This window comes from Cryptomeria japonica, chromosome 11 (genome assembly GCF_030272615.1).
Source record: "Cryptomeria japonica chromosome 11, Sugi_1.0, whole genome shotgun sequence".
Lineage (NCBI taxonomy): Eukaryota > Viridiplantae > Streptophyta > Pinopsida > Cupressales > Cupressaceae > Cryptomeria > Cryptomeria japonica.
Window position 1 is genome coordinate 452,588,045 of NC_081415.1, and position 288,358 is coordinate 452,876,402.

At 37.1% G+C, this 288,358-nt stretch overlaps 1 protein-coding gene and 1 non-coding gene across 5 annotated transcripts; both read left to right on the forward strand.

Moving 5' to 3' along the window:
* Positions 1-7,801: 7,801 nt before the first annotated feature.
* On the forward strand, positions 7,802-143,158 carry LOC131041402 (CBL-interacting protein kinase 8). 4 transcript variants are annotated; one of them, XM_057974470.2, is made up of 15 exons: positions 7,802-8,347; positions 13,612-13,674; positions 13,816-13,887; positions 68,555-68,662; positions 68,776-68,856; positions 68,977-69,030; positions 85,896-86,021; positions 86,410-86,499; positions 86,627-86,749; positions 87,247-87,366; positions 119,803-119,919; positions 120,249-120,305; positions 142,265-142,339; positions 142,483-142,563; positions 142,944-143,158. In XM_057974470.2, exons 1-14 carry the CDS (start codon positions 8,174-8,176, stop codon positions 142,555-142,557), a joined length of 1,335 nt encoding a protein of 444 aa, XP_057830453.2. In that variant the 5' UTR covers positions 7,802-8,173; the 3' UTR covers positions 142,558-142,563; positions 142,944-143,158. The 4 variants fall into 4 exon arrangements, 3 of the variants coding, with proteins under 3 accessions (XP_057830453.2, XP_057830452.2, XP_057830454.2); XM_057974469.2 differs by having other exon boundaries at positions 7,804-8,347; positions 142,483-143,158; XM_057974471.2 differs by lacking the exons at positions 7,802-8,347; positions 13,612-13,674; positions 13,816-13,887; ... (1 more) ...; positions 68,776-68,856; positions 68,977-69,030 and adding exons at positions 71,507-72,001; positions 72,119-72,206 and having other exon boundaries at positions 142,483-143,158.
* On the forward strand, positions 138,762-138,832 carry TRNAA-AGC (transfer RNA alanine (anticodon AGC)). Its single transcript has one exon. It is a non-coding gene; the product is annotated as a tRNA-Ala (tRNA).
* Positions 143,159-288,358: the final 145,200 nt, after the last annotated feature.

Sequence of the window (288,358 nt, forward strand, 5' to 3'; positions counted from 1 at the left end):
TCTCAACTTATTTACTCTTGAGATCTAAGGGCATGTATTGGATGTTATTCCAGATCTTTGGAGAGGATGCTGAAAAGAATATACCAACCCATTATATGTTAATGATTGCACAAATTCTAAACCCCGCCCTAGCTGTAACATTTGATTATGCCTCATACCTTGTTGATGCAATTCATAAATGGCTAGTAGGTATCAAGAATGGTAAGGTGGATAGGCCATTTGGATGGTATTCCATGTTAATGCACATGTTCTTGTTCAAAGGTGCTGATTATTTTTCAAAGGAAATGGACCTGATCAAGATAAAGGATAAAGAGGAAATGCCAGTGCAATTGTGGAGTACTATTCTATCTTGGGATAGAGAGGATACAAGTTATCTAAAATTTGATAGATGCTTTGCATCTAAAATTGGGATTCTTCTATGCAAAGAAAACCCTAGAATTCCTAAGGCTCTTTTGGAGTTTATCAGACCAAAGGAGTTTGTAGAGGATATCAAGATTGTTCACAATTGGGGAGACATATATTTGTACCCTGTGTCTTCTGTTTTTAGAGTGTTTGGATTTAGAGGCACCCCCTATTTACTACCCTATCAGGTCCCATTGAAGATAGGGATTGCAGAAGTCCTGAGACAAATTGGGGGAGTACAAGAAGCAGAGTTAACCAATAGAGGTAAAGGGACTATTTTCCCAACTATTACCATGGCTCACCATTTTGTGATCACTAAGGGTGGATGGAATTTTTTTGAAGAATTCTTCAAGCCATATAGGCTATCTACTGTAGTGTCAAGATGTGCAGATCTCGAGGATTTTTTCAATGGCATGTTCAGAAAAAGAGCAGTGTGCAGAGGTAGGCCACATCAATTTCAATTCCCAGAAGATTTGATTAGAAATGAGTTTAGCCTAGATGAGTAGGAATTGAGGAAGGAGAAGTGGGTTGCATATAAGAAAGCCCTTGATTTTATACATCAATTTGACACTAGCTATGATCCTCTCTCTAGCTTCAACCCATTTGAGGAGAAAATAAAGTTCCCGATTCTTTATTTTCAAGACCTCATGTAGACTTTAAAAGAAAAGAGGGAGGCCATAATGTAAAATGATCCTGATAAGGCTAAGATGATATTGGCTAAGCTTGCCTTTGCTAGAGATATCCCACCTGGTGACTATGTAATGCACAAAAGGTCAAAGTACACTGTGATGATGCCAGTGACAGGTGAGCCTTCCACCTCAAAAGGGAAGAGGAAAATTGAAGATGTCATTAACATTCAGGATTCCCCTAAGAGTTAAAAAGTGGGAAAGGAAATTGAAACTGATGAGCCTCAATATTCTCCATCTCAGTCTCCTATCCACATTGGAGATGAACAAGTTGTGGCTGAACAATTATTGCAGCTAGGGAGTCTCGGTGAGATTGCCTATACCTACGAGGAGACCCAAGAGGGGATGCCTGAAGAGCCACCTACTGCTGAAATGGATTTGATTGATGGTGAGTTAAAGGACCAAGAAATGGACCTTACTGTTAAGCAAGCTAGTGAAGAATTCCTCGCTGATAGCAATTTTGTCACATCAGAAGTCTTTATGCAGTTTGTATGGAAGCAAAACATGGAGCAATTCAGAGTCAGATGTGAACAGAGGAAAAGTGAACAACCTCTCAAAAATACAACTCAGGTAGAAGAAGAAATAAAGCAAGAAATGATGGAAGAATTCAAAACAATCACCCCTAAGATAGGAAGAGAGATGGTAACAAAGGTTGGTGTGTTGATTCTCCCTGAATGGGATATAGCTGATGCCTTAGTGCTTGATGCAGTGAGGAAAGAAACAAAGCCTATGGAAGGAGTGACATTCAGCAAGGATAATGCTGCTCTTGTCATGTGGTCCCTAAAAAGAGATGAAAATAGAAAGAAAAGGGATACCTTAGATTCTAGCCTCTTAGGAGGCATGATAGTCAAAAGAGTCCAAGACACAGGGGTAGTGGAAGCTGCTAGCACAGTACTAAAGACAACAAAGTTTAATTTGGCAGTAGCAGAGAGAGAGGCACAAGAAAAGGCTAATCTCCAGTTGAAGTTGGAGACTGTTTTAAAAGCTTACAATGATGTAAAGAAGGAATAGCCAACAGAGACAACATAATAGCTAGACTCCAGAGTCAATTGGCAGGTCAACACCATCCAGGTGAGTCTTCTACACTAATGATAGCCTCCTCTCTAGCAAGGCCCCCTCCCACTAGTCCCATCATTGAATACCCCCCTTCTCCTATGCCTTCCAGTTTCCAATTACCTGAAAATGTCTAATATGAGTTGGAAAAGTTGAAACAAGCTCAAACCTTGTATGCAAACAAATATGAGGAGAAGGTAAAAGCCACCATTTTGAAGTTTGCTGACTCAGTCAAAACCTCCAATGTGTACACAAATATGAAGAGGATTCTTGAGATTTTGATCAAATTCAAAGAAGAAGAAGCCACTTTGGAACCAATCCCGAATAAGTGGGTACCTAGAGGTAAGGAGTTAGAGCTCATGTGTTCCTCCCATGCAGATGCAGAAGAGAATGACAATCTTAGGTCCCCATGTGAGTTTGTAAAAGAGATGAATATTCTTTCAGTGGAAGGAATAGGTATAAAAAGAAAAGCCCAACTTTATAGAAAAGAATATTCAGATCATAAATTTGAAATATTTCCAGGAGGTTTCATTGGTCCTGTTCAGCTAAAGGAAGAGAAGACTTGGTTAAAGGAGGTGGACCACAATTTGTCCTTAAGGATCAATTAGATTATTAGTACTGATGACACATCCTTATTTGTCTAAACAATTGAGGAAATTGAAAAAGTGAAATCTCATTATGGTTTCATAGAAACAGAGATTGGGCATGTACGAGTCACTTGGAAGTGGCTAGAAGATATGAAACAGAAGGTTGCTAGTTTTACTTGGCCTAGTGATGATGTGTATCAGGAGTGGAAATATAAGCATATGGGACAGAAAGAAGATGCTCGAGAGCAGTTACAAGAGGGTGCAATGAAACAACAAGCAGAAGAAGCCGCAAATGCTGAAAAGGACCTATAACCGCTTCTTGGAAAAGGTTGTTGTTTGTAACAAACTTTCTTTTGAAAGGTTCGAAGCTTGTATGCATCCATGATATTATAAATGGATACCAGGACCTTCTAAAAAAACGATCGCAAGAATTTGTAAGAAAACTCTGTAGAAATATATCTGGGATTTTCTAGTCTTATGGAGAATACTCTGAGTTTTGTAATATTTTCTCAAAATTAATAGCAAATATACAGACTATCAACTTTCGAGCCTAAATTTTGTGTTGTCTTCTGGTCTACTTGCAAATATTTACTGTTTTCAAATATGAGTAATCTAGGGTTATTCATTTGAGGATTGGATTGTAAGGCAGTCTTAATAGAGGCGTTTCTTAGCTTTTCTCTCCAGGAGGGAAATTAAATACGCATGAAGCATTTCTATCAGTGAATTCCTTGTGGGAGATTTTGAATTTGATGAATGCAGTCTAGTTTCATAAGGATAAACTCTTATGTATGTCAGGCATATGTGGGGTTTTATAGAAGCCGAGGTGATGGGATGTGTGGAGATATTTGATTGTGGGAGTATTGTTTAAACTTTAGATGACTCTGTGGCCTGGATAAGGCACTGGTATCAATTGTGGTTATCTTTTACATATCTTGTAGGTCAATACTGAACATGATTATAAGCTTTCTTTCTTTGTTTCAGTTGGTTTTGAGGCGATAGGATTCATTGGTTTTCAGACTGGTTTACTATGGATCTGTCTTTTAAAAGTGTGAAGTCAATTCACATAAGGTATACCCACTTGAACTTTGGATAAGTTCGAAGTGTAGAAGGTTGTAAAACCTTGTCATATGTTGCTCTGAAGTTTCCTTCTCTTTGATCTCTCTTCTCCAGACACAGTTTATCATTTTATTATAAGGGTTTTTAAGGGGAATCAGATTTTGAGAACAACAAGTCCTCCACTCTTTTTTTGATAAATCCAAAATTTCATTGAATTCTCTGTCGATGATGAGGAGATCCTTGCTTTTTTCCCTAAATCTATGTTGGATTGACTCCCAAAGCCCAACCTTTTCCTCTATTTTTGTGGGCCCATAAACATTAATCAAAGGAAAAATTGTATTTATCCCCTTTCATCTTACTGTACACACTATCCAACCATATTCCTCCATCTTCATTGTGACATCCAAGGAATTGGAGTTCCATATAATCCAAATCCCTCCCAAATTGGCATGAGCATTCACAAATGCCCCCTCCCATCTTTGACAATATTTCACAACTTTATGATCTTCCTCTTGGCTGAACTTTATCTCTTGAAGCATAACTATATTTTCCACAATCTTATCCAAATGGCGCTTAAGCATGCGTCACTTGTTAGGGGCCGAGAGACCCCTAACATTCCACATGAGGATTTTCATTACTGTCCAAGGGAGGCCTTTGCTCCCTCGTATTTCCTCAAAAATGTCGTCGCGTTTGTCAACCCCTTTTCCCTAGCTTCTTCTTCTCTTTTTTGCTTGTTTGTTTTCCTACCCCTACTTTCTTTTCTCTTCCCAACACCTGAGCCATAGATTGACTAATGCATCTTGGGTCCAAAACAACCAATTCGTCACCTGTGATCCCCTCATCTTCTGTTTCCCATTCTTCTTCGTTGTCCTTTCCCTTGTCTTTTAGTAAATCATCTCTTCTTTTTCCTTGTTATTCATTATTTTCCCTCGGGAACAAAGGAGAGAAGGGTGGGACTATGTCATCTTCCATGACCCAATTCCCATCATTCGTTGGTGGATCCATAGTCTCTCTCTTGTTTTTCATTTTTCATATCTAGAATTGTTCTGGAGTTTTCCTTAGGGTTTGAGTTTTTCGGAATCCACTTCTCCATTATTTTCAAGGCAACCTTACAACTACTGATCTTATGATCCCCAAGACTGCTTCTTAGGCAATTTTTTTCTTCTTCTTGTAAAGTGGAAAATTGGGAGCTTTAGCCAATTCTCCACGGGGAAAGGAGGGTTCACTAAGCTCAATTTTCACTTGGGAAAACTTTACAGTCAAAAGAGGGGTTGAATCTACTAGATCCAATCCTAAATGATGCAAGAACTGAATACCAAGTAGATTGGTTGAAATTGGAATGCAATTGACCCTCTTTTGTAAGTTGAATAGATAAAGTGTTGGAATTGAAGACAAAATAGGCGGAAACAGTGAGCTACAGATTCGGGATTCAGTTGTGCACTTGGATCTGAGAAGTTTGAGATGATTCGGAGCTTCTCTGCGAAATTTGCCAAAAGTAGTCGGGACCATGTGCAGGGACCGGGGCGCCCACCACCTTGGTCCTCTGAACTTTTCGCGCATCGAAAAGGGTTTTTCCGTCTCTGCAAATAAAGCTTAATTCCAGAAGAACGACTACACATTTGTTTCCTACACACAAAAAAAGAAGGGGAAAAGGGTCGGAAATACCCGGTTGGAATCAACCTTGAATGAAATATTGCAAATGCTTGAAATAAATAATGTAAAGGTATACCTCAGATCTGCAATGAATGATGACGATACTTTGCTTCTTGAATGTAATCACATATGTTGTATGAAATGGCATGAACATGGAAAAACCCTAACACACACACATGCTTGCAAATGAATGATGTAAAGTTGCTCCACAATAGTTGAATGAGAATGGTTGATGTAGACTTGATGAATGGTTGAGAAGACTTCACATAACCTACACTTTCACTTCATAAGAGGCTCCTCCCAAATCAATTGATCTTAGATCTTCAAATGAGGAAAGGAAGACTATATGTAGGAGACCCTAACTTTGTTTTGAGTCATAGGCCGACCTAGAAATAATATTTCTCACCAATCTCTTGGATTTGAATAGTAAAATACCGCCAAAACATGCTTACGAAATTCGGGGAGAAAAAGTCGGGACCATGTTGCTACCAACATGGTTCGAACACACGGTTCGAACACATGGTCCGGACACACGGTTCGACCAACTTTTCGCCAAATTTTTGGGGAAGCAAGATATTATGATTTTAAAGCAAATTCCAGGAGTGTGTGGGAATTTGAGATGTCTAGATATGCGAAATTGGGTCTTGAAGGTCGAAATAGGACATAATTAGGGCTTTTGATGAGTTAATTAATTGGAAGAATATAAAGGGGCACACTCAGGGTAAGGGCCCAATTTTATGATGTGTGGAAAGAGAAGGCTTTAGATTAATTAAATGCCTAAAGGGAATTTAAATAATGCTCCCACTTATGCCTCCTATGTCCAAATGAGAGGGGAAGACCTCCTTACATCCTTGCCCATCGTCAATGTTAACTTTTTGACATAGGTCGACATGAAGGGGTAACTCCCACTCAAATTTTGGATGGGGCTAAGGGCTCAAAATGAGTCCCAATTAGGGAGGACCGAGGCATGGCGCCTTGGTCTTGGTGAGGACCAAGGCATGAATTGGGCCAAGGTTAAGGGCCTATGCAAGGTGCAAGATGGAAAAATAAAGTTTGGTTGCATGAGGGAGGCATAAACAAGTCCCGATCAAGCATGCAGATGAGCACACTAAGGTGAGGGCCCCAAATGCGATCAAAATTGCAAAGGATGCAATTTTAGGACGCTACACTTCTTCAATCTCTACTTTTTGAATCCAGTGTCTACTATTAACTAGAGACGAAATTCCTTGGGAATTTGTCTGACAACTGCAACCTTAATACTTGAATATAGATATGAATCGACATTCACCAAGTCTGCATCTAATTCCATAATAGTCCCCAATGATCTACCAATTTTTTCCAGACATTCCTCTGACCAACATTTAGGAGTAGATTATATAACCAAATCCATGGTGGATATTCATATGGGTCGAAGGTTAAAGGGTTAAAATTTGGAAACCACTTTTGCATGTATAGCGGATGTCCATCCATTTCCATAATCCTTCCTGCAAAACCTTCTTCCTTTCTTCTTGAGAGGCAAAATAACAATAAATAACCCTTTTGGCATAAAGCTTGTGATGACTTCTGTTTTCTAGGAATCCATGATCTAGGCACTAATTTTCGCCCTCTCATTTCTTGGTCCAATACATCTACATATTATTGCCAATTCCTCTAAGAATTCCAGATCCAGATAGGTTTCATTTTATAAATCAATGGTTTGTAGGCCAACGTGCTTTGAAATCGAACAACCCTTTACACTTTTTGGTTCGCTGCCTCCTCTAGGTTTCTCCGCTTCTTTGCATTCTTCTGTGCTCGTATTTTGCTCTTGCACATTTGCTCCCTCTACTGCCTTTGCTTGATCCATTTTCTCTAATAATTTGCTATAGTGAAAAAAACTCTGTTAAATATAGAATAACATTATTGTCTTCACTTATAATTGTGATTAATTTATAAACATTTTAATCTTATATATAATTCTTATTTATACAAAATTCTAAAACCTTCAAATTTAGATCCTACACATATATTGATATAAAAATATTAAATATCTTTTTGAAAACTTACCATTCTTTAAAGACTTCGAAAATTTAATAATATGTAAATTTTAATTAAACTATCATCTCCCAACCTAACAATCAACATAATAGAATATAATATAATAAAAAAAGACTTTTTAACATTGAGAAAGCCAAAAATAACTCTTTGGTATTGAAGACCTATAACAACATAATAGAATATAAAAAACGCTTTTCAACATCCACAAAGCCAATATATATATATAGGCAGGGCGCGGATGGGGCCAATGTATTTATATATGTTGTTGGCGAACCACTTCTTTATCTGCTTTTCACAATAATACACCCTTAAATTCCTTTATTGACTTGCTGTGTGGGATCCACTGCACCGGCTCTCAACTTCTTGCGTTGAAAATACAAATCTGCGCCACACGTACGGCGTTCTCCGTTCTTTCAGATTATAACGTAATTCCAACATTTATTCTTGTCTGAAGCTGCACATGCTAATCCGTCTGGTTGGCTTTTTATGTATTGAAAATTACAAACGCTTCCGACCACTTGTAAGGCTTTGTAGGGATCGAACTCATGAACATCGGCGGGAAAATGTACTCTATACACAACGTGTTCAATCATTGTTGAAGGAATATAAATTTGAGAACAAATCTCTCTGGATCGGTTTGAGTCGTGCATTTGATCAGTTGTGAGCTAAGGATTGGTAGCTTTTGCTTGATTTGAAGTGAACATGAAGGCGAAGAAGGCCGTGCTGCACAAGGTAGGAAAATATGAGATTGGAAGGACTATTGGCGAAGGTACTTTCGCTAAGGTTAAATTTGCTCAGAACATGGAGAGTGGAGAAAGCGTGGCCCTCAAGGTTCTCGACAAGGCAGCCATTTTGAGGCACAAGATGGTCGATCAGGCAAATAATTTTCCTTTCCTGCTTACGTTTTCTTGAAAACTCAGTAAGGAACTCCTTTGTTTTTCTATGCTGTACTGACCACAACAGTCATAGAGCTTCTTTTAATTTTCATGTAAATTAAGCCTTTTTCAATCCCATTGAAATGAATGTTCTGTGTCAAAATGAATCTTAGCCTCCGCTTGAGTGGGGTTCATAAATAAATATAATAAAGTGAAATGAATGCAAGGGGTCTTGCAATGAAACCTAAAATGCTTAGAAACTAAAATGGAATGTATAATTCTAGGAGGAAGCATTGTATGTCCGTCAAACCTTCGCTACCACCAAAGGAAGATGAACCTTTAGGGGTTGAGAATAAGCTAATAATTTGTGATTGATGTTGTAACCCAAGACACAGGTAAGAGAGACTAGAAGGCTCTCGTTACAAAATGGAATAAATCCACAATGTTCACAATGAGAGTGAGAGGATTGGGATTCCCTAATATCAGTGTGCAAATTGTGAACGCTTGCCCTGTATGTGAGTGGTTAGGCAATATCAAAAGAACACACCAATTTTAATGTATTTGATATTTTTAAAAGGAGGCAGCAATTGTAATATCCCCTACTCTAATTGCCTCAAATTAAGCCCCACAAACGCAAATTCAGGAGATTAGGGTTAAGGGAATTACTTGTAATAATTATCTTTCCAAATACTTCTTGACTTTTAAGCCCTGCAATCATCACATATAAAACACAAGTGCATATATCGATACAAATTAAGCTGCCAATGCTCTCAATTAGAACATGTAAATCAATATTCTGCTTAAGCTATAATCATATTAAATCTATTCTAGGTTTGGGATAGGACATGATAAGAGTGACCCAGCCAAACCTTACTAAGCCCAAGAGCGGAACATTGACCCTCTTGGCTTTGGTGGCAGATCTTAGGCCCCATCCAAGGTGGCCTGCTTAGCAGGATGCTGGTCTTACTTTCCTATCCATGCCTTATCTTTTGTGTTGCTACCAGCTTATCAAGGAAGGTCCGGTAGGGGGGAATGTAGTGGAATTCTCAGCTTAACTGAACTAAGCCCAAGAGCAGAACATTGACCCTCTTGGCCTTGATGGCAGAACTTAGGCATCCAACAAGGTGGCCTACTTAGTTGGCAGCCTTAACCCTCTTCCTACACCCCTCGTCCTTCCCTCCATGATGAGTTTGAATATGTAATATCCAGGCACTAATCTTAAATTAGAATGGGCACTAGATTCTATTCATATGAAATTGATATGCATAATACATGGTAAGTGAGAAAATACATGAGAGGCCAATATAATATTTTCATTATAGTTCTGTCAATGACTAAGTTATACACTGTTAGAATGCTGAAATTATAACAAATTGATCAACCTTATTATTTGTATTTATTCCTTCTTTATGGTACAAGACTATGGTTGTACTTGTGATTGATTATAATTATTAAATTGTTTGAATGAGAGATTCGATATATTTCAGTCATAAAATATTGAGAGCGAATTATATCATACCAGTCCCTGAATACCTTCGTTGCAGTTTCTTGATTTCTGAGTGCTGTGTTGATCTCCAGCCCATTCCTTTCTTTTTCTTAATCCCCATGGATACCATCAAAAACAAGGATGTTACTGCCTGTGACTTAATAACAGTTCTGATTATGATCTGATCGATGGTGATCTCACTAGATGCTTTTGATTCCTTCCCTTTATATCTCTCAATGTGAGGGAGAGGTCACACCTCTTCATCATGTATGCTCTTTGGCAAGAGACACACCCTTTCACCATTAGCACCCTTTGAAAGAGTGCAACTCTTCATTATTTCTGCTCTTTGAAAGGGACACAACCTTTCATAATCAGATCTGCACTTCTGATTTCCAAATTATCCCCCTCTCAAATGAGGTTCTCTTCTCCCTTTTATATCTCTTCTACACTAAGCCCAAGAGTGGATGTCTGCCAGAGCCCTCTTTGCTTGCTTAGCGGCTTGTACCTACTTTCCCCATCAACGTCTCATCTCCCTAAAGACAAGTGCCATCTCGCAGAGTTGAGCGGAGGTCGTAAGGCTGTTCCTTGGCTCCTCTATGTAAGTGCCCTTTTGCCCTATGAGCCATTATGGTCAACTCTAGGACGGCCTACTTACGTAGTCCTCTTATACCTCTTTTGCTTACACCCCCAGCCCTTCCTACAAGGTGGGTTTCAGACAATCAAGCATATCTTATATTCTACCATATACACTCAAACATTATATATATATATATGTGAGAAGGAAAGTGCTTAGGATGGCAGATTTGATATGATATCAGTCTGCAGTACTATGTCTGTTCTGAAGATGAATCCTTTGATGTATATGTGTTCAACTTCTGGAGTCCAGCCTAGGCTTATGTGCCCTTCTTCTGAATGCTTCGATCTTCCCTGGGTAAAGGTAATTGCTTGCTGACTGTCCTTTGATCTGATTCGTATTTCAGAGAGTGGATGAGGATACGAATGACTGTCCTCGCTGCTGTTCAATTTCATAGACATTTAGTCATCATTCCAATTTATTGATACAATGCGCCATGGCTGTATATCTGAGAGTCTGATTCCTTATATCAGATCTGTTCTCTTGATCGATGATGATTGCTTGATCTTCTTTAATAGCTACAGATTATATATCTGATGCCTTCTCCGTAAATACAAATCTCAGTTATGTATATCCTGGAGTGGAGGCGAAGGGTATCCATCCTTTGCAATGTCATCTTTCATATGGAGGTTTCTTTTCCAATCGCTGCTCTTAATCTTCTTTTTAATTGCTGCCTTACCATTAGTTAAAGCGCTGCATCATATACCTAATTGCTTGTCTTTTATTGATTATATTAATCGCTGCCTTTTACTTGTGTGATCGTTACCTTAAAGTACTATTATTTATGTCTTATGCAATTTTATTCTTTAACTCTATTTGTTTTTATGTTTGTTTAATTTTTTATAATATATATTAATCATTTAACAAACAAATCACTGATCAATCAAGTGTCTTTTATTTATTCCTGTTTTCTCATTGCTTGAAGATGGGTAGGAGTTTGTTAATAGGTAGGGACATGACAAAAAAAAGGCTTGACAGGGATGAACTTAAAATTGCTGATACGGGAATATAGCACTAGAATGTACTGGACTGCAAGTTGCAGTCATACATAGAAGCTTTCACTGGACTGCAATCATATTTATCAGTTCTCGCATAGAGGCTTTTGTCCATCATATATGAGTTCAACCACATATAACTCAGTGTCAGCTGATTCATTCAAACTTAAATGTCAAACAATAGACATTTGTTCACAATGTAGTAAATCACTTTTCATTCTCAACCAGGCCCATCCAGATTGCAGATATTACTCAAAGTTGGTAAAATAATAGATTAAGTAGAAAATTCTGAATAAACTAAATTCCTTCTTTGAATACCTTGTATAGGTGTTGAAAAATGACAATACATAAAAAGCTCTTTTGTTATTCTGGATCCTTTGCATAACCATATTAAGTTTCCATAAAGACAGAGACATTGAAGCAGGAACACAACTATCATACCATAGATGCAGATATTGCTTCTGTATTTATCAAGGAATTCTAATGGATTTGAAAAATCCTTGGAGCTACATTTGCTAGCTTGTTGATACTTCTGGTTAGTCTTTTCTTGCAACAGTTGTAAAAACTTTCTATTAATAGCTTATGGAGTTATTTGCTCATTTTCATATTATTTAAAAATGTTTGGTCATGGGAGCATTTTTTTAAGTTTTGAATTGCATTTAATTGTAATTACCTCTGAACTGACGAGATCTTACATGTAAATTCTAGTTCTCTTCATTTTTTTGATTTATGTACATGTTTTGAATGGATTAAGACATTAGTTTTCTTCTTGACTACTTGATCATGTTTTTTAAATGATAAATCCTGCACCCTTTGCAGATTATTTGTAACTTATTTCTTTACAAGTTTGCATAAGCATAAGCTTAGTAATACTAATCTTTGCCAAATACTTTTGAGGGTATGCACTATTTTTTACATCTTTCAAAGTTTTATGTATTTTTTGGGTTTTCAGGTTACACATGAAGTATTAACTATGAATGGATTTACATTTGATTTTGTTAAGCAGGTTTTACATTTTGAAATGCATTGTAACCTGATAAGCAATTTACTTTGTTAAGAGATCTGTGCTCTAAAAGACATGTAGCCAACATAGGGATAACCTTTTGAAGTATGAACCTTATGCATAGGGTATGGCTATGCCTTGCGACAAGTTTTGTTTTCATTATCCTATCAAGTTCTCTACAAACACCCTCCTTGGCCTTGTAGAGGCAGAAGAGTAGAAGACTTTCCCACTCTTGTCAGCTGGTCAAAACCACTTGCAATTTGAACATGAATCCAATGTGATTACATAGCCTGATATTGTTCCTCAAGGTTAGTTATCAAAGTTTGTCTTCTAGAGTTGTAGGATGCAGTTTTGAGCTCAACACCTTAAGTGAAAGTTAGTTTTCCATAGAAAACCCTTTAGCTTTAGGTGGTTATGGATGAGTGAATAATGACTGAAAGATTTAGTCTTCCATAGGAAACCCTTCAGCTTTAGGTGCTTATGAATTAGTGAATAATGACTGAAATCTGCTGTTTTGGTTGTTTTTGTGTTGTTTGTATGTTGGCATGCCAGCTTCAATTTTTTGATTTCATGTTTTTAAACCACTCCAAAACAATCTCTCAGATGCAATTTGGTGATGAAGATGGTTTATGCCACCTTCTCATTGCTAAGCACCACCAATTTTCGGTCAAAAATAAAATTTAAGCCCTCCTGAAATTATGTTATGGAGACGTTGTCTAGATCACATGCCAAAAGTTGTATTTAAAATATAGTAGTATAATACCTTTGACCTCCTCCAAGGCTTATGGCAAATTGCTCTCATTCAATATCTTTTATCCTTTAAGGCTTAGGTAAGATTTGTTTGTGTCGTCCTTATCTACATTATATTGTTCCAAATAGCATGACAAGTTACTTCTGTGTCCTTTTAAAGGTGAAAACCCTCTTATTGCACATTTTGATATATTTGGCATGGATGTTTTGGTTAGTTGACTATGTATTTAGGGTCTTGTTGTTTATATCATTTTCTATGGAGTTAAGTTGTTAATATAAATTTGTACATGCTTTTTGTTGATGAATGCCTTTGCTTTGTGTGAAAATTGTTGTGTCTGTATTTCAAGCTTAAGATACAGATTAATATTCTTGAATTTTACTGTATTGATTTTTCCAGATTAAAAGAGAAATATGTGTCATGAAGCTTGTTAGACACCCTAATATTGTTCGTCTGCATGAGGTACACACTACGATTACCTTTCCTAGTTGGTTTTAGATTTATGTGGTACTTCTTTAGCAATTATATGTGTTTTGATTATGGTAGGCATGCATTATTTTCCAGATGTTTGTCCTGTTGGAATAACAAGAGGTTTACATACAGGTTTTGGCAAGTCGGACAAAGATTTATATTATTCTGGAGTTTGTTACTGGAGGTGAATTATTTGATAAAATTGTAAGGATTTGAAAAATAATGGATTGTACCTTCATTCAAATTTACATTTAGTATTTCTTTAAGGATGGACGCTCAAAATTCAACTGTTCCAAGCAAAATTTTCTTGTGTATTTTGAACATGTTGAATAGCCTTGAGGGATATTTTGTATTCTTTTCATTTTCTCCTTACAATTGCTACAAGTATCAGTTTTCTTTCTGACATTGACATTAAACATGGCTCTTCAAAGTGTGTTCATGATTATCTTTGTTTGTTAGCCTTTGGCAATTTACATGTAGAATGGGAGCAAGATTGTTGACATTCTAGGGGAACTGACATGGAATATGTAAATATTTGTAGAAACTACATAGCTTTAGCCCTTGCTTTTACAAATCTGCAATTGTATGAAGTGCATGGTATTTACTTTTAAACATTAAACTTATATTTCTCTAGGTGGGACTCATCTAAAAATTCATCTTATGTTTCTCATTGATATATCTTCCTAAAAAATGCCACTCTTTTGTATCTTTTGATCATTTTGCATCATCAACCAGAGAAAACATTGCCATCTAAGGATGCTATTAGCTTATATGACCAATATTTTGGCCAAAGTACAAGCTTTAGTTCTAGATTTTGAATTAGCTCTTAACACTGGCTGAATAGATTGGTTTTAAAAACCACAGTTGGTCTTATTAAAGGTGACACTCCACGCAATTAATGACATGCAGAGTGAACTCTGTAATATGAAAAGGATGTTATTCATAACATTTAAATTGTATTTAGGAGAGCCAATATGGTAGTAGATGAGCTGGCAAACTATGGGCTTCGGATACACAAGGTCAATGTTTCTTACTAAAGGTCAGATCATTGTAATTGGAATTGACTTGGACTATGGATTACTGATTTGCAAAGTCAACTTGAACAGATCAAACTTGGCATTTGGAAAACCGTATAACATAGAGAATTTAATACACAAAAAATTCCCTGTTATTTTTGATCTCACAAAGCTTTAGTTTCAAAGACTTCCAAATTATAAGCAATTTCAGGCTGACATATTTCCTAAATATTTGAATTTAATTAATGCAGTTGAACATGAAGGCACTACTATTTATTTTATAGTATAAGTTCCAAAGACAGAATATATGCTAAAGTATTGATGGATTATGACGTTTTAGGCTATCAAAGCATTATGATCTTATGCAAGGATCACTTAATAATGATTATTTTTTTCTATTGAGAGTAGTGTACTGTTGATGTGTCTTTTGTACATGACCAAACATAGAATAAAATACCTAAAGGTACCTTATCCTCTCTTGAACAAAGTTTCCTGACTGCTGAAGATTTCGCCGAAGGATCAATCGAGGCAACTCCAAGGTTCTTGTATGTAGGTTCTCTACGTGTGGATGAGCTTCTCGTGGTATGATGTGATTTTGCTGGAATCACAAGGGGACTTACGTTTGACTGCCTGAACGTCTGATTTGCTTTGCATATTGCTGGAACGTGAGATTTTATTGGCCGTTGATTTTGAAAAAAAAAGGAAAAAGGAGAAAGGTTGAAACGGGATCTATTTCTAATACTAAGAATGTAAGAGCAATGAATGACCTTTGATGAAATTCTAACTAAGTCTTGCTTTGACATCCCAGGACCATTTCCACAAGGTTAGTGCGATCTTCTGAGGAAAGCTTTATGATGTTTAGATCACCACTACAGACATGGACACCATCAGGCTGATGCATATCAATGAAGAAGCGACAATTGAAGTTAAGCTTAAGCTAAATGATTCCAGTTGACTACACAAGGCAAGTCTGCAATCAACAAACTGCTAGTAGTATGGATATACAAATTTCACCATCGATCATACACATTTCTTCCACTCATCTAATAACATGAAATCAAATTTGAGAAGTATAGAGACCATGCAAATTGTTGAATTGACCCATAGAGTTCACCATTTCTTCAATGAAGTTTACAAGTCTTTTACAACAACATCTTGGCAACAATCTTTGCCTTCTCTTTCTATTTTACTCTAACTATTTCCTACTCTCTGACTATTCACTACTATCTATTCTCTATCAACCAACCTTAACTATTAACTTTTACAAATGAGGAGATAGGGCTTATATAGAGAAACCCTTTACAAATAGATGCTCTGATTGATTTAGAATCAATGGCTAGGATTACAAGATAGAAACCCTAATTAGGGTTTGTTACAACAAACTTCCTCTAGCCAATGAGAAAATTACATTCCAAGGGTGAGGACCAATAGGAAGCAGGGGTAGGTGCCTCAAAGTTTGTGCCGCCTCCGGTAAATTAGGTACATTGAATCTGGACACACTAAGGTGGACCAATTCGACTGGAGGAGTGATGACTGGGATGCCACCTTGTCTGACACTTGTAACTTGGTTGATGTTCAATTTGATGATGCTGAGAAGCCAACTTTAATTAACTCCTCTGAAACTATCTGCTTCTTCAATGGACCCTTGCTTTGACCTCCTTTGTCTTTGATGTGCTGGATGGATGGTGTACCTTCCCTTGAAATGTTGGCATCACCTTTCTTTGTCATCTTATGGTTCTTTAGTGTGGCGAAGTGAAAGGCATTGGAGATAGCTGGCAATTCCTTGAACACCTTGAGTCTTCCCTTTTGCCTGTGGAACGTCCTTGACGATGATGGACTGGAATAGGTCGTCCTTGATGATGCTGGACTGGAAGTGGTCGTCCTTGCCCCGGCCTGGTTTTCTCCATCTGCAAAATAAACCAAGAGGTGATTAAGTACATATGACATGTTCATTTCAACAAAGCATTTTCCACCTTAAATCATCAACAAGAAGACTTCAAAATAAAGTTCGCTCAAAATCCTTCCCAGGGACAGGCCCTATGAGAATTTTGCCCTGGACCCTTTGGAAGGCTCAAGAGCGAAATTTGCTATTTTGCCCAATTTAGACCTCTTTTCAACATTATCTCACAATTAGCTCTTCGCCTGGCCCAAACAAGGTGAAAAATAGGAGTTTCAAAAGATTTCGCCTTGGACCCTCTAGAAGGGTCAGGAGCGAAATTCTTGACTAAGCTCAAATTCCATCATTCTCCACTCCAAAATGCCTCCAAGACAAGCACATGCTAGCCTTCTCTCCACCAAGGCTTAGGAATTCATACCTTGACCTTCATCATGGGCAAACTAGGTGATTTTGGGAATTTCGCTCTGGACCCTTTGGAAGGGTCAGGAGCAAAATTCAAGTTTTAGGTCTCAATTCCTCATCTTCTTCACTTCAATTCATCTTGCAGGGCAAAGTAACATCATTTCAACCTCAACCATGCCTTAGGACTCAAAGTCCTGACTTGACACAAGGAGGAAATAGGTAGTTTGAGGAATTTCGCTCTGGACCCTTTGGAAGGGTCAGGAGCGAAATTCATGTTTTGCTTGTCTTCTCCTACCTAGCTCCATTCTTTTCACTTTGTTTCCTCTAGACTCCTTCATTTGAATCCATTTCTCAACTTGGCAACATCTACTTAATCCTCATAAGCCTTGAAAAGGAAAATTCGCTCAAAAACCTAGCCAAGGACAAGACCTATCTAGAATTTCGCTCTGGACCCTTTGGAAGGGTCAGGAGCGAATTTCATGTTTAAGCTCAAAGTTTGCATTTTTGGTGATCAAGAGTCTTTCCAAGGCAATCCAAAGAACTTTTCTCACTTAGGCCTAGGCCTGACTTCACACAAATTTTGGAGAAAAAGATGGTTTTAGGGTTTTTCACTCTGGACCCTTTGGAAGGGCCAGGAGCGAAAATCTTGTTTTAAGCCTATTCCTCCATCCTTTCAACCTCAATCAAGTCCAAAAGGCAAGAAAACATTTTTTCACACTCACCCAAGCTATAAAAACCCAAAGTTTGACTTATCTTGCAAGGAAAGTAGGTGATTGTAGAATTTTTGCTCTGGACCCTTTGGAAGGGTCAGGAGCGAAAATCTTAGTTTTGCTCAATTCCTTCAAATTCATGGATCACTAGCAACTTGAAGTCATTCCTAAGGACTTCTCTCATCACAATTCCTTCAAATTCATGGATCACTAGCAACTTGAAGTCTAGTGCAATTTTGCCCTGTGGACCCTTTGGAAGGGTCAGGAGCGAATTTCCATTTCTAGGACAAAATCTCCACCTTTCATCGCTTTCAAACATTCCCAAAGGCAAAAAAATGTGCATTCTTCCTTTCAACATGCCTTGGATATTAAAATTTGATCAATCAAGGAAGAAAATGAGGGCTAGGTAGATTTTCGCTCTGGACCCTTTGGAAGGGTCAGGAGCGAAAATCTTGGTTTAGGCTTGATCACTCATCTTTTCAATCCCAATCTTGATTGCAAGGCCAAAATCCATCACTCTTCACCCAAGGAACAAGGTTTGAAGCCCAAGCATGGAAGCAAATGAGGTTAATAAAGAATTTCGCTCTGGACCCTTTGGAAAGGTCAGGAGCGAAATTCATGATCTAGGCAAAATATTCATCTTTCAAAGCATCCAACTACCTTTCAAGGCAAGAACATACGAATTCACCCTCCAACATGCCAACGCCTAGCCAAAACAAGGAAGAAAATAAGAGCTATAAGGATTTTCGCACTGGACCCTTTGGAAGGGTCAGGAGCGAAAATCATGTTTTGAGCTTGATTATTGATTCTTCCAACTCCGATCCTCTTTGGGAGGCAAACATAAACCATTCTTCTTGCATCTCCACCAAGGTCTTGATCTTGTCTAAGGGGAAAATGAGTGTTTTCAAGAATTTCGCTCTGGACCCTTTGGAAGGGTCAGGAGCGAAATTCAATTTTTAGGCTAAAATCCTCCATTTCTGTCATGTCCCCTTTCTAGAGTGGACATCGGAGACGGAGGAGTTGGCCTATAATTGGAGTCTCGTAGGCTAGCAGAGGTTGATTGGGACTCATTCAGTGCATATAGTGATTGGATTTTGGCTTTACAGGCAGTTTGGAGCCAGTTTGGAGCAGTTCCTAGATTTTAGGGGGTATCCCTAAATTTTAGGAGGTCATGACAGTTGCCAGTCGTGAGGTTATTCATGACCTTTTAGATGGTTTCAGTTTCAAAGAGATTGGGCTTGTTTCCTAAATTTTAGGAACATCCCTAGATTTTAGGGATGAGACTACCAGTGAATCCTTGATTTCCGACTTCAGTCACAGACAGGTGACAGGATGATTTTAGGGTTTGTAATGTCAGTTGGGCATTTTGTGGCTATTTGGGTTATATTTTTAATATTTCCTAAGTTAGCGTTTAATAATTAAATAAGGCTAAGTTGTTAGCCATTTTGGAGTAATAAGGGGATTTTTGGTCTCATCTGGATGCGCATCCTATTGTGTGATAGCTCGTTGGAAAGATCTTGAAATTCTTTAAATCTTTCTCTTTGGTCTCAGGGCAATTCAGTGAGCGGATTTCTGTCTATGGGGAAAAAGGTCATTTTCTAGTAACATGACCACTTTAAAATAAGAAATTATAACATTTCCACTAGACCACGCCACTTGGAGACAATTAGGGTTCGATTTGCAATTGAGAGGGGTTATAAGGGGACAGGAGCTTCATTCTATGATTATCTTTTACACATTTTACATCTTGGATTTGAGATTTGGCTCTGGAAGAGCTTTTCAGCATCTGGGACGCCAACCCCAATGCCTTGCCTGTTTGGGACGTAGCCCCCAATACAGTGGTTTGGATTTGTTTGCAGCTATTAGCATCTTGGAGATTGTACGGCATTCTTTCTGGAGGTTCAGCAATTCTGACAGAGTTCAGCGTGGGGTTTGGGGTTTCTAACCAGTTGGGTGTACTTGGCAACCATACGGCTGTACCTGGCAGCCACTTTCCTTCCCACGTGCAGCACTTGGAGGGCTGGAATCTTGCCACAACTTCATTCCTAGTTATGTTACTCTTTCAACATCCAGGTTGGAATTATTCCTGATTGTAATCTTCCTGAAATTATTGGAAATCTTCATCTGGTCAAATATTTGATTTTATATTCAGAAATCTGCCTTGAATCGAATTTGTTTTGGCTGTATATGAACTTCATTTTCAGTACTTTGTTCATGTACTTGTACTTCATTATTTACTTGTTGAAAAATCATCAAAATACAAAAAGAATTCAACCCTTCTGCAACTTCTGTCTATTTCTGAAAGAAAATAATAATAAGCAGGAAAAATCAATTTAAATAAATAAAAATTACAGCAGATTGGTAAAAGAGATCCATCAGGGATCTTTCAGTGGTATCAGAGCTTTGATCTTGCCAGCCTGTTGGGTGAAGATCAAGAGTTCTAATTCAGATTTGAGTTTAGTTTGGTTGAAAATCAAATTGGACATCATGACAGGGTTGTTTAGAAATAAACAAGCAGGAAAAGAATTTGAACAAACACCTTCAAGGAGTTCCAGACAGTCTAAGGGTACAACTCCTTCAACAAGTACAAGGAGAAGGTCTCCTGCCAAGACATTCAATGATATAGTTATGAACAACTATGATAAGTATTGCTCTCTTCCTAAAAAGATACGTGACCACCTTTCCTTCACACAATTCATGGGTGTACCAGTTGAAGATGACTTGATGTTTTCAAGTCCACGTCATCAACCAAGAACAAAACAAGAGTCAATTGAGAGCAAGGGAAGCAAAGGAAGAGGAGCAGATATGATGTTTACCAGTGAGATTGGTAGGAAACTATTTGAAGATTTTGAGAGACATGTAGATCCAATTGGTGCCTCTTTGGTTGGTTACAACGTTGTCCCATCATTTTTGGTGGAAGATGTGAAGGAAGAGTTTGTAACTTCAAGCAATACACAAGACATTCATGAGAGGTTTGATGAGTTTTCAGATTGCCCAAAGACTGATTTTGAATCAGCAATTGATGAAGAACATGAGGTTGAAATGGACAGCATAAGTTTGGATTCATTTGTCACACTACTTCCTCTTCTCAATTGGGAAGACCATGAGGAAAGTCGAAATTTAATGGTGTGTAGTGAATCCAAAGATTTGTCACCACAGTATGATCATAATTCTGAAGTCCATAACAGCAGTGACATAACTTATCTCCCTCAAGATATGACAGCCTTTGGTCATGAAGAGAATAGAGATTTGCATTCTACATTTGCGGGTGCTTATGGTACAAGCATGGGTTATGCTGATGCAAATAATACAACTCACCATAAGTCTGATTTTGTGTACTTTGGGGCAGCTGATATAAAACATTGCCAAAAGTTGAACGAAGATTGGTTGCATAGAGCTGCCCAAGCAAAAACGCTTGCTGCCCAAGCAAGACACCACCTCCAAAGAGTCAAAGAGCGTCACAATCGGTTAGATGATGCAAGGATACAAAGAGAATCATCCATTAGATCTTTATTTCTTCCAAGGGAAGAAAAGGACAGCGAAGATATATTGAATGGAAATAGAAATCAGTTTGATTTTCTGAGTTTGATCAGCAATTTTCCTTCATGTAATGAGTCAAATTTGAAACCTTGCATTGAGAACATTCAAGTTGGGAAGACTAGGTGTGAAGTTTATGAGTTGTTAGGTGGCATTCATAGTGGACCAGCCACTGAAGGTTTATCCATGTTGCAGAACAAAAACATCTACTATTCATTTGTGGACTTGTCACCTCTTTCATATGATAGGGCAGCGATGTACTTATTAATTGGTGACTCAGTTTTCTTAGATGTGATAGTGGGCTATGAAGATCAGCGTGTAAGAGACTATATTTGGTGCATGGCTAAACAATATATTTATTTGGCATCCTCCAATGAAGACATACTAACTTGTGGAGAAATTGGGCAAGTTGCAGCCGCTGATCAAAGGTTTTGGAGAGGTTTCCATCACACTTTGCTTGTTGGAAATTGTCTTATTGATGGGTCCATTTCAACATTGAAGATTGGTGGTATTTATGGTTTCACAGTGGCTATAGAGAGACACGGTATCGACGATGCCTCTTACTATCATTGTCTCTTCATGACAGATGGATGTGGATTTAGTTTTATTTGGGATCCAGGTGTTGATTCATTTGATACAGCGTCTTATAGGGATTATAGTATGTTGCTCCAGATATTAAGATTATATGGCACTTATATCAGAGGAGAGCAGCAGGAGCAGTTTATGTCCTACGGGTGGTTTGTGTGGGATCATGGTATAGACATGTGTAGTACCTTCCTTTCGTGGATCCTACATGGGTTGCTTCACTTCAGATGTATAGATGTAGTCGTGGGTGTACAATGGTTGTTGACACTTGGACGGTATGTTTGGAATATCACGAGGATGGAGCTGGAGTTTACCCACTATCCATCTCAGTTTTTCGAGCAGAGTGGGACGACAGTTGATCCACAGGTTGATTGTCATCAGATAGCTGGCGTGGATGAGTTATGTGATGTTACTCCTAGTGAGTACTTTGAGCCAGTTGATGTGGCAATTTCACCTGATTCTCTAGACAGGGTGATTGTTTCATTGCTAGTTGGTGATTACATATTTTTAGATGCCAGCTTGGACAGTGATGATTTTAGTCAGTATTATATATTGTCTAGTGAGTTGGCATTAGATCTTCCGGCACATCAGCAGCAGTGTGTGGCAGTTGTGTGTCACTTGTGTCAGATGGGGTCAGATCACAGAGGGTCTTCCATGGATTGGCATTCATTGGATATTATGACGGATGTTATGCATGTTGGAGATCACAGACACACTAGTGGTCTTGGCATTTATGGATATTTGATCTATGGAGATGATATAGTTTTCCATTGCTCACTTGAGGTATTCAGCGGGAGCTATGCTTCGCTCTGGGACCCAGACAGTGTTGATTTGATAGCACAGGTGCTTCAGCATTTTGAGGAGCCATTCCAAACCGGGGCATTGCATGTTGTTTATATCAGAGATGAGCAGCAGTTACATGCAATGATTTGTTTACATCTTATTTGGGATGGTGGAGGATTGGTGTTTCAGTTGCTTGTGGGCAAGCAACTCCCAGAGGGGAGGCTTGTCATGTCCCCTTTCTAGAGTGGACATCGGAGACGGAGGAGTTGGCCTATAATTGGAGTCTCGTAGGCTAGCAGAGGTTGATTGGGACTCATTCAGTGCATATAGTGATTGGATTTTGGCTTTACAGGCAGTTTGGAGCCAGTTTGGAGCAGTTCCTAGATTTTAGGGGGTATCCCTAAATTTTAGGAGGTCATGACAGTTGCCAGTCGTGAGGTTATTCATGACCTTTTAGATGGTTTCAGTTTCAAAGAGATTGGGCTTGTTTCCTAAATTTTAGGAACATCCCTAGATTTTAGGGATGAGACTACCAGTGAATCCTTGATTTCCGACTTCAGTCACAGACAGGTGACAGGATGATTTTAGGGTTTGTAATGTCAGTTGGGCATTTTGTGGCTATTTGGGTTATATTTTTAATATTTCCTAAGTTAGCGTTTAATAATTAAATAAGGCTAAGTTGTTAGCCATTTTGGAGTAATAAGGGGATTTTTGGTCTCATCTGGATGCGCATCCTATTGTGTGATAGCTCGTTGGAAAGATCTTGAAATTCTTTAAATCTTTCTCTTTGGTCTCAGGGCAATTCAGTGAGCGGATTTCTGTCTATGGGGAAAAAGGTCATTTTCTAGTAACATGACCACTTTAAAATAAGAAATTATAACATTTCCACTAGACCACGCCACTTGGAGACAATTAGGGTTCGATTTGCAATTGAGAGGGGTTATAAGGGGACAGGAGCTTCATTCTATGATTATCTTTTACACATTTTACATCTTGGATTTGAGATTTGGCTCTGGAAGAGCTTTTCAGCATCTGGGACGCCAACCCCAATGCCTTGCCTGTTTGGGACGTAGCCCCCAATACAGTGGTTTGGATTTGTTTGCAGCTATTAGCATCTTGGAGATTGTACGGCATTCTTTCTGGAGGTTCAGCAATTCTGACAGAGTTCAGCGTGGGGTTTGGGGTTTCTAACCAGTTGGGTGTACTTGGCAACCATACGGCTGTACCTGGCAGCCACTTTCCTTCCCACGTGCAGCACTTGGAGGGCTGGAATCTTGCCACAACTTCATTCCTAGTTATGTTACTCTTTCAGCATCCAGGTTGGAATTATTCCTGATTGTAATCTTCCTGAAATTATTGGAAATCTTCATCTGGTCAAATATTTGATTTTATATTCAGAAATCTGCCTTGAATCGAATTTGTTTTGGCTGTATATGAACTTCATTTTCAGTACTTTGTTCATGTACTTGTACTTCATTATTTACTTGTTGAAAAATCATCAAAATACAAAAAGAATTCAACCCTTCTGCAACTTCTGTCTATTTCTGAAAGAAAATAATAATAAGCAGGAAAAATCAATTTAAATAAATAAAAATTACAGCAGATTGGTAAAAGAGAAAAATTCATGGGTGTACCAGTTGAAGATGACTTGATGTTTTCAAGTCCACGTCATCAACCAAGAACAAAACAAGAGTCAATTGAGAGCAAGGGAAGCAAAGGAAGAGGAGCAGATATGATGTTTACCAGTGAGATTGGTAGGAAACTATTTGAAGATTTTGAGAGACATGTAGATCCAATGGGTGCCTCTTTGGTTGGTTACAACGCTGTCCCATCATTTTTGGTGGAAGATGTGAAGGAAGAGTTTGTAACTTCAAGCAATACACAAGACATTCATGAGAGGTTTGATGAGTTTTCAGATTGCCCAAAGACTGATTTTGAATCAGCAATTGATGAAGAACATGAGGTTGAAATGGACAGCGTAAGTTTGGATTCATTTGTCACACTACTTCCTCTTCTAAATTGGGAAGACCATGAGGAAAGTCGAAATTTAATGGTGTGTAGTGAATCCAAAGATTTGTCACCACAGTATGATCATAATTCTGAAGTCCATAACAGCAGTGACATAACTTATCTCCCTCAAGACATGACAATTTCCTCCACCTCTAGTCATTCCCTTGGGCAAAAAACATGTCAAACACTTCCATACATGCCTTAGAGACCAACACTTAGCCAAAATTAGGAAGGAAATGAGGGTTATGAGGATTTTCGCCAAAATTAGGAAGGAAATGAGGGTTATGAGGATTTTCGCTCTGGACCCTTTGGAAGGGTCAGGAGCGAAAATCTTGATTTATCCAATTCTATCTCAAACTTGATCAATTTCAATGTCCTTTCAAACTCTATTCATCATTTTAGGCAAGATAGAAGGTCAAATGTAAGATTTCGCTTTGGACCCTTTGGAAGGGTCAGGAGCGAAATTCTTCCTCTAGGCTAATTTCCATCACTTTGTAGTCTTAAACCTCCTCTCCAAGGCAAACATGCATCCAAGTCTCCTCAACTATGCCTCAAAAATCCAAAACTTGGCCATATGAAAGAGCAAAATAGAGGAAAAGGTGAATTTCGCTCTGGACCCTTTGGAAGGGTTAGGAGCGAAATTCATGCTTTAGACAAAATCCACACTTTCAAACATCTCAAATCACTTCCTAAGGCAAGAATATGTCAATTTTCCCTTACCATGCCCAAGGAATCAAGGTTTCCAGTGCAAACAAGGAGAAAAAAGGTGTCTAGGGAGAATTTCGCTCTGGACCCTTTGGAAGGGTCAGGAGCGAAATTCACATTTAGGCTCAAATCTTGATTTCATTTCTCACATTTCTTCATCCAAACAAGTGTTTTGCCCTCAATAATGCCTGGGAATGAGTTAGTTCTAAGTTTGGGTCAAACTAGAATGTCTTATGGAGAATTTCTCTCTAGACCCTTTGGAAGGGTCAGGAGCGAAATTCACCTTGGACCCTTTGGAAGGGTCAGGAGCGAATTTTGACATTTTGGTTTCTCCGTCAGGATTCATGTATGGAATATAACATTTGAGTATAAGTGACATTTCCTTATATCTTTCTTCTTTCTTATACTTTAAGTTATATTCCATATATACTGTCAGGATGTTTGAGAGTGGTTTCGGACCTCCAGGTGTTATAATGCAAAATCTAGTTTTTGGAGGATTATTCAGTTTTCCAGACTTAGTCAAATTTCAGGATTAGGACATTCCAGACTTAGCCAAATTTCAGGGCATTTGAAGATCAGGATGACATTCCAGACTTCATCACTCACCAACTTGACCTAGCTTAGACCTTCAAGGATGATACTCACTCACCAAACAAGACACAATTAGCAACAAGAGCAAAATCAATCCCTAAGGAAGGCTCTCAAAGAAACCCTAATTCCGGGGCCCTGTGGACTCACCCTAGCTCAAGCAGACCTTGTCATCCTAGTAATCCCTCTGGCAACACTCAAAATGCAAAGGCTAACAGACAAACCCTAAAAACCTAGAAAGCAAACCCCAGAAAGCAAAAAAGTAGGGGTCCCCATTTGCAATGGGGCGATGTGGTCACAACATGAACCAAATCAAAATACATTAATAGGAGCAGCTGCTCCAATAATTTTCTGACGATTACACTAGAGGATATTAACAAAAAAAGTAGTACAAGACTAGATATCTAAACCCATAGACCAATAATATTATTGCTGCATTCTGCTTGGTCACACTCAAATGTGCCCAGTGGAGGCACAATCAGGTTTGGGTCTGTCTCCATTGGCTAAAATTGGAAGTCCACCTTCTTACTTTTGTCTATCTCTTTAGGATCAGGCTTCTTGATCTTCTTATCCTCTAGGAACTTGTTCAGCAATGCAAGCTCTTCTTTATTCAAATTGTTTCTTCTATGTGGGAAGAAGTGAGCAGATTGTATTTCAGATTTGTAAGCTATAGTAATGCCTTCTTGCAATAGAATCATGAAGCGGTCTTAAGATGTTTCCATGGCAGCTGAGACCTGCAACATTATATAGAAGAAAGTGAGTTCACTATAGAACTCTGTAAGATACCTTCTTTTGCCCTGGAAGACCTCATCATTCATTTTATTCCACAAAAACCAGAAAATCTGATTGGAAAGAATTAGCAAAAATTTGTTCAACTCAAAATTGAATACATCAACATAACCTGCTAGGATCTCGTTGTGACCTATTTCACACATCGCCCCATTGCGAATGGAGATCCCCAGTTATTTGCTTTTTTTAGGGTTTTGTCTAAGCATTGCAATTTCATAAGTCTTTGTTTTCGAGAGTTTAGAGTTAGAGTTTTTCCAAGAGTCACCCCGAGCCAAATAGAGAAATCATGCCTTGATGAGTGTCTAAACATCACCAAAGCACTCAGAAGGCACGAACGACGAAGATCACAATTGCTTTGAGTCAATTCTGACACCTTCCTATTTTTTAGGAATTCTGCTTTTTTTGATTTTTGGCACTTTGGGCCCAATCCGGGAAGCAACTTTTTTTGGCTTGCCTTTTGCTTTTTTGCTTTTTGCTTTTTTAAAGTAGATTTAGGGTTTGGTCCCTTTGGTCATGACATCAGTGCCCATGTCTTCAAAATCGAAAAGTTATCTCTTCAGAATCAAAAAATTATATCTCTAAGTGTAAAAAGCAGAGAAAAAGCTCTAGGCTAGGGTTTGTTCCAGAAGATCAAAATATGGCAGATCAAAAGATGGCAGATCAAAGGGAAAGATGGTTTGGAAGAATGGCAAGACATTGGCAAAGTTTGCCCAAGAGGTAGCAAGGTCAAAATCGCCCAAAGTTTGGACATGGCCAATGAAAGGTAAAGTCCGGCCACTCCAATGGCAAGACAAGTATGAAGTCCACCCAGCAAGGGGGTTGGCAGACGGAAGGCCAAGTCCGCCTACACTAAGCAAAGATGGCATAAGGTTCTTAAACTCCGCCCAGCTCAAAGACATGTCAGGTGAAGGTTGAAGTCCGCCTTGAAAGACATGGAGAGGACTGTCCAAACAATGGCAAAGCCCGCCTAGGTTAAGGGGGCTAAAATCAAATTGTCTAAAGAACATCAAAGTCCGCCCCCCTAAGGAAGTTCCAAACAACCTTGAAGTCTGCCTAGTCCAAGGAAGAGCAAAGTCCGCCAAGCATGAAAGGAAATGGCCAATCAAGGGTAAAGTCCGCCTTGGCTAGGTAGCTTCAAAGTCCGCCCAAGGTGAAGTGATGTCCAAACTAAGCCAAAGTCCACCTAGGCCAAGATGGCAAGGGAAAAGCATAATGAAGTCTGCCTAAAACATGGCATGAGGACGTATGAAGTTCGCCCAAGGGATGTCCAAGGAAGATCAAAGTCCGCCCAAAGGAGACAGGGATGTCAAACCAAGCCTAAAGTCCGCCAAGGAAGAGGTAGGAAGATTGTCTAATGAACCTCCAAGTCTGCCATGCCAAACAAAAGTGAAGTCCGACCAGCTAGTAAAGTTCGCCTTGGAGGAATGGCAAGACCAAAGCAAAGTCCACCCTTGCACATGCCAATGAAGCCTCAAGTCCGCCATGCCTAAGTATGGGTAAAGTCCACCCAAGAGGAAGTTAGATGTGTCCAACGCAAGTTAAAGTCCGACCTGCACGTGAAGAGGATGTCTAAACTATCTCCAAGTTCGCCTAAGACATAAAGGCATGGCCAACAAGTCTTAAAGTTCGCCAAAGGTTAGAAAGATGCTATGGCAAAACGAGTTCCAAGTCCGCTCAAGGAAGGAAAGATTAAAGGCAAGACTAGTCTAAACATATCCAAAGTCCGCCTTGGCTAGATAGAGGTTAAAGTTTACCTTGGCCTAGGACTTTCCAAGTCTGCCCAGCCATGTAAGGAGGTTTGAAGGTAGTAAATTCCATCTAGATAGAATGGCATAAAGATGACCAACTTGCCATGACAAAGAAGGTAAAATGGCTAGAGGAATAACAATTTTGACAAAGAAGCACATGAAATCAACCATAGAAGGGTCAATCGATTGAACGGGCAGGAAAATAAAGCTTGACACTTAGAATATTTTTAAATTGTTTCCAACACTTAGAATTATTTTCGAAGGGAAAATAATTTCAATACTTGAAAGATTTTCAAAAAAATCCAATTTTCAAACACTTAGAAAAATTGTGGAAATTGAGAGAATCATCTAGAAGCTTCCATGGCAAATCCGCCTTGGATGAAGAATAAAAATTTCCATTTTGAAGGAGATAAAGCAAGGCCAAGTTCGATGAACCTAAGGAGAAAACATAAAAACAAGAAAACAAAAAACACTTAAAGCTTCTAAAATTGAACTTCTCAATTCTATATCAACTCAACCTGTCACTTCAAAATTCATTATCAAGTTCAAAGGTTGAAGTTCGATTGCGGAGGGTGAAAGATAGGTTTTGAAGGTGAATTTACAAGGTGAATTCTGGAAGACGAAGACAAATTTCTGAGTTGAAGAGAAATTTCTAAGTGTTGGAAGAAAGAAACAAGGTGCTTTTTCTGAATTTAAGACAAAATTTTCAGAATTTGAGACAAATTTTCATCAAAATCAGTCAAAGAAAATCTCGAAGGCTCAAGAAATTCATATTCTTGACTGATTTCTTCTGTCTAAAACATTTATTTCTCAAAATTTACTAAGTAAGTACTTGGACATATTCTTACACTTTGAGTCTGATTTTTTCACAAATATTTAGCCTTTTGATAGGCTGAAAGTGAAATTTTCGAGTAAAAAAGGACCAAAATCAGAGTTAGAATCTTCGATTTTCTTGAAAAATAATGTGAAATTTTTTATGTCTTTTGCAGGTTGATGACTACCAAAGGAGCACCTTCCAGGAAAGCTCAGATGAAGTTCGCCAGTAAAGGGTTGCAGCCGAAGTCGAAGATCAATTCTAAATGGAAGAATGTCACAGACATCCTCGGGCACACAGATTTCAAAGAATTCAGATAGAGGATGTATGGGCTAGATGGATATTTGCCAACACCTATTGCTCACCGGATGATGAGAAATGGCATCGTCCAGACAATTGGATTTCCACCAGCCATGGAATGTGCAGAATTGATGGTTGAATGTGCTATTCACTACAACGCACAAGAAAGAGAGATCATTGCACTTGATGGAAGAGTTTTAGCTCATCTTGGAGAGTTAGCCATTCAGGAAGCGTTTGGAATACCAAATTACAACAGAACTTCATATAAAACCAAAGAAGACACTCAAGAACTTTATGATGGCCAGCCTGACCTCTGTGCAACAAATATCAACAAGTAATGGTTAGAAAAGCCTAGGGCTTCCCTCAAGAAATTGCCAAAGAAGCCACTGCGCACAGACTTCAAAGAAGAATATGGTGACATCGTCCTACTGCTGAACAGAGTAATGGGCAGCCCTCAAGGTGCACCATTCGAAACATGGATGTATTACTTCATCGATGAAATCACCTTAGGAGTTAAAATGTTCAATTTGTCCCGAATAATCAATGATAATCTAGATGAACAACTGAAGAACTTAGAAAGGACAAAATCATTTTACATGATCTCCTACATTGTCTACTTGTTGGCTAGAAACTATAGATATACAAGATTGATTTGCAAGGGCATAGTAGGTAATGGAGAGAACAAGTTCAAGTCCTATGACTGTTACCTGCAGTTGCAGCTTAGTGAAAAGAACCTTCAAGCGGGTAAATGATGCATTCCTGATGTATATCACAAGGACATTACAAGGAGGAACTCATTAGAGGCTTTCTCATGAAGCCAAGAGTTTGATCAGCAAGTATGGATCTTGGTTTATCCAATTTCCAAAATTCACATACATAAGAGTTCAAGGTTTTACTGGTTGTCCTTACCGACTTCCAATCTATCCTACCAACAGAATGGTCTTGCTTGAGGTCCTTAGACAATTGGAGACATATCAGGGCTTCCAAAGAGCAAATCAGAAGGGCGCTATTTCCTTTCCTTTCTTCATTGGAAATATGCTAGAGTCTTGCCCAACGACACAAGCAACTGAGAGTGCCAAGCTTGAGATGCAATGGTACCCTTTCACATTCTATCGGTCTAGAGCTGATTATGACCCCCACAACAATATTGGAACAGTAAATGGAGAAAGGTACAAAAATAGAGTAGACCTGAAAGGTTTTTGGGCAAATGCTACTGATGAGTTTTGTTAAGGAAATTGGATCAGAAGATACTAATATATAAATATATTATGTATAGTTGATATTCGCTGATCAATGCAATTGCCGTTGTTATTGATTGATTGACCAACGAAGATCAACTATATATAAGTTGAATCGATGTAAATGTCAACAATCACGTCTTTTGAATACCGACTATTTCCTAACAAAGGACATAATAATAATATAGTCGCTGTTTTATAACCTGTCGGCATTAACTAATTGTAATAGGACTGTCACGATAGTTATCGTGACTGTTATACATGAACAGTCACGATAATACCGTGACTGTTTATGTATAACAATCACGATAGTATCGTGATACATAGTTAACTTATGAATTGTAGATTATACCATTCGATTAATATTTAGTGTTTTATATATATTATGATATATATATATATATATATATATATATATATATATATATATATATATATATATATATATATATATATATATATATATATATATATATATATATATATATATATATAACATAATTAATGATTGATATATTATATTAGTATATATATACTATAACTCATTATATATATATATATATATATATAATAGTTTTACGTCATTTTCGTAAACACGAACGAACATATTTTAACACTCCCTCTTGAGAGAGAGTTTACCAAGTTTGTAGAATTTTCACATCAAAATATATGACTCAATTCAAAATGTCATATCATGATAATTTATCACTTATAACAATATACATATTTGAGATGTCCGGACCAATCCGGCTCAACCCCTTTCGGGAGTCTATCTTAAATAATTGTTAAACAAGTGATGATTTTGGTAACAAGATGTCCGGACCAATCCGGCTCAACCCCTTTCGGGAGTCTATCTTGAGACCTGGTTTCTATTGTCAGGATCGTCACCCTGAAATAGAAACGATAAACAGAAGATCGTCATCTTCGCACAAGTTTGAAATATTTCAAAAATTATATATATATATTTATGAATGAAATGTACATTAATAGTTCATATTTTGATCAAACCAATTTTGTTCCTGAAGAATTCTATCTTCACCCTTGCAAGGGATTTAGTGAAGATATCAGCATTTTGTTCCTCAGTGCTGATGTAGACTAGTTTAATAATTTTTCTGTCTACCATATCTCTCACATAGTGATATGGAATCTCTATGTGCTTTGACCGATTGTGAAAAACAGGATTTACAGAGAGCTTGATGCAACTCTGATTATCACAATGAATAATGGTAGGTAATAGAGGTTTACCAAATAAGTCAAAAAGTAATTTTCTTAACCATACTGCTTCTCTAGCTCCCATAGATGCAGCCATGTATTCTGCTTCTGTCGAACTCTGAGCTACAGCTGATTGCTTCCGACTAAACCAAGATATTACTGCGGAACCCAAACTGAAACAAACTCCTGTGGTACTCTTCCGATCAGTGGTACTTCCTGCCCAATCTGAGTCTGAATAACCTTGAAGTTGAATTTCAGTCTTGTCATATTTTAGTCCAAGATCACTTGTTCCTTTTAAATATCTCAAGATGTGTTTAGCTGCCACTAGATGAATCTGTTTTGGTTCACACATGAAGTGACTTAGTACATTTGTGGCATAGCAAATGTCAGGACGTGTATTCACCAGATACATGAGGGATCCAATTATCTGTCTGAAGAGTGTCACATCTGCAGGTTCTGAGTTTTCTGCTTCATCCTTTAATTTCTTAAGATTTGTCTCCATAGGAGTAGCAAGAGGTTTACAATCTGCCATACCAAATCTGTTCAGAATATCAGAAATATATTTCTTTTGACTGAGGAGAATATGATCTTTGTTTTGAATAATTTCAAGACCTAGAAAGTAGTGTAGTAGGCCCATATCCTTCGTATCAAATTCAGCTACTAGGTCCTTTTTACATTTATCTATTAGATTGTCTTCTCCTGTAATGAGTAAGTCATCAACATAGAGAACAAGGATTATCATGTCTCCTTTTTCAATTTTGAAGTATATATTAAGATCTGCAATATTTTTAGAGTACCCCAATTTGCTCAAATATTGATCTATTCTTTCATACCATGCTCTGGGAGCTTGTTTGAGTCCATAGAGTGCTTTCTTTAACTTGCATACGAATTTATTTTTGTCATGAGTGAGAAATCCTTCTGGTTGTTCAATGTGGACTTCTTCCTCAATCTTACCATTTAGGAATGCAGTTTTGACATCCATTTGATGTACTTTCCATCCTTTAGAGGCTGCAATTGCAAGTATGGATCTGACAGATGTGTAACGAGCTACTGGAGCGAATGTTTCCTCATAGTCAATGCCTCTTTCTGTGAAAATCCTCTAGCAACAAATCGGGCTTTATGTTTATCAATACTGCCATCTGGAGCATACTTGATTTTGAATAGCCATTTTGATGATACAACTGACTTATGTTTAGGTCTAGGGACAATATCCCATACATCATTTTTCATGATGGACTGATATTCTTCAACCATTGCTTCTCTCCAGGCTTGTTTTGATAATGCTTTCTCAACACTAACCGGTTCTGATTCTGATAGTTCAGTTAGAAGTGCAGTGTAACATTTTTGCGTTCTAGTTCTTTTGTTTTCTCTGGAGATTTGTGCTGGTTCCATATTGTTTTCTTCAAGCATTTTCCTAGCCCATAATGGTCTCTTTTTGTTGTTTGCATTTTCTACACAAGAAGGTTCAGGATCAAGGATTGCGTTTTCGTTATTTGATAGTGTTGAATTCATATTTGAATTGTTATTCTCGCTTTCTTCCTCAAGTGATAAATCTTTCTCAAGATCAAACAAACTGTTGTCTTCATTATTAGTGGATGAGAAGTTTTCTTCAAATTTGACATCTCTGCTTATTTCTACTGATTTTTGATTAGGGATATAGATTCGATATCCTTTAGAGTCTTCACTGTAGCCTAGAAAAATACCTTTCTTACCAGAAGGTTCTAATTTGGTTCTTTTCTCTTTTGGTACATGTATATATACTGGACATCCAAATACTCTTAAATGACTGAGATCAAGTTTAACTCCTGTAAATACTTCTTCTGGTGTGGTATTTTCAAGTATTGCATGTGGACATCTGTTTTGAATATAAACTGCAGTGTTGGCAGCTTCTGCCCAGTATGATATATGAATATTATGATCATGCATCATAGCTTTTGCTGCTTCAATGATGGTTCTGTTCTTCCTTTCTGCTACTCCATTCTGTTGAGGGTTATAAGGTACAGTATACTCCCTCTTAATCCCAACAGATTTACAATAGTTTTTGAAGTTGTCAGATGTGAATTCCCCACCATTGTCTGACCTAAGAGTTTTGATTTTCTTATTGGTTTGATTTTCTACCAATGCTTTGAATTCTTGAAATTTGGCTAATACTTCACTTGACTCTTTAAGTTTTAAAAAATATATCCATGTTTTCCTTGAATAGTCATCCACAAAGATTAGATAATATAGGGCACCTGAAAAAGAAGGAGTGGACATGGGGCCACACATATCAGTGTGAATGAGTTCTAAAACACTATTCGTCTTGTGTTCACTTGTTGGAAAAGATCCTTTAATGTTCTTTCCTAATGCACATCCCTTACAAATGCTCAAGTGTTCAGATTTTAGAGAGGGTACCCCAGAGGTGATTTTATGCAAAGTAGGAAGAGCACTATATCCAATGTGTCCTAGTCTTTTGTGCCAAATTTCATTATTCTGTTGAACATTGTGATTTAGGGCTACTTTTTGTTCATTACATAGTTTGTATAAGCTTCCATCTCTGGACCCTATGTGCATTGCATTTTTGATGTTTGTGTTTTTGGTCCAGATAAGAACTTTTTCTTCATTAAATGTTACCCTATATCCTTGATCAGCTAACCCTGATATTGAGATTAGGTTTCTCTTTATTCCGGGCACATACAATACTTCTTTTAACTGTAGAGTGACTCCATCTCTTATCTGTATCAAACAGGTCCCAATTCCTTTTACCGGATAAGTGGAGTTGTCACCAATGGTTACTTCTTCTGTAGAGTTTCCAGAAAGGGTTTCGAACTGATCTCTGAATCCAGTGATATGTCTTGATGCACCGCTATCTATTATCCAAGTATTTTTATTGGAATTTAATTCACTTGCTAAGGCTAGATAAAAAAGAGAATTTTCTGTTCCTTTAGTTTCTGCTAAGGCTGCTTGAATTTTCTGTTTTTCTGGACAGTATTTGTGAATATGTCCAAATTTGTCACATTTATGACATTTTATTTTGGAGAGATCCCTTTTGAAGTGATGTTTTCCATTACTTGAATTGTTGAATTTTCTCTTCTTTTTCTGAGAAGTTTTAGTATGAAGGGCTTGTACTTCATTTTCATTTTTCGACCCTATTCCTCTGGATGCTAATCTCGATTCTTCTTGAGTACAATCGTTCTTTAATTGTTCGAACCTAGGTAAAGGTGGTCTTGTACTTATGCACTGAATGAAGGTTTCCCAAGAGATGGGTAAACCCTTTAGGGCGATAAGTGTAAGTTCAGTATCTTCTATAGTATTTCCAATACAGAGAAGTTGATCTCTTATTTCAGATATCCTTAGGAAATAGGAGGTGATTGTTTCCCCTTTGTTCATTTTCATGTTGAGAAGTTGACTCTTCAATGTTAAGATTCTACTGGCATTGTTTATCTCGAATGTGTCTTGAATGATTTTAAACATTTCAAAGGCACTGGTAATTCTCGATATGCTCGGGAGGATAGAATCTTTCACTGAATCTATAATCAATTTCCTGGCTTTGTTGTTTCTCCTTTTCCATGTAGTTTTCTCAGTTTCTTCTTCCGGCATTTTCATATCCTTCTCAATATATTCCTCTAGTTCAAGTTCCATTAGAAGAGAAGTAAGTCTTGTCCTCCAAGATACAAAGTTTGAAGGACCTTCTAATCTATCTTCCATTCTCATACAGTGAGCCATAATTTAATTTATAATTTAAAATATTCTCAGCTATATGTTAGGTTTTATATATATATTATCTTCTTTATATTCCTTTCTGCTCTGATACCATGTTAAGGAAATTGGATCAGAAGATACTAATATATAAATATATTATGTATAGTTGATATTCGCTGATCAATGCAATTGCCGTTGTTATTGATTGATTGACCAACGAAGATCAACTATATATAAGTTGAATCGATGTAAATGTCAACAGTCACGTCTTTTGAATACTGACTATTTCCTAACAAACGACATAATAATAATATAGTCGCTGTTTTATAACCTGTCGGCATTAACCTGTCGGCATTAACTAATTGTAATAGGACTGTCACGATAGTTATCGTGACTGTTATACATGAACAGTCACGATAATACCGTGACTGTTTATGTATAACAATCACGATAGTATCGTGATACATAGTTAACTTATGAATTGTAGATTATACCATTCGATTAATATTTAGTGTTTTATATATATTATGATATATATATATATATATATAACATAATTAATGATTGATATATTATATTAGTATATATATACTATAACTCATTATATATATATATATATAATAGTTTTACGTCATTTTCGTAAACACGAACGAACATATTTTAACAAGTTTGACATCAGGAAAAGACTATGGTCTAGACTACTAGTAAGCTTGATCAAAACAACTGAACTTTTTCATGTGCCGGATCAGTTGGAAGATGACGGAGAATACACTCAGCCTCGCTTTGATGAGAGTGTACCTCTTCCTCCTGTGAGATGGTCTGAACTAGAGCACACAGATTTGGCTACCCTAATGCGGCCAGTGGTCAAGTATTTGAAGTGGTGGGTCGATCAACAGGTTCATGGGCTAAGATGAAAGAATATAACCTTGACTTATAACCTGATGGGTGAAATAGAAGCATATTCTTCAAATGTAAAAGCATCTCAAAATGCCAAACCCATCGAAAGCACTAACTCTAGGAAAAAGAAGAAAGAATTTGGAAGCTCTTCAAGGACAAAGGGCAAGACAGTTATAAATGGAGGACTTGCTTAGAAGAAGCAAAGGGAGGAACCATCTCGTTTTGCCGCATCTGGGAATAGAAATAATGTATTAACTATTGATGAGTCATTGGCTGAGATAAAGATTCCTTCTCCAATCCATGGGGAAAATGTAGAGTCAATCCAGCAGGAAGATGAAGAACCTCCATCTCCTACAGGCACAAAAATATTGGAGGCAGATAATGAAATGGATATTCGGGGCAATATATTTCAGGAGGGAATGATTTTCGCTCTTCGTGGAGGCCAGAATATGCCATGTGAAGAGAATGATCAGGAGGAAGAAGGCATTGAGTAATCTATGATTCCTGATTGGCTGAAAGAAAGACTGAAAATAAAAACACCTGTGGAAGTTCAAGAAGAAGAAGATGACATGAGCGATTTCTTGGCCAGATTGGGTGAGGTTGCTGCTAAGAAGCCTGCCAGGAAGTTTTCCACAATTCAAAGAGATGAGATAGGCTGTTGAACAGTTCAGATTGCTGTACCAAAAGTGAACAAGTCAAAAGAAGATATAACTCATCAAGAGTATGAAATTACCACCTTTGACTTGGGACCAACTACCAAAGGTCAAGAGGTGGAAGACTTAGACAATTCAGTCGCTTCCATGAAGGCAAGGATAGATAAGGAGGTAAGAAAGAAAAGAGAATATAAGAAAGAAATTGAGCGTCTAAAGGAATACATTCAACACCTAACCAAGCCACTTAACCAAGCCGATGCAGTATTTCCTCTACTTTTGAATCCTTCACAAGGAGCAACTAAAAATCTCGAGGAAAAGGCGACAGCTAGAGAAGTAAAGAGTGGATGGCAAGCAAAAGAGAAGAAGCAACCACGTTCATGAATAAATTGATGTTGATATATGGATAGACCTCCTTCTTGCTTTTCAGAATTGCAAATATGGCAGAAGCATGGGTTGACCTCCAGGATATTCAGGACAAAATTATCCCATGCCTTACAGTGTTGAAAGACATGCATAAGCAAGAGCTGATTGATACTGCCTATGATTTCAATGCATGGCATTGGGGATTAGTTGCACACAATGAACAACTGGAGAAAGTAAAGGCTGAAAGTGTAGTCCGAGGAGCAGATGAAAGAAATATGGAGTAAAATTCTCCTTGTAATTGCTGATTTGCTTGAAAAAGAAACCATCCACGAAAGTGATATGTGGCTGGAAAATATCAAGCTCAAAACTCAGGAGATTTTCTTCAGCGTCACAAGACCAATCTTGAAGAAAAATTTGACCAAGGCATTGTTGACGTGTATTTTGTACACTATCAAACACAGAATAAAATACCCAAGGGTACCTTATCCTCTCTTGAGTAAAGCCTTTGATTGCTGAAGATATCGCGAAAAAGGATCAATCAGGATGACTCCAAGGTTCTTCGTTGTAGGATCTCTACGTGTGGATAAGCTCTCTGTGGTATGATGTGATTTGCTGGAATCACAAGGGGACTTACATTTGATGATTGAACTTCTGATTTGCTTTGAATATCGCTGGAACATAGGCTCTTACTAGCTTTGACTTGAAAAAAGGAAAAAAGACGAGGGCGAGGAAATGATCTAATCCTAACACTAAGAATGTAAGAGCAATGAATGATCTTTGATGGAATTCTAACTAAGTCTTGTTTTGACATCACAGGAACATCTCCACAAGGTTAGTGCGATCTTCGAAGGAAAGCTTTATGATGTTCAAATCATCACTGCCGGCATAGACACCATCAGGTCGATGCATATCAATGAAGAAGCGACAATTGAAGTTAAGCTTAAGCTGAATGATTCTAGTTGACTACACAAGGCAAATTTGCAATCAACAAACTGCTAGTAGTATGGATATATGAATTCCACCATCAATCAAGCACATTTCTTCCACTCATCTAATAACACGAAATCAAATACGAGAAGTATAGAAACCATGCAAATTGTCGAATCGACCCATAAATTTCACCATTTCTTCAATGAAGTTACAAGTCTTTTACAACAACATCTTGGCAACAATCTTTGCCTTCTCTCTCTACTCTACTCTAATTGCTATTCTAATCACCTTCTAACTACTCTCTATCTGTCTTCTAATTGCTTCCAACTATATCCTAACTGCCTTTACAAAATGAAATGCCAGGGCTTATATAGTGCCCTCAATACAATTCAATGGCTTAGATCAATTCGAGATCAATGGCCAAGATTCAACAATGAAAACCCTAATTAGGGTTTGTTACAACCATTACATAACATTTAATGCTTGACCAATGATAAAATTGTATTGCTTGGACACATGTCCTCTCTAGAAAATTCCACCAATGGATAGCTAGGGTAGGTACATCGAAGTTTGTGCCACCTTCCATGAGTTAGGTACATTGAATCTGGAAATGCTGAGGTGGACCACACTGACTGGAGAAGTGATGACTAGGATGCCACCTCGTGTGACACTTGTAACTTGGTAAATATTCAACTTGATGTTGTTGAGAAGCTAGCTTTAATTAATTCATCTGGAACTTTCTGCTTCTTCAACGAACCCTTGTTCTAACTCCTTTTGTCCTTGATTTGCAGGATGATTGATGTACCCCGCCCTGGAATGCTGGATTGGAAGAGGTCGCCCTTATCTTGATGATGCTGGATCGAAGAAGGTTGTCCTTGTTGATGCTAGACTGGAGGAGGTCGCCCTTGTCCTTGCTTGATCTTCTTGGAGGAGACCGTCCTTGATTTGGCTTGATTTTCCTTGAGGAGAGCCTTCCGACTTGTAGATCTTTCGAGCTTGGGAGTCGCCATCTTGATACCTACACAACATTTCACAATTAATAATATATCTTGAAGTGTAGAAATTAGGATTCAAAAGGAAGATTTAAGATTTTAATTAGGAAACTTCATGATAAATCTTGAGTTATCATTTCCTAATTAACCATGTAATTTTCAAAAACTTGAAGTTCAAAAATCAAAATTTCAACATTGGGACAAGGATGATCACGCCATACCTCCACTTGAGAATTAATTCTAAGAAATGATGCAAAAATAGGAGAATTTGCTAGGCGAAAGATAGATCGAAGTCCTCCCTTTAGCAAAATGTACTTCCTCTAGTCTTCACAAGCATCAATTCCACCACCTCTAGCCTCCAACAAAATTCGCTCCAACTAGACCAGTTTTTGCACTTCTTTCTTGCTCTTCCAAATCGCACTTGAAGTAATGAATGAATGATTGATTAAAATTGCTCAAAACACCCCTACTATATAGGCGCTTACCACTTCATTTTCCACAGGCCGACTTGGTAAAATAGAACCCAAAATAAACAAAAATTAATAAAAGAAGAAGGCCGACTTGATAAATAAAGACAAAATAATGTCTTGTGCGCTCAACTTGTAAATTTTTTAATTTCACAAAAATTAATTTTAAATGCCTTTATAATAGAAATTCGATTTTTTGAGGCCCAAAATTAATTTATTAAATGCCAATTTAATTAATTTTTTCAAATATTCCAAAGTTAGCAATTTGGCATCTAATGCGATTTGGAGGATATTAACGCCCAAGCATGGTAAAAAATAACGAATGTCAATAACCTCGCTCTGGTCCCTTGGAGAGGGACAGGAGCGCTCTTGCATTTTAAACCTTGTATTCCTTGCTTTCACGTTCAAAACCTCATCCTTGGCATCCAAAATGGCCTTGTTATTTGGAACTTTGAGTTTAATTCACTTGATCTTTAGAAGGAGTGTGCCTTAGGACATTTTTGCCCTGGTCCCTTGGTGAGGGACAGGAGCGATTTTCTACTTTTGTCCTTGATCTTTATCTTTTAAATTGCCAATTCATGTTGTGGGGTAAGCAATGATCCCCATTGTTCATTCTATGCATGCTTAACTCGTTTCCTCAAGGCAAAATAGGCTCTCCCAAGATTTTCGCCCTGGTCCTCCAGTGAAGGACAGGAGCAATTTTTGCATTTGAGCCTAGGATTGTCAATTTTTGGAAGCAATTCCTTGTTCACCATTTTTAAAAAGGCATTTCTCATCTTGCACCACCTTGCCTTGACGTGATTTTGGAGGGAAATTGTTGATTTTATAAACATCGCCCTAGTCCTTTGGTGAAGGACAGGAGCGTTCTTTAATTCATTGTACAAACTCTTGATCACATCAACCTCCAATTACCTTCAAAGCATAAAACATCATTCCCCACTCCTTCTTGAGTCTTGGAAACAAAAAAAATAGCATTTCAAAATGTTAGGCAAATAGGCATATGTGGGGATTTCGCCCTGGTCCCTTGGTGAGGGACAGGAGCGCTTTAGCCAATGGTCATCGAAATTTGTGGTCCTTGCAACTCCATTCCACCCTGAAGCACTTTAAGTATCATTCCAAACTTGTACCTTAGGTTGGATTCGTCCCAATTTGGAGAAAAGAGATAGTCTTTTAGGTTTTTCGCCCTGGTCCCCTGGAGAGGGACAGGAGCGATTTTGCAATTATGAGCTTACCTGTGCTTTGCTAGCCTTTGAAATTACCTTCAATGGACCAACCACGCCCTCTTTCATTCATTTCAAACACGAAACTTGCCTTACCTTTGCAAGAAATTTGCCCTTTTAGAAAATCGCTCTGGTCCCTTGGAGAGGGACAGGAGCGATTATTGTCTTTTGGGTTGATTCCCTCCTTTGTGGTCCACTCAAGTTATATTCAACGGACAAAACACGCCTCCCTTGACCTCTTCAAATCGTAAAATCACTTTAATCTTGCAAGGATAATGCAAATTTTGAAATTCAAGCTCCGGTCCTTCAGTGAGGGACAGGAGCGAATTTTGCCCTCTAGGCCAAATCTTTTCACTTTTCATCTCGAAATTCCTTTGTTAGGGAAGATTTCACCTTACTTCATGCTATGAATAAAAGTTAATGTCCAAAAAAAGGTCTAAAATTGTGCATATAAAAAAAAGCGCTCTGGTCCTTCAGTGAGGGACAGGAGCACTTTTGACCTTCTAGGCAAAAACTTCATCATTTCATTGTTTTTAATCAAATCTGGATGCTCTATCACGTTCATTTCGTCCTCCACCATGCCTTTGATGTTCCAATTTGACCAAACAAGGTCAGGAATGACTCAAATAAGCCTTTTCGCCCTGGACCCTTGGAGATGGACAGGAGCGCTTTGCCTTGGTCCCTTGGAGAGGGACAAGAGCGAAATTCGCTTTGGATCCTCAGTGAAGGACAGGAGCGAAATTTGACTTTTTGAACTCTCTATCAGGATAATTTTTTTGGAATATGACATTTAAGTATAAGATGTCACTTATACTTTAAGTTATATTCCATATATACTTTCAGGATGTTTGAGAGTGATTTCAGACCTCCAGGAGTTATATTGCAAAATCTAGTTTTTTGAGGTTTTTTAGTTTCCAGACTTAGTCAAATTTCAGGATCAGGACATTTTCGAATCAACGTCCATTTTCTGTTCTCTTGACTGGCCTATTGTTCTCTGGTCCGTCCTGCCTTCCGGTTGCCGACAATAACTCTTTGTTCTCTGGTCTGGGTTCCCTCCCTTGTTTTTGGCTCGGTTTTCCGGCAAGAAAGTTTGGCCCTCCCTCCCGGACCAGCCCAACGGAATTTAGCTTTGGTACTGTTGTGACGTTTTCACACATCGCCCCATTGCAAATGGGGACCCATGTTTTTTTGCTCGTTTTGCTCGTTTTCGCTTTGCTTTTTTAGGGTTTTGTTAGTTTGTTAGTTGTCTGGATTTAGGGCCAAACCTTAGGGTTTTAAATTTTGCCTTTTCAAGCCAAAATCCAGTTGTTTTTTGAGAGCTTTTGAGCTTCTTTTCTAGAATGCAAATTTTGAATGCAATGAATTCGCCAGAATGGTCTAATTTTCAATTGGAATGTTGATGCAGAGCTTAAATTTGTCTAAGTGTGACAGTCAATGTGAATTTTTGTCCGATTGAATATTTTGACCAAATTTTGACTTTTTTGATTTTTGATCCTGGGCATTGGAATTGATTTGTTTTCGCCTTGTGAAGTGTTAAAATGTGTAAAATCATGATATTTTGGCCTGTAGGAGCAAAATCGCTCCTGTCCCTCAGTGAAGGACGGGAGCTCGTTTTCAAATATCTTACTATTCCTGCAGGGTCAAGATGAATTACGAATTGGAAGTAATGGTGAAATATGTCGTTTTTCTTGCAATTTGCATGGTTTCTTGTTGAGTCTTCAATCTTAGATGGTAGATAATTAGATGAATGGAGGAAATGTGCTTGATTGATGGTGAAATTCGTATATCCATACTACTAGCAGTTTGTTGATTGCAGACTTGCCTTGCGTAGTCAACTGGAATCGTTCAGCCTAAGCTCAATTTCAATTTGTCGCCTCTTCATTGATATGCATCAACTTGGATGGTATCTATGCCTGCGGTGATGATTTGAACATCATAAAGCTTCCCATAGAAGATCGCACTAGTCTTGTGTAGATGTTCCATTGATGTCAAAACAAGACCTAGTTAGAATTTCATCAAAAATCAAGTCATTGCTCCTACATTCTTAGTATTAGGATTAGATCCTCTCTTCGCCCTTATCCTTTTTCCATTTTTTTAATCTAAGTTAGTAAGAGTCTGTGTCCAGCAAAGCAGATCGGAAGTTCAATCATCACATGTAAGTCCCCTTGTGATCCCAGCAAATCACATCATACCACTGGAGCTTGTCCACACGTGGAGACCCCACTAAAAGAACCTTGGAGTCCATCTAACTGATCCTTTTTGCAGATCTTCAGCAGTTAGAGACTATTTTCTCAAGAGAGGATAAGATGCCTTTAGGTATTTTATTCTGTGTATGATTGTGTATAAAATACACGTCAACAGAATTGGCGCTAGAAGGAGGGCTTGATCGCGATGAATGCCTAACACCTGAAAATCCAGATTCTATCAATTCATAATTTACAAAGAGCAATCTTAAGGACCTTTTCACCCTCCTCCCGCGCACAACAGAATTGGCGCTAGAGGGAGGGGAGAGCATTTGAAAGACCGATCTTGTCAAGTCACATCGCATTTGAAGAAAGTTTCAAGAGCCTTTTACCCTCGTCCACGCTCGACAAGATTGAATAGGAGTGCCTGACAGCGAACACGAACTCTTGAATCCAAGGAAGATCAGTGGAAAGCTTTTTCTCAAACACTCGAAGGAAGGTGATCATTGGATCATCAGTTGGACTTGCGCAAGAAGAAATCAAGCTGGAACCAGTTGAACGTTCAAGTTGAATCCGAGATATTCAAGATCTCTCTTATTCTAGAAAATCCAAAAAAAGTGAAAAATAGAAAATCCAAAAAAAAGTGAAAATAGAAAATCCAAAAAAATCAAAATATCAAAAAATCAAAAAGAAAGATTTCTCAATGGAGCGGCAACAGTTTCACGAGGAGCAACAAGTTGATTTTCCTGAACTTTGGTGGAGGTTAGATACACAACTTTATCCACGCAGATTGTCCGAGTTTGCAAGACCAGGGCAGTGTCGAGTTCACGAGACAGAGGAACATGATGAAATGCATTGCTTGAAGTACTTATCAAGGATGGAATCGGCAGCACAGGGAAAAATCTTCTTTTGGGATGTCCCTAGGCCAGAAACGGAAGAAGGCAATTTCAGTGTCCCAGAAACTAAAGATCCTCTTCTAAGCTTCATGTGGATGATCGAGAGTCAACTCATTTTGGATGGTGAAATGCATTTGGAGAACATATTGCTACCATTGTGGTGTAGAATTCACAACTCACCTCACTCTGAATTTACTTGCTCAGTATGTGAAATGGCTATCAATCAAGTCAGAAACCAGTTTGGAATGCCAACTTTGTCCGAGGAAGAGTGTACTATGAACAAATCTTGGGGTGCACATCTCGCAGCCGAATTCAGGAGAACCTATGAAAAGGACATTACTCCAACATCTGAATGTGAGAAGGATCAAGTGTACGTTGACGATACCAATGCACCTGATGATCAATGTATTACAATGGATAGCCTGCCATGCCTTGCACCTGAAAAGGAATACTATGAAACAAAAGTTGAAGAATCAGTTGAGAATATTCAAGCAGTGATAAAGGAAGATCCAGGAGTTGAACAAGCAATTAAAGAGGATGACTCATTCCTTGAAGAATTCTCACTTATGCTACAAAAGGAGATCCTTGAAATTGAATTGCAAGAGTTTTCGAATGGCCTCATTGAAGAAGACAATCAAGTTGACATATTGAACAAAGAGATACAAATCATCATAAGTGAGCCCAGATATGAAGAACAATTCAAAGGGGCGCTTGAAGATTTCATCCCCATTATGCTATTTGAGGAAGCATTGAAAGATCTTATAGAGGAAACGCAAATGGAATCACTGTCAAATTTTTTTTTAGATAAGCAAGTTACTGTGAATGATATGATCCATCATCAGCTCCGACCCCCTGAGACTATGCATGAAGGAGAAAGGCCACCTGAGATTATCTTTGATCCACTAGAGGAGATGTTTGAAGCTCAATCCATCAAGGAGACTCTCATTTTTGAGGATATGCTTACAAAATTTCATGAAGATGCCTGGTTTATGCAAGATATCTCAGTGAAAACAGAGAATCTTGAGCTATTCGAAGGGGCGCTGAGCTTGTTTCAAGAGGAATTTCCTAGTCAAGATCAACATGTTGTGAATGCTCGTGGAATGATTCATCATCAATGGCGACCTCCTGAAGCAGTTGGTGACCTTGCTTGCAACAATGCAGGGCCGTCTGAGCCTGAAACATGCCAGGTTGTTTCTTTCCTTAGTCCCAGCTTTGAAAGTTATTATGATTTTGATTATGGGGATTTTGGGAAAACAACTTGTATCTGGATTGATCATGGTCCTAACGAATTACCTCAGTTGATCATTTTGAGTGACAACTTGCCTGAGTATGAGAGATGCATGGTGAGAGTTTGCCTTTCTGTATTCAAGGATGAATTTGCTAGGTTGAGAACCATCACGTTTGCCATGCTCCTGTTGCACAACCTGAGAAATCATGTAAAGTCATGTATATATTTTGCTTCTTTGAGTCGTGTCGAGTCTAGGACTCTTGTATATAGGTTTAGAGTAGGTTTTCTTTTCGTGTTTTTAGGTTAGAGGTCTTTTGAGCCTTGTTCTTGATTTGCCTTGAGTCATTTGACTCATGATCTAGTGTGGCTCAGGAGGTTTAGTTGTTTGCTTTTGGTGTGCGTTTTAGTTTAGTTTGCTTTGGGTCGGTTTGTCGGTCGGTTTGCTTTAGTTTAGGTGTCTTGAGTGGGAGTCTCCATCTTGTAAGGGGGCGTTTGTGTTGTTGCCCGCACACTAGCAATATCCCGGATCTTATGTTAGACTCATTTCTTAGATATCTATTCATGAAGTGTTTGGAATCCGAGGTTGTTCCTCTTCAGCTTTATCATCTGATTAGGACCTGTATTTGACTTGGAAGGGAATCATTTTCTGTGTCTGGATGCCGACATCTGTTGATTACTATATCTTCACACATTAATAGACTCCGAGTCATTATGGTTTTCAGGCAAAGCTGTGATTGGTGAAAAATCTAAAATCTGGCTTCAGCGCCACCGCAATCCTCAAACCCTAGTAAGCTTCACTGCTTATGAGCCAAAGGAATTGACGGAGAGAAAAAGCAATATCAAAATGAGAAAAATGAGAAAAAAGAGAAAATGAAAGAGAAAAATGAAGAGAAAAATGAAATGAAATGAAATATCAAAATTGGCTAAAGGGAATATACGAGTAACTCCATCGGGGCTATAGACGCCTGGCTGGCAATGGAGCAATGTTCGTGAGCTTGCGGCGATAACCTCGTCGGGACTATGGACGTCTGACTGGCAGCGAGGCTCTATCCAGGATGCTTTTGAAGTTTAGATAAACTACGTAGCTAATCACAGGGGAACCTGAAAGTCATAGTTGTCTTGTCGAGAGGAATAAATACACTTGCACACACTTGGGTAATCAAAGACTAAGTGTCTAGATTTGGTTAAAGATTCTCCTTCTACTTTGAGTGCATTTTCTAATCTCTTGATGAGCTAGGTTGAATTTTCCAGAGGTTCTAGGTGTCGATTGAGTCTTTATCTCTGAAATGTTTTTCAACATTTATTCAAGGTGGCGCTAGATGTTGTGACGTTTTCACACATCGCCCCATTGCAAATGGGGACCCATGTTTTTTTGCTCGTTTTGCTCGTTTTCGCTTTGCTTTTTTAGGGTTTTGTTAGTTTGTTAGTTGTCTGGATTTAGGGCCAAACCTTAGGGTTTTAAATTTTGCCTTTTCAAGCCAAAATCCAGTTGTTTTTTGAGAGCTTTTGAGCTTCTTTTCTAGAATGCAAATTTTGAATGCAATGAATTCGCCAGAATGGTCTAATTTTCAATTGGAATGTTGATGCAGAGCTTAAATTTGTCTAAGTGTGACAGTCAATGTGAATTTTTGTCCGATTGAATATTTTGACCAAATTTTGACTTTTTTGATTTTTGATCCTGGGCATTGGAATTGATTTGTTTTCGCCTTGTGAAGTGTTAAAATGTGTAAAATCATGATATTTTGGCCTGTAGGAGCAAAATCGCTCCTGTCCCTCAGTGAAGGACGGGAGCTCGTTTTCAAATATCTTACTATTCCTGCAGGGTCAAGATGAATTACGAATTGGAAGTAATGGTGAAATATGTCGTTTTTCTTGCAATTTGCATGGTTTCTTGTTGAGTCTTCAATCTTAGATGGTAGATAATTAGATGAATGGAGGAAATGTGCTTGATTGATGGTGAAATTCGTATATCCATACTACTAGCAGTTTGTTGATTGCAGACTTGCCTTGCGTAGTCAACTGGAATCGTTCAGCCTAAGCTCAATTTCAATTTGTCGCCTCTTCATTGATATGCATCAACTTGGATGGTATCTATGCCTGCGGTGATGATTTGAACATCATAAAGCTTCCCATAGAAGATCGCACTAGTCTTGTGTAGATGTTCCATTGATGTCAAAACAAGACCTAGTTAGAATTTCATCAAAAATCAAGTCATTGCTCCTACATTCTTAGTATTAGGATTAGATCCTCTCTTCGCCCTTATCCTTTTTCCATTTTTTTAATCTAAGTTAGTAAGAGTCTGTGTCCAGCAAAGCAGATCGGAAGTTCAATCATCACATGTAAGTCCCCTTGTGATCCCAGCAAATCACATCATACCACTGGAGCTTGTCCACACGTGGAGACCCCACTAAAAGAACCTTGGAGTCCATCTAACTGATCCTTTTTGCAGATCTTCAGCAGTTAGAGACTATTTTCTCAAGAGAGGATAAGATGCCTTTAGGTATTTTATTCTGTGTATGATTGTGTATAAAATACACGTCAACAGGTACCAGGGATAAAAACTTAGTCAAATTTCAGGATCAGGACATTCCAGACTTAGCCAAATTTCAGGATCAGGACTTTCAGACTTAGCCAAATTTTCAGGATCAGGACTTCACTCCAGCAGGACCTGCTATCCTATTGATCTCCCCGACAACACTCAAAAATGCAAAAGCCAACTGACAAAACCCTAAAAGACCTAAAAAAAACAAACCCTAAAAAGCAAAAAATAGGGGTCCCCATTTGCAATGGGATGATGTGTGAAAATGTCACAACAGGCATCAGAATTCTTATCCATCCGAGATGCCTTCCAAAAACAAGAGCTGGAATGGGAGATTGCATTTGCTGCTTGTGCAGACAACTTGGACGGATGGGAATACATGATCAATATGCTGCCACATGTCTCCATGGAAGAGGTCAACTCAGTTGTGTCCAGATTCATTGAACACACTGCTAATCAATAGGATAAGGATGTGCCTTCCTAGGAAATAGCTATCCACACCACTTGTCTCGAATGCACTTGTCTTTGGTTTTATTTGGGAAACTCTATCTAGGGTTGTGTCGTCTTGATCTCAGCCGTTGATTTTAGATTGATCTCGACCTTTCATTCATTTTTCAGAAACTCTATATAAACGCTCATTCTCTCATTTCATTGTTGTGGAGAGATTTACAAAATTGTTGCTTAGAGCTACTTGAATAATAAAAAGTTCATTTTTCATATTTGCCTTGAAATCTTATTGTTATTAAGTGGTTGCATGGTTGCATATCTTTCTTCAACAATATAATAGATTTGCTTTTAAAGTTGTTAAATGAATGAAGGATTTGATAGTTTAGATTGGTGAAACTTTGCTCATACTTTCTTTGGATGGATGATTCTCGTTCAATGTGTAAAGTTAGCCTGAGCTTATGATGTGGATGCTTTAACTTTTACTTCGAGTAAATGTTCGATTGATGGTATTATTCATGAGTATAAAAATCTTAAGCACAACCTTAGAAGATTGCACTCACTTTGCGTAGTTGTCCAAGTGTGGCGAAACAAAGAGTCGTTATTGGTTTCACCCAGTCTTTACCGTCTCTTGAGTTCATAGGAATAGCTAAGAAGTAGTATAGAACTTCTGAACCTTTACCCTTTTTATCCTTTTTTGAGGAAGTTAAATCTAAAAAAAAAAAAAAGGGAGAGAATTCATTGCTATATTCATCTAAGTCCTAGCTTGTGAATGATATTGGTCAAGCGTAAGTCCCCTTGTATCTCAACATACATAACCAAGGTAGCTACCCAACATAAAGTCGCCCGTTCGTACATATAGACCTTGGAGCTGCCTTGTGGTTTTTATCGCAATCTTGGCACACGTAGTGATTTTGTTTAGGGGAGGATAGGGTATCCTTGGATATTTTATTCTAATGTTCAGTATATGATAAAATGTACACCAACATATCTCTTGCCAAGGAAAACCAATTTTGTCATTCCAATTAACAGGGTGCCCAGCAAATAAGGACCATGGACTAATGACATATTTACAATAAAAAAACAAATGCTCAAAAGTTTCAAAAACATTACACAAATCACAATTTCTACTTTGAAAACCAATATCATGCATGACTTGACCTACAACAAGCTTCTTCAAAACAAAAAGTCAACGAAAACAAGCAAGCTTGGGCTCAATAGAGTTATGCCATATGTGGGACAATATATAGGACCAATGGGTATCAAATGAATTAAGGTTCCGTTGTGATGTATTCACACATCACCCCATTGCAAATGGGGACCCCCACTTTTTTCTCCTTCTAGGGTAGTAGTTTGGGCCTTTTGCTTGTAACCTTTGCATTGGAGAGGTATAGTTGGTCAAGAAGCCAGGAGTCAGGTGAATAGCCCTTTTTGTGAGGTGTGAAATGAAATAATGTGAGATGAGGAGTCAAGTCAAGAGCTTGATAGAGAAGCCCCTTAGGCCAAGCCTAGTCGACTATGCAGATGCTTTCTTGATCCTTCAAGTGACCCAATTACACTTCAATGAAAGGTGAGACTTGGGAGCAAAATTTGACTAAGTATGCTAAAATTTCCTTTGCTCCAGTCTAGGAGCGAATTTTGCTTACATTGCTCCCCTTTAGGAGCGAAATCCCTCTCAGGCCTTCCAAATCATCTAAAATTGCTTCTAGCCATCATGAGATGTCTTGGTTTGAGCAATACTGGATCAGAGAAACCTAAAATTGGCTAAGTACAAGGTCATTTCCATTGCTCCTCTCCAGGAGCGAAATCTACTTCCTTTGCTCCTTGGTTAGAGCGAAATCTTCTTCTATTGCCTTCATATTGGAGTGAAGTGAATCTCTTGAGCACATTTGAAGAAGTTGAGTGAGTTAAAATGCCTTTGACACCATTTTGATCATAGAAGAGGTGAAGTTCATCATGATTTTGGCTAAGGAATGGAGGGAAGATGACAAATTTGGGTCACTTCCATTGCTCTCCTTTGAGAGTGAATTTCCCTTCCATTGCTATTGAAGTGGAGCGAAATCACATTCAAGGTAGGCATTGAGGTTCTTTGGTACATAGAGACTGAAACCCAAGGCATGATGTGATAAGACCAAGCTAGAGGATGAATTTGAAGATCATTTCCTTTACTCCCAAATTGGAGCGAAATCCTCTTCCTTCGCCCCAAGTTGAGAGCAAGATTCCTCCTAAGAAAGTGAGTGTAAGTGAGCGGAAGTGAGTTAAGTGTCAACTTGGAGACTACTTCCTTTGCTCCTCTTTTGGAGCGATTTTTACTTCCTTTGCTCCTCTTTTGGAGCGATTTTTACTTCCTTAGCCTGAGTCTAGGAACGAAATTGCTTATAGAGCCTTCCTCTAAGTTGATTTGATGCCTCCACTTGCATAGATGATAAATTTCTCAAGCTTGAGTTGATGAAAGGCAAAATTTGAACAAGTGTGAGAGAATTTCCTTTGCTCCCTGATTGGAGCGAAGTTTGCTTTCTTTGCTCTTGCTTGAGATCGAAATTGATTCTAGAGCCTCCTTTGGGATCAACTTGACATGTTTTCTTATATGGATGGCTAAAAGACTAAAGGTTTGAGTCAGTGAAATGAAGGAAAGTGAATGATATTGAGCCAAGTGTCCAACTTGCAAGTACTTCCTTTGCCCCTTGATTGGAGCAAAATTCACTTCCTTTGCTCCAGTCTAGGAGTGAATTTCACTTCAATTGCTCCAATCTTAGAGCGAAATCAACTTCAAGACATTTGGTGGAAGAAATTTGACAAAGGTTGCATATGAAGAGATAAATTGATAAAGGGAGAGCAAGAATTTGGTTAAGTGTAACAAAATTTCTTTTGCTCTTCTCTAGGAGCGAATTCTTGTTCCTTTGCCTCCCTTTGAGAGCGAAAAGCTCTTCCTTTGCTCATGAACAGGAGCAAAGTTGATTCCAAGGCTCTTCTTGAGGTTATTTTGAGCTATTTTCACCCATGGATGACTAGAACCTAGAATTTGTATTGATGGAATGGAGAGAGAGGTTGAAATTTTGGCTAAGTATCTAAGAATTTCCATTGCTCCTTGTTAGGAGCAAAAACTACTTCGTTTGCTCCTTGAGAGGAGAGAAATCACCTGCCATTGCTCCTTCATGAGAGCGAATTCACTTCTAAGGCACTAATTGATGGTTTTTGTACAAGGAGACTAAAAAACTCAAGGAATGAATGAGGTACAAGAGATCAATTGATGAAGAGGTGATAGAATGATACCGAACTTCCTTTGCTCCTCATTAGGAGCGAACTTGGTCCCCATTACTCCAACTTCCATTGCCTACCCTTAGGAGCGAACTCCTTTTATCAAACCTGCAACACATAGAAAATCAAAGACTATGTCAAATTAAGAGGGTGTATAAAGGTTATATATCATATTTGTTTATTTTGCATGAATAACTAATGAAAAGGATGGAGATGCGGATTGGAAGCAACATAAAAACACAACACGAAGGGAAAGCTTCATTAGCAAACACAAAAGAATCAAGGAAGAGAAGACTTCAAGATATTCAAAAGATTTCATAAAAAAGAGAAGTCATACAATCACTTCAAGGCAGTTATGACATCAAGGGTTCATTCCAAGGCAGTATCAAGATCCAAAACTAAGAGGAAGTCAACATCTACACCTTGCACCTCCATGATTGAGACATTCAAGAGGATAGTTTTAGAAGAGTTAATCAAAGTTAGAAGATCATCATCATCACTGCTGAAGTTGGGAAATGTTGAGTATCAAGAGATATTACTAAATACTCATTCATGATGATCTACCTGTTAAAGATGTAGCCTCATTCGGATTGAAGCAAGCAATATATTATAAGTAAACTAATACCTACATATATATATATATATATATGTTTGAATGGAAATACACACACATATATATATCATTTCAATTAATCACATACATATATATATTGAATGAAAGATTGCAGACTACCTTACGACAGATCAATGATTGTTGTATTATCCGATGACCATCAAAGACATGTTCGATATCACTATCGCCGAATAGTTATTGTTTAACAGGATAGTATCAAGCAAGATAAATATATCGGTGCATAACTAATATGCGGTGAAGTGTTATGGTTATGTAGGGTCATGACCCTACGTGGCATAAAGCCACGTAGGGGTCATGCCCCTACGTAGACATAACCCTTCACCAACATACATAACCAATGATATCAATGCTTGCTGTGCAAGATAATCAATAACCATGGCAATCATATGATACATCAAGCAGTCGATAATCAATCTATTCATCAATTATTATTTGACAGAATCAAATATACATATCAGCGATCACCGTGAAAGTCTGTCCTTACTATATAGCATTATTCTTATTGTATTCTTAGATCAAATCTGAGATTATCTTTAAGAAAGAATATCTGAAGACCGTGATAAAATCTGAAAGTAAATATCAGATATACATTGAGATTAAAGACTATTGTTTTTCTCTATCACTGATCTATATTCCTTAACACTACCCAGTCTACAAGTGCAAGTTGAGTTGTCATCCTAGTCACCACTCACCAATCAAAGGATTTCCACATTAGCTTGTCCGAATTCAATGAACCAAGCTCATCCATGGGGGCACAAACTCCAATGTACCTACTCATTAGGGTTTCATTGTAAAATCTTGGCCATTGATGGGGTTTGATCCAGGCTATTCATTGTAATGAGCTCTCTATATAAAGCTCAAGCTCTTCATTTGTAAAGGTTAATAGAATAGTAATAGAATAGAAGAATAGAGAATAGTTCAATAGCAGATAACAATTAGAGTAGAAGTTAGATTAGGAGAAGGCAAAGATTGTTGCCAAAATCTTGTTGTAAAGAGCATATGATTTCATTGAAGTTATGGTGAATTAATGTGTTATTTCAACAAGTCGCATGGTCTCTACTTTTCAATTCATTTGCTTTCATGTTGATTAGATTGAATGGAGGAATTTTTTGAATGCATTTGCGTGGAATCCGTTTAGTCCATACCACTAGCCTCTTGCTGATTGTAAGTGTGCCTTGTGTGGTCAATTGGAATGATACGAGCTTAATTTCAAATTGTTATATATCCATTGTTTATGTATTAACTTGACTGATAATCAATGTTTGATGATAATGATTTGAACATCTTTGAATTGCACCTTAGAAGATTGCACTGAGCTTGTGTCAAATTGTTTAGTTTGATGGTGAAACCTCGCCCAGTAGGATTCCATTGAATCATTCACTCTTCTCTTGCATTCTTAGGAGTAGCATAGTCTTCCGAAACCCTACATCTTTTGCTCTTTCTTTATTCTCCAAGCAAGTAGTCAGGATCAAGTTCCAGTGATTCAAGCATTCAACAATTCAACGTAAGTCCCCTCGTGATTCCAGCATAATCACATCAAACAAACGAGCTTATCCACACGTCGTGACCCTACATTGAAGAACCTTGGAGTTATCTCAAGTGATCCTTATGCGAATCTTCAACATTTGAGTAGCTTTGTTCAAGAGAGGATAAGATACTTTTGGGTATTTTATTTTGTGTTCACATGTGCATAAAAAAACACATCAACAGGTTCCAGTTATGATTAAGCCAATATATAACCTCCCCTGGGCCAGTCAACATCATGTATATCCTATCCATAGTTATGTCTTGCAATTTAGAACCATCTTTCCACCTCACTTGTTTGAGGAAGTCTGTCTCTGTTAGGAGTTTATTGGTAATCATAGAATGTGTTTTTTTGTGTATCCAGTATGGAGATCCTGGACTGCAACTGTTCCCAAGTACTCACTCTTCCATTAGCAATCACACATTGCGATCTAGAAATCCCCATTGAACGCCACCTGTGTCTAGAACAGCCTTGTGAGAGAGCATGAGGTTTACCATTGATTGTAACATTACACCACAGAGATCTATAAGGAGCACAATATGGGGGAGAAAGGCCCAAGGTCTCCCCATTTATAATTAGAGATCTCACTTTTGACCATGCCTTCCATAGAGAGGTAAACACAGCAGAGCCAAAGGCTCTAACCTCAAAGTGACCAAAATAGATATCATGCAAATGGATAGGTCCCTAGTATCTGCCTGTCTTTGGTTTGGAAAGGGCCAAATTACTCCTTACCAAGACTTTCCAGGGCTCATCACCTTCAATGGCCTTAAAGATCCATTTCACAGCTAAGGCAAGCCCCTGTAGTTTAAGGTCTTTTAAGCCAAGCCGCCCCTTTTGGCAAACAGCACCAACCCCAGTTAACACAATGTCTTTTCTCGCCCCCTTTACCATCAAACCACAAAAAGTCCCTCATGATTTTTTGAAGCTTTTTAAAGTGGCAATTAGAAATTAGCCATGCAGAGGAATGATAAACAACACGTGATTTAATAACTTCTAAACTACTTGACTCTGCCTGCTAGAGAAAGCAAATAGGTTTGCCATTTTATATGCTTTTTTTCAAATTTTTGAAAAATGCATTCCTACATATTTTTGAGAGGGGAAAATAGAGAATGGAATTCCCAAGTATCTAATTACTTATGTTGGCCAGCTCATTGCCAACCCTTTAGGGATAGCCAAGAATGTGGTTCCTCATCCCAACCAATCACTGGGGACTTATGTGGAGCAATTTTAGACCCTGAGGCAGTACAAAACACTTCAAGTCTCTGCATAGTATTAGTGAAATTGCCCTCATCAAGTTCAATGAACAGTGCAGTATCATTTGCAAACTGTGCATTGACAAGAAGATCATCATTGGGAAGCCTTAAACCTTTGACAGGAGGAGACAACAGGTTTGTTTTCAGGACATAGTGTAAAGCATCTGCTGCAATCACAAATAGGGCAGGGGCAATTGGGCATCCTTGTCTAATTGATCTCTATAGGAATATGGGGTCTGTGAGCTCCCCATTAACATCAATCTGAGTGGACGTATCTGTCAAAAGAATATTGACCCATCTGTAGAATTTGGGACGAAAGCCAAAGGCCCTTAACACATCCAAAACAAAAGGCTATTCAATTCTGTCATAGGCATTCTCAAAATCAAGCAAGATCATTGCAACATTTTCATTATCCTTGTTTGCCCAGTTCATTCCTTCCCAACTAGTGATCAAATTTTCTAATATGTATCTCCCATTTATTAACCCTGTTTGTGTGACAAAAACAAATTTGCCTAGAATCTCTGTCAACCTTCTAGCAAGAGTTTTTGCTAATATTTTATATGAAACATTTTGGAGTGTAATTGGCCTTCAATTTCTAACTTGAGATTTGTCACCCTCCTCAGGTATTAACTTTATGATTCCCCTGTTCATCTCATATCCCATAGAGTTATGAAGGAAAGCATCATTAAATACCTCCAAGAGTTCCTTGCCAATCCAATCAATGTTGGCCTTATAAAATTCTGCTGTCAGACCATTTGCTCCTGCTGCTTTCCCATTAGCCAGAGATGTAATGGTATTACAGATCTCCTCCATAGATAGATCATTTTCAAGGTTCTTTATATCATTGGGAGATACCTTTTTAGGAATAATCTCAATACAAAACTCTCTGGCATCATTGGCCTTGGAGTAGTCCTCTGAAGTAAACAGATTTCAAAACAATGTGTGGAAGGCTTGTTTCATGACTGCAGGGTCTTTTGAAACCTCCCCATTAAAGTCAATAGGACCAATTGCATCTTTATTTTGCTTGTATGTAATCAGATTAAAGAAATACTTTGAACCTCTATCTCCTTCTTTTAGCCAGTTCATTCTAGATTTGACTTTTTGTCCTTGGAACTTATAGTTTTGAATCTTCCTAAGGATTGCCCTTGTTTTGATTAACATAGTCTCTACATGAATGTTTAGGCTTGAATACTGTATTTGGCTCTCAATTATTAGAAGTTTGTGATGAAGAAGAGGTTCAATCTTATTTCTGTCTTTTGAAAATCTTCTTTCCAACGATACCAAACAGATTCCTCTAGACTGAGGTCAAACTCTCTCACTTTTTAATAGGGCTGAGGTTACAGATCACAATTTTAGACAATAAAGAAGCAGTTCTAATAGCTCCCAAACAATCCTGATCATTAAGCAGGGAAGAGTTCAGTTTAAAAAGAGAGGGGTGAGGGTGAGAGGCCAAGGATGGAGAAAGGTCTACACATATGGAGGTTTCAATGGGAGAGTGATCACACATGGAAGTGGGGTGAACTGAAACTAGAGCACTATCATTATTGCCAGTGAAAGAGATGTGTTCTTTGTTTCCATAAAACCTGTCCAGCGTAGAGTAGACCCCTAGTCCATGGACTGATTGTTGCACCAAGTATACCAAATAGAGGAGGAGGCAGTCCTTCACCTTTCAAGGGGATCGACCAGATTGAGAGATCTCTTCACCCTGGACTAGAAGAACAATTCATCACCTTTCCAAATGGAGTCTCTGCCTCCCTTCTTATCATGTTTATTTTCAATCTTATTGAAGTCCCCAGTACACAGCCATGGAACTCTTGGGAGGTTGTCCACCATCCAATTCCACAAAGTAGTTCTGTCTCTATAATCATTGGAGGTATACAATGAGCGTATGCCAAGAGATTTAGAAACATCATTTGGCACAACCCACACGAGTCTGTTCAAAGTATTATATTTTATTTGATACTCAGTGGCAACCTTTTAATATTGTATTGGCCATACCATTGTTGGTTTAGCCATACCACTTTATGCTGTTGTTATTACTGGCTGTACCGATATAAATTATTGCAATACCTTATTGAAGGCAGTTGTATCATTTTTGTTGCATATATCATTGCTTGAGAACGGATGATGTAAATTTTTGAGGATATTATATTGGGAACTTTGTCTGCTATACACATCCAAAAGGGGGGCATGACTTATTACTTCGGAAATATTTGATAGAAGCTTCTGTACCATGACTTGTGGCAACTATAGCCTATTCAAAACGGTTAAGTTTATATTGAGCTGCCACCCTACTCTCCTCCTATAGTGGCTGTACCAACATGCTATGTTCCAAATATCATTTGCTGAATTTATATGTAGCTTACAGCCCCTTAATACCATGGTTATTTCTGTTGGAGTTTATCAGTAAATATTGCCCCTTAATGCCATGGTTATTTCTGTTCAAGTTTATTAGTAAATATCATTTCAATATTTTGTTTTCATTTTGGAAGAGCTTTGAGATGTTGTCAAATACAAAAATGATAAATGATTAATGAAGTTCAATAGTGCTGTACTGCATTCCATATTTATTTCAGTTTACATAAACCAGAGAATACAAAAAAATCACAAAATCCGTAAAATATTAGAAAAGGGGTCATTACATCTATTTCCATGCCAAGTGCTTACAAAGGCAACATAACCACAATCAAATTTAGTAGTGTAGCCAAAATTAAAAACCTCCACCAGATTTGGCAAAATCCACCAAATTTAGATAACTTGCTAAAAGCTTTTCTACATGTAGAGACCTTTGCTAAACCTAGAGAAGTTGCCATATGTCGAGGAAATTGCTAAATTCATGGAATTGTCAAGTTCGGTAACTGCTACCTGTTGTGACCTTTTTCACACATCGCCCCTTTGCAAATGGGGACCCTCTCTTTTCCTGCTTTCTAGGGTTTTTGTTAGCGTCCTGTGACCTTTTGCTGCAGTTTCACCAAGCCTTGTCCAGTTCAGGGCATTCCAGGCCTTGACAATTGAAAGTTAGTTTTTGCAAGTTATGTGATTTTGAAGTGTGAACACCACCAGAGTGCTTAGAGAGGCCAAAGGACGAAGATCGCAATTGATTTGGACGAATTTGGACAACTTTCTATTTTTAGAAAGTTTGCTTTTTTGCTTTTTCCTATTTTTTAGGAAGTTTCGTTTTTGGCCTTTTTAGCCCGATCCCTGGTGTGGCTATTTTTAGAAAATTTTTCCTATTTTTTAGGGATGTCTGCTTTTTGCTTTTTCGGGATGCAAACCTAGGGTTTACACTTGTACTACCGACCAGCTTCGACCGGAACTCGAAAAATCCAAGTTTCGACCTAAAAAGCTGAATCCCTAGATTTTAGGCTTTTTGCTTTTTCCGGGATGCAAACCTAGGGTTTACACTTGTACTACTGACCAACTATGACCGGAACTTGAAAATTCCAAGTTTTGACCTAAAAAAGCTGAATCCCTAGATTTTAGGCTTTTTGCTTTTTCCGGGATGCAAACCTAGGGTTTACACTTGTACTATTGACCAGCTTCGACCGGAACTTGAAAATTCCAAGTTTCGATCTAAAAAGCTAAATCCCTAGATTTTAGGCTTTTTGCTGCTTCAGATGATCCACCTAAGCATGGATTTCAAATTTCAAGTTAATCCGGTTAAATTAGATTAAACTGTGAAATTTTGAAATTTCTTTGAAAATTATGCTAAGTTTGGCTAACAAAGGTTTTTGAAATATTTTTGCAGGTTCAAACCCCACCACGATGCAAGAGAGGCCATGAAGGAGCCTTGCCTGAAGTCCGCCATGCCTTAGAAGGCTGTGTGGGTGCTCACCGTGAAGTCCGCCATGTTTTGGGAGGTCACCTGGGTGCTCACCTCAAAGTCCGCCATGCCTTTGGGGGTCACATGGGTGCCAAGCCAGAAGTCCGCCATGTGCTGAAGAGGCCATGATGGCCAGCACCACCAAAGTCCGCCCAAGCAAGAGGAGGAGCACTCTCCCAAGTCCGCCAAAGTTTGGGCGGTCACATGGGTGCTAAGCCCAAAGTCCGCCATGAGTTTGGAGGCCATGGGTGTCATAGCCAAAGTCCACCAAGATGATGGAGGCCTTGAAGGTGCCTACTCCAAAGTCCGCCCCACCTAGAGAGGCCATGGAGCAGTCAACACCAAAGTCCGTCAAGGTAAAGGATGCCTTAGGAGAGTCTGGAAGAGGGACCTTCCAAGTCCGCCCCATGCCTTAGCCAAATAATATCAACAATGGGGGTCATGATGGAGCCCTCTCCCAAGTCCGCCAAAGTAAGAGAGCAAGGTAGGAGGTGCCAAGTTTAAAATCCGCCAAGGTTGGAGGCTAAGGAGGAGGAGTGACCAAAGTCCGCCCAAGCATGTGGGAGCACTCTCCAAAGTCCGCCCAATGAGGAGAAGCGCTAGAAGTCCGCCCGAGAGGAGGGATGCCTAAAGTCCGCCCTAGGAGGTGTCTCCAAAGTCCGCTCAAGGTGGGAGTGTAGCCTAAAGTCCGCCCAAGCAAGAAGAGGGGCCATGAAGGAGCTAACGCCAAAGTCCGCCCAAGGAGGAGCACTCTCCCAAGTCCGCCAAAGTTTGGGGGGTCACATGGGTGCTAAGTCCAAAGTCCGCCATGAGTTTGGAGGCCATGGGTGTCATAGCCAAAGTCCGCAAGGATGATGGAAACCTTGAAGGTGCCTACTCCAAAGTCCGCCCAAGCTTGCCAAGGGTAGGGAGCAACCTCCAAAGTCCGCCATACCTAGGAGAGATGCCTAAAGTCCGCCATACTTCAAGGAGGGTCCTGAGGAGAGGTCACCAAAGTCCGCCCAAGGTGGGAGAGAGATGACCAAAGTCCACCATACCTTGGAGAGGTATCCAAAGTCCGCCAAAATTTGAAGATGGAGATAAAATTCGAAAAATCAACCTACACATGGAAGGTCAAACAAAGTCAACATGATGTCACAAAATCCACAGAGATTTCAAAATTAAATCCAAAATGAAGAAATATCTAAATAAAAAAAAAATCCTCAAAATAAATCCAAAATGGAAAGTTTTTTTGAGAATATTGAGGGAATATTAAAAAATTATTGAGATATTAATTCAAAATAGAAAGTTTTTTTTGAAAGGGAATATTGGAGGATTGATGAATATCTTCAAACTTAAATCAAAATGGAAAGTTTTTTTTTTAGAATTAGAAGTATGAGTTGGATGATTTTAGGGGTTTTGCTTAAGCCTTGTCTACAAATACTTCATTATCAAATTCATTATTACACCAAGAAGTTCAAAATTACTAAGGAGAGCTTAGCAAAGTATGTCAGTTTGAAGATCATCTGGAGGAAATTCTAGATATTGCTGGAAGTGGGATAATAATTTTGGCAGAAGGCTTACAGATTTCTGGAGAAAGGCATCTTTTCTGAATTTTCTCAATATTTTGGAGAAAAGTCTAGCCTTACTCCTATCCAAGTCAGAGGTGAAATTAAAATTGTGAATTTTCTGAATATTTTCCATAATTTAATAAATGATTTTTTCGAAAATTTTGGAGAAAGAAAATAATTTTTTTTTTTTGGCTAAGTATGAATTTTTTTTGAAAATTTTAACACTTGATGGTGACTTCAACCGACCTCAAGGCTGAGGGTTTGGAGGTGAAAATTCAATTTTTGTGGCTAAGTATGAGAGTGAAAAATGGAAAATTTTCAAACACTTAGCCATTTCGCGGCCCCGTCATTTTTTTTCGAAATTTTGCAGGAATTTTCTAACTTAAAGTTTTCATCATTCATCTATAGGTCTTAAGCACCATGAAGTTCCAGGTAGATAAAGATGCTCCTCCAGAGTCGAGGATGACTTCCAAGTGGAAGAACATCAGCGACACCAACCTCGGACACATCAATCTGAGGGAGTTTAAGAAGCGAATGTTTGGTCTGGACAACCTTGTGCCTACCACCAATGCGCGAAAAATGATGAAGAGTGGTATCGTGCACGCTGCCGGCTTCCTCCCCACCATGCAGTGCAATGAACTAGTAGTTGAATGTGCCAAACACTACAACCCCATCAGTAAGGATATTGTTGCACCTGATGGAAGAGTGTTGGCGAATGTTAGCGATGAGGCCATCAGAGAGGCCTTCAGGATCCCTGAGTACCACAACGCAGTATATATGACCAAGGACGAAGCTGACAGTCTGTACTACGATCACCTGGAAGAATATGATGCCATAGTTAATCATTCCTGGCTAGACAAGCCGAGGAAGGGCGCCTCCAAACTCCAGAGACAGAGCCTAGTGCGAGCATACTTCAAGGAGGACATTGGGGACATGATTGTCTTGCTCAATAGAATAATAGGAAATCCTCAGGGAGCTCCATTGGAACTCTGGATGTATTATTTCATTAATGAAATAATCAATGGAGTAAAAATGATAGACTGGGCCTGTATGATCAGCGACAACCTAGTCAGCCAGCTAAGGAATCTGGAGGCGAATAGGACTTTCTTCATGAGTTCTTACTTGTTCTATTCTTTAGCCAGGACCTACAGGTACAAAGGTCTCACTTGTAGAGAAGTTGGGAACAAGGAGAACCAATTTCCGGTATATGATTGCTATCCCCAGCTCCATATGGAGGAGAAGTTCCATTTCAAAAGGGTGAATGATACCTTCTCGATGCACATTACCCGGACCCTTCAAGGTGGCCTGCACCAGGGGCTCTCTCAAGAGTCTATGGACTTCATCGGTTGGTTCGGGTGTTGGTACATCCAATATCCAAAGTTCACTTACCTCCGAATTCAGAGATTCTCTGGGCCTCCATACAAGCTTCCAGCTTACCCTACCAACTGAGTGGTGTTGCTCGAGGTTGTGAGACAATTGGAGGAGTATATAGTGATTCAAAGGGATAAGCAGAAGAAGGCAGGGACATCCTCACTTACAATTTGGGCTGGAAACATGTCCATCATCACAGGCTGCAACTACTGCTGAGAAAGAACTGGCTTGGTATCCCTTCTACCAATACAAGGCAAGAAAAGATTTCGATCCATTCCATAGGATAAAGAAGATCGAAGGGACAACGTTTGAGCACAGACTGGATCTGGAAGACTACTGGGCTAATGCAGCTGATAGTTTCGAGATCCGGAAGAGGTTCTGGTCAAGAATTCCTTTAAGTATGGTGAGAGCAACGAAAGTGTTCAAAGTTGCCGATCAGGTGGAAGAAAGCCTAGAACTTCAGCAACCGGGTTTTGAGAGGATGAAGAATGAACCTTTAGTCTTGATAGATTGGACAGAGGGAGAAAAATCAGATCTAGCAGACCTCATGAGGTCGGTGGTTGAGTACTCAAGGTGGTGGGCGTCTGAAAAGACAAAACAGTTGAAGGCTAGAGGCGTGGTTCTAACTTATGAATTAATGGGAGTAGATGATACTCTGCCCATCCATCCTTGTACCTCCGCCGGTGATGCTCGGAATCCAGAAAGTGTTGGATCTTGAAAGAGAAAGGAGTTGGGTGGAAGCTCCACAAAGGTCACAGGGAAAAGGGCTCTAGGTGAGAGAAGAGAATCCAGCGAAAGTCACTCCATCCTAAGTGCTGCTTCCATTGCGCCTGATCAAAGTACAATTGGGGAGCAAGAGATGAACATTTATGTGATTGATGATGAAGTAAGAGTGCTTTCCCAGCTAGTTGAGGAAGTGGTGGAGAAGGTCTTCCGAACTCCAGACAGGGGGCAAATTGAAGCCCCTACAATCTTCTTGGATGGCATACCAGCGAACCCCAGGAGAAGCAGATGATGAGTTTGATCGGAACACTGTAGAACAATCAACCATTCCTGATTGGCTGAGAGCAAGGATAAAGGCCAAGGTTCCCAAGGATGCCCACTCAACCGAGGAGGTTATCGCAACATTCCTGGAGAAGGTGAATGAACCCGCTATAGCTAAACCGCCCAAACCAGCCAGGAAGTTCTCCCTGATTCAGAGAGACAGTGCCAGATTCAGGACAGTCCAGATAGTAGTGCCCAAAGAAGGGAAGACTAGAGACAATGTCACCGCAGATGATTACAAGATTACCACCATAGAGATGGGTAAGCCTACCCAGGACTAGGAGATCCAATATTTTGATGACTCCTGCAACGTTCTAAAGACGAGGCTAGCTCATGAAAAAGAAAAGAGGAAGAAAGTGGAAGAAGAGAACCAGCAGTGGAAGAAGTATGTTCTCCATCTTACCAGCCCGCTCAACCATGAAGTCCCGGCTACTCCACCACAGCCTCTTCAGCAGGGATCCATGAAGGACTATGATGATATGAAGGGATCATACACTCAAGAAAAGGAGTGGATTTCAGACGCTGTGATACGTGCTGACACCCTGGTAGAAAACTTAGTATCAACACATGAGGCAACTTCTTTGTTGATCGATCGTATCCAGGATCTAGCATCCAATTGGGAAGAAGTGGATGAAATTCAGAATGAAATACTCCCTCACCTGAAGGTTATCCGAGGCATGTCAAAGAAGAGCTTAGTGGATGCAGGCATCATACAGACAGGAGACAGGTATGACTTCGGCACGTGGTACTATGCTTTGGTCACTCGGATTGAGGTTTTGAAGAAATCCGAGACCAAGTGTTTTGAGACAGAGGCAAAGGTTAGAGAGATCTTGGGCAAGGTATTCCGTGTGGTGTCAGAGATCTGGCAGAAGGAAAGCCTAAGGGAGAAGCATTTACAAGCAGAAAACCTGAGAGCCAGGATTCAGGCAAGCTTCTTCCGAGATTCAGGGATGATTAACAAAGGCGATTTTTCAAAGATTGCAAACTTCCTCTCCATCGATGACAACTTCCTCACCCAAGCAGTGGAGTGGGAAGGCATCCTTGCCACATGCATCGACGATGTGGATCTCATCGACTTCTAGATTGGCGGTTTGCCAAGTGTCACCATGGAGGAGGCCAAGCTCGTGGTGTCCAGATACGTTGAATCTCTGAAAGAGGAAAGTGGCCACTCACCTCAGTAAAATTAGTAGCTGCGCCACTTGTCACTCTTTCATTTGCTTGAACTGATAGTATTTCGGGAAACCCTAATTAGGGTTTAGGACTTTCAATCTTGGCCCTTGATCACTGTTTGATCTCGGCCATTCATTTATTTTTGAGAAACTATATAAGGTTGCCTCCTCTCATTTGAAAAGGGTGAGGTTTTTGATGTATTGTTGCTTAAGGTCATTTCCAGATAATATATTGCATGTGCGTTGCTTTGTAATCTCTATTATTTGAATGATTTGCATGGTTTCAATTGCCTCAACACTTAGTTAGAAATAATTTAGATTTGCTTTCATTGTTGTTAATTTGAATGAAGGATTTGATAAGTATCAATTGATGGTGTATTTCCGCTCATACTTTTGGTAATTGGATGATTTCCATTCTACCGTGCAAAGTTAGTCTGAGCCCATCCCCTGTGCATCCCAACATCTCGATCATAAGCACAACCCATTGAAGATTGCACCGGCCTTGTGTAGTTGTCCCTAGTGTGGCGAAGCAAGGTTTGGTTTCTCGAAAGCACCTAGTTGATACCGTCTCCAAAATTCGTAGGATTAGATTAGTCTTCCTGAACCCTATCTCCCTTTTTCCATTTCTTTTGAAAGTCTAAATCCCAAAAAATTCCCCCCCCAAAAAGAAGAAGAGCCTAAAATTGCTAAATCCATCTAAGTCCAGCAGTTCAAGATACTTGTCAAACGTAAGCCCCCCTTGAAATTTCAGCATACACTACCCAAGAAGCTATTCCACGAAAGTCGCTTGTTCGCACATATAGACCTTGGAATCAGTAGTGATTTTTCAGGAGAGGATAGAACACCTTCGGGTATCCTATCCTAATGTTTGGTAGATGATAAAACAGACACCAACACTACCAAATTTAGGGAAACTTGTAAATAAAAAGAGATTGGTAGGGAGTGGTGACAAATTTGTTTGAAGGACTTGATAGTATATGCCATGTAGGTAGCCCATAGCTGTGTAGAGAGGGTCTATGATAGCAAGTGGCCATGTAGGCCTGCAATTCCATAGGCTGTGGATTGTTTGAAGGGCTTCAACAAGTCTTGAGGCCATGCGGGCATCGTATTCAGGGGTCTTGCGACCTCCAAAATCCTATGGATGTGATGATAGGGGTCTATGACTTTAGTGAGGCTGCAAACTAAAAAAAGGCCTGTCAATGTAAGTTTGCCAACCAATCTAAAGGCAATGATAGTGTACAAAAAGGCCATTGTTCTCAAAACAATGGGCGACGGAAATAGAAGGGGGGCTTGCACCAAATGGTGACATCGAACAAAATAAATTCTTCTTGCACATATTAGTATGAGGGCCGTAGGGGTACAATATAGTATGCCTACCCCAAAGTACTTCAAACTACTTTATAAAATTTTATTAAAATATTTGCCCTCTTATCAAAAACAAATTTTTGATAACTCTGTGTGAATAGATGATGTTTGTTGTGCAAGCATAAATCCTCTTACAAAGATGCAAACATAGTACACTTGCATAGAGAGTACAATCCATTTGATTTTGGTCTGTCTGCTTGCGGCCTATATTTTATTGTCTCCAGTTAGCTCACTCTGAATTTGACAAATTTTTGTCACCTAGAGTGTAACAACCACCCCCCTTTTTTCTTTGAAAAATTGTCAATAAGAAGAATATAATAGAAACTTACTAACATAGATTATACTTTTGTCATTAAAATCTAATATATATTTAACAGAGTTGTTTAAGAGCTGATACAATGGCATTGAATTAATGCACTACCTATGTTTGTCTACCATACCAAATCCAACTCCAATAAGAATGGTAATGATTTACCTTGCTCAGATGAACCAAGTGAGGCATTGCAGGTCTGTAAAAGACATATGAACACACTGCAATGTACAGAACAGCTTGAAAGTAGTGTCCAGCTAATGCACCCACAATGTAGCCAAGACAACAATCAAGATCGTAAGCTGATATAACTCTTCCATCATCACGTCATTGACTCCCAAGCATTCTAACACTGTCAAACATGTTGCAGGTCTGGAAGAACCCAACAACAGTCCAATTAGCAACTCTACTGATATATATGGCCCCAATAATCTCCTCCAAATCACCCCCAAAACACCACAGAACTGTCCTAATTTCTTCTCAGGAACCTTGGCGCCACATATCATCAAGTAAGGACACCCAGATCACAGTATAAGCTGATAGAAGAACTGTAGCAGGTCTGATTCATCAATATTTGCTGTTAAAGAAAATTGCAGGTAATGGACCCTTTTTTTGGCTTCAGTCACGTACAGAACATAAATTTGGGCAGTAGAGGCAGGGGAAACTCTGAAATCAATTCTTATCTCCTTCAAAAAGTGTTTGTCCAACCTGAAATTGGTTGCAATGGTTGCCAAGTTGCTAGATGTTACCTTTGGCCAGGAGAAAATCCTTAAAACTCAGGCGGCCAGACCTCAGAAACTCACACCAGGTGCCATAAGCTTGTCTTTTGATGGTACGGTTCCCTTCACAAATTAATACCTGTAGCCAACCTTCAAAATCCACTCATAAACGTGTCATCTAGACTCAAGGCGAATGTCTCTAACCAAGTCTGCTATTTGCGGCCTATGGTAACAAACCCATGAGCAAGCAATGGAAGTACTGCCTTGCTAGGGCTTCAGAAACAATTATTGTCGTATGGCCAGCATTGGGAAAACCTGTATCATCTTCAAACACCCCCAAAAAAAACCTCTGCAATGACCCTCAAAATACCAACCCAAAAATTCTGCTTTCAAAATACATTGAACATTTTCATTTAGTTTTACTTTCTTGAAATCCCAAATTCCAAACTCTTTAAAAGCAATGTGATTCTTGTGTGAAATCACTCTAACAGCTAGGGAGGATCTTTCACCACCGAAACTAATAATTTGATGAGGATTTTTGTCCTCTAACAATCCTTGGAAGAACTCACTGTTCACTTCGACATCATCTTGTCATGTGTGCATTCTTCAATAATCCAAATGAAAGCCAAAATCCCCCTTATATAGAGTTGAGGGAAAAAGAACAATTTTAAATTAAAAAATATTCATTTTCCCTCTAATAGCCTTTTTGGATATTTTAAAAACAACTTATGACCAAGTGCCCCTTTTTCCTAGGCATCCACTTGGGGGGACATAATGCCACTTTATTAAAAATTAAAACATTAAAGTAAATATTATAACGTTAACTTTATAACTTTAGTGTAATAGTTTAAATAATCCCAAACACATTACAGGAAGCACCACCAAGGCATCAAAAACTGAAACTTATCATGCCAAGAAGTGCCTGATGTAGAAGAATGATACTAGGTGCCAAAATGGGGACTTTCTAAAAATAGCCGTGTCCAAGAATTGTGTAGAACAACCCAGAAGGCCAAAAATGCTACAAAGCGTGTCGCAACAAACTAGAGCATCAACTAATCACCACAGGAAGCCAAGAAAAACCTAAATCGATCTCTCCAAGAAATTTGGAGTTCTCTCAGCTCACTTGGAAACTTAACGAAAAATCCCGGAAACTGGCCAACACTCACAAAACAACTTGGCATAAAAAATGGGGACATTACATCAACACAACGACATAGTTGGTTTCAAACTAGGAAGCACCAAAAGCTGATATCTCCACCAAAGTTTCAATCTTGAAACCCTTGATCCTTGGTGGATAGGAACAAGCTCCAAATCACCTTGGGGCTTTGATACCATGTAAGATTCAGTGAGAATCCAATCAGATGAGCCAAGATCTAGGTTAGAGGGGAAAAGTTAAAAAGCTACAAGAAAACAAACAAATGATGTAATATGTGAATAACAACTATTACAATATATAGAATATGAAAAGATACAATACAAAGTCTACAGGCCATGATTTTAACTCACAATCACTCCGAATGAGGAGATGAGTTAACTTAGTCTAATTGAGGGTAACAGTTCGAACTGCCAATTAGTGGATTGGTTAACTCAATATGAGTATGATAGAAGTGGCCTTGACCAAATAGAGGTGGCACTTGACTACCATTCAAGGTGAACATGTCATTATTTGCTACCTAGATGAGAATAAATAAATATTCTTAATATCCTAAGTAAGCTTATTAGTAGGTTCAATATCACACCAACACCTTTTCACTCTTCTTGACCCCTTTTCCACATTATTTGATCAACATATTGTTTGCTTATGGTCCAGAAATCAGAAATGATTAAATATTACAAATGTTAAAGTTATGGCACTTTAATTGGTTTGTACTTGCTTTGGTTTTATCAGGCATGGGTATCTTCTGTCCTACCTAGCTATACCATCTATTTGTAGACTGACTTACCTCTGTTGACCAAATTGTTTCTTTTGATACAATCACATTGCCTTTTGTTTTACTGACAGCCATCTTTATTGCTATTACAGGTCCATCAACAACGACTTAGTGAAAATGAATCACGGACATATTTCCAGCAACTTATTGATGCCATTGATTATTGTCATAGTAAGGGTGTTTACCATAGGGATTTGAAGGTGCTTAACATTTTCATACTGCAAGTAAATGTGTCTGATGTTACATTTTTAATTAATTATGCCTTAACAGCTCATGAAAATATTCATGGCGCAATTTGGAGTTTGTTTTGCAGCCTGAAAATCTTCTCTTGGATTCTCAAGGAAACCTGAAAATCTCAGATTTTGGATTAAGTGCTTTGCCTCAACAACTGAGGGTGATTTTTTTTTTCTAGTGTCATCTGCAAGTTCAAAAGGCTCAATCTGGCTTAGTTTAGAGTTTACATGGTTGGATTTTGGGGAGGAATTCTCATCCTTGATCACACTGACACATGCAGGAAGATGGACTCTTGCACACTACCTGTGGAACACCAAATTATGTGGCACCAGAGGTATTGCTCTTTCATCTTGACTATCTGTCAAATAACCCTTGTGTTAAGGAAAATCTGCTCTTTGCAATATTTCCTAGATTGTAGTGACCATAGTGTGCATTTCCATTCTGCACAGCTACTTATTTATAATATATTTTGTCGAAATTTATGGAAACCTAATTATTCATTGTGGACCAGAAGTGTTGCTCTTTTCTCTCAATTATCTGTCACCGTGTTAAGAAAAATCTGCTCTTTGCAATATTTTCCTAGATTGTAGTGACCATAGTGTGTATTTCCATTCTGCATGGCAAGTTATTTACAATTAGTTTTGTTAAGATTTATGAAAACCTTACTATCTATTGTATTCAATGTGAAATTATGACTCTGTCTGAAAACTGGACAATGAAGAATGCTTTTTTCCTTATTTTTTCTTGATAGTTTTTGCTTACTAATTTTGACAACTGTGCTATTTGCATACAAATTTTCTGTAAACATGAAAGTATGAGATCAAATGGCTGTGGCTGAGGTGCTTTTTACATGCAAAATTTCATGTTTGAAGCTGACAAGTATTTTGCTTATGCCATTGGTGGATATATGCTTGTCTGTGTGTCAAGTATTGTTGTTTTAATTTAACTATCATTGTTATTCATTACCACAAATGCTAACTATATGACTGATGACATATGCTTTGTAACTAAGCTGCAGGGTTTGCCCCCCTAGGCCCTTGGTACCAGTCCGGTCCAGTCTGCCTGCCAGGGTCCATGATTGGGAGGGCTGGTTCGGACCAGGTCGAACCCGGACGCCCGACGGCCCAAAAGTCAATTTTTTTTTGCAAAATTCATTTTTTTTTTCAAATCCGCCACTTAAAAAATAAAAATAAAACCCTAAAAGTGAGTTTTAAAACATAAACTTGGATCATTTCTCCTCATTTGTGCCGCAAACATCAGTTTTTTGCTAGCAGGTTGAAGAAAGTTTGGCTTCCAACATCAAATAGGAGGAGTTGAAGACTGATTTTTGAAGCTTCAACAAGTGTTGCAGCATCATTTCCACACATTTAGAAGCTCCCATTGGCTGAAAGAGGTAGGTTTTTGAACATTTTTTTCAACTATTTTTGTTTCACAAATTGTCAAACATGAAACATTATTTGTTTTTCATTATTTTGTTTTTGTTTTTGAATGTGTTCATATTATTTCTTGCCATAGGAACTAGAATGACATCTACCTCTTCCTCCATAGGCACAAATGAACAATCAAAACAAAGAAATGATCCAAATTCTCCCCTATGGAAGCATGTTGACATTATAAGACCGCTTCCAGGAGGTGGGGGATTCCGTTGGAAATGCCAAGGATGTGGTAAAGAATGTAATAGTTCATATTTTCGGGTGATAGGCCATTTGTATGGAATACCAGGAAGAGGCATCAAAAAATATCCTAGAAAAGATGGTTTGCCACTAGATGAGACGGTGTTGAAATATATTAGGGAGCATGAGGCAGCAAAAGAGAGAGAAGCCCGTAGATTGAATCAAACCACTCCAGAAAAAACCAAGGGAATGCAACCCTCATCTAATCCCATTGTTGTAGTAGAAAACCACCACTTCTTTTCCACAACTGAGCCTCAAAGTGAAGCACCCATCACACACAAAAGATCAAAGGGGCCTTTAGAAACTGCATTTCAAAATGAGAGTCGAGACATTGCCGACTAAGATGTAGCAAGGTGCATATATGCAAATGGGTTGGCTTTCAATGTTGTTCGCTCTTCATATTGGAAGAAAATGTTGAAACGCGTTAATGAAGCTCCAAGAGGATATAAGGGCCCATGTTATGAGAAGGTATGTGGAACCTTATTTGAAAGAGAGGTGAAGGGGGTTGAAGATGCATTGAAGCCCATAAGGGATTCATGGGCTGAGATAGGTGTATCAATTGTTTCAGATGGGTGGAAAGATTCTAAAAATTGTCCCTTTATCAATGTCATAGCGGTGTCCCCTAAAGGGGCAATGTTTTTGAAAGACGTGGATTGTGAGGGCCAAGTAAAAGATGGCCAATTTATTGCAGATATTCTTATTTCCGCCATTGAGACAGTGGGACCCTGCAATGTTGTTCAAGTCATAATGGACAATGCAAGAAATGTAGAGCTGCTGGTTTGTTGGTTGAGGAATGCTATCATCACATTTTTCGACACCTTGTGTGGTTCATTCACTCAATCTTATGCTACAAAAGATTGGGAATGAAATTGAATGGATCAAATAAGTGTATGCAGAGGTTGAGGACATCAAGATGTTCATCACAAACCACATGTCTCAAGGGATTTTTATGTCCTTTTCAAATTTGGAGCTATTGAAGGTAAGTGAAATAGTAATTTAATTTTACATTTTCTGATTTTTAAAGTTTTTATTTTCAATGTTCATAAATCATAATTTCATTTTGCAAGCTATATTGTGTATTCTTCTTTAAAGTTTGGTTTTATTTTTTAATCATTTTGGCTTTAATTTGTGTTATAGGTTGCTGAGATCCGTTTTGCATCAAACACAAACCTCTTGAGACAACTTGTGAAAGTTAAAGTGGCACTTTGCAATATGGTGATCAGCCTAAATTGGACTATATGGAAGAAGAGCAACAGTGAGAGCACAATAAGAATTAGGGTCAGGATATTGGATGACTCGTGGTGGGATCTTGTGACATATCTCCTTAGTTTTCACCGAACCCCTTATGAGCATGATTCACTATATCAACATGGATAGGCCTTGCCTTGGTGAATTTTATGATGACACTGACTCAATGTTTGAAAAAATGAAGTGCATTCTAAATGCAAGAGAGAAAGACCCCGAGGAGAAATTCTTCAAACAAGTGGAAGCAATTGTTGTAGAAAGGTGGAATAAGATGATCACTCCTTTGCATCTTCTTGCCTATGCCTTGACACCAAAGTACTATAGCAATCAATTCCTTGATCAACCAAGAAGGCTTGCACCATGGAGAGATTTAGAAGCGTCTGATGGGTACAAGGCAACATTCCTTAGACTCTATCTTGATGATGATTTGCGAGATATTACTACAAATTAGTTCATAGAATTTGCAAATGGAAATGGTCTAAGTGTTGATGCTCTTTGTCATAGATTGAAGAAGGATGCTCATAGTTGGTGGTACTTCCATGGCACATGCTTCCAAAACCTACAACCCCTCGCTATCAAAGTTTTATCACAAGTAAGTTTAATTAATTAAAATTTATCACAAGTTTTATTTATAGTTTACTTTGTCTTCATAGTTGCTAGTAATTTTTAATTTTATAATTTTTTTTTTAATTGTTTTCACTTTGCCACTTTGTCTTCATATCTTTGCATCTTAATTGTTTACATTTGCACCTTAGTTTTTTCTAGCTTTGCCATTTGGTGTTTGGGTATTAGTAACATTTTTTTTCAAGCATGTTGACATTCTATATTCATTTAGATTCATTCATTAAAGAATAAATATTCCAGTTAGGTAAGTTAATTAGTTAACCTTTGTAATAATCCTGTAGGGTGATAGCTCAAATCCCAATAATTTTTCGCAATCAACTCAATTTTACTCTTTTTGATCACCCAATTCCTAGAAGGGGCAAAGTGAAAACATTGGCACCTTAGTTTTTTCTAGTTTTGCCATTTGGTGTTTGGGTATTAGTAACATTTTTTTTTTCAAGCATGTTGGCATTAAAGAATAAATATTCCAGTTAGGTAAGTTAATTAGTTAACCTTTGTAATAACCCTGTAGGGTGTTAGCTCAAATGGCAATAATTTTTTTCAATCAACTCAATTCTACCCTTTATGATCACCCAATTCCTAGAAGGGGCAGAGTGAAAACATTTGAAGGAAGAACGAGGATAGAGGAAATATAATTGAAAAGTGTTGACAACAAGCCGACCAACTTACAATTTAAAACAATCATAGAATTGCTCTAGTCAAATTGGCTGATAGTGAATGCAAACAAAGTTGCATCAATGCCAAAAGGGCAGATTAATTCACCCGATTCCGATTCACATCATGCAAGGCAGAGTAAAATAGAAAAATAAAATGGGATTCAGGGGTACTACCATCTAAAGATCTTTTACAACGAAAGTTCTTGGAAAAGAAAGAATTTGGGAAATGCCTTGCAGATTATTACAATAATGATTAATATTCACTTACAAACATATTTGAACAGAACCTAAAAATATTTTCCTATGAACAAGCAAATTCCCATAGTGGCAGGGCTGAAATTACAACAAATTCCCATAGTGTACAGTCCAAGAACAAGCAAAGGATTAACAACACTTATATTCAAAATTGCAATTCCCATAGTGGCAGCTGGGATAGATAAGGTATGCATCCTCACATTGACTCCCAATTGCTCCTAGATAGCTATGACCCAATATTTTGTTGATATGGTTTGACATAAAGGAGAAATCAGAATAGTACAACGACAATGGCAGGTATTGGTACAGTTGGAGTGGAAATAGCTAGTTGCCAACACTCAAATCCTCCTCAACATTCAATGTCGTTGAAAACTCAATAGAAAGGAACAAACAATATGGCCTAAAATATTGGGATTAACTCCTTCAACAAAAATGAGATTGTAATGTTCCCACTTAGAAATATAATTCAATATAAATAATAATAATAAAATTAAGATACAAAAAATAAAAATAAAAATTAAATTAAAATATAAATGAATATAATTAAATATAATAAAAATTTGATTAAAGTTAATGAATGGTCAAAAGGTATGAAATGATAAATTGTGTGTAATGTCCCCATTTTATCTGACATGGTTTTTGGGTGATTAGCCTATCATTCTGACCCTCGTAGGCTAATGAGTATGGATAGAGGGTCTCCCGAGGCTTGTATCGTCTCCAGAGTTAAGTGTGTTTCGATCTGGCTTTCGTTTGGTATCATTTGGACTTCATTTGCTATACTTACTATTTATAGTAAGTTTGAGATGTTAGAGATGGACCCATTCTACTTTTAGTAAAGGGGTATGGTCATATGCAACTTCATCATGTCAGCTCCCAGTTCAGACGGTGTTAAAATTTTTTTAGTATTAATGGAGATATTAATGTTTATTTAGTTTAAATAAACATTAATGTTTTGAGCTTATATTATTAAGTTATAATATAATTTTATATTATAACTTAAGCGTCCAAGTATCATTAAAGGGGACCATTTAATTAATTAATTGTGGCTCTTTTACCAAGGTGAAATATTAAATGACAAAGTGAAAATATTATATCATTAAATGTCATTTAATATCATTAATTGATTTAATGCCTTATTGGAGAAAATCGAACCTTCATGGGAAATATATATAAGGCTTTTGAAAAGAAGAGAAGGGGGATTGATCATTGTTATTTTTGATGAGAAGACTTGTCTCTTGGCTTTGGAGAAGAAGTTGGAGTTTTTGTAGCTTGTCCAGAGTATTGGCATTGAAGAACGTGAAGACTTCATTGCATCAACAATCTGAGGGTGTGAGATATTCATCTGAAGTTGCTCCTAGGGTTGGCTTCATCCAGAAGTTGACATTGTGCTGATTGGAGATTTATTTTCAAATTTATTGGCATAGCTGAGGGCATATGTATATGGCAGACTAAGAACATCATACAGAGGGTTTATTTGCTGCTACAGTGTCGTGAACAGTGCACGTGAACAGTGCGCTACAGCGTCATGAACAGTGCGCGTGAACAATGCGCATGAACAATGTGCTACAATAGTTCAAATTCTATAGAAGGGAATTTAGAAAGGTGAACAGCTATATATATTTGACAAGGGCTTTGCATATGAGGAGAATCAAACCAATATATCAAGGCAGCCATTGAAATTCTAGGTTTTCTATCTATGGTCATTGTATTAGAAAATCATTACTTCATTGCATCATTTGCTATTATGATTATATCATGAAATACTTTGAGGTTGCATATGTTTAATGGAGATATAAGTTGCATATTCCACATTCATGGTGACTTTCAACATTGATAAGCCACTTAGCTTTCATGCCAACTGTTTGCTTAAATGCCTAATGGCTGTAGGTATACTTTGGGATGCATGACAAGTGTTTGTCTTAATGTCAACTAGCTGTACTAGTTAATTTCAGTCATTACATGTGTGTGTAAAGGTCTAAAACAGCTAGCATATCATTTCTATAACAACTTTGCATTGTTAGAAGCTTTCCATAACTTCATTTGCAGCCTACAAACCCAAAGAAGACAAATAAAGAATTCACCACAGCGGCTTCAAACATTGTATGCCAAGTGTTTGACAATATTCCTTGGGGTTCAAATAAGCGAAACAGGGTCAGATTAGCCAAGGGATAGTACATTGCGACTCCCCCAAATATGAGATATAAAAGGGAGAAGATAACTCATTTAAAGGGGGGGATAATTTGGGAATCAGAAGTGCAGATTTGATTGTGAAAAGTTGTGTCCCTTTCAAAGGGCATAAATAATGAAGGGCTGCACTCTTTCAAAGGGTGCTAATGGTGAAAGGGTGTGTCTCTTGCCAAAGGGCATACATGATGAAGAGGTGTGACCTCTCCCTCACATTGAGAGATATAAAGGAAAGGAATCAAAAGCATCCAGTGACATCACCATGGATCAGATCAGATCAGAAAACTGTTATTAAGTTACAGGCTGTAACATCCTTCTTGTTGGTGGTATGCATGGGGATGTGCTTAATATGTATGCTTAATATACGAAGACTGATAATGTTCTTATGCAGAATTTAATAGTAATATTAATATAGACTGCAATATGTATGACAGTCATACTTAATTTCATATACATTCATAGTACAACAAGATATTGACATATTTACAGCCCCGAGCTCTTAACCAGTTCTAATTCCTTTTTCTTGAGGAGTGGTATGATGCTGTTAGGGAGAGGTGGAGTAAAACCATCTCATGATAGATGAGCCCCAAGGGTGAATGGATTGATGTTTCGGTAATCTAGGTTGTATAAGGGAGATGGTATCATCGTACCCTAGACAAGCAAGTCTCCCATCCAGGATTAGAAATTAGAAGGGGATTAAGATTAGGCCTGAACAAGGACAATACCTAACTGTACTATGAGCAACCCTAGTCATTAATTCGTAACTACTGTAACATAGCAGGTAGTAATGTATGTTTCCCTTTGGGAACTGACAACCTATAAATAGGGGACATTAGAAATGGTATCAGAGCTTTGATCCTGCCATCTTGCAGGGTAAAGATGAATCAATGAATCATTCTAGTCAATGGGAAGAAATCTAACAATACGTGTATTTGCATGCATGCTCTGTGTCTAGATATATCAATGTGTATGCTCTGTGTTTGATCTGATGTATTTCCAACATGTCTATCTTGTTAACACAAGTGGACATAACCAAGATAATGAAAGAAACATCACTTGGTATAGAACCTACAATTACTAAATTATCTTAGTGTATAGAAGAAGCTAATTACATCACAAGAAAGATTACAAATTCCCAATGGTTGATTTGGGGAAACCTCATCTTGGTGGATGACTCAACTTGAGAAAATTGGCATTGCTTGAGGACAAACAATCTTAGTTGGGGCGGACTGTAATGTCCCCACTTTGAAATATAATTTAATATAAATAATAATTATAAAATTAAGATACAAAAAATAAAAATAAAAATAAAATTAAAATATACATGAATATAATTAAATATAATTAAAAATTGATTAAAGTTAATGAATGGTCAAAAGGCATGAAATGATAAGTTGTGACACCCCCAAATATGAGGTATAAAAGGGAGAAGAGAACTCATTTGAAGGGGGGATAATTTGGGAATCAGAAGTGCAGATCTGATTTAAATAAGAAGTGCAGATCTGATTGTGAAAAGTTGCGCCCCTTTCAAAGGGCAGAAATAATGAAGAGTTGCACTCTTTCAAAGGTTGCTAATGGTGAATCAAAAGCATACAGTGACATCACCATGGATCAGCAGATCAAAACTGTTATTAAGTTACAGGCAGTAACATCCTTGTTCTTGGTGGTATGTATGGGGATGTGCTTAATATGTATGCTTAATATATGAAGCCTGATAATGTTCTTATGCAGAATTTAATAGTAATACATTTATAGACTGAAATATGTATGACAGTCATACTTAATTTCATATACATTTATAGTACAACAACATATTGACATATTTACAGTCCCAAGCTCTTAATCAATTCCAATTCCTTTTTCTCGAGGACTGGTGTGATGCTGTTAGGGAGAGGTGGACTAAAACCATGTCATGATAGATGAGCCGGAAGGGTGAAAGAACTCATGATCCTGAAATCTGGGCTGCGGGCCCCAAGGGTGATGGATTGAGGTTCCAGTAATCTGGGCTGCATCAGGGAGATGGTATCCTCGCGCCCTAGACAAGCAAGTCTCCCATCCAAGATTAGAAATTATAAGGGGATTAAGATTATGCTTGAATAAGGACAATAACTAATTGTACTATGAGCAACCCTAGTCATTAATTCGTAACTACTGTAACATAGTAGGTAGTAATGTATGTTTCCCTTTGGGAATTGTCAGCCTATAAATAGGGGACATTACAAATAGTATCAGAGCTTTGATGCTGCCATCCTGCAGGATAAAGATGAATCGATGAATCATTCTAGTTGATGAGAAGAAATCTAATAATACATGTATTCACATGTATGCTCTGTTTCTAGATATATCAATGTGTATGCTCCGTGTTTTCATGTGTATTTCCAACATGTCTATCATGTTAGCATAAGTGGACATAACCAAGATAATGAAAGAAATATCACTTGGTATAGAACCTCCAATTCCTAAATTATCTTAGAGTGTATGGAAGAAGCCAATTACATCACAAGAAAGAGTACAAACTCCCAATGGTTGATTTGGGGAATCCTCGTCTTGGGGATGACTTAGCTTCTATGTTACCCGGGGTTGCTTCCCCATGTAATGTCCCCACTTTGAAATATAATTTAATAATAAATAATAATAATAAAATTAAAATACAAAAGAATAAAAATAAAAATTAAATAAAAATATAATTAAATATTAATACACTTATTTAGTACTGATTAATCATCCTTTATTTCTATCAGCAATATAATAGGAATTGAAACATGTAAGCAATATAATATTATTAAATTAATAATTAAGCAATATAATATTAATTAATTAATTAAGCAAGTGTTAATCAATAAAAGAATACTAAACGAAGTGCCTAAGGAACTAAGGTAAGAGTCACGATCTTACTAAGGGAACAATGATTAGAGGAGGACGCGACTTTCAATAAAGTCATGTCTCTCCCCAAAGGCAGAGAACCCTCTAGCCACTTTAAATATGGGGCCCAATACTTCTCACGTGGGAGGAAAAAAACAAGATAAAAAAAGAACATAAAAAGAATGGCTGGAAAATATCTTCAGCCATTTGACGATTCAGCAAACCATTTTAGGAGTTTGGCTTTCTTCCCGACAGGCAGCATAAGGACATGTCTGATCCCAGCAGCCCATCCTTGGGGAAACAGAGTATTAAAGAGCAAGCAATATTTTGTGGAAGGTAAGGTGGAAAAATAGAAAGTAAGAGGAGGCTTAAGGGAATCGCAAAAGTAACAAAGAGTCAAAGCAAGGGTACATACACTCCATACGGGTATGATGTATCTAATCCACTGCTTACTATGACAACATCAGAAATTTATAAGATATAAATACTTCATTCTGTTATTCTAATTTGATAGTGCTTTTTCAGAAACTAATATAGGATAGTCTGCAAGTATCAGACTCGAAAACAATCATAACTGAATTTAGTAAAGTACTAATAATCACAGCAGGTATTAGAAATCATAATAGAGATATTAAAGATTCTTCAGACATTAAATATAATAAATGTAGATATTAAATACAATGAATATAGATACTAAATATAATGAATATAGATATTAAAAGTAAGATATTGAATACAATGAATATAGATATCAAATGTAATAAGTATATACATATTAAACATGCATAAACATTACAAACATTAAACATCACCATCGATCAGATTAGATCAGAAAAATGTTATTAAGTTACAGGCAGTAACATCCTTGTTCTTAGTGGTTCTAAACCAAGCTTTGGTTAATTTTAGTATCCTTCTATTCTTCTCTCTATGTACTAAAGTTGTGATTCTAAGATAGAATATAAGAGGGTCCCATTAGGGGACATTACACCCCGGGCCTAAATCGTCCATCTCCGTCCCGGGGACGTGGGGACGGCGAGAGGACGTCGCCCCCCCTCCTCAAAATTGAAAAAAAACAGGGAAATGTCTTGGAAACTTGGGGACGACAAGGATTCTCAAAGGGGATGTCCCCTCGTTCTCTATATGGTTGGGGACGTCCGTGACGTCCACTAACCATCCCGGGGATGGCCAATTGTCTCCCCTTTCCCAGCACATTTAAAAAAAAGAAAGACTTAAATACTCTAAAAAACATTTTTTAATTTTATTATAGGTCTGTAAAACTGGATTTTCACTAATATGATGGGTAAACACGTCTGAATCACTTCCAAAAGCACTTAGAAATAATGAGCAGCAGCCTGGTAATAAATTTCATAAACATTCAGAACTCGGTAGTGCATAAAAAAATGGTTGCAAGTCTGCAATATTTGACTTTTCATTGATATGAAAGGTAAACAGGTCTGAATCATAGCCAAAAGCACTCAGAAATATAAATAACAGCTTGGTAATGAATTTTACAAACACCCAAAACTTGGTAGTGCATAAAGAAGTGGTTGTAGGTCATAATAGTAATGGAAAACTATCAAAATATCCTCCAACCAGAAAGAAACAATGAACTACATGCAAACAATTGATGGCATAGTGACAATGAATTTTCAATTATGAATGCGTATTGAGTATTGACAATGAATTTTGAATAATGAATGCATATTGAGTATTGACAATGAATTCTGAATTATGAATGCATATTGAGTATTGACAATGAATTTTGAACACAAATGTGGTATGTTAAGGTTCTATAATGTGCATATACATGCCTTATCCATGTTTTCATATGAATATGATGTATATATACATGTTTTATCTATTTTTCATATGAACATTTAAAATTTCCCTAAATATTTAAAATTTTCCCTATATTTTATATAGCCGTCCCCTTTGCCGTCCCCTTGCCATCCTCAAAATTGGCAAAAAAATTTGCCTTCCCGGAAACTCGTCCCGCTGTCCCCTGCTATCCCCATCCCTGAAACTAGGGGTAACATAGATCAACTTGAAAAAATTGGCATTGCTTGAGGATGAGCAATCTTAGCTGGGGCGGACTATAATGTCCCCACTTTAAAATATAATTTAATATAATAATAATAATAAAATTAAGAAAAAAAAATAAAAAATGAAAATTAAATTAAAATATAAATGAATTTAATTAAATATAATTAAAATTTGATTAAAGTTAATGAATGGTCAAAATGGTATGAAATGTTAAGTTGTGACTCCCCCAAATATGAGGTATAAAAGGGAGAAGAGAACTCATTTGAAGGGGGGATAATTTGGGAATCAGAAGTGCATATCTGATTTAAATATGAAGTGCAGATCTGATTGTGAAAAGTTGTGTCCCTTTCAAAGGGCAGAAATAATGAAGAGCTGCACTCTTTCAAAGGGTGCTAATGGTGAAAGGGTGTGTCTCTTGCCAAAGGGCATGCATGATGAAGAGGTGTGACTTCTCCCTCACATTGAGAGATATAAAGGAAAGGAATCAAAAGCATCCAGTGACATCACCATGGATCAGATCAGATTCTGTTATTAAGTTACAGGCAATAACATCCTTGTTCTTGGTGGTATGTATGGGGATGTGCTTCATATTTGAAGCCTGATAATGTTTGTATGTAGAATTTAATAGTAATATTAATATAGACTACAATATGTATGACAGTCATACTTAATTTCATATACATTCATAGTACAACAAGATATTGACATATTTATAGTCCCAAGCTCTTAACCAGTTCTAATTCCTTTTTCCTGAGGAGTGGTGTGATGCTGTTAGGGAAAGGTGGAGTAAAACCATCTCATGATAGATGAGCCCCAAGGGTGAAAGAACTCATGATCCTGAAATCTGGGCTGCAGGTCCCAAGGGCGAATGGACTGAGGCTCCGGTAGTTTGGGCTGCATTAGGGAGATGGTATCATCGTGCCCTAGACAAGAAAGTCTCCCATCCAGGATTAGAAATTAGAAGGGGATTAAGATTAGGCCCAAATAAGGACAATACCTAACTGTTCCATGAGCAATCCTAGTCATTAGTTCGTAACTATTGTAACATAGTAGGTAGTAATGTATGTTTCCCTTTGGGAATTGACAACCTACAAATAGGGGACATTACAGAGATTATGCATCTATAATAATGTTAAACCATTTGACATACTCTAGAAATATTCACATCAGATTTGGAATTAAATAGCTGAAACAAACATTGAAAACCTCACACCCAAACCAAAGCACTAAATGTTTGATCATAAGTTCATTGACAATCCCTAGATGAGATTGCATGTAAAACTAGGAGGGTTTTGTCCTCCAAGCTTTCAAAATTTAAAGGTTTCCTGTCCTTTGGAAATGGAAAAGATGAATGTGCATTCACTTTTGATAAATGAAATGACTCCATAAAGAATGTAGATGCTTTTTTTGAAAAATCTCTTCCTTTTATAATTTTTTAAAGAGTTATTTTAGGAAAAGCATTTTTTTTTTCTTTGTTACTATTTTTTCAAAAACATGTGTTTTTGGTTTTTTGAAGAAACGTATTTTTTAACTTTTCAAAAAAGCATTTTTTCCATAATAAAATAACATAAAGTGTCCTATTGACCATTTTTCAGCACCTTGAGCCTAATGGCACTTTATCTGCATATTTAAAACACCTTTTTAAATAATTAAATATAAGTTATTTAAATTTACTTTTTTGACAACTTTTTTTTTGAAAGTGTCGGATGAACTTTTAACATGACTGGTGATTTTGGCATGACATGCCCTTCGGTAGCACATGAAACACTTTTGATCCGGAGCTATGAATCGGTGAGGTCACCAATGGGGGACCTCATCTCCCATTTAACTATGCTAAGGCTCAAACCCGTGAGCACATTGGATCAGTGAATGCACAAGCCTACGATCACAATGGCCTAGCGGGGGTTTGAACCTTGGTGGTCACAACAACAACACAATCTTTTAACCAACACACTATGGGAAGAACCCCACTTTTTCGACCACATTAATATTTAATTATTAATTTTTTCCCTTTTAAATCATCCCAAGGTCTTACTAAAATTATTAAATAAGCCAATTGAATTGTCTTGATAAGTACACCAACTCCTTAAATGCATAGGACTTTAGTCCACAAAACGTTGGTACTATCCAAGGATGATGGACCTCTCCAAAAGGTTTGGACATAGTTCTAAAATGAATTTGGACAAACTTTTCATTTAAGTGATTTTTAAAGTCACTTTATAATATTTAAGTGGCCTTTTAATTTATATAAAGTCACTTTATGACTTTATAATATCCATATAAGTTAAATAACTTAATCATTAAAATATTAATATCTCCCTCAATATTTAGTCTTTTGACGAGCCGTCTGAAGCTGGGGTCAATACTGTATAACCCCCATGTATCCAGGTGCCCTGATTAAAAATAGCTTCACTGCCAGATTGACTTACTATAAATAGTGAGTCCCTCAACTAAGCTCAAACACTGATATACGAAGGCCTGAAACTGAACCTAAGATTGAACTGAAGACATGGAGTGACAACAATCTCCATTAACTACCACTGAGACTCTCTATACAAACATATTAGCCTATGAGAGTCCAAGTAATAGGCTAATTCCTCGAACTCTGATGCTCACGAAAATGGGGACATTACAGTTACTTCCCCTTCACTCATCTCCTTTTGTCATTCACATTGATGGGGACCCCTGCCTATGTCTCTATCTAGAGTTTCCCAAATTCTCCATAGATAGTGACATCATTCTATTGGGTGACTATAATACTTGTATTGGGACCCACCGAACACCCATTCATGATCTTATAGAGGATAAACCATGTCTTCATGAGATGGATCTAGAGGAGTTTGGTTTTTATATAATATAGGTTCAAACATATTGTTCCTCAGAGCATTGCTCATGCTTAGTTTGCTACCCAACCAATGCATCTTGAGATTATCTTTTGGTTTACTTTCTACATACATAGACTTAGATCCATGGGTGGCAATGTTTCTAGTTATCATAGATATATATGGCTCTTCATTCTTTTGAGAGGTTTGCTTTACTGAGTCCAACTCAACACCATTAGTGCTGGTACATGGAGACTAACTTGCTCCTTTTTGTTGGCATCTCTATTGACATACTATCTCTTTTCATGTATTCATGGGGTAATCCTCCTTGGATCCTTTCTTTGAAGAAGACAGTCACTAGAGTTGCTAGATGGGACATCTATGAGCAATATATTTAAGTCACTTGGATCTCTCCTCTTGTACCATCCAAACTAAGGCTTTCTTTTTATGTTGAGCATTTCTTTTAGGTCAAAGATGGTGTACTATATTGCCTTGAGTATCTTCAAGGCTATTGGTCACATAGCTTTTGGTTTTCCCTTTGTCAAATGAGGTTTGTTAACGTCAGCTATGGGTTGAGATAGAACATATTTCTTGCCTTGATCAGATCTACCATCTTATCTCCCTCTAAAAGGTTGAAAATCGAGGAGCATTTCATTTTCAAGTGCTTCATTTATTATGACATTTGAGAGAGATATTACTACCTCTAAAAGGACTCAAACAACAATCTCTCTTCTTTCTTTAGAAATTCAGACCAACATTGTTGGCTATTTATCTTCGGGAGGGCTCACCCTTAGACACAAATCCTTAGATGCAATTTCCAGAGATTCAGAAGCACCTAGGTTGATCACCCCTTTTAGCACATCGAGGAGATTGGCAGCCCTTGATGGCCTTTGGATACTACTATTTCTATTATAGATGCAAATAGACCTTTAAGAAATGTTTTCACAATTTTTGCCTCAACATGTTCCCCCTCAACGTTATGGTCTTGTTTCTTTCCGACAATGTGACCCAACTTCTCATCAGCATAGATCTACTCTCTAGATACCTCCTTGGTCATAGGTTCAGATGCATATTATGAGCTTTCTTATTTCTACAAGGGTTACTTCAGCCTTGGATGTTGGATGTGATCCAAGGAGTACCCCTCCTAGCTCTTGACACTCCCTAATGAGCATCATTAGATCTTGTACAGGCCCCTTCATAGTGATGATTGGTGGCACAAGCGAATTCACCATTTCTAGTCAAGATGTGATACTTGATGATGTCTATTTTTCCTTCACAGTTTCTCTTTGCTCTTTAAGGTTCTTGTCCCCCTTGCTTGGGTATTTGTATCTATTTCGTGATCACTTGTTTTGGTGGACCCTTGTTTTGTATTTTTTACTTTTATTCTTCCCCTTGGTGGGACCGTTTGAGGAGAAATTTGTACTGCTGTTCTCTTGAGTCCCATTGATCTACTTCTGGTCATTTGTGGACATTAACATAATTTCTTTCTTTCTTTTGACATGGAACTGAGTCATTCTTTCTTGAGGGAAGAGATGGAGTGTAAGGATATATTTTCTCACCTTCTATTAGTGATTGGTTGGACTCTTACCTAAGATTATTCTAACATAATCTGATCATATTTTTCTTTCTTCATATTCTTCTTATGTGCATCTCTTTGTTCATTGTAAAGCTTGCTTTTTCCAATGTGTCTTGAAAATACATTCATGTAATTCATACAGTACTTTAAAATTTGATCATTTGACACCATGGATGATAATTCCTTCCATATGCCAAAACATATCATTTTTCATTCAGAAACCTTGAAGTTGGTTATCTTATTCAAAAGATTCCTTTATGCATTAATGCCTAACCATGTTTTGAACTAATTAGAGCTTGTCCTACCTTGGGGGAAGAAATATTTCCTTATCTATGCTAATTTCTGTAGTACTTGCTGGTGTCCTACATTGAAGTTCAATATGTGCATTAAGGCTTGTAGGATGATGCCAATTAAATGAATCCTCAAGTTTGGCAATGCTTCTTTCAGGCTAAGCCAAGTTTTCCCATAGAGGAATATTATGTTTCCCAGGCTGGTTCGGTTTCAATTGTTTTCTGGGGTTTGGACAAAGTTTTCAATTTGCTATTTTACTATGATTTATTCGGTTCAGAGGTGAATGGTGAATTCAAAGAAAGAAGCAGTTGAAACCTAAAGCTTGGTTTGGTTAAATTAAATGAAATGCAAAGAGGCATCATGTGAAGCTAAGGAAAGTGACCAAGAACAATATTATAGTCAACAGAAACAAAGAATCACATGTCATGGGCCTATAAAGAAGATAGACAATAAGACTTTCAATGTGAAAGAATTAATTTTTGTTTCTCCATTTCATGAGCGTGTTTCTGATAGAGATGTTATTCACAATGTTTCCCATTTCTTCAATCCATTTCATATGGTCATACATATTAGTGATGATGTTTGAGCCGAGTTTTTGTTTCTGGTAGATGATCTGTTCCCCCAAGCAAAACAGAGTTTGAGGTCAAGCACAGGAACTAAGTCTAGCTTTGAGATTCATCTGGAAAAATGTATGTCAAATCAAACCTTGTATGTTTTGATGTGCATAAAAAGTTGTTTTTCCAATAGTTATGTCTTTAAATTGAGCTAGGCTTTATTAAGGATTTACAATATAGTGATAAATACTCTATTGAATATAGCGTGGTTTAGAAATTCTTGCTCCACTGAAATGGATTGATCATTAAGATTTAAAGATATGAAAAAAAATAAAATTGATGAAAGTTGATCAATCTTATGCTTTGTTCTTATTTTGTAGGTGGTCAATCTTATGCTTTGTTCTTATTTTGTAGGTTCTCAGCCACAAAGGTTACGATGGTGCATTAGCAGATTTGTGGTCTTGTGGAGTGATTCTTTATGTGTTAATGGCAGGATTTCTTCCATTTGATGAAGATGATCTAACAACACTCTATAGAAAGGTACATTTTCAGCACTGGCAGCTCATTATCTATCATATAAAATCATGATTAATCCCAACAAGATCAATCTTAGTGCACAAATCATTCTTCTTGGCTTTTGTGAAAGAGGCCTTGTTTTTATGGCAAGTATCACCCTCCTGCTTGCTTGTGGCACGATTAATTTGTAATAAGACATCACATTTCTCAGTGCTATCTGTCAACTGAAAGTATGTAGGGAGGGTACATACTTGTTCAACGTGGATATATTCCTTTATCTCATAAACATATCTTTTTATATCTTCAATTTACATTTCATTGTTAGAAGCTTAGAACACCAATAAAACTGAAAAGTCCTTAGTTGCTTACCAACCTACCTGTATTTATACTTATCTGATGTGATGAAATGTAGATCAACGAAGCTGAATTTTCATGTCCAACATGGTTTTCCCCTGGTGCCAAGTCTTTGATTTCAAGAATTCTTGATCCAGATCCACGAATGGTAAAATTTTCTGCTAGTCAATTGGCACGAATCTGTTAATGATTAATATTTCTTGCATTTTGCTTTTATGGAAAATTTGGCTGGAAAAGTCTATTAATCGCACAGACTAGTGTTTGATCTGCCTCAGCGTATAAATGTCAGCGGCATCCGGGAAGATGATTGGTTCAAGAAGAATTATGTGCCTGTCAGGCTTTATGAAGATGATGACGTTAACTTTGATGATGTGCAAGCCGTTTTTGATGATGCTGAGGTTGGCCACGATCTCCCTACTTTCCTTTTCAAGGCAGTCATGTTGCATATGATTTGTAAATGTGAAGAAATTAAATGAATGGAATAAATATTTTTGTGGCAGTTGGAATCCTTTCATTTTTTTTTTAAGGTAAAAAAAGCTATACAAACATTAACATAATCTTCTAAACTTTACTTAATGATGCATTGAAGGAGTTTACGTTTTGAAGATGTTTTAAAGATGAACTTATGGGTCCCTATTTTTGCTCTGTTGTTGTATCCTAATCAATTTTACATTATTATCTTTGATGTTAGATCTTTATTTTCAGATTTCATTTTATCTTTTATTTTTGACTATGTATTCAATACTAATTGAATTGCAAAGGCTATCTTCAAATTAGTAGTGTTAGTTTAATTCAATATCACAGAGCTTTGGATTGCATCAATGATTGAGAACATTATTATTATTTGTTGCAAATTCAGCATTAGGAAACCTAAGCTGCTCTCGTGGGTTTGCAGGACAAATATGTAAGTGAGCATAAAGAAACAAAGGAACTTGGTCCCTCAATGATGAATGCATTTGAGCTGATAACACTTTCTCAAGGACTCAATCTCTCTGCATTGTTTAATAGGCGACAGGTTTGGTGCCTCTGATTGTTCTTGTAACTCTTTTGGCATTTTCCATGCTTTTGGATATACAATCTTTATTTGCTTCTAAACATGAACGCACCAACAGTATTGACTTTTACAAGTCAGAAACTGCATAATCCTTCCCAGTCCATTTGAAATTTGAAACCATTGTTTAAACAATTGCAGAAAAGCTCACTGGCTCATGAGTTTTCATGAGAAAAATCTGATACCGAGTTACTTGTAAGTTAACTTGGGCGATTTTTCTGGAAATAGGGCAAGTTAATTGCACTAAAAGTTGCCAAAAATCATGATGAACTACAGCCACATAATTTTTTGAAGGAAAATCTGTTTAAAGTTTGCCTTGTGTTTGCACCTTTTCTGTGCCCTTTGGCAATGGCATCTGAAACATTGATTTGTGCTGCTCTTTGTAAGCAAGTTTGGCACTTATGTTTTCATTCATGGGAGTAGCCATGATGGGCCCACTCTCTGGGAGTAGCCATGGTGGTAGTCACCATGTGACTTGGTTATTAAAAAGGAATCCTCCCTAGCTAAGAGGGAGTGTTGATGTGTAGTTAGGTCGGATCCCTTCTAGGGCCGACCTAGTACATAAAATGCTAAGTGGCCTGTTGGCCTTATCATTTTGGCATCTTACTTTATTGTGTAAATGTGTAGACCCTATTTGGGCGATGGGTGTAACTTGTATTAATGATATAGGTCAAGTCCTATACTAATGTAACTTGTGAATTAAATTGTAACTTGGTGCCAATACTATACAAGGCCGACCAAGGGTAATTAAATGGATCATTCCCCATACATGTAAGATCAATTGAAGATCACATGATCATCAAGCAATCTATCCTGTCCTTCATTTGTGCAAATCATCTCTGCATCAACGAATAACTAAAGGGCAGCAGCTTGAGGTTCGGTTATAATCATAGAGCAGAGAATTGAAGTCCCGGTCAGCAAACCTGTCTTAGGTCTGGTGAAATCCTATTTTATGCTGAGCAATCAACTTCTAGGTAAAGCGAACTTGCTGGGCGAACTCTTCCTTACTGGGCGAATTCTTCCTAGTCTGGGCGAACTATCATTCTGGGCTACTGAACCTGCTATGCACTACTGAATTCTTGTTCATGCTGAGCGACCTCTCTCCAAGACAAGCGAACTCCAATATATGATCAGCAATCTGCATTTTGGGTGGTGACATCAAGTCTGATCAGAACTATATATTAGATAAGTTATTGTGTGCCCTAAGAAGGGTTAAGATTGTAATCTACTACTGTGTTTATCTTAATCTGATCTGAGACATTCTTGCTGGATTTTTCACCTCCAAGAGGGAGGTTTTCCCAGGGTATCACTGTGTTATGTGTGTTACATTTGTTATTTTCTGTTTACTGTTATCAGTCTGATCCTAAAATTAACACAAAAATCTTACTCTTTTTTCAAACATTTTGCCAATGTTAAAAAAATGTAAATGCAACATCAGTATTTGTAATATAATTAAAAGAAACATTATTATATACATAGAAGTATTACTTGTTTTAAAGTCTATGATATCTATTAAATAATTAAAATCAAATTTTGAGTTATATATGATGAAAATCAATAATATGCTCTATAAATTCAGTATATATGTGTGTTTCCGAATAATATTTAAAAAAAATGTATTTTTGTTGTCTTCATTTTTGTTTTTAAAAATGATGGACCATTATATAAAATTTTGTCAAGAAATGAAAATTTTACTCTATGGCACACTTCCCGAGACAGAATTTTGCTTTGCCCTTGGGCTGGCTTAATCCCCAGTCCATCTTCGAACTACGTTTCAAATTTAATCGCATTCTGGGTTCGTTTGCTATGTCTTTCCTTCAATTTCGGATTTTTTCTCCCTGACTGCAGGTGGGAAAATTTCCTTAAGTTGCAAGTTTTAATGTTTTCCTTTGTTTTTCTTTGTAGGAAAATTTTTAGTCAGTTACAAGTGCACTTTATGAAAAAAGAACTTGTAACTTATTTTTTATTTCCCCCTTGATGCTTTTTGGCTTTTTAAGTCATAATAGGTATTTTTTGGATAAGTTACAAGTTAATTTTAAATTGCAAATTTAAAAAGTCACTTGTAGTTCTTTTATAAAATTCCTATTTTAGTGTTTTTGCTTGTAATGGGGATTTTATTTCCCTATTACATGTGTTAAGTTATTAAAACTTGTTGAAGGGATTTTAGTTTCCCCAATAACTTGTATCTCTCTCTCAAAAACTCGATTTTGCTTAGAATGGAGATAAAGTGATATTTTATAACTTGCAATTGAGTTTTAAAAACCCGATTTGCTCCATGAGTGAAAATAAAGGCATTTTAAACTTGCTAAAGGGTTTTTAAAACCCGATTTTGCCTTGTGGAATGAAAAGTGACAATTTAAACATGTAATATGAAGTCAAAAATCCGATTTTCATTGTTGCATGCAAAATTAAAACTTGTTCTTCATTTCTAAGAACCCGACCAGCCAAGAAGGCGGATTTGTTGAAGATTGCAAGCAAATTTTGTGGAGATTTTTTAGGAAGAAGAGGCGTTTTGGATTCTCATGCTATTTTCATGCATATTCAAACTCTTTCCACGCCATTTGGTATATTCATTTGCTGGTTTGAAGGCGAGTTTGCAGCAAACACGTGATTCTTCCAAGCCACGTTTTGGTTGATTCAAGTGCCACAAGTCTCTTCTTCCCTAAGTCGTTTTTGCTTCCTTCACCTAGGCGTGGGGTTTGGATAGACTTTCAACCTATTTTCTTGCATCTTCAAACACGTTTTTGCTGTTATTCTCCAAATCCAAGTTTGGAAAAACGTGGCAAGGGTTTTGGAATCTTTTTCTATTTAAGGGATTGTCTTCTTCATTCAAAGATTGTTTCATCTTTTGAAGAGGCATTTCGGATTGAAGCAAGGTATGTTTTCTTTTTTTCTTGTTCCATTTTCTTGTCTTTTTGTTTTTCCATTCTAGTTGTAAATTTGTATATGTTGGTTTTGTCCTAAAAATCGGTTTTGTGAGAGAGATTTTCCCCTTTGCAAAGCAATTTGTGAATTGCATTGTTCTTCCCCATTTTCCCTCTTTACTTGTATTCGGGATTTTAAATCCCGATTACAATTTGGGTGAAAATAATTGATCTTCCCTTATGGTTATAAGACTTTAACCATCTTTTGTTGAAATTCCAAGTTGCAAAGATGAAAATACCCATTCTTCGAAAATCGGGTTTTTAGAACTGGATTGCATGTTGAAAGTTCTTCCCATTTTCTTGAAAATGACATTCCCAAAATCTTCCCATTTTCTTGAAAATGACATTCCCAATTTTATCCATCCATATTGCCTATATCCGTACTTTCCGTTCACGTCATTTCCCACATGTCCAAATCTCATTTTTCACTCATTTCTCCATTTTCTGTTTTACAAATATACTTGCATTCGGGTTTTAAAAATCCGATTGCATGTTCGTTCTTCCCCACTTGTATACTTGTAAAACTCTTCCCAAGATCTGAAATTGGTCAAAGTCAAGTTTCCAACATTCCCATTTATTTCCTTTCTTTCTCTCACAAAGTTGTGAAGTGCAAGGGCTGGAATTCTTCCCATTTGAAGAAGGAAAAATGTTAGTTGCAGCTGATTATGATGTTGCCTTAACACTTTTAAGTCTTCATCGCAGCATACCAGGTTATCCTTCAATGTCAGATTTGCCATCATCTCCCATTTCGAAGAAGATGAAGTATAAACATGACAATTACTAGAATGAAGTTTCACCTTCACAAGTTTCCTCTCCTTTGGATCATATCAAGGATACAAAGATAGGGCATGTTGACATGTCAGAATTCATTAAGAGGGTGGAGGATCCGCAAGATAGTAACATGCATCGGTTGTTGGACAGCCACATTCATCATGCATCTTCTTTTCTGGTTGCTGCCCTATAACTTGAATTTGTTCTCGCTTGCGTCCATCACTTCGACAAGGAGACAAGAACCATTACAAATGATGATGGTGAGACAATAATCCGCCTTGATGTGGATACTATTGAGAAAGTCTTCATAATACCACCAACACTTGTTTATATGGAAATTTCAAAGGATAGTGTAGCTGAGTACTATGTTAAGAGGGAAAATGACTGCAAACGCCACATTAACAGGTGGATTCATGAGCCACGAGCTGCCTTCACGAGGTGGGCTAAGTTGTATCATTGTGACTTTAAGTGGGAAATTGGAGACATCATTACTCTCCTCAGTAGGATGATAGGTCTTGAACACTAATGTTTTTGAGCCTTGGATGTATCAATTTACCATGTTCATAAGGCAGTTCCATCATATATCATGGGGAGAGATTATCAGCGATGCTTTGTGTGAACAACTTGCAACGGTCCCTACTACCATGACTTTCTACATGAATTCATACTTAGTGTATTTGGCAGCATCACTCAGACATTTCCCTGGTCTTTCTACCAAGGGTGATCGCTCGCTTATACCTGTGTGGGAATATTGTGATTAGTTGCCTTTGAGACCCAACAAATTACATTTCAGAAGGGTTCAAGATGCATTCTTTGGTTACTTCATGTGCCAGTTTAACAAGACTCTAAAGAACATAAGGGTGTTAGATGAAGCATGGGAAAGAGTGAATGAGTATGGGTGCTTGTTTCTTCAATTCCCGACTTTACTTATATGAGAGTTAGATACTACAATGGGCAGCCATACATGCTTCTTAGATACCCGACCGATAAGATCATTCTTATGGAGTTGGGAAGACAGATCATGGCTGTGCACGCTCATCAATCTGTCAAACATAAGGTCGGGATGGGGATTTCTATAACTAATCCATTAAAGATTGGCCGGTATTCTCTTGTCACACCCGTCAAAGCCAAAGCTATGGAAACTGAGATGTAGGAGATTAAACTCAAAAGGTTTAAGTCTAGGGCAGGTTTTGACTACCGGGGTATGAAGGAAAAGATCAAAAATCCTTCGTACATGTGCATCGTATTGAGGATATTTGGGTAGATCTTCGTACAAAAATGGAGGTTCTCAAGATGGACTACTGCAGGCTTACTGTTGAGCAAGTTATTGTTCTGAACCTGGTGGACATTCCGCAAGGAATGATTGATGATGGAAATGTGCTTGATCCAGAGTATGTCTCACGAAGGGTTGAGGAAGCTCCACTTCCTTTAATCCAATGGTCACATAAAGAATGCACTTCCATTCTTGAAAGATTTCAGCCTATCTTCGCTAACACCAATACTTGGCTCAAAGGTAATGGTGTTAGACTCATCAAGATCAAGGTTGGAAAAGAAGATGAGTCTACGGGGCCTCTTGGACGTAAGTCTGAGATTCAGATTGACAACAAGGAAGGTGCATCATCTTCAGGCACTAGGATCAAATTGCGGGTTAGTCGGGAAATAGTACTTCTTCCTGAGGAGGCGATAGTTCGTGGGAAAGAAAAGTCCCGGCTTCACGTTCATGTGATCGATCCTGATGATCCAAAAGAAGGACAACAATCAGATGATGCTCCTAAGTCACTAGCTTCAGAGTCACCTCATGAGATTCCCTCCTCAGTTTCCATGGAGCTGCCTCTATCTCCTCCTGACATAATAGTGTAGGAGTCTCCTTAGAATGCCGTCCCTATTTCAGCAGTTGAACCACCTCTTGATCATTAACAAGAGAGTCTGCTGGAAATCTTCGAGGATACTCCTACATGCATTCATCTATCAGAGATTGATACCTCTACTTCTAACTTTGAGGAGTTTATGAAATAAACTTCATGTCCTTTGGTTACTGAGCAAGCCATGGTTGCCATCCAGACCATGGTTGAAAAACTTGGACTTGCCACGGACTCGGCAAACCAAAAATTTGGACTTGGACTTGGACTCGTGAAAGACTAGGCAAGGACTCGGCAAAAAAAAAAAACCGCAGTTTAACAAAAAAACATAAAGAAATTAATGCATTTAGAGAACATAAGAGCCATAATTGAAACATTACACATGTCACATACTCATAGTTTCAAACTTTCGACTCTAAAATGTATAATACCAAGATTTCTTCAATGCTAATTATGCTTTTATATGGAGCTTAATTAGACTCAGAGGTTAAATTTTCCCTACTTCCATCGATGCAATTTCGCCCTATATTTTTCGACGGGGGTTTGGGGGCAACACCCTGTTGATGTGTTTTTTATGCACAAAACATTTCAGAATAAAGTACCAAGGTAATTTACCCTCTCTTGAACAAAATCACCTTAGATGCTAAGAATGAGATCAACTAAAATGATTCCAAGGTTTCTACATGTTAGGTCTTGACGAGTGGGTAAGTTCAGTGGTTGATGTGAATTGCTGTGTTTCACTTGGGGACTTACGCAAATGTTTGGATTATCATGAATGATGCGGAATAGGTGTGTTGACAACTTAAGATTTATCAATATGGCTCTGGATTTACTTCTTACTAAAAAAGGGGGAAAAAGAAAAGGGTTCAGGAAATCTATTTTAAACCTAAGAATGTAGGAAATGATGAATGGATCTAGTGGAATCAAACCAGGCAAGGTCTCACAATCAGGTATTGACACAAGCTTAGTGCAATCATCTAAGGTATACTTAATGATTTTCAGACTATTACCATCAAACGTAGACACCATCCAAGTTGATGCTTGTCAACGGACATGTAATAGTTGAAGTTATGCTCACTCAAATTCCAGTTGACCACACAAGGCGCACTTACCAGCAGCAAGAGGCTAGTGGTATGGACTAATGATTCCACACAAATATACTCAACAAATCTTCCACTCAATCTAACATACATGAAAATAAATTCTAATCTAAATTCTAATCTAACTTGGAGGAATTGAGAACCATGAATGCAAAGACAACATTTGAAGAGCAAATCACCAACAATTGAACAATGATTAGGATTCAAATAGCTGTAGCATATACCAACAATTCTACAAAAACTCTCTCTTATAAATGAGAGACAAAGGGGCATATATAGAGTCTCTTATAAAAATGGATGACCCAGATTGATCTAAGAGCAACGATCGAGATCATGCCAACAAAACCCTAGAATTGCCCTAATTAGGGTTACATAAAAAATGGCGCCACTAACATATGGCCCAATGAAAAGATACCTAGTCATCATATAGGGAATCTTCTAGAAGATTCCTCCCTGCATCTCTCTCTCTCCTAGCATACTCCAAGAATCTAGCCAATATTGAATCTAACTCTTCCATGGAAATGCTAGGCAAGGTATCCTGCTGTAAATCAATCACATCCAATGAATCCGAGCAAGCATTCAAAGTGTTTTCCCATTCAGGCATGAGCTTTTGCGAATTATGAACATGAATCAACAAAGAGACCAAGTCATCAATTTGACTCTTCTTCAAACAGTCCAATTGGCAAAAATACATAAATTTCATCTTGTCTCTTAATTCGGCTAAGTGTAAACCGCTAGCATCACTAACGTCAGCACCCTATAATTCCTCAATCGAGGCAAGGATCTTCATTTGAATGTCCTGAATTAATCCTTCCATCTCCATACAACTCGATTGGGCGTTCTCATAAGCTGATTTCTTCAAGGCTAATGCACAATACTAGCCATGGAAATCATATATGCCTCCATCGTGCACAATGTTCTCGCTGACCAAGGTGGAATTAGGAACCTTCTTCAATGCCAGGAGGCGTGGAATAGTCTTGTCCTGAATAGGCTGAAATTCTTCCCAAACTCCCTCCAAATACTGGATTCTGAATACGAGCGTTGTTGTCTTATCATATGCATGGACAAACTGAGTAAGGAAATCATCTGCCTGCTTTCTTGTGCTTTCAATCCACTTTTCCACCTCTGAGTGTGTACCTCTCGCTACCTCACAGTGTGAATGTATTCCATGGTCAACTGCAATAGGGGAAATAAGGGTGGGATCTCCACGCCTTGTCCTTGCAATATACTCTCTGAGTCTACTATTTTCTTCTCTATACCTTTCATTCTTCGCAATTGTTGTGTCTAACCTTGCACTGATTACTTGGAGGTTGTCACCAATCTCCTGAAATTCCTGCCCTGCGGATGGACGCCCAAGGGCGACTGAAGTGATCCGGAAATCCATAGGAGTAGCAATGTCCACTGTCACGCCGGCTCTAGGAACAACAATCTGTGCAATCCGCATTCCTGTCTCATCTCTAGCTATGTGCGACAAAATCTCCGCTCTCTTGGGCTCCTTCTTCTTAGCACTCCTAGCTAGGTAGTCATCAATATCATCAATAGGCTATACCTCTATCATTTGTTTATTTTTCTCCATGCTTCTCCTCAGCCATTCAGGAATAGCGGCCATTTCCATACCATCATCAAGACATACTTCTTGATCAAGTCCTTTCAATGCCTAGATAACATCCTCATTATCATCAGTATTATCCTTAGTGCAATCATATACTTCATTTCCCAAGCTAACTTCCAAAAGGACAGTAGGGGATTCCGACTGATCATTATTCTCATTAGGAGGTGCAGATGTCGCTGTGGCATGGATCTCCTGAATATTCTCTGGTAGTATCACTGTGTTGGAACACTGCTGAGTCTCCTTATTCTGTTCTGTTACTTCAATCACTTCGATTGATGAGACACTAGGAGGGGGTGAAGGAATGACAGGTGGAGTGATAGTCTTCTGTTTCTTCTTCACCTCCTCAATCTTCTTCCCTCTGGCCTTGACTTCTCTAGGCATGTTCTTCCTTCTAATGGGAGCTTGACTCTCTTCATCTACATGAATCCTGACATCACTGACAGTCTTCTGATCATCCTCGGAAGTAGACTCTTCCGGCTTCATCCTTTCATAAGTGAAGGGAACACCCATGTCAACTAATTTATTCATCTGCATATCCACCCATGTGCGGGAGAAATTCAAGACCTCTCTCATCAATATATTCAGGTCAGTCTTTTTTGACTCTGACCAATTTGGCAATAGGATTGCCTTCATTTCATTCTCATAATGTGGGTGTATATGATCCCTATCATCTAATACCTGATCAGGAATGAGGAAAAGTCCACACTTCCTCATGAAATCCTCTGACATTCTGGACCACATTCTTCTCTTCATTGCTTGTTCGTCCATCAAGTTAGCCCAATAATCCTCTATGTCAACCTTATGAGTGAACTTCTCTCCCCTGATCCTTCCGACCTTCTTGTTTGGATCGAATCTTTCTCTTTTCTTGTATGTTGCAAATCTGTAGAATGCAATCTCCTCACCTGCAGTGCTGGCGGCTATGGCGGATTGGCAGACCTCTAACGTCTTCTCAACTGAAATAGGGAATGTCATTCCTGTCCTGTGCTTCTCTCTCTGGATAACATCGAACTCTAGAAGCTGTCTCACTACTTCCAACAATATCATTCTGTCGGTCGGATACCTGGGAAGTCTGTAGGGTTCAGATTGAAACCCATGAATCCTTAGGTATGTGAAAGTGGGAAACTGTATATACCACGATCCATATTTTTCTATTAACTCTGTTGCCTCCTTGGACAATCTTCTGTGGATTCCGCCCTGCAACATCCGTGTGATGTACATAGTGAATGCATCATTCACTCTCTTATAGTCTTCAATTCTGTGCATGCTCAACTGGGGGTAGCATTCATAACTCTTGTACTGTCCTTGCCCATTCCCGACTTCACCTGTGCATATTAATTCTCTGTATGAAACAAATCGTGCAAGCAGGTACACCAGGTAGGAAGTCATGGCGAATGACTTGGACCGCTCTACATTTCTCAGCTGGAAATCCAGGTTGTCACTTATGATCTTGGACCAATTCACTAGTGTTCCTCAAAGACAATCTTGGATGAAGTAGAACATCCATCCATGAAATATTGCTCCCTGCGGCATTCCCATCACTCTGTTGAGTAGGAATATCAAATCACTATATTCCTCCTTAAAATCTATGCACATAAGTTTCTTGGGAGCCTTGGAATGATGAGACCTAGGTTCAATCATCCACTCTTTGTTAATTAAATTCTTACATACACCCATCTTCTTCGTGTATCTGTCTGCATAATCTGCCTTGGTCACATCCTTCATGTCTGTTCTGCGTGGAATTCCGAACACCTCAGCAATGACATCCTCAGCAAGGTAGGCGATGACAACGCCTTTAGGACTCTTGATCATTCTTGTGAGCGGATCGTAACATCGTGCACATTCCAGGATCAACTCACTGCATTGTATGGATTGTGGAAATCCAGCGGCATGGAAAATGCCACTCTTCATAATATTCACATATGCTGGGGAAGGAACTTGATCTCTGACTCCGAACATCCGACGCTGCATCTGGTCGAAGTCCAGGAAATGCATGTTTGTATCCGCGATCTCCTTCCATCTAGATGAAATCTTAAACTCTGGATAAAATCTAGTCTTCAACAATTCTTTTCTTTCCTTGTACCCTAACTTTGATATCGCACCTGTACGAAGCTCGAAGTTAGACTTAGGAAAATATTCGTAATAAAATTCCTGACTTTCTAAAGATTTAGCTAATTTAGAGCATGGAGTCAGGAAAATAATCCATACACTTGGTAAGTTTTAGCAATTACGTTCAAAGTGTGACAACACTAAGGCATGGAAGCCTTCCATAAAATTCATTTAATACCTCCTTATGCTTAGAAAATATGCAAGCAAAAATGCAAAGGAGTATATCAGATTGATGATGACTTAGGAAAGGTGTGAAAGATTGTGTTTTCATACAATGAATGTCTGAAGACACTTTCCGCAGTCAACAATGGAGGTCAAAATTCTGAGGACAACCTGAAAATCAGACTTTTAAAACATGTTGCAATCTTCAAAATGTGCATAAAATCAATAAAAATCAGTTTTATTGATGAAAACAATCATTTTCTGGAATGTAAGTATGGTTGGTAAAAATTAGTTTTCTGAGGAAAAGTCTGAAAATCGAATACTTCAGACTTACCAGCACCTTGCAAAATGGTTTAAATCCCTGAAAGTGATGAAAAATTGCTAAGGAAACAACCCCAAGCAAATTCGCCAAAATTGGTTAGGTGGTTGGAAATGAAAATTTCTGAGGACAACTGCCTAACAATGGAGTTTCAGATCTGCAACATGTTGTCCTCATTTTTGTTTCCAAAAATGAAGGACCGCTACATGAAATTTTTGTGAAAAAATGAAAATTTTTACTCTATGGCACGCTTCTCGAGGCAGAATTTTGACTAATCCTTGGATTGGCTTAATCCTCAGTCTATCCTCGAATTACGTTTCGAATTTTGTCAAATTCTGGGTTTGCTGTGTCTTTCTTTCAATTTCGGGTTTTAAAACCCCGATTGCAGGTGGAGAATTTTCTTCAAACTGCAAGTTTTAATGATATTCATTATTTTGGTTGCTGTAGGGGAATTTTTAGCTTATTACATGTGCATCTTTATTAAAAGATGTTACTTGCAATTTGTTTTAAATTTCCCTTTCTTGTTTTTGTCTTTTTTATTGTTTTTTGGTTTTGTTTAGTTAAAATAGGGATTTTTTTGCCCAATTACAAGTAAACTTCAGTTTGGTCAAAAAACCCCTACTTTAATGGTTTTTGCATGTAATAGGGATTTTAAATCCCCATTACATATGTGCAAGTATTTCTAACTTGTTGTAGGGATTTTATTTCCCTTATACAAGTAATTAAAATTTGTATTCCTCTCCAAAAAACCCGATTTTGCCTTGCAAGTGCTTTTTTGACAATTTTAAACTTGTCATTTGCTCCAAAAAACCCTATTTTGGCTAGTAAGTGAAAAAGTGGAAAATAAAACTTGTCAATTCTCTCCTAAAAACCCGATTTGCATTCCCTTATGCAAAATCGAACTTGTCTTTCATTCCAAGAAACCCGAAATGCAAAAAAAATGGTTTTTGAAGAATTCAAAGCAATTTTTTGTAGAGATTTTCCAGGGAGGAAAGACGTTTTTGCTTCTACCCTATTTTCATGCATTCATGGACATCTTCCATGCCAAATGGAGGTTGCATTGATTGGTTTTTCGCCCTAAATCAACAACCACGTTTTTCATAAATGCCACTTTTTGAGGGATTAAATCTTCAACAAACTCCACTCTCCTAAATCGTTTTGCCCTTTCTCATCTAGGCGTGGAGTTTAGGAGGATTGTTGAGCTATTAAATGATGCCATTTGGTGTGCAAATGATGGCCACGTTTTTTCCACGTGACTCTTTTGGCTACGCTTTGCAAACACTTGTCATCATTTCTTCTACTTCCTCCTAAGGCGTTTTGTTCTAATCCTCTTGGGTGTGCTCTCTCATTGGCACTTTGATCTTTCAAATTTGGGATTGCTGCTACATTTATCAGTTTGGGGATTTTTTGCAAAAACGTGTTAAGGGTTTTGGCATTGCGGATTGCTTCTATTTTTGGTCTTGCTTCTTTTTTCCAAAAATTGGTTGCATTTTTGGAGAAGCATTTGCATTTTCAAGAAAGGTATGGCTTCTTTCCTTTCTCTCCTTTATTTTATTATTTTCTTGCTTTCTTAGTTTTCTTTCTTAGTTGCATTTTTGTAAATATGTGTTGCTCTTCCCCCCAAAAATCGGTTTTTGTGAGAGGATTTTTTCCCTTGGTATGCAATTTTCGAATTGCATTGTTCTTCCCAAAAATTCCCTCCTTCCTTGTATTCAGGATTTTTAATCTCGATTACAAGTTCGCTGGAAATTCTTGTTCTTCCCCTATGGTTAAGGAATTTAACCATTTTTTGTTAAAATTCCAAATTAAAAAATGTGAAATACCCCTCCCTTGCAAATTCGGGTTTTGAAAACCGGTTTACATGTTGAATAGTTCTTCCCATTTTCATGAAAATGACTTTCCCGGATTTTCCCATTTCTATCCATTCATGTTCCCCATATTCGTACTTTCCGTTTCCATCATTTCCCGCAAGTCAAAATCTCATTTTTCGTCCATTTTTCCATTTTCGAATTTACAAGTGTACTTGTATTCGGGTTTTAAAATCCCGATTGCATGTATGTCCTTTCCAACTTGTATACTTGCAAAAATTCTCCTAAGATCCGAAATTGGTCAAAGTCAAGATTTTCCCATTTCTATATATTTCCCCTCTTCCTCTCACAAAATCGTGAAATTCAAGAATCAAAGTTTTACCCATTTGGAGAAGGAAGAATGATATTTGCAGCTGACTATGATGTTGCCTTAACTGTCTTAAGTCTTCATCACAGCATTCCAGGTTCACAATCAATGTCAAATTTGCCGGCATTTCCAACTCCAAAGAAAATGAAATACAAATATGACAAATATCAGAATGAGGTTGCACCTTCCCAGGTTTCTTCTCTTTTGGACCGCATCAGAGACACGGAGATAGGGCACGTTGATATGGCATAATTCGTCAATAGAGTAGAAGATCCACAAGATAATAACTTGCAGCGGCTGTTGGACAGCCATATCCATCATGCATCTTCCTTTCCGGTGGCTGCCCTAGAACTTGAGTTCGTTCTTGCCTGTGCCCATCATTTTGACAAGGAATCAAGAGTCATAAAAAATGATGATGGTGAAGCTATAATTCGTCTTGATGCGGATACAATCGAGGTGGTCTTCAGAATACCTCCTGCACCTGTTTATATGGAAATCACCAAAGAAAGTGCAGCGGAATATTACTTGAAGAGGGAAAAAGATTGCAAGCGGCACATCAATAGGTGGATCCAAGAGCCATGACCTTCCTTCTCAAGGTGGGCAAAGTTGTACCGTTGTGATTTCAAATGGGAGATGGGAGACACCATCACTCTTCTCAGCAGGATGATGGGCCTTGAACATTCCATTGTCTTTGAGCCATGGATGTATCAGTTCATTATGTTCATACGACAGTCGCATCACATTTCATGGGGGGAAGTCATCAATGATGCTTTGTGCGAACAACTTGCAACAGTTCCTACCACCATGACCTTCTTCATGAATTCCTATTTGGTATATTTAGCAGCATCACTTAGACACTTTCCAGGTCTTTCTACCAAGGGTGATCGCTCACTTATACCAGTTTGGGAATATTATGACCAGTTGCCGTTGAAACCCAGCAGACTGTATTTCAGAAGGGTCCAAGATGCATTCTTCGGATATTTCATGTGTTAGTTTGATAGAAATCTCAGGAACAAGAGAGTATCAGATGAGGCATGGGTCAAGGTGCCTGAGTATGGGTGTTTGTTTCTGCAATTTCCCACCTTCACCTATATGAGGATAGGATGCTATGATGGTCAGCCATACATGCTTCCGAGATACCCAACTGATAAGATAATTCTTATAGAGTTGGGAAGACTGATTATGATTGCTCACACTTTTCAGTCTGCTAGACACAAGGTTGGAATGGAGATCTCTACCATAAACCCATTGAAAATTGGCCGATACTCCCTTCTCACATCTGTGAAGGCTGAGGCCATGGAGGCTGAATTGCAGGAAATCAAGCTCAAAAGGTTTAAACCTAGAGCTGATTTTGATTACAGAGGTATGAAGGAGAAAATCAAGAAATCCTTTGTGCATGTTTATCGCATTGAAGACATCTGGGTAGATCTCCGTATAGAAGCCGAAGTCCTCAAGATGGATTACTGCAGGCTCACTGTTGAGCAAATTGTTGATTTGAACTTGGCGGATATCCCACAAGGGATGATTGATGACGGGCATATACTTGATCCTGAATACACTTCATGGAGGGTTGAGGAAGCTCCACTTCCTTTGATCCAATGGTCGCACAAAGAGTGCATCTCCATCCTTGACAGATTTCAGCCTATCTTGGCCAACACTAACGCATGGCTGAAAAGTAATGCTGTTAGACTTATCAAAATCAAGGTTGGTAAAAAAGATGATTCTACGGGGCCTCTTGGACGGAAATCTGAGATTCAGATTGACAACAAGGAGGGTGCTTCATCTTCGGGCACAAGGATCAAGTTATGAGTCAATTGTGCAGTAGTGCTTCCTCCTGAGGAGACTACTATTCGTGGGAAAGAAAAATCACGATTCCATGTTCAGGTGATCGATTTGGATAATCCAGAACAGAGGCAGCAATCTGATGACGCTCCTAAGTCTCTAGTTTCAGACTCGCCTCATGAGGCCATTCCTCCAGTTTCCATTGAGACGCCTCTTTCTCCTCCTGATTTGCTTGTGGATAAGTCTCCTCAGAATGCAATTCCCATTTCAGCATACGAGCCATCTTCTGATCATCAACAAGAAAGTGTGTTGAAAGTTCTTGAAGATATTCCTACTTGCATCTAGTTATCAGAAATTGATACTTCCACTTCTGGTTTTGAAAAATTCATGAGGCAATCTTCATGCCCATTGGTAACTGAGCAAACCGTGGTCGCTGTCCAAACAGATATTCCTTCCAGGATGACCACGGTAATTCAAACAGAAACTGCTTCTCCTTTGCCTACGGCTGCTATTGGAAGAGAGTTGATGACTTTGCCTCCATGGCTTAGTTCTTTCACCCCAAAAAGGAAGAAGCAAGAGATCTCTCCTGATGCCTTTGACTATTAGCAACTGAAACAGTCTAGATCTAAAGTTGCTAAGAAGGCCAAGACTATCTCCAGAGTAACAGTTGACAGTAACAAGATGAAAGTAGCTGAAATTGTGGAACCTATTGCAGATAAGCCACTTGATGAAATGTCAGCTGCTGATTATAAGGTTACGAGGATAGAGTTGGGCAAGCAAACGCATGAGGTCATTAAACATGATGCTCAGTTTTCTGTTGCTTCATTGGTGCAAAGGTGTGATGATCTTCTAGCAAAGAAAGACAAGCTAGAAGAGGAAACCGACAGCTTATGGCAGCCATTCATAAAATCACAAAACCTGCTGTTGAAGGGAGTAACTCCATAGGTTCTTCTGGTTCCCAAGAATCGATTCGTGGAGTGGAAAGGGCTGCTCAAAAGGTACAAGCACTGGATTCCTGGGTTGATCAACTTCATGATCAATGTGTACAATTAATAAAAGACATTTTTCAAATAATGTCTAAACTAGAAACCATTGAGGAGAAACTGGATCAGACTCCTAACACTTTCAAAAAGAATCTGGAAAGTGTTGAGAAAAGTCTGACAATCTGGCGTACCATGCCCCAACAACAGCTGAGTATTTTGCAGGAGCATGCCATCATCTCTTCCAGGGTCATGTACATGGAATTTGAAGAACTCCTGGAAAACAAGACCCTTGTTCTTAAATCCCTCATTGAGGAGATCAGTGATGCAAGGAGATTCCGGGGTGAAGTTTACTGAGATATTGTCTCACATTGTGAAAGGGCCTCTTGCAACATAGTAAGTCAAGATGGAGAGTTGATTCTAGAAGAAGTTCTTGCTGATTTACAGATGAGGATTCATAATGTATGGAGGAGCGACCAATTCTCGGCAGCTTCGATTCAAGCATTGATAAAACACCAAGCCTTTCTGCATGAAATCCAGTCTATCCTGGATAAAAACAATTCTGCGCTCCTCCGCTATCACGACACTATTGTGAAGACTATGGTTGTTGCCAAGAACACCCATGAACCGAATCCCGATGAACTACAAGCGAGCATCTAGAAATTTCAAGGATTTGTGTCTTCACAAAATGCAACTTAAGTGTTTTTCAACACTTAGTTGAATTTTCCCTCTTTTGTAATCTTTAGTTGTAATTTAGTTTTGACAAGTTACATGTAAAAGTATTTTTTGTAAAATGCAAGTTACACATTACTTGCACTTATATAATTACATGTAAAGCAACTACAAGTTGTGTCTGATTAGGACTGTGGTTGGAATAAGTCTTAGTTAGTTGGAGTAACTCTTAGTTAGTTAATGAAGTTCCAGTTAGTTATTGAATGAGTCTTGGTTGTTGAGAGAATCTCTCAAGTTAGTTAGGATCCTCCCATCTTTTTCTCAAGGCTCCTCTTCTATAAATACTTGAGGGGTCTATTGTAATTTTTAGCTTTTGGGAAAGCAAGCAAAAACTCTGCCAAATTTATAGCAAGAAGTCTTTGAGCTTATGTATGTGAATCGAAGGTTTTGAAGAATAATAAAGAAGGATTACTCAAGTTTTGAGTCTTTGAGCTACATGTTTGAGTTTGAATCTTTTTATTTCTTCTATGCAAAGTATTTCTAAAGGAGCTTAGTCCAATCTGATTTGAAGTCTTTGAGCTGCAAGTAGAGAAGATTAATTAAAATAGGAAACTCTCTTGAAGGAGCAGCAAGTCTTTGAGCTTGCATCTATTCTTGAGGAAAAATTACTGTTTGATAAGAAATAGCAGCAAGTCTTTGAGCTTGCATTAGTTCTTGTCTTTGTGTTGAAAGAATAGATTATTGCAGTCTTTGAGCTATTATCTTTTATTCGTTGTAAAATTTAGTATAGCAAAGGGTAGATAGGACTTCCAATAGTCAAGTCTTTGAGCTTGATATTGCTGTATCGTCTCGAAGGAAATGACGAAAGTTTTTGCGTTTTCAGGAAACTTCATTTCCTTTCTCTCATTTCACTTGAAAGTAGTTACTGCTATTCATATTCAATCGCTATCCTTTTCTGTGAAGAGAAAATGATATTGTCTTTCTTGAAGAAAGAAGGAAGACTGCTGTACCATCCTGTTTTTATTTCAGTTTTAGGTAGATAGGGGGAGCCTTCCTTTAATTAGGAGAGTTTTTACTCGTGTGCTGTGGTTGAAACCACAATTTTGTATATTTCTCCAAGTGTACAAAATTTTCAACCAACACAACAGCGATAAAATGGTCTAAAAAATGCACAGAAAATTCCAAATGCTAAATGTTTAAGTTGGAATTGGCCGGGCAATAAAAACTTAAGTCTGAAAAATTAATGGCAGCCATTAATGGAGGTCAAAATCTGAAGCAAACCTTAGATCTGAAACGAATCAGCAGGCTGAAAATGATGGCAGCCACAAAACATGCATGAAAATCATCAAAATATGGCACCAAAACACCTCCCAAGCAAAATCGAATTTTTCCCAAGTCTAGCGCCTAAATGGAATTCTGAAAATTGATGTCAATGGCTGCAATCTGCAGCAATGAAGGTCTGAACAACAAGCACAAATGGTGGAGGAAAAATCGCCCAAGTCTCCAATCATGAAATTGCCAACTTTCACTAAAAAATGCTAAATTTGGAAAAAATTGCCAAACTTAGCAAAATCGAAAATCTGAAACTGGTTTTTAATGGCAGCCAAGAGGAATAGATCAGCAAGTTGGAAAAAATAGAGGAAAATAAATCCTCAATCCCACACTTCACAAAAACACCTTGCTAAAAATTCGCCTAACTTGGAGAAAAAAATCGCTTTCATGGAGACACCTGACAGAAATAATAATAAAATAATGCTGAAGTTCCTCTGATATACTTGCTTTCATCCTTCACTTTCACCACACAAGCAATGTGGGATAAAACACTTGTATAAATACTTGCTTGGTGAAATCCTAACTTGCTTCTAGAAGGTTCGAACATTTAATGATTATTGCAAGTTATTAAATTTGCTTTTAAATTTTAAATAATCATTTAATTATTTAAAAGCAATCAAAATGGGGCTTATGAAAATATTTCAATTTAAATCCAAAATGAAGCCTCCAGGGGAAAATCGCTATCAGTTGGGATTGAAAAATCCCTTTAAAAATCACTTTAAAGTGTCAAAATTTGCCCCATAAGGGAAATTCGACCCATGCTTGGATAAAAATCCATGCTCAATTTCATCAAAATGCACATAAAAACCCTCCCAGGGGAAATTCGATGTGAGTTTGGACAAAAATTCAGACAAAAATCCACTCTATTTGCAAAAAATCACCCCCGAGGGGAAATTCGATATGTGTCTGGATAGAAATCCACATTCAAAACTCTCTTAACTTGGAAAAATACCTCCCTGGTGGAAAATCGACCTCAGTCTGGATGAAAATCCGGACTCAAAACTCTTCATAATGTTCCTAGTGGAAAATCGATCCCTGTCTGGATAAAATTCAGGACAAAAATCCTTACAAAAATGCTTAGGGGAAAATCGATCCCTGTCTAGAGAAAAATCCGAACAAAAATCCTCACTTAGTCGTCACAAAAATCCTGGTGGAAAATCGACCCAGGCATGAAATTATCCTTGCACTCTAGTCCGCACTCCCAGGGGAAATTCGATGGCAGTCTGGATAAATCCTGACACTTAGCCAAATTTTAACACTTCCAGGGGAAATTTGACCCAGGTGTGGATAAACAGTGGGGGAAATTAGTAGCCAGTATGGATTTCAGGGGAAACCCATGTGTAGTATGGATTTTGAGTGGGGGAATGGGTTGGGTAGTTTGGAATGTGAGGGGAAAATCACCTCTAGTATGGATTTTGACCCTTTAACCCTTGGAATATGAATTTCCCTTAGGATTTTATCATTTTAACCACTCAAAATCACCCAACTACTTTAAATTTGACTGGACTTATACTAATCTTCCATAAATATGAGCAAAATGCTAGGAAAATATTGGAATAAAGTGCGAAACCAACTTAAATATTACCTTAGGAGCGAGAAAACAACTCTAAAAGGTTTGTGAATATCTTGGCACTTTGAATGACTGATGCGCGTGTTTAAAAACACGTTAACGTTCAAATAGGTCTACACTTAGCAAAACTTAGGATCATTAAAAATATCATCTTTTGCAACTTGATCCTAACACTTCAAAAACTCTAGACGACACTAGGCATGATCAAAATTCCGAGACTCAGGCACGGGAAACGCAAAATTGCCCACTAAGCAGCCAAAACCCTAACCTAACAATGCATGAAGCTGACAAAGAGGGGGTCCTTGTTAGCAATGGGGCGATGTGTGAAAAGGTCACAACACGCCCCCAAGTTGGGGTCAAGGGGCAGCCCCAAAAATATTTTTATTATTTTATAAAGGTGTCAGGTGTTATTTTTCTTTTATTTTTCATTTCCTCAGTTATGCCAAATGAAGGCAATTTTTTTTTTTAAAAACTCAATTTTAAAGCTTGCATGACTTTTTTTCTGGGTCGCACGAGTCCATCTGAACGACTCGCGAGTCTATGCAAAAGACTTGCGTGAGTCTTTGCAAAAGACTCGCGAGTCTTTCAGATGGACTCGCCAGGACTCGCCTTGCGAGTCCTTGGTGGCGAGTCGACTCGTGGCTCCCATGGACTCGCGAGTCCGTGGCGAGTCCACGAGTTTTAAAACTATGATCCAGACAGATACTTCCCCCAGGATGACCACGGTTGTTCAAAGAGAAACTGCTTCTCTTTTGCTTGCAGCTGCTACTGAAGTAGAGTTGATGGCTTTGCCTCCATGGCTTAGTTCATTCACACCCAGGAGGAAGAAGCAGGAGATTTCTCTCGATGCCTTTGATTACCAACAGCTTAAGCAATCTAGGCCCAAGGTTGATAAAAGAGCCAAAACAATCTCAAGTGTAACAGTTGATGGTAATAAGATGAAGGTGGCTGAAATTGTTGAGCCTCTTGCAGATAAGCCACATGAAGAGATGTCAGCTACTGATTACAAAGTCACAAGGGTAGAATTGGGTAAGCAAATGCATGAGGTAGTAAAGCATGATGCCCAATATTCTATAGCTTCACTAGTACAACGGTATGATGAGCTTCTAGCCAAGAAAGACAAGCTAGAAGAGGAGAATAAGCAAATTGTTGCAGTTGTTTGTAAGATCGCAAAACATGCTGGTGAAGTGAGTAATCCTTCAAGTTCTGCCGAGGCACGCGAATCAATTCAGGGAGTTGAGAGAGCTGCTCAAAAGGTTCAAGCATTGGAATCTTGGGTTGATCAGCTTCATAATCTATGTGCACAAATCTTGAAGGAGGTTTTCCAAATGATGGTCAAGTTGAAGACCATTGAAGAACAATTGAACCAAGTTTCTGATACTTTTAAACGGAACTTGGAAAAGGTAAAAGACAACTTGACTACTTGGCTTAAAATTCCTCAGCAAAAGTTAAGTGTTCTTCTAGAACATCAATTTATTCCTTCAAGAGTTGTGTAGTTGGACTATTAGGAGTTCTTGGAGAACAAAGCCCTTGTTCTCAAGTCACTTATTGAAGACATTGATGATGCTATGAGGCTGCGAATGGAAGTTTTTCAGGATATGATCTCTCATTGTGAGAAAGCTTCTTGCAACATCATGGATCATGATGGGGAATTATTGGCAGAAGAAAAGGTTCTCTCAGATCTACAGTTGAAGATACGTCAAGAGTGGAAAAGTGAACCATTTTCAGCAGCATCCATTCAAGCCTTAGTGACTTATCAAGCTTACTTGTGGGAAATCCAGTTTTCTTTTGAGAGAAATAATGCCACAATCCTTCATTGCAGTGATGTTATCGTGAAAACCATGATCGTGCCCAAAAATACCAATGAACCGGATCTTGATGAGCTGCAAATGATCATCCAGAAGTTCGAAGAATTCATGTCTTCTCACAATGCAACTTAAGTGTTTTTCAACACTTAGTTGCATTTTTCCAGAATTGTAATCTCTTAGTTGTAGTTTCTCTTTTGACAAGTTACATGTAAAAACATTTTTGCAAGTCAAGTCTTTACTTGCACTTTTTTAATTACATGTAAAGCAACTACAAGTTGTGTTTAATTAGGACTGTAGTAGGAATAAGTCAATAGTTAGTTATTGAATAAGTCTCGGTGGTTGAGAGAATCTCTCAAGTTAGTTAGGATACTCCCACCATTTTCTCAAGACTCCTCGTCTATAAATACTTTAGGGGTCTATGTAATCGATATCTTTTGGAAAGCAAGCAAAAACTCTGCCAAATTGTAGCAAAGAAGTCTTTGAGCTTGTTGGCATTGTGTTGTCATTGATGTCAATTGGTATAGGATGTTATCGGTATCATTGACATTGATGTCAACTTGTGAACAAAAGGCTGTTGGCATTAGAGTTTGGTGTCACCGGAAATGGAAGATGGACCGGCATGGGAGAAGAAATGATGTGATGTCATTGGTGACAACCTGGTAATCATCTTCATGGAGAAGGAAGAACCGACATGTATCGGTATGCTAGAGGTGCAGTAAAGTGACCACTCCACTCAGTAAAAGGGTTGTTGATATGGTGGTGCATACAACCGGAATGGAGAGACTACATGATGGACATTGATTGTGTTGTAGTGCTGGAATGCTATTTGGATCACATCAACACCGAAGGTGAAGTAAGAGCAGGCCACCAGATTGCTAGTGTAAGGCTTACTAGCAAGACTCCCACCGGATGAAGATGCTGTCACAGGCTAGGTGATAGGTTGACGGAGTATGTTGCCTCTGTGTGCAGGATGACATATGGAAAACCACCGGGACATATCATGTTGAAGATGTATTCTCCCCTCGGTAATGTCACACTTGTACCGACATAATGATTCCCTGAGATAGACAGGTGATTGAATGCAGAGACCGGATGTACAAGTGGAAGATGAGGAAGCCTCCAGAGCATGAGATAAAAAATGCACACCGGATAAGCAAGTGAAAACAAGGTGTGCTACTGGGACATTGAAGGAAGAATGAGATGTTGAGATGGTGTGTTCGTCATCTTAACAAACCAGTCGAGAGGAGAACCGGTTTGATGAAGAAGGATGCTAGTGAGTCTGTAGGAATATACATGGTGATACTGGGATGCTCAAGGAAGGTTGATGTAGAACAATTGGAGTGTGATGACTTGGTGTCATCAATGTGTTTCATCGGCAAGAAGGAAAGTTGTTGTCCACCGACAGACACATCTACCGGAATCTGCATTGGTGATAGTTGACATGTTATGTCAACCGGTTAAACATCAAAGAAGAGACAAGGAAGATAAGGTTCTCACTTGATAAAGAGGAGTGCAGTGAACTGAAGGATAAGGAGAGTTGTCGATAGTTGCTATGGTGTCGGCAAGTGAACATATTCACAGAGGTGTTTCATCGACAGAGCAGTGAAGTGCAGACATAAGGGTTACACCGACAATATAGAAAAGGGTGATGGTAGGAAGGATAATTGGCAAGGTTATTTGTCCCGGTAGGGTCAGTGACCCGATATGTGTGGACCGGTTATGTGGGTGGTCCGTGATTAAGTTGAACCGACAGAGCAGTGTGCCAAGGTGGATATCGACAGTAATACCACGTAGAAGTGAAGTGGTGAACTTGCACAAGTCGGTGTCGAGTGACGATGAAGTAGTTGGCTGTTGGTCCAACATCTATGGTGACTGCGAAGCTCGAAGGATGTTTGTAGAGGGGTTGCGGCTCGAGGCAGGATGAAATTGGACCATATCCATGGCATGCACTGATCGATGCAGATTGTTTGGATGAAGATCGAAGTTGTTGAAGCAATCCATCGAGCCATTAATGGTGATTGACCAAGGGGTGTGCCGACAGATTGATTGCAAGTTGTTGAAATAGGAAGGCGTGTTTTGGAAGGCATGAAAATGCTGGATATGTGCAGGCAGTCATCTTTGAGTTGTGATCCGATCAGATTTGATTAAATTCGATGTGCCTCGTGATCAGTGGAGAAAACCCTACCTGCTTGTGATTTGATTTGAATTGGTTTTTGGTGGGAAGACTGGGCTATAAATATGCAAGCTAAAGATGTTGTTAACAATTGCTGAACAGAAGAAGATAGAGCTGTTGCATGTGAGAGCAGATCAGTCAAGTGCTCATCAAGGAGATAGAGAAGAGACTGAGCGTGAGGGAGAAGGAGGTTGAAGTGTTCAACTGGTAGAAGTGCAGAACCGGTAGTGTCCATACCGACAGAGAAGAAGAAAAGGTAACTGCAGATAAGGCAGGCATAGGACCGACTGAGTGTGGTGCCGGTGGAGAGCACCAGAGTAGCTAAAAGAAGTGAAAATCGACAGAGAGAGGTGAATCGGTAAAGCAACAGCAACAGAGAGAGAGGTGTACCGGTGTAGTAGAGGTGGTGTCTCACCGATAGAATAAGGTAAATGAAATGGTTACAATATTCACTTGTAACAGAATAACTACTTTTGTATTTTATGCTATCATTGTGATCACTGAGTTGTAGCTCGGTGCAGGGGTTGTAGCTCCTTTGGGTTGTTGCCCATAAACAAGTCAGGTGTTGGTGCTCCTTGGGTTGGTGCCCTAAATCAGGGGTTGTAGCTCCTTGGGTTGTAGCCCTAAACATTGTAACAGAGTTTCATTGTGAGGCTGGATTGGAGCAGTAGACTCCAGCAACATTGCTCACCGAGGTTTTTCCCATCTTGGGTTTTCCTCGTACATGCTGGTGTTATGTGATGTTCCTTTGTGTGTGATTGCATTTGTGTTGGTCTCCTCACTAACCTATATGTCTACATTGAGTTAGATTTGTGAACCGGTATACTTTCATAAGATAGTAAAAGGGAAAAGATTGAGATCCATTGATTCACCCCCCCACTCAATGGTGCATTGTGTCTAACAATTGGTATCAGAGCCTAGGTACCCTGTTTTTCTTGCTTTCTCTAGCTTGGGTAGATCCTGTCTTGGACACAATGGTTAAGTGTGAGCCAATCCCTACTCCTGTGTTTAATGGATCAAACTATGTCCTTTGGAGTTGTCGAATGGAAGTCTACCTGTCCTGCCTAGGTTATGATGTCTGGATGGCGGTTGTTAATGGTCTCCCTAGGAATGTTTGTCCTCCCACCGGCTGTAAAGAAGAAAGAAGATGCATGTGCAATGAAGAAGTCATGAAGGCTCTATTCAGTGGGCTCACCGGTGATGTCTCCTCACAGGTGGATAAGTGCAGATTGGTAAAAAGTCTATGGGATAGACTAAAGAAACTTAATGGAAATGAGCCATGCACTGCTGAATCCTATTGTGGAAGCATGAAGAACAACAAAGTAGACACATGTGGAAGTGTTGATAGCAGATCAATCAACTGCTGCAGTTTTGATGAAGAGGAAACCCATCTCTTCATGGCCCATGAGACAGACATTGAGAATCACACATCAAAAGGGGATAATGCAGATAGATCCCACCAATATGATGTGTTTAGCAGCGACAATGAAGAAGATGAAAAGGGAGGGGACAAGGTAGATGGATCTAGCCGGCAAGATCTATTTGGAAGTGATGAAGAAGAAGAAGAAGATGCAGAAATTGATCTAGAAGGTGAGTTGCTAAGTGCTCTTGATGAACTGAAAAATGTTAGAAATGAACTTAAGGATTACAAGAATTCAGTTCATGAAGAATGCAATCAGTTGAGAACCTGCCTTGAAGATTCAAACAAAAAGGTCAGTTTATTAACCACTCAACTAGATGAGGCAAAAAGAATGGTAGATGATTTGAAGTCTATCTTGGATGCCAAGGAGAGAAGATGTGAGGAGTTGCTACTAGACATGAAGTCTAGGGACAAAGGATGTTTGGACCTGAAAAGTGAAATGGAGAATCTTAGAAATGAATACAAGTTGTTTAAGAATGCTACGGTTGTTGTGCAAAACCGGTTGATCAGATGTCTTGAAGATTCTGAGAAATGTATCTCAGTGTTGAAGACTTATCAAGATGACACCATGAAATTCAGGTGCAATGATTTAGAGTCAGAGCTGGATGCCCAAAAAAAAATATGTGAGATGCTGCAGCAAAAAATGGAGACTAAAGGAAGTGAGTGTCCAAATCTTAAGGATGAAGTTACAACACTCACTTTAGAACTTGAAAAGTGCCAAAATGAGCTCAAACTGAGAAAGAAGTATGATGGTGGCACTGAAGCCTTGGATAAGATGTTGAGCCAGCAGAAACATTCCAAGGATAATGGAGGAGTAGGATGTGGTACCGGTGAATGCTCTACAAGCAAGGAGACCTCCCATAAAGATATTCAATTTGTCTCCTCAAATGGAAATGGAAAGGGTCAGACCTTCACTGTCAAAAATGCTCCAAAGAAAAGAATAGATCCGACTACAACCGGTGAGGACATGACGCTGAGGATGAAGAATGGTGCTGCATGGAGGAACAATGTAGATCTGAAAGGAAAAAGGAAAATTGGAGAAGATAGCTTCACCGGATGCAAGAACATGAGAAGGCAGCTGGGAAGGCCTTCCACCAGTAGAAGGCAAGGAGGTGCTGCTGCCCACACATCATGTCAAGTGTGGAAGAAGAAGGGATCTGACGGAAGACCTGCAGAGAATGGACAATCCTGGATCCATTCTCGGAGAAGCATAAATGTTGATGCCAAACCGGTAAGATCACCTCACGTTTGGCAGGATAAATTTGTAAGTATTAAATTTCGTCTCTTCGGTTATTGCTTTGCATGTAATGGCTATGGCCATAGGGCAGAAGAATGTAAAATGAGGTCTAGGAATAGACAAAGTGTTCTTCCTAGAAATATTAAATCAGGTGGCTATAGATTTCATGCATATAAGCAGAAAGTTTCACAGAGTAGAAACATGCATGTTCCCTTTCCCGGCTATGCTAACAAGAATCCTTGCATTGCTCCTAAAAATGTAAACATTGTGTGTTATAACTGCAATGGATTAGGACATAGAAGTTATGAATGCAGGAAGAAGAATATGCATTCCTATGGCAACCGGTGGATCAATCATGCTCAGTGTGAAAGTAGTTACAGGGGATATGAGCAACATAGACCTGCTTGGAACAAAAGGAGAAGTGCTCATATACAATCAAGGGATTCAAGGAAACCCGTAACCGACCACAATGGCATGATCAGAAAAGGAAGAGCAAACTGGTATGTTAGAAGGTTCCCCAATCATGAGATTGGCATGGACGTTGTATGCTACTATAGCACTGCCTGCAGAGAGAGGACCAATGAGGCGAAGAAGGTTAACACTGCTCCCAAGACTGCAGATGTGGACAGGAAAGAAATCAAGTAGACATGGAGGAAGAAGCCGGAAGATAAGAGCATGGACCGGCATTGTGCATTCAATGCACAGGTGATGTCTCCTATGGCTTAAAGGAGATGTAGGACTCAGGGGGAGTTACATATTGACCAGTTCATTCACCCCTTAGTTGAAAGTGGACAAGGAGATGAACATGCTGCTACTGGTAAGAGGAAGAAAATGAGATGGCAGTGTGTGTGTAGTTACCGCCTTGACTACACAATGAAGATGGATTATTGCTACAGGTGAAGTGAATGGTAGCAGAGGTTATTGGAACCGGGAGATGAAGGTAAAGAGAAAAGTGTCCCGGTAGAGATAAGAGACCGGTATGTGCAGCATGTTACCGACACGGATGTTGATCAATGTTGCAGCTTATGTAAGTCAAGGAGTTGAGGGATCACTGCAATAACTCTGGTAGCTTGGATGGACGTGGTTATGTCTCAGGTGATATTGGAAAGGACCTGAATGACACTTATTGGTCTGATAGCTGATCTTATGAGCATACATATTTATGGGTCAACCAGTTGGATACATGACCTGCAGTTGGCATTGTGGTCATGATGGTAGATGTTACAGGTATTGTGGTGGGTCCCGGTTTAGGACTTGACTGAATTGATGAAGTTCAGAGATTTGTGTTTTAGGGAGGTTCACGACCATACTTCAGATTAATATCAGATATACTGAACATACAAGCAGATCAAGTAGATGCTTGATAATACTGGAAAAGAAATTGCTCATTTGACTATCGGTCATCAGTTGAAAGTAAGAGAAGTCTGGCAAACCGGTAGGACCACATGCACAAGAGAAGAAATTCATTCCTCGACTGGTTCTGAGCAAAAGGAGGAGAGAGAGACCGGTGTATGCTGTTAAGGGTTGTTTGGTACCTGAGCTTTCCATCTCAAGTGTTGATGATTCAGATGGTGTTGTGCATAATCTTCAAAGGGGGAGATGCACCTAGTAAAAAGTGGGAGGAAGATTTCTGTCAGTGCCCGGTAGATACAAGGAAGAATGTTATCCTGATAGTGCCCTTTGCCATTGTTGTCAAAGGGGGAGAAAGTTACTGTAGTATATCGGTTACTACATGTGTTGACAGCAATGCCAAAGGGCGAGATTGTTGGCATTGTGTTGTCATTGATGTCAACCGGCATAGGATGTTACCGGTATCACTAACATTGATGTCAATTTGTGAACAAGAGGCTGTTCACATTAGAGTTTGGTGTCAACCGAAATGGAAGATGGACCGACATGGGAGAAGAAATGATGTGATGTCATTGGTGACAACTTGGTAATCATCTTCATGCAGAAGGAAGAACCGACATGTACTGGTATGCTAGAGGTGCAGTAAAGTGACCACTCCACTCAGTAAAAGGGTTGTTGATATGGTGGTGCATACAACTGGAATGCAGAGACTACATGATGGACATTGATTGTGCTGGAACGGTGGAATGCTATTTGGATCATATCAACACCGAAGGTGAAGTAAGAGCAAGCCACCGGATTGCTAGTGTAAGGCTAACTAGCAAGACTCCCACCGGATGAAGATGCTGTCACAGGCTAGGTGATAGGTTGACAGAGTATGTTGCCTCTGTGTGCAGGATGACATATGGAAAACCACCGGGACATATGTCATGTTGAAGATGTATTCTCCCCTCGGTAATGTCACACTTGTATCGGCAGAATGATTCCCTGAGATAGACAGGTGATTGAATGTAGAGACTGGATGTACAAGTGGAAGATGAGGAAGCCTCTAGAGCATGAGATCAAAAATGCACACCGGATAAGCAAGTGAAAACAAGGTGTGCTACTGGGACATTGAAGGAAGAATGAGATGTTGAGATGGTGTGTTTGTCGTCTTAACAAACCAGTCGAGAGGAGAACCGGTTTGATGAAGAAGGATGCTAGTGAGTCTGCAGGAATATACATGGTGATATCGGGATGCTGAAGGAAGGTTGATGCAGAACAATTGGAGTGTGATGACTTGGTGTCATCAATGTGTCTCACTAGCAAGAAGGAAAGTATGTTGTCCACCGGCAGACACATCTACCAGAATCTGCATTGGTGATAGTTGACATGTTATGTCAACCGGTGAAACATCAGAGAAGACACAAGGAAGATAAGGTTCTCACCTGATAAAGAGGAGTGCAGCAAACTGAAGGATAAGGAGAGTTGTTGGTAGTTGCTATGGTGCTGGCAAGTGAACATATTCGCAGAGGTGTTTTATTGGCAGAGCAGTGAAGTGCAGACATAAGGGTTACACCGGCAATATAGAAAAGGGTGATGGTAGGAAGGATAATTGGCAAGGTTATTTGTGCCGGTAGGGTCAGTGACCCGATATGTGTGGACTGGTTATGTGGGTGGTCCGTGATTAAGTTGAACCGATAGAGCAGTGTGCCAAGGTGGATATCGACAGTAATGCCATGTAGAAGTGAAGTGGCGAACTTGCACAGGTTGGTGTAGAGTGACGATGAAGTAGTTGGCAGTTGGTCCAACATTTATGGTGAATGTGAAGCTCGAGGGATGTTTGTAGAGGGGTTGCGGCTCAAGGCAGGATGAAATCGGACCATATCCATGGCATGCACTAATCGATGGAGATTGTCTGGATGAAGATCGAAGTTGTTGAAGCAATCCATCAAGCCATTAATGGTGATTGACTAAGGGGTGTGCCGACAGATTGATTGCAGGTTGTTGAAATAGGAAGGCATGTTCTGGAAGGTACGAAAATGCCGGTTATGTGCAGGCATACATCTCTGAGTTGTGATCTAATCAGATTTGATTAAGTTCTATGTGCCTCATGATCAGTGGAGAAAACCCTAACTGCTTGTGATTTGATTTGAATTGGTTTTTGGCGAGAAGACTGGGCTATAAATATGCAAGCTAAAGATATTGTTAACGGCTGCTGAACAGAAGAAGATAGAGCTGCTGCATGTGAGAGCAGATCAGTCAAGTGCTCATCAAGGAGATAGAGAAGAGACTGAGCGTGAGGGAGAACGAGGTTGAAGTGTTCAACAAGTAGAAGTGCAGAATCGGTAGTGTCGGGAGAAGAAGAAAAGGTAATTGTAGATAAGGCAGGCATAGAATTGGCTGAGTGTGGTATCGGTGGAGAGCAGCATAGCAGCTGAAAAAAGTGAAAATCGATAGAGAGAGAGGTGAACCGGTAAAGAAACAGCAGTAGAGAGAGGTGTACCGGTGTAGCAGAGAAGGTGTCTCACTAACAGAATAAGGTATATGAAATGGTTACAAGATTCACTTGTAACATAATAACTACTTTTGTATTTGATGCTATCATTGTGATCACTGAGTTGTAGCTTGGTGCAGGGGTTGTAGCTCCTTTTGGTTGTTGCCCATAAACAAGTCAGGGGTTGGTGCCCTAAATCAGGGGTTGGTGCCCTAAATCAGGGGTTGTAGCTCCTTGGGTTGTAGCCCTAAACATTGTAACAGAGTTTCATTGTGAGGCTGGATTGGAGCAGTAGACTCTAGCAACATTGGTCACCGAGGTTTTCCCCATCTTGGGTTTTCTTCGTACATGCTGGTGTTATGTGATGTTCCTTTGTGTGTGATTGCATTTGTGTTGGTCTCCCCACTAAGTTATATTTTTTGCATTGAGTTAGATCTATGAACCGGTATACTTTCATAAGATAGTAAAAGGGAAAAGATTGAGAACCACTGATTCACCCCCCTCTCAGTGGTGCATTGTGTCTAACAGAGCTTTTATGTGTAAATTGAAAAATCAAAAGGAATAGAAGAAAATTGCTCAAGCTTTGAGTCTTTGTGCTACATTCTTGAGTTTGTGTTCCATATTACCTTTCTTGCAACTGTTTCTTTGAGAACTTAATTGAATCTGATTTGCAGTCTTTGAGTTGCAAGTATTGGAGATTAACTTAAATTAGAGTAAATATTCTTTTGAAAGGAGCTGTAAGACTTTGTGCTTACACTTGTTCTTAAGAGTGTTTAGAAGTGGATTTTGTAAGAAATAGCTGTGAGTCTTTGAGCTCATACTAGTTCTTATTGTTTTATGTAGAAAAGAATAAGATATTTCAATCTTTGTGCTGCTATAATTTGTTCTTGATAGCATTAGTATAGAAAAGGGTAGATAGGACTTCACATATTCAAGACTTTGAGCTTGATATCATTGTCCCGTCTCGAAGGAAGTGATGGAAGTCTTTGAACTTTCAGGAAACTTCATTTCCTTTCTCTCATTTATTTTGAAGTTGTTACTGCCGTTTATATTAAATTGATATCACTTTTCTGTGAAGAAAAAAGGATATTGGCTTTCTTGAAGAAAGAAGAAAGACTGCTGTTCCATCCTATTTCAGTTTTAGTATTAGGTAGATAGGGGGAACCTTCCCTTTATTAGGAGAGTTTTACTCTCACACTGCGGTTGAAACCACAATTCTGTATATTTTCCCAAGTGTACAAAATTTTCAACCAACAAATTTTTAATGTTCAATAAATTTGCTGATTTATTGCCGAGTTTTTCTCCAAGTTTTTAAATTTTTTAGACTCCTCGAGTTATTGCTGAGTCCAAGTTTTTCAACTATGGACTATACTGCTTATGTGGAAGGCATGAGACTTGCAGTCTAGGCCACTGCCTATTTAGGTGAGCTTTGTTACTTTTGGGAGGCGTCTATGCAGGAAGAACTGAGACCTAGCTGTTTGGTGATGATATGGGTGACTTGGTGGGGTTTCCTTGGTACAGATCTGAATATTCTCAAAAAACACAGTAATTGTGAACATAAGTCTATTGGAAGTGTTTATGGAGCTTGGGAAGTAATTTTGTAGCATATTTTCAGTCATAATCAGTTGTATGCTGGGTGGTAGTTGTACTAACCCATTGGGTGGTGTTATGCAAGGTGTTTTTCAGACGTATTACTCTCATTTTGACAGTGCTACCAGCAGAACACTGGTGTTATGCAAGGTGTTTTTCAGATGTATCAGTCTGATTTTGACAGTGCTACCAGTAGAACAGTGTGTTATCAAGATTCAGATCTGCATCAGCCTCTTGCATCCATTATAAAAGGTATACACCTATTGGTTTCATGGTATGGTTGTTGTGGGTCTTGTAATACATGACTTCACAAGAAGTAGATACATACTCTTTAGAAACAATAGTAATTCTAGGCAACAAACCTTGTGAACATTTTGGATGGATATCCTAACTTCCTTGGGTGCCTTGGTTTTTTAAATGATCACTAAAAGGCAGTAAAATGCTGAGCTAATAAACACAATACTATCATGACTTTCATAAGAGTCTGTCTTTGCATCTATGGTATGCAAATCTAATATCTATCTTCTACAATAACATTAAAGTCTGTTCTTTCCATGCTAGTAATCTTGTCTAGCAACTTGTGCTTGGCATACACTTTTTCTCATAGAAATTAAGATTTGCTTTTCAGCTTTAAGGATAACTTTTAACTGCTCTTAGAGATCCAACAAGTTTCTAATTTACAGCTTTCAATTGTAAGTATGAAAGAATTTGGCTTTGCTCCAATCTGCTAAAGTTTTCACAACCACATTTACTTAAGGCTTTTGTCTCAGCAATGAGAGGTTCTGAATTCTTTTAAAAAGAATTTCTTGCAGTTCCTAAGAATATGGTTTTTAATGGCAATCATGGAAATAATGAGAAAATAAACTTCCTTTTTTCTGGATTTCAGAGGTTTTATTGTGGTTTGCTTGTTATTTTTTCTGAATCTATTTACAACATTTGTATAGAAGGATATTTTAAATTTACTTTGTTTAGGCATTTACAGGATCATATCAGGCGCCAAACAAGGTTCATTTCTGAAAAACCAGCTAAAGTTATTCTAGCCAAATTGGAATCAGCTGCAGAGTCTATGGAATTCAAAGTTCACATTTGCAACTACAAGGTAATTTTATTGTTGGATATCAAAGAGATTATTGTCAAGCAATTTAGTCTGAGGACATCTCCAGCAGAAGGTGTTTCCATAAACAAACATTGAATGTATTGTTTAACTGACATTTACCTAGGTTATGATTGCGAACCTTTTTAGATGTATGATTGACACTTACAAAGGATTCCGCTTTCTTAAAATCATGGATAATATCTTTGTAGTGTGACATGATTAACTTTGTCCGACTTAGAAAAGAAGTTGGTAAAAAATTTAAGAGGGGATTCATCTTTGTATAATTCTCATGTAGTAATTCCTCATATTTTTTTGTTGATGTTCATTCACAGATGCGAATTGAGGGGCTTACTCTAAACAAGACAGGACACATATCTGTTGCCGTAGAGGTGATCATTTCATTTTCCATCGTCAATTGCTTCACATCTCAATTTTGATAATTCCTGTTGCCACTAGCTCAATTATAGTGAACAAGGCAATTATCCAGGCTCTGAATGGTTATTTTTCTGTGCAAGTAGCTAAAGGGGTCAATGGATGAACCCAAAGGCTGAAATAAAAGAATCCTACGAATTCTGCGAGTTGATAATAAGTGTGATGTAAGATATTATGTGGATTGAAAGGGCAGTTGAAATATTTTATAGATAAATATGTATAGGCTAATTTTTTATCTGTAGGTCTTAGTCAAGAGGATAACATTACATTAGTTTGATAAATAAAACTAGCAGTTAGTAAAGGTAAATTCATATCCTAGAAATGTGCCTAGCTGAATGATTGAAATAGCTGATATACATTTATGATTGTTTGAAATTTTAGATAGTAATTCTAACTTGAAGTCCCCACATAAGTATGATGGCCTGAATAGACAAACATATCATAACCAAGAAATTGGCCACTGCATATTATTGTAAGATTGATATTAGAAAGCCCAAGTTCATCATCAAGTAAAAGCCAAATAAATCTAAAAAGGGAAAAAAAACAACTTAACCTCTACAACTCTATAGCAAGTCACCAATATGGAGTATAAATTTAGTTTTGGTTATTGGATAATGGAGGGGACAAGTTGGCCATTACTAAAAATATGTATTATGCTTGAAATATTTTTAAAGATATTTCTTGGTTGAGGGCATTGCAATTCTGTGATCAAATCATTCTTTTATATAATGTAATTATTTTGTGTTTGGCTGGCTTCTTTTATTTTACTTTTATGATATCAGTGCAAGTCAAACATTGCTTTGCGAATTGATTTTTTTAGCTTGAAGAGAAGGGAGTTAAAGAAGATTGCAACTCAAAAGGAATTCTGCAACCATTGAAGACAAATAGAATTAAAGATCAACTAAAGATGGTTCATATTTAAGGAAATAGAGGTGATGGTCCCTTTAATGGAACCCATCCACTTTGAAGCATTGCTTAGATGAACAGCATGCTACATAAGTAGCTGTAATAGCTTGAAGGCATGCGAGTTTGAATTCAGAGAAGAGAAGCAGAAGTGTGTGGATCCCATAATTTTTGGAGCCAATTTGCTCTTCAATTTCATCTGGGATGCATGGTCATTTTTAGAATGGGCTTGGTGTTGCACATGTTTATTGTTCAGAGAGTGTGAATTTCACATTTCTTGTAACAATTATAAATGGTGTAATTTTATGTTATGGTAATACATGTGATGTCAAATTATTTTGTTATTTAACTGTCAGCTAAAGATGGTAAGTTAACAAATGGTTATTGTCAGATTAATCCAGTGAGTATGTTCTAATCTGTGCTCCACGGTGACCTGTCCCCTGCCTTGGTACCCCTGTACCTGTCCCCGAAACATTTCGGGGACTCGGGGACTTGGGGTTCCATTGCCTAAGACAGCCCATTATACTAGCAATGACTCAAACTTCAAACTTGACCTCCAATTTGGATACAGACCTACCAATTGCATCTGCTGATTAGGGACAGCTATATATTTTCTATGTTTTTGTCATTTTATAGTTGAAACTTGGAGCCTTCGGGCATTTTGTTATAATTCTTGTATACTATGTAATCACATTGACAATGAAAGCATTTGAATTTTGTTAATTTGTTTGTCAATGCTCATGTGAAATCTTAATTTATGTATAATGTTATGTATTAAGCTTCTACAATGTCTATGCTGAATGCTATAACAATGTTATGATATGAATATTTGAAATTTCTTTATATTTTTAAAATTTTCTCCATTTTTTAATAGTTGTCCCCTACTGTCCCCTAAAAAATGGCCCAAAAGTACCCCATACCAGAAATACGTCCTGCTGTCCCCTGCCATCCCTGTCCCCGAAACTTGGTGGAGCATAGGTTCTAATTGACAACTATTGGCCATTTAAATAGAACTTCCACTGCTAGGGAAGGGATACTGATGCTGTATTGCTCTCTGTTTAACTGAACACTAATTTGAAATAAAGCATCATATGCAATATTCTTGTTAAATCATTCCCAATATGAATTGTTATGCTTCGTATTACAACTGTTATTATTGGTAGTCTACAGTTACAACAGTTGATGTATGGTGCCATCACTTTTGCAATGGGGTCAGTTACCCAGGCATATGATTTATGTGACGTTGCCACTAATATCCTTGACCAAAGTTTTCAAAAATGGCCAAAACAGTTCATTTCTCTGCCCAGGCACCCATGTCAGTGTGTTCAACCATAAGGTATTCTTTCTAGTCAATTCAAAGATGGAAAACACCTTAATGATCCATGCCTATGTTTTGGACAAGGAAAACACTAAGTCTTCAAACAAAGTTTGATCATGCTTTTTGAGATGGCAATGCCATTGGCTTGTTTGGCCAGTGCATTTTGCTGATGGCGAAACCATTAGTGATCTGTGCCCATGTTTAGAGGATGAAAATATACCAAGAAAAGGTGTGCTTTACCCTGGAGAATGCCACTTGTAGTTTCCACCCAGTCACTACACTTGCTCAGCCAAAACTTGTTATCATTTGCCTAAGTTTAAGTGTTGAGAAAAATCAAAAGAATGTTGCTTATCTATATTCAGCTGGTCTCAAAGCAAGAAAAAGGGCTTAAAATCATGCACCTAGTGCATATATGGATGCAATTCATCATTCAAACTCAAAACATTTTGTTATTCATGCCATAGTATGGCAATCCATTCTTCTTATTGCAGCTCTGTAGAAGGTTTTCAGCCATTGTGAAGAATTTTTCAAGTGCAGTTATCAAGAGGAGCAGCAGTACTAAAAGAGATACCAGCAACATTCTTTCCTATTCTCCATTTCTCCCAATCTATTCCTTGCTGCTACAGAGTCTTGGACTAAATTTTCATCTTTCCAAGCAACTGTTTTTCACTTTCCACTTCCAGCAGGTTGATTTTATACGTCCTAAAAGCCTGGGAAATCGAAGAGGTCACTATTCAGCAATGGATTTGCACAAACATGTGATAAATCCTAAAATAGTTTTGTCAAACATTTAACACAATTTAGGGGATGCCCTACTTGGTCACATGGATATCTTGGATTTGAAAATGAGTGACAGGATTAAATAAGGGTTTTCATTTTTAATTGGCAGTGTTGACAAAACCATAGGAATTATTCCTTAGCTTGTGGATGAACCCATGGTGGTCAGGGTTTCAGTTTTCTTCAAAAAATATGGAGTACTCGCAGATTTCAGATCAAAAGTTGTGTCATAATCATGGAGGGCACTCGTCTATAAGTTGTTTCATAAATATGGAGGACTCACAGATTTCAGATCAATAGTAGTGTCATGGTTTATTTTTTCAAAGTTCAAACTAATAAATTCTTGCAGATTGTTCGAGGTTACATTATTTCAGATAAAAATGATGAAGTCTCTGTGAACAATTATTTCAGTTAAAAATGATGAAGTCTCCGTGAGCCATTATTTCAGTTAAAAATGATGAAGCCTCTATGTCCTATAATTGTGAGGATGGCAAAAACAAGATTTAGGGTTTTTTTTTAGAAAAATCTATATTTTCTGAAAGTGTTTTGTTATTTTCTTTTCTGCCACTAAAAGACAAGAAGAATGGAATGAATTACCAAAATAGGACAAACTTGACTATTTGATTTCAAATCAAGAGGAGGTTATAAGGCATACTTTCTAAGAGATTTTGTCATTTTGTATTCAGATTACCTAGATCAGAAGCATAATGATTATATGAGTAAATGGTATCCAGTGTAGTCAACAGAAGTAGTTTTGGTTTGGCATGAGGTGGCAATGAGTTAGCAAAGGAAATCACTCCATAAAGAAGACAAACAAGTCAACCAGTCAGAAAAGGGACAAAACCTTGCTCAGTCAGCAAACAAGACTGCAGCCATTCAAGTTATTGAAATTGTGCCAGCATGAAAAAACCAATTAAGTCGAAGGAAAAGGAGTGCACTTTTTGGAAAGCTTTGATCTTTTGTAAACTGCAGTCAACTCATGCAAGGTGCACCTGAGAAAACAGCAAAGGGAAGTGCAGCTTTTTGATATACTGCCTTTTATAAAATCTGACATTGTCCTTGTATAAATCATGCTTAGGTAAATTATGTCTAGTTAGCATCTGGTCAGTAGAAAAAAGTCATGCCATTAGAAGTTGAAGTCAAAGAAAAAGACAAAAGAAATATAATGCTTAGTCATCATCTGGAATGGTGACGAGTATATGAAAATTGTGCCTTAAGCAAAAATAAACTAGCACACTTTTGATTCTGTTTGTTATTTTCTGTGATTAGCTATGAAAGAGATAAGGCTCTGCCAATGAGAGGAGTTTTCTCCCAAGTGCAAAAGTCAGTTTGTCATGACACGAGTTGGCAATTTTGAGTCAAAGAAAGAAAGGTGATATAAAAAACTTTATTGATAGAAGACAAATAAGAAAAAGACAAGGTGGTCAGTTTAAATATGAAATGAACCTAAAAAAAATAAAAATAAAGACAAATGATGTCTAGTTAGTGGCTGGTAAGTAGGGAAATCATTCCAAAGGAAAAGTAAATACTGCAACGCATTTATCCTTTCAATTATTCATGCAAGGTATTTTATTACAAATGGGAGTGAAGAATGATGCACAAACTGGATATGGGTATCAAATACTCCAAGCTAGATGGCCATATGTACAATTTTACAATAGGATTTTTCACTTATAATATAATGTTTTTCTCAAAGTCATTAAGACATTAAAAGATGATAAATGGCGTGTTATTGTGAATTTATTGCCAATTATAGTTCCAGTTGTAATTATGTTTTATGCCTTTTCTGTGAAAGCAAATCTTGAGATGGTAGATATGATAGTTAATGCATCCAATGACTCGTAGATGAGGAAGTTATTGTTGTTATCAATGCAAGTCAACATGGAGGAATTTTGGATTCAAAATATCAAATGATTGTTGAGATTTCAGAGGGTTTGCCATGAAAGCTTCATCAAAATCATTTAGATCTGCCTTTTTAAAGGTCTATTTTTACCCTAGGTTAAAAATAGTTTGTCACCATTTTCAAAGAGAAAACCATACTCTAAGTTTGCTATTTATAGCTCTTCCACTATTATTAACATCCTCTGTTTATTGCTTGGATACGGGCATTGTTAGGTCGACTATCTCATCATGCGAGAGGTGTGAGCATTACGGGATAAAATTTTGATTGTTAGTTGAATTGCAATGTCCTCTTCATCTTGGGAGTTTGGAGCATTTTATTAGCCTATTTTATTCCCGTAGGTTAATTTGAAGAACTAAAAAAGGGAATACTTTAGTTAATTAAATTAAGTTGCCTTAGTTGTGGCAAGTGACTTTATTTAATTAATTTTTTTAAAGTAACTAGGTTAAAAAAATAGAAATAAAATAAAGTCACTGTATGGGGCCAAAAGGTGATTATTTTAATAAAGATGAATTTTAAATTATAACTTCTTGAAATTTCTTGAGGAAGTTATAAAAGAGGAATTAAGGAGCTCATTTTCGCATCTTGGACATGATATTTCTCTTATTGCAAAGTTTGGAATCGGAGTTCAAATTCAAACCCTAGGATGAAAACCCTAGAGGTATTTGACTTTGGAGATGAAAGATTTCTTCCTAGTCAAATTCATGGTGGATTCATATTGGATTCACAATTGTGCTTAAACTGAGGAACAAGGGATTTATCTACAGTTGCTGGCTTTAGATTCCTAGGTACAAATTTATTGAGATTTGCAGGCAAATAATAAATTTGTTATTGTGGTGTGTGCAAGTGGTTAAACAACATAAATTATATAAGTGTTGTGTGTGCCAGTGAACTATCAATCAAAAGTTACCATGATGTGTGCTGTGAAGGAAATAAATTTAATATTTGATATTTTACAAGCTGCTGAGACTTTGCCCAGCTCTACACCCTTTCTCTCCAATCATTTGAGAAAAGGTGTTGTACATTTTAAGAACTCATAAAGGATTTGAATGCTTGAAAGAAGACTTAAAAGCCTTAGAACATACTAGCCACAGCCTTTTTGAAGTTTTTGTGGTCAGTGCAGCCTTCTTAAGGGAGCCACCACTATAGAGAATGCTGTCGTACTTCACCTATAGCCTTACATGTGGAGGAAGGAGTCATACTATTGCTTGGGAATGTTTGAATAGCTGTTGATTGGAATTTGGGGTTAGCTCTGCTAAGTGTATATTTAGGTCAGCACTTTTGTGAAACTGTAATATTTAAATGTAGCTGCTGCATTTAATTTTTGTACATCTTATTTTTGTAACAGCTATACAAGAAATTGTAAAGATATTCTTTGTGACAATGATATGCAATAATTCTTTGTTAAAATGAGGTGTTCGCAATATTTAAGATGGGGGAATTTATTGCTATGAAAACTATTTCAATATCCTTCCAAAACAATTGGAAACTAACTCAGAACAGCTGGTGTGCAAATTGTTTGACGAAATGCCTGTGCACTAAAACTTTAGAAAATTGCCAAAAATTGAGTTTAAAAATTAGTCCAGCTTATTACAATTGTATCAAAGCAGTGTATCCTACCAGCCTATGGGGATTTGAGCCACTTTTTAGTAGCAGAAATTTCTTATGCATTCAGGGGGTTTTCACAGATATTACTTTAGGAGATGATCTAACAATCCTTTAGAGCAACTAGAAATTCTATTGCAGATTTGTTTGGTGAAGGTGCTATGTCATACCCCAAATTCGACAGTGACCCAGTCGCATGAAATGCTATTACCATTAATTAGAAAATTGTCTCATTTATGAGACTTCACAATTTTCTATGATCTTAGACCAAAGTAATTAATGCACCTGGCGGTCACTACTTCCATTAAGCATAACGAAGGAAACAATCATATTACATCGAAAGTTAACCATTCTAAGTATCCACAGCAATTCCTAAATAAATAACAACGAATAAGAGACATCTGTAACTCTAGGCTTACAGAAATACGATTGGAAATCATTCATAAGTGTAGAAACAAATTCGATAAGATTATAAATATGTAAAGAGATGAGAATGGATATGTGTAGGAATTGCAAGCAAAGAGTATGAGGAATATTGGCATCTTAGAGTGCCTCTTCTGCCAACCACAGCGATCAAGGATGAGAAGCAGCGATTACACCTCTGCACCCAACACATGTGAATAAACAGGAAACCATTCTTTGAAAATTAGCGATTAAGAAAGGACAGAGATTCTCTTAAACAACATCATTAAGGCACTTAACAATAATCCGTTAGTTTGAGTTACAAAGAGAGGTCTCTAAGAAGAGTGTGGCCCTCCTACGGGAATGGCAACATCCAAGAGTCGTCTCTTCTCAAGGAAATGTTAAACTCTAAAGGGCAACATCAGGAAGGATTATGGGGGATATCCAGCACAACAGATATTAAGTTTAATACTACAGAAGACCAATATATATTACTGATCAGATCATAACAGAACTGATATTAAGTTACAGGCAGTAACATCCTTGTTCTTGGTGGTATGCATGGGGATGTGTTTAATAAGTATGCTTAATATATGAAGCCCGATAATGTTCTTATGCAAAATTAATAGTAATATTAATATGGACTGCAATATGTATGACAGTCATACTTAATTTCATATAGTCATAATACATAAGAAATTAGTATTAGTCTAAATCATGTTATTACTGTCAGTATTTAAGAAGATGGGAATGTGATGTTCCAAAGAGGGGCAGTCTAAATCCACGCAATAGGTTAAGTCCCAAGATAGGGTGGGGATCAGTGACCCATAAACCTTGAGGGTATAGACCCAAGATAGGTAAGGGCTTGGATCTGTAAACTTTGAGGGAACCTATTGTATTTGGTCTCTAAGCGCTTTGGTAACGTATATAGACCCTTCTCCCTTAAAACTGAAGTAGTAGCAGGGTCCGATATCTATATTAAGAACTATGAATAATGAAATTAATCATCTAATGAGGAAAATAAATAAACACATGTTAATAACTAATAAATTGAAGAATATCAATGACTGGCTTCATGATTAGTCTCTCAATCATTTTTAGTATATTGAAATAGATTAATTATGTTAATTACGTAGGGGACATTACAGTGCTATTGGGAACATGGGTGCTAGAAGAGAAAACAATGAAGGGAGTACTACGCAAATTTTGAATGATCTTGCTAGAGGACAATAGCAATTAGTGCAGCTAATGATCCAAATGATGCAACATATGAATAGAAATAAGAATAATGGAGGTAATAATTACAACCAAAACAATGGGGGAAACAATGGAGAAGGTAGTCATACAAATATACCTGTTAACAATCAGTCTCAGGCTGATAGTGGAGCAACTTCTAGACCATTGATGCCTACACATTTGCAAAACAATGCTGCAATAGGAGGCAACCAACAAGATGTAGAAGAAGGTTTTATAGATTGTTTACATGAATATGAGGTATTCGGTGATGAGTTCATGTTGCTTTGTGTTTACAAGACTTTTGTTAGTTGAAGTTAAGGAACAGGCCTAGGAGAGATATGGGCCCTAATAGTCATGATTTACAGGAGAAGTTGGGTAAGTTCTCTATTCGTGCTTTTGATGGCTTTAGTAAGTGCACAACTAGATCATGGTTTCAAAATTTGGACACTTCTCATTAAACCCTATGTTTGAAAATGAGGCTATCAAGTATGCTACTTTGAATTTGGACGGTGAAGCTCAAGAATGGTGGTAGCACATATTAGTGACCTAGGGATTTAATTAATTCCTATGTAGAGTTCAGCCAGAAGCTTATTGATAGATTTGATAAGAAAGATCTGGAGCTGCACTTTAGGGAGTTGGCATAGTTGAAGTAGAGTGGTACCATTGATACATACATTGCAGATTTTCAATTATTGATAGATTTGATAAGAAAGATCTGGAGCTGCACTTTAGGGAGTTGGCATACTTGAAGCAGAGTGGTACTATTGATACATACATTGTAGATTTTCAATGGCTTGTTGTTATGGTACTAAATGTGTTAGAGAGGAGCTTGATAGTGCTCTTTAGTGAGGGTTTGTTAGAACCTCTCTATGGTTGGGTTAAGGCCTTTGATCCTCCCACTCTTTAAGATGCTAATAAGAGAACTAGGAACATGGAGTTTTCTACTCCAAAGGCAAAATTTCAGTCCAAATTTCCTCCATTAAAGGACAAAAGACCTTTCTCGAAGGAGTGGCCTAAGAAGCCAAGCTTGTCAGATGAGGGCAAGAATGAGTTAATGAGGAAGAAGCTATGCTTTTCATGTAAGGAACCATGGGAACCAAGGCACAAGTGCTTAGGGAAAGACAAAGTTCATTACATAGAGGTTGTTTCTTAGAGTGAGGAGGAGACAATTGGTAATGTTTCAAGCAATAGATAGAGTGGCTCAGAGGAGTAGATTGTTTTAGAGGAGCACTCTTCAGGGGGAGTGAAAGAAGGTGAAATTGATACATTCTCGGGTTCTCCCAAGTATAACTATTTTAGAGTTAGAGGAGTCCTACATGAGTAGTGAGTTACAGTTTTGATAGACAATGGGGCCACCCACCATTTCATAGATGAGGCTTTGGTGGTTAAGAAGGGATTATAGGGAGAGGACTTTGAGGGATTCAAAGTAATGGTGGCAGATGGGTTTACCATGATATGCACCAAGGTGATGATTCTATGGAGGATTCCTATGCAACGGAAGGATGATTCCTTATTTTAAAAGACCTCATATTTGAACATAAATGGGTTGTTGAATAGATTTCATTTTGAGGTATAGTTAGTAGGCTAGATAGAATTGTTGCACTCATAATCAAGAGGTTATTAGTGACCTCAAAAGAGAGCATATTTATCCCTAATGCACTCTCATTCTTAGTCATTGGCTAGTTGCCAAGTCAGAAAATAATGTTCGGTGAGAGAATTTGGTAGCTATTGCAAAATGAGAGAAAATAGATCATTAACATCCTTGTAAATGAAATGCTATTCTTCGAAAGTCAAGGGATCACATGTCGAGCCTTGATAATATGTAATTTAATATTAAAATATAAATCCTAACACTGCTTAAGTATGTAATATTGATGTATCTTCTATTGTTATGAATCAAATCCTAGCACTAAATCATACATATGGGAATTGATATGTTGGGTAATGGTTCTATTGTAATGGCTCTATTTGAGATTGCTTGCAAATTATACGAGTTTAGAAATTATTGACCCAACCTTTCTCATAATGGACAAATTCGTAAGAAAGATCTTAATTCTTAGGAATTATTGGTAATTGTTTAAATTAGGATTATCTATGCATAAAATTGTTGTCTCCATGATTTTGGGTGAACAAACTTTGATAAATATTGATGGTACATGTTCATTGAGTTTTAATTTATGAATAAATTATATCTTAGTGAATAGAGTTGAATTTATTTTTATAGGGGATAGTGGGATGTTATACCAATGCATTAATGGTAAAAGGAACACTTGGTACTACTTTGGTAAAGTAGTTAACTTCCCTTGAGTTGGAAAATTGTATTATCCTCATTTATGAATTGGTGGGAATTCTTGTGTAGGAATTCAAGGTTCATGTTCTTCAAGAGATTATTGAGAGGAGAACTACATGGGACTTTGATTTCATTTGGATGCAGGTATTGGCCATAGGATGCCCTTATGACCCAAGTCTATAGGGGAGGGTTTGGGGAATAGATTCAAGGATTGGGATTTTTCCTAAACTTGATTATCTCTCCCTCTTTAGTATGCTTCACATTGGAGCTGAAATTTACATTGGTTGGCTATGTAATCACCATTTCAATTTATATGCCCCCACTATATACGAGTAAGCCAATAAAAGGCAATCCATCACTGTCAAATCTTACCTTTTTTGAGGTTTGTGATGTTTGGATTTCCAACATCTACTCCAATCTTGGATGAACTTTTAGTCTCTGTCATCATATTCTATCTTGATATGAATGTGTGAGGATGCATCTAAACTTTTTTGGAGTAAAATAATCAGAGTTTGTGTTGAATTATATGGCCTTGTGCCTTGGATTAGTGATAAGTATAGTAAGGTATAGGTTGGCCTCAAAACCTAGCGAAGTCTATTCTTTTGAGATGCAGGTGCATGATAAACTTGGCCATGAAATGGCCATGAAGGAATGAAGGAGTGATGGAGAAGACTCTCACAAATATCTACACAACTTGCACATGGTGGTTCACACTCACAAACCAATGCTATGGTTTCAGACAATAACCAATTTCTAAGACTTTTTGTCAAACAAGTGACAGGAACTTGTCCAGCGAAATGATAGTTTTTAGATAACTAACACATGTTCAGATGTATGCAACAAGAACTACAGTGAATCAATAGATCAACAATAACTAGGAAACAACATCGACAACCAATGAACAACAATTGTTTATTTGTTTATTCAATCTTCCACAAAGATGTTTACAAGTTTATAATCAATTGCTTACACTACTGCGTCGACCTTCAACCCATTCACCCAATTCTCTCCTGTCGTTTTTGTCACACTTCCACCTGTATTCATCATCCCTCTCACTCTTTCCACTCATCATTTCTATCTTCAAGCTCATACCATTTCACTTTACACCGGTTCTTCAACCAATCCATCTGCTACCGCCGTCCTGACGTTTTTCTCTTGCATCAATCTTCCTCTTTCACGTATCCCATACAAACTCTTCTTGTCATACAAACACTTCTCGTCGACTGTCCAATTGTGCGACAACCATTCTGTAATGGATTTTTTTTAGAACTGATCGGGCTCCCTCTATACTCGAATCACACTTTTCTTTCCTATACAAAACCTCCTTCGAACTCACACTTCTTTCTATTTTTGTCTTTAAGTCCACCTCTCTGTTTCACTTTCTAATCATTTCCAAACTATTCATAACTGATTCTTTGAATTGCTCATTAATCGTTCATCTCCTCTTGCTGAAGGCAACCAAGTTGTTAAACTTCCTGCCCTTGTGGTGACAGGAACTATGTCTGGCAACCTAAAACCAGCCAACAAAGCTAACATGCCACTAAAACCAAAAATTAACCCGATGCTCCTGCATAAGACTCCTAGGGAACAAAAGAAAACATATGCTCTTGCACATGGGAGTAAAATTAACAACTATTCCTACTTTTCTTTTCTTCCTCTTTTTCCAGCATCGCTCTGGAGCAACTGCCCTAGTCTGCCAACATTGCTTCTCACTTCTTTGCTCTGATCTCAAGAATCCATATGCACTGCTTCCCATCCTACTCCAATCTCTACTCACCCTTTCCTTTACACACAAACCAACACAAACAACTTTATGAAAACTAAAGTATTCCAAGGCTTTGAACTCATTTACCTTGTCAATATCATCAAAATCTGTTACAACTGCATTGAGATATGCACTTGCTATTTCATCTCCACCTTCCACAGCTTCATCCACCACCATTTTCAGCCTCTCTTCCACAATGGCCATTTAACAAGTCATCTTCCATCTCGTCATCTGTATCAAGCTTCACAAGATCACTACTAAAATCTGCATACACTATTCCATATTCCATTTGTGTTGCAACAACTTCTTGATTCTTAACTATAATCCTTGATTCTTAACTATAATCTTCATCTTTGCATCTTTCGTTGTCCCATCTGTCTGCATACCTGCAAACGTATCTTTCCACTCTTGCTCTATTGCTGTAAATTGTATCCATAAATCATCCTTCTTATCATTATTGATGTCTCCTCTTGCCAATTCCATCGCTGCAATTTCCTCATCTTGCATGTTTGTGTCTCCAATCATTGCTATGCCAACATCCCACTTCTTTACCTTTTGTAACTCTCTCCTCCAACTCCTTTCTTATCTTTTGAGCACAATTTTCTTTATCTTCTACAGCTGCCCCTATATCAGCTTCTGGCTTTTCTTCCGCACCTTCTATATCACTTCTCAATCCCTCATCATCCCTTTTGTCTGTCAAATATTCTTTAGTCTCGTTGTTCTCATCTGACCCTTCGTTCATATCCATTTCCCACTTGTATTTGTGCTTTCTATTCCTGCCAACCTGTCTGTGTTTATTTGTCTTCTCCTTTGCATACTTTCTCCTTATTTCTTTTTCATCTACAAGTCTCCACAACTTCATTTCATGTTCATACATGTCATCATCTTCAGTCTCTTCCTCGTCAATTCCATCTTCATCAACAATTCTATTCAAAATTACAAAAGAATCATTATTGAAATCTTTTACTTTTACTTGCGTATTTCTCACCTTGTACATGTTCTCCTCGAGCTTCCACCAACTTGATGCTGCAGCTATCTCCATCTTCTCCTTCATTATTTCATTTGGCAATACCCTGGTTGTTCCATCTTCATCTACATCTTCAATTTCAGTCACTATTACCCTTGTCTTCTCATCTTCATTGTTCCTTTCATGCCCTTTGTAAGACATGTTCCTGCTGCAAATCCTTTCTCTTTTACACCCACAAACTCATTCTTCTCTTCACATCTTCCATTCATTTGAAGTGTTTTCCCACCATCATAACCTGCAACACCGCTTTCAACTATCACACGCTTGGCCACCCACACTTTGTTTTCCTTAGTTCTGGGCTGAGGTCTTTTTATTGCTCACTTGTTCTCCAAAACCCATGGTCTTCTTTTTGCCTTGTAGCATCTTCTTTATGTTTCTTTTCTTCACAACGTGCCTTATGTTCTCGCTTCCCCTTAAACTCTATCATGCCTTCCATCTTATGAGCTTCTTTGTTGGCATAAACTCCAACATAATCACCTTTTTCCTTGCACTTTAACTGCTGCCTCTCACCAACTGGTTTCCTTTGCCAATGTGGTACCCTATAACCATGATCCCAACCAAGATTTGGAAACTCTTTTCTGTTCTCCTCTTTAACTAGCATATCTACACACTTTGTTTCACATTTATGATCAAAATCAACTCTCTCACTACTACTTACCTCTGCAATAGACTGCCATCGTGATTCTCCTTCATTCTTGTTTTCACTTCTTATCAATTTCTCTACTTTGAGAATTTCTTCATCTGCAACATCTCTCTTCTTTTGCACCTGCTGTTCCAATTTGCTTCCACCATTGACTTCTGGGCTTTCCAACTCTCCCACTTCATAGACATCTTGTCCTGCATCCACACCATCCTCTAAGGCATTATGATAGTCTAGGGAATCTTCAAAGTGTTCTTTATCATGCTGGTATATTTCTTCATCAACCTCATCTTTATTTTCATACTCTTCACGATGACCCTCTGCTGCAAACTGTTGCTTTGTATCTTCGTGACATACTGCTACAACTTGTCTTCTTTCTTTCTCATCTTCAATTCTTTCTTTGGGTGCTATTCTTGCCCCATCTCTCATCATTTTCAAGGTCTCATTCTTGACCTTCCTTTCCAGGTTTCTCATACTTGCAAACACATACTTAAACACAACATTAGCCAATAAAACAAGAGACCAACATGTCTCCTTGAGTGCCTCCTTCATGGACACCATCCTTTCTTGATTGCTTCCTCTATTGAGTGCTTCTTCTTGCACTACTCTACCTTCTTTCTTACTTTCTTTCATGTTCCCCACAATGAGAACTTCTTTCACTTCTTCCTTGACATGATTCTGATTCAGCAACTTTCTGTTGTCCAAACCTTTTCTATCTTCTCTCTTCATGGCAGCCATCTTCTGCCTCGTGCGTTCACACAACTTGCACGTGGTGGTTCACATAGCATCATAAAAAACAACAAAACCAACATAAACTTGTGATCATAGCATCATGATCATACCATAACAGCATCTTATACATCAAGTTTAATATCAAAATGATAAAATATTCAAGTATCATTGTTTCAACTTTCAACAATTTAACGTTTGATCATCAAATGGATTCTCTAATTCATCATCCTCATTCTCCTCCTCATCATTGACATTGACATTAGATGAATCAATGCCAATGCCACTTACACTTGCACTTGCACTTTAAGTTTGCTCGCTATCTGAGTCATCAAATGCAACAAGATGAGAAGTGAAAGCATTCAAATCAGTATGTTCTGGCTCTATATCCCACATCTTCGTTTCCCCTTGCTTGTAGTCATGTTGCTTGTGTGAAATGAGCCAAGTTAATGTTTTAAAACTCACTTTTAGGGTTATATTTTAATTTTTTGTGGTAGAATTCAAAAAAAAAAAAAAAGTGAAAAAAAAAAACCATTTTTGGGCTGTCAGACCCTTGGGTTCGACCTAGGTCCTCTTGGGTTTGACTCGGTCTGAACCAGGCCTGTGAATCACGAACCCTATCCGGAGCACAGGCGAACCGGACTAGAACCCCGAACCAGGACCGGACCAATACCAGGGGTCTAGGGGGCCGAACCCGGTAACTCAGCTTTGGGGTAATGTAACTAGAATAACTAGACTACGGTGTAAACCCTTTAGACAACATGTTTTAGATTAATGTTCTTGTACCCTCGAATGTCATAATTATGAATTGAGATTGATACAAGTGCTGACTTCTTTTTATCACAACTATAATTGAGTAAGGGGCCCTTAAGTAGAGGACAATTGTTCTCTGAGCGTAGCTTGTCCCACTCATCCTGAGATGATCATATTGGAAAATCTACAACCTACTTATAGATAATCATTGTTTCAGCATGATACAAGTTAGGGAGTGTGTGTGCTTTGGCAAAAGAAGCATTTGGCCACATCATAGGATTAGCCAACTTCCATTAGTAGCATGTAGGTAATAGATGCCAGGAGCTACTCAATTGTATAAGGTTTAGATAGGCTTTCCCAAGTAGCATGTAGGTGAAGGATGTTAGGATCTACCCATCTTAGGAGTTTTGTATTGGAAGTGGTGTATCAAAAGAAATTTGTGTGCTTTTGATGTGGTGTGTATCTAAGTTATGGTCATCAAGATTCAAGATACTGATTGTTTAATTATTCTAGGTGATTGATAGTACATGCACTTGTCTTGGGTCTACAGTAAGAACATAAAACATCTTCATAATGTAACTTATTCAGTTGCATGATGACACAAATGAGTAATAGGCTTGGAAATCTTATTAATGATTGGCCGTATTGTGTTTTATTACACTAGTGAGCTTGTTGGTGATGACAACTAGTAGTATGGGATGCTTGTCTTGTCATTATAATTGACATTGGTCATAGAAAGAGGATGGGAGCTATGGTGTAATATTGGATGCACAAAAATTCACTTTATGGCTGGGGTGTATGTAAGGGCTTATATGTGAATGAACAAAGCAATGGGGAAGATGCTTGCAGTAAGGTTGCAACCACTTGTCCACTAGTTGGCTGCTATGTATATGTGATGTGTCCCTGAGTTAGTCCCATTGTGTATATGTGATGTATGCATGAGTTAATCACACTGTGTACATGTGTTTTGTGCATGAGCTAATCATTTTGTTTAAATGTAGTGTACGTATGGGTTGATCACTATATGGATTGGTGTGCAAATACATTGATGTTAGTGTGGAACTAACACTGACTAGAATGTATTGGTTATCATGCTGAAATATATGGATTAAATTAGAAGTATAAGATCAATTAATGATTGAGGTCAGATCTCATGATAATTGTGTGGATGAAGTCTTTCTATTTTGGCATGTGAACTACGATGCCTCAGATTTCCAAAAGGGATATGTAGGCAAGGCCATCTCAAATGAACCCTCAAGGATTAGGTATGGGTCTAAGGATTTGACTTGTTATGTGAGCTTATTCAATGCAAGATTGTAAATTGTCATGTAGAGCTACTACCCTTGCTGGGGTTGAGTAAGGTTATGAAACTAGCTCTTCCAATTGAAAAGAAATTTGCTTGGTTGTACGAGAGGATATTGAAGGTCCAATGAAATTTAAAAGGGAAAAAAAATGATAGCAATCAAGGGGTGGTTATTACATTCCATTTTGTGTTGCACTAAAGCTGTGAATTAAAATGCTAACAATTGCAAAGGGATAATTCTAAAGTGGATATCATAGCAATTGTCAAGTATGTGCATACCTTTATAAACAAGTTTTGAGTGATAAAAATTGTAAGGTATGATACATTTCTTGAGAGGAAATTGGTGTATCAATGTGAGTTTTTGATTTGTCTTAGGAATGATATTTGAAAGCAGTGTGTTAAGACTGGGTGAGTCTTGTTGAGGACTTGTGGATATGAGTTTGAGTCTAGCTCAGTAAGTCTGCAACGTCAACTTGTAGAATTGGCCAAGCCTGACAGGTGACACTCGTAATTGTGCTAAAACTTGCAAGTTTCACTAGACTTGGTCGAGTTTCTAAACAACAGGAAATCAACTTGAAAATTTTCTGAGATTTAAATTTTTAATTTTGGAATATCAACCAAACGCTAGATAACAAGAAGTTTGATAACCAAACTGAAATAATAATTGATACCCACTAATACTAATAACATTTTTTTTTTGAAATATAAATTATTAAATTGCAGCTACTTGGATACTGCTGAATATTTAATTAATATTGAAATCAGAAATAATTAGAACACTTACAAGACTGAGGTATATGCCCATGTATGAGTTTGGCCTGTGGCTACTCATAGAGGATATATGAGAGCTCAAACGGGATATGAATAATATTGAGCAAACTTGAATTTCCTTAACATAAAGTATAGTGAACCCAAGGAATGTTTATCAGCCATCATAATAATTTTCAAAAGGTGCAAACAGCTTACCTTCAAAGATACGACCGCCTTTATTAAATATTGCCTTTCATATAACTTATGCCCCCTTCCAAAAAGGATCGGCAGCCAAGGAATGTTTATCAGCCATCATAATAATTTTCAAAAGGTGCAAACAGCTTACCTTCAAAGATACGACCACCTTTATTAAATATTGCCTTTCATATAACTTATGCCCCCTTCCAAAAAGGATTGGCAGCCAATGGAAATTCTTTTAAGATATCACTTGCTCTTGAAATTGTACAGAGTCCCCTCTGTATTTCATTAACATTCAAAAATTCATTAACACCTGTTGGTGTTGGAAATAAGCCACACCCGGACCGATGATGGACTTGTCTAAGAGGGGCTAGTAGCTCAGTGGTAGAGCACTCCAGCAGCGATGGACTTGTCTAAGAGGGGCTAGTAGCTCAGTGGTAGAGCACTCCAGCAGCGATGGAAGGTCCTAGGTTTGAGTCCTAGCTGGTCCATGTCTCAACATGGTATCAGAGCTAGGTCCAGGCTAGGAGCCCCAAGCACACGAGAGGTGTGGCTTAAGGGGGGGTGTTGGTGTTGGAAATAAGCCACACCCAGACCGAGGATGGACTGGTCCAAGAGGGGCCAGTAGCTCAGTGGTAGAGCACTCTAGCAGCTTATGGAAGGTCCTAGGTTCTAGTCCTAGCTGGTCCATGTCTCAATATGGTATCAGAGCCAGGTCCAGGCTAGGAGCCCCAAGCACACAAGAGGTGTGGCTTAAGGGGGGGTGTTGGTGTTGGAAATAAGCCACACTCGGACCGACGATGGACTGGTCTAAGAGGGGCCAGTAGCTCAGTGGTAGAGCACTCCAGCAGCGATGGAAGGTCCTAGGTTCGAGTCCTAGCTGGTCCATGTCTCAACAACACCAACTGCGCTACCTCAGGGAATTGGTATGGCCAGGCCAGTAATATGCACCAAAATAACCGCAAAGATTTGACTCTGTAATAGCAAATAAAATATTATGAAAACCACTTGGACTGGAATATTGAAATAAATTCTTGAACTCACTGAAAATCCCTAATCATAACTGAAGTTGGAGTCTTGCAATCTTTTTGCACAAATGTGACTACTAAGTGGAACCACCTCGACTGGAAACTAAGAGAGTTTTCATCCTCCAAATTTTTGCACCAAAGGCTTTTCATCTTCGAGTGTGGAGATGAACAAAATGCTCAAGCTTTGTATAAAGGGTTTGATAACAATAGTAAATGGATGCCCCTTTCCCTTCCAAACTCTCATATTCTCCCTTTTTAATTTCATTTTGGCCCAATTTAAAGAAAAATAATAATACTTAAGTCCTCCCTTTGTAAAATTATAAATAAAATCATTGGACTTTTTTAAATTATTATTATTTTATTTCCCCTAACTTGATCCCTTGCTTACAGGAAATAAAAATAGGCTATTGGTCTCCTAGATAAATTAGTTATGAAAAGGGGACATGACAATACAATGATTGAGAGTGAAATTTATAAAATGAATTTGAATTTTCTTCTAAGTATCATGTATTAAGCTAACATAATAAAAATGTATTTTTATGAAGTTTTATTGAGAACCATAAAAGTTTGATGGAATAGACATAACTAGCAAGGTGATTTTGAGTTGCTCTTGAAGAAAATACTAGATTCACACAGGCAGTTGTTACACTTCCAGATCATTCAAAATCACTCTTTCTTATATTGGTGCAAGATATGTGGCTACTGGTGGAGCACTAATCTAGAGTGATTGAATAGTATTATATTAGTGGTGAAAATTGGAATAAGATAACATGGCTGTAGGTATATTGTCTTTGACTTATTCAGCTTCCATTATGCAAAGATAACAAGAAATAGAGTAGATATCTTGATAAAATAATGCATAGAGGAAGCTACATGCAAATTAACAGCATTAGTTTGAAACTGAGATATATTTGCAGACAATGATTTTTGAAAGGAGAAAGAGCAATTATGGATTTGTTCACACTTCCAACTGTCTTTAGTTGCAGCCACAATTAGATGGGATAATGGGAAGTTATAGGTATTCCAACTATAGAACAACCTCCATTTTCAGGCTGGTTCCCCTATCTTGATGTTACTTAATACTTGAGGACAAAATGGGAAGTGAAATTTAAATGAAATCCTTGCTAAAACAAAAGTAAAATGCTGCAGTGACAAGGACAATGTGACCTTTCAAGCATTCTCTAAACGAAACAATATAGAACAGATTATCCTTTATCACTACTTTGAATTATCAGTGTGACAAAATGCAAGAGACAAAATTACTACAGTCAAATCAACATGTACACATAATATGCTAAGAGCTCACATAAGCTACAAATCATTCTATCAAGCGTTTCAAAACACACAAAGTTGCATTTAGCCACAGATGCGAGGAGCTATTACAAAGGAAAACTGCTAAGGTTAAGTGCCAAGTAACTAATGATAAAGAGTAATTTCAAAGAAAAATACTTGAAAGATTGTAACTACCAAGCACAAGGCACAGTTATACAATTTGCAAGTGCATCTTGTGCACATCCTAGAGTGGTGTTCTCAGAGAAGCTTGGAAAATGTGGTGGTGGATAATCTGCTATGATTAGTCCTGCAGTTGATCTTTCTTTGTTTGACAAATAGCTATGGATGATGTGGAAAGCATCTCTTTTCTTAATAGCACTTCTGAGCTATTACAAAAAAAAAATGCTAAGGCTAAATACCTTGTAGCTAAAGATATAGAATAAGGCTAAAGAAAATTTGTCAAAAGACTCTATTTATTGAGCACAAGGCTCAATTTATGCAATTTGTAAGTGCATTATGTGCACTGCAATTCTGACACATGGTGATGATTTTCATCCCATCCTACAGGTGGCATTCTCAGACAAGTTTGAGCAATGCAGTGATGGATGATCTGCCATGATTAATTCTGCAACTGATCTTGCTTTGTTCTACTACCTTTGAACTATCTCAAAAGCATCCCTTTTCTTGCTTGCACTCCAAGCTAAACTTTCAAAGTGCCAACTATAGGCATCCTTGCAAGTAGTCCAAAGAATCACATTTTTGCTTCATTCTTTTCCTAGATTATTCACACAGATTGTTAATCTTTGGCAACCATTTTTATATCCTCCTATAGGCCAACTCGTCTGTAAGGTTTTTTAACTTTTTTTCCATCTTGCAGAGTATGGCACTGCGGGAAATGCGCTTGTGCAAGCCAATGGCTTATGATACTTTGTGGGGTTTCTGATGGTAGTTGCTCCTTTAGATATCCCCTTTCTTTGACATCCTTTTGCCTTAATGCTTGCATGCCACATGGAGGAGTGCTTTTTAGTGGACCCTGTAGCTACTTTTACCTATGAGGCTTATATGATCCACAGGCTCTTGGATGAAGATGAATGGTGGGTGGTAGCTTAGATTTGTATTAGTCCTTGCAGGGATTGAATTGTATGTGATTATGATGCATTGGCTGGTGTTCGTTGTCACAATTTTTGTTCTTTTAGGGCAGTACCATTCATTCTTTCCATCAAAAGCTCACTTATCATTGGATTAGCTTGTGATCCATGGCGGGCACTGTTTCAGGCTGGCCTTCAAATGTTTCTAAGGCAAAAGTTCACAATTTTAGAGCCAAACCTTGCTCAAAGCCTCAGAGCTTTTCAATGTGGTATTTGGATTATATAGGGTCCGAAAATGTCAGTATTACTATTTGTATCAAATTGACATTCGTAATGCTCAGAAAACCTAATTGTGGCATTATGTTTATGGTATGCACTACATTTATGTTCAATGTTGGTATATATTTCCAATTATTTCTTGTTTAAAATAAAATTATGATCAAAACCCAGATTGTGATATTCCAATCACAGCAATATTTACATAACATAATACAGATAAAATTTGGGTTCAACTTGTGTCAACTGCTAATGAACACAGTTTTGTACCCTAACAAATGAAATCCAAGATAACAACACTTAAATTTGAAATTTTGAATAGCTGTAAATGTGGAGGAATAATCATGGATTTTTTTAACATCAATCTTCTATCATGATATTCATATTTTTTTATGTAAGCACTGATGTTGCAGGGGCTGTACTGAGATATATTATCCTTGTGAATAAAAATCAATTACTAGAAACATCCATGTTACATGCATTCCAAGACAGTGAGAAATGCTCTCTATTATTTTATTGACTTGTTGACTAATTTAGTTTGTTATGATTTTTGTTGAGATGTTTTTCAAATCTGAGTTGAAAATGTGCAACAAAATGTACCACGCTTGTATTTCTATTTTATATATTATATTTGTGGTTTGGGAACTATCGTGCAGGTTTTTGAAGTTACTCCTTCTGTGTTTATGGTTGAAGTAAGAAAGGCTGTGGGTGACACCCTAGAATATCACAAGGTATGTGTGTATTATTCATCTTTCTGTAGTTTGTTGTTTTTTCGTTTTTGTTTTTTAAATCTTATATAGAATCTACTTGCAAATTGTGCTTTTAGTTTTACTAATTACATTCCTATATTTCTTGCTTTCAATTTGTGGAACAGTTTTACAAAGCTTTTTCTGCAAAACTAGAAGATATTGTATGGAAGCAAATCAAAGATTCAGAGACGGGGTTGTAAATCCAAGTGCGTGGTTTAGTTATTTGTGCATACAGGGCCTGCACACATCTGAACCTCCATTTTCCTCAGGATCCGATTAAGTTGACTCATAGATTAAGCATGTTTTGTTGGCTTAATTATTGATCCCTCCAATGGTACAAACAAAAATAAGATTTGAAAAATGGCATTTTGCTTCTACACTTGAGAAGCATGTCTGCAGAAGATAGTTTCAGTTGTATTTTTACAGTGTCTAATATATTTCTTTTTTGTTACTTTGTTAGATCATTTGAAATTCTGAAGGATTCATCTGACAACTCTGTTGTATTTTTTTGAGAACAGTTGATGTACAGCGCAAGATTTGCTTTTACTTTATTCTTTTTGATTGGTTTTTAACTTTTTTGTCATAGATGGCACAATCGAGGGGTATCTCTTCTGTCATATTCACCCTTTACTTGCACCTGCATCGTCTGTTGGGGTATGCCCCATCCAGAGTTCACTAGGGTGGTTTACACATTCAAGACATAACATTTGTACATTTTAAGTATGTGACATGTCTCTTGGAGATTTGAACATGGGTGGCTTTCCATTACGAAAGCCTGAATAATTTTACCACTTGAGCTCATCCCATTTCACAGTTGTGCTTTTACTTATTATATTCCTATGTTTCTCAAATTTAATTTGCAATAGTTTTGATTAGAACTGTCTGCAAAATTATAAGATATTCTATGGAAAGCTAACAATGATTCATTTATGAGATTGTCAATCAAATAGCTGGTTTTAGCTGTTTTTGCATAGAGGACTTGCACACATCTTTTGATGCTCTTTTTCGCTCAAAGATACAATTAAAAATTACTCTTAGAGATTAGTAGATAATGCATGTATTGCTGTATTATGTGTTGATCAATGTAATATTACAAGCAAAAATAAGATTTGAAATTTGGCTTTGTGGTGTACACTCAAGAAACTTGTCTGCAGAGGATAAGTGCAGTTATAGTTGTTTTTTAATATTGCATAATATATCTCATTTGTTACTGCGTTAGATCCTTAAAAGGAGGAATGAAACTGAGGATTACTGTACATCATATTCTTTCTAGAGAACTTAAATGTCCTCAGAAATTTGGGCTTTGCTAATTTTTTCCTATATTTCTTGACCAGTACTTGAGAGTACTTGTCAGAGTGTCCTACTAAGTATTTGGAGAGTACATGTTGCTGAGCATCTGCTGATCAATCACGGTTTGGTTCCCTAGCGGCCCCATTGCCCTGTTGACGCAGAGTATATAGATTTCTGGTCACCCAGTCACCCATCAGATGGGGGGTTCTAGGGGCTCACCTGATGGTTTATTGGCTGATGGGCTGCTGATTCCCCTCATACAAGAGAGAGAAAGAACAGGAAAAAGGTCTTTACCTAAATCTATTAATTTAATTTATGGTGCAGTACTACAAATCCATTTTATCTTTTAAGAATAGTGAATGTACAGAGTGAGTTAAACTTTTGGCAATAGGACTTGCACGCATCTTTTGAAGCTATTTTCTAGTTAAGTATTCACTTAAAATCAACTCGTATTTGAGAGATAAAGCATGTATTGCTGGCGTAGTGCTGATCCCTTTAATGGTATAAGTAAAAATAAGACTTTTTGGCGTTGTGCTCGACACTCAAGAAGTTCGTGTACAAAGGGTAGTTGCAATTGTTGTTATATTTTTTCAATGTGAAATATAGTGTTACTGTGTTAGATCATTCAAAGGATGAATGAAACATGCACTAAATACATTTGATTTTTAGCTAATAAGTCTATTGTCATTCAAAATATTTAAAATCATCGGTAGTGCTTTATATCTTTGCCACATTTGTCAAAACAACAAAAAAATCTCTTATCTGCTATGAAAAGCTTATATGATGGTCTGCAAGAAAAGCTTGCATAGGATGGTCTGCTAAAAAGAGACTAGCATAACCCTAAAATTAGCGAAAGATCGTAGTAGAATAAATCTCTCAGAAATGAATTGGAAATCAAAGATAAAAGATTTTTATCGAGTATTAAAGAAAAACAATTGATTGGGAAAAGAAAAAGAAAAAATTGGGTTAGGGTGAGGACAAGGGAATAATTAGGTTAGGATTAGGATTAGGAAAAAAATCAGATTAGGTTTATGTAAAAAAAAAATTGCATCAGAAATTTTAAAAAAAACTAACCAAGAAATCATAAAAAATTTCTAAATATATAATTTTTTTTTGCCTCCACTTTGAAATAAGAAAATAGGCTACATTTCAAAGAAGTTATCAGCTGCATTTTAAAGCACACAGTTATGGAAATTCGTGATATTTCAAAGAAGGTATCAGCCGGATGCTAAAAATACTACTGGTGATCATTAGAAATTGAGATTGCTCTTATTTATAGAGAATACAAGAATTTTCACAATGGTTTCATAGTTGTGGGGCTTATTAAAAGTAGCAGATCCAATCAATGTTCCCCAACCTCTACCCACATCTAGTTGATCAAAGGCTATTCTCTCTCATTTCAATTTCGTCTCAAGATCATTCACTGAATTAGGCTATTAGGATTTCTCCTTTTTTAGACATGGTTGTCACATCTCGGCCTATGTTATTCAGTATATTTGGACATCACTGATATTGTTTGATTATTTGATCTTTACATGTGCGTGACTAGTGAATTTGTCGATTAATTCTGATGCATGAAAATGAAATTGAAATTGAGATGATGTTAAATTACTTCGTTTATGATTTTGATTATGATTATGAGTTTTTCTTTCGGTGTTTCTGTTATGATTATGATTATGATTACGAGTGTTTCTTGCGGTGTTTCTGTTATGATTTATGTAACCTAGTAATGAGAACTTGAGGGCGAAGATGTGGGGTACTTGTTGAAGAGGAGAACATGGTTGAGGTAGAAATGTTCTAACCATCCATTAAGAATGGTCATGATAGGAAACTTTGTGCATGCACACACCCTTATAGTACAATCACACTGCATCATGCTGTTTTGTTGTGCATTTTATGGTTTTATGAATGATTTATGGTTGCATCTTGTATCTTTGTGAATGCATAATTAAATTTAGTGTTATGATGAAACTATGTTCCTAATTGTGTTTTAGTTACATAACGATTTCTTTAAATGTTTAGTTTAGAAAAATAAAATCTCCTCTCTTATTGATTATGTATTCATTTTTGTTATGTCGAGAGGCGTAGTCTACAATGGCAGGCATCTGTTCAATTTTTATTCCAGTGCACATTAAATCTCAGAGACTGATTGAATCAGCACCGTTAAAAAATAGTATTGTGCTTTCATGCATACACTAAACACCACTCACGTAATTGTTGGTGACGTATCTTCTTTCTAACGGACCAACATTGCAACCACAGACGGTTATCGTAAATGGAGAAGCTTTGAATTTGCATGATAAGCTTCCACTTTGCACGATATCAGTTTCTAAGATTTTTTCTTTTTACATTAGAAAACATCCTATGCCCTACTCTCCGCACTATTAACTCTGCGAACTTGAGATTCAATCTGCTCACTAAAGGTATTTTCCATGATATCATTTCTTTCTTTAATATCGTCTTCTACAGATTGAGAAACAAATGACACACGTCTTAATATTGTTTTTGTTCATTAGCAGGTGCATTCAACGCACGGTGTCTTCTCCCTTGCGCAAATAACACTACTACTGAGGCAAGTAGCACAATAACTATTACAAATTTTCGTACTGCATGTACCATAGAAGAAAGAAGAGTAAATGGATTCGTTAGTTATTAACTTTGTTTATGCTCTATACGTAGCTGCTTGAATTATCAAGCAAGTTTGTCAAACAGTTCATGTATATGCTCAAAAGTTTCAATCTCCTTTTATAAAATCCATTTTTTGCAAACATGCACTCTGTCAAATAGTCCATATTGCTTGAAAGTTCTGTCAAATTGTTCATATGTCTTACCTATGCTTCCTCATTTTGTAATATCTAACAAAAATTTTTAGTGCCTTTAAAGCTTCGATGGAGAGCCATAGTGCCAATCACATTTGCTGTTTCTAAAGCCTTTCAACAAAGCTGTCTATGCCTGCAATTCTTTCCTTACATGAAATGACAACTCCCTGAAATGACATCTCTTTGAGATATTATGTGCAAATAGTTCGTTCCTTTTCTATGCATCCACATTTTGCATGCTCATCTCCCAGAGAACTCCCAACCATATAATCGGACAAAAATCACCTTACCATTAATGCTTCGATGGATACCCATACTATATTTCTAAGCTCCCATTTCGACATAGGAAGCCAAGACTGTAGAAAACATTGTGGTATTAGATTTAAACCTGCAACCAATCATTACATTTTATGATATTGGATATCATTGAGGCATTCTTCTAAGAAATTCATATGCTCTCACTATGTTTTCATATTCTACATGCATGTTCGCCATAGTACTATCAACTACAAAATCTGAATAAACATTCTTTCTCCTTTGCACCTGGTATCTTCGTTTGAATTCTCCCACTTTCGAAGTGGCTTTAGAAAGAGATATTACAAAGTGCGATATTACTGTTTAACATCAGTTGTATTAACCACAAATTTGCTTTCCATATTTCAATTAGAAAAAACTGAAAAGAAAATACTTGGATTTGGCAAAGCTAAAGTATCGAAGGGATGATTATGTCTACCCTATACTTGGTTCAAAGTTCAAACACAAGTAACTTTCCATAGATCAAATCACCCAACTTGAAAAAGAAAGTAGAAGTTTTGAAACTTTTCATCCAATGCTAAATCATGTCCAGGATCATCCAATTTTCTAGACCGAAAGTTGGATATTTTGTTCCCACACAACCACCATGTATATGCCTTAATCGCAATGATGATATGTCATCCCAAGTTGGTCTTTGGATAAATGCATACAAACATGAGGAACATATGGAAGGTCCTTTATGTTGGATATATATAATGATAACCCATTGTGAGTGATAGGAGTTGCCTATATGTCAACTCTTATTTCAGTCTCTCATTTTCTAAAAACTCATTTCTCCTTTACAACATCTTGAGAGTGTCATATTGCTATGCTTTAATTTATTTTCTTTCTTATGGACCCCTTTTGCCTCTTTGATGGGGTCATGTGCTTGCTTCATTGATATGTGTAGCCATGGTTGTAATAAAAAGGCTTATGTTAGCCCCTCTCATATGTTTTAAGCTACGCTGTGGCAATATGAATCCATTCTTTATTGAGATATTGGCGTGTTTGCTTAGAAGCATTGCCTTTGTTCGCTGAAGACAGTCCTGTCAGCCATGCTTGAAGATAGAATTTGAGTATTTGTTGGATATGTGGTACATTGCGGACTTGTACTCTCATTCTTGAATTGACCGGCCATTCTTTGTTTGTAGAAAATATGAATATTGCTAGATTGAGATTGTTGCCATTTGTTTGTGGATACTCTTGCATTCCAATAACATCATGCTTGCCTTTTAGACGAATTAGATAGTGGTTGAAAAATTATTCTGAGACAATGCATAAGTAGACGTAAAAACCAGATTTAAAACCAAAGAGATATTACAAAGTACGATATTACTGTTTAACATCAATTGTATTTAATTTATCACTGGATTTTTAATATTAATATGATGTTTAATGGTTAATTCTATTATAATACATTTAATATATATTTGGTTTTTATTTTCAATTATTTTTCGGAGTGAACATATATCATATAACTATATGCATATATGTTATGACAAATTAGATGATATATAGCTAGCTTTTAAATTGATCCCATAAATTAGATGACATATTGTTAGCTTTACCAACTATATTTTCACCTACGAAAAGTAATATTGTTTCGTTTCTTTTAATTAATTTTCATTGCACTCAATGAACATTTTACCTTTTGCTTAATATGGATCTACATTGCTACGAAGAACAGTTTTGTAAGGACAAAATTGAATCCGAAACCAATAAATTTGTAAAACCTCCAAGCCCTAGTGAATCAAGTGGATCAAATATGTTCATCAAAACCTTCATGGAAAGATGACTCAAGTCAATTGAACGTCATGTTCACGAAATTCTAAATGACCTTTGAGAATATTGCACTGGAAATTTTTGCAATTGATCAACATGATACAAAGCAAGCTATTGAAATCCAGCAAATGGTTGATTATTTAAATTTCAAAGTGAAAGCGCTTGACCATTTTTTCCGAGAAGTAGCAGAAGATGAATTTTTTAATATTAAGCAAAAATTAAGCATGTGCCGAATTACAAATGGCAAGTAATTAGTATGGATTTCATTCAGGGACTACCTATGTCTAGATATAAGCATGATATGATATGGGTTGTAGTAGGCAAATTGACCAAGGTAGCTCACTTCATACTAGGCAATCTTAAGGATGGATTAGTAACTCTAGCACATAAGTTTGTTCAAGAGATTTTTTGGTTACATAGGGTTCCTGAGACAATAATTTCAGACAGGGATGTAAGAATGAATTCTCAGTTTTGGACCACCTTGAATGCAACCCTAGAGACAAGGTTGAACTTTAGCACAACTTATCATCCTCAGACAGATGGACAAACCGAGAGGGTAAATTAGGTAGTAGAAGACCTACTGAGGACATACTGTATGGATCAACAGTACCAATGGGAGGATTTTCTTGCCTTAGTGGAATTTGCATATAATAACTCCTATCAATCCTCTATAGGCATGGCACCGTTTGAGGCTCTTTATGGGCATAAGTGTAGGACACCTGTTAGTTGGGACCGAGTAGAAGACAAAGTTTTAGTTGGACCAAAATTACTTAAGGAGATGGAAGAATAGATGGTGTCAATAAGGGCTAGACTTGAGGAAGTAGTTGATAGACAAAAGAGCTATGCAGATAAGAACATGACCTTTTGATAGTTTTCAGTAAGAGATAAGGTCTTGTTGAGAGTGAGACCTCAAAAGAGCTCCAATTCTTTCGGGAAGTCTTTGAAATTGGCACCTAGATATGTTGGACCTTTTGAAATCTTAGAAGTGGTTAATCCAGTTGCTTACCGACTTGCCTTACCGCCAGCTCTCGCTCGGATCCACAATGTTTTTCATGTTGCATTGCTTAAGCCTTATCATTCCAATATTTCTCATATTATTGATTGGCATTCACTATAGGTACAGGACCCAAGGGTGGTGCTAGTAGAGCCCACTCGAATCATTGATAAGCACACTATTAAGTTGTGTAAGCGAGAGATCTTGTAGTATAAGGTCTAGTGGGACCAATATTCAGAGGACAGTGCCACATGGGAAAACGTTGAGGATATTGAGCGTTCTTTTTCACATTTACTTTGATAGACTTAGTTATTATTTTCATGCATATTTTATTCTGTAATAAGACATCAGGACGATGTCTCTTCCTAGTGGGGAAGGATGTCAAGACCTGATTCAAACCACTTAGATTACTTTTATATACCAGATACTTATATTGTTGACATTTTATGCTAATAAATGCATGTAATGACTTTGATTAGATTATTGATATAATTAATGATGATTAGATGATACTATGTTGTTTAATGATATTAATGATGATTAGATGATACTATGTTGTTTAATGATATTAATGATGATAGATGCTATTTATGATGCTTAATATCGTTTTAGTTATTTAATGATGATGTTTAATATTGATATTTTAGGAATTAAATAAATAAATATGATAATTTATTCGAGAGTTAAATTGTTAAAAATATAGACATGCACAAATTTAACAATATTAAAGGTAAGAGCATTAAAATTTATAAATTAGAATTTATAATAGAAAACGATAATTTGCATGAATCTTATGAGCATGCAAAATTTTTAATAAGAAAATTAATTTTTTTTTAATAAACTACAATTAGAGCATAAGCATAAATCATTCATTAAATATATATATATAATAATTACAACTAGTTGAGTTTTCTAATTATCAAATTTAAATTATTATCTAATTTTATCTAATTCATGCATCTTACATGCGTTTATTTTTGGTTGCCTTCCGGATAATGTCTAACGCCTCTTTCTTATTATTTCCGCCTCTTTCTTATTATTTCCATTCTATAGTTATCATATATAAATTTTTCCATTAATCTGTAGTGTTAATTGGTCTAAGGACATGAGTTACATTTTTTTGTCTGCAATCGAATTTACCCACCTTCCTTACCTCTCCTTCATCTTCTCCCACACCTCTCCTCTACGCCTCCATGCCATCAGTTTATACGCCCCCCTACTTAGGAGTCTCCAGGAAATATGAGTTTTTGCTGGAGAATTTGCTCTTAAGTCGCTAACTTGCAGTCTTTATTGGCTCACAAGGTAAATGGAAGGGAAAAAAGGCATTTGCTGTAGACTGAGGCACCACCCAACTCTCCTTGCCCACGCCTTTCAGTCGTTAACGCCTCTTGGTCTGCATGTTTGGAAGAAGGCGATGTGTGGATTCACTTCCTCCTTCACCCCACGTCACCTCTTCCACTCCTTTTCTTCCCTACCTCCTCTTACTCCTGCATAAGGCACCCTTCCTCCTTTCTTCTGTCAAGTTAGAAGGTCAGGAAGGTGGTCAGGAAGAGTTGAACTTATCCTCTCTGCAGCCCCAGATCCAAATTCGACCTGCCAAAAAGGGAAGGGGCGGTATGGGTTAAAATTACTTCCTCTTCTCTCCCTCTCCCATCTTCCACGCCTTCCTCTGTTTTTGCAGGAGAATTGGTAGTTTTATATATTTATTTATTTATTTTTGTAGACTTTGAATTGCCCAAGTCAACGGCTTATCTCAACCGGGCCTCCTAGTCTTAAGTTTGTAGACTATGCTTGCAGAGAAAAATAATTTTTATTTTATTAAAAAAATGTTATAGACGAGCTAAAATCTTTTATTAGATTTCTTGATAAAACTGTCAGGTTAGTCGTCTTGGATTGATTTCTTACCAAAACCCAATTAAATTTAAATACGTAGGAATTGATTATTTATATATAACTATTAATGGAAATAAGAAGAATTATAATAAAATAATTAATCTGGGAGGGGTTAATTTTTTTTTTTGTCTATGATGGATGCTTTTATGGAAAGGTGTGCTTGTTTATGGGCTAACCAGGGAAGGGTGATTTTTCTTCACCTCAATAGGGTATAATGGCCATTAAATTATTAATTTTTTTCCTTGCCATAACACATGTAGTTAGTTCAATAGGATGGGTTGTTAGTTCTACATGCATGCATAGGTTCCATTCCCACCAGTTGGTACTGGCTTGCTAGAATACTCCGTCGTGAGGGACAAAAGATTATCATGAGCACTGGGAAGCACAAGCTTTGTTTGGTTGGGCAGATAAAACGCCTGGGTCATATGTTCGTCATCCGGTTTGCAGGTGGAAGTTTGTCCAAGGCAATAGAAACGACACATCCGGAGACAGAGAATCAAAGATTCCAAATAAATTTTATGTAATTATTATATGATGTATATTTTTATCTTATTGTAAAAGACCAGAAAGGTCACATGTAAAAGTTATGTAAAATACCTACGAGGTTTATGATGTAATGTGACAGAAAGTCGCCGTGTAATATGTACTAACATAAAGAAGAGAAAAACTACTAACATACTAACCCACTAACATGCATGATTTTCTTTCGTAGATTAAATTTTTTTCCTTTTGCATGCATGTTCATATTTAATTTTTAATTAGTTAAATTAATTATGCATGTTAGATTATTTTCATAATAACTCATGTAAACGTTACTTGTGAATACATGTGCACACTTTAACTTGAAATTGTTGATAATTATGGTTTATGCATGTTACTTTACCCTCATGCACACTTTACTTTTGTTTCACTTTTACTATATGCGTGATAGTTTCGCATGTTAGACATGCATTGCATGGATGTTAAGTTCACTTATTTATTAATTGCATGTCAGTTATCGTAAACTTCACATATGCACTAATGAAAACTTAAATTAATTGTAATTGTGAGTTACTATGGTGGTTTAACTAGGGTTAGAACAAGCGGGTCCTTACATTTTGGTGTAAGAGCTTAGGGTTTAAACTCTAGGACCTTGAGCCTTCTATGTTAAGAGCTAATTTGTTGACTTTCAGGATACACAATAGGACAACATGATGCAAACAAGGAACAAAGTTGGACCTAGCAGTGGGCCTAGTAGTAGTGGACCTATCAATAACCCTAATGAGAGGTTGGATCAGATATTTGAGCTCCTCAACTGTCAGGAAGCCCGAATGAATAATATGGAACAAGATATGCAGAGGGTTCTTAGTGGGAATCTTAGGATTGAACTAGCTACATATGAATAACCTGCTAACGAAGCACCTAGGAAAGAAGAAGTAAGGCAACCTAGGGTGGAAGAGAAACCTAGTAGAGGAAAGATATCAGAAGAACTGGGCAAGGACCTCAAGAAAGTGACCCCACCAAAATTTGACGGAAAAACTATAGGTGACGGAGTAGAGGCATGTATTATAGAAATGGAGAAATACTTTCAATTTAGAAACTTATTAATGAGACTAGAGCTATATGAGTTGCCTACCAACTTTTAGGTGAAGCCGTTACTTGGTGGGACAATGAGAGAGCACAACATAACTTTCAACTCGAAGAACTCACTTAGAACTTTTTTCATCAACTTTTCCGAAGCAGGTGACTTCCACAACACTTCTTCAATAGTAAGATAAATGAGTTTTAAAAACTAACTCAAGGAAACATGACAACGACTCAATACTGGGAAACGTTTTCTCACTTATTGAAGTACGTGCCACAATATCATATGAATGAGAAATTTAGAATCCGTAAGTTTATCTTAGGGCTGAAACCTCAAATAGGAGTGGAAGTTGAAATGCATAGGCCTGAAACCATGGTAGCAGCATTCGAGAAAGCCACTATGCAAGAACAAAAATTGATACAAATATATGAAGTTAGAAACAACAAAAACTCAAAGTTCAAGAAGAGAAAGTTTCAGAACAATAATGCATTTGGAGTCACTTCCAGGTTGGTAAATCCATACCAAAGCGTGGAATGACCCTTGCCAACATGTTCTTTATTTTAATAATCATTGCAGGGTTCCATGAAGCATTTGACACATGTTATTGAAGGACACAAAGCCTGATTTTGTGTCCCAGTATGTGAACAACAGTATATTGTTGGTGTTTTGAAGGTGTTGAAGTGTAAGGAGGGCTTGGAAAGATTGGTGGAGATTTAGAAGAGGGTGTGAAGGTGTCACAAACATGGTCTAAGTGGTTGGGGACCCAAAGAGTTAGCCAAACTATGAAAGTTTATGACTGTTCCAGTGAAAGCATGTTGACTATCACAACTTAGAAGGTGAGTGGATTCATTACCTTTGCAAGGTTGATAGGGTGAATTGTGGTTGAAGTTTGAGGAAGGGAAAGAAAGTAAGCAAGTCCTATACATTGGTTAGTGTCTGGAAATCCCATAAAGGCAGAGTGGACCATTAATGTTTGACTGCCCCTAAGTATGCCATGATTGTTATAAATAACAGTGAAACAAAACTAAGTCTTGTTGCGACTTTTGGGTGGTTGGGTGGGTAGAGAATCATGTTTATGCATGTTGAGAAGCCTTTGTAGGAGTGTCAAGGAGTGTGTGTGTTTGTGGGAAACCATTACATATTGTGAGTTGGGCATTAGTGGAAGAGTGGAAGTCCTAATAGGGGGGGAGACCTTGAGTGAGTGGCTGCAAAGGAGGTTGATGGTGTTTGAGTGCTATGGAGTATGGATTTGGGTTCAAGCAAGTTAAATATGCATAGAAGAATGTGTGTGCCAATGGTTGGTAATGGGTTGATGAGCATTGGTGTGTTTTGGGGTATTGAAACCTCATGAGTGCTAGTGGCCTTGTTATAGGTCTTGAGAGCTATTGAAGGGTGGACATCTATTAAATAGATAAGTCGGGAGAAGGAATATCCCTAATTGGTTGAGTGTGTGGATGCTTTGCATCAATTAGTTCCACAATATGCAATCCCACATGTACAACTTCTTACATCATGTGACGACACTAAGAACCATGTTGTACAAATTAGAAGCCTCTCATTAGCTCATGCTCAATCTTTTACATGGTGCATTATCCAAACAAAATTAAGGGTCACATTACATGGTGTTTTCAATAACTTTATTTGTGCTATGTAGCACACTTGCCTTCCAATGCACACTCATGCATTGCAATACAAACATTGTTAGGGCCTGCTTGTCCTAACCCTAGTTAAACCACCATAGTAAACTCACAATTACAATTAATTTAAATTTTCATTAATGCATATGCGAAATTTACGATAATTGACATGCAATTAATGAATAAGTGAGCTTAACATCCATGCAATTCATGTCTAACATGCGAAACTATCATGCATGTAGTAGAAGTGAAACATAAGTAAAGTGCGCATGTAGGTAGAGTAACATGCATAAACCATAATTATCAACAATTTTGAGTTAAAGTGTGCACGTTCAGAAGTAACGTTTGCATGGTTATTACGAAATTAATCTAACATGCAAAATGCATAATTAAGTTAACTAATTAAAAATTAAATATGAACATGCATGCATACGGAAAAGAAAATTAAATTATAGAAAAAAATCATGCATGCTAGTGGGTTAGTATGTTAGTAGTTTTTCTCTTCTTTATGTTAGTACATATTATATGGCGACTTTTTGTCGCATTACATCATGGAACTCGTAGGTCTTTTACATAACTTTTACATGTGACCTTTCTGGTCTTTTACAATAAGATAAAAATGTACATCATATAATAATTACATAAAATTTATTTGGAATCTTTGATTCTCTGTCTTCGGATGTGTTGTCTCTGTTGCCCTGGACAAACTTCCACCTGCAAACCGGATGACAGACATATGACCCAGGCGTTTTATCTGTCCAACCAAACAAAGCTTGCGCTTCCCGATGCTCATGATAAGCTCCCGTCCCTCACGACAGAGTATCCTAGCAAGCCGGTACCAACTGGTGGGAATGAAACCTGTGCATGCATGTACAACTAATAACCCATCTTGTTGAACTAACTACATGTGTTATGGCAGGGAGAAAAATTAATAATTTAATGGCCATTATACCCTATTGGGGAGGTGAAGAAAAATCACCCTTCCCTGGTTAGCCCATAAACAAGCTCACCTTTCCATAAAAGTATCCATCATAGACAAAAAAAATAAATTAACCCCTCCCGGATTAATTATTTTATTATAATTCTTCTTATTTCCATTAATAGTTATATATAAATAATCGATTCCTACTTATTTAAATTTAATTGGGTTTTGGTAAGACATCAATCCAAGACGACTAACCTGACAGTTTTATCAAGAAATCTAATAAAAGATTTTAGCTCATCTATAACATATTTTTTTAATAAAATAAAAATTCTTTATAACATATTTTTTTAATAAAATAAAAATTCTTTATCTCTGCAGGCATAGTCTACAAACTTAAGACTGAGGAGGTCGATTGAGATGAGGCGTTCATTCGGGCAATTCAAAGTCTGCAAAAATAAATAAATAAATATATAAAACTACCAGTTCTCTTGCAAAAACAGAGGAAGGCGTGGAAGATGGGAGAGGGAGAGAAGAGGAAGTAATTCGAACCCATACCGCCCCTTCCCTTTTTGGCAGGTCGAGTTTGGATATGGGGCTGCAGAGAGGAGTTCGACTCTTCCTGACCTTCTAACCTGACAGAAGAAAGGAGGAAGGGTGACTTATGAAGGAGTAAGAGGAGGTAGGGAAGAGAAGGAGTGGAAGAGGTGACGTGGGGTGAAGGAGGAAGCGACTCCCCACATCGCCTTCTTCCAAACATGCAGACCAAGAAGCGTTTTAGACTGAAAGGCGTGGGCAAGGAGATTTGGGTGGCGCCTCAGTCTACAACGAATGCCCTTTTTCCCCTTCCATTTACCTTGTGAGTCAATAAAGACTGCATTTTAGCGACTTAAGAGCAAATTCTCCAGCAAAAACCACATATTTCTTGCAGACTCCTAAGTAGGGGGTCGTATAAACTGATGGCATGGAGGCATAGAGGAGAGGTGTGGGAGATGATGAAGGAGAGGCAAGGAAGGTGGGTAAATTCGATTGCAGACAAACAAATGTAATTCCTGTCCTTAGACCAATTAACACTACAGATTAATGAAAAAATTTATATATGATAACTGCATAATGAAAATAATAAGAAAGAGGCGTTAGACATTATCCAAAGGCAACCAAAAATAAACCTGAGTTCTCAACTGGAATTCAACCTTCTCCTCACTACGGTCTTTAGGCCACTGATTTTGTAGAGAAAAATAATCTGACTTTCAACCAAATCGGATGATGATAAATACAAGAACCCATCCATATTTATAAAATTTGAGGCTAAGTTAGAATTAATGCATGTAAGATGCATGAATTAGATAAAATTAGATAATAATTTACATAACTAATTGTAATTATTATATATATATTTTAATGCATGATTTATGCTCATGCTCTAATCGTAGTTTTCAAAAAATAAATTAATTTTCTTATTAAAAACTTTGCATGATCATAAGATTCATGCATATTATCATTTTCTATTATAAATTCTAATGCTCTTATCTTTAATATTGTTAAATTTGCGCATGCATATTTTATATTTAAATATTTGCAAATTGATGATATTTTTAACAATTTAACTCTTGAATAAATTATCACATTTATTTATTTAATTCCTTCAATATCAATATCCGTGCATGTCAAATTAAATATTATTAAATCTTAAATTGATTATATTTTAACAAATTAATTATTATATTTTATCCATATAATTTAATTCTTTAATCGATCTCTTTGGTTTTACAAATTATAGCTTTAAATTGTTTTGAATATCATATTTATTTATCTCTTAAATAGTTTTTATTTAATATACATATTTTTATCGAATAATTATTAATTATTCAATTAATTTCTAATTTTTGATTTATTTATTTTAAATTTCAAGGTGTAATATATTAATTATTATCTAATTTGTGTTTTTGCATAGGATCCCATTCCGTAGGTCACTGTCGGCAAGCTAGAAAACCCCTCCTCGGTCATATGTCCGTCCTCAACGATCAACCTGCAACCAGCTCATTCTTGACAAAAAAGTCATCAAGTCACGATAAATATGCATTATATACTGTTGACTCTAAATTTTACCTTGGAATCAAACAACCTTATGGGAAATTCAGTGATGGGGGACCAATTGTGAAGGGTTCACTGAATGACCTCTAGGATTTAGAAGCTAACTCTTCCTTATGGTTTTGAGAAAAGGGAAAGAAGGAAACACTCAAAACAATAAAATCTAAACTACCGAGGCGATGTGCCAAAGCATTTTTTTAAGAAGACATGAGTATACGAAAACCCAAATACATATGGTTTTTGAGTCCATTCAACATTTATATGTTCGAATCAGAAACACAACCAAGACACAATTAAAGTTCCTTGTAACATAAAGAAAAATCCATCATGCATCTACCAGATAACAAGTGCAAAACATAGTTTAATCGATAGAATCTTAGATATATATATATATATTTCCAAAGTTATTGGAATTATAATAGAAAGCACATAAAAAACCATCTGAGCATATTGAAAAAAGTATCACAAAGGCCATAGGCACAGTCTGATTAATTTTCTTCAGAAAATAGTAACAATTTAAAAGGCCAAAATTCCTACTAAGAAAGCTTAATTGTTTTTTCAAAAGTTCTGAACCTCTAAAACAAGGAGAAAACAAGCATAAATAGAGCCCGCGGCTCTGGAAACAACCCCAAATATGCCAAACAGGCATAATCGCCACTGAATGGAAAAACGAAGCCGTGTCACCCTAAAGATCGCACCCAACAAAACAACACCAAGACTCCATTCCCTGTCTGCGACAACCTTCATACCGGCACAAACCGAAAAGATTTCGCTAACCGCAGAGGAAGATGTGGCAGACTAGGAAATCTCTTCAAACAGAAATGCAGCCGCCAAAACATGAAGGTGTCGGGTATCCGCCCTCCTATCGCATTACAAGGTGGGCCCGAAAGGAAGCCCAATCAACAACATCTTTCCATTTGTCTCCATCGTGCTACTCCAAAACTTAAAACGCCAAATATTGACTGCTGGGGTAACGTCGAGCTGACAATTGTCTTGTACGCCTTGCACTGCTGGAAAGCTGAAAGGGCAAAATAAGCAATCCGACTGAAAACTTAATTCTGAGAATTTTAATATGAACATTTCTTAGAAAAAGAACTGTTGACTCTAAATTTTACCTTGTAAGCAAACAACTTTATGGGAAATTCAGTGATGGGGGGCCAATTGCGAAGGGTTCACTGAATGACCTCCGGGATTGAGAAGCCGACTCGTCCTTATGGTTTTGAGAAAAGGAAAAAAGGAAGCACTCAAAACAATAAAATCTAAATTACTGAGGCGATGCGCCAGAGCATTTTTCTAAGAAGACATGAGTATACGAAAACCCAAATACATATGGTTTTCGAGTCCATTCAACATTTATATGTCCGAATCAGAAACACAACCAAGACACAATTAAAGTTCCTTGTAACATAAAGAAATATCCATCATGCATCTACCAGATAACAAGTGCAAAACATAGTTTAATCGGTAGTATCTTAGATATATATATTTCCAAAGTTATTGAAATTCTAATAGAAAGCACAAAAAAAACCATCTGAGTATACCGAAAAAAGTATCACAAAGGCCATAGGCACAGTCGGATTAATCTTCTTCATAAAACAATAATAGTTTAAAAGGCCGAAATTCCTACTAAGAAAACTTAATTATTTCTTCAAAAGTTCTGAACCCCTAAAACAGGGAGAAAACAAGCATAAATAGAGCTCGCGGCTCTGGAAACAACTCCAAATATGCCAAATAGGCATAACTGCCCCTTAACGAAAAAACCAAGTTGTGTCACCTTGAAGATCACACCCAGTAAAACGGCCCCAAGACCCCACTCCTTGTCTACGACAACCTTCATAGTGGCACAAACCAAAAAGATTTCACTAACCGCAGAGGAAGATGCGACCGACTAGGAAATCTCTTCAAATAGAAATGCGCCCGCCAAAACATGAAGGTGTCGGGTATCCGCTCTCCTATCGCATTACAAGGTGGGCCCAAAAGGAAGCCTAGTCAGCAACATCTTTCCATTTGTCTCCATCGCGCTACTCCAAAACTTAAACGCCAAATATGAACCGCTGGGGTAATGTCGAGTTGACAATTGTCTTGTACGCCTTGCACTGCTGGAAAGCTGAAAGGGCAAAATAAGCAACCCGACTGAAAACTTAATTCTGGGAATTTTAATGTGAACATTTCTTGGCGAATAATAGGGGAAATTCTGCCTGCGGAATATGGGAACCCAAAACTACTGGCTCGTAGACCAGACCTTACATTAAAATAGGATGGAGCAGGTTAGAGACCTCCTGCAACATCGACCAATCCTCCTCCAAAGGCAACACTTGTGCATCCAAATTCTGATAGTGCTGATCCAGACATATGACCTCATTGAATGGCAACCCTACGGGTTCCTCATGGACCAATTTCAAAAGAGCGTAGAGCTGGGCAAGGGGATGCAGAAGGCGTTCCACGTCCTCGGTTGAGACAGGGTCATTCAGGTTCTGGGTGAAGGATCTATCTTGCTGCATGTGCTCAATTTGACTCGTCAATTGTTCAATCCTTAATACTGAACCGTCAGCAGAGAAAGGGGAAGGCAAGCCCAGCGAAACAAACCTCTGTATCCGTTGCTTGATGATCGAGACAACAATTTGTAATGTCTCTAATGCAGCTGATACATGCACGACCATTCTGTGGTGATTGATGAAAACATTTGTTCTCTTGATCAGCTGCTTGCGATCATTTATTCCTTTCTCTCTTAGTTCATCATCCTGAGCTACATATAACATTTGGCTCAAAACTTGAGCCACAGGGATCTTGGGGGACAAGACTACCATCGAACTGTCAACCAGAGCTTTTGCTTCTACATAAAGGAATTGTGCTTCTTGAATGAATCTCAACACAGGTTGTAGCGAGGGACTATATTGCTTGATCTTTTCCCAGTGTAAAACATACAGTTCTATTAGAATGGTCGAAAAGTCTTGGGGAACTTGCACCAGAGGTGGATTGCTCAGCAATCGCGAAATTTCATCATCCTTTGCAACCATTTCCTGTTGAAGCCTATTGCATTTGCTTTGTTCAATGGCCACTTGATTTTCTAGGGTGAGGATCTTGGCCTCTCCATCTCACACAGTTTGCTGCAGCTATGATGTATGATCTTGTTTGTGCCGCAAAGGAGTCTCCACCTCTAAAATGCGCTCACCGGATTGCCCGAGACTAGCTTCTTTTGCTTTTAGCTCTGCCTCAAATTTCATCTTTTCCTCAGACAATGACACTTGAGCTTCACTCTGTTGGCAGGGATAACCTTCCTTTAGAAGAATCTCTTCACGCAGCTGCATTTGCACCTGAGCAACATCCCTAGAAGCTGCCTTTAAGTGCTGGATCACTGAATCCTTCTCCTGCAACTCCTTCAGAGCCATGTTTCTTGTCGCCTCTTGGCCTTTTAACTGGGAGCTCACATTGTTGAAGGCTGACTGCAACTTCCCTTTTTCTGAATTATCTTGGGCCTACAGGCTTTGCAGACAATTGATTTCTGAGCTCCGGGCTTTATCCTCCTTTCTCTGCTAGGTGAGGGAATCTCGGAGACTAGCATTCTTTGTCTGGATCTTTTCCAGACGACGACTCTTCTTGATAAAATCTGTGGATACAACTTTTGAATTTTCCTCCATCATTTCTACTTTGTCTGATGCCGTGGCACTTTGAAGGCTAACGCTGATAGCATGCAGTGTGTAATCATTTGGTCTCATCTGAGATTCCGACTTGTCAACCTTGGGGAAAATATTTGCAAAGTAAAGGCAATCATTTTCCTCGCTGAAATGTGTCTGCAGATGAGGACGGGCTAGACGAGCACCCTGCTTTTCTTTTCGCTTGCCTGTCTTACCAAGGCAAGCAGTTCTAGAATAAGCAATCTGTTGCGGAAACTCATCTGGGTTATCGATACCCTGACCTGCAAAAGCTGCACCAGGGGGAACCGCGAAAGAAAATTGTGAAATATGCCCGACGAAAGAAGTTTGGATGGGATGGGCCAGAGGCGACAGGGAAAATAACGGGACAAAGGGGGGAGCTCCTAACAGGAAAGGGCTTGAGGACGCTACTCCCATAACTTGAGGAGAGGATTCTCCACAACCTAGCCTACGCGACACAGAGGTTGCTTCTAACATTGGCAAGGGAAAAGCTGTGGAGATAAAAGTCGAGGCCGGGAAAGGGACAGAGGCCTGCGGGAATACATCTTGGGGATCAACCGGTGTACCCGTCGGGGCTAAGGTGAGAACAGTAGGCACTGGGACCTGCATTGCGGCAATGGGAACATCAAAAGAAACCACCTGAGCAAGAGATGAGGGAAAAAAAGGACGTACCTGAGTAGTGGAAGGCGTTGGTCATTGAAGATCTGGAGATGCTTCTAGGATTTGAGAGGGCGGGCTCCCACTGGATGTGCTAGGATGCTGCCTCTTTTTTAGAGGGGAGTCACGCGACTATTTCTTAGACCGCCTTTTACCAGCCTGCAAACGAGGTCTACGAGTTGAACTATCCAAGGGAAGGAGAATTTGTGGCTGTAGATCCAGCCCTTCAATATTTATAACCTCCACCCCCTGCCGCAGGGGAATCTCGGGAGACGAGTCCCCGCATGAGGAACTGTCACCTGTCTCATCATCAGATTTATTTAACTTACACCATTCCTGCTCAAAAATTTCATCCATAGGGGCAATTCCAATGTTGGCTCTAGGCTGACTCACCTCTTGCCGATAGACCCAAAAGTCTTCCCTTTTCTTCCTGGGTTAGGTTGAAGTTCTCATAGTTTCTAACATTACTCGAGGAATAGGATTTGCAAGGTTGAATTTTTGCAGGGCAAAGTAAAACTTTAACCATGGGGGGGTGTCTTAAGATAGGAAAGTCATCAAGGCCCACATACAAGCTCGAGTCGTAAACCCAGGGGTTCGTACGCTCCACCCACGAATTCCAAGGCTCATGCTTAACAACATTCTTTCTTTTGCTGAGGCAGCCATCAGGGTCGTAACTCCAAGAGTCATCAATCACCACTAAACTGAGTTGCACCATTTTTGATGTCAGGGCCTCTTCCGCAATGTTCCTCCGCACTAGAGTGATTGGGCCAATAGCCTTGTGGTCTTCAATGATGGAGGTATCATGCTTACTTGCTCCAATGGCCCTTTCGATTCTCACTAAATGACTTGCGATTTCAAGAGCCAGGATCCGTTCAGTAACATAAGTAGGCAGTCGAAAGGATTCTTCGAAGAAACCATGCACTTAGATGAAAGAAAAGTCAAGACCCAAGAACCAGTTGCAGGGGGGACGCTCATTCTGCATCCAGTTCATCTGAACCTGAGAGAAATGAGCTAATGGTTCACTGGGGATTGTGTCGAGATCCTTGAGCATGGGAGTCATGCAAAGGTTCGAAAACTAGTAGGAATCATAAGAGGCTAGCAAAAGGGGTGTCCAACAGGACATCGACATTCTGTTTCCGGACTCGTCACAAATAGCCAACCGCATGAACTGATCAAAGAAGGCTTCATTTTGGTGCAATAGCAGGTGGACTAATACCGATGAAAACCTGAAGCGCTGCAACTATTGGAACTCTGATAATTTCTTAACTATGACCCTAGAAATAGTTACGAAGAAGTCAAAATGAAACAATTCCCTTTGTTTCCTATACTTGAAGAGAAACCCAATGACTGCGGCTATGATATCCCGGTCATTGTCATGACCACATAGCCAGGCAAGGGTAGAAGAAATATCCTTAAGGTCCTCTTGCCTTAGGTCGCTATATGGCAAGGGAAACTTTAGAAGCTCGGAAGACAGACTTCGATTGAGAGTGCTTTGATAGAAATTCAAAGCATCTCTCCTAGTGCTCCAGAACTCTTCCATTGAACTCTCTGAAAAAAATTGTCCCTTCAAAGATCAGACATCACATCATATCCCTAACGGCCTCTAGAGATACTACAAATCTCAAGAGGGAGTTGTTGACAGAGCATGTGGTGGGATCGAAAATCTTGGCACAATCTGCTATGATGTCAGGGCAGCATGGGACCATGGGAACCACGGATTGGGGAGCTCCACTATTCTAGAAATGAACTACCATGGATTGGGGGTTGGTTCTATGATGAAGCATCCTGGAGCATGCAGCCTCTCTGAGGCTCTTAGACTGTTTACGAACCTTAGGATAAAAAATATTCTCCAAAGAGTCCAGAACGGCGGACGCATTTTGAGCGGTCGTCTTGGTCCTTGTCTTTGTTCTTGGATACTCCACCCTTGGAGGAATGGCATGCGAAGAATAGGACAATTCTCCGAAGACATCAACCTAGAAACTTCCCGGAACAGAAACTGCGGATGCTGCTTCGGACTCCATTACAGGCAAATTGCTTCTTTCTTTCTGCTGAAACCTTCTACAGTCGGGAGAGAAAAACACTTGGGCTTTAAAAGACGAACGAAGAAGAGGGAGTAACTTTAGGCCTTAAATGCAATGCTCGCCTAGATTTTCGCGATAGCGAATGTTTAATAGCAAGTGCCTGCTTACACGCGCGCTAGCTCAATTTACAACTGCAATAAACTCTCGAGGATGACGAGCGTCGTCATTTCTGCTTTCCAAGATTGTATTTGGTTAACCCGTCATTGCTCGAGAAAAATACATTCGGGCAAATCTTTTCTTTGATCGAGAGAATCGACAGGCAGTAAAGTTTGCGCAAGCTGAGACAGTCCTGCAGAACTTGAAATTTAAAATGTGATGTACCTGTACATACGCGTGGCTCTTGGTTGACTCACCTCTTTTTCAAGGTACATGGCAGGACATCACCGATGCTGAAACCACGCTCATTCGCTTGATGCGAATTAATGGAAACATGATAGAAACGTTGGGGTTTGGGAAGGTATGCACCTTTAGCATTCGTCATCTCCTGCTAAAATTCTGCTATAAATATGTCTTTTCAGACATTTTTTCTACATAGTGCAAGTTTTAACGACGGAGCTTCTATAGCCATGGATACTTCAGTTAGGCTTGTCAGCAGTAAAACGTAGGTCGTTTTCTTAGGGAATGTCTCTGATTGGAGACTACAGTTGATGACGCATAGGAAAAATCCGCTGATGATAGCTTCCATTAAGTGGGTGCTCGGAGAAGACTTCATTGATAATGCAGATCGGGACCGAGTGAACACAGATATCTACTCGTGGTTCATAGCCTCACTACTAGATTGCGGTCAGCTTGGGCTGCTAGCTTCGCAGCTGACCAAGGCTCTCTTTTCCCGAGATTACTTAGGTGGATTGGAAGATGTGATTGCATATTACGTCCCTTTCCGAGGGCTCCCACTACCATCTGACCTAGAGCGGTTCATTACTTGCAACAAGGAAGTATCTTGGCACCCGCTCATCAGTGGGCTGAAAACAATGACATTGTCTTCTCATCGGTATCACGTCGAGCTTGCCACAAAATTCCTGCTGCGTGTCAATTTGATAGTCCTAGTCCCAGAAGATACAGACTGGTATACCGAATTTAGGGACTACATCTTCCCGAGGATTCTAACACCACATCAATGACCAAACTTGGTTGTTGTTTTCATGCCTAGAGAGCTTGAGAGCGTCTCTAACCCTGAGTCGTCGGGAGAAGAGGACTTTTCTGATGATGACGAGGATGAGACTGAAGAGAGTTGATGAAACCGATAAAAACCGTCACCTTGAACCTGCGCCATATGATTGTAGAAAGGGAGGGGCCAAGAGGCGACTCATTTTGTAATGGAAATACCAAAATGCTTAATATAATGAACTTTTCTCTTTTCTCTTTTCTTTGTGATCTTTCTCTTACTTGACACTAGTTGGTAATAAATTAGATAAATAGGCACGAAAAGAACTATTCACAATATATACAATGTATACATTTAAACGAGCGAAGAACACTTAGTGAAAAGGCTTAAGGTGGAAACCATTAACCGAAATCGGGAGGGGATCCCCATTCATGTCTTTGAGTTTGAATGCGTTGAAACCTTTGCAATGCAAAATGTGGAAAGGTCCTTCCCACAGACAATCGAACTTGGTGTGTTGGCTAGGCTTTGCCGCCCTCTCATTGTATTTCAACACGAGGTCCCCGAGGCTGAAAACCAGATTAGAGCTCTTTTTGTTGTCAAACCACCTTTTGATGATTTCCTGCCTGTCTTGGAGAGCCACAAAGGCTGCCTCCCTTGCCTCTTCCAGCTCCATAATCTCTGCCAATCTTACAGCCATAGGGCCATTTTCAGCCACTTCCATGGATTTTAGTAGTTGCAGTGTTGGGATCTCTAGAGACATAGGGAAAAGTGCATCCTTTCCGTACACCAGCTTATATGGGGAGTTTTTAAGGATTTGTTTAGGTGTTATGCGGTCTGCCCATAATGCGCTTCTCAAGTGATGGTTCCACTCCCGCTTATATTCAGAACCTATCCTCTTAATAAGTCTGATCAAATTCTTGTTAGTGGAATCAACAAGTCCATTCCCCTGAGGATAATAGTTAGAAGAGGTTTTGAGATAGATGCCTCTCTTGAGGGCGAATTGGGTAATTCGCGAGTCAGTGAATGCGCGTGCATTATCCGATATAACGGTTTTGGGAGGACTGTATTGGCACACCAAGTCCTCTAGGAAAGCCAACACTTCACTTTCCAATGAATTCCTTAAAAGAACGACCTCAGACCATCTGGTGAAATAATCGGTAGCGGTCAGGATCCACTTGTGTCTGACCGAATTGGGGAGATTGATCATTCTGATAAAATCAAGACCCCATTGAGAGAAAGGCTCTTCTACTAACACGGCCTAAAAGGCATTGCAACTTTCTTTCTCCTTCCTATGTAGTACTGGCACTCCTTGCATTCCCTTACTAAATTGTGTGTCTTTGAACATAGAAGGCCAAAAATACCCAGCTTGAGTAATCTTGATAGCAGTCGTTGGTGCAGAGAAATGGCCTCCTGAGGAGCTGTAGTGGAATTCGTGTAGGAGTTTATCCTCCTGGCTCCGATCTACACAGCGGAGTAGGATTTCATCAAAATTCCTTTTGAAAAGAATTCCATCTATCAAACGAAAACTGCTGTTTTGGAATTTATAAAACCTTCTTTTTGCGGGAGGGAGACCTTCGAGAAAAATCCCGGTCTTCATGAATTGCTTTCTTTTCTCAATCTAGCCTTCATGGGGAGCATTAGGGACAAACATAAGTGCTTCCTCTGTGGCCGCTTCCTCGTCACGGGACTCGCATCCTTGAACTATATATTCGTACATGCCTCTCCCGCGAGCGAGCTTCGTTGGCTTGACGACGATATCATATTCCAGGATCTTACTGATCTAGTTTGCCATTTTTTCTGTCATGTCACCCTCCATAATGTATTCCCGCACTGCAGGATGAGCTACGTACACCATGGTTTTCTATAGGCGATGAAATGCCTGAATTTCTTTAGTCCTTTTACTATGGCTAAGGCCTGCTTTTCAACAAAGTTGTATCTGGCCTCATAATCCTTAAGAGTCTTTGAATGGAAAGCTATGGGATGCTCACCTCCCTTTTGGACATCTTTTTGGGTTAGGACCATGTCGATGCTATACTCGCCATAAAAGACATACATTATGAAATCTTTTGACATATCCGGGTTAGACAACACGGGGGTTGAACAGATAGAGTCTTTAATTTTATCAAAATCTTTTTTGGACTCAGAATTCCATTTGAAATGTATATCTTTTTTCAACATGAGGGTGATGGGTCTTATTATTCTGGCAAAGTCAGAAATAAAATGACTAACAAAATTGAACTTCCGTAAAAAAGATTGGACTCCTTTTTTGTTGACGGGGAGGGGAAGGTCTTTAATTGCCTTGACTCTGTCTGGGTTAATGGAAACACCCTCCTTTGAAACTATATGCCCAAATAACTTTCCTTGAGGAACCTCGAAGATACACTGCTTTGGGTTCAAGGAAATCCCAAATTCAAGACATTTTTGGAGTACTAATTCGAGATGGTCAAAATGATCCTCTCGGTGCTTAGAAAATATAGTTAGATCATCTAGGTATATTAAGATGATCTTATTAATGAGCTCCTTAAAAGCTAAATCTATGGCCCTTTGAAAAGTTGCCCCAACATTTGACAATTCGAAGGGCATCTTCTAGTATGCAAACGTTCCCCACTTGGTGGTGAACGTTGTCTTGTGCTAGTGCTCTGATTTCACACGTACCAGGTTATATCCTGAGAAACCGTCGAGTGTCGAGAACATTTATGATCTCGCCATCGTGCTCAGTAATTTCTCCATTGATGGCAAAGGATAGTGATCTTTGAGAGACGCTTGATTCAGATCTCGAAAATCCACATAGAGTCGGATATCTCCATTCTTTTTCCTTATGGGCACTAAATTCGACACCCATGTACTATGTTTTATGGGGTGAATGATCCTTGATTCGATCAACTTTTTCAATTCCTGAGCCATGAGAGATTCAATTTTTGGGTTAACCGACCTTTGCTTCTGTCGGACCGGCTTGACTTCATTTGCGAGCTCATTGGTATGCTGAATGATGTTAGGATCATATCCTTTTAAATCATCATAAGACCAAGCCAAGACACCTTCATATTCATCACAGTATCGAATCAATTTCTTTTTGTCTTCGGGGAAACAACTTTTCCTACCTTGAGAACTCTTCCACTGCCTACCGACATTTCGACGTAATCACCTTTGTTCATTGTGAGCTTCCGCTTATCATTTTTGACGTCCTCGTGGTCAAACAGGTTCTCCAAAGTGATCAAACCATTAGGAAGCTTGTTAGACTTCAGCTGAATGACCTGATTTCCGTAGGCTTCCTTTACCTTAGGCTGCAACTGATCAGCAAATTCTCCCGAGCTTTGGATGAACAAAGCAATTTGTTCATCGCTCTCGAAAACCTGCCAGTGAGTATCATAATCAGGGATAGCCGGGCGGACAACCACACCGACCGCTTGGGAGCTGGTGAGTATGTCCGTGGTAGGGTCAAATTTTGCCCCGATTGTAGCCATTCGGTCAACTCTGGTATTTAGTTTCTGAGGAATGCTTATGATATTGAAAGCATCGAAACTCTCTATCAGATCCCACGTCCTGGCGCGGTAAGACTTCATGCGGACGTGCTTGGCACTGGATATCCCTCGAACTTGGTGGACCACTAGCTCAGAATCGTCAAGGACTTTCAACCTTTTTATGCCCATCCTTTCCGCCATGCTCAGACCTTGGATCAGTCCTTCATACTCCGCTTCGTTGTTAGAGCATGCAAACTGCAATCGGAAAGGCTTCAGGATTTGTTCACCCAAAGGAGGGGTGAGACAAATTCGCGCTCTGGAGCCCATCTTGCATTTTGCGTTGTCGAAGTGCAGGGTCCATAGTGCCGAAGATAACTGCTCTGCGGAATACAGTTCTTTAGTAAGCTTTGGGATGATCTGGTTCTCTTCAAAAATGCAATAGGTACCCAGGCCGGTGACGTGGTAGTTAGAAAAGGGGTCTGAATTTATGAATTCATTCGGGAAGACTTCTTGCTCGGGTGGAATTTCTCCAATTACTTCTTCATCTTCTAAAAGCTCTATCACTTTCCGTTCGTCATTCAATATAGAGGTGTGCGTGGGCTCGAAATTGATCATGGCCTGGTCAGCTATATGTTCAGCATGAAGGGGTTCTGAGAGGATCTTTAGCTTGGCACCATGTTGGGTGCGAAGGATGAGATGGGACCAATCTAAGGACAGATAGCCTCCTATTTTTGTGGTGAAGTCTCAGGAAAGACATAGCCCAAAGACAGGCGGAATGTCAATGACTACTACTTCTTGCAACACCGTAACACTCAGACACACAAACAAAGTTAGAGGAAGGCTTTTAATAAGACCTACCATCTAGACCATGTTCCCGTTAGGCTACATAACCCCTTTATTCAAAGGGTCATACTTGATATTCAATACCTCGGCGATTTGTTTAGGCATGACAGTGGTGTTAGCCCCGAAATCTATCATGGAATTATGCAATAGTTTCTCACACTATAAGGGTAAGGTAGAAGGGATTTGGTTTAGGCTTACCTTCTCTTTGAACATCAGGGGGCAGGTCTTCATTGGTCAGCATGGCTGGAGAGTACGCTTGGCCTGCTGTGGGTTGGAGACCCGTTTCTTCAATTCAAAGAGATTGTGGAATTATCCCACTTACATCCTTTCCACCATAAGATAGGGCCTCTCTTAGTCGATTCTTTTGCTCTGGAATACTCAGGAGGTCCCATAGAGAGACATGAGTCAGGGCCTTCTTTAATTGTTCGACCACATCTAACACCTGAGGTGTGAGAATCTTCGGCTCCTTTGGCTTATAAGGAGTGAACTCTTTTCTCGGATAGGTAGAGTTAATGACCGGTTGTTCAGGGGGTTTGTCCACGGGCATTACTCTCGAACTGCCAGTACTTTCCCTAGTCAAACCTCTTTTAGAGCGGAGGTTATAATCTGAGTGCACGAGAGGGGTTCCATCCTTTAAGGTGGTTGCACCATTGGTCAGCACTGCATCCTCGTCTTCCATCCATGAAAAAAGCGCATGATCGGGGGTGATCTTTGCTTCTTGCTGCAACGACATTCCTTGCATCTGAGCGACAAAAGTTGCATTATCCATACCCGAAGATATATATGTAGACTCATCCGGCGTCACGCCTAAATTCATTTGTTCTGCGACCTTCTGCTGCAAACTCCCCCTTGGACAATTCCTCAGAGTATGAGCATTGTTGCACGGAAAACACCAAGCATTGGTATCATCCGCCAAGTTATTTTGGCCCACTGTCAGCTCTCTACTAGTGGTTGGGTAGACAGTTTGCAATGGATTTGGAACTGAGACTATTTGGCCATTCGGCTGAGGAGATTTATCAACACTATGATTCGTATGTTGGTAGGGAGGTCGATTCCCTTGAAAATTTTGCTGAAAAGGGGGTTTGGCGGGCGAGACCTGGGCTCTTTTTAGGTTGACAGTCTCATTGGAGAAGGACTTCAGAAGATTCTTCATATCACTAACTTCGACAACCAGAGAGGACATTTGGGGAGTAGGAAAAGAATACATAGACTGCGGAGCAACTTCTTCTAAGACTTGAGTGGATATCTCAGGGAATACTGGCATGATAGGGCAAGGGGCTAGCTTCCCGACATTGATAGGGTTATTTTCCACTTGGACTACTATGTCAAATGCTTGTGGAAGAGTATTGCCTCCTAAAGATTGAATCATCACTGATATGTTAGAATTGAAGGCTTTTAAATAGAATACGAAAGCCATATTCGTAGGAGGGCGAGAAGACAAAGGTATCCTCTGCCAGGTTTGCTGAAACCTCAGATTAAAATCAGTTAGTGCTTCCGCTGGAGCCCTCTTTATTGTGATCAATTGGTGCATCAAGGACGACCTGTCAGCCTTATCTGAGAATCTCTGAAAAAAGCGATCTCCCAACTAATCCCAATCTCCTATAGTGCTAGGGCCTAAGGACCTGAACCAATCCAAAGCTCTTCCTTTGAAAGAGGCTACGAGCAATCTTAGAGCCACATTCTGTTCAGTAATCCCATGGACAGTGCAGATAGTGGCTACATCTTGCAAATGCTCCCCGGGAGTTTTATGACACTCTTCGGTGAAATTGGCTATGAATTTCAGTGCAATTGCAGGGATGGCTCCCCAAACCATGGGTGGAGTTGGGGGAATGAGAGGGCTCCCACTATCCTAGGTCACGAAATTTCTGTGGGGAACGTGTGCCATTGCAGCATGGACGATTGTAGGAAAACTCTGTGAGGATGAAGCTGTGGCTGAATGAACGGTCACCAAAGGTGGAAAGAGAAGATGAGGATTTAAAGTTTTTTGACTCTTGGTGACAGGCTTATGACTCATAAACTAGCTCAGGATTATATTTGAACTTCGGGTCCCACCGAGCGTGCCAGAAAAAGAACTGTTGACTCTAAATTTTACCTTGGAAGCAAACAACCTTATGGGAAATTCAGTGATGGGGGACCAATTGTGAAGGGTTCATTGAATGACCTCTGGGATTGAGAAGTTGACTCTTCCTTATGGTTTTGAGAAAAGGGAAAGAAGGAAACACTCAAAACAATAAAATCTAAACTACCGAGGCGATGCGCCAGAGCATTTTTCTAAGAAGACATGAGTATACGAAAATCCAAATACATATGGTTTTTGAGTCCATTCAACATTTATATGTTTGAATTAGAAACACAACCAAGACACAATTAAAGTTCCTTGTAACATAAAGAAATATCCATCATGCATCTACTAGATAACAAGTGCAAAACATAGTTTAATCGATAGAATCTTAGATATATATTTCCAAAGTTATTGGAATTTTAATAGAAAGCACATAAAAAACCATTTGAGCATACTGAAAAAAGTATCACAAAGGCCATAGGCATAGTCTGATTAATCTTTTTCAGAAAACAGTAACAGTTTAAAAGGCCAAAATTCCTACTAAGAAAACTTAATTATTTCTTCAAAAGTTCTGAACCCCTAAAATAGGGAGAAAACAAGCATAAATAGAGCCCGCGACTCTAGAAACAACTCCAAATATGCCAAACAGGCATAACTGCCCTTGAACGGAAAAACCAAGCCGTTTCACCCTGAAGATCACACCCAACAAAACAGCCCCAAGACTCCACTCCCTGTCTGCGACAACCTTCATACCGGCACAAACCGAAAAGATTTTGCTAACTGCAGAGGAAGATGCGACATACTAGGAAATCTCTTCAAATAGAAACGTGCCTGCCAAAACATGAAGGTGCTAGGTATCCGCTCTCCTATCACATTACAAGGTGGGCCCGAAAGGAAGCCCATTCAACAACATCTTTCCATTTGTCTCCATCACGCCACTCCAAAACTTAAATGCCAAATACTGACCACTGGGGTAACGCCGAGCTGACAATTGTCTTGTATGCCTCGCACTGCTGGAAAGCTAAAAGGGCAAAATAAGCAACCCGGCTGAAAACTTAATTCTAGGAATTTTAATTTGAACATATACATCATCACATTAAAATTTAATAATAACATTAAACATCATCATTAAATAACTAAAACGATATTAAGCATCATAAATAACATCTATCATCATTAATATCATTAAACAACATAGTATCATCTAATCATCATTAATTATATCAATAATCTAATCAAAGTCATTACGTGCATTTATTGGCATAAAATGTCAACAGTATAAGTATCTGGCATATAAAAGTAATCTAACTAAGTGGTCTGAATTGGGTCGTGACAAAGTTCAAAACAAAATACCATGCAACTTCATGAAGCATTGCACAATAGTTACATGCATCTTTTGTAGTTGTTTCATGACATGGCACTTATTAGCACAACACAAAACCACAATTTTAACCATATGAAGATGAAGAGTCACACATTGAATGCTGATTGGTTCAACTTCCATAATTGCCTCCATCTTCATGATCATATAAAATATATATGTATATATGTAATATAATAGATTTAGATTTAACAAATAGACATTGTAAATATACAATCACACATCTCCATGAAAATGTGGCAATCACAAATTAATAATACATTATGTTCCATTTTTTTTATTCTTCTCCATCTAATGTTTTGTCTCCATATTGCTTTCACATGATTACAACACATCTATGGCATCTCTTGGAGTGTTTCTACACATACCACCTAATATATAGATCATCGGTATCAAAGTAGTTCATATTACATGTCTTATTAAACAAGATTGAAGTATTTGAGACTTATGTCAAGTCGTGAGATCCATCAAATTACATTCCAAGTTGTTTCAAATGTATTTGGATGGTAGAGTAGGTTGCACTTCATGCAATGGTCAAGGATGAAATCACAAAGGTTATTCGAGAATAATAGGGGAAGAGCACCAATATATAACATAGTTCCAATAACCTTCACCTTATTGTCATGTTGACCCCCCCAATAGCCATCATAGTGAAAACACCATTAATAAATTTGTTTTGTACCAATAGCCGATTATTTTTCGTAATTAATTGGCGCATTTGTGCACAACTATTGGAACATTTGTCCCATTTGTGCACCACTATTGGGACATTTGTCAACAAGTAGTGGCGATTTTGAGTTGATGGTTACTAGAAAATCTTTAGTTAGGTATCAGGCGACACTTTGAAATGTGTACTTGTTGACCTTTGTGTGCATAATTGATTCCACAACGTGCATCGTTTCTACCTAGAAGCCAGATCAATAGCTATAAGTAGTTAAGTTGCATACGAAGACAAACTAAAAAAAAATTAAAATCCGATGTACCGTTTAGGATATGTGGGTGCGTGAGGTTAGCTATGGCGACTACTGGTGCTCTTCCCCTAGACCCTTTCATTTTGCCAATTCATTGAAATCCTCAAATGGGTGGTTTCATTAACACAATCATCAAGTAAAGCGTTTGGTGGTTAAGTCCCCCTTAGATTCCAAGTGAATTTATGTGTTCCTGTGTTTGAGTGTAAAATAAATGCTGATGTTAACAATTGGTTAGATCAATTTTCTTATGGGACAAGAATTATAATAAATTAATGGGTATGTATAAGAACAAATTTCCATAAGGAGTGAAACACATTTCCTTTTGTACCAATTTTGTTAATTGGGGTGAAAATTTTTAAGATAATTTTTTAGACTACCATTTTAACAATGGGAAACAAAGCTAACATGTCTAGAGGTAAGATATGGATTTAAATGACGGTAATGTTAGAAAAATATATTTGTGTCAAACTCATTACATTGAAAAATTAAAAGGACAACTTAATGGAGGCCAATGATGAAAACCTGGAAGGATGCCAAAGGTTAACAACACAAAGGAACACACCTTGGGCAAGATAAATTAACAAAAAAAATGTTGTAAATCAAATGAAATACCTACAGTCAACCTATGACAAAGCCTAACTAAGAAATGAGACCCATCTCTACACGAAACAATGTATAAAGATGCAAGCACATATGACAAAAGAGGAATATGAGAAAGAATAATAAAGAATATAGGTAATGCTAGAGATCATAACATACATAAAAGATATTTGTATGTGCAATGAAAGAGATGGATATGTACCACAAAAAGATACTAAATATATGATGGTTTATACTATATGATATGTGAATGTGATGATTGTGTGTGTGTGTGTTTTCATTTATTTGATCTATATTTCACCACACCTTTGATAGCCAACCACACAAGTTCTAATCATTTTGCTTCTCCTCTTTGGTATGCATCCTCTCTTCTATAACACATGTAAACCATTTTTTTTTGCAAAAACTAAAAAATACCCTTTTATAGGTCTTAAATCATAATTTTTAAAAATATTTATTATTATATTATTTTTTATTTCACTACAATTAAGTTGTTAATGCCAAAACATATAGATGATTTAATCTACAAAAACACTTTTTTAGAAAAACTGAAATTCACTAGAAGAGAGGAATTTTGTTGAGATTACACGCACATGCATGCGCGCGCGCACACACACATATACACACACGTGTACATATATATACATGTATACATGTGTACATATAAGCATATATATGTATATGTGTATATATGTATATACATATATTATGTATATATGTATACATATGTATATACACACACACACATATATATATACACATATATGTGTATATATGTATACATATGTATATATACATGTATATCTGTATATACACATATACATGTATATATGTATACATATGTATATATACATGTATACATGTATATACACATATACATGTATATATATATATACACACACACAGACATATATACATATACATGTACATATATACATGTGTATATATATACATGTATATGTGTATATACATATATATGTGTGTATATATATGTGTGTGTATATGTATATACACACACACACACACATATATATATATACATGGTATAAATACATGTATGTATACATGTATATATGTATATATACATATATATGTATACATGTATATACATATATACGTATATATGTATACACACACACACACACACATATATATATATATATACATACATACATATACATATACATATACATATACATATACATATACATATACATATACATATACATATATGTATGTATGTACATATGTATATATGTATGTATGCATATATATATATATATATATACATACATATAGACATACATATATATATACATACATACATACATACATACATACATACATACATACACACACATACATACATACATACATACATATCAAGAAATATGATGCCCCTCAAAAGTGTTGTGTTTTCAATACACCTAAATTTAAACATTTACTTACAATTTACTAAAACTATTTTTTAATGCATTCACTGAAATTTCAAGTTCACAATAAGAAAACAATGATAAATGAAGAAAAAAATTGTTAGAAATAAAACGTTGATTTTTTCTATCATTTGTGTTGCCTCCTTAACTTTGAATGTGTCAAACATAATCTTGAGGTGACAGTTCGAAAAAATGGTCGAGACAACCAAGAATGATCTTAAGAAGATGGAATATCTTGAGCTATTACACTATTGTCTTGGCATATGTTTGTATCATGACATATATGCCTTGGCGTACTACACTATTGTGATGACATATGTCTTGACATTTTTTTTATAAATCACTTTATATTTGTATCTCAAATAAAATATGGCAAGACATTTCTTGAGAAATTTAGAATGATGGATTGCAAACATATGTCTACACACATTGAATAAGGATTGTAGTTATATATTTCCAATTCATCTCCTCAGATTAATGCAACTCTCTATCAATAGATGATTGGAGGTTTGATTTAATTGATATACATTAAATTGCATATCAGTTCTACTATCAATTATCTTTTATGATTCATGCAAGAACCAAACATGTCTAATTAGAAAGTAACATAACAAGTACCAAGGTATATTAATGGCATAATGAATCATGGTTTGGAATATTAAAAATAATAATATATTCTTCTTAATAAGGTTCATCGAGGCACATTATGTAGGATCTATTGATGATTGAAAAAACACATTTGGATTTATTTTCTTCTTGGGTTTGGGTACCATATCATGAGTAAATATAAAGCAAGCCAAATTTCTTATTCCTCAATAAAAGCATAATATCATGCAGCAAGTGTAACAGTTTGTGAAGCAATTTGGCTATGTTGTCTACTAGAAGGATTATGAGTACCTCAAAAGAAACCCACAATCCTCTATTGTGACAATCAAGGTGTTCTTAATATTTTTTTTAGTCCAATGTTTCATGAATGAACCAAGCATAATAAAGTTGAATGCCACTTGATATGAGAACATGTTCAACAAAATAATATTCAGCTCTAATTTCGCTCCACTCAAGAACAACGTGTCAATAACTTCACCAAGCCTCTTTGAAGTGTGAATTTGGAAACATTTCAAGATGATCTCATTGGTATTTTATAACAATGGTATAATAAGGGAGGAATGTTGGATTATTTCATTAGTTGTATCTTAAAGATCTTGTTTGTTTGAGTTTGTTAGTAAAGTTAGGATATTACTTATTATTTGTTGAATCCGTGAGTGCTATTTAATGCACATGGTTCACAATTATTTTCATGTATTAGTTTCATCTCTTAATATAGATTGTTTTTTATTATAAGTAAAACATGTTTTGGAGGGACCTTGAAACTCTTACAACAAACAACTGTCTATAAGAGAAACATCAATGAACTAGCAGTAAACTGATAGCAAAACACTATTAGAAAAAACAGAAACAAAGGAAAAATCAGCCCTATTGTAAATCCTTCATAATATGTGCAGCTTCTAAATCTTAATATAGGTTGTTGTAGTCTTTTTCATTCTCTAATATAAAATAACATCTAATCTACCTCACCTTTTTTTTTTAAAAAATCCAACAATTAAATAATAGTGTCATTTTTATAAAAATAGTATCTAAATAAATTTTTATTTTTTTGGAAAAATATAAATTCTACTAACAAATCTACATTTCATTGATTTACATAATTTAAAATTTTGAAACATATATGTCAATTTCAAGTCTTTCATGTCAAAAATTAGATTAGATTTGTTCAACCCCTTAATAAAGATATGACACATTAAAATTTTATAAAACTTAAAACAATTTTATATACATACATACATATATGTACATACATATACATACACATATAATCAATTAATAAAAATATTTCTACCATTTTATGCACCAATGCCATACAATCCTTCTTGACATATGTCGAATGGGATTCATATACATATATAAATCCCTCATTATCATATTCCTCTATAAAATATCCCATTAGTAAATAATTTTTGTTTGGAATCTCTTATCTCTAATGAATCTACAATTTTCTTCCTCTAATGTTTGTTTTATTCCCATTGCAGGTTTATTAGTTATTTGTATCTTATTTAGTTTGTGTATTATCACATACGCATCTTCTAAGATTATAAAAATGACTACTATGAGTCTAGGTTTTCTATCCATTATAAAAATGACTACTACGAGTCTAGATTTTTCATCCATTCACATTCTTCTTTATTCCCCACCAATTGTAAGAAGCTCTTACAATGAATCATACAAAAGTGGAAAGGTCATTATAAGGTTTTCTCTAAGGATAAAATTTTTATGTTCAAAATCTCTTATTTGTAATATAATTATGACTTATATAAGAAAGAAAAAAGCATTAATCTTGATGCTTTGACTTGCTTCAATATTAAGGTCAAAATGTAACACCCATTAGAATTAAAAAAACACCCTTCTTTTCCATGTCATGTTTTGGGTCATGGTACCACTCCATGCCATTGTTTTTGATTAAGAAAAAATAGGTTTTAAGGGACTCGAAACCCGCTTACAATACAAAAGATGAGCAAGAAAGAAACAAGACAAAACAACTGCAAAAAACCAGCACAAAAACCAGTAGCTAGGACCAAAAGACAACAAGGAGCCAACAAGAAATTGGCATCCAAAACCTAGCTTTACATATCAAATGAAAACTTTTATAGACTCCTCAACGTTCTGAACCAAAAGCATCATAGCCTTCGTAGCTTCTCTCAGATCATTGCTCTCTTGTTTCAGTTGGATGTCTTTTATTTTGGTCTCCATCTCAGTGGTGTTCTACCTAGTCCTTCGCTTGGAGATTTGATGAGTGGAGCTGGAGGTCGGTACATTTCAATGATTACCAAGTTCTTATCCTTATTTTTCCTCTCTAAGTGATCCACCAAGGCATTCATGTTATGAGACGAAACTCTTAATACCTCAAGACTGTGGTTCATGAAGCTTTTCAAAGCCTTCTCAGTTCGAGCAACCTGAGTGATGATGTTACCTTTATCCTCCTCAGCCTGTTCTTTTACAATTTTGATAACATCCTCCAGATGTTTCAAATCCCCTTTTATCAGGTCTTTTTTTGGCTAGTCCTCCATTTCAATTTCCTCCTCAGCTTCACTGGTATCCATCTCCTTATTCTTTTTCCTCGAATTTGTTTCCTTAATCAAATTGTGTATCTTATTTTCTAGGTCCCTCTGTTTGCTCTAAATGCTAGTAATGTTGTCAATAACACATTTCTGGAAGTTGAAGGATTTCAGAGTACAATTACGAGCAATATTCAGAATAGTATTCGCCGAATCCCTACCCTGCTCAGTGCCCATAGAATTAGGGTTGTCTTCCTCCATAGAGTTCAGGGTGACATTCCTACTATCCGAGCCCATAGGGTTAGAATAAGGGTTTTCAGAATTAACATCTTTTTTCCCTTCTTCCTTTTCTCCAACGTTCTCATCCTTCTCACTCTCCATTTTTGTCTCACTATCCTTCCCCTTTTCCTCCTCCAAATCACAATGCACCTCCGTTTCCACATTATCTGTATCAACTCTTCATTTTTTATGGGTAGGGGCATTAGACTAATCCTCATCCGACTCAGAATCTTTACAACTCTCAGAAACATGTGCATTAGTAACTAGGTGATCATCCTTGCTAGCCCTAGCTTTTTCCTTTAGGTATTCATAAATAAGCAGGATAAGCCCCTGATGGGCTATGGGGTAAGAATTAGGCTTTTTAGCGTGATCAACCAAACTCTCATTCAGAGAAGACACTAAGTAAAAGGGCATGGAGATTTTAACCCTATGGTGGAAGTGATTAAGAATTACAAATTGATAGTTATAGATTTTAGTAAATCTACCATCTACCGTGAGAAACTCCATCAAAACCCTTAAAAATTTATGCCAAAAGGACTTTACCTGCTGGGGAAGGTAGTAGGAGATGTTATCTTTCTTGACAAGCTTGGCCTTCTCATCCTCCGATTTCGGGAAGTTTTTAAATGCTTTAGCAACATACTTCTAGTCTCTATAGAATTTAGTGCCCTCCTTCTGAAGACCCGTGAGCTCCGCAACTAGGTCCTCATCAATTTTCCATGTCTCCCCGAACAATGTGACTCTGTTGTTGTTCCAGCCCCTAGCGAAGCCATGTGACACGGAATTTCTACTTCCATGCAACTTTTCCATCTAGTCGGTGAAACCATATCTACGAAGCCTCCTCCATACTTTTCATTCACTCTTCCAGTTTTTGCAGCTAGGGGGCTCATTCCTATTTAAGTTACCTCCCATTTTGAACAAGAAGTAGAAGTACCCAAAGGTGTATCTCACAATCCGTAGGTTTAACCACAATTTCTTGTGTAAAATTATGGAATAACATAACATAGTCCCTTCCGTAGTTTTAAAGCTAATGTTAATGGCCGCACAAAACCATCATTTATTATTATAATCCCCATCACACATTTGATCATATAACTGATGCCTAAAGGCAATCATTAACTGATAGCTCATCTACCCCCAAACTCTATCTTTGAAATCCGGACCATAGAAGATAATCATGATTTTAACTTGACCCATTGATGCGATCAAATAATAATTGTTCTCTAACATCCCTTTTAGAATGGGTCTCTCTGATATATTTAACCTCCACCTCTAAATTGACCCCTTCATTAGCTAAAAGGTCCGCAACCTTATTGCCTTCTCTTAGAGTGTGAGTTATGATAATACTAACATAGTCATTTAATAAATTTTTAGCACTTTCAACTAAGTTAGTAATATTCCAAGAAACAGAACTAGTACCTTTAAGGGCTTGGATGATATTTAGGGAGTCCCCTTCCAGCCATTTAAAAAAAAAATTGAATCCCTGAGCAAGCTGGAGGCTTTTTAGCATGGCCAGAGTTCCAGCTACATGATTATTTTGGAACCCAAAAGGAGAAGCAATAGCATCAATACAAACACCTTGAGAATTTCTAATGACTCCTCCACCACCAGACTTCCCAAGGTTGCCTTTAGCCACCCCATCGAAATTCACCTTTATCCATTCATGATCAGGAAATCGCCAAACAATATTATCTCTCCTATTCTTATTGTCAGATCTGCAAACTTTGTGTATTAAGTTCCATTCAGTAAGGATGTCTTTTTCAATTTCATTCATATCAGTAAAAAACCATTGTTTATTGTTCTTGTGAGGAATATTTATGTTTTATTTTATAGCCCTGCAAATTTTTTCAAAGACCACCTGAGCGGTGCACTTAGCTTCCCTAAATATTCTATTATTTCTCTCTTTCCAAATTCCCCAGCAAGTCATGGGGAGGATCAGGGACCAAAGGTTCTTGATAAGAGGACAATTGGTGGGGAATGTCCATTGCCAGATAATTTCCTTGAGACTCTTGTGCATGACCCAATCAATTTTCCATTTCACCCAAAACTTACTCCAAATTTCCCAGGTAAAGGAGTAGTGGAAAAATAGATGATCAACTGATTCTTCCTCTTTCTGGCAGAGCTCGCACCTGTTAGGGAACATGAAACCTGTTCAGACCAAATTGTCAATAGTAAGGATCCTATTGTGAGTAGCAAGCCAAAGGAACATATTGACTTTAGGGATAAGAATTCTATTCCAAACTTTACCCCAAATGGGGTTACTGGTCTGAGTGAAAGTATTAATGTAGGCTAAAGCAACTGTGAAGTCACCTCTAGGATTACTCTTCCAGAGAAAAACATCATCATAGTCTTTGTTAATAGAAAAAGACAGCAGCTCCTGCTGGAGCAGGGAAAATCCAACATATATAACATCAAGCCTAACCCATTTGTTCTCCTTCCAGTAGTCACACACCATAGGTCCAAACCTCCTTTTACATTCCTCAATAAATTGACTGCTGCCTTACTCAAAGAGAGGTTCATTGTTCATCCAAGGATCCTCCCAAAACCTTATTTTGTCACCTTTTCCAAGGACCCATCCAGCTCCAACTTTGGCCACTTTTATGGATTTGATAATACTATTCCAAATGAAGGACCCAACAGGGATGTCTTCAGAGTTGAGGAGATCCTGGAGAGGCCGATTTTGAATATATTTGTCAAACTAGATCCGGTTCCAATCTTTCTTGATGTCATAAGCTCTCCATATTTGTTTAGCAAGGAGAGCTTTATTAAAAGTTTTTAAAGCTTTAATCCCAAGCCCTCCTTTGCTCTTTGGTTTACACACTTTGTCCCAAGAAACCAAGGATATTCTCTTTTTTTCTTCAACCCCTGACCATAGAAATCTCTTCTGGATTCTTTCTAATGCTTCAACAAATTTAGCCAGGATACCAAACAGACTGAGAGCATAAACAGGGAGATTCTGGAGAGTAGCTTGAAGAAGCTGCAACTTCCCAACCTGAGATAAAATGAATCCTTTCCATCCAGCAAGTTTTTGGTTGAGTTTGTCAATAAGCATATTCCAAAAGGAATTTGGGGGAACTAAACCCAAGGGGAGACCCAGGTAGGTGGAAGGAAGCATTTCTACCTTGCAACCAATAATTTTAGCAATTCTCTGTTGTCTTATGACTGGAGTATTCATGAAGTATATAGCCGATTTGTCCCAATTGACTTGCTGGCCAGTAGCCAAAGAATAAGAATTAAGAGCACTTTTAAAGGCAACAACCTCCCCAACAGACGAAAATCCCATTAGGATAGTATCATCAACAAACTGTTGGTGAGAACAAAATTCATTAGCAGAGGAAGGTTGAAGGCCTTTGATGATTTCATTCACTTTCAATTTTTGGATCAATCTGCTCATGCTCTCCGCCAAGATGGTGAAAAGAATAGGAGATATGGGATCTCCTTGTCTGAGCCCCCTTGACGATTTAAAGAATTTAGTAGGAGATCCATTAATGAGAATTGAGAACATAGGAGTGGAGATCAACTCTCTAATAATTTTGATTATCTTCTCATCAAAACCAAAAGCCTCCATGATTCTGAAAAGAACTTGCCAATCCACTCTATCATAAGCTTTCACCAGATCCAACTTTATCAAAAATCCTTCTTTATTAGCAGCATTGAGGGAATGAATGTTCTCATGTACAAGAATGATAGAGTCCAAAATCTGCCTGCCAGGAACAAAACCTTTCTGCTCCTCAGATATGATGAAGGGGAGGATAGCCAAAATTCTAGTAGTCAAAACTTTAGATATGATCTTATAGAAAGAGTTACATAGACTTATTGGCCTAAATTTTCCCATTGAATCCACCCCAGCCACCTTAGGAATTAAGGCAATAAAAGTGGAGTTGAATTCCTTAAGGATTAGATCCTAGAACCAAAAAATTCGTTTAACGCATTGACTGTGTCTTCTCCCACAATATGCCACATTTCCTGGAAGAAAAACATAGGGAAGCCATCAGGACCCGGAGCTTTATCCCCTTGAAAAGACAAGACAACTTTTCTAATTTCCCCAGCAGAGGGGATAGCAGAAAGGGCCTTATTCTTTTACTCCATGCCATCGTTAATTCAAGAATTGATCATATAATATTGTGTTAATAGTTTAGTTTCATAAGTAAAAACACTTCCTCAATTATATTTAAGTAAAAACACTCCCTCAACTATATTTATCTAGATGTTTATATTACTTGAATGTATTATTAAGTCAAATGAAGATGTATAATTAATCATGGTATGCCATCCATACAAGATTATCTTAATTTTAAAGTTGCATAGTTGAAAATATTTTATATTCTTCTTAAAACCCATAATTGTATGATCAAGATGCAATTTTTCATGCCAAGGCACAAAATTGATACATCAATATGAACAAATCAATTTACCACATTCCAAGGTCCCCTTTAAAAGATAACATTTCAGCCATCCATGCAAGATTATCTTAATTTTAAAGTTGCACAATTGAAAATATTTTATATTCTTCTTAAAAACCCATAATAGTATGATCAAGATGCAATTTTTCATGCCAAGGCACAAAATTGATACATCAATATGAACAAATCAATTTACCACATTCCAAGGTCCCCTTTAAAAGATAACATTTCATATGTATCTATAAATCACTACATAAAGTTTGTGTTTTATGCTCAAAATTTCATCCCACTTATCATTTATTTACAGTTAATGTGAAGAATCACACTCTATTAGATCAATTGATTAAGAGTAATTTAATTGCAACAACTTCAAAATATATTGTAGAATTAGATATGCATTTGAATAAAAAAAGGCTTTTCAAATCTTTGATTTTTCAATCATCAAATTGATCTTATTAAGAATCATAGTCTCAAACAACCCTCTTTATCATAAAGTAATTTTTAATAATGATTATATTTATTAAAAACTCTAAGTTCTCAAAGATATCATTGTTGATTATGCCGTGTCTAGATTAAATTATGGCATGCCTAGATTAAAAACCATACACAATATATAAATTGAAAAAAATATGGCCATTGTATCAAATTAATAATATTTTAGACCATTTCTAAGGTGCATAATACTTGAAAAAGATTAATTTCTTCTAATCACTATTTTTTTCAACCTAATCACTATTTTTTTCAACCTAGAAAAGTTCTTGAAGATTTTATTAAGAAAAAGGAAACTTTATATTAGTCATTAATTCCATGATTTGATCTAAATAATCCAACTACAACCTTCATCCAATTCATTAATGATATATTGAGATTATTTACTAATGAGTAAAATTTCATAGTTGTGTCACTCTTAAGGACAACAAAATTGGGACGGTTTGGTTAAGCCCCCTTCAATCAAGTAGATGCTTTGTCTAGATTAAAAACCATACAGAATTATATAAATTCAAAAAATATACCCATTGTGTCAAATTAATAATAGTTTAGACCATTTCTTAGGTGCATAATACTTGAAAAAGATTAATCTCTTCTAATTACTATTTTTTTCAACCTAGAAAAGGTCTTGAAGAATTTATTCAAGACAAAGGAAACTTCAGATTAGTTATTAATTCCATGATTTGATGTAAATAATACAACAACAACCTTCATCCAATTCATTAATAGTATATTGAGATCCTTTACTAATGAGTAAAATTTCAAAACTATGTCACACTTAAGGACAACAAAATTGGGAGGGTTTGGTTGAGCCCCATTCCACCAAATAGGTGCTTTGTCAAACTCTCTATGACATTCCTTCATAGCATCCATGTAGATTAGAAAGGTTCAACAAAACCCTTGTTTAGGGGAGTTTATAAAACCAACCCTATGGGGTAAGTCTTTAGGGGTCCAAGGTAGCTACACCTTGTTTATTGAAACATGTTTTTTAGCAACATATATGACAACTTTTTGGTTCCAATTAACATTTTTGAAATTCCCAAAAATTAGGAATTTTCCACTTTTCTCCATAAATATATGAACAATTTTTTCTCTAAAACTAAAATATACCCCTTTCTAGATCTTAAAGCATAAATTTTCAAAATATAGCTTTTATTATTATTTAATATAATTATGTTTTATAATTGTCATTACAAGTAGGTCATCAACACCTCAATAAGTAGTTGATTCAATTCATAAAAAAAATAGTAAAACATTTAAAAAAATGATTCACTTGAGGAGATGATTCTTGTTAAGCTGATATAACTTTTCATTTTTTGAAAAGGTCATTTAAAAAAGTGGTGTCCCTCAAAAGTATTGTGTTTTCAACACACCCAACTTTAAACATTTATCAAAAAATTATTGAATTGACATTTTTAATGCATTCACTAAAAAGTTCATAATATAAAACTGATAAGAAATGTAATTTTCAAAAAATAAAACGACATTCATTCCACCTCGCTTTTTGAAAATAAAATAGCGATTAAATAATAGTGACATTTTAACAAAAGATAAGATATACATTTAAAAAAAAAATGCTAAACATAAACTATATCAATAAATCTATATTTCATTAATCTACTGTTGGTTAACAGATTTATCACCCAACTCTATATTCTCACGCCCACAAAGGTGACAAATGTAACCACAGTTGAACCAGTCTAAACAAACTAATTACTGTCTGATTCTTTGCTTATTTTACAGGGTTGCAACTATCTTTTGATGGTATTCAATGAATGGAAATTAACTGAAAGGCTTTTAACCAAAAAACAAATAAGGAAAGAGATTTTAACTAGAAAGCTTTAAAAAGGCATGCACAACATACAAATACTTTTTAGTTTTTCTAAGATTTTGAAACAACTAGATTGCTACAAAATACCATTCAAAGACAATATTTTTGCAGCAATAGAAAAACTAAAACCATTCACCACTTCAAATATGGATGCATCCACTGATAACCATTCAAAAGAACAAAAATCATTCACACACCATAATTCAAAGATTACAAATATCTGAAGCCATCAACAAATTTTCTATATTCGAAACAGTAAACAGAAAAATGTCTAAAGAAGTTTTTGCTCTTAAGAGAAAAAAAAAGTTTGCCCAAAAGATCCTTCAAGATCTAATAATCTACTTATTTATAGCTATTACCCCGTCTTTTCCATTTTCAAGAAATGGTTACTAAAGATAACGACCTTGAACATGACTGTTCACAAAACAAAAAAAGATCTACTAAGCAACAAAGTCCAAATCACATCACAAGACCATAAAGCTATAAAGTCACCAAACTCAGGCTCCGACATCAGATGTTGCGTGTCGTTCTGCAATTTGTTTGTCAATCTCCTCCGCTATTTCCTCTTCTTCAATCAATGTCAGAAGGAGATCTGTAAACTCTTCCTCATTGAGTACGATAGCTTGGAAAAAGTTCGTCAAGTCCATGATGATATCTTCCTGCAATTCTTCAACATCCAACTGTACCAGAGGGCCTTTCTTAGCTTTAAGCACCATCTTGTCAAAGCTAATTATTCGGGTTCCTTCCCACTGTGAGCTCACCCTGCAAGAGTTGTTCGTGATGTTCAGATTGCTCTACAATCTTGTCTAATATGGTGACGACCCTCCTATATTTACTGAAATCAGTTCATGCTTTTCATGCAAAAGATAGTAACCGTCGGACTATATCCTCTTTCTCTTTCTCTGTTCAATTCAAATCTGGGTTATGAAATGACAACTCATCATCATGAGGCAAAACCATTCCGATATGTGCAAATCATGATATTTTCCTCCTTTAGCCATCTTTAATGTTTTTTACAAAAATGACAACATCAAATGAAGTAATGCATGCCACCATCTTTTTCGTGTCCTTGGTTGTTTAATGGCCATTAATGATGGTACTTGGTAAATCTCCCCTTGATTTTCTCCCTTGAAGTAATGCATGACGTGGAAATTGATGAGGCAACAAGAGTAGCGGCAAGAAGAAATTATTCTTATCGACCTGATAGGTTTATTTAATTTCGGTGGTGCCTAGGCATGAACTATCTTTACCATCACTCGTCTTGCCACCCCAAGGTACTGAAATAACTTGAAACTACATGCCATAATATCCTTACTTGGAATGGAAGATATCCCTTAAAATCTTGAGGAAGCTCAACATTCATCACAATATGAAGAATATTGGAAAGTCGGGAGATCAGGAAAGTCCAAAATCATCAAATTCCTTTCGAAAGCAACCACAAGTCTGATTCCCTAGAGGTGTCGACTTTATATAGACTTCCCCAAGTCAGTCGGGTGATCGGGCAGTTCTAGAAGTTGGGAACCTCACAACAGAAGTTAGGAAATTCAAAAAGGCCGTGACAAGAGAGAATGGGAAAAATAGCGGAGGGAAACGACTTATCAAAAGTTTTAAAAATTATAGGTAACATATAGGCTTTGAATGGGGACTAGGACTAGCACGACGCAGAGAACTCCAAAACTCGGACCAGTGCATGTAAAATTGGGCAATAGTGTTAGGCGTAATAGAAGGAAAGGGTGTTGCTTAGCAGTAGAGTGGAGGGGCGACTGGGCAAAACTCAAGGCTAGCAAGCCAAAAGTGAAAAGCGAAACAAATTATACTCACAAGAAGACAAAAATAGAACCTAAATATGTACACGACCATAAAGGCCTTATGATGAAGGCGGGCAATAATATTCAAGCGAAACCATTTACGGGTTGAGAGAAATATATACCTATGCAGAAAAGAGGGTTTGGGATGCATGACATGACATGAGATGAACTACATTGAATGACAATCCCCAGACCAGGCTTCCAATTATGGCTACACAAAAGTTGGTAGATGCATTCATGCCCAAACAACCATTCTTCATGATAGACTTCTGGAACCAGACCTTTTACCTCTTCATGACTTGCTTGGGATAATTGACAGTAATCCTTCTGAGAAGATTTAACCAGTGCATCCTATCTCTGATCATACATCTCCCAGCTTATTTTAAAGATATCAGCACAACTATCATTGCCCTGTATGTAGACTTCACATGACAACAACTCAAGACTTTCAACAGTTGAGGATTTATCCATCATTTCATTAATAGACAAATAATCATCGACAAGGGTCTTGGGTTTTAGACTCGGGAATTGAACATCTCTTCTTCTCATCTCTACATGGTAGCATAATTAAAGAAATTCATCATTGTCAGAGCTATCCCCGAGGACACCTTTCTCGGGCTCATCAAAAATATGGAGGAATGACAGTTGTTTTATCGATTGAGGGCTTATCACTTCAAAAAGAGGATTATTTCTCGTCTGGGCATCCTTATAGGATTTTGTAGGGTAATACAAGGGATTCAAAGGGTTCCATTTAAATCCTATCCCTTGTGTAAGGGACTTCTCTCTGGAAAAAGAAAAAAAATCTTCTTCTAATGTTATGTCCCGCACAAAGCTGACGAAGTTGATAAAAGGACCTTTAGACAAAGAATCCTTTCCCAGCTTGCCCATAGTCAGAACATGATTCATGCAAGTTGTACATGCCGACATCTGGTTGTCATATTCTAGAAGCATAGGATCAAACCTTAGGAGGATTTCATCCTCTCTTGCATATAGGAGCCCATCTTGGGGAGCGACTTGAGGCAGTTTTTCCTTCTTTTCAACTCCACCAAAAATGCTTATGAAATTTTCCACTTCAATCTCAATGATGTGACCTTTATCATCAACTATACCACATCAAAAGTCACTTTCAAAACCCTGACAGAACTAACTTGAAACATAATCCCTTTTAAATTCTTCTAATGTCTTCTACTCTTCAAAGGTACCTAGTAGTAGTTTTTCAGGCTTAACTTTACACTTTCCCTTAGTTTCCCTTGCTGGTCCCATAGCATGGGCATTTCACACAATGCAGTTCTGGAAATCCTTCCTTCTTTTCAAGTGTTAACCATGTATTAACTTAGGTTTAATTGAAAACCCTTCTCTGAATTTGTGCAAAAAGAGTCACCAGACTTCTTATCAAAAGACATTAAAAATATTTCCCAAGACACTAATTTTCATAAATCTTCTATTTTCATTTGATCCCCAGCAGAGTTGCCAAAAATCTGTTGGTTAATGGATTTATCACCTAACTCTATATTCTCACACCCATAAAGGTGACAAATGTAACCACAGTTGAACTAGTCTAAACAAACTAATTACTGACTGATTCTCTACTTATTTTACAAGGTGACAACTACCTTATGATGATATTCAATGAATGGAAATCAATTGAAATGATTTTAACCATAAAGCAAATAAGGAAAGAGCTTTTAACCAAAAAGCTTTGAAAAGGCATGCACAACATACAAATACTTTTTTAGATTTTCTAAGATTTTAAACAACTAGATTGCTACAAAATACCATTCAAAGACAATATTCTTGCATCAATAGAAAAACTGAAACCATTCATGACTTCAAATATAGATGCATCCACTCATAACCATTCAAAAGAACATAAAGCATTCACACACCATAATTCAAAGATTATGAATATCTGAAGCCACCAACAAATTTTCTATATTCATAACAGTAAACAAAAAAATGTCTAAAGAAGTTTTTGCTCTTAAGAGAAAAACAAAGTTTTCCCAGAAGATCCTTCAAGATCTACTAATCTACTTATTTATAGCTATTACCCCCTGTCTTTTCCATTTTTATGAAATTGTTACTATAGATAACGATCTTGAACATGACCATTCACAAAACAGAAAAAGATCTACTAAGCAACAAAGTCCAAATCACATCACAAGACCACGAAGCTATAAAGTCACTGGACTCAGGCTCCGACATTGGGTGTCGGGTGTTGTTCTGCAATCTGTTTGTCAATCTCCTCCGCTATTTCCTCTTCTTCAATCAGTGTCAGAAGGAAATCTGTAAAGTCTTCTTCATCGAGTATAGTTTCTCAGAAAAAAAGTCCATTAAGTCCATGATGATATCTTCCTACAATTCTTCAACATCTGACTATACCAGAGGGTCTTTCTTAGCTTTAAGCACCATCTTGTTGAAGCTAATTGTTCGGGTTTCTTCCCACTATGAGCTCGCCCTGCAAGCATTGTTTGTAATGTTTATCTTGCTGTGCAATCTTGTCTAATATGGTGATGACCCTCCTATGTTCATTGAAATCAGTTCATGCTTTCCATGCAAAGACCGTAACTGTCGAACTATATCCTCTTGCTCTTTCTCTGGCCAATTCAAATTTGGGTTATCAAATGACAACTCATCGTTATGAGGAAAAACCATTCCGATACATGCAAATCATGACATTTTCTTCCTTTAGCTATCTTTAATGATTTCTGTAAAAATGACAACATCAAATGAAGTAACGAATGCCACCACCTTTTTCATGTCCTTAGCTGTTTAATGGTCATTAATGATGGTACTTCATAAATCTCCCCTTGATTTTCTCCCTGGAAGAAATGCATGATGTGGCAACAAGAGTAGCAAAAGGAAGCAGTTATTCTTATCAACCTGATAGGTTTATTTAATTTTGGCGATGCCCAGACATGACCTATCTTTACCATCTCTCATGCTACCACCCCAAGGTATTGAAATAACTTGAAACTACATTCTAGAATATCCTTACTTAGAATGGAAGATATCCCTTAAAATATTGAGGAAGCTTAATATTCATCACAATGAGGAATATCAGAAAGTCAGGAGATCAGGCAAGTCGAAAATCATCAAACTCCTTTTGAAAGCGACCACAAGTCTGATTCCCTAGAGGTGCCAACTTTATGTAGACTTCCCCAAGTTAGTCGGGTGATCGGGCAGTTCTAGAAGTTATGAACCTCGGCCAGAAGTTAGGAAATTCAGAAAGGCTGCGACAAGAGGGAATGGGAAAAATAACGGAGGGAAACGACTTATCAAAAGTTTAAAAATTTATAGGTAACATGTTCATAATTTCAACATTTAAAATATAAGTCAACTTTAAACCCCTCAAGTCAACAAAATAGCCCAATGTTGTCAAATTCCTTATAAATGTGTGACAAATTACACCATTTTATAAAAGTTTAACTAGTGTTATATAAATACATATATGTATTGAATAGCCAAAAATATTCCAACTCTTTGATTCTCCAATCACAAAATTAATCTCATAATGAAATCACAATTTCAAAAAACCCTCTTTAGATAGATAAATTTGGGATAAAAATGACTTTTATTAGAAAATCCATGATCTCATGGATCTAAAACACCAAATAATTAATTAGAATAGTGTGAAAAAACATATCCTCTATATTGCATTGGTAATATTTTAGACCATCACTAAAGTGTATAACACTTTACAAAGATTAATTTCAATTTTTCTTATTACCAATTTTTCATCAAACTAGAACAAATTTAAAAGATTATATTTGAAACAATGGTAGGTTTGTATGAGTTAGTCATTACTTCCATTTGCTCTAAAAATGCAAATACAATATTTAGATGAATAATGAATGGTATAATAAGGCCCTTCACCAATTCTTTTGACATTATTTGATTATATGTCTTCCCCAATTACAATAGACAAATTAAAAAATAACACATTGTAGAAGTTCAAAAGGTTCTTGCACATAAATTGAAAGTGAACTTAGCCAAGTGTGTCTTTATTGTTTCTCATGTTCACTACTTCAAATACTTCATTGTTCATGAAGATTCTACATAGATATTGAACGTATCAATATTGCCATAAATTAAATTAAACTCTTTGTAGCTACACAAAACAACAATTTTGTGGGCTCACAATTTTTTTTATCTACAATTCATGTTGTGATCCTTTGATATCTACAGGCATTAAATAAAATTAGCTAAGTGAAATTTAATTGTTCTAGTGAATAATTGAACATCAACAAAAATTTGAAGAATTCAAATCTAAAATTAGATCTCCACATGTTCCTTTAGTAGATAACTATTAACCATTACTTTCAAATCAAGATATATCCATCGAATTTTACACTTGGGGCGATTATTAATTAATACAAATATTATGGTGTGTATTATTAGGAGATACACAATGACATTGTATAGTGGTACACAAATTGATTTAGTTATCAATGTGTGATGTATTGAAATACTATCTCTAATCATTTACTCTTATTACAAGTCTCTTTAATTCTTTCACCTAAACATTTATAAGGAGAATAAAAGCCATTTAAAGTGGATAACATACTTGTAATAGTTCTATTGAGTGCTCAAGCATAGGAAGGGAGATCATAATAGAGTAGCTCATGATTAGATTGCTTCTCATTGTACTTGATATTCTTTTGTCCATGTTCTTAAGATACCCAATTTTAAACTTTTATCATTAGTACCTCATGATTGGATTGCTCCAAAATGTATATCCCTCAATGTTCTCAATATGAAAATGATTTTCTCAATCAAAATTATCATATAGAAATCATAAATGTGATTCATATAGGTGTACACACAACTATTGAACATGATTGAATGTGGGGTACGAATATGATGACTCTGTTAACTTAGTTCTAATTTTTTCAAGCAAAGGCAAACAATAGGTGTTGTAATGAAACTTTCTAATATTGACTTTGAAAGTTTTAAAATTATGGTTAACATAGGCTGCAATCTATATCAAGTTTGATTGTTTTAGAAATTAATTTAAACACCACTCAGATAGTTGATTATGATAATGTAGACATCTAAAATTGTCCCACACTTACGAGAATTAATCTTACTAATTAGTCTTCTTAATTATTTAATTAATTCAATGTCATTCTTCTAATTTAACTTCATTCTTCTTATTCAGATTCAAATTTCCCTTATCATATAACTAAATAATTATTTAATTACCTAATTTTTCTTCAACTATAATTAAATAATTTTATTATTTATTTAATCATTTCATCGTGTCCTTTTAATTAAATAATCGTCATTATTTAATTAGATTTATCAAATTTCCATAGTCGAGTCCAACAACCAACTTCTCTTCCTTGACATCTTACTCAGTAGGAAATCGGATGGAACCTTTTCTCATCAAGTTTTTTTGTAAATCCACCCACACCAACCCCTATCTCCACTCTTCTTCCCAACACCACCCCACCCAAAAATATCATTCTCAAAACCTTAACCATGAGAGCCTTTCGCATTTGTGACGAAGAAAACTTACTCTAGGATTTGTCCTATCTTCATAAATTTTTCCTTTTGAATGGGTATAGCAATAAAATCATTTCTAGAACCTTCAACCAAACTAGGTCCAAGGTCTCCTCCAAACTTGGTTTATTCCAAACACCCGACTTACCTACAACTTCCCTCCCTTTCATCGAAGGCGTGTCCCACAAAATTTATAAAATCCTTTGCAAGAAAGGCCTTCCTTGTGCTTTCAATCCTTTCTCAACTATAAAAAACCTCATCCCTTTGTTGTAGTGTGTGTACCCTTGGTCTCCTTGTGTTGTGTAGCACAACACTCAGGTTTGTGACATGGATTAACCACCTCTTGTGGATTCTATAAGTCTAGTGGTTGTATTGGGCATCGACAGGTCAATATTTTGGTGCAACAACAACTGTACTTCTATCAAGTGGTATCAGAACCTGAGTCATAGTATCAAACCCCCTCGCTTGCGCTAAGGGGGGGGGGGGTTGCAAGGCATGCACCCTTGGTCTCCTTGTGTTGTGTAGCGCAACGCTCAGGTTTTTGACATGGCTTAATTGCCTACTGTGGATTCTATAAGTCTAGTGATTGTATCAGGAATTAACAGGTTGATCTTTTGCTGCAATGGCAACTACACATCTAACACCCTCCTCTCAAGGACCCTAAAGACATCTATCTCGATTTTGGCGTCTACAAAGTGGTATGTTCTTGTGGCATCCCCTACATAGGTGAAATTGGCCGCTCTTTCAAAACCATATTGAAAGAGCATGGTGTTGACATCAGACATGAACATGCCCTCAAATCAGCCCTTGTTGATCACTCATCTTCCACTAAGCACCATGTTTTCTTAGAAGACACCCAAGTCATGTCTAAAGAGGATAACCTCTTCACAAGAGAACTCAAGGAAGCCATCAAAATACACAACCAACCATCTAATATTAATAGAGATGAAGGATGGAATTGTATACACCTAAAAATGTTCTGAAGACAATTAATTAAATAAGCAATTATTTAATTAATCCCCCTTCCCAATTTAATTGAATTCATTAGCAATTTTATTAAATTCCCTCATTCATCTACTTATTAATAAATCTAAGGATTTATTTAACAGGTTCATTTCAATAGTCCCCTTTGATTAACTAATCTGAATTAATTAATCCTCCCCCCATTTATTATTCATTTTTTCTAATCCCCTAATTAATTAAAACAAATCAATTTATGAGTTGTTGAAAATTAATTAGCCTTTTCCTATTATTTGAATTTTTAAATTTAAATTACCCACATGCTTCCTAAATTCTAACCACCTAACCTGACCACCCTCTAACCTAAACCATTCAACCTAACCCTGGGTTAGACTAACCCTATCCTATCTTGCACATCCTAACCTCCTATGGTGTGGATATTCTCCCCTTGAGACACATGGCACTTATGCCACATGTTTCTTCTCTTGGACACTTGCCCTCTTATCCTTGACACTTGTCACCACAAAGATGACACGTGTCCCTCCCTCCAACCTCTTCTCCAACCTCCTCCAATTTCACCCTTGATATCTTCAGACTCAATCTTGATCGTTGATTCCTGCCACCTCACCCTTGGCCTTGGAAATCCTATAAATATCTCCCATTTTAGAGCACAAAGGATCCCATCTCATTTTCATCTTATGCATTGTTATTATAGGCAAATCCCATCTCATATCAATTTAGGCATTGTTACTATAGGCATATCTATTTTAGCATATCATTTAAGCATTGTTATTATAGGCAATTGCATCTTAGATCTAGCTTAATTTGATCATTTTCTAGCATAATTGTTGAATCATGTAGCTTAATCAATCTCTATTCTAGCTTAATTGCACCATCATCATAGTTCAAACATGTATATCATTAGCTTAATTAGCCTCTTGGATCAATCTAGCATAATCAATCTCATCTAACTTGCATATCATATCATTTTAAATCCTCCATCTAGGTGTAGTCAAGTCATTGGGTTTGCTTATCCCGATCTGAGAGCAAATCTACACTCGCATCTCTTAGGAGGCAATAGGTCGCTTTGTCATGGTTTATCTTTTATTTTATTTTAATTTGCTAACCATGCTTGTAATGATCGATTGAGTGTTTGTGTTGTAGCTGCAAGTACCCTACTTCACACACACGACATTTTGGCGCCCACTGTGGGGCAGGAAATCTAATTTTTTGGCCTCTCTCATCATCAAATCTTAAATCTCACGGGTTTGTGGTCGGACCTGATCCAGAATCTCGTCCAAGTACCTTTCCAATACCGTACGAGTTTCTTTGTGCACTTGTACGGGTATGTGAGAATACTCGTACGAGCAGGTGAGAATACTCGTACAAGTTTCTGCTTCTGTGTTTTCAAAACAAATTGAATTTTAGGGTTTTTATGCTTCAATTTGGCTATTACTAATGCTAACCCTGGACTGTTTGTGAGTTTTTGTAATGCCCCGCTAGGAACCTTAAAGGAAAACAACACAACTAGGCAACTAAAAGGTGAATTTTTTAAATTTTTTTAAAGATTAAGTGCATTAATTATAACCATTGCACGTTTAATAACACAACAGAAGTCTAACACATGATTTCCTAAGGGTTACCAACGAAGATTAATTCGTAGATTATATTAACATCATGGTTAATCCAATTGTCCATTTAATTAGATAAATTAAATGCTTAAGTTTAAAACCACACATACATCTAAATTCCATAATGAAAGAATCAAAGTATTCCAATGCATTTATTTATCCATAAACCATCTATACATAAGACCAAAGCAACTGAATTAACATACATTCCACTAACATACTATTACAATATCCATAATTACATGGCTTCCAAAAATACCACGGAACCCAAAAGTTACAATATCAAGGTTACATAAAAGTCTGATACAATGACCACAAGGTCTCAACTGAACAATGATCACGAACAAGAGTTGGTACATGAACCACGAACCAAGAAACACTAGCGAAGCCTTTCCTCGCCTGAAGATACAATCCAAAACATCCGATGGGAAGTGGCACTACCACCCGACCATGTGATTCCGAAATGGAACCACCCCACCGTGCTAGGAGATAGTAGAAGACCCTCAATCAAGCAAAATAAGACAAGTACGATAGAATTACAAGACTCCGCAAACATCCATGTGACTCAACTCATAAACTCTAGTGACTCTAAGGAGAGAGTGTCATCGCATGGCTTACCGTGGTTACCCTGGTAGGCCTCCATAAGTCCTGGCCCCCATCCTGGGTTATCCTGGTAACCTCTCCCAAACCTCTGGCTCCATCTAAGTCTCATGCGGACCCTACCAATCCTTTTGTGAAGACAAGGTAGTAAGTTTGCCATTCCAGGCCTTCTCACAACATTATGAGCCCTATACTAGCACTCACCTATGCACGAGGTACATTATCTTAATTAATATTTAATCTACCCACCCCCTAATCAATTATTAGGTTATCACTTCTTAACTGACTTTCGACGGGTTATCCTGCCATTCACTTCGGGCGCGGCCCCCGATCGAAAGCCACTCTCTCTCATAGGACACTAATAGGAAAGGTCTCTCTACAAGAACTCTATAGCAAAACAAACAACCATTTCTAATCCTGACAAATCACAGGTGAAGGATACACAATCACTAACCCAGGATTGACCATTTTGGAACAAAACACACAATGGCTCACATCAACAAGGTTATACAACAACACCTGACCAAGGAGATATAATAACATATGACATAATGACAACTCAACCAGAATTACAACGAAATTAAGCTTGACTGCAAATACCATTTACACAAGATCCTAATACAGGCAATCTTTTCTTAAAACGACCAAAAGCATAAATAACTTGCAATTAAAGATTTTCTAGAAAATAAGAAAATACAACTATATTAATACAAATAAATCAATGTTGTCATTTGTCTGATAAGGTTAAATAAAATCACATAAAAATTAATCTCCTAATGTATTTCCAAGCATAAATATAGAATCTAAAATTCTAAGCTTTTCCGGAAATAACCAAACTCTAAATTATATATATATATATATATATATATATATATATATATATATATACACCTATAATCACATTACAAAATATATATATAACCATATGAATTAATTTTCACAGTATTAAAATAATACTAGATAACATAATACCCATAATAAAATAAACTTATATATGAATACACACACACACACACACACATACATATTTATATATATACACACATATATATAAATATATCATATTTATAATGAATTAATTTAAAAATCAAATTTAATAACCTACACAAAAATCCAAAATTTTCATATTTCGGTTTGCACGAATTATAACTGGGATAGCAAATTTAATATTACCCTGCTACGTACGGTAGCACACTGCTACCAGATGGTAGCACTGCTACCTTACGATAGTAGATGCTACCACTGGTAGCATACTACTGTACGGTAGCCGTACTACTATCGGTAGTGGCTACCGATTGGTTTTTTAAAATTTTTTTTTAAAAATTCACAATAACCTAAAAAATCAATAAATTTAATTTTCAACCAGAATTTATTTCCAAACCAATTTATTTCCAGGGAAATTAATCAATACATAATTTCTCCAAAATAATATAATAAAATAATTTCCCTTAACTTTTAATAACACAATAAATTTAATTAATGATTAAATTTATTTCTATAATAACTAATAATATCATAGAGATACACAAATATTAAAAACGACTGCCATAGCCAAATGTCAAAACAAAAATCAAACAAGAGGAAATGATTTCTCTGGTAAATCCCATTCCTCCCAAATCTTGCAATTTTCATGCACAATAAAATCTTGACAAAATTTGCCATAATAACTTTTCCCAATCTTCTCAAAATTTTAATCTAAAAACACCCAGAAAATAACTTCTTTCCATAAACCAAAAATTAACTTCAGGAATGGGCTTTAGCTAAAGAACAAGAAATAATCAGACAAGATTTTAGATTTGACAAACATCTTAACATACACATCATTCATAAAGAAGAAAGAAAAAATATATTTTCTTTAAAACAAACAATCAAACGAAGCCGCCCAACCTGGTATAGCTTTCCTGGAAGAAATTGGTAGAAGAGAACCAATCCTTCAACAAGCTTCCAAGTAAATTTCTCTTCACCTAAATCCCTGACCTGTTTCCCGTGTCCCCCAAAAATAAAGACCCATTCCCCTTTTTAAACTAAAATTCTAGGTTGCATATATTTTTTTCCCCAAAAACCCTAATATTTAATTTTAGTAATAAAAACAATTTTATTTTATTTTCTAATTTTCTAACAAAGGATAAGTTAACATGCAATAATTAAAAATCATTTTTCTTTTTTTTCTTTTCTCATGCAAATTAATTAATTTTCTAAATAAAGAAATTAAAGCAATACTTTAATTCTAATTAATTCTTTTATTCATTTATTTATTCTTTTATTCTTTTATTTATTTAAAATTCTAGGAAACAATAAATGAAATTAATCTAATTTATTTTTCACTAAAATTTAAATAAAATATATTTCTAATATCATGCAGCTTGCAACTTAATTTAATAATTTCTTTTAATTAATTAAATGTATAATCTCAATGCATAAAATACATAATCCAAAAATACCAACTATGAGATAACTCCATAAATTTAATTAATTAATTAAAACCACTAAACACATAAACTGAACAAACCCCAAGCAAAGACTCAGAAAAAGTCAAACGACAATACACGAAGGCCAAACAAACTAACAAGATGACCAACTAATGACACTCACACGAGTGTAATTGAGTAAAATAGGGTCAACTACTACCTCCTCCACTTCCATCGGAAAATATAAGGCACATTCAAACCTGTGAAGCCAGGTGGAGACGATACCCCGTACCTACCCGGTACTTGTACCTGCAATATCCTGCATCACTGAACCACACATGCATATATACAATATAGAAAACATGATATACACACCGATGAAGGAGAATCGTGATGTTCCCTGTCTCACCAAAATGAGTGAAGGAAAATCGTCCCCTTGCATCCAATACACTCACAGACACACAACATATAATTTCACATTGCATAGATAAAGTAAAGTGTCAGTACATAGCAATAATCCATAAAATGCCATAAATCATAAGTACTGAAATACTCCAAATAAATTATGCATCTCATATCCAGATAAAGCATGAAATAATGTCATAAAAGTATAAATAACACATCATGGTAATGTATCCACTAAAAGTAAACAATAATAAAATATGAGTCTAATAAGCTCAAACGAGTAGGGGTACTACATTCTCCCCCCCAAAACTAGGCTTACTCCTGGAAGCCTAAAATAAATAAGAATACAACTCTCTCATCTTCGCTGCATCCTCCCAAGTCGTTGAGGTCTCATCATTTGGGTCCCATAGGACCCTTGCCTGGTCGATGGTACGACCCCTGAGGATCAAATCCCGACACTGAAGAATGCGCACGAGCTCCATGGAAAGATGCCCATCCTCGACCTGCAAAGAGTTTCAATCAAGAACATGTGTCACATAAGGATGATAAGGTCAAAGAACTGAAACATGAAAGACATCGTGGATGCGGGATAGAATCGGTGGCAAGGCAAGATGGTAGGCAACGGGTCCTATCCTCTCAAGGATCTCAAAAGGCCCAACAAACCAAGGTGCCAACTTAGAACCCTTTCCATAACGAATCAGACTCTTCCATGGATGCACTCTTAAGAACATGCAGTCGCCAACAAAAAAATGATGATCTTTCCTATGAGCATCTGCATACTTCTTCTGCCTATCTTGTGTAGCTACCAAATGCTCACGAATCTGCTCTACCTGCTGCTCGATCTCGCAAAGAATATCTGGTCCTATAAGCACCTTGTCCTCTAGCCAATCCCAACTCAAAGGAGTGCGGCAAGGATGACCATACAATGCTTGAAAGGGGAACATACCTATGGAGCTATGATATCCATCATTATAAGAAAACTCCATTAGATAGATATAATCCTCCTAGCGCTACTGCTGGTCCATAACATACATGCGAAGCATGTCCTCCAAAACCTGATTCACTCGCTCTGTCTGGCCATCTGTCTCTGGGTGATAAGCTGAACTAAAGTTCAACTGAGTCCCCAAAGCATGCTGAAGTGAGGTCCACAATGCTGAGGTAAAGATAGGATCTCTGTCAGAGATGATCTGCCTCAGAATCCCATGCAATATCACTACATCTTCCAAGAAGACTCGTGCCACCACTGCTGCCGTATAGGAAGCTTGAATAGGAACAAAATGAGAAACCTTAGTCAATCTGTTAACTATGACCATGATAGCATCATGACGACATGAAGAGACACATAAACCAACAATGAAATCCATGGAAATGATATCCCATTTCTAATCCGGTACCAAATTAGGCTGTAAAAGCCCTACTGGGTGCTGATGCTCTGCCTTCACTTGTTGACACTCTAAACACTTCGACACAAAATCAGAAATGTCGCATTTCATACCAATCCAATGATAAATCTATCTAAGATCTGCATGTATCTTCTTGACACCTGGATGTGCCAAATAAGGTGCACGATGGGCCTCAGCCATGATCAAAACACGAAGACCCTCCAAAGCAGGTACATAGATCCGTCCATGATGACGAAGAAGTCCATCTGCCTCAAGGTTATATCCAAAAAATCTACCCTCTAAAGGCCTTTCAGACTTTATCATGGCTCTAACATCCTTATACCAAGTATCCTAAGGAAGAACTCCAAGAATTCTCTTTCTCAAGTCTACTCCAAGGGACAATGCTGAAACTTCATGCCGCCTACGAATCAAAGCATCTGCCACTACGTTCTCTTTCCCTTGAATATAATGAACCTCAAAATCATACTCGCAGAAGAATTCCATCCATCTCCACAATCGAGCATTCAAGTTTGGCTGCGTGAATATATACTGCAGACTGTGGTGATCACTATGCAGCTCAAACTGATGCCCTAACAGGAAATACCACCATGTAACCAAAGCATGAACTACAACTACCAACTCTAAATCATGAACTAGATAGTTCAACTCATGGTTCTTGAGTTTGCGAGACTCATAAGCAACCACACGTCCATCCCGCACAAGCACTACACCTATACCTTCCAAAGAGGCATCTATGCATACCATAAAATCTCTAGATGGATCAGGAACTGCCAAAATCAGAGCACTGACAAGGAGTTCCTTCAAGGTCTGAAAATCTGCCTCACACTGCTCTGACCAAACAAACTTCTTCCCTTTCCTCTAAAGAGAAGTAATCGGGTGTCCTATCCGGGAAAAGCCTTCAACAAAGCAATGATAATATCTGGCCAAACCCATAAAACTCCTAACTTCTAAAACATTGGTCAGTGTTGGCCAATCAATAATGGATTGGATCTTTGAAGGATCCACAGATATACCTTCTCTCGAAACTACATGACCAAGATAGTTCACCTCAGACTGGAAGAAGTCACACTTCACCGAATTGGCATAAAGTTGATTCTCCCTTAAGCACTGCAATACCTAACGTAAGTGACCCTCATGCTCTTCCATAGATCTAGAATAAATTAGAATGTCATCCAAGAATACAATGATAAAATAATCAAGGTAGGTGCAAAAAACCCCATTCATGAGGCTCATGAAAACTGAAGGCACGTTCGTCAACCCAAATGGCACCACTGTGAACTCATAGTGACCATAACGAGTATGAAATGTTGTCTTATGAATGTTGCATCCTGAATGTGCAACTGATGGTATCCAGATTTCAGGTCAATCTTAGAGAACACCTTGGCTCCCTTAACCTAATCAAAAAGGTCATCTATACAAGGCAATGAATATCTATTCCGGATGGTCACCTTATTCAGCTGTCGGTAATCAATGCATAACCGAAGAGAACCATCCTTCTTCTTAACGAAGATAACAGGCACACCCCAAGGAGAAACACTAGGATGAATGAATCCCTTGGCCAAAAATTCCTCTATCTGCAACTTCAACTCACTCAACTCCTGAGTAGTCATCCGATATGGAGCTCTCGAAATAGGTTTTGCACCAGGAACCAAATCAATGCAAAAATCTATGTCTCGTTTCGGAGGCATACCAGGAATATCCAATGGAAACACATCAGCATACTCTCTAAGAATAGGGTTACTATCAAGAGTGATTTGTCGACTCTCTGACTCATCCACATCATCAATAGTAACTACAAAAAGTTGACACCCTCTACGCATGCACCTCTTAAGTTGCATAGCAGAAATCATACGTAGGGATATTGGTCTCTAAACTCCAAAAATCTCCACTTCTCTGCCAAGGTCATCTAAACACTCCACTATCTTCTTGCGATAATCTACACGAGCACTGTGAGATGATAGCCAATCCATCCCCAACACAACTCCATAAGAACCCAACGGAATGACTCGAAGGTCAACTGAAGTAACTATGGTTCCTAGGTCCAACTCACAACTGGGAATAAAGGCATCTACAGAAACATGGACACCTATAGCCAACTCTACTTGCTACCTATCTACCTGCTTAGCGGATGCGAGTCCGCACTGCTCCACAATGGATGAAGAAATGAAAGAATCTGAAGCACCAAAATCAAAAAGTACAAAGATAGGGATTCCATGCAACATACCTACTGCCTCAATAACTGCACCCTGATGATCAGCTTGGTGGTCATCCACCGCTGCAAACACTCTATGGGATCTCCCTACATCTCCCATTGTAGGCTCTGATGTTGTTGGCCTTTGACTACCTGTATTGTGGAAACACTGAGGTCACTGCACGGATCTGTGACCAAATTGCCCACAAGAGAAGCAAGCTCCTCTATTACTTGTCAGCCCACTAGACTGCTGGAAACTTCCCTAACTAGGGGCATGAGATGCACTCTGCGAGGATTGCCCTGTAGGGCCCTATTTGCCCTTCTGGCAATTCCTGTTCTTCTTATATTGAGAGTTGCCACCTTGTTGGCCCTGGAACTGTTTCGGTTTCAACGGTTGTTGTTGCTGCTGTCCACCCTTAGTGGGTGCATGAGGAGTCCTAAATGGTGCAGCTGACTGGGACTGATTTCCCCAAGCTCTATTCCCACGGGAAGGTGCACTCCCTATCTACACACCTGACTAACCACCAAGTGCACGACTAAGGTTCAACTCAACCAATCTGGCTTTCGCCCTGACTATCTCAACTAAAGGTGGCTCAAACACCCTCACTCCTCCACTGATGCGGTCATTCAAACCTCTCAAGAAGCGCTGAACAAGCATAGCCTCATCATTACCAATCTTGGCATACTATTTGAACTCATAGAACCTATGCTCATACTGGTCTACTGTCATACCATACTAACGCAAGGCATAAAACTCGTCTGCCTGAGTCTGGCTCCACTAAGGTGAGAGAAATCGTGCCTTGAATCTCTCCAGAAATAGCTCCCATGTTATGGTGTTAATGCATAAACTGATGTTCTCCTCCTCTAATCTCCAGTAGATCGAAGCAAAACTATTGAGACGCATAATAGTACATCTTGCCTTGGTGTTGCTACTATATGGGAATATAGTGAAACACTCGTCCAAATCGATAAGCCAGGTCTCTGCCTCGAGACCAGTACCCATACCATCAAAGTAAGGAGGGTTGGACCTCATCAAGTCCTTTATGTGACCCAAAGAAGGTGGATCTCGGTCAATTGGAATCTCTCTCCTCTTGGGTGATCTCTCCCTCTCTCTCTCCTCTGGAACCTGTTGATGTGACTCCTCAACTTGAGCATGAATAGGCTGCTCAAACTCAGGCATGTGGCCTAACCTAGCCAGAACCTTCTGAAACATCTGTCTCAGCTCTTCCCTTTCAGGAACTTGCTCTCCTGCATGCTGAGAATCCTGATGAACAGATTGTTTCGGCTCAACACTCACATGAGTGGGTGGTGGTGAAGGACTGTGATGGTCAGAACCACGACCCCGTCCTCCACCTCTGCCTCCCTTGCAACCACCTGTACGACCACCTCCCCTAGATTTCCTAGCCATGACCTAGCACCACAAAAGAGAAAACAGTTAAGATCTACGGAAAGGATAAGACGAGAAACACAAAAATTAATACCTAAGCAAGATGGTCAACTGAAAGGCTCACTACAAACCTAGAGTACCCAGTGTTGAAACATGGGCTCTGATACCAAATGTAATGTCCCACCAGGAACCCTAAAGGAAAACAACACAACTAGGCAAATAAAGGGTGAAATATATATATTTTTAGATTAAGTGTATTAATTATAACCATTGCATGTTTAATAACACAACAAAATTCTAACACATGATTTCCTAAGGGTTACCAATGAAGATTAATTTGTAGATAATATTAACACCATGGTTAATCCAATTGTCCATTTAATTAGATAAATTAAATGCTTAAGTTTAAAACTACACATACATCTAAATTCCATAATGAAAGAATCAAAGTATTCCAATGCATTTATTTATCCATAAACCATCTATACATAAGACCAAAGCAACTGGATTAACATAATATTACAATATCCATAATTACATGGCTTCCAAAAATACCACAGAACCCAAAAGTTACAATATCAAGGTTACATAAAAGTCTGATACAATGACCACAAGGTCTCAACAGAACAATGATCATGAACAAGAGCTGGAAGCCTTTCCTCGCCTAAAGATACAATCCAGAACATCTGATGGGAAGTGGCACTACCACTCGACCATGTGATCCCGAAATGGAACCACCCCACTGTGCTAGGAGATAGTAGAAGACGCTCAAGCAAGCAAAATAAGACAAGTACGATAGAATTACAAGACTCCGCAAACATCCATGTGACTCAACTCACAAACTCTAGTGACTCTAAGGAGAGAGTGTCATCGCATGGCTTACGTTGGTTACCCTGGTAGGTCTCCATAGGTCTCGGCCCCCATCCTGGGTTATCCTGGTAACCTCTCCCGAACCTCCGACTCCATCTAAGTCTCATGCGGACCCTATCAATTCTTTCGTGAAGACAAGGTGGTAAGTTTTCCATTCTAGGCATCCTCGCAACATTATGAGCCCTGTAGTAGCACTCACCTATGCACGAGGTACATTATCTTAATTAATATTTAATCTACCCATCCCCTAATCAATTATTAGGTTATCACTTCTTAACTGACTTTCGACGGGTTATCCTACCATCCACTTTGGGCGTGGCCCCCGCTCGAAAGCCACTCTCTCTCATAGGACACTAACAGGAAAGGTCTCTCTACGAGAACTCTATGGCGAAACAGAAAACCATATCTAATCCTGACAAATCACAAGTGAAGGATACACAATCATTAACTCAGGATTGACCATTTGGAACAAAACACACAATGGCTCACATCAACAAGGTTATACAACAACACCTGACCAAGGAGATATAATAACATATGACATAATGACAACTTAACCAAAATTGCAACGAAATTAAGCTTGACTGCAAATACCATTTACACAATATCCTAATACAAGCAATCTTTTCTTAAAACAACCAAAAGCATAAATAACTTGCAATTAAAGATTTTCTAGAAAATAAGAAAATAAAACTATATTAATACAAAGAAATCAATGTTGTCATTTGTTCGATAAGGTTAAATAAAATCACATAAAAATTAATCTCCTAATGTATCTCCAAGCATAAATATAGAATCTAAAATTTTAAGCTTTTCCGAAGATAATTAATTATATATATATATATATATATATCATTTTTATAATAAATTAATTTAAAAATAAAATTTGATAACCTGCACAGAAATCCGAAATTTCCATATTTCGGTTTGTGCGAATTATAACTAGGATAGCAAATTTAATATTACCCTGCTACGTACGGTAGCACACTTCTACCTTATGGTAGCAGGTGCTACCGCCGATAGCATACTACCGTACGGTATTCGTACTACCGTCAGTAGTGGCTACCAATTGTTTTTTTTTTTAATTTTTTTTTTTTTAAATTCATAATAACCTAAGAAATCAGTAAATTTAATTTTCAACCAGAATTTATTTCCAAACCAATTTATTACCAGGGAAATTAATCAATACATAATTTCTCCAAAATAATATAATAAAATAATTTCCCTTAACTTTTAATAACACAATAAATTTAATTAATGATTAAATTTATTTCTATAATAACTAATAATATCATAGAGATACACAAATATTAAAAAGGACTGCCATAGCCAAATATCAAAACAAAAATCAAACAAGAGGAAATGATTTCTCTGGTAAATCCCATTCCTCCCAAATCTTGCAATTTTCATGCACAATAAAAATCTTGACAAAATTTGCCATAATAACTTTTCCCAATCTTCTCAAAATTTTAATCTAAAAACACACATAAAATAACTTCTTTCCATAAACAAAAAATTAACTTTAGGAATGGACTTTAGCCAAGAACAAGAAATAATCAGACAGGATTTTAGATTTGACAAACATCTTAACACACACATCATTCATAAAGAAGAAAGAAATAAAATATTTTCTTTAAAACAAACAATCAAACGAAGCCACCCAACCTGGTATAGATTTCTTGGAAGAAATTTGTAGAAGAGAACCAATCCTTCAACAAGCTTCCAAATAAATTTCTCTTCACCTAAATCCCTGACCTGTTTCTCGTGTCCCCCAAAAATAAAGACCTATTCCCCTTTTTAAACTAAAATTCTAGGTTGCATATATTTTTTTTCCCAAAAAACCCTAATATTTAATTTTAGTAATAAAAGCAATTTTATTTTATTTTCTAATTTTCTAACAAAGGATAAGTTAACATGCAATAATTAAAAATCATTTTTCTTTCTTTTCTTTTCTCATGCAAATTAATTAATTTTCTAAATAAAGAAATTAAAGCAATACTTTAATTCTAATTAATTCTTTTATTCATTTATTTATTCTTTTATTCTTTTATTTATTTAAAATTCTAGGAAACAATAAATGAAATTAATCTAATTTATTTTTCACTAAAATTTAAATAAAATATATTTCTAATATCATGCAGCTTGCAACTTAATTTAATAATTTCTTTTAATTAATTACATTTATAATCTCAATGCATAAAATACATAATCCAAAAATACCAACTATGAGATAACTCCATAAATTTAATTAATTAATTAAAACCACTAAACACACAAATTGAACAAACCCCAAACAAAGACTCAGAAAAAGTCAAACGACGATACACGAAGGCTGAACAAACTGATAGGATGACCAACTGACAACACTCACACAAGTGTAACTGAGTAAAATAGGGTCAACTACTACCTCCTCCACTTCCATTGGAAAATATAAGGCACGCTCAGACCTGTGAAGCCAGGTGGAGACGATACCCCGTACCTACCCGGTACTTGTATCTCTAATATCCCGCATCACTGAACCACACATGCATATATACAATATAGAAAACGCGACATACACACCGATGAAGGAGAATCACGACGTTCCATGTCTCACCGAAATGAGTGAAGGAAAATCATCCCCTTGCATCCAATAGACTCGCAAACACACAACATATAATTTCACATTGCATAGATAAAGTAAAGTGTCAGTACATAGCAATAATCCATAAAATGCCATAAATCATAAGTACTGAAATACTGCAAATAAATTATGCATCTCATATCCAGATAAAGCATGGAATAAGGTCATATAAGTCTGAATAAAACATCATGGTAATGTATCCACCGAAAGTAAACAATAATAAAATATGAGTCTAATAAGTTCAAACGAGTAGGGGTACTACAGTTTTCTAGTAGCCTAATTGGTTTTTGCAGGACGATTGTCGAAGATTACACTTGTCAAAGCTTCATTTCATCAAAACAACAATTACTATTAACGCATCTATTTTGCAGGTTGCCTAAGGAAAATCAACAAGACTTTGTGTATTCTTAAATTTTCTAGGCACACTTATTTTGCTAATGGTAAATGAACATCTTGTTTTCTATGCTTGAGAAGTTGTCTAAAAGGTAGGAGAGTATGCTCTTGTCCACGTGGACAATCAGAAATATCGAACCTTGAAGCGCTTCTATGTTTGAGATTTGATTACCTTTAGCAGGCCTGTCACAGTGGGAAAAAGTAATCACCCTGTGAGAATGACCCAAGTGAGGACAACTAGATCTAAGCTTTCTAACTCACTCTAAAAAATAGGCCTCTCAAGATTAAAGTCTCAGAGGATGAGATTATTTGAGTTTTCTCTTTTGAGATCTCTCATATCGTACATTTAGTAGGGCCTCGCGGTCTCAATCACGCTTTTGTGACTACTTCTTGTTTCAGTACCTTGTTGGGCTATAGGCCTCAATCGTGCTTGCGTAGCTGCAAGGGGTAATTTCAAATGAAAACCCTTACTACAAACCCTAAGATAAAAGCTACCCAATTCACCTCCGAAAGGGGGATAATCTTTGTGCAAGAGAGATAGTAACTCTCCTAAGACACTTGCCATATCGTGCCCCCATTAGCATTTGGAGTAAGATAATACAATGTTGAGAATCCATTGCGTGAGATTCAATGATCATATTTTGATTAGCTATTGGGTGTGTACCTAAGTTTGCAAGCAAAGGTTTTCTCCCTCAGCCAACTTCCTTAGGATTTAGCATGCTGTGTTTGAGGTCATTTATCATATCACGTGTTTGTTGTGTTTTGATCCCTGAAATAGAAAATCAAACATCTAAAATTGGAAAACAAAATCAAAACATCAAACTTCATTGATCAAAAATTTGTCGAAATAATTTTTTTGTCTCTGTTTAGTCCTCAGTCGTACGAGCTTTCTAGTTTTTTGTACGAGAAATCTAGTTTATCATTTGGTTCTATGGGAATTGTCGTACAAGTCAGTTTAGCAGAAGCTTTTTTGTTATCTTTTGTCATCTGGTTCTGTGGTAAGATTCGTACAAGTTTAGGCCTTTGTCATGCGAGATTACTAGTTTATCGTATGGTTCTGTCTAAATTGTTGTCTGGGATTGTCTAAACTGTTGTACGAATTTATGTCCCTGTCATTCCAGAGTTGTTTTCTTGCATGTCTTTTTTAGATCTGTCATGTTTGCTTGGTCAATTTACAGTGAGCATAAACACCTAATATCTATCATTTTGTGCTTAGGTTGTCTTCTTAGTTCACTTGCTCAAGTTATCTTCTATCAAATCAGATTCTAGAACTAAACACTTGAAGGTTTTCAAGTATTCACCTTCAACAAGTTCAAGATCTAAACATCTCAAAGCGCATTATCACCTCTTTGATAAACTAGTCACTCAAAACATAGTTTCTCATCAGGATCTATCATTCTCTATCACAAAACTACAACATTTGGTTAGGATAACCTTGTCCCACATCATAGGATATATCGTTCCTATTGGACTTGGTTTTATCAAAATCATCATCATTGCACTCCAAAACCGAAGATTGAAAAAATTAAAAACTTTCAAACGCTTGAATTATCTTTTCGTGTCATATCACTCTATCATATCTACATTGACAGTTGGTCACTTATTGAAACATCTTTTAGACAATCAAATACTTGCACAATATTCAACACACATGTATGCCCATTTTAACTAGAGCGCATAGACGAAAGATCGCAAAAACAAAAACATAAGTATTTGAAATGACTTAAGATTATAGGAACATTGAATACCAAAACAAAATACAAGAAGTAGAGGAAATAACAGAACAACATCTCAGAGAAATCAAACAAGATCCTAAATTCGATAAATTTATGGAGAAAATATTGGAGGGGGAAAAAGAAAAATACTTCCTAATGTTAGCAAAATCTAGTGCTACACTCCCCCAAGATTTTGATGTGAGCAAATTAGGACAAAAGAGAAGTGACCCTTTCCATGATAACAAATGACATGAGGAGATTTTTGGTCACAAAAAGGACAACGCATCAATTCCTGATAACACAAGAATTAACGAGGAAACTTTCGTTCCTAAAAGGGATGGTGTATAAATTCTCAACAAAGTTAAATCTAATAAGGATGCAAGAAAGAGTCAAAATGATACAAGAAGAGATCAAGATCATACTAGAACGCAAACTCATGGTTATACAAGAACATATCCTGTTGATAATCCTATCACAACAAATACAAATGCTGCAAACACAAATTCAAGATATGCAGAGAGGAATTATTAGAAGATACTCGCTTCAAGAAATATGTCCTTACCCATTCGACATAAATCTAAACATGATAACATTTCCTACAGGTTGTGAAAATCCTCGATATGATAAATATAATGGAAGCACTGATCCCCAAGATCATATACGTGAATTTTGCATGATGAGTATGGAGTTTGCACATGAGAATATGTACCTGATGAGATTATTTCCAAAGAGCTTAAGTGGACTAGCTATGGAATGGTTCTCCAAACTTCCACCTAGAATTAGATCGTTCTCAGAATTGGTGGATAAGTTTGTTTCACAATACTCTTACAACATACAACATGAGGTTACAATGCTCAAATTATGTAATACTAAACGAAAGAGTGGAGAACCTTTCATGATGTTTCTATAGAGATGGAGACTGTTAGCTTCACGATATCCTTGTACAGTGCCAGAATACGAGAAAATGGATATATTCATCTACAACCTAAACGATCAAATGAGATAATCTGAAAATGCAATGTCTTCAAAAATTTGAAAAAAATGATTGATAACGGAATCAAAATGGAAGAAGCTATGGTAAAGAAGGGTTAGTTGAAGCTATACAAAGAAGGAGTTCATCCTCCTAACAACAATGTTAGAAACAATGACAATGATAATCCTAAATCTTGGAATAGAAATCAAAATATCATTGACGATGGGATAGTGGATAACAACAATATAAAACCAAAGCAACCGGCCTTCAATTTATCTAGTCACTCGATAGCAGCTCGACAAAACAACAATCACCAAAAATCAACTTTCAACAATTTCTTTTGAAGGAAATTTACAAACATTGGTGAACCACTTGGGTCAATATTAAAGATGCTTCTCATAAATAAATTGATTACTTTTCCAGAAGGAAGGAACTTTGAACCTCAAGTAAAACTCTCTTGGTGGAATGACAACCACTATTGCAATTTTCATCGAAACAAAGGACATCACACAAATAATTGTGAGCGGTTGAAACATATCATCCAAGATTTGATTAATAATGGAGTAATAACTATGGATGGACATATGATAAATGAATCTCATACAACTTTTAAAACTCCACTTCCAAACTATGAGAAGGGTGAATCATCAACAACACATAATGGTAAAGGTAAGGCAAAGGTAAAATATGCTCATACATATGATAATGTGGTAAATGTGATTGTAGTTAAAGAAAAACAACATCAAGAACCTACTCATGCTATCACAAGAAGCAAAGATAAAGTTGTTTTGCCAGGCCCCACCACTAACATGTCATCCACTGCAAAACAATACAGTCTAGTAGATCAATTACAGAAAACGCCCGTGCAAATATCCATCTTAGAACTTTTAAAGCTTTCACCTACACACAAAGAAATTATTGAAAGAGCATTAGTAGATACAACAATGTCTAAATATCTTGATATAGATCAATTCCAAAACATGGTGGGACATGTCATAACCCCTCACTGCTTATCATTCACCGAAGAAGATGACATGTCCTTGCAACATCCCGACAATGCTCCCTTGCATATCGAAGTCCTCATTCATAAGACGCGAGTTAAACGTGTCCTAATAGATGGTGGAGCTGGCTTAAACATTTTCTCATTGAGTCTTGTCTGTGGTCTAGGTTATTTAGAAGATGTAGTTGATCCCTAGAAAAAGATCATTATCAAAGCATATGATGAAGAAGAGTGTTCCTCTAAAGGAATTGCGATATTACCCATCAGGGTGGGACCTTTGCAGAAAGACACGACATGCCAAGTTCTAGACTTGGACTTATCATACAACATTCTCTTGGGAAGACCTTGAATACATGACATACAATCTATTCAATCAACATATCATCAGTGCCTAAAATGTCCCTACAATGGGCAGGAAATCACAATCTCAGCAGATTCAAATCCATTTCAGTATTGTAATAATCTAAAACCATCTCAAGAGGTCATTGTTCCTCATAATAGGGAGGCATCATCTTCGAACACACAATCCAAAGAAAAATCATTTGCCTAAATTTTGTCTAGTATGGAAAAACAAATGCAGCTAAGAGATCAAGGGAACAAAGAATATTCAATATCACAACTACCACTTTCTCCTAAGTCCTATGGAAAACCATCAAACTCTAAACAAAAACCAATTGTAAAACATCTTCCAATATTTGATGGAACATTTGTTAGTGCTGGTACCTTATCAGAGGAAACTGAAGACAAAGATGTGCTACAATGGCTATCCAAGGATGAAGAAGTCCAACAAAAGACCAACAATGTTAGAATACCCACTGAAAAATATGAAAAAGGATTTAACATTCTTCAAAAAATGGGATACACTGGAATAGGTTCTGTAGGGAAAAGAAAAGAAGGTATCTCAGAACCTATCCAACCTCATACTCAGCAGGCTACATACAAATCAGGCTTAGGTTATGGACAAGTTACTCTACCAGAAGAAACATCTTCTAACTAACAACAAAAGGAATATGAAAATAAAAAAGAACAACTTGCAATTGAAAGGGAAGAAACATCTACCAAGCAACAAGCATAAACAAACATGAAATGACAAAAGAAGCAAGCTTCAAATCAACAGGAAATTACAAACTAAAGGCACCTCCCAAGCAACATTAAATCTCAATCAAAATAAGCAAGAACCTAGTACTAATAAAGGAGAGCTCATAGCAAGGTTGACAGAACTCAATCTCAGTCTAGAAGAAGCTGACTATGAAAAAAGAAAAGATATAGAAAGAAAAACAGAAGAAACAAATCAAATGCTGAATGAACAAATCTAGAGATTGCAAGTTGCAAGTGAGATAGATTCTAATGAATGGGAATAGGATTCCTATCATTCTAAAGAATCAGCTGAAGAAAATTGCTTTGAAGAAGATTTAGGAGTCGATGTAGTTCACGCGTATGCAGGATAAATGTTAGGAACTAGCCCACTTGAATTAGAATCACATTTGGAAGACTTGGACTTAATCGAGGACGATCAGGAGCTCCTTGTGCGAGGTCATTCTAAAGAGAGCACCGTTCTAGACATTGACATACATATCAAAAAATTTGACATCTCTATCATGATCCTAAATACCCTCAAAGCGTCTGAACCTGAGGATCCCTTACCTCTAATCCATCTTGAACTTATTGATTGGGAAAATGAAAGACATACTACCATTGATACATTCCCTAACGACCATGCCATATCCTTATATCTTAATGCAATCGAACAGTCTGCAACTACTTTCACCAGGAATCTCAACAACACATCTTTTAGTCAAGTGGGTGCCAAATCTCCTAGTCGCAAAAGTGAAAATAAAGAAAACAATATCAGGTCTAATGCTAAAAACCATTCATTGGCAACACTAGATCGTGAAAAAGTAAAAATAAAGGATGCATCTAACAGTGAAAACCTCCTCGAGGTGCCGAAAGATGGGAGATTTGACACTTTAGCTAGACACTATCAAGAAAGGTCATCCATTTTGATCGAACCAATAGAGGCAATTAACATTGGCACAATGAAGCAACCAAAGATTCTATATCCAACAACTTCTCTATCAGAGCAAGAAATGCAACAATATATGGAATTCTTCAAATGACGCCAAATCAATTTTGCCTGGTTATATGCAGACATGCTAGGGTTGGATCCAGAGATTATTATGTATCACTTAAATGTCAGTCCAGGAGCTAAACCAATTAAACATAAATTAAGGAAGATGCATCCCCATATCGCTCTCCTAGTCAAAGCAAAACTAAATAAATTACTGGATGTAGGATTCATCAGGCCTGTAGCATATCTGTTAGGATAATCGGTGAACAATTGAGAGGGGGGGGGGTGAATCACTTGTTAACAAATTATATTAATCAAACAACATATAACCTTTAACCGGAGCACATAAACATTGAATACCGGAATAACAGAAATAGATATCGGTAAGAAATAAAACTTAAGAATGAAATAGAGAGTTAACACAATGCAACCATACCACATAACACCATGATTTGTACATGGAAAACCCGGTAAAGGGAAAAACCACGGTGGGAAGCCTACCCATAGTCAGATGATACTTATGTAGAAAGTATGTGATACAATGAGGGGCCTACACATGCAGGAAGGCACACTTCCTAGAGCGTACTTCTCATTACAAAAGAGTCTCACTGACTACAAAGAGGTTATAACCACCTCAAGATAATTGGATAACAATCCAGAATAATGAATTTCCAGAGATAGCATCTACCATGCCCGATTACAGTCCTGGTTAAACTCAATACTGGAGGCCTTTGACCTCTTATTTAAACCCAATTCGATCACCTATGATCGACCAAATCTCCTTCGCATATGATATTACATTCCATGACCATGACACATTTATTTAATTCCCATTCCATGATCTACAATGAGATCTATAAATTTATACAAACCTTAAGGTCTAAACCAATTAGGTCGGCCACCTAAAAGATATTACAATAAGACCATTACATACATTCATATTAAAATGATATGTCATGTCATCTATAGACCAAAACAACAATAACCAATCCATAAAACATCTTGGTAACTTGTAGAGAACACGTTAACATGATATCGGTTCATAACCTAGATAGGTACCATACCTAATCTGGGTCCACCATGCCATAGTGATGTCTCCAATCAATTGAGGCACGATCAAAGATCACCTTCTGCATCTTGAATTCCATCTAGAAGCCACACCAACACCACTTAGCATCTTGTCAAGGTTTCTTAGAGAAAGCTCTTCTGGTTAAACCTTAAACCCTTACCAATAACACAAGATCTTCTAGCGGTAACCAAAACCTGTCTGCCGATAACAAATAATGTTGACATCAATGACAAAACATCAATGCAACACATAATCAATTCATCCCTATTGCCAACAATCTCCCGCTTTGGCATTGATGACAACACTAGATGTGAAAAACATATAAGTACCAAGAAATACCAAACAAGTCTCCCCCTGTGGAAGACAACCAACAATATCCTGAATATCAATAACTCCCCCCTGTGAATAATATCTTTGTAAAGTTCTGATTTTATTTTTCACATTACTATCTCTCCCCCTTTGACATTAATGCTAGAAATCTGACAAAAATATCAAAGCAAGAATGTAAGCCTCTAAATCTCAAAGATGACTACTCCCCCTGAGTAGTAGCACCACTACATCAACCCGGAGCAAAGGATAAAGTTGATGATGCATATCGGACTGATGGTCTACTCCATCAATTAAGTTTCTGCTGGAGGGGTAGATACCCCTAACCTATCTCTCAAATAATCAAATGATTCCTTAGACAATGGTTTAGTGAATATATCTGCAATCTGCTCTTTAGTGTTCACATAAACCAGTTTGATTTCCTTTTCTTCCATCTTGTCCTTCAGAAAGTTGTATTTTATTGATATGTGTTTAGTCTTAGAGTGAAATTCCGGATTCTTAGACACGTCAATAGTCGCAGAGTTATCACAATAGATAACTACCAGTTCACTACAATTTACCTTAATATCCTTCAACATTTGCTTCATCCACGTGACTTGAGTGCAATTAGTTGCTGCTGCAACATATTCAGCTTCTGCAGTAGATAAAGAAATGCATGACTATTTTTTTTTTATCCATGAAACCAATTTATTTCCAAGAAAGAAAGCTCCACTAGAAGTTCTCTTCTTGTCATCAGTATCTCCTTCCCAATCCGAATCTGTATATGCACATAAAGTGAAGTCATCATTTCTAGAATACCACAATCCATATTCTGTTGTTCCTTGCAAATACCAGAATATCTTCTTTAGTGCACATTCATGATTTTCTTTAGGATTACTTTGATATCTTGAAACAATACTTACTGCATTCATAATATCTAGTCTAGTTTGAGTTAGATATAAATAAACACCAATCATAGACTTATACCTTGTTGAATTTACCAGTGCAGATGTATCTTTGATAGATAATTTCTCACTTGTCACCATAGGAGTAGTTACCAGTTTCTAATTATCCATACCAAACTTATTCAACAATTCCCTTAGATACTTAGTTTGACAGCTAAAAATGCCTTTGTCAATTTGAGTAATCTGCAAACCTAAGAAAAATCCCATCTCACCAATCATGGACATTTCAAATTCATTCTTCATATTATTAGAGAATTCCATGCACAGTTTATCTTCTCCTCCAAAAATGATATCATCAACAATACTTTAATAATCAGAATATCATCATTAGTGATCTTATAATATAAATTATTGTCAGGACTACCTTTTGTAAAACCAAGCTTCATAAGATATTTATCCAACCTTGCATACCAAGCTCTAGGAGCTTGTTTCAATCCATATAAAGCTTTCCTTAACCTGCAAACCATATCTTTATCATCTGCTAGTGAAAATCCATCAGGCTTCTCAATGTATACCTCTTCCTCAAGTTCACCATTCAAGAATGCACATTTATCATCCATTTGATAGATCTTATAGTTCTTATAAGCTGCATAGGCAAGAAATAGTTTAATAGCTTCAATTCTAGCTACAGGCGGAAATATTTCACCATAATCAATTCCTTCCATTTGAGAATATCCTTTACAAACCAATCTAGCCTTGTTTCTTACAACTTGACCATCCCCATTTAGTTTATTCCTAAAAACCCATTTAGCTCTAATAATGTTCTTATTTTTAGGCTGAGGGACTAAAGTCCAAGTCTCATTCTTCTCTATCTAATCTAATTCATCTTCCATAGCCTTTAACCAATGTTTATCTTTACAAGATTTAATAACAGATGTCAGTTCAATTTCAAAAGTAAGACACACCTCTGCATTTTCCATTCTTCTTCTTGTCATAACTTCCTTGTTCCTATCTCCAATGATTTGATCTTCATAATGATTTAACCTTACATACCTTGGTATCTTCTGAAATTCAGGTTCATTGTTCTGATCATCAGTCACTGTTGAATTTTTTGATTGTGCCAGTGTAACTGTCTTAGTGTCTTGTACTGGTTGAGGCATTGTTGGTTCAGTTATGATCATTTCCACTATCATTTCCTTGTCATATGATATAGATTGATTTATGTATTGTTTATCCACTTTCACATTTGCGCCCTGCACAATTTTTTGCAATCTATTGTTATAACATCTATATGATTTTTTTTGAATTGAATATCCAAGAAATATCCCTTTATCACATATAGGATCAAACTTCCCCATTGAATCATCCCTTTTGATATAACATTTACTTCCAAAAATTCTGAAATATTTAACAGTAGGTGTATGTCCAAACCATAATTCATAAGGGGTCTTACCAGTTTCACGTTAGATGTGAGGCAATTTGGCTTCCATCATCATAGTTCTTGCTGCATTCAAAATGGTTCTATTCTTCCTTTCCACTACTCCATTCTACTGAGGATCCTATCTGAGGTGTAGATAACTATCTCCTAATTCCATTTGTCTCACAATAACTGTTAAATTCATGAGAAGTGAACTCACCGCCTTGATCTGATCTTAGACATTTGATTTTCAATCTAGTTTTTGTTTCCACCTTTTCTTTAAAGATCTTGAATTTCTCAAAGGCTTCAGAATTCTCCCTAAGAAAAGTCACCCACATCATTCTAGAATAGTCATCAATAATCAGCATGAAATACCTATCACCTTGAAAGCTTCTAGTCCTTGCTGGACCACATAAGTCAGTGTGAATAAAATTAGGTACATCATTAGATTTATCATGTATGTTCTTAAAATAAGTTCTAACTTGCTTTCTCAATTGACATTCCTTACATACCAAATTATGAGGCTTCATAATCTTAGGTATATCTCTAAAGGCCTTTGTTGAACTGATCTTAACAATACAATCAAAATTAACATGACACAACCTCTTATGCCATAGCCAACTCTCATCAATATGAGTAATCAAACATGTCTTATTACCAGTGTTAAAGTGAAAGATATTACCTCCAGTCCGAGTACCGGTTGCAATAAAGTTGGAAACCCTTGTCCACCAATTGACTAACACTTAAAAGATTATTCTTTAAACCTTCTACATAATAGACATTATCAATATTATGCTTGCCATCCAGAGAAATAATACCTCTACCTTTGATCATACATGCTTTGTAATCTCCAAATCTGACTTGACTGCCATTGTATTATTGAAGGGACATAAATTTTCTTTTATCTCCAATCATATGATGTGAGCATCCACTATTAATTACCCATTCATCCTTGTCTTAAACTTTTTCTGCCAGGGCCTTTTCTTCATTCATGATAGTTGGTTCCGGTTCATCTTCTTTTAAAGCATAGAACACTCATTCCTTTCCATTGGCGCATCCACTAGCAAAGTCTATTGCCGGTTCATCCTCAGAGTCATCACTTACTCCTTCTTCATCCGCTATGTAGCATTGTTTACTTTTCTTGAATATATATCTATTCTGATTAGGCTTAAATGATTTCTTAACTCTTTCTTCAAATCTTGCATTCCTTTCAGGACATCTAGATGCAAAATGACCAATCTTATTACATGCGAAACATTTAAAAGGTGCTTTTCTTTCATACTTACTTCCTTTAGATCCTTTAGGTACTCTTCTAGCAAATAAGGCTTCAAGTTGCTCAAATTCTTCATCCTCTTTCCTCATGTCTTCCAATTCTTTTGCATATAAGGATTTCCAATCACTTTTTTCGATAGATGATGATGCATGAAAAGCAAGTTCAAATTTTGCAGCTCCAGAAGGTCCAAATTCTTCAAGCTCAAAAGCAAATAATTTCAGAATCAAAATGTATTTGTCAACTGAAGTGTTTACCATTGTTCTTAATTCATTATTTATAGTTGCCTTCATCTTGTAAGCCAGTGGAAGGGCCCTCAAGACTTTGGAAACTATTTAATCTTCACTCAGAGATCCTCCACAATATTGAATTCCCATGACAATTTCATTTACTCTTTCCATAAATGTAGCAATTCTTTCATTATCTTCCATCTTCAAGCTCTCATATCTTACCCGATAACCATCAGGTTTAGCAATTTTGACAGTAGGATCACCTTCATTCAGAGTTTGCAATTTATCCCACATAACCTTAGTTAATGATTTATCAGTCAATCCCATGATTTGTTGATCAGTAAGTGCACACAAGAGGGCTTCTCTAGCTCTGCAATCATTTTCAATATTTTTGTCCAAGTTTGCAGGAGCAGGATTGCCAGATGTCAGATCATAAGGTGTATATCCTTTCTTAGTGATCTCCCAAATATCCTTGCCAAGACATTTAAGATGAGTCTCCATTTAGATTTTCCATATCCCATAGTTTGTTCCATCAAGCTTAGGGATTTCTCTTTTGAAAATAGTTGCCGATGGATTTGAAGTATTAGTTGCCATAGGATCTACCTCAAGCGGTTAAGCTTTTGCAAAATAGGACCAAGGATATAATAGCAATTGTTAGGATAATCGGTGAACAACTGAGAGGGGAGGGTGAATTAGTTGTTAACAGATTATATTAATCAAACCACATATAACCTCTAATAGGAGAACATAAATATTGATTATCAGAATAGCAGAAATAGATAAGAGTAAGCAATAAAACTTAAGAATGAAACAAAGAGTTAACACAATGCAACCATACCACATAACACCATGATTTATACGTGGAAAAATTGGTAAAGGGAAAAACCATGGTGAGAAGCCTATCCACAGTCAGATGATACTTCTGCAGAAAGTATGTGATACAATGAGGGGCCAACACATGCAAGAAGGCACACTGCCTAGAGCATACTGCTCATTAAAAAAGAGTCTCACTGACTATAGAGAGGTTATAACCACCTCAATATAATTGGACAACAATTCATAATAATGAACTGTCAGAGATAACATCTACCATGCTTGATTAAAGCCTCGGTTAAGCTTAATACCAGAGACCTTTGATCTCTTACTTAAACCCAATTTGATCACCTATGATTGACCAAATCTCCTTCGCATATGATATTACATTCCATGACCATGACACATTTATTTCATTCCCATTCCATGATCTAAAATGAGATCTTACATCAATTTATACAAACCCTAAGGCCTAAACCAATCAGGTCGGCCACCTAAAAGATATTACAATAAGATCATTACATACATTCATATTACAATGATATGCCATGTTGGCTTTAGACCAAAACAACAACAACCAATCCATTAAAAATCTCGGTAACGTGTAGAGAACACGTTAACATGATACCGGTCCATAACCTAGATATGTACCAGACCTAATCTAGGTCCACCATGTCAAAGTGATGTATCCAATCAATTGAGGCACGACCAAAGATCACCTTCTACATCCTGAATTCCATCTAGAAGCCACACCAACACCACTTAGCAACTTGTCAAGGTTTCTTAGTGAAAGCTCTGCCGGTTAAACCTTAAACCCTTACCGGTAACACAAGATCTTCTACTGGTAACCAAAACTTGTCTGCCGGTAACATATTGTGTTGACATCAATGACAAAACATCAATACAAAACATAATCAATTTATCCATATTGCCAACAATATCCTCAATGGGTATCAAACATCATTCCTGTTTCCAAATCAGATAAAAGTATCAGAGTATGCACAAACTTCAGAGATCTTAATAATGCATGTCCAAAGGATGACTTTCCTTTACCTAACATTGGCCTCATTGTGGATTTAACTGCTAGACACTCCATGTTTTCTCTAATGGATGGTTTCTCTAGATACAATCATATTAAAATAGCACCTGAAGATCAAGAAAAGACAACTTTCACATGTCCATGGGGTACTTTGTGTTGGAACGCCATGCCTTTTGTATTAAAGAATGTAGGTGCTACATATCAGAGATCTATGACAACGATATTCTATGACATGATGAATACATTCATGGAAGATTATGTGGATGACATATTGGCCAAATTATACAACAAAGAAGACCATATAGGAATACTAGAACAAATCTTTGATTGGTTAGAACAGTATAAGCTACGACTCAATCCCAAGAAATGTTCCTTTGGTGTTACTTCAGGCAAGCTATTGATACATTGTTTCAGCTTGAGGTATCGAAGTAGATCCTGCCAAGGTCAAAGCAATCATGGAAATAGCATCTCCCCAAAATATCAGTCAACTAAGATCACTCCAAGGAAGACTATAGTCAATCAGAAGATTTTTTGCTCACCTAGAAGATAAATGCCAACGTTTTACTCATTTATTGCATAAAAATGTTAATTTCAAGTGGGACCATCAATGTGAGGAAGCATTCAATAAGATCAAGGCCTATCTCATGCAACCACCTGTCCTAATGTCACCAATTCTAGGAAAGTCATTGTTACTTTATTTATCAACCACCAAAGTATCATTAGGAGCTATGTTTGCACAATAGGACAATGAAAGAAAAGAACAAGCCATCTACTACATCAATAGAACATTAGTAGGATACGAGATCAACTATTCACCAACAAAAAAAGCATGCTTGGTGGTAGTTTTTGCTTCTAAAAAATTAAGACACTATCTACTATCTCACTCCATCAAGTTGATTGCTAAAATTGATCTGTTGAAGTATTTGCTCAGCAAGGCGACATTGACATGAAGACTAGCAAAATGAAGCATGATTCTAAGCGAGTTTGATATTGAGTATATTGACAAAAAAACTATCAAGGGGAAAGTCATTGCCAACTAACTAGCAGAGGCACCACTTCAAGATGATCATCCCTTATAGATTGAGTTTCCCAATGCTGATATTGTAACGGTCACCACAAAAAAATGGCAATTATATTTTGATGGTTCATATACACAGCATGGATTAGGAGAAGGCATTCTAGTCATCACACCACAAGGTCATACAATTCCAAAAGCATACAAATTAAGCTTTCCATGCACTAAGAACACATCAGAATATGAAGCCTTGGTTACATGTATCAAAATGGCTATAGAATGGAACATTACACAACTTCAAGTCTTTGGAAACTCTCATCTCATCATCAATCAAATCAATGGCGATTATCAAACAAATGATGAAAAACTAATGCCTTATAAGAAGATGGTTGATGTGTCAAGAAATACTTTGTCAAAATAACTTTTCAGCAGATTCTGAGGAATGACAACAAAGTAGCAGACACCATGGAAACACTTGCTTCTCTATTACACACAAGAAAATCAAGAGTGTTACAAATTCCTGGTGGAAGAGTTGTTTTACCCTGCACATAATTGTCCTAATTCCCAAACTATCTTTCACCTTGTTGGGCATGATTCCTCCCACTATGGCCAAACTTACACATACCTGAAAGATAATATCCTCCCTCTGGACTTGTCAAAGAACCAAAAGAGAAACTTTATTTGCCAATCCTCCCATTATACTCTCTTTGTGGATACCCTTTTTAAACAAGGTCTGGATGGTACTCTTTTAAGATGTCTCGAGAAAGAGAATTTGAGAAAGCCTTAAATGAAGTCCATAATAGTATTTGTGGCACTTATTCAAGTGGTCTTACCCTTTTGAAAAAACTCATACGCTTGGGCTATTATTGGCCAACTATGGAACGAGATTATTTTTAGATAGCTAGAAAATGCAAACAATGTCAGATCTATTGGAATTTGATTCATGCACTAGCACAAGAACTTCATTCTTTGGCAACATCTTGGCTATTCTGCCAATGGGGTCTTGATCTAGTAGGAAAGATAAACCCTCCTTCATCCAATGGTCACAAATTCATCCTTTTAGCTACAAAATATTTTACAAAATGGATTGAGGTGGTACCTCTCACAAATATCACAAGAAAACAAATTGTTGCATTTATCTTGAACTATATCATATGTCGTTATGGAATACTCGTGACCATTATCATGGATAATGGGCGACCGTTCAAGAACCAGGATGTACAAGAGCTTTGTGAGAAATTTTAGATACAACACAAATTCTCCACACTCTACTATCCACAAGGGAATGGACAAGCAGAGGCATCAAACAAAACTATTATGAAAATCTTAAAAAAGACAGTGAATGATGTTGGCAAAGATTGGCATATTCAATTATGTTGGCATTTTTTATGTTTATGTTGTGATTGTCATTGATGGACACACACTTGCTTTGAGATCACTTTTTGTATGTATGAGTTATGCTCAACCGGTATTTGTTCCAAACCGGTATTGCATTATAGTCTATAGGCTATCGGTGTTTTGCAGAAAGTGTTTACCGATCTCAAGCAGTAGGAAAACCTCAAGCTGTTCAAGGATCTCAAACGGAGCAAAGAAACTAAAGCGGCAATTATCATTTTCCCAGTCTTCATTTTTGGAAAACCCGTAATCAGTTTAATGTTTAAACTGGTATTACTTTGTGATGAGTTACCAACCGGTAATCGGTAAAGTTGTATGAACCGGTAATACTCTGTGAGAATTACCTACTAGTATTTTTGTGATGAGTTATCATCCATTGACACTTTGACAGTGATTTGTGTCATGTTATCAAATGTGTCTAGATATAATGAACCTAGGAACTTGCAATGTAATCCTATTGGACCGACATGAAATCAAATTCTTTTTTAAGGACATCATGTCTAGGGTTTTAGGAGATGTAGTTGTTAGGGTTTTTGGTGGTTGATGAGTTTTTGTATGTGCGATCTTAGGAGAGAAGATCAAGTCTGTGTGCTGTAATAGAGTGTAGATTTACTGAAGACTGAAGTAATACTAAAATGCATTAGCAATGAGCTATCATGGATCTAACCAAGCAAACTGTGCTATTTGCTAGATCATTCACTTGTTGATTACTCACATCTTTGACAAGTCGGAAACCCTTAATCGGGTAGGCCCAAAAAAAACTTTGTAAATCCTCTAACAAGGTGGTTCACATCTATGGATATGAAATCCTCTCACAAGGTAGTCTTTAATTGGACTTATCTCCTAATAGAGATTGAGATTCCTAACAGGACCTGTTCTGGTGAAGAACATTGTATGACCTTAACTGGTCTGGTTACTATTCTACAGATGGTTACTTGTGAGTTTCATCTCACCGTGGTTTTTCCCATTTGGGTTTCCATGTCAAAATCTCTTGTGTTATGGTGATTGTGTTTCTGTGGGTGAATGCCTTATTTGTTGTTTGGTTTGCATTTGTGTTAATCGGTTTGTTAGTAAAACTGTTATACCGATTTTCTGCTAAATTGTTTAAGTGTTTAAGTTTAGTATTTTTTGGTATACTAATTCACCCCCCTCTTAGTATTCATCAATTGGTATCAGAGCCAACCTTTCTATAAGTTTAACCACTTGGAAAGAGATATGGGGGAGTACATTGTGAGGGAACTTGCTCATCGACTCACTTAGTCTGAGAAAGCCTATGATGAACTCAAAGTTAAGTATAAGGCCTCTCTGGCAAAAAGGAGAGAGCATGCCAAGAAACTGATGGAGCTAATTGAAAACAGTTCCTCTGATGAAGTGGACATGGAAGCCCTAGTTGGAGAAGTTGAAAAGCTGAATGAGTCTAATGCCAACCTAAAAAGGGAACTTGAAGGACTGATTATCAGGATGTGTCAAGAACTTGAGAACCGAAGAAAAGCTAAAGATCTGGTAAAAGACAAAGATCATGAGATCTCCAAGCTGAAGCAAGAAATTAGTGCACTTACCTCTCATCTCCAAGAGAGCAAAGTGGAAAAAGAGGAAATGCAAGGTGAAATAAACATGGCTATTTCTGAGAATGCAACCTTGAAGGAATCCAATGCTGCTATTTCCAAAGAACTTACTGAGTCAAAGGAAATACTTGCCAAATTCATTAAGAGCACTATCAAGCTAGAGCAGAAGCTTGAATCAACTAAACCGGTGAAGAATACCACTGGACTTGGTTTTTTTGGTTATGAGGAAGGTGAGACCTCTAGAGAAAAAGATGTAGCATCAAAGAAGCAACCGACACCAAAGGATAAAGGTAAGAAAAAATTCAAACCTGTTTGTTTTAATTGTCTCAAGGAAGGACTTATTGCTAATGTATGTAGAAACAAGGCTTACAATAACTTTGCTTACTTTCTAAACAATAAGCCTAGATCCAATAGATTCAATGGAAATTGTTATGCATGCAACAAGTTTGGGCATAGAACATTTGAATGCAGGTTTGTTATGCACACCACCTGAAGGTATCCTCAAAGGAGTCAAGGAGTCTTTCCCAAACCCTCTGGGAACCAGAATCCAAACTGGTTTAATACCTATAATCATCAATCAGGAAGCGATGGCTATCAAGCAGCAACTGGATGGAGAGAAACCTATTTGATCTATTATGGTAGTGGCCACACAGCTGCAACATGCAGAAGAAAGAATGGAAACATGAATAATGGACCTTGGAGAGCATCTGGAATGATTTGCTATCATTGCAACAAACCGGGTCACACAACAAGATTCTATAGAACGAGAAAGAATATATCGGATGATATACCGGTCACTCTGGAAGGAAAGATTTATGTTGAAACTGTTCAAGAGGATATGAAGAAAACCTCGAAAAAGAAGCCAGCAGAAGTGTCTCAAGAAGAACTGGTTTCTGCACCTAGTGTGGAAATCTCTAAACCAACAAACTAAGCTACAGGAAAGCTTAGTGGGAACAAATCGGTGAAATGTTTCGAACCCCCGATTTTCATCAGTAAAAGACCTTAACTGGTATGCGATACCTGTCAATTGGTAGAAGACCGGAATTGGTAAAAGGCAAATTAGGGTTTATTCCCTAATAGTGGAGCATTTATTATCGTAGGTGAAGAATTCATTTAAAAAGGATTTTCAAGTCATTTTCACTTATCAATTTTTGAGCGAAGAAGTTTTCAAGCACAGAATGACAAAAGGCGATTTGTCTTGCAATTCGGAGAGATTTCAAAACCCTAAAGAAGAATCTGAAGATATCATCAATTGGTCAAGTGTAGAACCCAAAGTGGTAATCCAGAAACTGAAGTGGCGAGTGTTGAAGTGGAAATTGCAAGCCCTAAATCTAGACATTCAAAGGTATTTCTTGAGTTTCTCTGTTTATCATGGCTTCAACATCTCACTCTAGCTCTAGTGCGCCCGTTGATTCAGTTGATTTTATACAACGAAAGGCAAAATATAATGCTCTATCCCGAATTCTCGTTGGTGTTATAGTAGAGGAAGGTATTTCGGATTACATTGACTGTAAAATTGAAGACCTAGGATCTCTAGTGATCCATTCTCAGTTGAGTTTGTTCTGCGGAAAGGACAAGAAGATCAAACCAGAATTCAGCATCTTGAAAAAGAAGAAGCTTCACAATGTGGTCTATTTCCTTGAAGAATTCTTAGATGATCACATTCGCATCATTCTAAGCAGAGTGCATGGTGACAAAATGTATTTAGAGCGGATGCATGACATCACACTAGAAGCGATTCATGCCATCACCGGTTTATGTAATATTGGGGAAGTGCCAGCCCTAAGGAAGATCAGCAAGACTGAAATGACTAAGCTCACCGGTTCTGTGAGTGACCAAAGGGGAATGACCATCAATACCATCAAGGATGATCTGGTCAAGTATGCCTACATGGTGATAGGTTACTGGACATTCTATGCTAGCAGGATCAACTTTGTCTCTGCTGCAGCAGTAAATGTTGGGTACATGATGATTATGGAAGATGCCTCATTTGATTTATGCACCTATATGCAAAGGCAACTCCTGGTGAACCAGAAGTCAATAAAACAGGACAATGCCTTGAGATTTAAATTCAAACAACTATCGGTCGGATTGTTCTTCTACTTCCAAGGCTACTTTCCTAGAGTCAATGATATTCAGTGGTCTATTGACCAACTGGTTACAAACCAAATCAGGGAAAGTCTACAAGCAGTTGGAACCAGTTACCTTGAATTCCTAAACAAATACTTTGATGAGTTTAGATGCAAGATGAGCCAAAGGGTGAGAATATCCAGTGATATTGTCAAGAAGTATGAAGAGGACATCTGCTTTATCATCAAAGTAGATGAGTTCATAATGGAGGCTGTTGAGCCCAGAAAGGAAGAAGTGGAGCCTATGGGTTATGAGGTAATGTATGACATATTGGACGGGTATGCTTCTACCCTACTTGCCTCACCACTTGATCCCAAGGAGAAGAGAACTGACACCTATCTAGAGAGGATTACACCGGTTGATGAGCCCTCAGTGAAGAAAGGGAAGGTAGTACCATATGTATCAACACCAGTTACTCCAGCGAGTCCTAAAGTGACCAGGGATCACTGGAAAAGAAGAAATCAAAAGTTGCTCCTGCCAAAGTCTTTGAGAGAAAGCGGAAAACAAAAAGCAACACACTAGACTCAGAAGACACTGAATCTAAAGAATTGCCTAAGAAGACTAGGAAAATGAGGAAGAAGACAAAGATAACCAGCAGTGAACCGACATCATCAGCATCGGTAAATATTGATATCTCCTCTTACAAACCTTTGACACATTGTCAAAGAACCATTAAGAATATTAAGAGGAAAGTGTCAAGTGACTTAGTAGATTGTTTTGATTATTTCAATGATAATGAGAAGGAGGAAGTAGAACAGGAAGTCATTCAATATTTATGTATTAATGATCGGTCACCATCAGAAATTAAATCTGTGACACCGGATTCTTTATATAATTCTTTAGACAACAAATGACGCATTGCCATAGAAAAGGAACATGAGATAAGAGAGAAAATATTTGCTCAATATTTTCCTGATGTGTCTAATTCTGAACTTTATGAAGTTATGGAAAAATATAAAGGCCTCTTCTTTATGCGAAGAAGGAGACTCTTGTTGCTAGAAGGGAAAGTCCCTGAGGTGGTAAAAGATACCCACTCTTATGCCCAAGCTTCTCCAAGATTGCACCAAGTATCTGAAACCAACAAAATGGCTGAACAAGAACCAAAAATTGCAAAACTGGATGAGGTGTATAACAATGAGGGAGAACAGGTCACTGAGCAAATCGACCCCATTGAAGTTGATGCCCTAAACGGTAAAGATGTTACCCTTGATACACCATTAGAAACAACAAGACAAGACAAACAGGATGAGAAGAAGCAAAAGGAAGAGGAGAAGAGAAAGGAAGAGGAGAAGAGGAAGGAAGAGGAGAAGAGAAAGGAAGAAGAGAAGAAATAGGAAGCAGAGAAGAAGGAAGAAGAGTCGAAACAGGAAGAGGAGAAGAAGAAGAAAGAAGATGAGAAGAAACAGGAAGCAGAGAAGAAGAAGGAAGAAGAGCGGAAAAATGAAGCATAGAAGAAGAAGAAGGAAGAGGAAAGGAAAGAAGAAGAGAAGAATAAAGAAGAAGAAAGGAAGAAGGAAGAAGAGAAAAGAAAGAAGAAGGCAGAAGAAGATAAGCAGAAAGACAAAGAAAAGGAGGAAGCAGCAAAGAGTGCTCATACAGAGACCCCAAAGGCAACTAGTGATAAAGCCAAACCGGCGGAAATCACCAGTCCCATTGACCTCCAGGCTACAAATGAAACGGAGCTACTGCAAAGCATTAAGCTTTCTCAAGAGTGATTGGATGCACTAAGGAGGAAAAAGGAGGAAGATGTGATTCAAACTGCGGTGGAAACACTCACCAGTTTGATTCTCGGTACCAATCTCCCAAGTACCGATTCCTCTTTAGCTCAATTGAAGCTCTTATGCACAGTTGTAGAGGACCAAGTGCAATTCTTGGAAGATGTTGCCGAAACTAATGCCAAAAAGAAGCATCAAAAGGCTTTGAACACTGCCTTGGTGAAAAAGTTAAATGAGCTTCTGTCTGATCTGCAGAAGGCACAGAAGGCCATTAAAGATGTTCTGGATGAGGGGAATCTACTACTCAACAAGATATGTCAACCCCATCTATTCTATGATGATGTGCTTGCTCAGAAAGACAAACTGCAAACTGATTTGCAAACATTCATAAGCACCTTCAAGACGCCATATGATTCCTTTACCGCTTATGGGCAAACCGTTCATCGGTTTCAACTTTAGGCTGCAAGAATTGATTTGGAGATCAGCAATTGGACCAGGGATTTGTAGGAACTATAACTGGTTCTACTACCAAGACTACAAATACTTTAGAAATGATATCTTAATCTAGATGCCTTGAGGATTAGTCAAGAGATGAGTACCTTGGACACCATGGAGGAACAGGTATCCCAGATGCAAACGGAGAGTGAGGTTGCTACCTCATTGCTTGAGTCATGGTCTATATCCATGAAGACATTTATGCAAGACTTTAAATCGGTTTTTGACAAGTTTCACTCTTTATTGTCATAAACTTTTATTATTTTAATGCTAATGGACACAGGGGTTATTCAGCTGCACTTTGTCATTGTTGGCAAAGGGGGAGTAGTATTTTGTATTCAAAATTTTGATGCATGCTATGTATACTTTCATGTTTATCTCTGTAAGGGATTAGTATACATTGTATTTTCTGCAAAAGGGATAGTGTATATGCTTAGGGGGAGTAGTTTTGATTATGGCATATTTTTGTTGTAAAACACTTAGATGTCAAAAGTTTCCTAAGTGTTGCCATCAATGCCAAAGGGGGAGATTGTTGGCATTTTTGATGTTTATGTTGTGATTGTCATTGATGGGCACACACTTGCTTTGAGATCACTTTTTGTATGTATGAGTTATGCTCAACCGGTATTTGTTCCAAATCGGTATTGCATTATAGTCTATAGGCTATCGGTGTTTTGCAGAAAGTGTTTACCGATCTCAAGTGGTATAAAGACCTCAGGCGGTTCGAGGATCTCAAGCGGAGCGAAGAAACTGAATTGGTAGTTATCATTTTCCTAGTCTTCATTTTTGGACAACCGGTAATCAGTTTAATGTTTAAATCGGTATTACTCTGTGATGAGTTACCAATCGGTAATCGATAAAGTTGTATGAACCGGTAATACTCTGTGAGAGTTACCAACCGGTATTTTTGTGATGAGTTACCATCCACCGACACTTTGAGGGTGATTTGTGTCATGTTATTAAATGTGTCTAGATACAATGAACCTAGGAACTTGCAATGTAATCCTATTGGACCGACATGAAATCAGATTCCTTTTTAAGGACATCATGTCTAGGGTTTTAGGAGATGTAGTTGTTAGGGTTTTTGGTGGTTGATGAGTTTTTGTATGTGCAATCTTAGGAGAGAAGATCAAGTCTGTGTGTTGTAACAGAGTGTGGATTTACTGAAGACTGAAGTAATGCTGAAATGTATTAGCAATGAGCTATCATGGATCTAACCAAGCAGACTGTGCTATTTGCTAGATCATTCACTTGTTGATTACTTACATCTTTGACAAATCAGAAACCCTTAACCGGGTAGGCCCAAAAAAGCCTTTGTAAATCCTCTAACAAGGTGGTTCACATCTGTGGATCTGAAATCCTCTCACAAGGTAGTCTTTAATCGGACTTATCTCCTAACAGAGATTGAGATTCCTAACAGGATCTGTTCTGGTGAAGAACATTGTATGACCTTAATCAGTCTGGTTACTATTCTACAGATAGTTACTTGTGAGTTTCATCTCACCATGGTTTTTTCCATTTGGGTTTCCACATCAAAATCTCTTGTGTTATGGTGATTGTGCTTCTGTGGGTGAATGCCTTATTTGCTATTTGGTTTGCATTTGTGTTAACCGGTTTGTTAGTAAAACTATTATACCGATTTTTTGCTAAACTGTTTAAGTGTTTAAGTTCAGTATTTTTTGGTATACTAATTCACCCTCCCCCCCCCCCCGTCTTAGTATTCATCAAATTGAACCCTTCTTTATGGGCCCACTGTACCAGTATCCACACACCAATAGGTGCCACACCTTTCTCTCTTGTCTATGGATAAAAAATAATACTCCCACTACAAGTAGAGATACCTTCTCTATGAGTATTATTAAACGACCTTATCCCCGATGAAGAACAAAGAGTATCCAGACTACAAGAACTAGAATTGATCCATGAATGAAGATAAAATGCCTTTGATCATTTGAATGTATATCAGCAAAGAATGTGTCAAAGTTATAATCACAAGGTCAAACTGAGAGCATTTCAAGTTGGAGAACTAGTACTAAAGGAAAATCTAAGCAACCGGGCAGATCGAGAAAAGAAAGGGAAGTTTGAACCAAATTGGTTGGGTCTGTTTGTGGTTACAACAATCTTTGGATCAGGAGCATATCAACTATCAATAGAGGACGAGGATCAAATCAAGGAACCCATCAATAACATGCATCAGAAAAAAAAAATGTATGTCTAAAAAAGCAGAAAAACAAAAAACAGTGAAAAAGAGAAAAAATAAAAAACAGTGAATAAGCAGAAAAATAAAAAACAATGAAAAAGAATAAAATACAAATATAGTGAAAACAATGAAAAATAAAAAATCGAATATGAGAAAAAGTGCAATAAAAATAGATGGTGAAAATCTGGCAAAAAGCGCTATCTATCCACTAGCTCTTCCATCTAATAGTTCATGCATCCTTCCACTTGCATTCATTTTCCATCAGCGCTATTCATATCCAATAATAAGCCTTTGTACATAGGCAGGCATCACAGTTGATTTCTCACCATGGTTTGGATCATTGGGTATATCACAATGAGTTTGTTTCTAGGCTTGGGGCAAAATCCTGCACCTAGCTTGGGGCAAAATTTTCGATTGTTTTGAGCTTCATCAAACAGGTAGAATAATAGTTAGGCAACTCTTGTCAAGTGAAAGTTGAGACACATCCAAAGTTGCACACAAGATCAAATTGTCATCCATCAACGTATCACATGTCAATCTCAGGACAACACACACTTTTCAATGGATGCTATCTTTTGGATAATGCTTTTAACACTTTGGTTCAACTTTTGTATCTTGATTTTTGCTATTATGATTTCTGAGTGACTCTAGGATGTCTTTGACTAGAGGAACAAGGAAGGAACATGATATTTTTCTTGTTTGTTGTCTGTAAATTAATTATTCATATGTGTAAATTTGTCCAGGACATGATCATCTGAGTATCATCAAATAAATTTACGATTTGCATATAGAAATGGTTAATACTGCCTATTTTATGCAAGCAACACTCAAGTCATCTTGGTTTAATTATACATTGATGCTTGTACTAACTTGCAATATCAAAATCCAAGAAAGAAGTGCTCAAGTCATCATGGTTTAATTATACCATCGATGTTTGCACTCACTTCCCACATTTTAAAAAGCTCAATGATGACAAAACACAATAACCCAGTGACTGGTCCGATTGTAGCTTTGCATTTCATTCTTGCATGGGATCACAAAAGCTCATTTTCTCCAATGCCAAATCTATCACAGGAATCATCAAAGTATTATCATAAGTACATATACACAATTAGAACAATGACTCCTCTCTCTCTCCATATATTGTCGACCCCACACAAATCTTATGCTACCCCCTCAAATGAACCCGCATTAGCATATCTGAACCTTCCTGCAACCTGATAGCAACAAAATGTCAGTTCTTTATCCAATCAACCTTATCAATTCTATCAATCGATCTCATCTAATCTATTCTATCATGTCTTATACAGGATGTATCTTTCCTCGAACCATACATTCTGATCAAGTCTTATATAGGATATATTGTTCTTGAAACCAGATGTTTTGATCATCTTTGTCTTATACATGAGGTGTCATTCCTGAAACCAGACTTGATCTCAATCTTATCAATCTAATCAATCTTATTGAATTACATCAAGCTCTATCAATCATCACATCCAGAACCACATCATCATGATTGTAGAGCTCACAATTTCATCAATCAATGTTGTAAAATCAAATCATTTCTAATCAGGAAATCAATTTCGCAACGATTCAAACAATCCAAAGGTCCATTATCTCAATTGATCTCCTAAGGGGGCATCATCGTACCGCAATTTATCAATCAATGTCTGGGGTATCCCATCGAGCTAATAACATCATGAGATTATTCTTTGAATCAATGTGTCATCAGACCTCGCTTCAAAGAGGGGCAAAATGTATACACCTAAAAATGGTCTAAAGATAATTAATTAAATAAGAAATTATTTAATTAATCTCTCTTCCCAATTCAATTGAATTCATTATAAATTTGATTAAATTCCCTCATTCATCTACTTATTAATAAATCTAAGGATTTATTTAATAGGTTCATTTCAATAGTCCCCTTTGATTAATTAATCCTCCACTCATTTAATTCATTTCTTCTAATCCCCTAATTAATTAAAACAAATCAGTTTATGAGTTTTTGAAAGTTAATTAGCCTTTTCCTAATATTTGAATTTTTAAATTCAAATTACCCACATGCTTCCTAAATTATAACCCTCTAACCTAACCCATTCCACATAACCCTTGGTTTAACTAACCCTATCCTATCTTGTACATCCTAACTTCCTTATCCTAAGCTCCTATGGTGTGGATATTCTCCCCTTGAGACACATGACACTTATGCCACGTCTCCTCTCTTGGACACTTGCCCTCTTATGAGCAAGGCTCCTTGACACTTGTCACCACAAAGATGACAAGTGTCCCTCCCTCCAACCTCTTCTCCAACCTCCTCCAATTTCACCCTTGATATCTTCAGACTCAATCTTGACCGTGGATTCTTGCCACCTCACCCCTGTCCTTGGAAATCCTATAAATATCCTCAATTTTGGAGCAGAAAGGATCCCATCTAATTTTAATCATATGCATTGTTATTATAGGCAGATCCCATCTCATTTTCATCTTATGCATTGTTATTATAGGAAAATCCCATCTCATATCAATTTAGGCATTGTTACTATAGGCATATCCATTTTAGCATATCATTTAAGCATTGTTATTATAGGCAATTGCATCTTAGATATAGGTAATTTGATCATTTTCTAGCATAATTGTTGAATCATGTAGCTTAATCAATCTCTATTCTGGCTTAATTGCATCATCATCATAGCTTAATCATGCATATCATTAGCTTAATTAGCCTCTTGGATCAATCTAGCATAATCAATCTCATCTAGCTTGCATATCATATCATTTTAAATCCTTCGTCTAGGTGTAGTGAAGTCACTAGGATTGCTTATCCAGATATGAGAGAAAATCCACACTCGCATCTCTTAGGAGGTGATAGGTCACTTTGTCATGATTTATCTTTCATTTGCTTTTAATTTGCTAACCATCCTTGTAATGATCTATTGAGTGTTTGTGTTGCAATTGTAGGTACCTTACTTCACACACACGATAGGAATCTAACTTTCTCGTGGGTCCCTCTTTTAAATAACCTCTGAACCCACAACCACCTCCATTCCTAGTCATCTCTCTCCTCCTTATTGACCCCCCATCATCCCCCCTTTTTCCTCTTTCTCTGTAGCTTGTTTCCACACCCTCTTTTTTCTTTCTATCCTTGCCTTAGGTTTCCTCTTAGCCCCCCCCTCCCCAATTTTTCTTCTTGGGTTTCTCTTTGCCCCCCTTTTTAGCTCAATGTTTGATTGTTCTTCATTGGTCTCTTTATTTTGTTAGCTTTCTCTAGATATGATATCATTGGTTGTCATCTTATATTTATTAGTATGGTTTTATTTTATTTATTTATATTTCTTCTTCATTTTTGCTCTATTGTTGTTGGGTTCTTCTTTGTTATTTTCCTACCTAGTTTTTGTTTTATTTTTATTTCCTATTAAGTTCTCTTATTTAAATCTTTCATTATTTTGAAACAACCTTAGTTAGATAAGAAATAATGAATAGTACCTTATCTATGATATCTTATCTAATTAATGGTGTCTTTTTGTTATTTTTGGTCATTTGTGTTTTTTTTTTTGTCTTATGTTTTGTGTAGTTTTTGATTTATTTTCTTGTTCTTCTTAGGGTTTCTAGGATTCTCTCTTTGTATTTCCCACTTTTTGTCTTTTCTTCTTTAGACTAGACATCTTTAGTGTTTTCTTATCGCGATTGATAGTCATATATTTCTTAATTTATATTATTTTTATTTTTGTTTCCTCATTTACTTTTGTTTGATTTATTTATTATGAAAACATCTATTAGATAGGTAATCATTAATAATACCTTATTAATGATTTCCTAATTAATCAATGTTGTTCTTCTTTTTTATTTTTCTTGGTTATTTTAGTTTTTTATCTTTTTCTTTACATTGTTTCATTTTTAAGATGTTTTTGATATTAAAACCAACAAAACAGGGGTGATGTCCCCAAATACAATAGTCTAGAGGGAATAACCAAATAGATACCCAATAGTAGCACATTAACAACACATTAATCACCACTACAAGGATAAAAAAACAAAGACTAGCCATAATGACACTTCCACAACAAAACAAGAGAAAAGAAAACCCTGTCAAGTCAAAAAATAAAAACCCAGCTCAAGGAGGGAGAGAAGCACCCAGAACTTGACAAAGAGAGGTTTGGGAGAGGGGGGAAGACTTCCCCTTCTAGCTGTGACAAATGACAATCCAGGCAATACTATCACAAGGATCCACAATGGAAGGATCAGTTGGGGAGGTCTACGCAACAAATCTATCCTCCATGGAAGCACTATTGTAGGAAGCTTGTAGAAGTTTTCAGTGACAAAGAAACATTAGAAGTAGGTTCATAAGGAGTATAACGAAGCTGTAGGACAAGAGAACCAGGGGTGGGGACCTCAACAGAGGAGGCCAAAATAGTAGAAGCGAGATGATCAATAGGAGCATCAGTAGTAGTGAGGGGCTCAACCTCCTCTTGGGAGGGGAAAACAACCTCATGAGAGGAGTCAACCATGACCATCAAATGATCAGAAATAGTATTATTCCACCAAGTAGAAACACCCTTATGATGAGGAATAGAATAGTCTGGATAAATATGACCAGTTGTGAATCATTTTCGACAACGAAAGGGGAGACCCTCATAATCCAAGGGTTGCATCCATGGCACATCCCCAACCATAAGAACCACATCTCTCAAGAGAGGAAAAGAGATGTAAATATCAATTAAAATACAGAAAAAAGTAGAGCACTCCATAGAAGATGTGGAACCACCCACCTTCAAGAAATGTCCAATGGCATTGCCAATGGCCTCGTAGAAAGAGAGCTCCCAGAAATGAAGAGAAAGATTAGGAAGGAAAACCCAAACTGGACACACATTAAGTGGTTTAGTAAGGGGGTTAAAGGAAGTTGTCCAAGGCTTTAAAGAAAGGGAGTGATCTCCCCAATCCCACAACTTAACCAATACCAAATCTCTTTCTGAAGAAGAAATAAAGATAGCAATGAAAAACCCCTTAGTGCAAGGATAAAGCTCAATGTTATGTGCAACCAGAGGCTTCCAAGAATCACTCACCCAATGACGAAGGTTTGGAAGAGAAGGCCAGAGTCCAGCAAATCTTTCCACCAATGTATGATAATGATAGAACTCAATATTATCTACAACATCTTGTCCACAAACCACCACAGGGGAGGATTTGGCATAGGGAAGAGGGTGAATCCCCTTAGAGGGATGAGTAACAACTCTAGCCACCCGAGAAATAAATTGTCTAGAAGGTCTGGGATGGGCCACAACATCAGCAACACCAAGAGAAAACACATCCCCAATGCCATCGCCAGTTGAAGCAGAACCACCAACGAGAGGGGGTGAGAAAGGACCCAAACCAACCAAAGTTGCATCGCCAATATTGACATTGCCACACCGTGATATAATCGTAGAGCCACCACCATCAATATTCTTGGCACAAACAAGAGGAAGGGGGGAATCCATCCATAGCAGGCACACTCAAACCCTGCAAGGCAGGAGGGTCGTTGGAGTGCGTAGCCATTGGAGACATCAGGAGAGTTGTTCAATTTTCTATAATTTTAAAGATGTTATGTTCAACTTTATATGCACACACAGATATATATACATACATGTATGTATGTATATATAATTTGACTTCTTTATTTATATGTATAGCATATCTCTTTTTATTTTATTGTTTGGTTTCATCTATTTATTATTGCTTGGTCTTTTTATCTTCTTTTTTCTCTCTTTTTTTGTAATTTTATTGATATTTTTGGTCTGTCCTTTCCTTGAATTTTGTGCATCCTTTCCTCCACTACTCCCCCCTTCTCTTTTTATTCAGTCTTGGTTTTCAATATATAATTTTTCTTCTACAACTGTTCTTTCATCGTGATGATGGTTCACAGAGTGTGACTTGAAACATGTTCATTATTTAATCAAATTCAATTTCTACTTTCCCATAATTAAATGATTATTCTCAATTATTTAAATAGCTAACAATGTCCTCTTAATTACATAATTTTTTAAATTAATTTAATCTCTTTTACGTCTCATTTCAAATAAATTTCATTTCTCTACTAATTCAATTCAATTGCATTTCAATGTAATTTCACATTTTTGAAAAACCAACATTCACACCAAATTATATTTCATCTCAATTTCCTACATCACATGTTGATAATCTTAATTACCACTGACTCTCAATGAGTCATCAATCAACCTTTTCTAACTAATCATTAAATTCATTCTTCTAATCAATCAATTCAATCTTCAAATCAATCAAATCAATTAACAATTTCAATCAATTCTTGTAACTCTCAATAATTGAATCATGCAATCAGTTCCACATCATAATTATCTCCAACAAACTTGTCTCATGAATCCTCAAGCATTGATCAATTTTGTTCTCAAATCAATCTCAATTGTCGAATCAAATTCTAAAAAATCTATAACTTCACACTCAACTCTCTATTATCAACAACCACTACTTCATATTTTTTGTGCATATATCTTGCAAGTTTTCGTACTATGATTCTTCAAGAGCCAAACACAACACAAGGAAAACAAGGACAATGGAGGCTAAGTGCATGGGTTTGGTACTATGTTTTGATTCATGATTTCTTATTTGATTATTGAATTATTATGCATGCCTTTATTGAGATTTTCTTTTGAGAATTGTGATTATTTGTAGGTTTTGTGGTTGCCTAACTATTCTATTGCAACATTTCCCCCCTCAAATTATCGATGCAAACATTTTGGTGAACCAAACGTGAATCCATGCCTCTTTTATATCTATATTTTAGAGGTTTTTTTTATCTAACTTAATTTGACTGTATTATTAAAAAATTTCAAGACTAACCTTGTGTAGATCAAGTTACAGGGAAGATTGTAGGGTCTCCAAAGATTTCATCATATCTCTCAAATGATTGTGAATTCCTCTATGACCTTTTAGCTGCAAATTAAGGATCATATCAAGAGTCTACAACCCAAGAATCAACCTTAGATCATCATTTTTACTAAGATATGTTAGTTTTAATATTTTCCATAAATCTTAATTTTTAGGAGAAAATTAAATTAACGATTTTTTCTAAGGATCTTAGATGTCTACAGTCCAAAAAAGCGACCTTGTATCATGAGTTTTGAGCTAAATGTGATAGTTTTAATTTTTTCATAAATCCTAAATTAGAGGCGAAAATTAGAGAATTTCTTTAAACAATTTACATTTTTAGAAAGATCTTAAAATTCTATAGGCGCACTTCTTTACACTTTTGATTTTAATGTTAAATAATTAATGTAAAGTTAAATATTTGAGTATTCAAGTTTTTCATAAATCTGCTTTCTAGGGTGCTAATTAAGGTGCTTTACTAAAAAAATTACATTTTTGGAAAACTCTCAAAAAATCATTAGGGGTATCTTCTTTGTACTTTGATTTTTGGGGTAAAAAATATTGCAAAATGTTTAGATCTTCTTTGACTGGGTATTGCATGCACAACAGTTGGTAACACATCTACGTGGTGAAAATCTGAAGGTAAACTCCTAGTGTTGGAACTTTTCTTTCTATTTTCTATTCCTAGCATGTGGTGATCGTGGATCAAAGACATAAATCATTCAAACTACTAACATGTGTTTTCAAGAAACCTGTGACAATAATTTGATTTCATATTTTTATTCCTTGTATTCTTGTGTGTTTTTTTAGAGTAGATAACACTTGGTTTTCATAATAGAATGAATGATTGTTTGAGTGTCTTGTGTGCTTGCACTTTTGTCTGGGTGGACCCAAACTATTATGCGTGTATCCTCTCTCCTCGCCTTTGTGGATCTTGGGTGCATGAGAAATGCATAATGATGCTCATTTTTTACTTTTTGTATGAGGCCTACCTAGGGACTTAATCATCATAGGGTTTGACCTTAAGCACACAACTCTAGTGGGCTATATAAAGGACTAAGAGAAAAAGTTGTAGTTCAAACTGGTGACACCCTATTGATCATTTCCTATGTGTTCCTTGGTGATGTAGGAAATATGTCGATGAGGTCCTAGTTTTGATGGCGAAAGCATCAGACTAGGTATTAATGACTCTTGTCTCAGACATTGATGGCCATGGATCCATTACTAAGAACCTTTTAATTTAGAAGCCAACCCCATACTTGATAGTTTAGGGAATACAAATTGCACCTCGTAGATACTCTCCATGTACCTCCTATAGCAAAATAGGAACTCCCCAGTTCATAAGGTCTCTGAACCTTCGAGGTAAGAGAGAAGTAATATCATTTGTAGGTTTAGATCTTTATCTGTATGTTATGCATGTATTTTATTGTTACGGGAACTCTATTGAGTATTATCCATTGTAACCTTGAGTAGGACATGTGTTTGCTTCCAAAGTGTTTGTTAAAAATCAGCGTGCTTAAACTAGTAGAGTTAGTACACTTCTCGAGCTAATGTAGGCCCTTAATCTAAAACTCTAAATTTTAGAGTAGTTTGAGTTAGCAACCAAACTATATTCATTGTATGATAATCTAGTTTTCCTAAAAATCTTGCCTAGAACTGTCTATTAGTCATGCAACTAATAAATCTATCACATAATTGACATCAATATTTCATGCATCTACCAATTCAATTATGTAACTGCCTATCAAAAAGCATAACTGCAATCAGGTCACAAAAGTCATCTAATTGGGATCCAAAATCAACTCCAACTTTGTGATTGGATAGGTCATTAAGATCAATCGGTTTACCTAATATTGTTTTTGGATCATTGGTTCCCTGTAGAGCTCTCTTAGATCAAAATTCAATTTTCTAAACATTAACATCCTTAGATAAATTGCATCATAGGAATTAGTTATTCCCAAGGAGATTGGAAAATCAAATCTTAGGGTCAAACCTTAGTCATTGTCAAGATACCAAGACCTCATCAAATTTTAATTTATCAATCAATCATCAAGTTCAACCCTTATGCTCATTAATCTAGCATAAGGTCACAACTTTTATCAAATATTCAATCAACCCTCATCCTATTTTTAGGTCAAGGCGTCTCTTACAATTTCTTAGTTGAATATCCATAGGTTTTTTCTCATAATTTTCCTAGGGACCAAACTCATAGAGTTGCATAGTCTTTTATTTAACTTTTCCCAAACAATTAAAAAATACAAAAATATAGTTGCATGTTAGTCTCATTATTTCTCAAAAATCCCAAAAACATAGACACATTTTAGTTTCATTATCATCCAAGTTCTTACTCTAGAATTATCATCATACTTTAGTTGAATTACCATCAAAATCCCCAAAAAAGACTCAAAACATAGTTCCCATTTGCATATTTTAAAGTGTTCTCCATGACTTATACCCGATCACACAAAGTGAAATTTCAAATGGATCCCAATAGTGACCCAAATTTCAACCACATGAGTACTATGGACCTCACATCAAGCTTTCATAAAAAAATTTGAAAACTGGCTATGGTCACGCTTCCAAATACAATCGTAATGGTCTATATTCTATAGAAAACATTCAAAAGGGGTTGACCATTAAAGAACTTGAAGATGTTGAACAAGACCCTCAAATCCACATAGTTATAGATGCACTTCTCTTTCATGATCCAAATAGGTTTACATATTGTTAGTGCAACATGGTGCTAAACTACCTCTAGATTTTGACATTTCCACCATAATGCAATCGAGGTCTCAAGCTTATCAAAACATGGAATTATCATAAGGGTCATCTTCACAACATGTCTCCACTAGCCTTTAGTGATCACTACCCAAGGTGCCACACAAAGTGCTATATCAACATCCCTCTACAATAATCCCCTTTACAACTCCCTGTCGGTCAGTCAAACCAATGTCGCCCCTACACAAGCTCTTGTATATTCCAATGCTAACACCCAAAGTTAAAGATCCACTCAAAGTGTGTGCTCTTCAAGATCTCAAGTGAATATTAATGCATTATCTCAAGAAAATACCAATTCTTTATCTTAAGAGATGACTAGCACACCTCAAATCTCTTCTTCAATCCCCGTTGGATCCACATTTAGTTATCAAAATGTTCCACCACTCAACCAAAACTTCCAAAATCATTTTTATGGAAAATAACCAAATGTCAACACCCAATACAATTTCTTCACCCCATCAGGCACGTCAATCAATTCACAACTCATTGACAATTCTACATTTCAACAAGCACCCACATATACCAATACCAACCTATTTGTCAATACCAATATTCATATCTAGGCTCCACTGACACCAACAAACATACTTATGCAACAAGTGTAGAGCATACAATTCCAAATGTCTAATCTTCAAATTGGGATTACAAAGAAAATTTATACTATGGAAGATTTATGCCCATACCCCTTTGATAGAACGTTGTACATGCCACCTTTCCCACAAAAGTTTCAAGCTCTTTAATTTGAAAAGTTTAAGGGAAAATGTGACCCTTGAGACCATATCCATGTGTTCTTTACCGCTTGTATAGAGGTTTCCAACAATGACACTTATCTAATGCACTTCTTCCCTCACAGTCTAGGGGGACAAGTAATGGAATGTTTTTCTCACCTCCTACCTAGAATACGCTCATGGGGTGAACTTGTGGTACATTTTTCACATAACGTCAAAAATATTGTTACATTAATGGATCTATGTGCTACCAAACAAAAATATGGGGAGTCCTTCACAACTTTCTTGTAACTTTGGTGATCACTTTCTAGAAAGAGCCCATGCCATATACTAGAGAAAGGGCAAGTTGATATGTTTACCGAGAACTTGGTGCCTCAAATGAAATACCTGTTGCAAATGCAATGTTTGGGAACATTTCACCAAGTGATAAAAAAGGGATTAAAATGCAAAAGAATCATCATCACACAAGGTATCCTAAAGACATTTAAAGAAGGAAATCAATCTAATAACACATGTAATGAGAAAACCAAACTTTGGCCGTGAAACAAAAATGTTACAAACAATGGAGTAGTGGATGAAAAAGTGATCAATAGGGCTCAGCCTACAATTTTTCTTCAAGATCCTATCAATAAAATTGCACCACCTCCCAATAATGGTCAACCATGCAACACTAACCATTCATCTAGTGTGGCTCAACCTAATCCACAACACGGTCTAAGGACTAACAATTTGAGGTGAACCTATACTCCACTTGGAGAACCAATCGAGTCAACACTTAAAAAGTTAATCTAAAATCATGCAATAAAATTTACCAAAAATCAAACCATATGAGCCAGTTCCTAAGTTGGCTTGGTGGAACAATAACAATTTATGTGACTACCATAGAATAAAGGGTCATAAGACCTCAAGTTGTTATAAGTTAAATAATCTCATCTAGGATTTGATCAACCGGGGTGAGATAATCATTGAAATTACAAAGGAAACATCTAATAATGATCATACCATATTTAAAAATCCTTTCCAAAATCATGATAAGGGAAAGGCCTCCAATTCAAGGACTTGACAAAATAAGGCTAACTTTACTAGTGCATCTCGTGAATACACCCCCAACCATATCAACCAAGCTGATGAAACTATTGCTACAATTATGGTCAAAGGAAAGAACCATGATTGTGTATTAGCCACATGTTGTTCTAACGTGAACCTCCAAGGTGCTCCATCCACATCCCAACCTGCAAGTCAGTATACCTATTGGACCACCTCAAAAAGACTCCCACCCAAATATCCATCTTTTAACTCCTTCGTATATCACCAAGACATAAAATGATATTAGACAAAGACCTACATGAGTCTGCGATGTCCAATAACATTAACATTGATGAATTTCAAGCCATGGTTGGTAACATTTTCACCACACCACATGTCACCTTCATGCAACAGGATCTCCCAATGCACAAACCCTTACATAATTATCCCCTCCAAATTGAGGTATATATTCATAAACATAAAATTTGAAGAGTTCTTATAGATGGTGGAGCTAGCCTAAACATTTGTACATTAAATATAATCAAAGCACTAGGACTCTCTGAGTAAAATGTGGACATATCTAGAAAAATAAAAATAGAGGCCTATGATGATGTGGAGCACTCATCAAAAGGAATAAACACTCACAATAAAATTCAGCCCAACAATCCAAGATACAGTGTTTCACATCCTCAACCGCCCAAGGATTCATGCCATGAAGGCCATCCCTTCCAATTACAACCAATGCATCAAATTTCCATATGATGGCACAAAAGCACCATACCAAGTGATCCTAATCCCTTTCAATATTGCCATAACCTAAGGGGCATCATAAAAAAACAAGTCCTTATCAATCAAGAAGCCTCTCCTCCATCTACCTCATATTCCCAAGAATCCTTATCACTTTCATATTCATCTACTCATCCACCTCCCAATTTGAGGTCATAAATCCGCATATATGACAAGAGATGCAGAGAATATTCATACACAAAAGCATTTTGTATTAGAAAATTTCCAATGTCATTGAAATCATTTGGAAAGCCTAAACCAAATAAGTGCAAGGAAAAGTTTGTCCTTTTGTATCAGTCTTCTATCACCTTTGTCAGATGGGGAAATCTCAATGAAGAATCCCTCAAAGAAGACATTTCAAATTGGTTATATATAGATATGATAAAGACAAACCTTCAGTTCAACTCCCTCTAAAAAAGTATGATAAGGGGACGTAGTGGACTTGGAGTGCAAGAACAAGGTGTGGTAGAACCAATTTTACCAAGAGGCAACCTTAGAAATGAAGGATTAGGATATGGAAAAATAGATGAAGGTCCCACAATTCAAAACAATAGACAATTAGTTGTGGAATCCACAAATACTCAGTTACCTCTCACTAAAAAGGTTGGTGCTACTAATGATGAAGAGTCATATGAGGAGAATTATGTCGAGATTGATTCAAATGAATATGAATGGGACACCCTTAGTAGTTCAAGTACCTATTCCATAGACAAAAGCCTTGGAAACCTTGACATTAATTACAATGACACTACATTTGAAGACAAGCATATCGATCCCTCATCCAGGAGACATTATTTGATACCTCAATTTGTACCCTTATGACCACACCCATAACCTATTCTAACAATGATAATGACATCTATCTTGTGTACTAATGTAGAGGGCTCAAGGGTGGATGAAAGCTCTGTTAGGGTTTCAAGCAAATCCAAAGCAAATATGAACTAACAATTATATGCAGATTTAAATACAAAAGATAAAGAAATAAAATAGGACACAGATAACAGATTTAATGTGGTTCACCCATAATGGGTTATGTCCACCATACACAACCGTCCAATCTTTCTTATTATCCAGCAAAAATAGTACATCAACCTTACCATGCCTTAAGCATCCCAGCCGCTTATAACATGCGTTTTTAGGGAAAAAACAAAGTCAGCCTTTTTAGGGTTTTATTACAATGTCAGTTTTCATCAACAACAAAAAAAACCCAAAAAAAATTTTTCTCAAGGGCTCCCGCCCCCGAACCCCTACCCGGGGCCTGACCCGGCCCCAGACCCCAGCAAGGATACGTGTTGAGTGTACAATACTTTTTTGATCAGTCACCACATTTCAACAATCTCCCACTTGGAGACTGATCAGGCTCCACACCGAACAATCTCCCACTTGGAGACTGATACTACATGACACCACTGTACATGCAACATCCACTGGATAAAACACTAGGACTCGACTGGTATAAATTCCACAATTATCAATCAAGAAGACCAACAAAAACTGATGAAGAAATCAGCTTCTCCTGTGGAACTGCCTTTGTGAACATATCGGCAGGATTCTCACTTGTGTGAATCTTCTCAAGTTGTAATTGACCCTCCTCCAAAACAGTCCGGATGAAGTGGCACCTGAGCTGAATGTGCTTTGTCCTTGAATGAAAAGCAGATTTCTTCGCAAGATGAATGGCACTCTGGCTATTAGTATACAATGGGCTATCCTCTTGTGTCTGAACCAATTCCTTCAGAAAACATTGCAACCAAATCATCTCCTTGTTGGCTTCTGTAGTAGCAACATACTCAGTTTCAGTGGTTGAAAGTGCAACAACCTTTTGCAGCCTAGAAATCCAACTGACTACAGTTCCCCCTATAGTAAAAACATACCCTGTAGTACTCCTCTGTGAATCAATTTTACTCGCCAGATTAGAATCAACAAATCCACTCAGAGCAGCATTAGATCCTTTGAAACATAATGTCTTTGTAGTAGTTCCTTTCAAATACCGAAGAATCCATTTCACAGCATTCCAATGTTCCATACCCGGATTACTCATAAACCTACTCACAACTCCCACTGCATACATTAGACTGCCAACAGCTGATGAATATGGGATGTTAGACATTTTATTAACCTCTTCCTGTGCCTTTGGGCACATCTCCTTAGTCAATTTGAAATGACTAGCCAAAGGTGTACTAACTGCTTTTGCATCCTGCATGTTAAATCTTTTCAACACCTTCTTTATATACTCACTTTGGGACAAATTCAAGGTTTTATTTTTTCTGTCCCGTGTAATCCTCATACCGAGAATTTGTTTAGCTGCACCCAAATCCTTCATAGCAAATGACCTGGCTAATTTCTGTTTAAGATCATTTATGTGTTCCATGTTAGAACCAGCAACAAGCATGTCATCAACATAAAGCAACGGGATAATATAACTACCATTATCCAATCTCTTAAAATATACACAATGATCAGAATGACATCTATGATAACCATGTTCAGCCATGAAACTATCAAATTTTAAATACCATTGTCGGGGTGCTTACTTTAGGCCATACACACTTTTCTTCAACCTGCACACCAAGTTCTCCTTACCTTTGACCTCATATCCCTGTGGTTGCAACATGTAAATTTCCTCCTCCAAATCTCCATGGAGAAAAGTTGTTTTGACATCTAATTGTTCAAGATGTAAATCATCTACAACCACAAGACTAAGTACAGTTCTAATTGAAGTCATTTTTACAACTGGAGAAAATATTTCATCATAATCTATACCCTTTTTATGTGCAAAACCTTTTACCACAAGTCTAGCCTTATATCCTTTCTGACCTCCTTCCTCCTCCTTCAGCCGATAAACCCATTTGTTAGGCAAGGCTCATTTTCCTGCAGGTAAAGAGACTAAGTCCCAAGTCTTATTTTTCATCAAGGAGTCCATCTCCTCTTTCATGTCTAGCTGCCACTGTTGTTTGGCATCCACCTGCATTGCTTCTTCATATTCTTTTGGTTCACCAGAATTCGTTAATAAAATAGAATACAAAGAAGGAGAAAATATTTCAAGGGGTCTACTTGTCCTCGTAGAACGTCTAACACTTGCAGGAGTTTGTGGGACAATTTGTTGTTGTTGAGCATCAGGTACCTATGGCATTTCATTTTCAGGAATCTCATCCAACACCACATATTCGTGTTTGTCCTGTTCATGCTTCTTTTCCTGCATCTGTTCTTTATACATAACCTTCTCATTGAATATAACATCTCTACTTCTAATTATTTTCTTATTTTCAAAATCCCATAACCGATAGCCATATTCATCTATCCCATATCCAATGAAGGTACATTTCTAAGATTTAGCATCAAGCTTGGTTCTGTTTTCTTTATCAACATGGACAAAAGCTTCACAACCAAAAGTTTTTAGAAAAGAATAATTTACCTTGTTACCAGTCCATGCCTCCTCTGTAATATCACCATCCAAAGGGGTTGAAGGTCCTCTATTTATCAAATAGACAGCAGTGTGTACAACATCTGCCCAAAAATGTAAGGGCAATCCAGCATGCAATCTCATGCTCCTCGCGCGTTCCATGATAGTCCTATTCATTCTCTCTGACACACCATTTTCCTGTGGAGTTCCTGGAACTGTCTTCTGCTTTTGAATCCCATTTAAGGAGCAGTAATCTTCAAATGCTTTGCTGCAATACTCACTTCCATTATCCGATCTGAGACACTTCAACTTTTTTCCTGTCTCATTCTCAACCAAAGCTTTCCATTTCTTAAAAGTTTCAAAAACATCTGATTTTTGTTTTAGGAAATATACCCATGTTTTTCTGGTTGAGTCATCAATAAAAATAACATAATAACAAGAGCCACCAAGAGATGATACCTGAGCTGGTCCCCATACATCTGAATGTACAAGCTCTAACTTCTCACTCTTCTTCTCTTTCCCAACCTTGATAAATATGACTCTTTTTTGTTTACCATAAACACAGTTTTCACAGAACTCTAAATCAATCTTCTTTAGTCCTAGCAATAGATTTTTGGAGTGAAGGATTTTCATCCCTTTCTCACTCATGTGCCCAAGCCTATGGTGCCACATTATTGAATCTGTTCTTGCAACATTTATTGTTGTTGTTCCTACAGTAACTTTATCTGTAGCAGCTAAGGTAGAGAAAGTGTTACCAGTACACAGATATAATGTGCCTACCTTTGCACCTTTAGCTACTACTAATGATCCTTTAGTGACCTTCCACATACTGTCGAAGAAGGTAACTATGCAACCTTCACTACCTAGTTGCCCTGCAGAAATTAAATTTCTTCTTAAATTAAGAACATGTCTTACCTCCTGCAGAAACGAGTCATTACCATTCTACAACTTGATCTTTATCTTTCCTTTTCCAACAATTTGACAGGGCTCATCATCACCCAAATATACCTGTCCAAAATCACCTTGAACATAATCTAGAAAATATTTTCTATGGGGTGTAGCATGAAATGAAGCCCCAGAATCTATTACCCAGGAATCATTAACATTATCCAAACATAAGATTAAAGCATCTTGTAAAGTATTACTTGCAATATTAGCTTCCTTACTGCCATTTTCATTTTTGTCTCCTTCTTTGTTTTTCTGAGACCAACAGTCTTTCTTTAGATAACCAGGCTTTCCGTAGTACCAGCAATCTTTCTTTCCTCTAGATTGAGAGCGTCCTTTCTTTGACTTCCCTCGTGACTTCTCATTCCCAGGGCCTTTTCCTCTTTCCTTTGATCCTCCTCTATTCTCCACATTCAAAACACTACCTGATGATGTTAAAGTCTCACCTATGTTTTTCCTTCGCATTTCCTCGCTTAGGATAACACCAACAATATCATCAAATACCAAAGTATTTTTACCAGAGACATAGTTACTTACAACCATAACCAAGCTATTCCAGCTTTCTGGCAAAGAACATAAAATCAAGAGAGCCCTAACCTCTTCTGCAAAGGTAATTTTTACCAAAGACAATTGACTGGTAATTGTATTAAATTCTTTTAAGTGCTCCGTTACAGATCCTCCCTCACTCATTTTCAAATTAAACAAACGCTTCATAAGAAATACCTTATTCGAAGCCGAGGGTTTCTCATACAGCTTAGCCAATGTCGCCATCAAATCTAGAGTTGTTTTTGCTTCTGTTATATTGAATGCTATAGACGACGCAAGGCACAATCGAATGGATCCCAGTGCCTTTCTATCTAAAATGTCCCATTCTTCATCTGACATTGTGGTCGCTTTCTTTGCCTTTCCTTCCAATGGCCGCCACAAATCCTTTTGATACAGGTAATCCTCCATTTGCATTTTCCATAACTGATAATTTTGGCCATTAAAATTTTCGACCTTGAATTTGGAATCCTCCATTGCTCCCACTCAAATCTGAAAGTCCTACCAATTTATAGAAAACCTCGCTCTAATACCAATTGTTAGGGTTTCAAGCAGATCCGAAGCAAATATGAACTAACAATTATATGCAGATTTAAATACAAAAGATAAAGAAATAAAACAGGACACAGATAACACAAAGATTTAACGTGGTTCACCCAGAATGGGTTACGTCCACCATACACAGTTGTCCAATCTTTCTTATTATCCAGCAAAAATAGTACATCAACCTTACCATGCCTTAAGCATCCCAGCTGCTTATAACATGCGTTTTTAGGGCAAAAACAAAGTCGGCCTTTTTTGGGTTTTATTACAATGTCGGTTTTCATTAAAAAAAAAAAAAACCATAAAAAAAAAATTCTCGGGGGCTCCCGCCCCCGAACCCCTGCCCAAGGCTCGACCTGGCCCCAAACCCCGATGAGGATACGTGCTGAGTGTATAGTACTTTACTGATCAGTCACCACATTTCAACAAGCTCAGACAAACACATTTCAACATAGACAAGTAATTCAGACTTGCAATGGGATTTCATGACCAACATCCTATGCTTCATGGGACATGAGAACTACGCCACAAGGGTCAATATGAGGATCCTCCAACACAAACAAGGAACTCACTATCTTTAGAGCATTTTTAGAATAAAATAACATGAAACACCATATCCTAACACTTGGCATTGATTGGAAACCATCAAGAAGGGTACTTCCTACATACAAGGCTACTAGACCTATTAGGCCTCTCTGACTAGACTTTTGGCCTTAACTTCCCAACCATTTACTATGGGAAAAAACCAAAAGAATTTTCAGATACCCTTTTTAGGGTTACACAAAATATGTAAAAATCCCTATAGGTTACTTGGGACATTAGGGTCAAATTTAGACTGTTGTAGGTTTTAGGGATCATAATTAGGTCTCTTTTACAAACCAAGTGTCCTAGAAACAACTCATACACACACTACTTCACTTCCAATGGTAGGTGAAAATAAAAAATGGAAATATTTCACATGTTTTTGCATCACTTTGTATTGTTTTGTCACCATACTCCAAACCCTTCACCCTCCTTGTGCTACCATGACCTAACACATGGAGATATTAGTCATTCAACACCTCAAGCCTGGCTCAAAGCTTTGTCCTTACAAAAATGGAAGAGAAACCATTTGGAGAACACCTACATATAACATTCCACTAGATTTGGGGTTATGATCTTAGTGGAATGGCGAGATATCTACATATCTCTGTCCAAACCCTTCAAACTAGGGTTTCAGAACAATTTTTAGAAAAATACTCACAAAATGCTTTATACTTAATGGAATTTCACAAAATTGATCTCAAAAGAAAGGTTATTAAAAGGGATACAAGATACAATAGGCAACAAGTCATAACTGGACTGTACAATAATGTACTGATCATGTTTGCAGCACTATTGTAGGAAATTACAGAGAAAATGCTTCAAATTTTACTGATTTCTTCTTTCCCTCCACACATCCAGTATCAAAAAACCTTCCTACACTCAAGAGAGGATACTTAAACCTTATTCATACCTTTCCCAATGGTCCCCAACTTATTTTTGAATGATAAGACCGTTGGGTTACAAAACTCACACTTTTTACAATGAGAACTTGCAAAAGTTGCAAAGCAACTTTTGCAACTTTTAACAACTAGACTCAAAACTTATTCTAATAACTCCATGAGACTCATTTTACCTCTAGACATGGTAGGGTAACCTTATTACATCATTTCAACCTATATTAGGCATTGTGACATGCTTTGACCATGTTTGACCCTACTAAGGCCTTATAGGTTTACATAAGCTCAAAGGCTTCAAATGCCTCACAAAATGATTTAAAATGATTTGAAATGAGTAAAAATGGTCCTAAGGACCTTATTCCACCTTGAAAAGACACATGTAAGCCTTTATGAGGCACAAAAAATGATTAGGTGCTCCTGCACCATACACCCAGGTGGGAAAAGATCTCATGTTCCACCTAAGATCAATTATTGCAGAGAGATTCCATTCTTCTTGATGTCTTCTTCAGTCATCCAATTTGTATCCTCTAGAGGTAGACCCTACCATTTAATTAGATATTCATTATAGACCTTTTTCCTTGTCCTTTTGACCTCTTTGGTGTCCAAGATAGCTTCCAATTTCAAGGGTTCGAAAGGAGTTTAGTCTTGTACCCAATCTTCATCAACTTCTACACCTGTACCTGCATCCAAAGATCCCTTAAAGGGATATAATTTAACAACATTAAATATTGGGGAGATAGCTACTCCAGGAGGGAGTACAATCTCATATGCATTTTCACCAAACTTGTGGATTATCTTGCAAGGGCTTATCTTCTTCATGTGGAACTTGGTGTATCTAACCTTGGGAAGTATCTCTTTCTTAAGATGTGCAAGTACTAGATCTCTAACCTTGTATTAAGCATTCCTTCTCCTCAAATCTACCATCTCCTTGTATCTATCTGCACTTTGTTTGAGGTTTTCTTTCACTTGATCATGGATATCCTTCATTGCTGCTGCAAACTCCTCACCTTCAACATTCCTTTTCTTCACTCCCTTTAGATCTCTTAGTTCAAAAACACCCCTTGGACTCATTCCATATACCACTTCAAATGGAGTTTTTCATGTGCTCCTATTAATAAAGTCATTGTATGCATACTCGACTTGGGGAAGGACTAGATCCCATTTTTGGCTATGCTCTTTTGTCAAACACCTTAGCAAATTCCCAAGTGACTTGTTCACTACCTCTATTTGCTCATTTGTTTCAAGGTGGTAGGCAGAACTATAAGCCAAATTTGTGCCCAGCTTTTTCCACAAGGTCCTCCAAAAGTGACCTATGAATTTGGAGTCTCTATCTGACACAATGGTTAAAGGAAGACCATGAATCCTCACCACTTCTTTGAAAAATAGACCTACAATGTTACAAGTATCATTTGTGCACTTGCAAGGGATAAACTATTCCATTTTAATTAATCTATCTACTACAACAAAAACACTATCAATTCCCCTTTGTGTTCTAGGTAGTCCCAATACAAAATCCATACTTATGCTTTCCCAAGGCCTACTTTCTATGAGTGGAGATTGATAGAGCCCTACATTGGATGTAGTTCCCTTTGCCTCTGACATATGGTGCATCCTTCTACATACTCCCTCACATCAACTTGCATTTTAGGCCAAAAGTAGAACCGACTAACCTGCTCCAAAGTTTTTTCAAGTCCAAAACGTCCACCAAGACTCCCACTGTGTTTCTCTTTTATCAAATTGGCTCTCATAGAGAATTTTGGTATGCATAATTGGTTCCCCTTAAATAATAAACCATCTTGTAAAACATAATCAACATACTCACTATGAAATGCATTTGAAAATTGAGAACAAGTATCAAAGGCATCCTTGAATTCCTCATCCTCCTTATACATACCTTTAAGGGATTCTATGCCCACACTTTGCAATTGTACTTTCTGCACCAACATGGATCTCCTACTAAGGGCATCAACAACTTTATTTTCTTGTCCTTTCTTGTGCTTTAGGGAGAAAGTGTATGCTTGAAAGTATTCATCCCACTTCATGTGCCTGTGATTCAATTTATCCTATCCATTTAAGAAACTAAGGGTATTGTTGTTAGTAAACACAACAAACTCCTTTGGTAACAAGTAATGCCTCCATTTGTTGAGGGCTTGGACCATAACATAAATTTCTAATTCATATGAAGAATATTTTCTCTTAGACCTCATTTATTTTTTCACTAAAAAATGCAACCGACCTCCCCTCTTGGCTTAGAACTACGCCTATTGCTTGACCACTAGCATCACATTCTATAGTAAACACTTTATTAAAATCAGGAAGAGTAAGGATAGGCTATTGAGATACCCTTAATTTAGATCTTCAAACCCTTCATTGGATTCATTGGTCCATATGAACTTACCCTTATTGCCTCCATTGATGGTGTCTATGATTGGTGCACAAATGTGGCTGAAGTTTCTTATGAATTTTTGATAGAAGTTTGCAAGGCCATAGAAACTCATCACATCTCCAATTGATTTAGGGGGTGGCCAATTGAGAATAGCCTCAACCTTTGAGGGATCCATCTTCAAACTGCCCTTTGAGATGACAAATCCAAGATAGACCAACTCCTCCTTCACAAATTCACACTTTTCCAAGTTAATCATCAACTTCTCTTCATGCAACTTCCTTAGAACCATGTCAAGGTTCTGCAAGTCCTCTTCCTCAGACCTACTAAACACAAGAATATCATCCAAATATACAACAACAAATTTGCCAGTAAACGGTTTCAATGCCTCATTCATAAGTCTCATGAATGTACTAGGAGTGTTAGAGAGTCCAAAAGGGATCACAAGCCACTCATATAGGCCTTCATTGGTCTTGAATGTTGTCTTCCATTCATCCCCTTCGCTGATCCTAATCTAATGATACCCACTCTTCAAGTCAATTTTGAAGAAGTAGCAAGCACTTCATAAACAATCCATGAGATCTTCCATCCTTGGCATAAGAAACCTATATCTGATGGTTATCCTTTTTATGGCTCTTGAATCAATGCATAACCTCCATTTACCATCCTTCTTAGGGGCCAACACAATAGGGATTGCACAAGGGCTTAGACTCTCCCTAACTAGGCCTTTATCCAAGAGTTTTTGAACTTGTCTTGCAATTTCTTCATTTTGGGCAGGGGTCATCTTATAAGAAGCCTTACTAGGCAATGTAGCACCTAGTATCAGATCTATATGATGACTGATATCTTTGATTGGAGGCAAGGAATCAGTAAACTCATCCACCACAATACCCTTATACATCTCCAGTAAGGTTTGGACTTCATTAGGGGTGGTTTCTCCCTTGTTTGTAGACAAAACTGATCCTTTGGCTTAACAATAAAAGCGAACCCTTGACCTCCCTCTTCCTTCAAGGTCCTCAAAAACTCCTTCTCCCCTACTACCATGACACTAGACCCAAGTTGTCTATCTGACCCTTCATCCGATAAGGGGATCAAAGTAAATGATGTAATAACCCACTTAACTTAACCCAAAATTTCAACTATTTTTTTTGATATATAAATATTGATTTCTTATTCTTACTTATTCTTAGTTGTGTTTGATTCAATCACATACTTAGGTACATCTATCCAAATGGGATAGGCATCCATCCAAACGGGATGGACATCTAACCATACGGGTTAGGCATCTAATTATACAGGTTAGGCATATGTCCATATGGGACAAGAGGTTTCATCTATCCAATTCGGGATAGACATCTACCCAAATGGGGTAGGCATCTATTCATAAGAATAGGATATGCTCTGGCCAAAGACTTTAGACTCATCGGGACCATCTGGGTCCTAAGACACTCTCTAAAGACTACACTCCCCTACTAGGAGTGCACCAAGGTCGTTGTCCTTAGGAGTATAAAACTAATGACATAAATATGCTTGAGTTTCACCTCGTAATTCGGCCTAAAGCATCAGGAAGTCAAGTGAATCCATACGGGATTCCTTCTGAGTATGCATTGAATTAATTTTTAACCTTTCAATTAGTATTTGCACCATTTTATTAAAAGACCAAGGAGCTTCGATAACCAACTACCCACCCAAATCCAAATCCTAATCCTAATCCCCATCCCTGACCACCTGATTACAAGGGAAAACTCCATCCCGAGACTGCCTACATACTCGTTTCGGCACGGGATCAAGGCGTAAAGTATGTAGTTCTGGTTTCTAACTATGGTTTAATGTAAACTGTTTGGTGGCTATGCAACCTTTTCTAGGGTCAATGTCCCAGATAGTTTCTTTGCGGTTGCTACCCACGATGGTAGCTCTATAGAAAAAAGTCTCAAGGTGGCCTTCTACTTGTTGCCTAAAATAACTAAGTCCTATTTCCTATTAAATACGTCACCCTTAATCTATTATCATCCTCCAAAAAAATCATCGAGATAAATAAATTCCAATTTATCACACACCACCAAACCCTAATGTGGTTTTCTAAGGTTTAACTGAGCGGATGTAAATTTATTTTAAAAATTATTTTTTTATATTATCGATCCAAGGGGGATTACCCGCCCGTTGGATTTTAACTTCCATATGACCCTTATTTCTCCCCAGCGATTTATAGGATGATGCTACATACACCGTTGTTGCAACTTTATTAGGTGTTAAGTGCAGTAGTTCAACACAACGACATTACTCGTAAGCATGACCCTGAGGCACCATAGATGTCAAACGTTGCTAAGGTTTTTGGATTCATCTCCTCTTGTTTAGTTATCTAACTAATAAAACATGAGACTTACTCTATTACATGAAAAATAATCTATTCACTTGAATACCTTTAAACTTAAAGTAAATCAATTTTCTTGTAGGTACTATTGGCTTTAAAATGAATCTATGATGATTAAAAAAAAAGTACTGAACTTGCTTAAAAATTTAAAACTATAATAATATCACTTGAAAAGTAATGTCTGATTAGGAATGAAGACTATTGTGATAAATCAAATTTACATTAAAAGTACTATTTGTTTGATAATTGAGACTATAATATTAATTCAAATTACATAGTAAAACTATGAAAATACACCAACTACTTAAGATAATAATATTTTCTTAAGCAATAAAACTATCATAATAAATCAAATTACTTGAAAAAAAATCCATTAAATAATTAAACTTTAAAACTTGAATAAATAAATAAAAATATAAATTATTTTTGAGGTGAAAAAGAGTGAATCTAATATAAAATAACATACAAATGAATCTAATTGCTCATAAGATACTAATTCCTTGGAAGATAAAAAATGTAATAATGAAAATAATTACTATCATAGTCTTAACTTCTTTGCAACAAATTTAAATACAAGAAAATAATGAAACTATATGCAATTAATTGTTTAAAATGAATTATCTACTTGTTAGGTATTATTTAGAATAAAGTTTGAAAATGAAACTAATTACAAGTAGAGCACTATTTTCTTAGTAGAAAATTATGAAATGATTAACTAAATACTCGAAAGGTGTAATATCTGACTTTAGCCAAGGCAAAAAAAAAAGAAAAAAAAGAGATGACTTTATGGTTCTAGAAACATTGATTTATAAATATAAACTATTACTATTCACTCCTTCCAAAATATTAGTGATGTAGTAAGTATTATTATTAATACTTGCCGGTAGGCAATATTGTAATGAAAATTCATTTGTTGTGCTTATATGATTATTATTTTTGTTGCAAACGATTGACTAATATCGGAACAATGCATTTTAGCTTAAATTTTAACTTCATTATTTGTTCTAATAGGTAGTTCTTTTAAGTTAACCTATGAACAAGATAAAATAAAAATTCAAAAATATGTATTATATTTAAAATGTTCTTTAATTTATAATCAAAATAAACTAAATTTCAGAAAAAGATAAATATTCATATTAATTTAATCATAAAACCAAACAAACAACTAATCTTATAAAAAGGATAAATTATGAACATTAAATCTTATAAAAAGGATAAATTATGAGTTTATTCACATGTAATATAAGTTATAAAAAATTTAATGACATTTTTTGATTTATTAATTTATTAAAAAAAATTAAATCAGTTTATTTTAATTTTTTTTATTAAATAAAATTATTTAGACCAATGAAAACAAAATATTTTCTTTTGTTTTATATTTTTCAATTTTTTTCTATAATATAGATGCATGTTTTTTAACTTTATAATTTACAAAAATTATTTACTTGTAAATGATTGGCTAAATAAATATTTCTAATAATTATAACAAATATTATTATTAAACTAAAAAATTATTAAGACAAGTACTCGCCACTATGTGGCAGTTGTTAATATTAATGTGGTTGTAAATTTTACTATGATATCATCAAAATATTGAAGATTAAAATTATGCAGCTATTAAATCTATTATAAACATATAATCACTTGCATATTTACCTTAAAAATGGTTACCATTTTAATCCCCACTAGTAATACTAATAATTGTTCAGAATTAATTAACACTCCCTCCTAAACTTATTATAATGTTTTCAAAGAGTTAATCAAATCCCAATCTTGTTTACATCTTTTCCTTTATAATATAATTAATTATTACCTATTAAGTATGTGTTTAATAAATTAAACAATTTTATATTTCCTACCCTAAAATATTTGTTCTAACATCTCTTAGTAGGGCCCACACATTCTTAAACATGTAAGCATTTTATAATGTGAAGAGGATTCATTTTAAGTTAACCCTAAATTCTTTTTTCAAAACCTTATTTACTGTGTTTCTAATTAGCATACAGTGATCAAAGAAGTCGGCTAGGGTTAGAATCTAGAATCTAAATCCTGTTACAGAGCATGATGCAGAGACAACGATTATTTTAATAACGTTTATCATTCAGATTTATTTATTTATTTTATTTGTTTCATGCAGCTGTTCCTCTATTGTTTTCCTTCAAAAGAACCAGAAGTATGGCACAATGCTCCTTGACCGAGGGCACTTCAGTAATTTCCTTATTTATCCTCTACCCTTTTAATTAATTTTAACAAACTTAGTTTATAAATTTTAGTAATGTAACAAATTTCAATACTAAAATTAAATGGTATAATTCAATCTTAAATAAATAAACTAAAATTTAAACTTAAATAAATTCAAAACTTCAAAACAAATTTAAAATATAAATCTACCTTTATATTGTCTACCCATTAACTATCCTCCTTCAATCCTTGCCCTGTAGCCTGGTAAATATCTTCTCCAAAACTCTCTAAAATCTTGCAATATGTCTACCAATTCTCCTACATCTAACATGATATTGAAAATTGGCTTCATAAGAATTCAAAGATTATTTTAGAGGACTATTTTCCACTACCAAAAGGAATAAATGATTCACAGATTCTTTTTCCCAAAATAATTCCATGCAAAAATGATTAGTGTCATAGTGGGGGTTACATTTTGACCATGCATTCGAAATTGAAATTGAATTCATTTTTAGAATCTTCTCTTTTCTCCTACACCATGTGCTCAATTAGAATATTGAGAGAATAAATAATTTCCCAAATAATTTATGACCTCACTTGAGAGAATAAATAATTTCCCAAATAATTTATGACCTCACGTGCGAGTCACCACTTATTAATTCTTCTTTTTAAAATAATTCCACCCTTATTCAATTTCCATCAAGAAATATAAATTTCCAAATAGATTTACGACTTCGAGAGTGTGTCACCGCTATTTAATTATTATTATTTTATTTAAAAAAGCTTCAACCCCATTTTATTTATCATTTCTTAACATTACACCATTATTTTATTATTATTATTTTATTTAAAATAGCTTCAACCCCATTCTATTTATCATTTCTTAACATTACTCATGAAATTCAAAACAATAATAATAAGCATAGTTGTAGTAGCAGTAGTGATAATAATATTATTAATAATAACAACAACAACAAGTCATATCAAGGTCCAAAAAAAGGGTTATGACAAATGAAACTCCATCTTTGTCTATGGTATGTGTATTTTTTTTTACCATCATGATGTGCCTTTCAGTCATATTGCCAAGGTCTACCTAGAAGTAGATGGCAAGCATCCATGGGAATAACATCATAAAGGATTTTATCCTTGTAGTCCCCAATATGAAACTTTACCTAGGATTGTTCATTGACAGGAATTTGTTGACCTCTATTAAACCATGATACCCTATATGGTGTGGGATGAGGGTTTCTTTTCAGATTTAGTTTCTCAACCATTTATAAGGACACTAATTTATCAATGGAGACTGAATCTACAATTACCTTGCATACCTTCCCATGTGATTTGCTTGAGGTCCGGAATAAAGAATTTCTTTGGGGTGGCTCCTTGGTGCTTCGTACTTTGAGAAGTGTCCTTCTCATCATCAAACTTTCTCCACATTCAAGATCAACATTCCTAGAAGGTGAATTCACACTTTGGCAATCTTCTTCTTGCACTAATTGGTTCCTTCGTCCCCCACCACGGGAGCTTGATGCTTGTTTCTCTGGGCACTTGAAGGTTGGGTGCCCAAACTGGTTACAATTGTAGAACCTATTAGAGAAGGTGTTGGAACCCCTTCCTAGTCCTTTAAACCTTCCTCTACCATTGGGTCTTCTACCTCTGAAGTTTCCTCTATTGCTTGTCTCTCCACCTTGCTCATTGTGTCCACTAGATTCACCTTGTTGCTTTTGAGATTGTCCACTTGCACCAAAGCTGCCCCTACTCTGAAATTTCTTCCTCTTCCTCTACCTTGATGCTCATGCTTTCTCCTTAACTTATCTTCTTCCCTTAGGGCCACTTGGAAGCACTCATCCACTATTTTTGGGGTCAAAAGAATGATTTCATCATGAATATTGAACTTTAGAACATTTAGGTATCTAGCTACCTTCTCCTTCTCATTTTCTACATGCCCTGACTTCATAGTGAGTTTATGAAACTCCTCGGTATAGGTGGCCACATCCATGTCTCTTTGCTTCAAATTTTGAAATTTTTTAGACACTTGCACTTCATAATCTATCGGTAGGAATTGTGCCTTCAACTTGCTCACCATCTAATCCCATGAACTTATCATGGACTTATTTTTCTTTACCCTCTCTCCTTGGGTGTAATTCCACCATGTCAAGGCAGATCCCTTCAACTTGGTCTTGACAAATTTGACCTTCTTGTCCTCTACTATCTCTTTTTACTCAAAGTAGTTATTAAGAGAATCCATCTTTCCTCCATACATAGGCACTTCCATCTTCACATGAAAGGTCTCTCCTCTTACTGGTTTCAAAGCATTCAAAAGCCTTCTCTCTTCAGGAGCCATCTTATCTTCTTGAGGTCTTTCAGGAGGGTTTCCATCTTCACCCTCTTCCTCTTCTTTAGGGTCACTCTCTTCTTCACTTCCCCTATTCCTTCTCTCACTAGCCTTTAATTGTTTTACCTCTTCTCTTAGGGCTTTTAAATCCCTAGCCAATGCAGATCCACCTTTTGGAGGCATTTTGTTCTCACAAGATCACCTACTCTTCTTCACACATCAATCTCTTTCCCCTTAGAAATCAAAACATGGCTCTGATACCACTATGTTGTAGAGGCCTCAAGGGTGGATGGAAGGTCAGACAAACACATTTCAACATGGACAAGTAATTCAGACTTGCAATGGGCTTTCATAACCAACATTCTTATTCATCATGGGACATGGCAACTACGCCACAAGGGTCAATATGAGGATCCTCCAGCACACACAAGGAACTCACTGTCTTTAGATAATTTTGAGCATCAAATAACATCAAACACCTTGTCCTAACACTTGGAAATGATTGGAAACCATCAACAAGGGTACTTCCTTCATACAAGGCCTCTAGACCTATTAGGCCTTCCAGACTTTTTTTTGGCCTTAACTTCCCAACCCATTACCATGTGCACAAACCAAAAGAATTTTAAGATACCCTTTTCAAAGTTACACTACATATGTAAAAACCCCTATAGGCTACTTTGATACATTAGGGTCAAATTCATATTGTTGTAGGTTTTAGGGATCACAATTAGGTCTCTTTTACAAACCAAGTGTCCTAGAAACAACTCATACACACACTATTCCACTTCCAATGGAAGGGGCATGTCCCAAATGAAATGATTTCATAGTTTTTTGCATCACTTTGTATTTTTTTGTCACCATACTCCAAACCCTTCACCCTACTTGTGCTACCATGGCCTAACACATGGAGATGTTAGGCATTCAACACCTCAAACCTACCTCAAATCTTTGTCCCTACAAAAATGGAAGAGAACCCATTTGGAGAACACCTACATCTACCATTCCACTAGATTTGGGGTTATGATCTCAGTGGAATGGCGAGATATCTACATATCTCTACATCCACACCCTTGAAACTAGGATTTTAGAATAATTTTTAGGAAAATTCTCACAAAACGCTTTATACTCAATGGAATTTCACAAAATTGGTCTCAAAAGAAAGGTGACTCATAGGGATACAAGATATAATAGGCCTTAAGTCATAACTTAATAGGAAAAGAATGTATTGATCGTGTTTGCAACACTATTGCAGGAAATTGCAGAGAAAACGCTTCAAGTTTTATTGATTTCTTCTTTCCCTTCGTACATCCAGTATCAACAACCCTTCCTCCACTCAAGAGAGGATACTTAAATATTATTCATACTTGTCACAATTTTCTCCAACTGATTTTTGAATGGGAAGACTCTTGGGTTACCAAACTCACACTTTTTACAATGAGAACTTGAGATTTGACAACTAGACTCAAAACTTATTCTAATGACTACAAAAGACTCATTTTCCCTCTAGACATGCTAGGGTAACCTTATTACATTATTTCAACCCATATTGGGTATTGTGACATGCTTTGACTATGTTTGACCCCACCAAGGCCTTATAGGTTTACATAAGCTCGAAGGCTTCAAATGCCTCACAAAATGATTTAAATGATTTAAAAGAGTATAGATGGTCCTAAGGACCTTATTCCACCTTGATAAGACACTCACAACAAATAAGACACATGTAAACCTTTATGAGGCACAAAAAATGATTAGGTTCTCCTACACCATGTACCCAGAACTTATTGGTTGGAGCAAACAAAATTTTCAACATTTGTATTGGTTTGAAAATGATGAAGCAACTTTCGAATTCCTAGGAGTTCGAGAAGGGATACCATCTGGGGATGACAAAGTTGGCTTCATCATAGATCTTGATCGTGCCGCATATTTTGGAGAGTCTAGTCCTCCTTCCATCCATGAAAATAAAAATGAAAAATGAAAATACTTTGTCTCAAGGTGAAAATTGAAAGACACCTTTCAACTACAAAATAGTAAAAAGAAAAGGCGTATCCAATGGTGAAAATATCTCTAAGGCACTGGAAGATGGAAGGTTGCACCCTCTCCCTATATATTAGGAAAGGTTGTCACTATTAATGGAACAATCAGAGGAAGTGAAGTTGGGTGATAGTGAGAATGTAAGGAAAGTCTATTTTGCAGAATCTCTTAAAGTAGTAGAAAACAAAAATTCATCAAATTCTTTAAAGGGCAAAAAATAAACTTCACATGGTCTTATGTTGACATGCTAGGATTAGACGTTGAGTTGGTTCTTCGTCACTTACTGCTCATTCTAGGGGTTAAACCAATTAAACATAAATTAATAAAAATGCATCCCCGAATCACCTTGCTGGTAAAAGTGGAACTGAAAAAGCTATTAGATGTGGGTTTCATTAGGCCCATAGACTACGCAATATGGATATCAATTTGGTACATGTCACCAAAGCCACTAGGGGCATCAAAATTTGTACATATTTTAGCGAGTTGAAAAAGGCTTGTCCCAAAGATGACTTCCCATTGCCAAACATTAATATGATGGTTGATCTCACTATTGGACACAAAATGCTTTCACTAATGGATGGATTCTTTGGGTACAATCAGATCATAATAGCACTAGAGGACCAACACAAAATCACCTTCACTTGTTCGTGGGGAACCTATTGTTGGAATGTCATTCCCTTTGGTCTTGAGAATGTTGGTGCAACATATCAGAGATCTATGACAACCCTATTTCATGACATGATACACAACATAATAGAAGACCATGTTGACATTTTTTTGGCCCAGTCAACCACAAGGGATAATCATCTTTTTGTCCTATCTCAAATCTTCAACATATTGGAACAATACAAAGTCAGACTCAATCCAGAGAAATATGTATTCGGTGTCACTTCAGGGAAGCTGCTTGGATTCATTATCTCTCACAGAGGAATCAAAGTAGATCTAACAAAAGTTAAGGCTATTAGACAGATCTGATACCGAGAGTAACTGAGAAGGCGGGGGAGGGGGGTGAATCAATTCACCATCAGAAATTAGAATTTAATGCATATCAAAACCATTAAACCAGAGCACAAAAGAACCAACATAATGAAGAATAGAACATAAAATCTCAGTACACACAACACCAATATTTTGATGTGGAAAACCCAGTAAAGGGAAAAACCATGGTGGGAAACCCTACCCACAATCAGATAATACTATGTAGTAGTATTGTGAATAATTACAATGGGGTATGCACTTGAAGAAAGGCCAACAACCTAGAGCGCACTACTCATCACAAAAAGAAGTCTCACTGACTTGTAAAACATCAAACTACAATCTGGAAAGAATGAACTGTGAAAGTAGCATCTCCTAATGCTTGATACAGTTCCGGTTAAGCACATATGTCTTCCCTATAACACAAAAACCTTCACCGAATGATATATCACTTGTTCGTGTATAAACCTTCCTCTGATAATATAGAAATAACCATCCATTATCAAATTACATTAACAAGTCACCTATGAATACAAATCATCAACCTTATTGACAAGGTCAACAAAACCCTAAACCCATAAACCCATAATAACAAAAATTATATTACACGGTATCACCAGACCAATATTGTGACTTACATTATATAGCATGGACCTAAATAAAGTAACCAAATAATTTCATCCGCCGAAAATTCCGCTAAGACCAAAATCCAACACGCTTCACCAATTGGTAGAAACCCTTAGTGAAGTAACACAAAAAGTCTAACCGGATCCAAATAGGACCACCATAACAACAAACCATCCAATGCAAAATCACAAAACACTCAGAATATAATCAAGAAGCACCTTCAACATGATAGAGATCGATTCCACAAGCTGAACCAAGATCGTTTGACTAAAATACCAAATATCTCTTACCCGTAAATCTAACTGGGAAAGCTAGAAGCTAGCCGGTATCGGTAAATACCAAAAGTGATAATAGCCAAAGCAATAAGTCATGAACCAATATAATATGACAAACAAATAACTATCCAAATAAAGGATCCAAAATTGATTCCAGAGATCTGATCATACCGGATCAGAATCGTAGCCAAAACCAAGATGATTACCAAGACTAACCTAGATAGGTCCAACCGGAATACAGTCTTGACATCAATGACAACACTTAACCAAATCCATCATATTGCGAACAATCTCCCCCTTTGGCATTGATGGCAACACTGAATGAGAAAAACATCCAAGTGCCAAGGAATACCAACAATCTCCCTCAAATATATGACTGATTTTCACATGAATACCACCTCTCCCCCTTTGACATCAATGTCAAAGGACAAATACCAGATCAAATATATTGAACCAAATAGCTTACTACTCCCCCTGAGTAGTAGCATCATCTCATCAACCCAGATCAAATAAAATATCTTATAAGATTACCGGATTGATGCATTCCTGCATCTCTAAGTCTCTTCTGGAGGGTTGGTAACCCCCAACTGATCTCTGAGATATTCAAAAGTATCTTTAGGAAATGGTTTAGTTAGAATATCCATAATCTGCTCCTTAGTAGGCATATAAACCAATCTGACTTCCTTTGCTTCAACCTTTTCCTTCAAGAAATTGTACCTTATAGAAATGTATTTTGATTTGAAATGAAATACCAGATTCTTTGGCATATCAATAGCAGTACTATTATCACAATGAATAATAATAGGCTCATCATAACTTACCCTTATATCTTTTAAAATTTGTTTCATCCATAAAATCTGAGTACAGTTGGTAGCAACAGCTACATATTCCGCTTCAGCAATAGATAATGAAGTACATGATTGTTTCTTGCTAAGCCATGAAACCAACTTATTCCCAAGAAAGAATGCACCGCCAGTAGTGCTCTTCTTGTCATCCACATCTCCTGCCCAATCAGAATTTGTATATGCACATAATCTGAAGTCATAATTCTCTGGATACCATAACCGAAGGTCTGTTGTACCTGCCAAATAGATGAATATCCTCTTAACAACAATATCATGATTTTCTCTAGGATTTGACTAAAATCTAGAGCAAATAGCATTCATAATATCATGTCTAGTCTTAGTTAAGTACAACAATCCACCAATCATTGATTTATATCTACTTGGAATCACTTTAGGGGATTCATCATCCTTTGACAATTTGCAACCGGTTATCATAGGAGTACTGACATGTTTGGAATTCTCAAGTCAAAATTTATTAAGTAACTCCTTCACATAATTAGTTTGACAAATGAGAATACCTTTATCAGTCTGATTAATCTGCAAACCTAAGAATAAGTTCATCTCACCAATCATAGACATTTCAAATTCATTCTTCATATCATCAACAAATTTCATGCATATACTATCTTCTCCTCCAAAAATGATATCATACACAAAGACTTCAATGATCAGTATGTCATCATTCTTAATTTTGTAATATAGGTTACTATTAGCATTACCTTTGCTAAAACCAAACTTAGAAAGATATTTGTCCAATCTAGCATAACATGCCCTAGGGGCTTGTTTTAGTCCGTATAAAGATTTATTCAATCTGCAAACCATGTCCTTATCTTCTGATAAAGAAAATCCATCAGGTTGCTCAATGTAGATTTCCTCTTCAAGATAGCCTAATTAGGTTGGTTAATGAATGAAAATCCATCAGGTTGCTCAATGTAGACTTCCTCTTCAAGATTTGCATTTATTTGGGCACTAAAATAAATGCAAATCTTTTCATTTTGTTTTAAATCAGGTGTAATTAGTCTGATTAGGGCTTAATTTAACTCACATATCCTAATTAGGTTGGTTAATGAACAACAAACGCTCACACTCTAGTCATTAGGGTTTGGAAATCATAAGTTCTGCATTTCAGTTTTGAGCACCTTAAGCTTGTGCAATTTAGACTTTTGGTATTTCATTGGCTACTTTTGCACTTAGATTAATCATGGGTCTTTGAATTTAAGCCATAATTTTCTATTATAGAGGATTTTCTGACTCAATTAGGCCAATTTGTCTCAAAATTAGGTTTTCTATGCATGTTAGGGCTTTGATTTCTCAAGATTTGAGTTTTGATTGACCAGATTTCTATATTTTGCAGGTGCCCTACTCTCTTGTGCTTGTGTGAGACTTTCTTGCACCTGTGTGAGACTTTCTTGCGCCTATGTGAGAGTTTCTTGTGCTTGTGTGAGACTTTTTGGAGCTTGTGTGAAGTTGTCCTGCGCCTATACAGGGGCAAAACCTGAGGTAGAATTTATCAATTTTATTTACCAAATATGATGATTGCTCTCTATTTTATCCATATTTTCTTTCTGTGTTATTGATTATTTGTGCAACACCTTGGCGAAATGTTTGACGAAGACTTATTCACAAACTACTAATGTGTTTGTTGCAGGACGCAGTCAAATTTTTTTATCAAAACTAAGTGCTTGTTATTTTTAGAATAGTTGCACACTTCGAACACCATGTTTTTCATGCTTTTTTTTTCGTGTGTGTGTTTTTACCCTTAGAAGTGGGTCTTCCTCTCAATTTTCCTGACACTTTGCTCAGGCGTTGGTGAGAGGGAACAACCCAAAGCGGCAACGGGATAAAGCCAAGCTCTTCTAAGCCACTATAATCTAATGTGTTTGTGATGAAATTTGCAAGCAACAGGTGTTGGAATGGCATAGCGATGATTAAATTCATTGGATCTATGCCCACCCAAACAGATGCCCTGACTAAAAACCTTTGTGCTTAGAGACCAAAAACCTTCTACTTGTTGACTCAGGCATTGTGATACACACATGCCGAAGAAACCCCTCATGTGCCCTTCAATTCGAGATAGTAAATTCTTGGGAAGTGATGTCCCTTGAATTCAAATCTTGGTATGCCTGTAGAAGTGAGTGACGTGGAGGGGAGCCAGTGCTACCAAGCTTCTAACTATCTAGTTGAATGAGGTATTCTAGGTAAGGGGATTCAACAGGTATTGTCCTTGCCAGCCTTAGGATTTTATCATTGAATGTGCATGAGTGTCTTTTGTCAAATTCAAACAAACATCTTGTCTTTTGTGCTTGTTAAATGTGAATTTTAAACAAAGGACATAATCAACCTTACAAACATTGGCAAAATTAAATTTTCAAAAGAAGTCATAATCAACTTTGATCATCAAATCAAAACAATTATCCAAACAAGATTCAAAAAAAGTCAACCTTGGTCCAAAGAGTTTCAAAGTATTCATCCAACAATTTGCAAATATTTTATCAACATGGCTTGTCAAAATATTGGGTTCCTTTTTTTCAACATTCATGTCACTTAGGGTAAGGTTCTGCATAGTCCAACTTAGGTCTTAGTACATATTTTCATCTTCCTTCATTTTAGTCTATTTCATTGCAAGCAACTTCATTTTGCACTTAGGTTTAAAAATAATTTCCCTAGGTCTTCATTGCATTGTCATACCCAAGCTAGTTTTTCACTTAAGTTGCAATATTGGATTATCATTTTCATCCCAAAATTAGATCTTATTATTTCCTTGCATACCCCTTTCTTGCATTAGATCATACCATTGCATAGTCCAAAACTTTAGGTCATATCATATTCCAAGTTTTATCAATATTTTCATTCATACCTTAAGCTCATACCATTGCATAATAGCCTTGAATCATTTCATACCCTTAGGTCATTTCATTTCATCTTCTTAGGTCATATATGTATCATATCTTGGGTCCATACCCTAGGTCCTTGTCAATAGTCATTGTCCTTTTGCATAATAGTCCTAAAATTAGGATTTCCCAAACTTGAAAATTCAAATCTCTAGATTAAACCCTAAGTTCTTGTTAGGAAGTCTTCACCTTGTCCAAATTTTGTCTTCCTGTCATCAACATCATTTTGTCGAACCTTAGCTTAGTAACCAAGTGTATAGGTGCGACATTGTCATTTCTCCTATCGTCATTTGGTCATCTTGTCCTTTTAAGGGATGGACTTCATTTTAATTTCCCAAGGTTGAGTCTTTAGCTTTGCATTTCAAAAGTTTGTCCAAAATCTTGAAAAACAACAAAAACATAGGTTGTATTGTCAATCATTTAAGTTGCACTTAGCTGCATTGCATTCCCAAAATCCAAAAGCCCTAAAACATAAATTTCATTGTCATCATCCTTGAGTCGCATTAGTCATGTACATCATTCTTAAAATCAAAATCCAAAAAAAAAAAATTGCATAGTGGCATGCCTATTAAAACAAGGTACAAGTCCAAGAAATCACAAGAATCCACATATCAAGCCATGTCTCTTTCAATGGATGATAACCAGTTGAGACAATCACAATTTTATCCAACACAATAATGAGACAATATCGTACAACCAAACTTCAATCCAAATGTTGGTCCAAATACAAACATGCTACTAGAGTATGGAATCATTCAATTGGGACCACCACCAAATTTTGAACCAATCTTTGTACCTATACAACAAGGACTTGGTAGTGTTCAACCAAGATCACCCTCAAATCAAACAATCATTCAAAACCAAACCTCAAGTTTGCATTTGAAACATCAAAATCTTAGTTTGAACACGATTGATCCTAGCCCACATACAATTTGGTTAGAGAAAATGATGAGAAATAATCAAATACCACCAATCATAAGAGAATTAGACTGAGATTCGGAATCAGAATCAGAATCAGAATTGGAATTTGAGTCATACTGGCCTTTATATTCTTATGAGACTCAACCTTCAAAAGTAATCTATCCTTCCTACCAGTCCAACAAATTCGACCAACACAACCAATGATCCAACATGTCCAACCAACACAATCAATGGTGCAATTTCAACAATATGCTCAACCAAACATACCATGTCAACAATTTGTTCAACCAACTATCAAGTATCAACAACAAGCACAATTAACAAATCGATATCAACAACTACAACCAAACATTCAAAAATCAGAGTTGTAACTCACACCAGGTCAAATTTTGAACATGTCAAACCAACTTAACCAAGTCCAAAATCAAAACATCACACCAAATCAAAACCAAATCCCTTTCAAACATATCCAAAATCAAAACCCAATCATGTCAAAACCTCGCAAGGATTCAAATATGTCTCCAAAGAAAGGTAGCTCTTTTATACAACTCTTAAAGAAAATCTTAAATGATCCTTTTGAGAAAGATAAAAATCATATACTTATGTCTAGCAATGGCTCATCCCCCCACAAACAAATTGACTCTCCAATGGCATCTATCCCTACACCTTTCAAAGTTTCACAAGAGCCTTCAATATCATCCTCATCAAATGATACACCCAAGGATGAAATTCCCCATGGGCTATCCACAATTGGTTTCCAAGCTAATCCAATTCATGATGTGAGTCCTTTCCATACTTTAAAAATGCTAAACCCAATGTCACCACGTGCTTCATTTCCCATCACACCTATTTCAGAGGATCCCATTCAAAGTCCATCTTCCTCATGTCAAAGCATTGATTCCTTGCCAGAATCCCCCATATATATCGAAAGTCCAACTTCATGTCAAGAGGATGATTCAAAGCACCAAGAAACGAGTCCTAAAACAAGTCAAGATCAAGATCCTGAAACCTTATCATCCCATCTAATTGTTGACCAGGATCCCATCTCCACAGACGCTCATGATGATCCCCCTATTCCTATCCAAGAGCCCAACACATTTTCAAGTTACATTGGCATTCCACTCCCTGAGCCAGATCAAGATATTCTAGGTCATCCTATCCCAAATGATCCACGTATCCCTATCCAAGAACTTGACACCTTCTCAAATCTCGTTGACATTCAACTCCTTAAGCAAGATGAAGATATCCATTTTGTCATTCCTAATGATCCCATTGAAAGTCAAGAGCAGAGCACCTTTAAAGAGGAATTCAATGATCTTCCTCCTTGTCAAGATCAAACTATCCTTCCATCTTCATGTCCATCACAAGACCCTATCATCCATTTGCATCCTCCACAAGATTCCTTCTCCCTAGATTATCCCTTTATTCCTCCAACTCCATCTCATGAAGAGCCTGTTATTGATCCATGTCCACCACATGATCCTAGTCCCCCTCATGATCCTAGTCCTACTCATGATCTTGATCCCCCTAGTGATACCGATACCCCTAATGATTCTAATATGTTGGCACAAGATGTTCATGAACCCCCTATATGCACAATGGGTTCCTCCACTTTGGTCCAGTCCAATCCACTTCATGATTCCATTATTCCTTCCATACGACACCCACTTCATAATAGACTCGCATCTTCTTCCCAGAGAAAAGAGTATCATACGGATCATAAAGGCAAAGGGGTAGAACTTATCAAGCAAAAACCCCTCCATATTGAAGAAAATATCGATGGTCATGGCCTCAGTGACATTCCTCAAGATGTTGGTATCTCTCCATCAAAATCCAAGCATACGCCTTGTCCTTCATCCCTTCCATCCATTTTAGGTCCTTATATCCCTTCATCCCCTATTCAAGGTCAACAAAGGCACACATTTGAGTACCTTCCATCCATCCAAAAGACCTTCATATCATTCCTATTCATCCATACATCCCCTCCAAGCAATTTGAATGCCAAGCATAAAGTCCATAAGTCCAACAATCCACGTGTATTTAAGGATCAACATGTCCAATCTAATTGACATGTCAAAGAAAATAAAAATATGATCCAAAAAGAAAAAGAAATATCCAAAAGACCACAAAGGCCCACTAAGAAAAAGAAAGAAAAGTCAAAATATATATGGATTTTTAAATCACTTGTGCAAGCAATGTGTTACAAGGAACCACAAAAGCATGAAAAATCAAAAACCATGTGGATCCCTAAGAAGCTCCTTGAAGCACAACAATCTAAAGCAGCACCAAAATTGGCATCCAAAATTGTTATTCCTCCATCCAAACCTCCAAAACCTATTCCTTCAAAATCTCCTTCATCCATTTTGGGTCCTTATGTCCCAAATTCCATAGCTATTCCTCCATCAAAATCTCAATATCCAAAATCCTTTTTTCCTCCATTAGTCCACCACCCCTCAAGGTGTGTGCCAATGTTGATCTTTCCAACATTTCCATCTGCTCAAGCACAATTCTTCCAATAACCTATCCATTATCCAATGCATATATTCCATCCTTTTGTCCCTCTTATCCAATCCTTTGCATAAATTTTCCTTAGTCCCATCTCATTTCCATGTCATTATCCTATCAACGTATTTGAGAATACATAGTCATGGTCCATTTTTCAGGGATACTATCTAAACAATGAGATGCTTGAATCCTCCTTCCATCCTCTATCATGTGTCCATTTTCTTCAAAAAAGTCAAAAATGCAAAAAAAAAGTCAAAAAAGGGGGAAAAAAAAGTTTAAAAAAAAAAGAAAAATAAATCGTCCACTGGTGAAAACCTAGCCAACAGGCGCCTTGGGAAAGTACCATGATGAAAACCTGGCAAACAGGCGTCATGTGTAGTCTATGAACTTCTTCCATACCATACTTGGGGGTAGGTTTCATTTATACTATCCTATCATATCCTATTGGCTTTCATTATCCTTTCACCCTTCATTATATTATTGTACCCCTGTCATACCCTCCATTATCCTATCATCCCTCATGTCCATATCTTGTTTTCCACCTTTGATCTTGACAAGGCTAAGGATCTTCACGAGTGTCATGTAACCTATTCGCAGTTTTCAGTCTATCATAGCTTTTGGTCTTTATCCATATTCCTTGGCTTATTGCAACCTTCAGTCCACATCCTTATCCTATTCATATCTCTTATCCATTTTTTATCTTGCTTATCCTATCCATATCCTAACACCGTCCATACACTCATTTTTGTCCCTTGATCTTGATATGACATAAGGACGTAAAATTGACAAACATGGTTTCAAAAACCTCTTGTAATGTCCCTCATGCCATGACATTGCTTTAGATTATCATATCCAGTTCCTTATCCCATCATGCGATAGCCCTTGGGAATTGAATCCACTCTGTCTCAATAATAAATGGCCTATGTCTTCCCTCTATCCACCAACATTTTAACAAGCTTATTTATCCATCTACCATATTCCTTGCCTTGCTAGACACTAGGGGCAAAATTACAAAAATCCCTAAAAAGCAAATAATGTCCTGAAAAAATTCATAAAAATCAAATAAAGTCCTGAAAATATCCATTAAAAATCAAATAATGTCCTCAAAAAATCTAGAAAAAAATCAAAAAATGTCTTGAAAAAAGGAAAAATTAAAAATAAAAAAAATCAAATAATGTCCTGAAAAAATCCAAAAAAATCGTAAAATGTCCTGAAATAAAACAAAAAAATTGAAAAATGTCCTGAAAAAAAAAAATAAAAAATCTTAGAATGTCCTTAAAAAAGCACAAAAAAATTAAAATGTTCAAAAACCCTAAAAATTGGAAAACAACAAAAAATCCAAAAACAATCGTTTTCATTTCATTTCACCAATAAACTGTCCCTTTTGTACATAACCAATCGTTTTCATTTCATTTCGCCAATAAACTGTCCCTCTTGTACATAGATAGATATCTATGTAGACGTCAAATAGAAACACATTAAACACCACACTTAAAAGAAATCACGCTTTAACAGATGAACTGTTCATCAAACCAAGCATCCAAACTGGTCAACTTGTCTTATCAATCAACCAACATTGTCATTATCGCTCCTTTCGTCAACATTATCATGGGTCTTGGACAGGGTTTTCTATTCCCTGAAACCAGACTGCATGATCGTCCCTTTGTCACAACACTTTCAACTTTTGACAACAAGATTAGGATGTTTGTTTGACTTGTTTGAATTGGTGTGTCTTATCTTTCATTGATTTATCTTTGACCATGTTCCTACGTTGCTCAATGATGTCACTTAGTGATTTAGAGTGGTCAGGATGGTTCATGGCCCTTTTGGTTTTTGTTTTCTGTTTGTGGAATGTTTTCGTAGCATTCTGGGGCATGTATGTCTTGGGTGTCTGTGAAAAGTAAGTTCGCTTTGTGAACACCGCACATACCTTGACCCTTGACATGCATAATGTCAGGTTATTTTTGATACATTCCTTGTTTCTGAAGTGTCTTCTTTACGCAAAGGGTTTGCATTATCACCCTGGCCTTCATTTCCATGGTGCGCTGCATTCATTTTGCAATATCAAAATAAAGGTTTTCACCTACCATTTGTGAAAGCAAGTTTTCTTCACCACTAGTTGTTCTTCATCTAATTTCTTCTTGCTAACATTTCTTCCATCAGTCCTCACAATCAGTTCGATCTAGTGCTCTGATACACCAAAAACATTTGCATCCTGCATTCATTGGTTAGCGCATGTGCACATCATTACCATTTTACATCATAAAACCAAAAATAAAAGCATTTTGCATAGCATCATTATTCATTGCATTTTATTATGCATCAGAGATAGAACAAAACATAAGCACATATTTCATTCATTGCATCACATGAAATGCACATAAATCATCCATACATAGCATCATATAGCAAGAAAGCACAAATACATAACTGCATATCATATCATATTATATATATCAAGTGTCGGAGTACAAATCGGACTGTTTAACCCAAGTATGGCCCGCAGGCTAACTACACAAGAGCAAAAGATGCCTAAAGCATAATGAGCAAGTGTGCCCATCTCACTATGTGCTTCCTCGATCCTTGGCTATAGAGGCCTCCTTGGCCCAATCACTCCCATGCTGCTCTATGTCCTTCGAGAGTGAGATCTTCTCTCTGTCCTAGACCATGACCATTCTTGGTATGATGGTGCCCTTTTCTCTGGTGGTGCGACACTCTCATATAGCACTCTCCAGTGTCATATCTCATATCTTGAATCAACTAGCATATGTGCCATCTCTCACACAATAGTATCTTTGATCAAACTGATGTATCTCTACAGAGCCTCCTCTGACCTCTGAGCTTGGGATATCATTGTGTCTCGAGTAGCTATGAGACTATCTATCTCTCTAGCTATCTCTATTGTATACCTATCCCTCTCAACTGCCCACTGCTCTCTTTCAACAACCCACTGTCTCCTCTTGGCTGCTAAATAATCCCTCTCTAGCCAAAGCTCAACAATTTACCTCTCTAGTTGTGCAATATAATCATGTTGATTGCTTAAAGTCGCCCTCTATGTCTGTAGATCCTCCACCTACGCTCTGTCATCCTCAATGGGTAAATCTTGTAATGGCTCATCCTCTACCTGGTCCATCTATATAAGGATCCCCTCCTCATCATCATCCTCCTCTTTGTCATCCTCAACTTCTTCTTCCTCCTTTTCATCTCCCTCCTCCCCTCCTCTTCTCTATCTCCCTCCTCATCGTCCTCCTCTCTGTCATCCTCCTCTTCCTCTTCCTCTTCCTCTTCCTCTTCCTCTTCATCTTCCTCCTTTCTGTCTCCCTTCTCCTCTTCCTCCTCTTCATCTCCCTCCTCATCATCCTCATCTCCCTCATATTCCTCCTCATCCTCATCCTCCTCATCCCCTGGGAACTCCTCCTGCCTCCTCGGAACCAAAATATCAGGATCTATAAGTGGTATCCAGAGGTGTTGTGCAAACCATCTGTCATAACTCTCTGTAGTCCATGTGTCACCCTCATTCGACCTCCAATCCCACTATTTGGGTTGTAACTATGCAAAACCGTTGTAAGCAATGTGTGGTTGTATCATCCTATCCCACTCGCTGGTCTCTCCCGAGGATCGGGTAAAGTATGCATACCCTATCGACACATCCTGTTTCTCAACGAATTGTCATCTCACCCTCTCTGGTAGATGCATCTCTATAACTCTCTGGCGGTTCACTGACTACCCTATCAAGTATCTCTCTTGTCGGCAATAAGGTAGATGCTCATCATCCTCTGGCCATTCGGGGTAATCTTTGTATGGTCTCCATGTGAACTCTCTCAGTCTGTCCAACTCATGCCTCCAATATAATGTGTACCCGAAAGGTCCCTGGTTTAACATACCTCTATAGCAGTACACATATGGCCTGTGAGCTATCACCTGTCTCTATGAAATCGGTCTAAACACTGCTATGTTCTCAAATGCCCATACCTACAATAATGTCACCCTGCAACTTAGTGTCTATACACCCTGATAAGCAATCTGATGTAGCTGGAAATACAACATGGAAAGCATGCACGGTCCACATGCATATGTGATGCTCTTTGTGCACATCTGCTCGAGCACTCTGTCCCATCCTATAGGGAATCCATGGCCTCATTTGTCTGGCACCAACAAACATGTAATAACCACTCCAATGACGACATGTCGTCTGTCAAACTTTGCTGCCATCACCTCCCAACGAATCTCTTGCTCTGACATCTCTATGTCATCCGGATCACATTCGATCAATCTGCATAGTGCATCCATCCTTGTCGGTGGGTCATAAATCACTCTCTCCCCTTGAATCAAAATCCATAGGATACGCCATACATTCTCTAATGTGATGGTCACCTCACTCGTCAAGAGATGAAAGGATAATGTCTCTGAATGCCATCGCTCTACTAAGGCGGTCAGAAGTCCTATGTTTGCCTTAATCAAGGGCATATAAGTAATGTATCGCAACCCTATGGCCATCATCATTTCATGATCTTTGGTCCTAAATCTATGTCTTAAATTGAAGCAATCTGGTATGTTATCCCTAGTAATCACTGGTGGCAGATGCACCTATTTCAATCATGGAGCATCACTTTGTCAATTTTTAGGGTTTCATCCTAAGGTCTGCATTTCCTAGTTTTGCATGCAAATTGGGTGCATTCATGTCCTATTTTATCCTCTTTAGGTGCCTTTTTCCTTGGGACCTCTTTTGGCTTTGTTGGTGTGTTTTTCGCTTGCGCAATACACTCGAAATTCTTCCCAAGGAACTCTACTTGTCACGCTTGTATCTTGTGCATCCAATGTCTGATTTTTAGTTTGTTCGAACCGTTGGTTTCCTGTCATTATTGTCGATCAATTGGCCTCTTGTCTAGATTTTTCTAGCCAATTCCTCAAGGGGGCATACATATCTCATTTTTCATTGTTTGGGGCATATTTCTTGATTGATCTTTGAAACAACGCTCAAAATCGCAGTCTCAAAGAGCAGAAAATTGCAAGCATCTAAAAATGGTCAACGCTTGCAACGTCGTACTTTAACATGTCTGTGTGACCTTATTTTAGGGTTTTCGCATCTTATTGACATTTCTTGTATGTCGCACACTTGATCTTTATCATTTTTCGGCATCTTGTCATTCTTCTGCGCTTTTGTCTGTAATAACCCACCAAAATTGATCCAACAAAAATTGAGTATATTTTTTTCTTTATTACGTTTTATTCAATTGCATACTCTGGGCATCCATCCAAATAGGACTGGGCATTCATCCATTCAGGATGAGCTTCTAACCATACGGGTTAGGCAGTTGTCCATACGGGACGTAAATTTCATCTATCGAATACGGGATAGGCATCTACCCATACAGGGTAGGCATCCATCCAAACGGGATAGGAGATGCTCTGGCCAGAGACTTAGACTCATCGGGACCATTCGGGTCTTGAGCCACTCACTAAGTACTACATTCTTCTAACAAGAATGCACCGAGGTCGCCGTCCTTAGGAGTAATAAGAAAATAAGACAAGCTTGAATTCCGCCTCGGAATTTGGCTTAAAGCCTCGGGAAGTCAAGCGAATCCATACGGGATTCCTTCCGAGTATGCATTGAATTGAGTTTGATTATCTTATCTTTCGATTAGGATTCTTACTCAACCAAGCCTAGACCCCACCCACGAACGCCTGAGTACGAGGGACAACTCCGTCCCAAGACTGCCTACATACCCACTTCGGCGTGGGATCAAGGCGTAAAGTATGTAGTTCTATCTTCTAATCTATGGTTTGATGTAAACTGATTTTTTTTTTTTTAAAAAAAATAACCAAATTACAATTTCAAATTTCGAAACTTAAATAATAATAAAAAAAAAACTAAATTCTAACTTAATGGCAAAGAGGGCTTGCATTGTTTTATAATAATATAGAGGGTTGCGGGGTGGGGACCACGGGTCCCATCACCCCTGCGGCCCTGCATGCGCAGGTCCGCAGGGATGAGGGGACCCTGCGGGCCCCTCCGTACCCTGCAACGGTTACTATGTAACCGTCCCTGCATGCGGCCTACCATTAAGGCAAAACGCCATGCGTTACGGGCGAGGGTGAAGTTCGAAAGTTTTATTTTCGTTTTTTTAATTTTTTTTTGTTTTTTTATTTATTTTTTTGGGTTACTTATATATATATATATATATATATATATATATATTTGTTATAGTATTGACATTATCATTTTATACAGGAGTATTATAACAAAAAAAAATAGGTAATTAATAATGTTGCAGGTTTGCCTTAGGGACAAAATGAAACAATAACCAGAGGGATTCCTTTTTTTCCATTTCTTTGTTTTCTACAGGGAAATTCATTCACAGATAGAGGGAGTTTATTTCTTTTCTTCATTTCTTCTGTTTCCTACACAGGGAAAGCTTATTCACAGAGAAAGGAATTCATTCCTTTACACAGGAAGAAAAAAAAGATTTCATTCACAGAGAAAGTTATCCATTTTTATTTTTATTTTTACACAGGGAAAATTCATTCACAGAGGGAGGAGATTTATTTATACACACAGGGAGATCTAATTTTTATCAAAATAAACTGAAGATAATAATCTAATTTCCATTTACTTGAAAACTAATTTCTTATCAGAATTAGAACAATGAGTCTTATTTTCAAGAAAGAAAATGAATTTCATTCTACAAATCTGAGACAAAATAATGAATTTTATTCTCTAAAATCTGAAACTAATGTATCTTATTTTCAAAAGAAATGAATTTCATTCTACAAAATCCAAGATAAAACAATGAATTTTATTCTCTAAAATCTGAAACTAATGTATCTTATTTTCAAAAGAAATGAATTTCATTCTACAAAATCCAAGATAAAACAATGAATTTTATTCTCTAAAATCTGAAACTAATGTATCTTATTTTCAAAAGAAATGAATTTCATTCTACAAAATTTAAGACAAAAACAATGAATTTTATTTTACAATAAATCTCATTCTTTACAAAAATCTAAAAACTAAATTCATATCAAGAATTTTAACAATGAACCTTATTAAAACCAGGATTCTCATTTTCTACAAAATCTAAACTAATTCTTTAACAAAATACAATTAAAATTTCATACTCATAATTAATCTAATCAAATCTAATCTACCATAAAAATGAGATGCATGAACTAATTTGGAGGAACCTGGATGCTTGAAGATGGTGTGGAGTCCTCCTTGATCCTCCAATTTGAAGAAAAATCCTCCAACAAAATCCTTGCTGCCAATGAAGTGGACTACCAAAGAGAATTCAACTTGTAGAAATTTCTTATCAAGATTAGCTAGCTTTTCCTTTGAAACTTGTTCCCATTTTATAAAAGAAATTACCCTTTTCCCACTACCTATTTTTTTTAATTTAAAAAAAGAGATTCTTCTCCCAATTTGGCCTCCATGCAAATTAATTAGGCTTAGTGGGAGGAGTTACATGCAAGGAGGTGGAGAAGCCTCTAGAAGCTTCTTATTCCTCCTACAACATGTGCCTTAATTTGGGTGAGGGAAATTAAATAACAATTTTAAAATATATATGCATTTTCCATGTGTGTGTGGTTTATTAATTTATTCCCTTACAATATTCATTCCATAATTCATCCAAAGAATATAAATAGAGTTTTGTATTTTAAATCAAAAAAAGTGATAAAGGAGGGTTGTGACATTGTCCTCTTCAATTGTGTTTTTCGCATTTCTCAATTAGGTCTTGTCAATATCATTTTCAAATTGCAATCTTTGGTCGTAATCAATTTGTCATATCAATTGGACATCGTCAATCCTAATTGGTCTCAAATTAGGGTTTTGTCCTCAATCTTTATCATTGTCAATTATCTTGTCATGTTAATTGGACATCGTCAACCCTTATTGGTGTCAAATTAGGGTTTTGTCCTTGATCCTTGTCATTTTCAATCAATCTTTGATCAATTATCATCCTTTTTCAATCATCATTTTGGATCTTTTTTTTGTTGGCATTTTTGATGATTATGTTGTGATTGTCATTGATGGACACACACTTGCATTGAGATCACTTTTATATGTATGAGTTATGCTCAACCGGCAATTGTTCCCAATCAGTATGATGCATTATAGTCCTTAGACTATTGGTGTTTTGTAGAAAGTGTTTACCAGTCTGAAGCGGTATGTTGACCCCAAGCGGTTTGAGGATCTCAAGCAGTACGAAGGATCAAAGCAGCAGAACACATATTTCCCAATCTTCATTTTTGTCAAACCGGCAACCGATATTTTGTATGAACTAGTAATACTCTGTGATGAGTTACCAACCAGCATTTTGTGATGAGTTACCATCCACTGATTGTTTGGCGGTGCCGACACTTTAACAGTGCTTTTTGTGTCGTGTTACAGAATATGTCTAGATGCATTGAACCTAGGAAATTGTAATGTAATCCTATTGGACCAACATGAAATCAGATTCCTTTATAAGGACATCATGTCTAGGGTTTTAGAGAGTTGCTAGGGTTTAAGGTGGTTGATGAGTTAGCGAGAGTGTGCATGTATTGAAGACTGAAGTAATGCTGGAATGCATTAGGAATGAGCTATCAAGGAGCTAACCAAGCAATATGTGCTATTTTCTAGATCACTCACTTGTTGATTACTCACATCTTCGACAAGTCTAAAGCCCTTAACCGGGTAGGCCCAAAAGCCTTTTGTAAATCCTCTAACAAGGTGGTTCACATCTGTGGATCTAAAATCCTCTAGAAAGGTAGTCTTTAATCGAACTTATCTCCTAACAGAGATTAAGATTCCTAACAGGATCTATTCTAGTAAAGAACATTGTATGACCTTAACCGGTCTGGTTCCTATTCTGCAGATAATTACTTGTGAGTTCCATCTCACCATGGTTTTTCCCATTTGGGTTTCCATGTCAAAATCTCTTTTGTTATGGTGTTTGTGCTTATGTGGGTGAATGCATTATTAGCTATTTGGTTTGCATATGTGCTAACCGGTTTGTCTGCTAAACTGTTTTACTGTTTTACTAGTAGTCTAGTAAAGTGTTTAAGTACAGTGATTTTTGGTATACTAATTCACCCCCCCCCTCTCTTAGTATTCATCATTTTTATCAATTATCAATCAATCTTGTCAATTTGCGATCGATTCGTCATCGGTCTTCGTCAATCTCGGCATCATGTCATTCGACCTTCATCAAACTGACCTTTTATCAATCTTTGATCGATTTGTCATCGATCTCAATCAATCATCAAATCTTTGTCAATCTTGGATCGATTAGTCATTGATCCTTTGTCTTTTGTCATCAATCAATTTGGTCCTTTTATCAATCCTTATCATTTTGTTGTTAATCTTCATCAGTTAATCAATGTCGATTTCTTGTCATCTTTATCTTTCTTGGCTTTGATTTTGTCATGACCTAATTGTTATCCTTTCATTTCTAATCTATCTCCTAGGGTTTTCTAATCTAATCATTTAATCCTATTCCACATTTCCCTCTAGGTTAAATAAATTATTTTATTTATCCTAGGTCCTCTTGTCGCAATTAAATAATTTGTTTAATTGGCTAATTATGTCCTCTTTGTGAATTAATTAATGAATGAATACTTATTACTTATTAATTAATTTCACCTAATCTCCTAATTTCCTCATTTTCTAATTTGCTAATTTCTAATTTCCTCTTTCCACCTAATTTTTAAATTTTCAAATTTCAAATTCCTCTAATTTTCACTCCTAACTTCCCATTAATTTCCCATTCTAGAGATAATTTGTCTACAAATTGACCTCTCTTTTCAATCAATCTCAACCACAATTTGAGTACCCTCATACTGTCACTTTCACTTTACAACATTTCTTTCAATCATTCTTTGCACTTGTAGGTGAAACCCACATAATTTGGAGGCGAAAGAATAACAATGGAGTCCAAGGAAGGAGATTTCAGCATGTGGTTTGTGCTTTCATTTTGAAATTTTGTCTCTTGCTCTATTGAATGTATTAGGATTGGATTTCATTAGCAATTAGGTTTGTGGTTCCCTAATATTTATGCTTTTGATGCTTTCCCCTATCTTCCTAGTTACAATTTCAATTTTCAATTTTTGCATTAATAGCTCTTATTTTAATAAAATTACATAAATTTAGAGGTTTAATTCACAAAAACCCTAATTTATTTTGGTTGATTTGATTTGTGGGTTGCATAATTTTTTAAATCTATTTTTAGATCTGATTTTAAACATTCATAACAAGGCACTTAACAAATATGATTTATTTTCTATTTCACATATGATTACATTGCTTTTCACTTACATGTATCATAATTGTCTGTTGGATAATGGTTTCTTTCACTTCACATTGCTTCTTTTCATTCATAGCACTTTGGCATATTGCATTTTTAGAATTTCCAAATTACTTTCTTTCAATAAATTAAATCTAAAAGATTTTATCTATAATGCATGTTGTTTTATGGTGATATTTTTAGGTAAAAGCATTACATATGTAGATCACATCAAAGCTTTTGTACAACCTAATCCTAGATATGCTAATGATAAACCTAATACTTGTACCTCTCCTAAGGTATCTAATGTGAATGAAGAAAGATCTAATACTCCTATCATTGATCTTTCTAATGGAGAGCAAGCATTGAAGAGAAACATGGCACCATCTTCTTCTCATACACATACCCTAGCGCAAGGGGGGCAAGATCATGATATTGGTGTTTCAATCTCTGTAGATCCCCCTTATTCTCCTACAGCCTATCTTAATCATGAAAATATTTGTAGAGAAGATGATTTTATGCATTTTGTTAGCACCCTCAAAATTTTGAGGTGCTTATGATAAAAATTAAGTTGTGACATTTAGAGGCACCCCTGCAAAATTTGTTCAAATAGCCTACTTTGAAACGTAATAACTTGAAGCCCATTCATTGTCATACAAAATCACTCTGTAGGAATGTTTATCTATCATATGTGAGTACCTATATCAGTTTTCAACCTCCCATGATCTGATTTGACAATTTTTAAAGCACCAAGTTTTAGGGTTTTGAAATAGTTTTATGGTGCATATTTCAAAGTCTTTCAAGTAAGCCACTTTCCAAAGTCAATAACTTGGTGCCTAATAAATTTAACACCAAACCAATTTATTTCCACGATTTTCCCTATGCTAATGTAGCCCTTTGCCCATTTTCAGATTCCTAGGACCTCATTTAATACTTTTCCCAAGCCCAATCCGTTTGCAATTTATCCAGTTTGTTTCTTACACATTGCAAAGTTTGTTAAAGTGGCCTTCTACACAAATTAATATTTCATATCCAGATAACCCTCACACTAAACAATTGGTCCTTGCAATTTTCTGTATCACAATGAATTCTTGTGCAAGCTTTTAGAGATCCGACATTCCATTTGATATATTTTCGAAATCAGAACCAAATGCAATTTATTCAAAATTGCACACTGCACTACACATTAGTTATTCGGAATGCCAACTTTGATAATTAATTTCTCAACACCTGTTGATCATCGTAAGAAACCTCTTTGTAAACATGTTTATGTCACCTTTATGTGCATGCTCACGAGTTTTCTGTGGATATTGGACATCATTTGATATTTTTTCGAGGCTTCAACTTTTCTTGGTTTGAACTGTTTTCAAAGCATTCTTATGTTCAAAACAGCTTCAGTTGCTAACTTTGACAAAAAATATCTTGCACCCCAGGATGAATTTCTCAGACCCACTTGTTATTGTGCATTCTTTGATTAGTTTTCCAAGGCGGTTTCAGATGCAACTTATTCAATTTTGAGAAATTTGAAAAATGACAGTAAGTTGTTTTCGGTAATCCACTTCATCATTTTGGCCCGAGATGCATTCAGAACAAGCGTAGTTACAAATTCAAAACATTTCAAGTTCAATTATTGGAAAATGAAAAATTCTTAAGTGGAGCCCAAAAGGGAACCCCACATTCATTATGAAATCTGAAATTATTTCAAGTTTTGATGTTAAGGTTGATATTATTTAAATCCTAATGATTTAAATAATTGAATACAATGGAAGAACTCTTAATATGTGTCCCAACATGGTTCAAGTAAAATTTTGGTGCGAAAATTATTTTGAAATGATTTGAATGTATATATTATTATTATAAATAGGAAGCCAAAGTTATTTTTAAAAATGATTTAAAATATAATTTTGGCAATAGAAGGGGGCAAATAAACATGGTGGGCCCTAATAATTGTGAAATGTTTGATAGGATTCCTTAAAAAGGACGCCATCTCATGGAGTTGATGATCGCGTAGATATGCACAACATAAACATGTTGAAGTGCCTTCAAAACTGCCAACCGAATGCAATACGCAGGATTCTTTAAAGAAATTGTATCTCATGGTCTGAACGTTGAACGTGGGATATACACAAAATGTGTTTGAAGAATATGCTTTAGAAACTTTCAAAGCAAATGCAATTGATAGTAGCGTAAAGATTCAAGTGGGGAAGACAATGAAAACATGTGAGCCAAAGTAAAATATTTAACAAGATATTAAATAAGGATAGAGGTTTGCGAAGGACCAGTCCAGATGTTATTTTCATCGGAATGAAAATAGCTTTGTACAAAGTGTGAAATATTAAGCCATTGATTGAGATGGTGAATAAAATTGGTTAAAAGTGAAGGCACACTATGAAGTGATTATTTCCAGGGTGGATGAAGATTTTTAATTTCACGCAAATTGAAATGTTTATATAGAGGTGAATAATGTGGATTTTAATAAATCAGAACAGGTATAGTTCAGAAGAATTATTCTAAGAATTAAGGCATGTTAGAAGTGATACTAGGGGTAAAAGTTATTTAACATAATTAATAAGAGGAAAGGGTAATGTGTTGGGATTTTATTTCATGAAAAGGGTATAGTAAGGAAAAGTCAAATAAATCATTTTTAGTTACAACCCAAAATAAATGAGTATTTTGTGTCTTTTGATTAAGTGGGTAGTTGAAAAGTTTTGTAGTTTTGTTATATTTTATAACCATAAGATGTGACCGTCTAAAATGCTCCCTTGATATTATAAAAAAGAAATCAGAATCGAGTGAAAAAGGGGGGAAAAGAACAATATAACCTATCATTTTATAACATTTTATTATATAAATGTGGGCTTAGGGGGAAAATGAACAATATAACCTATCATTTTATAACAATTTATTATATTTTTAGGGCTTCCAGAGGAGAATGTGCAAAAAATGTAAAATGGCCTCGGCTGTTTGTAAAATATAATGTAAATTATCATTTAGCCATCTCCAAGTTTGGTTTCTCTTAATCATATGAATTGATGTATCAAGTATGTGTTTGATTTGTCATTGCATGTTAATGCTTTTGTGTGATTTGTTTAATGGGCCTTCTTAAGGAGTTAAAATCTGTTGAACAAATTGCAGTGGTTTTGGGTACCAAATTGGATTAAGAAGAAGGGTTTTTTGATTGACATCTTTGCATGTTTATGTCAAAGTTTCTAGCCATTGGATGAAGAAAATATCATTATGACTATTTGGCCCGCGATAAAGCACTGATCAATATTTCATTCAAGAACAGACAAAATCAACTTATACATTTTATTTTTTAGTTTCAACACTAATACATTTGGTCTATAATTCCGACGAAGAAGGTATATTGTGACCAAATTTGATTTTTTTTTAAGAAATGCCCAAATTCGTCGAAATTCTGACGATAATCATTTGGTTTCGATGGAGAAGGCATTAGCAATGAAATTTGTTTTTTTTTCAAAAAAAGTGCCCGCGTTCATCGAAATTTCGACGACGACGAGCATTATACTTTAAAAAAAAATAAAAGAGGGCAAGTCATTTGTGCATTTGCAATCCCGCGCAGGCTTCCGCGTCGAGCTCAACCCCTGGAAAGATCAAACGGCACACACTACTCCAATTTCCCTGAATAAGGGTTCCCAAGACACTACTCCTAGAAAATTGAGCCATGAGGAACATCATGAATAAGGGAATGAACCAAATTTATGGAAACATTCTCAAACCTAAGCACAATTAGGCATAAATAAGGCACAACCACTAAAGTGAGTCCAAACCTAGTGTATATTTATAAAGAGATACAACTTATGATGCAATATTTAGCCCCCTCTTAGCAAGAGTATGAAATTATGCTCATGTACTCTTGGGAAAATATGGAGAAACCAAATATTCTAAAACCAAGATATTGAAGAGTCAAGATGACTACAATTTTGGAAAGGTGGTAGCTCCCAGGACTTATGATATTGTCAATCTACAATATTGAGATAAAAGGGAAGTAAAAAGTGAGTAATATAAGTAACATTGGTAACACACATGGAGCATGCAAAACACAAAGTTGTGACATTTAGAACTAGTAAGATTCATATATTCTCACTAGGAACCATATCAAAAAGACAAGGCATAGATCTAGGACTAGTAAGATCCTTATATAGTTACTACAAGTCATGTCAGAGACACATAAAAGCATGATACCCAAGTTAGTAAGATCCTCTAATACTTAGTCATAGATCACATTGTAACAATAAATAGAAGGTCATATCTTGGTAACCTAACTATTCCATGAGTAGTAGCTCAAAATGTTATCAAAGCTAGGTTAGGTTAGGAGCCCCAAGAACATATAATGTGTCTTATAATGGGTGTTGAAAATAATCTACACTCAAGCCAACAATGGAATGGTAAGAAAGTGGGTAGCAGCTCAATGGTAGAGAAATTTATTAACAAATAGAATGCCTTAAGTTGGACTCTAGCTTTTTTATGAGTATTAGCTTAACATTTTCATGCATGAATAACATCTACTCCCACCTCTACCATAGATCCAACTTCCACCATTTCTCCTTCCACAACCTCTAGTCACCTTCATGTACCAAAGCCACTAGTGCCACACCTTTAGTACTTACATCCTTCACTTATCATCCACCATATGGCCTATTTATCAAATTTATTTCTTCATGTAAAAGCCATATGCACAAGATGGAATGACAATTGGTAGATGTAAAATCCAAATTCCACAACCTTTGCTAATATCCTTTCCGCTAGTGCCAAAATGTGAGGTTTGTAACAGGATGCGGCATCCATCAAAGCATAATAGAGATGAGATTTCTAACAAGATGGCAGATCAAACAACGTAGGAAAGCATCGATTAAAAATAAATACAAGATTGCAGTTTATAGAGGTTAGTAAAAGGGGCAATGAACAAACATAACACTACTTTGGAAGGCTGCAAAGATGGTTTGTGGCACAATATAGAGACAGGATATGCAAGAAACAAGAATATAAAAGACCATAAATATAATTGAAACTCTATCATAAATATAATTGCCATGTGTTTGATCAAATCAATAACTATCTAAAAAATTGAAACGCTAGGGAGAGACATTAAATGTGAAGAGGATTTATGTGCATGGAGATTGTTAATTGCATATTTGAATAAATATTTTATTGTAATATATATGTCAGTTCAATTTATTTGCAAGTTTTACCCTCTTTGGAAGTTGCCATACCATTCAAATATTCATGTATTAGGACCTAATTGTGAAAGTTTGAGGTCCATTGGGAAAAAAGTTGTCATATTGCCATGGTAACTTTTGCATTTCTTTTTAGCAACTCCTTAAAAATATGGTTGGAAAGCTATTTTATGGTGGTTTGAGGTTCTAACCCACTTGGATGGGAATAAATAGGCCTTTGGCATGCCATCCAAGAGTTTTGCTTAATGAAATTGGGGTTTTATGTGCTTTTTTTTACGTTTCGGTCTGATTCTCTTCATTTTTCATTGTGAAAATCATCATAATTTGATGGGAAGTTGATTGGATCTAGTAGAAAAGTGAGTTAACTCATTTTTTCTTTTTGTGGCATTGAATTTCATTGTGTTTTAAAGAAGATATCATAGTTTTTCTAAAAAATGTCGAAACCCTGCCTAGTGTTTACTGAGAGGAGTAAATAATGTATAGTTTGGTCTCCCATGCATATAAATTCACCCAAATGTGTGGGAAGACCTTTGTTCATGCTATGTATCATATTATGTTGTGTGCAGGGATCCAAATCAGATTTGGTATGTGTTTGGGCATGAGGACAATCTAATATCTCTATGTATCAGACAGTAAAAGGTAGTAAGAGTGAAGAATTTGGTGGGAAGACCAAGCGATTGGTATTTTGAAGTGGTTGATGACAGAGAGAGGGGTGAGGGGACCCTATGCAACCTTCGAAAGGGTTTTTGGATCAAAACCAAATGAAATAGACTAAATTTCCATGACTATCCTAAGGGTATTAATTGTCACAATCATAGTTTTACTAGTGATATTATTTTTTTTTTGACAGAGTTGTGTTTGTAAACCCAATTGTGGACATGTAATGGAGTCATAAGATGTCTTAAGACTACATCAATACTTAACAACAACATAGTGTGTAGGCACCTAAAATATGAAAGGACTACATATTGGAAGGCGTGTGCGATGATCCCATGAAATATCCCTATGTATCAGACTGAGAAAACCAGTGAAAGACCAAAAAAATGCATTGAGAAGGCAAAAGGTTGAATTGCCTAATGTTTGGTGTTGAAGTGATGTGTGGGGACCATGCCAAGTCAAATACCTTGTTGTAGTTTCAAAGGGTGGAAAAAGAATAAGCATTTTATTTACCGTCCTAATAGACCATCCATCATAACAATGATTACCAATGATGTGTATGTTGCAAACAAAGTTCTAGAGGAAGGCTTTTTCTATTGTAATACCAAGTGAGTGCTCATAGACCTTGTGTAGGTTCCTCCAAGCCTAAAGTAAGGAGTTCAAAGCCTAGATACATTGATTTGGCCTTGTGGCCATCAATGAGTGATTGACCCAATAGGAGAAGTCTTGAGACTGACAATTTTGGAAGTGCGGTATTGTTGAGAGCCAACACTTATGTGTGAACCCCGTCTTCACGTATTATGATTAGTTTCCATATTAGTGTGTTTTGTTGAAGAAACATGATGTGATAAGTTTGATGTAGAGGCAAGGGTAGAACTCAATATTTCATATTAGGATAGCAGCCACATTGATTAGGCAAGTCAGATAAGGTCTCTCCAATGTTTAGGATACACAAGGGCAACATTAGTCATGTAAGTATGCATGAGCATGGGAATGGATAGTTGCTTTCCTTTTAGACTGATTTGGACAGTATTGAGAGGATCATATAAGGATGACTATCACCATACTCTCAATGACTTCACAACATTGATAATGAATTCACATTAGACACTCATGGATTGCCCCAATTAGACATTAGTCAACTTAAGATACGATACAAGGATTGCATACCATAAAGCCATTAGATATGTTTTGAGATGAAAAAGAAGAGTTAAATGGTTTTGGTTCAATTTGCATAATTTCTATGTTCAAGTATTTTAATTTGGTATATTATATTGAAACGTGATTTCATA

What these genes read in the sequence shown, in the direction of transcription:
- LOC131041402 (XM_057974470.2), top strand. Translation starts at nt 8,174, where the DNA reads ATGAAGGCGAAGAAGGCCGTGCTGCACAAGGTAGGAAAATATGAGATT. An exon ending in CTTTGCCTCAACAACTGAGG is followed by an intron (nt 68,857 to 68,976) that starts GTGATTTTTTTT and finishes TGACACATGCAG; the next exon opens with GAAGATGGACTCTTGCACAC. An exon ending in TAACAACACTCTATAGAAAG is followed by an intron (nt 86,022 to 86,409) that starts GTACATTTTCAG and finishes GATGAAATGTAG; the next exon opens with ATCAACGAAGCTGAATTTTC.